The following is a 286,402-nucleotide window of genomic DNA, read 5'->3' on the forward strand; positions in this document are numbered from 1 at the left end:
TTTTCCTTTATTTAATTGAGCAATCGACTCTGACTGAAGCCGCGGAGACCCTCGCGTTGTCTCTGCGGAGTGACACAAGATCGTGAAATCATTTATACATCGGACACAAATCTGCAGAACAAAGGAAACTGTCAAAGGTCAATAAATTAAACTTTTGAATAGTGGTGCAATGACGGTGGTTCTTTATTTACAATCTAGAATTTTCACAGATCGTTTGTGCACCATGTTTTGCTGGTGCATTTTAAATCCCTGTAACTAAATTCAAAGTCAACGTCTCTGATTCCTTGGATTTGCAATGGTTTATGGGATGAGCAGTTCTTTCACTCTTAAAATAATCATGTACACAGTCTTTAACCTTTGCCTTTTTTCTGTTTTCCAAATTCTTTTTGCTCCGAAATAAAATGTCTTATGGCAACGATTCATCTTGTGGTTTAATTATCTTTATATTAGGATTTTATGAAACGTCAATGGAGTGAATGAATGGGAATTCACTTCCGTAACCGGCGCCGTTCTAAAAGTGGGCGGTCACTGTGCTGTCACAAAACACAATGGCAAACAGTAACCAAAACCGCAAAACAGTAACAGCAACGTCAAATCACAAGACACGATTGGCAAATCAGAAACCAAAACGGCGTTAAAGGGAAAGTTTAGTGATTTTGAAGGGGGGTTGTATGAGTTACTTATGCATAGTTAATATGTCACCTTATGGAGATGATGATCAGCGATGTCAATTCATGGAGTTTTGAGGAGAAATGGAAGTAGCGTAAATCTCGTGGCACTGTTGTGGAGGGGACGACTGAAAAACTTCTTTTTTGCCACATTTTTAAATGCTTACCTCCAATAAAACATATCCGTTCAATTGTACGCTGTATGCTTTTTCGGTAACGTTTTAAAATGTGGCTAAAACGACGTTTTGCGGTGTCCCCTCTGCAACAGTGGGACTGAGACTTACGATACTTCCATTTCCCCCTCATCTCCATAAGGTAACATATTAACTATGCATAAGTAACTCATACAACCCCGCTTCAAAATCACTGAACTATCCCTTTAATGCCGACTGAAAAAGTTGTTGGTCTCTATCACAAGGTCCCTCACTCGTTTAGAAGCACAGATTTATTTTAGAAAGTTTATTGTCTCTGGGTTTTTTTTCTTGGAATTCTGAGATAATGAACTCATTAATTCAGAGGAATTAAAGGAAAAATAATTGCATTACAATTTTTAAAAAAGGAAAATACTGTTGTCAGTATTAGTATGAACTATCATAATATTCAAATGCTGCATTCAAGATGCTACAAAACGGACAGACAATGTTAATGGGGCTGGGGAGGGAGTTACTTTTTTCTTTGTATTACATATTTTCACAATTTTTATACGTACAAATTGTGCATGTGGTCTTTAAACTTCGGGTGTTTCGGCTGCTTCCTGAGGCCGGGCCAGCACAAACTCCAATAACACCGCGTGGCACTTGGAGACAAAAAAAAAAAAAAAAACCCAGGGTCGATCGAGGAGGGGCCCGGAGCTCCGATTTCCCGAGGAGCGCGAACGTCGACGAACATCCTGTCTGTGCTGAGGATGCGCGCCGCCGCCGCCGCCGCTCCACACGCGCGCCGCCCGGCCTGCGAGCAGCGGCGGAGGCCCATCCACGTAGTTTGGAGATCGCGCGCCGACCCGGGGGAAGTCCAAGTTATGCCTCCCTACTATCTGAGCATCCTTTCCCAGCAGTAGCGGGGGGGAAGGGGGGGGGGAGAAGCCAAACAAGCCCAAAGTTTTTCCCGTGACTCTCGAAAAGAAAGAGTCGACATGGATGACACCGCGCTGTTCGCGGGAGCTCCTTCGCGCGGCCGGAGAATGATAACATAGGCGCGCACTTTGTCTGCGTGGCTTTTTCATTCTGTATGCGAGGACGCGAAAGAGAAGAAGAAGAAGGAGAGGAAGAAGAAGAAGAAGAAGAAGGGGAGGAAGAAGACAAAAAAGAAGCTGGACTGTGGGGGAAGTTTGAGGCCAGGGGCTCGGCTATGGCGCGGGGCAGCGGAGACGCCGCGGCGGCCAAGGCTCCCGACGTCCAGGGGCAGAGGAGGAGGAAGAAGAAGAAGAAGGGCAAGGAGAGCAAAACCAGGACGGTGCGCGCGAACATCCTGCACGACCCGGCCAAGGGGGGGGAGAGCCCCCACCGGCAGTACGCGAGCAACGAGATCAAGACCACCAAGTACACGGTGCTCTCCTTCCTGCCCAAGAACCTCTTCGAGCAGTTCCACCGCTTCGCCAACGTCTACTTCGTCTTCATCGCGCTGCTCAACTTCGTGCCCGCCGTCAACGCGTTCCAGCCCGAGCTGGCGCTGGCGCCCGTCGTCTTCATCCTGTCGGTCACCGCCATCAAGGACCTGTGGGAGGACTACCGCCGGCACCGCTCGGACAAGGAGATCAACCACATGGACTGTCTGGTCTACGCCAGGTACGTGTGTGGGGGCCCTTTTACGCGAGGAGCCAGCGGTGTGTCCAGCTGTTGCTCCAAACTTTAGTGTTTGTCCACCCCCCCCCCCCCCCCCCACCAGGGTCCATCATACAAACTGTCCCACTCACACACGCACCAGCTAAAGTAGGCAGACCGTTCCAGGCCAAAAGTCTGACCCCTGCAAACTGGCCCCGGTGCGTGGGACCCCAGGCTGGCGGCCTCTCAGGTCACACAGTCCCATCATGTCAGAAGGGCTCAAGCTTTCCTAAATCATGAGCAACAATATGTCACACATGGAATCCAAAAGGACCCCCCCCCCCCCCAGCTTCCGGCCCACCTGTCTGTCAGAGAGGTGTGAAGCTGTTGCCCCCCCCCCCCACCATCCAGATGATGGTGTGAGTGCTGTCATTGTTAATTATGAGTCAACAACAACAACAACCTGCCCCCCCCCCTCCTCCTAAAGCTTTCTCTACAACTAACTATGTTGCCCAGTGTGTGTGTGTGTGTGTGTGTGTGTGTGTCAGAGTGTGTTTTGCTAATGAAAAGCAGCACTGTCGACCGTGCACAGAGCAATACTTCACAGCAAATCAAAAGGCCCAGTGTTCAGCGGCTCCACACTTTTCGGCTCAAAAGTCTCGAACGCAAGTCGCTCTTGTCAAGGTTGGACACTATTGAATTCTCTTCTGCCTTGGCTGTATGTGCACATCTCTCTCTCTCTCTCTCTCTCTCTCTCTCTCTCTCTCTCTCTGTCTCTGAACCCGACAACAGCTGACCGGACTTAAACCCCCATGCCACGGCGGAGTGGGTCGCTTCCCCTGGCCATCCCACTCCAGGTGAACCCATGTCCGAGGAAGAAAAAATGATCATCCCTCAGTCGCCTTGTTCCGCGTGGCCAAGTTGGAGGGAGTCGTGAGTTGTGATGAAAGGAAAATTCCATTTTATCACAAAAAACACTAATATTTACACAGTCTGATTGATGAGTGATTCGCAGCAGACGATTCCTCCCCGGCACACACAAATAATCGCACATTTGCACTAGAAAGTGCAGTTCAGCGGAATGTAAACAGTTTATTTTTCTCCTCATCTGTTTTTACAAAGTTGGATTCCAAGTCACTGAACTCCTCATTTCACCGCAACACTTGTATGTTGCTGTCGTCGATCTACGCTGACACTCTCTCTCGTGACCGGAACATTAATTGCTGGTCGGCACTGAAGGGCAGACTTCTGACCCCCAGAAATAATGAATTTTCAACCCGAGACAACCCGTGTCCTTGTTTTCAGAGAATACCAAAGTAGTTTCTTAATGTAAATCTGTCGAAATAAACAATGATTAGAATTCACGAACATGGGAATAAGAACAGGAGAGCAGTGACTTTCTTCTATTAAGTATCGGCAGTAGCTGTGACCTTTTCTTGAACAAAGCTCAGCAGTGAGAGAGCACAGGAGTGTGTTTCTTCACATATCCACGATCTGGATACGTCACACGTACGTTTAATAAGGATTCAACATGTTTACGTTACGTTTCTTCCACAGTTACAGGATTTTGTTTGTGGTTTTATTTCCTGGTGATTATTCTTGTCGCCCTTATGTAAGACGGCCTCCTTCCTTCTTCTCTTCAGAACAAAAGCACATGGGCCCAGCTGTTGGAGTAGAAAGTGAATTTACAAATGAGTTATTTTCCTTTACACATCATGTCTTGAGTAATCATTCCCAAAATGTGGGGGGTCTGTGACTCTTGTCCACAACCGAGGTGATGTTTTCAAAATGCTTTTGTTATCTGACCGATTGTCCGAACCCCAACGCCATTCATTTGACCGTGAAGTATGACACAGAAATGCCCACATGTCACAGTTGATGGCTGAATAATCACTTTATGGACTGATTAGTTACGAAGATAGAAAATGAGACATTTTCAGCCAATCAACATGTCCTATCATCTCTACACTGTGGGCAAACCAACGTACAAAAATAAGTTTATATAATTCATTTGAATTGTTTCAGGGCCAATAATTAAAAGCTAATAATAATAATAATGCTTTTTTTTTATCAAGCATCACTACAGTATATCAGTTTTTATATGTGGCCTCTTGCCCCTGTAGGTATTTGTGTAAATGTCTCACACTTGGGTCACTTATTTTACACTTTCCTCCAGCTATTTATTTTATTTCTCCTTAGGGGAGGCAATAGGACACTACTAACAGTTATGACAATATTTTGTTCGTATCTGACGTTCCGTATGTTGTTTGTTCTGTGTTGATATTGTTTTTGCGCGGAAAAAGTCAGATTTTCACGCTGACACCACGTGAACTGCAGTGACAAAATGAAAGGGAGGGAATGTTTTCCTATGTGCTCTGATGTCACTCATTAATGTGTGTGTGTGTGGGGGGGGGGGGGGGGGGGGCATATTTGCTCCCAGGGAATGTCACATTAGTCATAAATGAACCTTGGTCCGTTACCGCTCACGTGGTTTCAGAGCTATCGCCCATCAAGTCGTGTTTCTGCACATCGGCGGCAGCTGAGTGCAGCAAATTCCACCCGGATTAGTGACATCATGTACAGTGACAACATAACCCCACAATCTCATCTGTGGTCGGAAGAATCCGTCAGTTGACACTAAAAATAGAAAGAAAGTTTTTGACTTGTGACAAAGGCAGCGTCGTGTCACGTGACACACGGGATACTTTCCCCTTCAGTCAGGAGAAAGTATTTGTTCAAACCTCTGATAAAGTTCCATTCCCTCATCCCCTACATCTCCACATATGTATGTAGTTGTGTGAGGATGCTGTGTCCTATTCGTGCTTAGCTGCCTTATGGACATGTTTTGTATTTTGATGGACATATTGAGGAAGGCGTTGAGATATGCTCGGCCATGAGGAATTCGGAAGTTGTTGGCAACAGCCGTAGCACCAGCAAAACGCCCGTCCTCTGTCATGCTCGACATATTTGCTGCCCGTCACAGATTTGTGGCAGCGGAACAATAGTTTCTGTTTATAGAACCCCCTGTTATTGAAAAAAACAATAGCTCCACATCTCTCATCCCAACCCGGGCCGTTTGCCCCCTTCTTATTGTTCTGGCAGAGCGGAGAGACGCTACGTGGAGAAGTACTGGAAGGAGGTGCGGGTGGGAGACTTCATCCGGCTGCGATGTAACGAGATCCTCCCCGCCGACGTGCTGCTGCTGAGCACCAGCGACCCCGACCGCCTGTGCCACATCGAGACCGCCACACTGGACGGAGAGACCAACCTCAAGCAGAGGCAGGTCGTCCGCAGCTTCTTCGACCTGGTGAGACGGACGCTCGTCACTTCTATGTAGTCACACAAACTGTGGGTCTGCGTTCAATGCCTCAGTGGAGGCAAAAAGGTTTACTGAAGTTGTAAATGTGTTTGCTGCAGTTTCAACCCTTTTGGCCAGGTTATGAATATGGAAACGGTTATGAGATCAACTACTTGTGTGCTCAGCCAATCTGAAATGAGAATTTATCCAATGGGAGATCATAAAAGATCAGTTTGAGTTTTGCGACCTTTTATTTTGAAGTTGTGCATCTTCGTCAGTACCTGTTGTCGCTCTTCACTTAAGCTTAATATTTGTTTTTCATTCTAAATAGCAATGCAGAGAAAAATAATCATGGTAGTTTTGATAATCGGTATCATTCAATAACTTCGTGAAATATGAAATATTTTCACGTCGCTGTAAAAAAGTAGGTTTTGCCGCATTAACTGTTTTATATCTGTATCAGTTTGGATGTTTTGCAAATGTAAGGAAGTGTAGTAGTCATGAAAAACCCAGAGAGGTCAGGGAATTTCAAAATGGCATTTCTTCATGGATGAGAAAAGTTTTGGAAAAACGTGAAATCACAAAAGGTTTTGAAAAAGTTATAGAAAGTAGTTTAATAGTATATTTTTTAGGACACTCTTTTTCACATGCTAACTACCCCATGAAAAACGAGCAGCAACAAAATGAAACACACCAATAAGACACACACACACACACACACACACACACACTCACACGAATATACACACACCAATCAGGGCACCCTCAGTTTTTTAGTTTGAACTCATTTGGTCAGAAATGACCTGAATCACCTGAATCAGAAAAAAGAATTCATTCATCTGCTCTCTTTTGTAGGATTGTGATTTTGACCCCTTAAAATACAACGGCATCATTGAATGTGAAAAACCCAACAATGACCTGAACAGATTCCGAGGCTACATGTGAGTATCTCCTTGTTTATGTCCTTCTTGTGCGTGGTTGGCTGCTGCCCACTAGGTCGTGGTAAACAACTGCTTTGAGCCTGAGATGCTGAGCTTTGTAATGAGTTAACTCACATTCACAAGGTTTCAGGTTTTGTTTTCATTTCACTGTAAATTATTGCAGTGACATTTCTGGGCTTTGTAATGGAAATAATGTGAAACTGTGGTTTGTTGACATGCCTGGAGTTTCCCAATGTGTAATTATGACCCAAACAGTTTTTCCAAGTAGAGTTAACAGTTTGCCTTCTTGGGATGCGGTCGCAGGGTTTCATCCATTGGACCATCATGCATGTTTGATGATGCATGTGCTTTCCTTTATGAGCAGAACAGAATGAGCCGTCCGAAGCTGTAGTTTCTAGGCCTGTAAACGAGCTGGACACCTCAGGTATTCAGCAGCAACAATAAGCCTGTCACTCGGCCGACTTCCCGTCTTACACCTAACTTCCTCTTTGTTTGTGTTAGCAGTAGAAATTCTCAAGTTTGTCAGACAAATTTCCTTCTTCAAGTTGCTATAAGCGATGGGGTGAATGGAGTTTAGGTTAGCCTAAGCAAGCTGAGCGGTAGGTTGTGGTGTGGCGAAGGATGGAAAAGTTCCTGATGCGATATAACGACGAGGGTGGCGTTACTATTCAACCTAAAAACGTTTAATGTGTTTGTGGATACAATCCGGCCTTAAAATATGATTTTGTCAATGGAGGTGACGACGCAGAACTGTCCAAACTGGGGCAGCATCTCGAGATAGGACACCCAACTGTTGCTGGAAGGCCGATGGACTACCTCAAAAGGAAAAGAAAATGGACTACAATTACAGAAAAGGTCAATCGTAGAATAGAGGAGATTAGCCAAAATAATTTGGGATCTTTTTTTGAATGGGCCCTGTCCCGTTGCAAGAATGAATAGGTGGGCATTGGAGTAGAAAGGTTGAGAACCCCTGGCTTAAAAGACACTGGGTCTAATGGGAGACGATTGAGTTGTATTCAGGGTATTTTGAGCTTAACTAATACAAGAGATGAAAAGTCAAAATAATCTCTGCATTGGATGCTTTTATTTTGACACTTAAGGGCCAAAGTTTCCCTTTAAAGCCCCGTTAAAAGTCAATGTCCCTCAGTTTATAAAGATTAAACAAACAAGGTACAACATTTTAATGAATGCTAATTATGGAGATTTAGAGGTGATGGTTGGTGGATTTGTGTTGTTTCATCAGTCTTTAAGCTGAGCTAACCAGCTGCTGACTGTTCCTTCAGACATATAGAACTGCTACTATTCATCGTTGTATGTTTTATCAGTGAGATGGAGCTTGTTTGCATTGTCCAGCTCCCGGTCTTTTCATTATGCCTGCAGTCCACACTGAGACGCGTTGGATGCGTTTGTGCGAGGACGAGAAGAGGAGTCCTGAACCACACTCACATGACCGTGACATGTGTTCTTTGCTCAGAAGGAGACCAGATGCTGCAGGTATTCAGTTGCCAGGCTACAGCGGAGCCCAGACGCAGCATAGCCTGCGCAGTGTTTTATAACATTACGACCAGTGGCGCTGGGTCTGATCTCCCCCACCTTTCCGGGGAGAGGAGGCACTCTGCGTCTCGGAGTGTTATCAATTTCTCTCGAACAGTTTGAGCTTATGATCGAGGACGAGGTGTGTGTGTGTGTGTGTGTGTGTGTGTGTGTGTGTGTGTGTGTGTGTGTGTGTGTGTGTGTGTGTGTGTGTGTGTGTGTGTGTGTGTGTGTGTGTGTGTGTGTGTGTGTGTGTGTGTGTGTGTGTGTGTGTGTGTGTGTGTGTGTGTGTGTGTGTGTGTGAGAGCGAGCTAGCTAGCTCAGGAACATCACCATTAATCTATAGCAGTGGTGATGTTTCAGGCGGCCTGCTGTCAGAGGACAAATTATGAACATTCCTGTCAGTTAACACGCTGACACTTATATGCAGATTAAATGCTGCTCCCAGCTAAATGTTGTTTAACTAGCACAGTTGTAATCCGTGATTTAGTAATGGGATTAAGGCTGAGAGCAAAAGCTCAGCTCTCCCCTACGACGGCCACATTTGCCCCCGCACTTAACGCAGCTCAACACTTTGAGTCAAAACTCTTTTGTAAGAGGGGTATGAACTTCTTTGGGGAGCCGGCCGTGAGCCGAATTCAGTCTTTGTGTGACGATGTTTTTTTTTTTTTAAGATGAGCCTGACGGAGCTTTACACTCACGACTCTGAATAGAGACTGGAAGGGTCAGCGGTGAAGCGGCGGATCGCCTGATTGATTCAAAGCCCGGGGGGGTTTCTGTGCCTCTGTATCGGAGGGGATTTGTGCTGAGATAAGGGCTCTTGCTGAGGGAAGACCACGATGCTTTGGAGCGTGATAGATTGAGGTGCTCAGCAGAATAAACCGATGTTGTCTTTGGGGGGCTCTGGGATAGAGCGGTACTCCCGTTTCTACGGAAGCATCGCCATTTGTCACCCGAGTGTAAAGACAAAACCGTGGTCGTTTCACCTGCGCCCGATAAACCTGTGGGCCGATGCTCACGGTAATTTGAATTCCCCCCGACAGAATCCATCGGAGCGGCAGGAGAGATGCACTTTACAAGGAGAACCTGCTGCTGCGTGGCTGCACCATCCGCAACACAGAGGAGGCTGTGGGAATAGTCATTTACGCAGGTAAGGCCCCCACCCCCTCCCCGAAAATGACATATGACATCAGCCGCCCGCACTTGACCTCTGACCTGCTGCGTCTAATGTGGTCCGTGTCTTTGCAGGTCACGAGACCAAAGCCATGCTGAACAACAACGGCCCGCGCTACAAGCGCAGCAAACTGGAGAGACAGATGAATGTGGATGTGTTCTGGTGTGTGATCATCCTGCTGGTCATGTGCCTGTTTGCTGCTGTGGGTGTGTAGCTGTTTAAGAGTTATGTTCACACTTTGTATGTGTGTGTGTGTCTGTGTGTGTTGGAAAGCCTTGTAGTCGTGTTGAGAAATGTTCAATTTAAAACCTTCATTTTTTCGGATTTATTGGAGGGAAAACAAAAAGATAAATCTCACGTGAAATCTTGTTGGATCTACTTTACAGTGCTCGTGTGTCCGTATCTTTTCTCATTCCAGTGTTTGTTTAATTTGACCTTGTGGTGTTGCTGTTCCAGGTCATGGGCTGTGGATGTTTCAGTATGGAGATAAGAGGCCCGTGTTTGACGTCCTCAGTCCAGAGGGGACAGACTTATCACCCATCATGTCGGCCATTTATCTCTTCCTCACTATGATCATCGTCTTTCAGGTACGACAACAGGGGGAAAAGCCCAAAGAGACAAAGGCGCAGATAAAGATATAAACAAGACGTACGGCGTGGCTTTGAGTTTGAAATGGTTTATCCCACTGCACACGAGCGTTGTTATAAATCAAAGCATTGGCAGTAGTTATTTGTGTGTGTGTGTGTGTGTGTGTGTGTGTGTGTGTGTGTGTGTGTGTGTGTGTGTGTGTGTGTGTGTGTGTGTGTGTGTGTGTGTGTGTGTGTGTGTGTGTGTGTGTGTGTGTGTGTGTGTGTGTGTGTGTGTGTGTGTGTGTGTGTGTGCGCGCGTGCGCGTGCGTGACCTCTAGATTCATATCTTCACATTTGGTCTGGAAAAGTAGAGAGAAACTATGTTTCCTGCTGCAAAATAATCTTTGTAATACACGAACCAAAGTAGGAAAAATTGCCACCCGACAGCTATTGATTTTTTTCCCTCCCTCCACCTTGCATGTAAAAATGTCAGCTAAAATGTCATCCTGCCCTGTGTCAGATGATGCTGCAGGTAGTTTTGAAATAAATGAGAAGTCAGTGAAGATAGCAGCTGCGCTGTACAAACAGATGGAGGTTGGAGAGCGACCGTACCAGTGTTGCCCAACGTTGCTCGGTACACTTTGAAATAAACACATGGCTCGGTGAGCGTCCAGGCCCTCCCATAAAGTTCTGACTCATTTCTGCGGAACCACTTTCCAAAGATGTTGCCTGGAAATGTCCCACTCTGGGACATTTTTTAAACAATCAACTATAGAGCCAGTAGAAAAGGAAATGAGAAGCTGGAATGTCTTTCTTTTCAGAGGACCTTGAGTACCCCCCTCCCATTGCATGTACCCATTACTCCCAACTGTTTCAAATATTAATCTCAAATGTTTCTCTTTCTATCAGTTGTTAATGCGTTATATTAACTGTCTACATGAGCTATTGATCCATTACTTGTAGGTGTTTCTGCATATATCCCTTGTTTCCTTTACTTTTATACATCTACATTAACTATTTTTTAGATATCTATTTCATGAATGTATCCATTTTTTAGAACTTCTGCTTGCTAAGTAGTCTTAGTCACAGCTTGTACTGTCCAGGTGTTGCTCACTAGCAGACAAAAAAATGTGGATATATTTTTCTTCATTCTGATTGATTGTACCCAGGTGTACAAAAATTTCTGGTTGGGGAATGAACTCTCTTAAAATACTCATACACTGATGACCAGCTCTACCTCTCGTCTTTTCCAATAAACACTCCCTCTTCCCTCCCAGGTGCTGATACCCATCTCCCTTTTTGTGTCGATTGAGATCGTCAAGATCTGCCAAGTGTACTTCATCCATCAGGATATGGATCTGTACGACGAGGAGACGGACTCTCACCTGCAGTGCCGGGCTCTTAATATCACCGAGGATCTCGGCCAGATGCAATACATCTTCTCTGACAAGACGGGCACGCTGACGGAGAACAAGATGGTGTTCCGCCGCTGCACTGTGGCAGGGGTGGAGTACTCCCATGATGCCAATGGTGAGTGAAGCCAGTAAAAAGACACACACACTAACCCTCTAACGAAAACAGTTAGCAGTTTTAAGTCCCTTGTCATGGTGTGTGCCTGTTCTCCAGCTAGGAGACTTGCTATGTACCAGGAGATGGATTCTGAAGAGGAGGAGTGCACATCTCACGGTGGCACCTTGCCCAGGCGGGACAGTGTGACCAGCCACCACAGCGCCCCGGTGGTGGTGCTGCGCTCCCAGAGCACCAAGTCCCATCGCCGGACGGGCAGCAGGGCGGAGGCCAAGCGCGCCAGCATCCTGTCCAAGCACACGGCCTTCAGCAGCCCCATGGTCAGTGCGCGTCGCCGCGCCGCTGCGCTCGCACCGCGTGTCGTCTGCACTCCACTGATAAACCCTCATCTGTCCCACAGGAGAAAGATATCACCCCCGACCCGCAGCTCCTGGACAAAGTCAATGAATGCAGCGGTCAGATGGACTTCATGCGATTTCACAGCCAGCCAATGTCGCAACTGCCCTCTGACCTCTCAGACATCATTGATTTCTTTATCGCCCTCACCATCTGCAACACAGTGGTGGTGTCCTCCCCCAACCAGCCCAGGCAGAAGGTAAAACTCGCCTTGAGAAAATCTCACTATCTCAACCTTTCCTCCAGTTAAGAAGAAACTACCGCTTCATTTTGTCTGATAGGCTGACAGACTGTCCGATAGTCTTTATATGTGCACATGTCAGTTCCTGACTTACCTTTCTTATGCACATGCTACGTGTTGTGTGTGTGTGTGTGTGTGTGTGTGTGTGTGTGTGTGTGTGTGTGTGTGTGTGTGTGTGTGTGTGTGTGTGTGTGTGTGTGTGTGTGTGTGTGTGTGTGTGTGTGTGTGTGTGTGTGTGTGTGTGTGTGTGTGTGTGTGTGTGTGTGTGTGTGTGTGTGTGAGACAAAGTAAATGATTGTGTTTAACTGACAGGTGAAGCGGTGTTCCACCTTGCGTTTAATTACTATAATAGACACGTCTTTGCAACTGGAGAAGAACTTAGTAATAAAGCGCTGAGCTCACAGCATTTATGCGAGTGTTCTCTCGTCTGAGTCAAGACAATGCAAGGTGCTGTCGACATCTGTGCACCCGTTATCAGAAAGTCTATCCATATGTTCAAAGGTTACTACTACAAATCTTTTTGACTCTACTGGAAATATATTAATTTAGAAGGAAAACATTTCCACCTCCATCCTATTCCCTTATAAATATGCCTGCGTGCCTGCGCCGCATGGTACTGAAGCATGTGAGAGACACTGCCTGTGAGAGAGGGAGAGAGATCTGTATTTGCAACGCCCTGACCAGAAACAGCTGATGGATGTGCAAGATAACATTTATGAAGCAATAACAAATAGGAAATCAATTTTCTTAGTTTCACCAGCACCAAGAGCAGAACGGATAATGTCAGTGATGATCGTTTCAAGGCCATAGTATTTTTTGTTGTTGTTGCTATCTTGGTCAGCATGATATCCTTCCAAAGCTCCAATGCAAGGCTGTGTCTAATGCCTAATTTTTTTGTTTTCCTCTTTGTTTTTTGGTAGTAGCTTCCATTTTTGGACAAAAAGAATTCAAATCGTTTTTGGCAACGTTTACCATGTAAACAATAGCACAAAAAGGATTCCAAGCACGTGACCGTCACTGTTTTGCTGCCCGTATCTTTGATGTGCTCCCCTCGGTCAAGTCGCAGTTGTGTATCCGCGTTTTGTTTTTGCCTCTGTGCGAGCCGGGGTGTGGTCGTCCTGTTCGGACGTGACATCCTCTCCCTGCCACTCACTGTGCGCACGGCCTCGCTGCCCTGCCAGTCAGAGGCACAGCTCTGTTGAATTGAGCTTCACCAAGTGGCACATTATTCATGTTCGCTGTGGTTCTGTTTGGAGGTTATCTGATCCGATGGGTGGAAGTGTAAATGTGCACAGAATCACAGGCTTCGATACAAATTTGCTCTGTTTTTTTTAATTTTATTTCTATTTTGTATCGTTTGTACTTATTCGTCCTTTGTTTCAGTGTAATTGTTCATTTTATTATGATGCCCTTTGGGCTCCCTGCACCTGAATGATTTATACCTTTTTATATGTGAGAACTGTGGCTCCCGACTGCCAGCAGACCTCAATGTGAGTCACTCCCTCCGCCGTTGTGCTGCACCACCTTGTGATAAGGGATTGGCTGAAGGATTATAGCCAGGAGGGGCTTTTCATCAGTACAGAAGTCCTCTGGACCACTAAAGCTGAGGCTGCTTTCTCAAACACAGTAGTGTGTGACAATGTTTGGCACTTTAGAAGTTTTAGATTCTGATCCATCGCACCCCCAGGCAGAGGGGTCTGATCAGGACCAAAGTCATAATGCATTATCTTCAGTGACATGAAAACTAGGGCTGCAACTAACGATTGTTTTCATAATTGATTAATCTGTTGATTATTTTCTCGATTAATCGATTAGTTGGTTGGTCCATAAAATTGTGGAAAATGTGTGTGTTCCCCCAAACCCCAAGATGATGTTTTGTTTTGTCCACACACCAAAGATATCTAGCTTATTGTCACAGAGGAGCAAAGAAACCAGAAATATTCACATTTAAGAAGCTGAAATCATAGAAGTACTTTGAGAGACTGTGTCAAAGTGCCCCAGAGCTTTCAAGGAAGCAGTTTGTTGCATTCATTTTATTTTAAAGCACTTCATTAAATCCTCTTAGAGCCCATTTTACAAACTTCTTAAGCTTAGGAAACTATGAAAGACTTTCTTTTATATGATCTCTTTATTGAATATATACTGGTGTACATAATTCACCTTACAAAATACCAAATACAAGACCAGCCTTACCTTTCTCTGCCCGACCCCCAGCGAACTAACATAACCTAACATACACAACTGATCAGAATAGTCCTAAGGGAGGGAGAAAAAAAGAGAACACACACAATGGAAATTACATCTGGTATTCCTACATAGAGAGACCACGATTAGTCATTCCAGTTCATCCTAGTAAGCTTCACTGTAATGATGTTTGTTCCTTTTAGTTTTGAGAATAAGTTTTGCTACTTGCTACCTCAAGTGTTTGACTCGTTTTCCCTTGTCCTCCAGGTCCGCATGAGGTTTGAGCTCAAGTCCCCGGTCAAGACCATCGAGGACTTCATCAAACGCTTCACCCCCAGCCGGTTGACCTCGGGCTCCAACAGCAGCAGCTCCTCCAGCCTCGTCACGAACCGCTCCTCCAACAAGGGATGCTCCAGCATGCTGTCCTCCCCCTCTGCGGAGAGCACGCTCACCAAGCTGGACGAGGAGCACCCTCGCGGGGGCCTGGACCAGGCCTTCAGCCCCGCCCCGCCCTCCTATGACGGTAAGCTGTGGAACCTGGAGGAGGGCGAGCTGCGCTACGAGGCGGAGTCGCCCGACGAGGCTGCGCTCGTCTACGCCGCCAGGGCCTACAAATGCTCCCTCGTCGGACGCCTCCCTGACCAGGTGACCGTGGAGCTGCCGCACCTGGGGAAGCTGAGCTTCGAGCTGCTGCACACGCTGGGCTTCGACTCCACCAGGAAGCGCATGTCCGTGGTGGTCAGGCATCCGCTGACGGATCAGATCACTGTGTACACTAAAGGAGCCGACTCTGTCATCATGGACCTCATCAAACCTCCCAACACAGGTAGGAAAACACACATTCATACTGTTGTTCTCACCTTGTTGTGTCAATAAAGGTGAATTTATTGGTGGTAGACTCGTGATAAATGGTTTCGCCGCTGTCATCCTGGTCTTATGATGTGATTCTGTGATGAAGTGTCACTGGTGCTTTATTATATCTGAAGACTGAGCTGATTAATCATAGCTGTTGTAAATCACTCGATGAAATCTTAGCACGGGGAAAAAACTCATCAGTCCACGGTGATGGATTTGTTTCAGTTGTAGCTGCTTCGGGTTTTGTGTAAAACTGTGATTCTCCTCTGTGCAGTGGACTAACAAGGCTGCACAGAGGGGTGGGCTTTGCCCTTGCAGAGCACCCCCCGCCCCAAACCTTCATGCTTTCCACTGATGTAAACGTATAAGGTAACATGTTATGTAAGAGCTTGTATTTTTAGAGCAAGTCACTGCAGCAAAACTCAATGCCTGCATTGACCGGTGCCCTGAAAAAGAAAAAAAAAGGAAAGATCTGGGCTTCCTTGTGTGTTTTTTTCCCTGTGTGTTTTTAAAAACCTTGTTCCGTGCTCCACAAGTTCTTTCACATCCTAATGGCGAAGGTGTACCAGGTTGTTAGTATTCCAGGCACACAGAGAGCCACACAGGCACTTTTCACTAATGCTTCGCACACTGCCGCTGCACATCTGTGTAGGAGTGCTTAGCAAGGACTGTTTCAGATTGAAAGCCTGACACACACACAACGCACCGTTTGTAGGGCTGCACCTGAGGATTGTTTGACTTAATCTGTTATTTTTTTCATGAATTTATTAATAATTTAGACTATAAAAATATGAAAAAAAACGTCCATAATAATTTTCCCAGAGCCCAGGGCAACATCTTCAAGATTCTCATTTTGCCCGACTATTCAACATCTCAGATATACATGTCAAGATTAAATAAAACCAACAGCAGCACTTCTTCTGTCGATTAAATGATTCATTGGTTTGACTAATTGAGATTTTTAATGAAAAGCTACAACAGCGTGAAGACTGAGGAAACTGATAGATAGATAGATAGATGGATAGATAGATAGATAGATAGATAGGTACTTTATTTATCCCAAGCTGGGAAATTCCAGTGTTACAGCAGCAAGTTTCACACAACACCCTAAAAAAATATTTATAATAAAACAAATAAAATACGAATTGCAAAAAATAAAGAGAATAAGGACATTTACGTGAAATATTAATAGTGGAAATAGTGCAGTATGCGCAATCAGTTATCAGTAGTGTGCAGAGGAACATCGTAACATGAAGGTGCAAATGTGCCGGGATTTATGTTTTATGTTTTAGTTTAGTTTAGAGTCCAGAGTCTCTCTGTCAGAGAGGAGTGGGGTGTTGTGAAGTCTTATGGCTTGTGGCAGGAAAGATTTCCTGTAACGGTCCTTGTGACAGCATGGTTAATGAGTCTTTTGGAGAAGCTCTATGATGATGCTCTATGGCCACACGTAGAAGTAACATGTGGCATGAGAGACTGTGAAAACAGATATATAATCTATTCTTTTGAACTGTTAAAAGTCAAGGTTATCTTGAGTTGGGCTTGAGACTTTAAACAGAAAGCCTGAGTTACTAACTGGGCCCCTGGAGTTGAAAGGGACCTACATGCAAACAGACAGTTTGCCTGTTTGGTTTAAAGACTTATTAACTGCAACACCTCAGTTGGGGGAAGCACTCCCATCTTCTTTTCTATATGATGTGCTGTACTCCGCTGTTCTTTGGACGAATTCTGAATTACATATTTGATTTTATAGATTGTCCATAGTGAGACCGCACCGGTCCCTTTGCATTACGGCTCAGGGCCGTGCCGATAGTTCATCACTTACACTGTCCTCTGTAGAGCAACGTCTGAGCCGACATAATGTGCCACTTTCAGATGTTTTCCTCTTGAAATTCACGGAGTGGTGCTGCTCAGGGGAGGAGAGACTCTCCACTGGGACAGTCCTGCTCGCACACACCTTCACCCCTCCTCCGTTACGTTCCTCAGTTCAGTGCCCTTAATGGCCAACAGGGTGTGTCTTTGCTCGGACAACTCACTCCTTTGTTTTTTCCATTGGGTGAATCCAGCCAATTAGAGCACAGTCCGAGTTGGGCCTCCTCATAACACAGACGTCTATAATGGCTCCATTCAGGCGATGAGGGAGTTGTTGTTGTGTCACTAATAACACGTTGTGCGGGAGATGCTGGAAGTAGAATGCACACCCCTGGGTCTTAGAAGTTGGGAGTGTGCGTCTGATGAAGTAACCCATGTCTTACTTCTCCTGCAGGGTCCTTTTTAAATACCGGATTCCACCTTAAAAAATTTATTTAGCATCTATATTTTTTCTGCTGATATGGAATCTTCCACCGATAGTAAATTTATAGATCTTAACAATCCGTCGACAGACCTCTCGACACTGAACGTGGCTTTCCGACCTCTGAGTTTTGTAATTTTACAAATTATTTCTTGAATAGAACAAAATCATATTTGTCAATCTGCTATGATCAATAATTTAATCATAACAGTGGTTGTGTGTAATGTGAGAGAGGGCCTTTTTAGTCACAAACCCACAAATTATTATCCACTAAATCTGGGGGTTACGGAGCCCTTTAGTGTCTTTCAGCTATTTGTTTTGATTGGATGCCGCACAACTTTGCTGTTTTAGTTCAAGCTTGTTGTTCTCAGACCCTAAGAAAAACCTCCACCAAATGACAGACAGACAAAGTTCGCACGTAGCTGGTGAACATAATGGAGCATTTAGTAGGCTAAAGAGCCAGACTCCTCTCTAAGGAGTTGATGGAGACCAGAACAGAGCTACAAGGAAAGTAAACAATGGACTCAGCCTTTAACACACCGGAAACAAATCCCATTTTTACTGTATTTTCCTCTTTTTTTAAGAGGAGGAAAAAGAAACATTGTGTGCATTTACACCTGCATCTTTCCTGGTCTGGTCTGATCCTAGCAGCCACTTGTCAAAAAAAAAACTCCTGCTGTCCTCGTAAATGCTTATTTTCCCTCTGCCTTAAAGTAAAGAGTAATTAAGAGAGTAAAAAGAATATTTCCGAACAATGATGAAGCTGCCTTATTACTTTCACACGAGACAAGTCTGCTTTAGTTGTGAATAAAAGCATATTCAGTTGGATCCTCTATCATGGTGAATAAAATCCTTTTTTGAGACGAGAATCCAACAGTTTTGTGTTGCGTCCTTCCTCTCAGTTAAAAAAAAAACAACCAACATTTTATGTGGCGGTGCATGTGTAGCAAAGCTGTCGTGTTATTAGCGAGCTTACATGGCTGGCATCCGAGGGGTTGGCTTGTTCATCTGTGTCTGATAAAGCCAATCTGTTTGATCACTGTCCCCACGCCAGAAAGATGGCCCAACATGCTGCGGTACTTTTGATTAAACTAACATGTAATATTCAGCCATACTAAGATCATTTAGAAAATCAATTGAAGTAGATAAATAGTTTTTTACTATCACATTTTGCTCTGCGTAATCCAGACGCAGTTTGATGAGTGATCTGAAGAATTTGTGAAATGTTTCGAGGCGCGGCGCACATGGTTAATTTAGGTGTGAAGACAGATGGCTTTCATGTGCTTCTTGGAAGAAGCCTTTGGCTGTCTGGAACCAAAACACTTCACCACTTGTGCAAATTCCTCTAAAAACAAGAAAATGTCATCTTGATTCTTCTATCTTTTGTTTTTTTTAAAGGTAACTCCAAAGGGAAGCGCCAGAAAAAGATTGTCTACAGGACCCAGAACTACCTGAACCTGTATGCAGCCGATGGCCTTCGCACACTGTGCATTGCAAAAAAGGTAACAGGGATTCACGGATCTCCTCAGAAGTGCCAAACAAATGCCCTCTGTAATTACACTGCGTTAGGAGTTGGTGACGATCTGTCTCGTGGCTGTTGAGTTTTGGAGCCCAGCACAGATGATCGCATGGACCGGCTCGTCCAAATTGACATTCTTTGTGACTCAGTTGCAATCTGTGCCACTTTCCCAGGCTGTTAATTTATGCTCTCACAAGCTGGGCTCATTATATCTCTGCCTGTGCAAAGCCCGTCACCAACACGATGTGATAAAACACCTTCTCAAGGTCTCACATTCTCCAGTGGAGCTTCCTCTGCTATGTAGGCAGCGGAGGAGAATCTGCCCCGCTGTTAAATTTCACCCCGCAACTTTTAACGGATAATGATCCGTGTATACGTGTGTGTGTGTGTGTGTAAACGTTTGTGATAATGTGCCAGATCATGAGCAAGGACGAGTATGCCTGCTGGCTGCAGCGCCACCTGCAGGCTGAGACGGCCATTCAGGGAAGAGAGGAGCTGCTCTACGAGTCGGCCCTGCGACTGGAGACGAACCTCCAGCTTTTAGGTAATTTATAAAGATGCCCTGCTCACTCCTCGCTTTTAGGTTCAATTAGATCGAATGTCTTTAAAATTGGTATACAATGTTGGAGGGTTTGTCACGTGTGTTGCACGTGTCCACGTCTAGGGGCGACGGGCATCGAGGACCGCCTGCAGGATGGCGTGCCTGAAACGATTGCTTCCCTGCGGAAGGCCGGCCTGCAGATATGGGTTCTGACGGGCGACAAACAAGAAACAGCCGTAAATATTGCGTATGCCTGCAAGCTGCTCGACCCCGAGGAGGAGATCCTGACACTGAATGCTGATTCCCAGGTGAGCCGCACCAGCCGGGGTTTCGTAAACTCTGCCTCGCCACGAGGAAGAGTCAACAAATCCAAACAGGTCCACATTATCCCAAAAAATATAAAACAAAAAATTGTCATTTTGCATGGGTTTGGTTTGCTAAACAAATAGAGATTCATAAATATACCACTAGTCTTCCAGCCAGCTGCATTAGATGAGAAGACAATAAACATAATGCTGCAGCCAGTTAGCTTAGCCTAGCAGAAAGACTGGAAACCAGGGGAAACTGCTAGCCTGGCGCTGTCCAAAGTGAATGCTTACGACTCTGCCGAAGAACCAAAGTGTAAAAACAAGGTTGGGACTTGTCAAGGGGTGTGTGTGTTGGACTGTTTCAGCTATTTGTTTTGTGAGGGGGATGTGTCGCCATGAGCCTAGTGGCTGGCAGCTGTATGAATGTAAAATTAAAACATTTTGAAAACTAAACAGTTGAAGACAGGATGAGGAGGTGTACAATCGTTTTTATGACCGCTACCAGATCAGTCAATTCAGCAGAAGTCGCCCATCCCCTATTGTGTAGCAACGGAAAATGGTTTTCGTGGCTCACGGGTCAGGTAGCAGGGCCCCTCAGCAGAATTTGGCTTAAGGCGCAAGAAATGTCTGTCTCTTTGATGGTCCTGCGTGAATCGTTTGGGATGCGTTGCAGGGACGGGCTCACCGGCCAATCCAAACCAATTTAGAAGTATATATTATTTGGTTATGATTTTTTGCTTTAATCCCTGATGTTACAGAGTTTGGCCAAGAAATAGTCCAGCACATAAACCCCTGTAACACCTCAATTGTAGTGTTTTAACACTTTGATTAAACAAAAAGGTGGGACGATAGAGATGAAACAAGTTGTTCATTGATCAGTGATTCAATCAACACTTCATCAACCACTGTGTTCACTTTTTTTAAAGTCCTTTGTGACGGTAACATGACTGTGTTTGGGCTTTGGACAGAACAAGCAATTTGAAGGAAACTCTGGTAAATTTGCTCAACTTTTACTGTTTGTATTTGTATGAGTGAACAATTAATCAATTAATCAAGAAAATAATTGATTAAAGCTGCACAATGCAATTTCTGGAACTCAATCTAGTGTCAGATTGAAAACAAACTACTCTGCTACTTCCACCCCTCCCTGCTCCGTTACACTCCATCCAGCGCTCCACCTGCATCCTGATGGTGTTCCAGTCTTTATGCTTAGCTAAGCTAATTGTCTGCTGTTTGTAACTTATCATTCGTCACACCCGGTTATTTTAAATTTCCTCATCTAATTCTTAGCAAGAATACAAAGAACATATTTCCCAAAATGTTTTTATATATTCCTTTTATATATATATATATATATGTATGTATGTATGTATGTTTATATATATATTATATCTGGTCATCGTTTTCCGTGTTAAAAAAAGAACTGTTATTAAAGAATGGGGTCAGACACTTATTTAAGGACCCTTGATAATTCTGTGCCGTTGCAGCATCTGGTTCCCAGATGTGCAGCAGGTCAGACAGTCTGATATTATACAACTCGGCGTCCTGAACCTGAAGTCCACTCACTCTGTGCCTGTCTCCCTGAACCAGGAGGGCTGTGCGTTGTTGCTGGAGGAGAGTTTACACTACATCCAGACCAAATTCCTCTGCAGCGCCACAGACCAAGCTGCCAAGGCCTTCCACGCTAACTTTGCGCCCTTTGAGATCTATCCCTCTTCATCTCCGCCCTCATCCTCCCACACAATTCCCTTAGTGGTGCACCGGTTGGGTCTGGTTATCGATGGGCGGACTTTGGCTTATGCCCTGGATAAGAGTTTGGAGGATAAGTTTCTGGCTGTAGCACGGAGCTGCCGCTCGGTCCTCTGCTGCCGCTCCACGCCGCTGCAGAAGAGCATGGTGGTCAAACTGGTGCGCAACAAGCTGAAGGTCATGACTCTGGCCATAGGTAAATATCAAGACACCAATACACTTTTATGTACAATATCATATCCCTTTGACTTTGAGCTCTTGACTATGGGTAGGCGTTGTGACCCCTTTTTTATCGTGATAGATATTGAAGCGAATCTTGGAGATTAGGACTTTTTAGGACATTTACACTCAGTCTTCCCTAATAGGTAGTGTAAAAAGAATCTCCTTGGACAGTTGAGCAAACTAAATATTCATAATATTCTACAGCGCATCACTGTCAAATAACCCTGTAGCAGTTATTACTCATACACAGGCAATTTCCCAAAGTTCAGTCGTCAAGCATTACCAAGAAACAATATGTTTTCCTGTTTAAAGATTAATGACAGTTTTTTCCACGTTCTTTTTGTCACGAATATCAATGTGGCAGACTCAGTGTAACACTGATCACAGTGCTGTGGTGTCAGTATGAGCTGACTTTGAAATTTAGGTCGAGAAGAAGTGTAAACTCCTCATACACACAGTCTGCGTCATTGCTGTCACCACCGAGTTGAAACAATGTTATGTTAAGGAACGTATGTCATTATACAGTTATAGTATAATGGAGGCAACATGAGGACATCAGCGTGACTTATGACTCTCTCTTTCCTGTTTTCCATTTGCGTTGGTGCTGCACTCAGGACGGTCCCGTTTTTGCCAGACAGGCGCTTTGTTTTGCAGTAATGTGGAGGGAAACACTGCGGCTCCAAAGAGCAGACGACGGTGGAGCTCTGATATCTATCAGAGCTCTAATCTTATCATTTTCATCCTTTTCAGTTTTAAGACGCTAACAAGAATGGAGCCCCCACCTGCTGTAGTCTATATGTTAATTATATTTTGCCTCACATACCATTTCAGTGTGTAATTTGTTTTCCTGCTGTTCCAGAGATTGAATTTGACTGGAGTAAGCAAGAAAAAAAGATGCAAAATCTGTGAAAATAATGACATGCTCTATACACTGAAAGTCAGCTGGGTTTTTTCACTATAATACAGAACAGAGTAATAATTTCATGATGTCACCATGGGCTCTGGAAAAGTATGATGATTTTTCACAATTTTCTACTCTTAATAACTGAATCAAAAAATCGTCAACAGATAACCTGATGATCAAAATCCTGATTTGCAGTACAACATAGAACCTAAAACTATTCAATATTAAATTGATGAATAAAAATATATGAAATAAATTTGTAAAAAAATGCTAGGTAGCTAGCTGGCTACCTAGCCTGATTGGCTTTTAAGCTTGGATTAATTACACAGCACTTAAAGCGCCAGTAAGCGATTTTAGAGAAAGCGTCGGGAAACTGACGCGCCAACCACCAGGACAAAACCTCTGAGTCATAGAGTCAGAACCGCTAGCACGTGTCTGAAGGTGTTGGGGAGTGACGTATACAAACGGCCCGCCAAGCGGCTGGTCTGTTACGCCCCCAACAAAGTCAGGTAAAGCGAGAGCGGAGTCCGAAACTTCCTACACACGCGGTGGAAGCGGTTGACCAATCACAACAGAACGGGCCAGATGGCCAATCAGAGAAGACTAGGCTTCATTGGGAGGGAGGGGCCGTAAAGAGACGGGAGCTAAAGCCAAGTGTTTCAGAGAGACGCTGGAAAGGGACAGTGTGAGGGAACGGATGCGTTTTTTCTGAACATAAGACCATGTCACCTTCTCAAGTAGTAACCAAAATTGAAATTATAAACCTGAATATAAGCATAATGTGTTTATGATAATACACAGCTGCAGAACCAGTGTATCTGGATCTGTGTGAGCGCTCATCACCACCTTCCTCTTGTGTGCAGTGTGCGCTGCTACTCCTGAGCTGTTTACTACTGTGACAACAAAACTCTGCCCATCAACACTTCACCTCCCACTCAACCACTTTTGGTTACAAAAAAATAAATAGTTGCTGCCTTCAAAGTGGAGCAAAAACAAAAAAAGTATTCTCTTCAGCCACAACAACAGGCCTGACTCTGCATCTGCCAGAGGGACGGCTGAGCTGTTGAAGGCCACCTGATTAACAACACTGGATAGTGCACACACACACACACACACACACACACACACACACACACACACACACACACACACACACACACACACACACACACAGCTACTGTAACATAACAGCTGAAGAAACTGTCAGCAGTGATAGCCTTGTTTTCCTTCCACATAGAAAACGCCACGCTCATGGAACTTCTGTCTGCTTTCTGCTGTTAAAGGCTTGTCGATCTCCAGCTTACAGTTTATGTATCATCATCCATTAATCACAGGTGACGGGGCCAACGATGTCAGCATGATCCAGGTAGCGGACGTGGGCGTGGGGATCTCGGGACAGGAAGGCATGCAGGTAAGGACAAATCTGGGCGCGGCAGGGCCAGGAATGGGAGGGGACGGATGACGAGAGTGGGGCAGAGAGGAGCGGGAGTGGATGAAGCTGTGGGGTGATTTGAAGGAGATCATAAAAATAAAAATAAACCCAGGGATGAGAGAGGTCGAGGAGAGAACGAGGGGATCTATGGGACAGACACGGGCGTTCTTTAGCATATGTAATGGTTTTTCATTACTCTTAAGTGTGTGTTTTAGCCCACATCCATACACTTCCTCTAATTAGGATTGCCTGTGTGTTGCTGACTCAGGTAGCTCGTCCCCGTGTCCTACAGAGAATCACTAGACTTTATGAGCTTCAGTCTCATCTTCATCCACACCAGCTTCTCATCCTCCTCTAAGGTCATGGACAATGGCACAGCCAAGGTAGCATCACTGACAAACAGCAGCAGGAGAGAGAAAAAAAAAGGTGTCAACCCATACCCCCCTCGCGCAATTTATAGTAACACCCTGTTCCGGAAAGGTGATCTTGCATAGCAATGATGGAGATTCCCAATTAACTTCCAGAGGAGACTCTACGGGCTTGCTGCTGTGTAGCACATCTGTTAAAGTCTCAGTATCCTGTCCTTAGCGGAGCCACTAGATTAATCATTGTTAATCAAATTTGCCCTTAATGAGACAGCAGTCACTCCTTGGGATTCCATGGTGTGCTGAGACTCACATTTCTGCACTCAGGCCAGCACACACGCTGCATTATGATTAACACACCGTTTCTCCTATCAGGGGCGCTCTCCCCATGCAGTCGTTACGAGGCCGTTATTAGAGCGCAGCAGAAAGTAAATCGCTGCACGCCAGAGGCATCTGCTGTTATTTTTCTTGTTGACAGATAATGTTGACAGTTGAGAGGTTGTCATAAAGAGCGAGCGGCGTTGTTTAGAGTGTAAGTTATAAACCGGGGCTTGACCACAGGGAGGGATTCGTTTTGGACGTTGATAGATGAGACTGGCAGGTTTCCCAACCGCTTGTAACGAGGAAATCCCAAAAGGTGGACAACTCGTTAAAGGGTTATTGCTTTGGAAAGATTATACCGGCTAAAGATTCATTAAACGGACGCAGGTGAGAGTAGCAGGGCCCTGACATCTCCAACTGTAATATCCTAATAACCACATGTAAAAGTCCCGTGAGTGTTGATGGTGTGAGGGAGGATGAATGGACCGTGCAGATTGACTGGTTTGGTCCTCCTGGTGTTTTGCAGGCAGTAATGGCGAGCGACTTTGCCCTCCCACGTTTCCAGTATCTCCAGAAGCTTCTGCTCGTCCACGGACACTGGTGCTACTCCCGGCTGGCAAACATGATTCTGTATTTCTTCTACAAAAATGCTGTAAGCATCTTTTACTATACTCAATATAGTGATCTCACAGAATATATGCATTTAGATTAGTTAAAAAATAGTGTTTCCTTGTGTTTTTTTCTGTCCTGGCTCCTGATGTGAATCCATCTTTGTCATCTTTGCCTCCCCATAGATGTTTGTGGCGCTTGTCTTCTGGTATCAGTTCTACTGTGGATTCTCAGGTTCAGCCATGATTGACCAGTGGTATCTCATCTTCTTCAACCTGATGTTCTCCGCCTTTCCACAACTCATCACTGGCACTCTGGACAAAGACGTGTCCACAGAGACTCTCCAACAACTACCTCAGCTCTACGTGTCCGGCCAGAACTCCGAGGTCCAGTCAAGTCTTCTGTTTTACTATAAAGCAGCCCAGTGAGAACACGGGCCTGGAAAAAACAAGTGATCTGTGTTTATAGAAGCCTCCACTGATAAACCTTCTTCCTCAGAAACTAAATTGACATTACATCACGCCTATCACATTACAAATAAAACTAATGATCGTCTTTATTTTGAAAATATTACAATTAAGTGGTTCATAACTGTGACTCCCTGGTTTTATCTCGCAGGAATATAAGCCATATATGTTCTGGATGAACATGATCGACGCCTTCTACCAAAGCCTGGTCTGCTTCTTCATTCCTTACTTTGTGAGTCTGTTTTTTGTTTCCATCATCTGGTCCTCATTCACTCGCTGCACTGACTTACTCATCATTTCCCCTCTTTCCGCCCCCCTCTCCCTCTTCTTCTCTCCAGGCCTATGCTGACTCTGATGTGGATCTGTTTACATGGGGAACTCCTATCACCAGCCTTGCTTTATTTACCATTCTGCTGCACTTGGGCATTGAGACCAAAACCTGGGTAAAGAATCTAATTTTAGGTCCACGGATGGAAACACTCCCAGTATATATTTTTTTTGTTTGTTACATAACTACCTTCAGTGACATACTGAATTATCTGATTTAGCAATAGTCTGAGTCCGTTATGTTTGAATGTGTGAACCTAAACGCAGAACACAGCTTCAAGTGATACAGTGAAGATTTATTGGGGAGAGTTTGGTTCTGGCAGGCAGAGGCTAGCGGCAAACAGGGTGTGGTGGTTTCTGTAGGATGGAGCTGAGATGTGAGCAGGGTTGGATGACCTGGGTGGGGGTGGGCGGAGTGAAGTTGGAGATGGGAAGGTGAGCCTGTTATGGACAGGTGTGTTGTGCAACGTGCATGGCAGGTGTAGAGAGTCGAACAGGCAAACTGGCAAACATGAGCTCCTTCTATTTCTTGACCTTGAAGCTCGAGGAAATAAAAGTTACCTGTTTGAATTGCTCGCAGATGTAACCAGCATTATCCTCGTATCTGCCCATTGCTTTGCGGAGAGTTTTTTTCTCACGAACTTCCATCCATCCTATAACGCTTATCCTTTGAAGCTCGCCAGGAGGAATGGACCCATCCCAGTTGACATTGTACTGGTCACCAATCAATCACGGGGCCAACATACAGAGACAAACAACTGTTCGCACTCACATGCAAAGAGAACATGCAAACTCCACAAAGAAAGGCCCCCGGACGGCCGTCAGTGTTGAACCCAAAATCTTCTTCTTGGGCCTTTGGGTCTTTGGCCTCAGTACTAACTACTAGCCCTGTCTCCGCATGGATTTTCTCCAAAGACATGCAGCTTGGGTTAACTGGAGACTCTAAACGGCCCGTACGTGTGAGTGTGAATGGTTGTTCGTCTCTCTATATGTTGGCCCTGTGACATACTGGTGACCTTTCCAGGGTGAACCTTGCCTTTTTGCCCAATGTCAGCTGGAATTGGCTTCAGCCCACCCCCGGCAACCCTCAAAGAATAAGCGGTGCAGATAATGGATGGATGATGGATTTCTCACAAATTTATGACTTTATAATCTCGGAGAATATCACTTTTTTTTTCTCCCCCTCATAAATTTATGTCTCCCCTCGATGATAGCAATATAACAGACTTCCCCCCTGGCTCTGTAATCTTTTTATTTATTCAAATTCTTAACCCACGATGCCCCTAATATGCATTCATAGAGAATGGCTTCTTTTCTGCCAGCGCTGCTTTTCTCACTGAGGATCAGCATTTGGGCTGTGAGAGCGCCAGTGTGAAGGCTGACAGGCACATGGATATTTAACTCTGTCTGATTATATTGAATCAGGAGGTACCGCAGCATCAGAGCTTATATATCTGTTTGACAGTATGTCTGCCTCTGTCCAGGAAAACTGCAAACTCCGTCTACCACAATACAGAACCCCCTTCACTTCACACTACCACGGAGCTCCAAGAGCACCTGTTTATTTTTTCTCCTCCTCCGTCCTTGGCTTTACTCCCAGGTATCCACGCATGTCTCTCATAAACTGCCCCGCTATCTTGGCCACAAACCGTTTTAAATTTACGACCCTGCATTGAATTAGAGTCTTTTCCATTATGCCTAGGCTGTAAATTTTAGTCTTGACAAGTTCTTCAGTTTTTACTTACGTACCTTCCTGGACATGATGGCCCATCGCGCACAGAAGTATCCATCGCGAGCTGCATCGGACCAAAGGTTAACATTTCCATGTGCTCGGCCGGCAGGTACTGCTGGGGAACATAATGCACGTGTGATTGGTAAACTGCTGTGAAAGTCAATTAAACCACATGTAGTCGCGCCAAGGCCATAATTGTGTTTGCGCGCGCGCGCGTGCGTGCGTGCGTGCGTGCGTGCGTGTGTGTGTGTGACAATATTCCAGTGAACCATTATATAGTATTCACTCTTGTCAGATGTCTTATCAGTCAGTCAACTCAAGGATGAAACATCATTGAATATTTTCACCCTGACAGACTAAGCTCATTGCACAAGTACACAAGAGGACAAACCGTATACAACTAAACTGACTTACATGGTCTGTCCATTTACTGCAGTTTGTTTAGTCAAATCAAAATCTGAAATTTGACTGACAGTTTTTCAGTATGTCCACCTTCGTATTTGGTGCGACCCGGACATGGATGATACCAGTCTAAGACTCGTCTGTGGAGAGATGTTCTCTTCACAGATGAGTGGTTTCAGCTGCTCTGTGCTGGAGGGGGTTTTAGTTGCTCAACCATCTCAAGTCGGGGGACAAACTTGGCCAAGTTACACAGTTTTCGCTTTTTCAAATGTGTTTGGGATCATCGTCACGTCATTGTCCTCTCCCGCCAAAGCTCTATTGACTCAGAGGCTGACTAACTTGCATTCTTAGTGCCGTGACGCACGACCCGGGCCAAAACTGACACAGCTGTGGTGTTCCCTGGTTCATATATAAAGACATATTGATTTGAGTCATCAAACATCCTTGTCACCCAACAGACACCAGAACAACAGCCGCTCACCGTTAACTCTTTTTATTAAGAACAAAACTCACTTCTCTTTCTGTGTCTCTCTCCTCTCTGGAAGCTTCTTCACAGGCTTTTTAACCAGGGGACTGATTAAGACAAATGAAGTTGAAGGTGTGCTAATCCCTCCCCTGGTGCAGTTGGAGCCGCTCTCCTGAGACACCTCCAACCTTAACAGAGTCATTAAGCATTTTTGGGGACATTGCACGGGGTTGTTCTTGATTTCAACATGTGGCGCTTCATGTGCTAATGTCCTTGATGGATTTTTATACCTTTTTTAAAGGAAAAATCGAATGTCTTAAAACCTGGATCTTAAATGTCATAATTTCTGCCATCGGATTTGTGGACACGGAGAAATCACTAAGCGACAAGCGTATAAACAATTCAGTTTTTAAAGAAACATACCGTACTCATATTCTGGTTCATAATTTTAATTTGGGTTAGTACTTGGAAATGATTTCATGATCTAATGTTCAGTAAACACATCAGTTTCCTCAGACTGTCCATTCCTGCAGCTCCTCTTTCCAGCGTCTCTCTGAAACACTTGGTTTTATTTCCTGTCTCTTTAAGGCCCCTCCCTCCCCATGAAGCCCAGTCTGCTCTGATTTGCCAGCGGCCCCACTCTGTTGTGATTGATTAACTGCTTTTGGAGCATGTAGGAAATTATCACCCTTACTCTGCTTTGTTGGATGTTTGACAGACTAGCAACTAGACATGCCGTCAACATTTCCTTAAAATGGTGATGTCACCATGTTACAGAAGTATCGGCCGGATTACTGACGGGGCGTTTCAGGACAGTGTTCTGTCGGGGTGAGGAGCTCACTTTACAAAGAACTTTGGCCCTTTTAACTTTTCAGAAAAAATCATGTATAATACACTGGAGGAAAGGGAAAAAGTGAAAAAGAATTACATGTCTCCTTTACACCCAAAAAAATCCTTTGCTCATCTCAATCGTCATTTGTTTCACCAAACATTTCTCGGAGGGAAAACAAAGGCGAACACTAAAGCTGCACTAATCATCCAAAATATACATTTTTATACTCACAATTGATCAAATGGTCGTGTGTAATATAATTGGGATCTCCTAAAGTAATGAACCAAGAGAGAATAATCACCAGACTGCATTTCCCCTCAGGTCCAAGAAATGTTTTAGCATCTTTCAGCTGATTGTTTTGGTTTTCCCGGCCCACAACTGTTTTGAGTCATTCCCACCACATCCTAGCATCTGCACACTACCTGCTCAGCACCAAGCAACAAACTGACAATGTTAGTGAGCTGCTGGTGAACATGTTGGAGGCTTTTGCTTGCTAAAGAGACGGTTATTTCCAGATTTCCAGATAAAGCATAATTGGTCAATAATAATAATATTTCTGAAACATCAGTCACCGACCGTATATTCAGATCGACCATATTCTCAGGATGTCCGGTGTCAATGTCTCTGGTGGATTTTTGTCCTCTGTTTTGAAGTCGTTCTGTTGTAGAATTACTCTGACGTTTAGGGTCGTTGTCCTGCTGCATCACACGGCCTCTACCGATCTTCAGCTGGTGCACAGCCACTCTGACATTATCCTATAAGATACCTTTGATAAACCTGGACATTCATTTTCCCCTCCGCGATGTCGAGCCGTCCAGGCCCAGGGGCAGTAGATGGGAGTGCCCGTGTTCTTCACAAACCTTTCAAGTTCACGGAAAAAGTTTCCCAGTAGCATTGTGCCGTGTCCACTTGGTCTATGGAAAACCTCCGCCATGTGGTGCTTTTCGGTTTGTCCTACAGGCTGTTTGCCAGTGTTGATGTTTTTATCGTCACACTCATTTTGGGATAGTGTAAAAGAAACCTCCCATTAACTTTATTTAAACTCACTCATCTTATTGTCTTGTTGAAGTTGGAATTGGCGGTCTACTTCTTCAGATCAGCTTCGTGCACGGTTGAATGTGAAATGTTCGTGATGCTTCAGTAACTTATTATAAGCCGTTGGGTCTCTGTTTTGCTTTCTCAGTGGGAATAGTAGTTGTTAAAGAAAGTTAGCGCCTCAATTAATAAGTTCCTGTATGCATGGTTTATTAAACGTGTACAAAGCAAGTTTATAGTATTTATAAAATGGTATGTATTTTGTCATGATTTGTATATTGAGCTAAACCGAGTAAATTCACAGGACTTTCCTCCTTCCCCCGCAGACCTGGATGAACTGGCTGTCGATCGCCTTCAGCGTGGCTTTGTTCCTCACTGTGGCTCTGTGCTACAACGCCTCCTGTCCCACCTGCTACTCCCCCTCCAACCCCTACTGGACCATGCAGAGGCTGCTGCAGGACCCTCTCTTCTACCTGCTCTGCGTCATCACACCTGTAGCAGCGCTGCTGCCCAGGTACACTTCGGCTAATGTTTTTCAACAAGCGCTTTCACAGAGCCCATTCCTAAAATATCTATGACCTGTGTCATGACTCAGATCAGCTATTGATTCCAGATGCCTCTCCCCTGTTTATCCCGAGAACCTCGCGTTCATCTCTGGAATAAGTGTCTGTATCTCCTGATATCTGCTTTTGCTTTGCTTCCCAGATATTTCTACAGGGCGTGTCAAGGCACGCTGTTTCCCAGCCCGGTCCAAGTTGGAAGGCAGTTGGATAAACTCCCCGCTGAAACCCGCAGGAACATCCTCAGCCTGAGCCGGGTCAAGGTGGGGTCACCGCTCAGCCCCGAGCCTCCCTTCCTGTCCCTTACCAAGCCTTCCCCTAAAGGTTGCAATAAAAAGGACCAGAGGGGCTTCCCCGGCTCCGAGACATCACAGGCCAAAAAGGGGCCCGTCTTACCAGCGGATGAAGAAACGGGCCAGAGAAGCCCACTGGAGCCCTCGGACAGTGAGATGGGCCCCTCCGATATCTACACATTAGTGCCTAAGGAAATAGACGCCCCTCCCTACACCAAAGACGCTCCTCCGTTCTTGGAGGAGCGGCGGCCTCCCTCCGACAAAGACTCGGAGTGCCTCGATAAGACTTTAGAGCTGTCGGAGCGGAGTCTTTCCAGCTGGATAACCTCCACGCCTCTGCTCGCACAGACAGACTGTGTGCAGTTGACTCTGCCCCCTGACGGAGGCTCGCGGTGCGTGAAATACACGAGGAACTCTGAGGAAAGACTCCCGCTCGACCACGCTGTTCATCCAGCGCACGGGACGGAGCAGATGGCGGAGCAGTCGCTGCACATCACCTTGTGATTGTCTAAAGGTCTTAAGTATGTTGACTCAAACTCAAATTTGCACGATTAGTTTTTTAAAATCTAATTTTATTGTATTTTTCAAGGAGATTCTTTTATATAAATATAAAAAAAAAGAAGCTAAAAATAGGTACTATATATTTTGGACGTTTAAAGCCAAAGATCTTTTTGAGATTTGGAAGATGGAAGAACTGGAATATCTTCCGTATTTGTTTTGTTTTCTTTCTTTTTTTATCTTGGGAAAATTGTATTCAAATTATGCACCTCAGTACTTATTCAGGATTGAAATGTGGTGTAAGGAGAGCAAAGTTGAGACATTCCACAGTTGGGTATTTGGGAGTTTTGTTTTCTCTCTGATATGGTACCCTGTTCATTCCTTCAGCTTGGCCTGTAAACGCAATAAGGCCCGGCTCAGACGCCACTGTGGCCTTAAATCTGACTCGTTATTCCTGAGGAGAGATGCTTTATATCCACAGAAACACGTGAGGATTTCCTTCCAGTTAACTGCTCGTCTCTTTTGACATGCGTCGACAAATAGCGGCATTAGTTCAGTGCACATTTGTTGCTGGATTTTATTTTATTTAAAAAAAATTGCTAAGTTTCAGAAGCTATTAAGTCTGTTTATAACAGTAATGTCTTACATTCCACTGAAAAATTGTGAGAGCTTAAGGTTTTTAGTTTTATCACATTAGAAATTGTTAATTTCAGCAAAAGTCTACCAGAAATTATGCTCTCTCTCTCTGTCTCTCTATCTCTCTCTCTCTTTGTCTCTCTCTCTCTCGCTCTCTCTTTGTCTCTCTCTCTCTCTTTGTCTCTCTCTCTCTCTCTCTGTGTGTGTGTGTGTGTGTGTGTGTGTGTGTGTGTGTGTGTGTGTGTGTGTGTGTGTGTGTGTGTGTGTGTGTGAGACAAAGTAAATGATTGTGTTTAACTGACAGGTGAAGTGGTGTTCCACCTTGCGTTTAATTACTATAATAGCCACGTCTTTGCAACTGGAGAAGAACTTAGTAATAAAGCGCTGAGCTCACAGCATTTATGCGACTGAGTGTTCTCTCGTCTGAGTCAAGACAATGCAAGGTGCTGTCGACATCTGTGCACCCGTTATCAGAAAGTCTATCCATATGTTCAAAGGTTACTACTACAAATCTTTTTGACTCTACTGGAAATATATTAATTTAGAAGGAAAACATTTCCACCTCCATCCTATTCCCTTATAAATATGCCTGCGTGCCTGCGCCGCATGGTACTGAAGCATGTGAGAGACACTGCCTGTGAGAGAGGGAGAGAGATCTGTATTTGCAACGCCCTGACCAGAAACAGCTGATGGATGTGCAAGATAACATTTATGAAGCAATAACAAATAGGAAATCAATTTTCTTAGTTTCACCAGCACCAAGAGCAGAACGGATAATGTCAGTGATGATCGTTTCAAGGCCATAGTATTTTTTGTTGTTGTTGCTATCTTGGTCAGCATGATATCCTTCCAAAGCTCCAATGCAAGGCTGTGTCTAATGCCTAATTTTTTTGTTTTCCTTTTTTGTTTTTTGGTAGTAGCTTCCATTTTTGGACAAAAAGAATTCAAATCGTTTTTGGCAACGTTTACCATGTAAACAATAGCACAAAAAGGATTCCAAGCACGTGACCGTCACTGTTTTGCTGCCCGTATCTTTGATGTGCTCCCCTCGGTCAAGTCGCAGTTGTGTATCCGCGTTTTGTTTTTGCCTCTGTGCGAGCCGGGGTGTGGTCGTCCTGTTCGGACGTGACATCCTCTCCCTGCCACTCACTGTGCGCACGGCCTCGCTGCCCTGCCAGTCAGAGGCACAGCTCTGTTGAATTGAGCTTCACCAAGTGGCACATTATTCATGTTCACAGAAACACGTGAGGATTTCCTTCCAGTTAACTGCTCGTCTCTTTTGACATGCGTCGACAAATAGCGGCATTAGTTCAGTGCACATTTGTTGCTGGATTTTATTTTATTTAAAAAAAATTGCTAAGTTTCAGAAGCTATTAAGTCTGTTTATAACAGTAATGTCTTACATTCCACTGAAAAATTGTGAGAGCTTAAGGTTTTTAGTTTTATCACATTAGAAATTGTTAATTTCAGCAAAAGTCTACCAGAAATTATGCTCTCTCTCTCTGTCTCTCTATCTCTCTCTCTCTTTGTCTCTCTCTCTCTCGCTCTCTCTTTGTCTCTCTCTCTCTCTTTGTCTCTCTCTCTCTCTCTCTGTGTGTGTGTGTGTGTGTGTGTGTGTGTGTGTGTGTGTGTGTGTGTGTGTGTGTGTGTGTGTGTGTGTGTGTGTGTGTGTGTGTGTGTGTGTGTGTGTGTGTGTGTGTGTGTGTGTGTGTGTGTGTGTGTGGCGCATATTTAGTTGGCTGAGAAGATTTGACTCCCCAGTTTTATCCAGTGCCATGCTTAATGCTTGGCTAGCTGGCAACCTGGTTTCGGTCAATACAGGTGTATCCAGCAGACTCTTAGCTAAGCTCAGCATAAAGACTGGAAAACGAAAAGGAGAACTGCTCGCCTGGATAGCAGCTAGCTCTGTTCAAGGGCAACAAAATGTGCCTGCCTGCACCTCTGAAGCTCACTGGATGAGATGGTATATTTTCTATTGTGCGTTTTTTTTTAAAGTACAAAAGCTGTGGCCTTGTTGTCATTGTGAGATCGCCAGGAAAACCATGAAAATCTGCAATAAGTCGCTGCATCCAGCCAAGACACTCCCGAGTATACATCACCTGCAAAGCCACCAAATGTATTTTCATAATTCAGTTTTTATACAAGACACAATCTGTTAATGGGTGAGCTCCAAAGTCGTTGCTCTGCTGTTTCCCTGTCCAGCCAAGCTGAACTAACTGCACCTTTATAGTCGGGGTACAGGAACGATATTAACCATCTCATCTAATTCTCATTAAGAAGGAAACGTTGCATATTTTCCAACATATCAAATTAGTGCAGAAGGTTGACAACAAGCTACCGTCACGGTTCATGAACCGGTTTACTTGAAGGTCCATTTTAAACAGTTTGTTTCATGCGTTGGGTGTGTAATCTCTTCTTCTTCTTCTTCTTCTTTTCCCCTGCTGTTATCGGCTGTTAACCAAAAAGCCCAATGTTGAAAGGAGGACTTTCCCAAAGGATGCGGCTTTAAGATTTCAATTTGCACACAAAGTGTGCAAAGTGTCAATGAGTGTTGTTGTACAGTGTGAGAAGGATGGCGCCATCGACAAACTAGTAAAAGTGTGGAGAACTGGACAGACGCTGTATCGCTCCTTTAATGGCTCAGCATTTAAAGCGGCAGCACCTTTTATGTTCTTAGATTGTCGTATCTCTTCGCAGTACATTTTTTTTTGTATAGTGTATCATTTACCAAAGATCATTTATATTTCTGTATCTTCAAAGCAATAGTACATGCATTAACACTGGATAAGAAATTACAAATCAAAAGACTTTGCTTACAATGCTGAGGTCGTGTTTGTTCGACTACAGTATGCATCTTTATTCAACGTGTTTGTGTAGATGATATTTATGAGGCGACATGCAATGTGGCTTCTTCTCCCCCCTGTCTGTTTTTTTTTTTTGTGCACACGCTGCCTTCTTCTGGCATCTCGCTCAGATTCTGACTCCGCAGTCTGTCCACTTTGTTTTATAGGTTCTGCTCCGTTCTGTGCTTTTGGCGTCGCACTTGCCGTTACATTTCGGCGGCCAGAAGGAAAGCTCGAGCTCACTTTTCACAAATCCCTCACAGGAACGTTCGCTCGCCGTGCACACGGCCGTAAAAACGCCCGCAGCATCTGAACTCTGCCGGAAAACCGTATGTTATTCATTCGTAGTTTTGGTTACAAGGTGTTGATGCTCGAGTTCGTCGTACAAGGTATTATTCCAAATATTGAATGGCTTCAAGGTCATTAAACCTCTGGTTTCAGTTCGGTCCAGCGGCATTAGATTAGTAGGTGGTAGCAAACTGGAAGAGCTGCGGAGCTCCAGTCCAAAGCAGCCACACACACCTACCACCTCATAACACGTCAACCACAAGTTTCTTACACTACTTTGTCCTTCGAGTAATTGGATATTACTTGTATCACGGCTACTTGTGAACAAAAATAAAAATGATAAAGTATTGATCGTTTGCTGCCCGTTCCTTTTTCCAGGAAATATTGAAGCACTGTGTTCATGGCGGTGATGAGAGTTATTTGACTTCACTTCAGGCCGTTGGGCGTCAAACGTGAAATCAAATGTTGTGTTTGTCTGAGCTCTTTGTCTCCCAGGGGGGTAAAGCGTAAATAACCAAATTCAATATATTAAGTTGTATATTTCAAGTGCAGTGTGGAGTTTTTTTTTTTATTATTGGTTATTTTTTCAGAACAGACAGACAGTTTGACTTTGTCCCCGTTGTGAGAAGTACAAGTGTAACTAATAACATCGTCAATGATCTACCAGTATGTTCAAGTGTCCCAGCCATTGGCCCAGCAAGCACAACCCCGGGCCCTCAAACAAAAGTGTCACTCAGTGGTTATTATCTAATCCTCTGCTTTTCGAATAGGGACATGTCAAAATGCCTGTTGTATAAAGAGACATTTATATGTATATGTATGTATGTGTATATATATATATATATATATATATATGTGTATATATATATATGTGTGTGTATATATATGCCACTGGGGGGCAGTAGAAATAGAGAGAATGCACTGACATCATCTTTTCAGTTACCTGCAGACATTTTTTTTTCTCTTCAGGAAAATGTACTTTGACAAAATCCTCCACAAATTGTTCCCATCAAAGGTCAAATATTCTCTTTCTTTTTATTTTGTTTTTCTAGTTTTTTTTGTGACAAACCACCAGCTTCTGAGGAAATCGTCTGCTTCCTACCTTCTAAATGCTCCACTATGTTCACTAGCCAACTGCATTTTTCTTGCTGCCCGCTGTTTGGCGCCAGACACACTCACTTACTGTACAGTGGCCGGAAACGGTGTTGCTGTACGAAACATTTGCGAGCCGCTGGGCGTTGCAAGCTGTAAAACCAAAATGAGCTGAAGGGAAACCGGCGGAGTCAGGGCGATTTGCGTCGCATCACAACCAACCCCTTTGTGAACGATCGTGAACATTGAAGTAGTGACTAGAGCAGCGTTCAAGTCCAATGTCTCGAGAGACTCTTGGGAAATATAGGCAGTGTCTCATTATTCCTGTAGTTGCCACTTCTGTCCACTGATTTTCAAATTCAAAAGTATTTGACCTTTGAACGTAAACAGGAATATAATAAGTCGGTACATTAATGACTATAATGGGCTTCCCTACTAGAATACAATAACCTTCAAATGAGTTTCAAAGTCAAGATCACAGTTCTGTGTGACCCAGTGGTTAGATCGCGACACTAACGGTACCAGGGTTGGGGGCTTCATTCCCACAAGGTCCAACACGCATGATAAAACTATGTTTTTCAGAAAAAAAACAAGCACCTCTTTGCAACTGCAGATCGACTCAACTATCGACACACTTACACATACATTGCTTGACCCCGTGACCTCACTTAGGTCATCTGTTTTTTTTCTACCAAAGAAGACGGACGATCTTCGGCCTGGTGTTGCAGCACTTTGTGCATAACATCTGCATTGTGGTGGGCCTTTATTAATGTTCCTTTTGAGGTACGATAGGTGGGGGGGGCGGGCACACGGGGCTCTGCTGATGCTGACTTAAGTGAGGCACTGCAATTACTGACCGCCGCTGCACTTTGCGAGAGCGCGTTCCTCCTCTAAACGCGGAGATAATGATGACTCCTCTCCCCTCACGGTGCTGCTCGCTGCATCTCTCTCAAAGCCCGGGTGTAAACCAGCCAAATTGATCAGCTATTTTTTTTTTTTTCCCCTGCATACTGTGTGTGTGTGTGTGTGTGTGTGTGTGTGTGTGTGTGTGTGTGTGTGTGTGTGTGTGTGTGTGTGTGTGTGTGTGTGTGTGTGTGTGTGTGTGTGTGTGTGTGTGTGTGTGTGTGTGTGTGTGTGTGTGTGTGTGTGTGTGTGTGTGACAATATTCCAGTGCGCGACTGCAACTTTTGTGCCATTGTGCACAGCTCTGGTGTCCACACAACAATATTTTTTTCTGTGGTTCACCCCCTCTCGGCGGCATTAGATAAGCAGCACTTGCGGTGAAATGGATTTTCATCGCGCGTGTCACATGTGTGTTATGAGAATTCCTGTAAAAGATTGATGGCATAATTATACAGGCTCCCCTCTGATAATGAAGGATTCCTCTCATCTTTCATTTTCTTTAATTATTTTTTTCTTTTTCCTTTTTTGATGACCTGCAGTCTACAGACCGAGCGGAGACCCAATGTGCGGAAGTCTAATGGAGTTTGATTTGCATTTTAACATAGAGGCGCCTCATTGATTCTGGTCATTAAAGTGGCCCTGACCCTGCTTCATGTCACATTGTTTTAACAAGCTTAAATAAGAGCATTTTCTGATTTCCCAAGCTGCCCTGTAAATTACTCGGACCAATGAAACCGCCAAGAGAACTGGAGTGTGATCGTTTCTGTTTGTCTTGCAGCCACTCCTGTCCACTCTTCCCGTTGTAGAGTTTTGCTTGTTCATGCCAGATATGCTCCACATTGTTCTTTTTTTTAAAATTACAAATTACAAATGAAGGCTTCCTGCAAACCGGGGCCATCTGTCTTCCAGGTGGTGGAGGCCCCGTAAGGCCCCAGTTCGCACGTAGCCTGGGATTGGCATAGCCAAAGCGTGATTGTTCTTTTCCAGTGTAACTTCACATGGACTTGGGAATCCCTCCAACGGAAATGGCAGGGACACACGAAAACAATTATTGACAAACACCTTAAGTAATTAAGCGTCTCCGCTTTCTTTGTGTCTGTGGGTGGAAAAAAACGCTCCTGTTTCCCAGAAGAAGAAGAAGAAAATAACCAAGATAATTATTATCGTGCTCTAGCATTTAAAGAGCAACTTAAGCTGTGTTTCACTGCCCCCCCCCCCCCCCCCCCCCCCTTGTTAAATGTTTCGCTTGCATCCGACAGGGATTTCATAATGTCCTGGAGCACAACTGTGCATCGCTGCAGGGGATGTTGGATTGCTTCTTAAAGCTACAGTGTGTAATATTTAGAAGAACGAATTCCCTGTCGTTTGCTTAGTTGGTTGCGGTTTGCAACTTCACCACCAGATGCCGCCAGAAGAGTAACAAAATTACACATTGGGGCTTTAATAATCCACTATAGTCTTTGATACACTTTATAAGTGACAATACAAGGGCAAGACTATAAGTCTCAGCTATGCTATCTGAGCCACACACACACACACACACACGCACACGCAAGGAAGCCGACCAACGTCACCCTGACTTTACATCTTAGTCCTAGATGGTACGAACGTAACTATGTGGTTCGCACATGAAAACTCACAGGGTTCTCCATCTGGGGACCGAGAATACCATATTAATCCACTCAATAATCAACATTTGATTAGATACAAAAGAAAAAGGCAGCGCTAGAGGAAAACTCAGGGGATCGCCAAAGTCAGCAGGATATATATTCTCTAGGGACCATGACTTTCTGTACACAAAAAAACCATGGTCATCTATTTGGCCTACATGAATTATTTTAGTCTGGCCTATTGACCGTCACTGCCATCCCTGGAGACCCACAGCAAGGATAACTTTTTCCAAAATAACAACAACAAACAAACTCAGCATAGAAAAAGGATCAGGGGTGTGTTTTTCTACAAGGACCTTCATGCAATTCCTTCTTTTTTGCCTCATAAACATTTCAGACAACCATTTGCCCCCTCGTGGTGATGACACCAACACTCACATTGTGCCGATGCGTTGATAAAGAAAAAGAAAGACCCTGGGTCCATGAGTCGGGATTATGAGCCTGAAGCGAGGAGGCCGATCAGCGATGTGGCCCTCAGCGTCGCTGTGAGACACGTATCCTGATCGCGGGAGACATCAGCTCTGTCTTCATTGCCTCAGTGACACGTGTCACTGTATGGCACACTTCCAGGAAACACTTAACCACCATGATAGAAGAGTCCCACACTCCTCCACACACACAGTATGTGTCTTACATGCAACCTTCAGCAGTCCTCCCCTGAACTCTGGACCACCCGGCGTTCACATTCCCAAATTGCCGACAGAACAATTGAGGCTAATTGATATGTTCCCGGAAAAGAGACGCGACCATGAAGATGTCCGTTTCAGAGCGGCCTTAGTACAGATCAAATAGCCGCAAGGGCAACGGTTTAACCATAGATTATGACACATACAGTAAAAAGTAATGGACGCCAATGGTGGCCTAATGTCAAGTGTCTAGATCTTGACCTGGATCACTGGCTGATAAACCCTTGATTTCTTCCATTTGAAACATAAAACATAACCACCTGTTATTCAAATGAAACCATTAGTTTCGTACGCTCGTAGGCATCTGAAACGTAACAAGGAGCCCCCCATGATTTTTGGTGCAGGGGGTCACCAGCCAGAAAGGTTGGGAACAACTGGTGTAATCTTTATCCAGGAAAAAAATCTTGAAAAGCAACCAGTAACTATAGCTCTTAAGTGGGATTGGGAGTATTAGTTACCAGTAGTATCCAGTAAAGTACAAGTACTTATTGTTTTAATTTTTTTTTACTTGATAGTTTTGGGTCATAATACAACAATGTCACGGGGGAATCACGAGACACAAAATAAATCATTCAGTTACTTTCCAAAACTGTGTGAAGCTGATTTTATAAACTCTACTATACAGTCTAGAGACTTTTCTTTATTCCCTCCTATATGGTGTCATATAATAATTGGTATGATGGGCCCCTTGACCTTGTGAGAAGGGCCCATGAGCTGCGGCCCTGGTTCCCTGTGTGTCTACAGTGACTCCCGGTGTTCGCGTCCAGTACTGCAGCCCCCTTTTGCACTAACGTCTAATAATCCATCTGCTCAAAGTGAGACAAAAGGATGGCAATTAATGATGTGCATCTTGTTCTTATAGATGCAACGTGACATATTCCTTCGATGTATCCCCCCATTTAACAACTGAACTAATTTTAGCGTCCGTCTGTTCATGAGTGTAAGTAGCTCGATAGCTTTCAGGGACATGCTCCTGATAACACATGAGTGTATATGATTTTTTTCATTTTTTTTCATTGAGGGTTCTGCTGCTGCATTGCCATGTGTAACTCTTTCTTTTTGTTGATCAGCGGTGTGGGGTCACTCATAGGTACAGAAACCAAAACGTCACACTGAGTGTGACACTCGGTACCGAGCCTGTACGCCGACAGAATAACAAACATCTCCTCTGCACCGTGAGAGCAACGCACACGGATTAGATAATGCATAATTTACTAAGGCCCTGTTGCAGAATGAGACGGCAGCGCTTTGACTTCTTGCTACGTACGCCGTTTTTTTGGTTTATGGTTTATGAATATGATTTAGAGGTTATGAATGTGATTGCACTCCGTTGGCCTCCATCAACGCAGCCAACAAAACAGGATTTGTGTTTTTTTCCAGCGGGCGGTACTTTGACTTATGGGACATATGTGTGTGTCTATTCAAACACACACACACACACACACACACAAATATGTATACTGTATATAACAAAGTTAGGAACAAACATATAATAGTTAGAGGTACAATATAATATTTTCATATATTTCTAAGACTTTTGTTTTGACGTTTGTGTGAATTCCTGTGTCACATGGAAGTGGTGGGATGTACGGCTACATACAACTATTCCGGCTTCCCAGATTCACATTTTACAAACGAAAAACATATAATCATGTCGAAAAATATGACGCATTGTTGTAGAAAAAAATCCCAAACTAAAGTAAATGAAGTGCACAAAATTAGAGACGCTTTGACCAGCTACAACATAACATGCAGCTAAGCACAATTATCACACATCCAAAATGCATTAATGCAACCAAAACACTCCACATCTGTCTCCCAACTTAGAAACTTTGTCACTCACAACATCTTTTATCTATTTCATTTGTTGTAAACCAAGATTCCTTCACAACAACAAAAAAAGAAGTGCACCTCTTTCCTTCATGGGTTGCGTCACTTTACATGCCATAGAAATTAATCAGAAATGCTACAGTATGCTTCAGTGGGCTTTTTATTTTCCCGTAATTTAAAGTAATTCTGCAATTCCTGCAATGCAATATACAAAATTATACACATATCCTGTCAATAGCCACAGCCTCCTTTCTGCATCACAGCTCATAGCGTCTCTTTAATCCTTCAGGGGAAGAATCTCTCGCTGCCTGACCCATCCCCGGCCCTCCTCTGCAGATGCTACATGTCCAGACAAACAGCATTCATTGCGTCCACGATGTGACCTCGGATCATGCGACCTCGGGGGTCATAATAATCCCCACCTCCATTAGAGGAGAATGATTCCTCTGGAGGGCAAGGTGGAGAGAGCAGTGACACCGTCCACGATGGGCTGTAAACCACCGTGTGACCGGTGAGAGAATGGTGAAACGCCACGTGCTCCCGTCCAATAACACACTGATTTATATTTGAACTGCCATATCCTCGCCTGGTACAAGTCTTTAATAGAAGTCATCAAGGGAAAGGAAAAAAAGCTGATCAGTGTTGTACTGTGTGTCCCAATCAGGAATTTATTTATTTTTTATTTTATTGTGTGCTCTGAGTTTAGGTTTTGAACAGTCATAGCGGCATGTAAACATGTGCACATGAGGAGTGAGGAGGTTGTAGTTGTGTATACAGCCTACACTCAGTTCAGTGTATTAGGTACAGCTTTCTATAACTAATAAAACAGTCCAGGAATAAATCTGCTTTTAATGAGACTGACTTGGAGACGTGTGTACAGAACTCTGTGAGGGTTTGGAGGCTGCAGTGTTGTCATGCGTTGAACTGTTTTGCGTTGTCACAGAGAGGTGTTTTCTATTATTGAGTCCACCATCACTGATATGGTGGCTTGAAATCAGGGATCTTCAACACGGGGTCCGCGAACCCAAGGGGGTCCCCAGAGGGCCGCCAAATTACTCGCCAAAAATTCATTGACAGCTTTTTCCTTTTTCAAAAATTTAAATACATGTAAAATTACTCATAAAGTGAATCAAACATGCTATTGGCAGAGACATGTGTATTTTTTTATTTATTATTATTTTTATTATTCACACAACATGATGAATGGCTTCCCATTAATCCTCCTGCAATCATGTGCAGACAGGCCCCTTTAACAGAGAACTGGTGAACTAATATTGTAATATATGTATATTTAAAATGCATACATGGATCTGTCAGTGTTTATACATTTAACAATTTGTTATTTTATGCACAAAAACTGTGTGTAACAAAGTATGGCAGTATAGATCACCCTACATTTACGTTACTGTAGGCCCAGTGTAATATGCAACCGAGTTTAATACAATAAGGTATGGGGCCCCTGCACTGTCTCTGTCAGCAAAGGGGTCCTTGGCCTGAAAAAACGTTGAAGACCGGCTTTGGAGCCAATAATAGAAATGAAAATGAAAAGGAAAGAGGTCAGATGAGTAGCGTCTGTCATGTGTGTTATATTTCTACAGGGGAACATTGTTTATGACTCTATGACAAGTAATAAATGCAGACTGTGTCTGTCGGTTCGTGGGGAAGAGGAGGGGGCGGGGCGACCGGAGCACGATGTGCATGACGCGCCGGCCGCGCGCTGCATGCCGGGATATGCGACGCTCTTGTTTACAAGGTGGCAGAGGAGGATGACTCGTCTCCACTCAAAAACCAGAACCTTCGACTTGTGACTGTTCGTTCCCGACGCCGTCCTTCACGCGTGGAAGCTGTTCCGCACCGGAGCCGCCGAACGACCCCCGCACCGCACCGGACCGGAACCGCCGCTGTCCCACTCGACACGGGGGCTTTCGTTTTCTGCAGCGTCACCGACAGACACACGGGACTGTCCCTCAAATCACAGGTCGGTGGCACTCGGTGCGCGTCAATCTGACACTCTTGGAACACCGCGTTCACATTTGGATAACTGGTAGCTCGTGCGAGGTACGTCAGGTGAATATCAGGACATCAGGTGGAGTTGCTCAGTCCTATTTATTAAGTTTCGGAGGGAGCTCGCGCTGGTCCGCAGCCACGCTTGTGCAACGTGACGTCACCGAGTTGTGGCCAGGTGACGTCGTTGGACCGCGTGTGTTTCACCTCGGTGATAAACAGCTGTTACACACAACCTCAACCTTTGATCTGTGCGTGTCTTTTTATTTTGGTTGCATGTTTGTTTATTTTTTATCATCAGCTGTGGCTGCGTGTGCGACAGTCAAATATGAGCAGGGTTAAAAAAAAAAATCTGATCTTTTAAGTACATCAGCAGAATAAACACCTTCAGTGTATTGCAAAAAAAAAATGAATACATGTGGTTTTCCTCATTTCCATACTCAGTTTATATGAATAAAGTCACCTCAGGCCACCCCTTGTGTAATGATGTATATTGTAGTAGTTGTTAATAAGTGAAACACCTGCCAAAGAGTTTCCTCAGAGTCACTGTCCCCCATGCAGATGAATGTTCCCTGGAGGGAGGATCTTGCTTAATATCAGACATAACCCGGCCGGTCTATAATAACAGGCTGGTATTTTATCAGTGTAATTCAGTGAGTGAGGGGAATTTAAAAACATGAAATGTCATAGATATGTTTCGGTTATTTTAGCAGCGGTGTAAGCCCTTGCATAGTTTGTCGACTCCAGAGCGCTGATTTTAGTTTTATAAAATGTTGATAACTTAATATGTATCTTGGTCACAGCTCTTTAAACAAAACACATCAGAGTTGTTGTTGTTGTTGTTATTTTTTTTATGTTGTAACAAAGATCAGATTTGAAATTCTCAGATATTGATATATTGGTATCAGCCCTAAAAACTCCTATTTACCAAATACATACAATACAAATACAATAATGTGACATTTAAATGGTATATGGACTATATTTATAAAGTGCTTCTTTTCTAATCTTATTGACAACTCAAAGCGCTTTGCAGCGCAAGTCACGTTCACACAAATTTACACACATTCATACAGCGCTGCTACTTACCAACCGGACTTGGCGGGAGCTGGGATAGAACCGCCAACCTCCAGGTTAGAGGACGAACCGAAGTTGCTGTTAAAAATGTTTATTTCATCAAAAAAACAATTGGTTGACCAACAGACTAAAAAAAGGGACAGTCTCCTCTTTTTTCATAGGCTGTACTGTATATTCATAGTAGACTAAGTGAACATTAGTTTAACATTGTGAAAACTTTTCAGAGGATCAACCGTTGGCCTGCAGGAGGATCCTTGAATCCAGCCGAATGTAAGTCACTCTATTTGTGACTAAACTAATCATTTGCTTACTTTTCTTACATTTATTTATATATGACTTGCATTGCATTCATGTGCTCCTGCTTGTTGCTAACACTGACGACGCTGAATCATCTGGTGAACCTCCTGTTTGAATATGTCATGCAGGAACAGAGCGACCGCAAAGCATCTCATTGAGGGCTACTATCGGCAGTTAACCCAAGGCTGTGGGAATGGCGACTGCACGAATGAGTTTTGCGCATCGCACGGCGATTTTCAACCTTTGGATAACAACTCGGCAGCTGCCAAGGCGCTTGAGATGTTTAAGATTAACGCCAAACTCTGTCCTCGCCCCTCCAAGAGCGAATCGGACCCCTCCCGCCCGGGCTCCAGCGCTGACGAAAGGATGAGCGATATTGACCTTTCCTCTGCCAAGGAGGACTTCTCGGGTACGGTAAAACTGACTCAGACTTTTATTCATGTGGACTTTGATTAAGTTCAGTCTTTTAATTCTTTTAATTCTTTTTTTTCTATTTGCTGTTTGTTGCAGATGTTCATTATCTCACAGAGAACAACGTGTGTACGATTCTGAGTTTCTGCGAGGAGGAAGGGGACTACTCTGCCCTCATCCGCGTCATAGGTCGGGTGTTTTCCAGTTCAGAGGCTCTGATGAAGAGTTTTAGGAAGGATGAGCCAAATGCAACCGAACTCGTGGACTCTTGGACGCCAACAGGTGTGGACAAGGACGAGGAGCAGAGTGAGCAATCCTCGGAGACGACCAGGGCTTCCTCTTCAACTGCTTCACCAGACGAGTCTCCCAAAGAAGACCATGGCCCCTGCGAGGTCACTGTGGACATTGACGCAGTGAGGAGGGTCTACGACCGACTTCTAACCATTGACCAACTGGAGGCGTCTCTTGTGAACGCTCTTGTTTACCTCACCCCGAATATGGTGCTCGACCTGGATTACCTCGATGTGTACGAAACGACCCCAGATTACCTGAACATCTTTGTCATCGTGATGGAGAACGGTAACCTTCACAGTCCAGAGTACCTCGAGGTGGCACTGCCACAGTTTTGCAAAGCGATGAGCAAACTGCCGGTGACTGCACTCGCGAGGCTCTCCAGACTCTGGTCGACGTACGGCCTCCCGCACATCCGCCGCATGATGGAGACCTTCCAGCAGCTCATCACGTACACGGTCGTCAGCAATGAATACAACGCGCAAAATCTGGTCAACGACGATGACACCGTGGTGGCTGCCACCCAGTGTCTTAAGGTCGTCTTCTACGCAAACATCCTGGGTGGCGACGTGGATGTGGAGCACAACGACGAGGACGAGGACGACTCCGAGTCCGATGAGCTCTCCCTCCACGAGCTGCTGGGCGAGGAGCGGCTCTATAAGAAAGGTCCTCGGATCGATCCTCTGGAGAGGGCGCTGGGAGTTCGGACTATAGACAGCATCAGGCCGCTCATCCCATTCGAGGACTTTGTCAACGAGTCCGTGAACGACGTCGTGGAGATGGACAAAGATTTCACCTTCTTCAAGGTCAATGCCGAAACAAAGTTTTCGTTCCAGAGCTGCCCCTTCATCCTCAGCGTCATCACCAAGAACCAGGGGCTTTACTATGACAACCGGATTAGGATGTACAGTGAGAGACGTCTCACCGCCCTCTACAGCATGGTGCAGGGCCAGCAGCCCAACCCTTACCTCAAGCTCAAAGTTCGTAGAGATCACATCATCGACGACGCCCTCGTCAGGGTGAGTCACAGCACGTCACGTTGTTGTTGGGCCTTAGGGGCCGGTCGAGTTGTCAAATTGGCTTAGGAAGTTTCCTAAATCTTGAAGTGACCCAGAAGTATTTAATCGGCAGCCATGATAAGAGCTGTTCGGATTCTCTAAAAGCATAGGAAAGGTGCTTCAATGCTTCCTTTCCTATTTCCTTTAGCATGGGGTACACTGGACCTTCCTACGCCAAAGGAAAGTAGATATAGACGCCCCACAATTCATTGCGGCAACGATATTTAACGAAAAACGATTCAATCCGAAGAAGAAGTAGAAACAGTATGAATATGACCCAGAAGTGACGCACGTAATCATGTAAGTTACTGTTACATATGAATCATTTACATCTGATCTTACACGGTGGTAAAACACTGAAACATGCTGATTGAGCCGCTGCGTTTTTTGTAGTCCATCGTCAGAATTTTGTAGTTTCACCACGGCAGACTCACGTCAACAACATCGGCCGTTGCATGATGACGTAGTATAGTGAATGTCGTGTAGGATTCTCTGAGCAGCGCTGTCGGCTTTTCTTAAGCCCTATCACTTCTCCTTTACACCTTTCCTTGACCTCATGACGTTTTCCACTGAGGTCAAGTAGATAGGAAGGACGATCCCTCTGTATTCCTCAGCTAATTGATCCCCCCCCCCTCTGTATTGCAGCTGGAGATGATCTCCATGGAGAACCCATCTGACCTGAAGAAGCAGCTGTTTGTCGAGTTTGAGGGGGAGCAAGGTGTCGACGAAGGAGGGGTGTCAAAGGAGTTCTTCCTGTTGGTCCTTGAGGAAATTTTCAATCTCGATATAGGTGAGGCAAATCTATGGTGTTTAGATTTGTTTCCTAAATGTCCTTGCTCTACATCATATTCAGTTGATTGTTTCAAAAAAAAATTACAAATGTGTTTTCTTGCTGAGAGGAAGATGGGAAGCTACGGCCAGGAGATAGTTAGCTTAGCTTTGCACAAAGACTAGAAAAGGTTTTTTTTGCACGGCAAGCCTGGCTCTGTCCAAAGGCAAAAAAAAAAATTCCCCTCAGTTTTACGAGGGGACATTTGTTGGGACCATTTGTTGGCCAATAGCAGTGACTTCCTGGGGTCTGTGCTCGTTACCTTGGAAGAAACAGAACATATCATATTTTATCAGTGAGCTGGAGACATGCTGGTGGGGGGAATTTTTGGTCAGTCTTTATTCAAAGCTAAGAGTCTTCTGGCTCCATCTTCATATTTAACATACATACCTGAGATCACAAAACGTCTTATTATTCCATTTTTCTCCAACTTTTTACCTTTCCTGAACAGGAATGTTCACCTACGACAGCGACACAAAACTTTTCTGGTTTAATTCGTCCTCACTTGAGACGGAAGCGCAGTACACCCTAATTGGCATCGTCCTGGGACTCGCCATCTACAACAACTGCATCCTGGACGTCCATTTCCCCATGGTCGTCTATAGGAAGCTCCTAGGCAAGAAGGGGACCTACCTGGACCTGTCAGACTCACATCCAGTATAGTGACTTTCTCTTTAAAGCTAATACAAGCGAAAGACCATTCATCTGTCCTGTTGCCGAAACTTGGTTCACTGTGGCAATCGACGGCAAACGTTTTCTCCTGTTGCAGGCTCTCTACCAAAGTCTGAAGGGATTGCTTGAATACACGGGCAACGTGGAGGAGGACATGGCGCTCACCTTCCAGATATCGCACACGGACCTTTTCGGAAACCCAATATTATATGACCTGAAGGAGCAGGGAGACCAGATCCCTGTCACCAAGGAGAACAGACAGGTGATGTGTTTGAACTTGAGTGTTGGGTTTAAAGTAAGTCTATGTTGGCGGGGGGGGGGGGGGGGGGGTGTTTCGCTGACTGTGGTTGATCTGGCCAAAAGTGACGGATAGAAGATAATAGTATAAATTCCTAAACTTCCTGACCAAATCTTTTCAAAAACAATTTACAAAAAGTCACTGTCACATTTTTTTCTTGTTGTTTCTCCTTTGATTGAATTGCACATTTCAGAGCTATTAACATATGGACTAGCTGAACATGATGTAATACAACTGTCATATAATTTGATGGTTTTCTTTTTGTTTTTTCTTACCTAAAAATACAGAACAAACTGACTCACGATAAAGTTTTTGATGAACAAGTGCTTCGCTGTTTCATGTAAAGGTGTTTCTGCTTTTTACTTGTTTGACTCACAGGAGTTTGTGGATCTGTATGCCGAATACATACTGAACAAGGGCGTGGAAAGACAATTCAGAGCCTTCAAAAAAGGCTTCCTGATGGTCACCAGTGAGTCCCCGCTGAAATATCTGTTCAGACCAGAGGAGGTAGAGCTGCTGATCTGCGGAAGCCCGGTGAGGAAGCTGAGCCTCATTTTGGATCGTTGCTGCTCCGTTGCAGCCAGTGTTCTATGACTTACAGAGCAATCTCCTGTGATTCCACAGAAACTTGACTTTGAGGCACTGGAAAAGACCACGGAGTACGACGGGGGTTACACCAAAGATAGTCAAATTATAAAGTAAGTCTGGTCTTTCGCTTCAATCGTAATCTGACGGCGTGTTTTTAAGCAGCAGGTCACGCTAAACAGTTCTGTCTTTGATTTTCCTGCCGACAGAGATTTCTGGGAAACGATTCACTTGTTCGCAGAGGAGCAGAAGAGGCTGTTCCTCCAGTTCACCACCGGCACAGACCGAGCACCGGTCGGTGGCCTCGGCAAATTGAAAATGATCATCGCCAAGAACGGCTCGGACACGGACAGGTACTCAAAGTACTTTTTACGATTATTTTTTTTATACCTTTGGAAATAAGACAAACGTACATTACAGTATAGTCAGCTTTTATTCAATATGAGGTTGTTGTCATTTTTTTTACTTCCATCCACTCCTGCAGGCTGCCAACCTCTCACACCTGCTTCAATGCACTGCTGCTCCCAGAATACTCCTCCAAGGAAAAATTAAAAGAAAGACTCCTCAAGGCCATCACGTACGCCAAAGGATTTGGGATGCTGTGACAGATCCACAGGGGAATTTTAACAACAACAAAAAGGAAAAGGAGTATCACAAAAATACAGGGGTGAAATGCCATGAAACAAAATGCTGCAGTAACCCTGTGCCTAAACTAACCTCTCTACCAGTCGAGCTCCGGGTTCGGCCTTTCACTCTGAGGCCTCGCTTTCTGTGAGAGTCAGATTCTTAAGGTTTCCCCAAAGAGTTTAAACATGGCACTTGAATAAGTTATTCTTTTTTCTGAGTAAACATAAGAACATTATTCGTGAAACTGTGAAAGTGCACTTATACACAGTGTTTTAGTGAATGCCAGCACATGCATTAATTGTTTGATTTAAGTTTGACTAGATTTGCAATTGTTCACAATGTAGCAGTAATCAGTCCTGGGGCCCTTTCACTACATCTGAATGGACCGGGCATCATGGTGCTTCGTGGTTACGACTGTCATTGAGGTGAAGCCTTTTTATATGACCGCTGATCCACAAGGCCTCACCGACTGCTCTTTTTCTTTTTCTTTTTTTTAACCGTTTCCTGCCAGTGCGAGAACAAACTCACCTCTGATCCTAAAGGTTATTTTAAAGTATCTCTGTGTTGTGCCTCTACGTGTTACGTTTGAATAGAATACTGCGTGTTGTGAAACGGTGACCCCGGGCAGAAGGCTGCGTCTTCGACAGTCCGCGGGGTCCCGGAATGTATTTTTCTGATTTGTCGGTTCAGATTTTCACTAGAGCTCGACCGATGTGGAATTTTTGCGGGCTAATACTGATATAAGGGAGTAAAAGTTTACGATACAGATATATCCACTGATATATATATATATATATATATATAAATTGGCAATGATTCTTAAGATGACATTAGCAAGCTTTTATGACAGATAAATCTAATATTTTATACTTATAACCACAAACTGTGTTATTAATAACTATGAATAAAAAGGAAAACAACCAAATATATCAAGTTGAAATAAGAAAATAAACGCACTTATTTATTTTACATGAAATGTAAACATTAATATGCATTGTTGTACTGTAAAAATACCAATTTTTCACATATACACATATTGCCGCATATCGGTCGGGCTCTAATTTTCACATGCTCAAAAGGTTTTTATCTGTCCTCTTGGTTTGTTTGCTGTAAAGTGCCATTGACCACGCGGCAGTACGTGTGGTCACCAAACGGCGATGACTGTATGTGCAAAGGAGTCACACGACATGTTTTATTTGGCCAAATATCTCAGGTACATTATTAACTATGTGCAGATAATGTGAAACTCCCAATGTTAAGCAACAATTATGCAAAGTAAATAAAGCTTGTCTTGGATATTGAAAGAATTTCTCCTTGTGACGTGTGATATACAGTATATAACTCAAAGCTGCCCAATTCAATATTTTTATATTAGCTACTATGCATCACATTACTATGCCTAATGTGGAAAAGGGGTCGATCTTAATGACAAAGAATTATCACCAGGTTCTGCAGTTGAGCTTTCAAGTCACCGCTATGATTTGTTATGGCTCACATCTTAATTGTTTGGATTCTTTTTCACCACGCTCGTTGTTTCCAGCAGCATTAGGCTACCAAAAAAAGCCTTGTCATCAACTGTACAGTTCCTGCTCGGCTCCAAAAGCGCAGACAAAAAGAGATTGGTGATGTAGTGGATCAATTAGGAGATTAAATACCCAGATATTTCCCCCCTCGAAACCAAAGTCAGAAACCAGAGTCAAATTGGACACATTCATAGGGTGTCCAGAAACACGTCTTCAAATGGATTTGAATGGCCAGTTGGGAGAGATAAGGCAGGGGTCAGTTTGAAAAGTTTAGCAGCACCCGAATCTGATTAGTTGGTGTCAATCAAATCTGAAAAAAACAGCCACAATCAAGCAGATTAACTGCGTTGGGTTTTTTTTACTTGAGATTTGTAGCCAAGTTTATGGGGTCTTCAAAGTCATTGAAGATGGTTTAACAGGCATAGCTATAGAGAATATATATGAAAACATTTTCTATAACCTAGAAATGACAATCTAAACACCTACGGTGTGTCATATTTATTATATGAACATGTTTATTCACATTAACAACATTGACATTGCAGATTTACAACGGATAGTGTATGCTGGTGATATCTTACAAATAGAAGTGTCATTTGGATTTTATTGTTGTACATTCATAAACGGCATCAAATGGATGTTGAAGTTGTAATATTGAGTTTCTTCCATACTTTAGAACATATTTTCTGGGGGGAAACATCATTACTGATCAGGAGAAGAAAACAATCCTCATTATTCTAAGGCTATGAAAAGCCATATTTTTTTTGCATACATGGGTGCTTCTGGTCAACATACTGGAGCGTGACAACGTGGCTGTCGATCATAGCATGCACACAAAATACATACGCTGTACACAATTTGACACAATCAGATGAAGATGAGATGATAAACGTAATGTATAAATACATATAAACAACTTGAAAAGTGTCACTGTACTATGCTGAATGGAAACTGTAAAGTCCTGGGGTGTCTCCCACGCTACTGGACCTTTTTGTCCTTGTCGGCCACCACTTCAGAGAGATCCCCCGGTTGTACCGATTTCACCTTGCTCTCCATCTCCGTGATCCTCTGCTTCATCCGCGTCTGGCCGGAGGTGAACTGCGCCATCAGCTGGGCAAACTTGGTCTGCATCATGTCCAGGTTGCCCTGTAGTTTGGTGATCTTCTCCTCCAGGTCTTTGGGGTCGGCGCCGGCGTTGGCCACCGCCTCGTCGATGAGGTTGTCTTTCATCAGGATGGCTTTCCCCTTCTCCTCCAAAGCCTTCTTGGCGTCTGGATACTCGGTGAGCGCTTCCATCAAGTCGTCCTTGGATAGGGCAAAGAGGTCGGAATAGCCCACGCTCCGGATGTTGGCAGTTCTCCTGTTGCCTGCCTTACTGCCCTTGATCCCCAGGATACTGATTTCCCCAAAGTAGGCGCCGTCGCTGAGCACCACGAACTGCGTGACTCCGTCGTCGGCCACCACAGCAAGCTTCCCTTCCTTGATGATGTACATCTCCCTGCCGATGTCGCCCTTCTTGCAGATGTAATCTCCCGGACTGAACACCTGCGGCTGCAGCTTGAGCACCAGCTCAATCAGAAGGCCCGCTTCACAATCCTGGAAAATGCGCACTTTCTTCAGCGTGTCCAAATGGACGTTGATGGCGATCTCGGCCTTGAGCTTGTCGGGCAGGTTCTTCAGCACTTCCTTCTCGTCGCACGTCTTCTTCTCGGTCCAGAGGTAGTCGAACCACTTGATGACCCTGGCCTCCAGGTCTTTGGTGACCTTTCGAAACTGCATGTACTGCTTTATGGAGTCGATCTTTGCCTGGAACTCGGCGCGGGAGGCGTTCATGTTGGAGATCATGGCACCGACGTTACCGACGATACTGGCGAAGATCAGGACACCGGTGAGGAAGTCGGCAATGACGAAGAGGAATTCAACGTCCCTGACTGGCGCCGGGGTCTCTCCGATGGTGGTCAGGGTCAGTGTTGACCAGTACAGGGAGTAGATGTACTTCCTGGCCAAGCGGCCGTGCTCCGGGTGGCTGATGTTGGGATACACCCAAGTGTCCGTTCCGAAACCGATGGTTTTTGAAATGGCGAAGAACATGCAAGCATTCCAGTGGATAATGACGAGGATGTAAAGCACGAGATTGCTGATTCGAAACATGTTCGGGAAGCTGGTTCGGGTTTCAGTCCGCTCGAAGAACTCAAAGAGCCTCGGCAATTTGCAGAGCCGGTTGAACCTGAACTCTGGGTTGTTGTATCCAAATTTCAGAAAGAGCAGATCAGTGGGTATCATTGAAATCATGTCATACTTGAACTGAGACGTCGTTCTGTATTTATCTCTTAGTTTCTTGGAGTCTTTTACCAACAGGCCTTGTTCCAAGTAACCTAATGGACAAAAAAAATAAATAAATCAGGAGCCAAATCCACAAACACGTGCATACGCAAATTCTATCTCGGAACATTGTGAAGAATCCAACCTGTTCTTGCTCTGACAAATGTGTCTAGGTAGTAGACGAAGTCTGCGCCGTAGTCCAAGAATATCCAGAGTTTTGTGTACGTGTCCTGGAGTTCATTGAAACAGGCTCTGGAATACAGAGAGGGTGATTTCTTCAAAACATCGCGAACATCGCGGTGAACGAAGAACAAGTTTTAATATGCATGTTAGATAAAAGATATACCTCGTTACGATCATCATTAGGTTATAAAATACTGGGCCTGCGATGACGGTCAGCCATTTGTAGTACTGGTCCGCGGCAGGATCCATGATCCAGATTTCTTTCCTGCAAAAAGCAGCTCAAAATGAATTCACGTTACAAGACCTTCTTGTCACCGACACGTTTTCCGTGATTCATTCCCCCAGTCTCAGGAGACTTGTTCTACCTACTGGTTTACTTACGGGGGCTCCTCTTTCTTTTTATCATCCTTCTTCTTCTCATCTTTCTTCTCATCTTTCTTCTCGTCCTTCTTCTCGTCCTTCTTCTCCTCTTCCTTCTTGTCCCCGTCTTTCTTCTCGTCTTTCCCCTCCTCCTTTTTCTCCTCTTTTTTTATCTCCTCTTTCTTGTCCTCTTTTTTGCTATGGGTCATAGCAAAGTTTACGTTGTATGGTGGTGGAAAGGGGACGGAGTTGGTCTGGGGGGGCGGGGGGGACTACAGACTACATGGAGGAGGGGGGGGGGGGTTTCTACCGGAGGTGTCTCGGTGTTTGGATTCAAGACATTGTTGAAAGGGTCTGGTGCAGGTCATACGTTTGTCCAGGAGATGGCACCAAAATACTTACTTCAGTTTACCACTTCTGACTCCCTACTACATGTTATTAAATGCCTGTGCAGGTGATATCTAAGGATTTTTCCGTACAGGTAAACAAGTACAACCCACATCTTAACTTGCAACAAAGAAAAAAAAAGATCCCTCAAGCAAACACAGGGACAAGGTTTTCCTGTGAAGTGCAGGAGGAGGGGACACAAAAATGATGGGGAATTGGAAAATGTGGTTTCAAGGATCTCAATTAGCTATCAGCTATCTATCTGCAGGATACTACACACTGCAATGAAATACCAACTTTAGTGGAATATACTCAAATTAACACTCACAACATCGAGCATGATCCATGACTCATTTTTCTAAGAATCGACCTCTATTTTTCCAGACACAGATATTCACACTTACTCGTCTGTGTTGTTGCAGTTATTCATGTTGTAAGTAGCGAGCGGCCATTTACTGGCAAGACTTTGGAGAGAAGTAAAGGACAGAGCAAATTTTGAGGGATCGATCGTAACTCGTGTAAAGTACATTATCGTCTCCGTAGGTGTCCGTTGCTTTTATCGGAAAAGGGGCCCGTCAGCGGGCGTTGCCGCGGCGACCGGTACTTACTTCCTCTTGCGGGTTGAGTCGCCGTGACCCGCAGACTGGGAGTTGCTCTCTCGACTGGCGGCGTCTTTGAGCTCGGGGCCTCTGAAGCGATCCAGGAACGAGTCGTGCCGCTCGGCTGCGGGGTTCATTCTGTGCGACACCCAGTTTCGCAGCATGAAGAAGAAGTAAGAGAGCCTAGAGGGTCAGCGGGGGGGTCAAAGAGCACAAAGTGACTACACTGGGAACTAACTAGGGGTCGTACCAAGTTCAACTCACAGTACATGTAAATATCGATGGTGGAAGGATACTTAAAGGGACTTATTATTAAGTTATTAAGTGCTAATTCTACAGATTAATGCATCTGAAACAGTAGCCTACCGTACATTATCATGTATTACATTATTACATTGTCGTCGGCAGCATTTTACTTTTTTAGCTGCTTGAGCTGAAGCTTGATTCAGTAGTTCGGTTCAGAGGTTCCCAACATAGAGGTCTGCGGCCCCCTCCAAGGGGCCCAATAAATAAATCTGACGGGGTCGTTCTTTTGGAATTTGGACTTGCATTTATGAAATAAACTCCGACTTTAACTTTTGACAGGGGTTTACAAACCCCCCCAAATAGGTTTGTGACCTTAATCTTTCACAATGTATCGCGAAATGTATAGAAATCTGAAATGTAACCAGCAACTACAGTTGCCAAATTTGAATTCAAAAAGTACAAAGTATTGAGTGGTAATCAAGTCGAGTTACTTTCCACCACTGGTCAATACACACTCAGACGTTTTACCTGGCCACCGCCTGAACACCTGTGAACGAGTGTCTGTGGGACCCGGGAGACGTTGACCTCTCAGAGATGTCTTCGCACAGGGAGTGAGCTCTGGAAGACAGCAGGTTGGGGGGGGGGGGGGGGGGGGGGGTCAAGATCACGTTAAAGATCGGGCGATGAAAAACTACACCAAGCAACATCCACGTGGCGAATTATTGTCTGTCAAACAACAAGTTGTCAGAGCGGTCGAAACCCTGCTATGTCACACGAGTAGTCAAGTTAGTTCCCACGATCCCACCTGCCAATTGGCACACAATGAGTATCGACTGAATGCGGCGGCCGCGTCTGACCTGCTGTCGCCATTTTCAGCGGCCACGAGCTCGTCCACGGGTGTGATGGTGGACAACCGCTGCCTGGTCGAGAGGGGCCCCTCGCTGCAGACCTCGGCCATGTCGTCGTGTCTCGGCTGTGGGGAGGTGCACAGGAACACACGCGGTCAGAGTTCACGGGCCACAAATCGCACATTTCTTTTCGACCCTGCGCACGCCGGCGGTGAAAAACAACTTTTTTTCGCCGTCTGTCCGAGAGAGGAGCACCTAAGAATACGCTCTCGTTACGTCATTAACACTAAACAGGATCAGTCCGCGCTCCCTGTGAGCGCTCAGCTGGTTTTTTTAAAATAACTAAGCTATGGCTTACAGGCAGACTATCGTCTCTATGTTTGGTCTCGCATACGGCTTGTTAAGTCCATTAGGGCCCCGCCTGGAGAACATGGTACAGGTGTACCAGCCGAGGGCGGGGAGCCCCTCCAGTTGTGTGTGCGGTCTGCAAGAAAACAGCCCGATCAGACCCCGCCACAAGAGCGGCCCTAATTATAATGACGATAATGACTATTATCATGATTCTGATGCAGTTCAGATTCTTGAGGCGAAATTGCTATGTAGTTCAAACCCCAAAAAGCGGCTACATGTCAAGGGAGGTCCGACTCTTTGCTTCTCTATTTTTTACCTTGAATAACAGGGGTTTTTGCCCTGGTAAATAATGACTCACTGATCTCTGGGCAAGACCAATGGTTGTAACACGTGCGCACATGTAGATTAGTGCTAATACCAGGGAGTTAACCAACCCCCACTGAACCAGAGCACACTGACAGAATCCGCGAGAAGCTGAGTGCCTTGAAGGGGGATACAAGGCAAGTCTGTACATCATCACCGCCATCATCACCGCCATCATCACCGCCATCACCGCCATCATCACCGCCATCATCACCGCCATCATCGCCATCATCACCGCCATCATCATCGCCATCATCACCGCCATCATCATCGCCATCATCACCGCCATCATCCTCATCTCCGACTCACACAGCAGTTTTGCTGATCCTGTCGTCAGATGTTAGTCGTCGACGTGATTGGACCGTGGTGGAAGGGTTTGGCCCCCCCCCCCCCACGGTTTTACCTGTACACGTCCGTGTCACGCGTCCTTCCTTCCCATCACAACAACCGACTCTTTCGCGTCGTTGTTGGGAAGGATCTGCCATTTGAGGGGTTGTTTCTTTTAAGGTGCGATCCTGCTGAAATTCGTGATCATTCACAATTGCATTCTGGCGGAAATGTGCAACAGAAAAACGTTCGCCGTGGTGAAAAGAGTGTGACACTGGTACGGATGCAGAAAAGCTGAGCCCCACTTATATCTGGTATTTTTGGAAGTTGATGCCGATGCCTCCCAGCAAATTAGCTGCTGGTGATGAGAGTCTTGAAAAAGCTTGGGCATAAATGAACATACAGCAGCTTGTGCCGTTGTCACTGTTTTACCGGGGTTGTATTTGTTCCTGGAGATTAGTGGTTCTGCGGCACCCTGGGTCAAGACCCACTAAGAAGCTTGCGGCCTGTGGTGCAGTTGTGTTGTCCACAAAGACATCCCCTTCCCTGACATTATCAAGAACTCACAATCCACATTCGGAGTGCAAATGGAGCGTGATCTGATCGTCTCTTAATTTTCCTTAAAAAAACCAGACATTTCAAACATCGAACACATTGTTCGTTCAAAAGGAAACATCTGACGTAGAGTCATCAGAACCTGACCACTCGCCATTACATCGTAATATCTTTTATTATTCCACATGACCTCGCCCAATGCTCCATGGGGGATGTTTCTGCAGTTCTACACAGTGTTTGCTGTGATTTCCCAATTTATTGTGATAAATTGACTGATTCCCCCTGTGAAAGATTATTAAAATGAATAAACTTGAACTCTTTGACACCTGGAGTGGGAATGTGTTGACTTGTCGGGGCTCCCCTCACCTGTCCGGCGCCTCCCTCACACCGAGCGGTCCGAGCCCAGCCGACGAGCCGCTGCCCTCTCGATGCCTGCCGCTAATTCCATCTCAGAAAAAAAAAAAAAAAAAAAATCAGAAATCACAGTGCGACGTTTTTGGTTGTGTTTTTTTTTTTTGTTTTAAAAAATATTCCCGAGCGCGATGTCATCCAATAGATCGACGGCAGCCGTCCATGGTTTGTGCCAAGCGGCGGCTCCGCGCGTCGAGGAGGGAGAGGAGAGGGAGCGGACCGATCCCAGATCGGACGAGGGGAGGAGTCCCGACCCACCTGTCCATCACTGTGCACGGCTCGCCACACACACACACACACACACACACACACACCAGATGTACACAGATTCGACCCTCAGATTCTATCTTTCATCATAGCACATTCAAAAAAAAACACAACACTAATATGTGTTACCATACAGACACACACCTGCATACATGTGGGATATTTCTATACGTAATTGTTATTTCGGAGATAAACCAAGGCCACGACTACGCCTGCCGCCACATATATATCGTATCACAATGACACATGATAATAATGCATTTTATATATTAAATATTATTATTGTACATACTTTCAATCGGACACATTTTCTTTACCGTAAGAGATGTATTGACTGACACTAGTGGAAATAAAAACTAATTGCATTTACTCAAGTGCAGTAAAATTTGGGCTTGATATGTGCTATTCTAGAGTAAAATGTACAACTTTACACTACCCTATATTAATTACTAGTTTCTCGGATTCCGATTTTACCCCCAAACTATGATAACTTTATAACATATGATGCTTTTGATATACACAACTCCCTAACAGCACTAAATAAGTAAAAGAGCTTCACCCCAACCAGCTTGCATACATCTGAGTAGCATTATGATGCTGATTTGCACAATGAGAGCACTTTTGGACTTTTACACATTTTTAAATGCACTGCAGTACTTTTTGCGTTTACTCGTGCACATGACCACTGTTCAGTGACACAAACATAGCTTCTTTACAATGAAGTGATCTCCTGAAAATATACTTCAGTGGCTCAATAATCTACCCTAAGCATAGAATTTGTGGATGTGGAATGGAATCGGTGTACCGATAACACCTATAACGGCTGGTAAAAACTAAAGGCCCGTCTCACATAGATAAGGGGGAAAGTTCTTCTATCAGGAACACATTGGATTCATATGTCAGCTTTAGATTCGGACAGATAGATTGAAATTGAGTGAAATTATGCTATCCAAAACATAATGTGGCTTTTTGAATGGACTGCGTGCAGTGCAAAATGAAAGGGACGCAAGCCACTTGATGAGTAGTAACGAAGGGGATTAGGGCCGACTCGTCAGGCTGAGGAACCTTCATCACGAGGTTCCTCTCCTCCCGTCGCCACGAGAGCATCACGACCCCAGCGCGGCCCCGTCTCCCCTCAGCATCACTCTGTGGCGTAAGGTTAAAAGAGGAACGCCTTGGCACTCTGCGGAGCTGCACCGCTAATCCCATCTTAGACTGGAGGACCTATTTCAGCTGCCTAATGCCCCTTCCCTCAAAACAATGTGCCACGTTTGGTCAACCTTTTTCTATTTTCACCTTTTGCGGGACTATTTCCATAAATTCAGGAACAGTCCGACATCAGCCGCTCTAAGTTATCAGTGCTCGGACACTAGGATCTTCAATTGCATTATGTATTAACTGAAAGACTTTATGCCCCAAAAAATCATCCTTTTATTTTGCACGCAAACGATGAAGCCGCAGCGATATTTACTATTGTGTTTTTTCTTTTTCTGAATCTGAAGTGGCAGTTTAACAGACTTCAGGATTGTCCTCACCAAGAGTGGGTTTAGGGGCAATCCATTAATAGAAACAGTGGACTGGATATACAGAAAAGGTGCTTATGTAGTATACTGTACACAGAGTGCATGGACACTAACAGCCGGGAATAGCATTTGTTAACCCCTTCTCTTTACCGTGTCCAATTTAAATATAATCCTTAAGCTTTCGCAGGATCAAATGTGCCTTTAAAAACCAGGACGTGCACGTGTCATGCAGTCCTTTTTAGCCGAGATGTCATGACAATCAATAACCCAATCCTTCTGTTACGAGAGAACCTCGGGCAGCGGTGGACCAATCACTCTCCCCTTCTCCAAAACCCCATTAGGTTTAGGACTGTCTCCAGGTGCACAGATCTATTGAAAGCCTCTTTACAGCCTTGCCAGAAGGCCCATGGTAATTACTACCTCCTAAACCCCAGGCTTTTCCCAGACGGCAACCATGACGTCTGGGAACCGTGAAAAGGAACCTCGCCTCCAGCACGTCAGCGGCTGCCCCGTGCATTTCAGAGTCATTTAATAACCCTCGGCCATTGGACATCCAGACAAATCCACACCGATGATGATGATGATGATGATGATGATGATGATGATGATGATGATGATGATGATGGGTCTGTTATCAGGCCCGACCAGCAGCTGGCAGCACCGTGAGAGGAAGAGGAGAAAAAAGGCCCTGATATGCAGTTTATTGTTAACAATACATTACAGGTTCCAATAGTGTGGAGTTAGATAATATAAAATATTCTCTCTCAGTTGTCCATATTTAATGGCAAAAATTAATTTCAGAAATCAAATATCAAGCATGCTCACTGTGGATCAAGTATGACCATGTTAAGTCTTCTCCCGGGCCCCGAGGCCGAGACGTGGTGAGCGATCACATTGGACAGCAGGAGAGGGGCTTAATTTCCAAACAGGCTTCACAATCCGCCCGATGATCAGGGTGAATTGCCACTTAAATTTCACTCCATTATTCAAATCGCTATTCAGTTATTATTTGAACGCCTGACCGTGATTCACTGATCCTGAGCCAGAGTGTAACAGAACATGGTTACAGCCCCGTGAGGCTCTGCTGAGGCCCAGCGGGGCTTTGAACATCACATCCACTTCCTGCATATGTATTTAGTATAACATGGAGAATTTAGCTAAAAAGAATAAATTAATGCAATTTCTAATTCAACCAAATGCTTCTCTTCCTGCGTTAGTTGAAGACCCAGATACTTGGTCATTTCCAAACTGAAACCATATATATGATAAATATAAAGGGTTATGAATTGGATCTTTAAAGGGCACAAACTTTGATGTGTGATCTGCCGGTCTGGTTGGATGGTCCGATATCTGTCTTAGATATACATATACAGTTGACAGAATAAATGAAAGGTCCGAAGAAGGTTTGGCTCTTTTAACTTTAAATAACGGAGAGCATTTCTCGGGTAATACCTCAGTATGGATTTATATTCTCATGGCACTGTACCCTCTCCAGTAGAGGGATTACTTAAATGAGAAAAACGATACAATTTAATGGTATAATGAGCCTGACAGGATTAAAAGAGGGTGTCTGTACAATGATTGTAAACATGGTCGCAAATTATTAATGAATTCAACTTTGGATTAAAAGAATCCCTTACACCTAAATGCGCACATTTATTTTAACTGCTTTTACAATTCCCTATGTGTGATCGCTGTATACACGTATACATATAAATTGAGTCTTGCTTGTGAGTCCTGGTCTGTCGGTCTTAACACAGCAACTTTTGTCCGTGCATATGACTCCGTCTGATGATGTGTGTCGAATGACGTGAAGAGCAAACATATGACTTTCCTCTGTTGCTGTGCAGATTGCTCCTGGCAGATGCAGAGGAGCGAGGGTTCCTATGGTGCAAATGCTTTTTCTTGGCAAATGTGCGTCGAGTCCAACGCATAGCATATAGATCTATTAACCTACACAAGAAAAACTATACGATTCAAAGACGTTTCGGTGTCTGTAAGATGAAGACAAAGCACACGCTGCACAGTAAGTGGGCCCTTGAGTGTGTCTTGGCAGCCAGAGTCAGTTTGAGTGGCCGCGGCAGCGCTGCGAGTCCTCTTGTGCTGATGAGATGTACCCTGCTCATCAGATGCCGAGGATGATTGGTTGTACCTTGTCATTGTTTTATTCCAGACCGCGAGGATGATTAATTCCCTGGCAAACACTCATGAAGGGTTGCTATAACAACCAACACAAAACCACAACATTACCAGGTATGAGGAAATTAAACTCTAGTCTATTTCTTTTGTGTGTTTTTGTTCCATGATCTTCTGATAGTGCAGTCATTGTAGCTGGGCTGTTAAGCCCAGTGTGTGTGCCTAAGTGTGTGTGTGTGTGTGTGTGTGTGTGTGCGTGTGCGCGTTCACGTGCGCGCGCTCGTACGTAAAAAACTCTCCTTTACAATCACAAGTGAAGTACATGGTTTTGGCAACGAGTGATTGGCTGATTGGGCTCGTCCGTTGAGCATCCTCGCTCAGGCTTCATTCAGATTTATTCCGCGGCTCCACGTGAGGCTGTTCTGTTGGGAAACACAGCAAAGAATGAACCGAGGGCCTCGGACGCAGAATGGACGACTGAGCTCGCAGTTAATCAAGGTCACAGGAAACCGCACACTCACAAAGAAATGAAAGACATTTTTGTCGTTATCATCTTTTTGTGAATTATCTGTTTCAGTTCCAGGGGGATGTTGCACACACTGGCTCACTGTCACACTATTATGACTTATCGGGTCACTTGAATGTAATGGGACATTTGTTCATGTTATTAGTATCACTTGTGTTTCTGTGATAAGGTAAGAATTCCTAAAAAAAAAAAAAAGTGTTTGTGTGCAAAATCCTTCAGTGTTTTGTGCAAATCAGGGCAAATACATGGACCTTTTTCTAAATTGCTGTCAAATTTAATTCTACTTCCATGATATGATGGAGTTGATTAATTTCCCTTGCTTTGGAGAGCTTTTTACCACTCTCATACTGATGACAGTCAATACAGTTTGTTTTTTTCAATTGCTAACATGCCCTGGTCAAAACTGAACTCATATTGTCAAAACTCCTCAAACAGAAGTCCCTTTGGACCAAGCTGTTGATCCTCTTTCGTTTGCTTCCACACGAAGTACATACACATGACCACATTTCCAAAATACATCAATTCTTTTTTCCTTCACACTCCACCAACTGCAAAACTCCTTCAAAAGAGCTGAATGGTGGAAAATGTCGTGCATTTCTGCAGAAACCATATTGAAATATGTAGAAAAATCTTTGAATGTTTTCGAATGACAAACGGGGGGAAGACTGTTCTGAAGTCTTGGCCTCGATTGTCCCGAACCTTCTGCCAGAGGGCAGTGTTTCAAACAGGGAGTGGCCGGGATGCGTCATGTCTGTGTAGGTGTTGTGTGCTTTCTTTGTGAGCCTGTCGTGATTAACGGTGCCCTGCCCAGGGTGCTCCAACCCGACGATGACCTGAGCCGCCCTCACCACACGATGGCGGCCGCGCAGTGTACCGTACCACACGGTGGCGCTGTTAGTCCGGATGGATTCTATTGTGCAGCATTTCCCCTTGGTAAGCTTGGCCCGGAAAGTTGCTGTGAGGTGTTGACGGTCCACGTCAGCTGGTTTGACAGTGTGACTCCCAGGAACCTGGGGTTTTCCACCCCCCTCTACTTTCCTCCCCAAGTATGTGGAGGGCGGAGTGTTTCTCCTGAAGTCGATCATCATCTCCTAAGTTTTGGGAGGTGTTGAGGACCATGTCGTTGTCCCTGCACCGCTGCGTGAGATGGTCCACCTCCAGCCCCTTCAGAAATCAGGCCCACTGCGGTGGTGTCGTCTGCCAGTGGATTGACTATAGAATTTGAGGAGCGGATGGGGGGCTGCAGTCGTTTGTGAACAGTGCGAAGAGCGTTGGACTCAGAACACAGCCCCGTGGGGTACCAGTGCTGAGGATGAGGGTGGAGGCAGGATTCGTACCCACTCTGACTTGCTGTGGTCGGTCCGTAAGGAAGTCCATTAACCCACGAGCACAAGGAGGAACCAAGGCCACAGAATGCTCAGTGTTGTGACCAGCTCGTGGGGGATGACTGTAGTAAATGCAGAACCGGAGTCTACAAATAACATCCTCACATACAGTAGGTGTTTGGGTTTCTCCAGGTGTGTCAGAGCGAGGTGGAGGGCTGTTGTGATTGCGTCCTCCGTAGAGCGGTCGGTTCTGTGGGCAAATCTCTGCCTGTCCAGGTCAGGTGGGATCACAGTCTCGATGCGTGAGAGCACTAGTCTCTCGAAGCGCTTCATGACTATTGGTGTCAGTGCTACAGGACGGTTATCATTTAGGACACACGTTGACAGTTGTTTTCTTGGGCACTGGAGCAGTCAGAGGTGCTTTGAGGCATGTTGGGACAGCAGCTTGTTGTAGTGACAGGTTGAATATGTTGGTCCCCAGTCCCGTGAGCAGGTCAGCACATGCCTTCAGTACCCGCCCGAGCGCACCCTCCGGACGGCCCTCACCTGTTTCAAGGACCGGTGCGTTCTCATTGTCAACAGAAGGTAAAGAGCGGAGCCATCTCCTCCCTCTGGGTGTCAAAGCGGGCCAAGAACCGGTTTCAGATCACCATGGCAGTGTTGGCATCGTCACAAGACGAGGGATTGTTAGTCCCGTAGTCTGTCAGTGCCTTGATGCCGCTTCAACAGGCCACAGGAGTCGGTATTGTTGTTGAAATGTCCTTCAATACGCTGTTTGTACTCGCGCCTGGCATCCAGAATCCTTCTGCGGACGTGTAGGCCTGCTTATCCCCCGACCTGAAGGCTCTCGCAGTAACTCCCTCACAGTGGCGTTGAGCCATGGCTTGTTGCTTGGTTTTTTTTCTTTCAATTTCTGATTCATTCTTTTTAAATATACTTTAGTACAGTCAGTAAAGTAAAAATGTGTGTTTTCTTTATTCCTTGATGTAAAAGTAATTTGTACGGAAAAATCATTAAAACTTCAGGAATTAAAGTTCATCATTCATGTGATGCGCCCTGTTGTTAGCGTTTTTAAGTCGGTGTGTTGTGACTCACGGTGTTTGCTTTCTGAGTGAGGATGGTTGCCAGTGTTTTGGTCGAACAAGTTTATTTTGGGACGTGTATGAATTGTCTTGGTGATTTAAAGTTTTGCAGGTGAGAACAACTGTTTGGCCCAGATGCATGTTGGTAGATGCAGACTGTATGAAGAGCTTTGAAAAAGTGGCTTCAGTAATGGCTGCACATTATTACACCTCTGCCCTCTGCAGGAAGCTGAGGGAATTACACCCACTGTGTCCTGAGGTGGTTTAATGATGATCAACTGACCTTTTTTAACAGCAGACATTTGGATCTAACACAGCAGGATGAATAACAATGACAATGGCTTGATTTTATGTTGGTGTGCCACTGACCCAGTGTGCATTATAGCATAACAATAGCCCGGGAACTGGAACAACAAGCCAATGTGGTTGTTTATCATATGTGACAACTCCAAAATGTTAATAATGAGGCCAGCTACTTAAGAATGATTCTGGAATGCTTATTCAAATATAGCAGTGGTGGGTTTTTTTTAGGTAATAGCCATAAAGTCTTTTATCATTCAAATCCAATGAGCTGTATATCCTCTACGTTAAACTACACTTTAAGAGCTACGGTACAAAGAGTGCTGCGTTAAATGACAAATGGCACCACTTGGATAAAAGTGGTGGGGCCTGTTGGCAGGAAGTCTCAAATTAATTTCAACAATACTCGTGTAACATGCTGATGTGTCAGCGGAGGAGTAATGTGTACTAATGCAGTTATTCATGTGCTCTTCAGTTAGTGTCATGACAGCAGAGCTTGCGGGCAGAAAAAGAAGACAAACCGCCGCAGCTGGTTTTGTGGGTTCTGCCTATCACTCAAACATTCAGCCGGTCCCGCTGCGGCCGTGCACACACTCCTTCCGACGGGTCTTCATACTGACTGACCTTAAATCTTTGAACTGCTCCAACTGCTCATTGTATTCATGAGTAGAGCACCGCTTGCATCAGAGCCTCCAGGCAGTAATACGCAAAAAAACGTAAAAATGAACATCTTGCCCCAGGGCAAGGGTTGATGGTTTGATGGATGCTTGGTTCACTGAAACTTCAATGTGAACTTTTCTGTAAATGCTGTTAAATAATATGTGCTGCCTTAAGTTAGTAAAAAGAGGTTTTGACCAATTCTCTCAGGTCTCTGGGAAGGAATACACGGTCTCCAGCATCCTGGGGCTTCATCCGTCAGGTCACTCACTGGCTGTTAGCTAAACAATTAATCTCACCTCCAAAATATACTTGTTTGACCAGAACACTGGTACATCACGCATTGTTCAAAAATACTAGACTACAGACACAACCTGAAGCTTACATAGATCAAAAATGATCCATGATCATACAGTATGGTAGGAATTATGTAATTATGACATCACTATTAAGTTAAGTTTTACAAGCCAAAGTATGGAAGTAAATTGGCATAAAAATACACCCATTTTGAATTTTTTTTATATTTACCGTTTAAAATGTCATGGAGTAGAAGTACCTCATATTTGTATGTTGTACTTGAACAAATTTACTTACTTATTTTTCACCAGCAAAAAAAATGTATACCACAGGCCGGACAAATAGTAGGCCCTGCCAGTGTAAATGGATTGTATTTATGTTGAATATTCTAGTCTTATCAACCACCCAAGCGCTTTTTTTTTTCATGAATCATTCATACCAACACTGCTGGCAGGGCCTTCAGGGACAATTTAGGGTTAAATGTCTTTCCCAAGGACACTCGAAATATTGACCTTCAGGTTAGTGGACAACCCACTTTAACTCCTGAGCCATGGCCTCGCAATGTGTAGTGTAATGGATGCATTCATTTCTCATCAGTAGGGAAACAATAATCATGGATATTTCAGGTTTCTTGACACAGAGTCCAGGGAGACCAGACAGTCAAAATTTACTTTAACCCATTTTTTACTTCTGCATGTATGAACTAGACTGACCATGATTCAACAGCAAGAAGTTACATATAATAAGGGAGCTGGTGGGGGGGAAAGAGAAAGTGAAAGAAATGAGGGGCACATGAGACATTTCCCACCCTCCCAACCTGTCAAAGCCTGCTCTCAGGTCTCGCTGAGCGAGAATGGAGCTCTCATCATTATCTATCAGCAAGAAGTAGGTCAATTGTTATCTCAATCAAGGCTGTCTCAGGACTAAGACCCCGAAACCTGACTGAAAGTTAACAAAAATATTGTTGCCCCTCATAAATGAACTCAGCTAAGAAGCAATGACTATCTCCAACACTTTAGATAAGAAGCAGATTTTCGAAAAATAGGTAATTGGTGTCAATATACTTTCTTTTTAGGGTTGTACAGTTGCACGTTTAAATGAAGACGGAGTAATTGATCAAATGTGGCGGGGGGAACACAGGATACAATCTGAGATTATGGAACAATCTGAGACTTAATGTACTCCACCTTTTTGGTGATGTGAAGTATGCTGATCTAGCATCCTTAAGGGCGACCTGAGGGCGGACCATGTGTCTTTTTAGGATGTCAAGGTAGACTTGTATCTTATTAGCCTTTACATTCAGCATTCTCTCTTTGAGTATATTCATTTAACCATGGGGAAAAGGGTTTGACCTTTTGATTCTGAAATTGACAGGAGTATTATGGATGGCAGATATTGTTGAATGACTCAAACAGGTCATCTGGGCACTATAGCGGCATGAAAGAGCCTGTGGTTAAGATGTTTGAGAAGACCTCGCAGGAAGAATGTTGAAACTGCTTTTCCGAAAAGAGGAGCAGTAGCGGGCAGTATGAGGACACTGATGTCTTTTTCTGAACATTAGAGCACGTAAACCTTTTCAAGTGGTAACCCAAAATTAAAAGTATGAACCTGAATATGAGCACAATATCTCACCTTTAAACGACCAACACGCCAATATGAAGTGGGGAACGTTTTATACAAAACAAGCGGAATAACCATTGATCTTTAGCCTTATATGCCCAGCAGAAGAGTCAGCAGGCTGCAGCACACGGTGGTGTGCCGCCTCACACTGGGAGGGGAAGAGGAAGAAGAAGCAGAGGGAAGAAACAATAGAGCACGTTATGATGCACTGTCAAAATATGAGCAAGAAAGAAGGCATATGATTCAAAACCTCTGAAAGATAAAAAGTAGTTTATTCTAGTAGATATACTACAAAAGAACACAATAATAATAATAATATTTCAGTATATTATACAAAACAAATGTCAATGTCAATTTTATTTATATAGCACCTTTCATTACAAGTAACCCCAAAGTGCTTTACATTTAAAACACATTAAAACAAATCATGAATAGAAATAAGAATACAGTACAAGCATCAACACAACAAGACAATCAACAAAAACAAGCAAAAAACAAAAAAGTGCGACAATACACACGCAGACACACACATACACACACACACACACACACACACACACACACACTTTAATTAAACAAATGCCTGAGAAAAATAAGAGTGTTTTGAGTTTGCTTTTGAAATATGACAGAGTTATGATGGACTCATCAGGCAGCCTGTTCCAGAGAGAAGGACCACAATTACTAAAGGCCCCTCCTAACCGGACCTGGATCTAATCCTGGGTACAGCTAAGTAGACCTCAGCCTGATGACCTGAGAGGACTGATGCAATTGAAAAGGTATGCGTTTTTTAATTTATTATTTTTTTTTATTATTGTTGTTTTTTGTTTGTTTGTTTATTATTCCTTTTTCTTCGTTTTTCTTCGGTTTAGTTTTAGTCAATTATAGAGACGCTGAGCCACACTCCGCACCAGTTGGTGGCGCTAATGCGCCAATTTGTTGTTTGCCAGCCGCCACAAAAAAAAAAAATCCCGCGAAGAAGAAGCGTCAGAAGGAGCAGCAGCGGGCCAGCCTCCTGCTCAGTAGTTAGCTGCCGTCGCTCGCTGCGGCTCAGCTCCTTTTCTTCCCCCCCTCCCCTCCTCCCTCCCCTCGCAACGATGATTGACAGAGTCAGCGGAGGTTTACACGGGCATGTCCTCACGGTCGCTCGGTCGTTGTTGTCGTCGTAACGGGGGAAGATTCTTTTCGCAGCATGGCGAGTCGAGAGCGAGCCCCGGGTTGTCGCCAGTCGCGCGCCGGGACAAGAGCGCCGTGCCTCGGACTGCTGAGGATGTTATTTATTGCTTTTATTCACGCGACGCGGGCGAACAAACAAGGTTTGTGAACTTAGCTGGCGGCGTCGGGCGCTAGCTCGCGCTAACTTCCGCAGGCATTTCTTCTTCTTCTTCTTCTACTTCTTCTTCTTCCTGCCCAAGTGTCGGCGGACGGTTTGTTGTACCTCCACGGGCCGACTTCATCACAGCGGACACTTCAAGTCCGGTCGAGCTGTACTTTGTCTTTCTTTGATGTTGAAGGGGGTTCCGTCCACGGCCCGAGTGGGCCGACCTTTGAATTCCCGAGCACAGTTCAGAATGAAAGTGCTGTGTGTGTGTGTGTGTGTGTGTGTGTGTGGGGCCTTTAAACGCTAGCTGCTCCGTCCGCAGCTTGTTGTCATGTCATTTTAACCCCCGTCCTTATATGGCTAAGTTGGGCTAACACTCTGCCCGGCGGACGCAGCGACGAGCGCCGGGGCTGAGACGGGGGGGGGGGGGGGCAGCTTTAGCATGACGGCTAGCTAGCAGCGACGTTAGCGTGCGGCACAGCCGCCGCGCGGTCGTCCCCGCGAGGCGTCAGGCGGCGACGCCGTTGACCACACGGCCGCGGGCGGACCCCCTCGTCGTCGTCGTCGTCGGAGGCGCTCGGGGCGATCAGCTGGCCGTTACCTTGTCAACGTGGCCGAGCGTGTTTTTGGTGATTTGACCCCTCGGGTTTCCTCCAGCTCGGCTCGTTATGATGTCCGTCCCCCGTCGGACCGTTCAAGTGTCCCAGCTGTCAGACCCGCCGGTGGCGTCAGGGCCACGGCGACGAGTCCGAGCGGTGTTGCGGGCGGACAGCCGCGGTCCACGTCCGAGACCTGCCGCGACAACTTTGTCAACGTGTCTCTGGTGCCCAGACGTCGAGTCCACCGGTGCCCGAGACCTTTTTTCTTTTCTCTTGGCGCCTCTGCCAACGACAACACGAGATCAGTGAGAGTCAGTCGTCACCACGTCATCCCTCTCTTCAGATCACCGCAAATGACCAAACTCAATGTTTCCTTTTCAGTTTGGCAATTGCTCTTTCTGTTGCCAGCTGCTGTGATGAACAGGCCCAACGAAGACAGCAAGGACTGTATTTCCTTCAAGGCATTTTGAATGTTTGTTGTGAATTGTGTTTGTACACGACTGCACAGTGTTTTCATTTTAAGTGAATCTGCACACTAGTCAGATGAATCTGCAAGGCGTGAGCACGTCTTGCTTGTTTGCGATGCTTCTCTTGTGGTTTTCACGTCCGCCCTCAATGCAGTCTGTTTATTTTTGTCTTCTACAGTATAGAGCGGATTCCAAGTCCGATGCGGAATAACGAAAGTAATAATTCAAAGGGATGGAAAAGTACAGTTTTCGCTTTGCGTCGACTTGCCTGTGGCGCTTATGAGTGTATCTAGTCCGATTGTGTCTTGTCTGTTTCACCGTGGCACAGCAGGAAAGATATTCTGTACCATCATGTTCCTGGGAGAGGAAAAAAGAGATGCCCGTCACATGGAACAACTTACCAAATTTCAAATGCGTTCTGCGTTTGTTGTACCTGTCAAATAACAGAAGTGAAACCCAAAAGGGAACCAAAACTGTGACTTGTCGCAGCAAGAAATTTGATGACCTGGCGCCGCTCTGGCTTTATTAATCTGAATTGTTAAGAAAGCAAAGTGTGCTGTGAACATGATCTGGAAAGTTTGAACTGGCAAATCAAGCAGTGGCTGGTGTCAGGTGAAAAGCTTCTCGTACTAAACGCTGAGCAGCGGGGTCAAGTTTAAGGCTCCCTGAGCTTATAGATTCATACTTTGAGTGAGTCACATGACACTCAATAGGAGAAACATCCGGCCCGTAAATCCTGGTGATGATAATGTTATTACTGAGGCTTTACTGTCTTTTTCACACGGCTCAAGTATTTAAGGTTGCACCGCCTTGGGTTCCTCCTTTTCTCTCAGACAAATTTGAGCCAAGCCCTTTACACAAGAAGCCCTGGTGGACTGTGTGACATAGGATGTCCGGAAATAGACGCGTATATTATGGGTCCACAGCGGAAGATGACAAGTTTGTTCTTAGTGTGACGGGGGGTTAGACATCTGAACTTCCACACCAAGTGGCGCAGCTCTCGTGTCTCAAGTCTGCTCTGAAAGTACAAGAGATTAAAGTTCAAGCATCGACAGTTATCTTCACCAGTATATCACTTTGTGGTCCTTGAAGATATGATGACTGCTGGCGCGTGACTTTTGCTTTCAAGATTTGGAGGGGGAGGAGTTGCCAGCAGAGATCACTTTTTAAATTATTTCTGGCTATAACATGTCCCAGAAATCAACCACACTTTTTTTTCGGCTGCTACTATCCATCCAAATTCTGACACAGTATCATGTAAAACCCGTCTCTGCCCTTTCCAGGCATGGTGCTCTGCCATGCGAAAACAGACAGTTTAAATGTAATCAACAGCTCAAAATGTCACCGCATCATTTTTGTGTTATCTCATGTGTTTGGGCTTCATGAGCTTGTCCTGTGAAATGTGCAACACTCAAGTGATCAACAGATTGTTGTCCTTTTTTGTTGATAGTGATAGTGGTTGAGATACTGACACGGTCTTCTTGTTATTTTTATTTTTTTACAGCATTCATTCAGTCAGACACAATTCTAGAAGTTCTGCATTTCGGTGAGGGAAGTCTTTTACAGGTAAGTCATTACTTCGTCTCATTTTTGTCGCCTGTAAAAGCTAGTGCGGCTTTTCACCCTGGCGACAAAAGTGTTGAAATAAGTTTTACAAATTGCAATTTGACGACCCCCTCAGTCACGTCTCTGTTGTTTTGCAGGCAGAATCTGACATCGATTTTAGTTTATATCATCAACAAAGGTACGTTTACATTTTTCCCTTTAGTAATATCCTCCTCTCTTTTATGGCAAGATAGACTTTTGTCATTAAATGCCACTGTACTAGTGAGGGTAGGCAGGTGCTGTTGGTCCATCTTCTACTTTGTGCATCTGTGCTGTAGCTGAATTGAGTGTCATTGCTAAGTCACGCTGTAATGCAAATTATGCAGATGAACGTGTAAGTATAACCTGAGGAGTTGTTGACCTCAGCTGACAGGGCAAAACAATAGTAGCAAACACACTCTCCCAACTTTACCCACACAAAGAAACCATTCATTATCAGTCACCATGATCATACGGACAAAAGGTGTAACAAAAGGGTTATTTTGTGAAGTCTAACAAACCAGAATTGGAATCAGTCAACGCTTTAAAATAAAAGAGCTTGAGCATCACAGTCGCGAGCTGCCCGACAACACATTGAAACCATGCTTAGTTACACATGAGTCACAAAGCATCAAGTCCTTTAGAGGAAGAACGGTTTTCGTGTGATGTCAGACGTCGGGGATACAGCTCGGTGTGTCACCCGGTTTTGTGACCGACAAAACACAGGTGACACTCCCAGTTCCAGGGAGTTGTGACAGGACGGAGGCCACAACTCCCTGGAATTGGGTGGAGAAGGTTTAGGCTAGCTGCAGTCTGAGAGCATGAACTCACACTGTCGATCGTGGGAGGAGCAGACAGTCAGACGTTTGTGTTTTCACTGCCCCACCTCTCGTACTGTCCATGGTTACATTAAGGTCACATTGCCTCACAGTCAGGTCAAATGCCTCGAGTGCTGACACAAAGATAAGTGTAAGTCTTAACTTTAGTCCCCCGTCCTTAACTTTTCGTGTGTGTGTGATGTGTGATGCGTGATGCGATGCTTGGGGCACAACGTACAGCGTGTCTTTACTATTTATACAGTAAGTTCTAAAAGCATTATCTTTCCCAGGGTTATCGTTGCCTTCAGTTAGCCGGGAGGTATTTTGCTGTTCGGCTTTGTAACTGTTGAATTTCCCCTTTTTGTGTGTGTAGCGTTTGGAATTCCTTCTGTTGCTAATTATTATCTCCTCTGTATGAGTATGCTCCTCTTATACGAAAAAGGTTTTCAACATACTAGTCACTCCCACAATCACTTTTTAAAATTTTTTTATGTACTGGTCATATAAATGTTACCCTGACACATGCAATGTCCCCCCCCCATGATCTCCTTGGTCGCTCCAATTACACGCTGACATTCAGCGGCGAGCGAAAGGGCCACATAGAATTCACAGCCAGCATCCAATCCCGGTCCTTAATCCCACGAGAATTTTGTCAGTAGTTGTGATATTAATGGGAGACGGGACGACAGCCTCTAGATGACAGATTATCGCACAGTCGGGGATTCGGTGTGCCGCGCCTCTGGGGATAGAAATCCATCCCGTCTGTAGCGAGCTACACCATTGTTTGCTCCTGTACACGTAGGCTTGGTAGTAAATAGGTGAAATTGATCTTTGTTTAATTGTCTGACGCTGGGGGGATGTTAGAGTAATTACATTTCAGTGAAGTATAAGGGGATGGTTTTGGGCACCATTGTATTCATTTAGGTGCAAAACAATGGGAAGATGAAGCATTTTTGTCCTGCATGCCCTGTCTTTTGTAATATCCACGAATAGTTAAGTATCGTCTCAGTAAAACCAGTAAAAAGCGTTTGCTTTTTCAACCATTAAATAACTCCAAGCCCAGTTATGCACCACACCTGCATCGCAGATTAACTCTTTTCAGGAGAATGCTTTAATAGAGGCTCTCATTACACTGTTGTGTTCCACCAAAGAAGAGTTACCTCTCTTAGGGACAGCCTTGTTTATTGTTAAGATACACCTGCCGTCGAACAGGTCCGGTGAGTTATGCCTGTGTTCTACAACCAGGCGGATGCAACCGATGCTCAATAGTTGTTGCCTTTGTTTGAGAGAAACAGCTGCCTGGAGTTGACAAGAAGAGATACGTCTAGTTTAATTTTTCCTTCTTTGATTAGAGTTTTTTTAATTCATGTCTATGGATTTTTGCAGAGACTTTACATATAGAAACAGTGTACCGCAGATGGGAGTGGTCGCGTTGCCAGCTTAATGCATTGTAAAAAAAAAAAAAAATAAGGAAAAAAAAGGCCGGGACACAGACAGTGTCCATGCGTGTGTTTAGCCTCTCATTTGTTTTGAAACACACACACAACCATGGATTCTATTTTTCCTTGTCTGCTGCTGCTGCTGCTGTCACGTGTTCCTGTCTTTCGCAGCACGTCCCCTCACCGTGGGAACTGTCGACCTATACGATTTGAGCCTCCAATGTTGGACTTTCACGAACAGTGAGTGTCAATCCATTACATTTCTAATTGTTTGAGACACAACAAAATAATTTTCAAATCTTTTTTTTATGAGACAAGATTATCCTTGAAATGAATTTGCATGAATGATTCTTTTTCTTGAATATGTTCAAAAGCATAATGTGCAATTAGTAACACTTTCTATGCCAGACAGACCGTTTACAGGCGGCTGCCTAGTCACCGTGTCAATTATCGTAGCTACAGTTGACTCTACACAAAGTCAAAACCTATGAGTTGCTCCGATGTGACAGATGTGCATAGCCATCTATGGAATGCACTTCAAAAAATGCTTTAAAAAAAACCAAACAAACTCCAGCACCTTACCTTTCCTCTGTCCGATTTATTAGCTCACATTCCTCTCCGACAGTAGGTGCACACCCGTGGAGTATAGGACCCAGCTTCAAGAGCAGCCTACAGAACTTTCACGTGGTGCAGTGGGCAAATGGTTCTGTAGCCCTTGGAGGGGCTCGGGTGCAGCTGCCTCAGCTGGTCCTCCCCCGTCCTGCTGGAACATAAACAATCCACTTATCAGCCGTGAAAGTTTTGCAGACATGAAAATGAGACCTTGAGAAATTCTTACCCTGTCTCTAAAACACGTGAAACAATGTCACGGTTTAGATCAGCGGTGTCAAAATATCAGCTCACGTACACACAGGCTGGGCTTCAGATGCACCGTGCAGGATGTTAAGATGAAGAAATGTGCCAGGGGGAACCACACACACACACCTCCTTATCCACGATGTTTCAAAAACCCTGCAGGTGATATCTCAGGTGTTTTTAATGAATTGATTTAGAAGTCATATATCACAATGAAAAATTGGCTTGGCGAATTTGCTTTTATTTTTCAGCCAGAGTTTTATTTCATCATGCACGATTCTACGTTTGCAGCCGGGCGAAATCAGAAAAACTCCCCCGGGTTTCAAAGCTCAGCAAGTTGATTTTCATACAACATTGAAATGGAAAAACGACTCAGAGCCGTGCGCTTCGCATCATACGTTGATTGGCGGCAGTGCAAAGTACAGTCTGAGCAGCTGATGGGCTATAACATGCAAAACCACTGGCATGTTCCTTTTTAATAAATCAAATGACGAATTTGAAGATAGTAACCCAGAGGATTTTCAAGTCCATAATCTGTCACCTGGTTGAGTGGCTCCCACAGGAAGGTTGTGTCTGTAATTCTAATTTGAAAAGCTCTGCAGAGGAAATGTTTCCTTCCTTATTCTTCTTCTTCTCGGCCGTTTTTCTGTCATTCATCCTCTGTCAATCTCAATATCAGGTTGGATCTTTAGGCCAACTTTCATGTTTCTGTTAATCGCTTATATCCTGCAGGGTTCCTCTACAATTAGCTTCTAATTACTTTCTAAATGATTTCAAATTGTTGTTTACCCTTCCTTTACAGGCCCGTTGGAATGCCAAAAATGGAGAAAGTTTATTTACATAATCCTAGCTCAGAAGAAATTAGTTTGATATCAATATCAGCCACAACAGCACATTTTCACGCTTCCTTTTTCCAGAATAGGGTAAGTACTTAACATTTTTACATTCCTTTGTTAATTATTTTTTGTGCAGCCTCATGTCATAACGAATATGGTCTTTGTCCCATAAGAACTTTGGAGATACAGATCGTCTTTTTGAAAAAAAAAAGCTGTTCCCTTGATCTCAAGTCACACGGCCGTGTGTTAATCGGATAATGTTATTATATCATCATGCTTCATTATGCATTTTAAACACTAATTATTAAAAACATATTCATTGTGAACAAGCCTCTGGTCAAGACGCACAACTCGCCCTTCTCCTGTCTTTCAGGTGACGTCTGTTTTCTTTTTTCATCTGTTTTTTTTTTTTTTTTCTTTCTTTACTTGAAACTCACGTGGACCAGAGTAGTCCGGGGGGCCTCCATCATGTGTGAACAGCAAACAAGTATACCGCAGCAGAGAATTCGGGGGCGCTGAAGTATCCAACTTTTGAGACACACGGATGAGTTACATGGTTAGAAGAGAAACATAATTCTACAGTGACTAAGACGAGGAAAAGATAACAACTGTAATATCAAGTGATATCGAGCATCTGGCGTCACACACACTGTGATTTGTACTAAGTATTAACATTGTTATTTAAACGCACAAGCCGCCAGTGTCCAATAGTGTCCAAGGCCTTGACCTATTAAAGCACTGATCGCAGTGAAGGCCGAAGGACATAGAACTTAGTGTTTTCCTGATGTGTTGTATTGTGATGCTTTTCCAATATATATTTTCTCTTTATTTGACCATATAAATCATGTTTTCTATGCTGCATGTGAAGACTTCCTTTATATGAAAGGCCTGTTCTGTCACTTCATCATCCAACAGCAGACATAATACACTTGTCTAAGTGAGGCAAAGACCAATACATTGCCCTTATACAGTGATAAAATATATATTTTTTAAAACATATTTCTGAAGTGTTTAAGTGATAATGCAAGACGGCCTTTCTTTTTTCTTCTTTTTTTTACCAATATTCTTTTTCATATGAGTAAAACTAGGACGTTTCAATTTTTAACGACATGCTCTGTCAGTAAATTCCTCAGAATAACAGTCTGTTACTTCATTTTTAAAGAACAGACTTTTGAGTAAAACTCGCAGTGAGCACTTGCTAAGATAAATGTGTCGTTATCTTTATTTTTTCCTGCATCAAGTTGGCCATAATGTCGTCTGATTGTACACTCAGAGGACAAATCACACTGAAGGGGACATCCTAAATCAGATTTGGCACGTGTTGTTTTCTTCAAATGGATGTTTTAGATGTAAAAATAAATTAAACTGAAGGACACACGAGCCTCGTTCACAAAGACCTTCATTGGCAGAGAAGTTAGTGTGGTTTTGAAGATAACAACCAAGGGACTCTAGTCTTCTGTCATGGGATGTGTTTGTATAAAGGCTTTGTAGATTAGAGCACATGCCTGCAGGGAGACCCTTTAGAGTTTTGTTTTTTTTGGGTGTTACTTCTCTGATTTGCCTAGTTTTAAGTTGCAGAGGTGCAGCGAGTGCTAATTGCTGGTTGCTGTTCTTCTAAAAAAGACACTTGAATAGAACATTGAGTGGACTATTACTATAGAGCTTTTTCAGTCTTATCGATCACTCAAGGCTTTAACAGTGGACACATTCATACAGCACTGCTATTTATTTCTGTCTGTCACATACATACACTGCTTAAAAAACCGCCAGAGGCAATGTATGGTTAATCGACACTTTGACATGTGCACTGGGGGAAGCAGGGATCGAACCGCCAACCTTCCGATTAATGGACGACCGTCTCTACCTCCTGGGACAGCCACCATCTTTATTTAATAATAGTAAAATTAGAACATCAATCGAATGTAACATTTGTAACAAAGAGGCAAGTGAAAGAAAATTTATCATCTCTATCAAGGAAGTGAAATGCTATTTTAAATGGGGTTAGTCTGCTAACAATACAGAGGTTAAAGTAGTCTATAGGGCTGCAACTAACGATTATTTTCATTATCGATTATTTTCTCAATGAATCGATTAGTTAGGGTCCATAAATTGGTAGAAAATGTCGATCGTGTTTACCAGAACCCTCAGACGATGTTTTGTTTTACCCACACACCAAATATATTAAGTTTAAGGTCACAGAGGAGCAAATAAACTATTATATTAGTTATATTCACATTTGAGAAGCTGAAATCAGAGAATTTTGACAAAATAGTGGGGCATTAATTCAATTAAGTCAATTACTAATCGATTAATGTTGAAGCTCTATTGTAGTCTTTCTATTTTTATTTAGTTAAGTGTGATAGCCATTTTTAGTCTTTATTTCCTGTTTACCCCAAACAATTACACTTAGGAACCTGAAACCTTATTTCTGACACCTACATTGTTTGATATGTATTATGAAAATGAAGTCCTGACAACTGAACTTGTCTCTATAAATCAGGTTGCAGTTTAGATTCCCTTTTATAATTCTAAGATATATTCTTTATATATTTTTGCATCAGCAAGTCCACCAAGCCTTTATCTGCTGAGCAGGGAGTTTCTCACCGAAACACTGACTTTTTTCACTATCTGCATTTTTTAAACGGAACATGTTGCAGCTGCGGCAGTGACACAAGGACATCTGTTCTGTTCTGCGCTGTTACATTAGTGGATAACATAGATACATGACAAGGACAAGAGACCTTAGCCTCTTTTTAGTCGTTGTAAATCAACAAGATGTTTGTGCAGATTGTTCATGTTAGGAGTTGGCAGGAAGGAGTTGAGCTGTATCTGCAGCAAAACCCTTCGAACGGACACCGTTTGCAAACCACAGTCACCATCGAAATGCCAAAGTTAGAGAGTAGCTGTCATGTTTTCGTAGCGGTGTACCTTTTATAAAGCCGGTGTTGTGGACTCGAGTTTAAGATCACCGTGGTTATTAGCCGAGCTGTTTCAGGGTCAGCACATTGATGGATAACTGTGAGACGCCATTATCTGCTCTTGGTTAAAAAGTGTTTTTCTGTCATCTGTTCTCTCTACAGATAATTCCACCAGGAGGGAACACGTCATTTGATGTGGTGTTTCTCGCTCGAGTGGTTGGGAATGTAGAAAACACTTTATTTATTAACACATCACATCACGGAGTGTTTACATACCAGGTACAGACTTGAATAAAGACTTCATTTCAAAATCCTTTTTTTTTTTTTTTTGCCATCCAGAGAAGTGTTGCTAATATTTCCTTGTCTTTCCTTCTCTTTCCTGAAGGTTTTTGGGGTCGGCATCCCAAACCCCTACAGACTGCGGCCCTTCATCGGGGCTCGAGTCCCAGTAAACAGCAGCTTCTCACCATTAATAAACATCCACAACCCATTCAGTGAACCACTGCAGGTAACCTCGAGGAGTGAGACTCCCTGCTTGTTACATATGCACGCATTTGATTTTTATTTGGTGGATTGATTTGATGTGAATGGGTTGTGTTTTTGCTTTTCCCTATCCTACTCCAGGTTGTTGAGATGTACTCCAGTGGTGGGGATCTGCATCTTGAGCTTCCCACAGGTCAACAAGGAGGAACTGGAAAATTATGGGTGAGTTCCACGTCACAAGTCGTCTTTTGATTAGAAGACAAAAGCTCATGGCGGTCAGCGGAGACTCAAGCGGACCTTTTCCCTCCAGGAGATTCCTCCGTTTGAGACCAAGGGGGTGATGAGAGCCAGCTTCTCGTCGAGAGATGCAGACAACCACACGGCTTTCATCCGAATCAAAACCAACGCCCCCAACGAGGAACAGTTCATCATCCTGCCTGTAGAGGTGGAGGTCACATCAGGTGTGTTTTAGCCTACAGGGCATAGTCTGTAACTCCAGGTGAAAATGTTCTGTTCCAATGTGTTTTCAGACTTTGCATTTCTTTTTGTCCACCCCGTGCAGCTCCCGGTATATACTCCTCCACAGAGATGCTGGACTTTGGTACGCTACGTTCACAAGGTACGAATAAAGCTACATCTCTCAGTTTTTAGTAACAATGTTTTTCATGGCTTCTTGGCTCATTATCGTTCTGTCCGTTTCCCAACTGCACAACTTTGTGTTCCAGATCGTCCAAAGCTGCTGAATCTACACCTATTAAATTCAGGAACAAAAGATGTTCCAATTACAGTAGGTGTCCTGGGTACACTTTTTAAAATCCATTCACTTAAATTGTTAGCTTACCTCTTATTCAACCCCACTCCTTTATTTATGGTTTACAGAGTGTACGAACAACACCATCAAATGAAGCAGTCACAGTGGACTTCAAAGCAGTCACCCTAAAAGCGGGAGAGAGCAGATATACAAAAGTTGCAAGTATTAGTTTTGATGGTGAGTTGTGTATTGGACATTAACTTTTGTGAAATGTACATATTGCTAAATATTTTGAGCAATAAACATATGGTTGATGGCATTATGTTATCGGGTTGTCTGACCGTTCGTAAGTCCGACTCTGGTGAAGACAATATATCAGAAATATCTCTTGGCCATAACTCATGAAGCATTCATACATTGATTAAGATTAATAATACACGTAATACCTTTTATCGAATTTCTTCACAGTTTTCACTCCATAGAAATTACAAAACAAAGTTCCACCTACTCTACCTTACTCGTGCTTCAATACCACTATGCCCTTCTAACTATGGAATATGATCCGGAAGGACATGAATAGAAAATGTCTTTATGAAGTACAGTGACAGGCACATGTTCCACTGAAAACTTGTCTCCACTCATGGACAAACAGAAGTCTCTGTGAAGTAAAGAGGAAGGATTTTGTGTGTGTGTGTTGTATCAACTTCCTGTTTAAAATTCTTTCACTTTAACTCCGTTTTAGGTTTAAATACTACTCTATTCATAATAGAAACTATCAGAAACTTCTCAAGTCACTTTCTTTTTCCAACTTCTTCAGCTTTAAAAGATTTACTCTCAAAGTTTCTTAAACTTTTTGGTTAAGTGTTGTGCAACTTCCTCTTGCGGAGCCTTGTATCCTCTCTCGCAGCACACTTACCCGCTCTCTATCTCTTTATCATGTTTTATCATTGCAGCCTCAAAAGCGAGAAGACCATTTCAGTTCTCTGGTAAAATAACCGTCAAAGCAAAAGAAAAGAGCTACTCCAAGCTCGAAATCCCATACCAGGCTGAAGTTTTAGAAGGGTGAGTTATTTGGTGGCTATAGATCGAGAGCTTTGTGTGTTACACTGCGAAAGAGAAACCGCTTCACATGTTTGTCCCGTTTTTTCGCAGCTACCTGGGCTTTGACCACACAGCCACATTGTTCCACATCAGGGACAGTCCCGTGGACCCAGTGGACAGACCCATCTTCCTCACAAATGCCTTCAACTTTGCAATCCGCATACACAACGTGTCTCTGCCCGAAGAGGCCAAAACCATGTTTAATGTGAGTGCCACCAGAATAGGTTGACAGAGCTCCTCTTAATGGTGACGTTACATAGCTACATGTAGAGAGAGGGAAATGACATCACTGCTCTTCCTGTTTCAGGTGCAGAACTTCAGTGCGCCCATCGTCATCCCCAAACACGAGTCGCGGTACATCTTCTCCCTCCTCTTCCGGCCAGTCCGACCATCCATCCATATAGACAGCAACATCCTGCTCATCACCAACGCATCCAAGTTTCACCTGCCTGTCCGGGCTTACACAGGATTCTTGGAGGTACACAGCTGAACCACAGTAGCTGAAGCATCGAAATTGAGGAAAAGGGTTTTTTTTAGATTTCAGACTGGCCGAAAAACTCCATAGCAGGTAGAAAGGATGCAAAACCTAATTTCATGCTTTCTATTAAGGCTGATTATTTTACCTTAAAAGATTGTTTCCATGGATCTCTTTGAATGATTCAAGATGAAAACATTATCTACCAATACAACACATTCCTGTGGCTTATTAAATTATTTTAAATTAATGATCAGATAATACATTTTGATTACTAAGTCCATAGCTCATAGGAATGAAATGTATGTTTCTGTGTGTCTGCCAGAGCTTTTTTCTATTTACATGTGTCTTAAATGTGGTGTTTGTTCTTTGTGGCCTGGTGTGAACAGCCCCTGGTCCTGCCTCCCAGTCTGAAGGACAACCTCCTGGACTTTGGTGTCCGCAGCGCAACAGACACCAGCAGCATCACGTTTGTGGTGGTCAACAGTAATCCTATAGAGGTAAAACTATGCAGCAGCTCATAATGAAATGATTGTCAGGTTTCTTACATTATTAAAGGGGTAAAAGTCCCTTGGAACAGGCCACAGTTTAGTTATTGTCTTTCATGTTCATTGCCCAATATTCTAATCTTCTTTTGAATGTGCTGACAAGTGCTTTCAAAAATTTTGAATAAAACTTAAACATGTTACAACATCTATGCTGATACATTGATTTCTACACTAGTTGATAGCGACAAAAAAAAAGTTCCTGGCCAAAAAAGTATTATGCCATTTTTTTCTTTGTTCTTTCCATCCTCCAGCTGGAGCTCAAGTCCTGGCTGGTCACAGGAGACAGTCTCTCCATGGAGCTGCTGAAGACCGAGAAAGGAAACGCAACAACGGCCCTGGGTCGCCTGAGAGAGCTGCAGAACACTTCAGGCACTCATCACAAAACTGTAAGACCTCCACGGTGTCAAAGCTGCTTTTAGTTTGACTGTGTGATCATGGTGACCCTGAATTTTGGTAGAAATCCCCAAACTATCACCAGAGTAGATCGGTGAGTGGGGAGTAGCATCACCAATTGAATGCAAAAAGTTGTTAACATTTACTTTTTTGTTTTGTTAAACCTAAAATTAGATGGAAAGAAAACGGAAAGGTACCTTACTGCTGACAACATTCTGATGTTGAGAATCTCGTCCTGAACACCATGAGTACTTAATAAATGTATAAGCTTATTTTTACCTTTTCCTCTGCAAAGGTGATATTGGCGTCTGGCTATTACGCAGCATTCCGAGTTACACTTGTGGCCAAGTCACTGGAGGGCATGTATGACGGAGCCATACACATAACCACAGATTATGAGGTAGGACACCAGTCATCTGTGATTTTGTTTATATAATAAAGAAGAAGCAGCAGCAGCTTTCAGTCCAGCGCTGAAATGAACTGTTCTTTTCCTTCAGATATTAACCATCCCAGTAAAAGCGCTAATTGCAGTGGGCACATTAAACAGCTCTCCCAAACACATCGTTTTACCACCTTCATTTCCAGTAAGTAACATTCAGACGCTTTCAAGATTTCTACAACTGTCCTGCATTGGCAACAGCCTTGGGATTAAATAAAGCATGAACGTACCTTTCTGTTAAACGCCGGAGGTGTTGCAGCTTTTGATGTCTGTTTCTTTGTTTTTCTTTAGGGGAAAGTTGTTCACCAGAGCTTCAGTATACAAAGTTCTTTTACACAGAGAGTGAGGCTGCAGCAGATCCGCTCCCTGACGGAAGACATTCGTTTTTATTACAAACGGCTCCGCAACAACAAAGATGAGCTGGAGCCCAGACGTAAATCTAAGGTAGTGACTTACTCCCCTCCAGGAGCCAAGACAGCGATTGAGTGATTATTTTTTTTTGTAATAAAAGACATACGTTTATTTAATTTCTCCATCTTTTTCAGGTGGCAAATATTTATTTTGATGCCAGCTTGCAGTGTGGTGATCACTGTTATGTGGGGCTGCCATTTGTGCTTAAATGTAAGTTGTTTTTACTTTAATTGTGTTGCAAATGTTCCAAAAATGATTTCCACATTCAGACTGGGTTTAGGTGGGATGGTCACTTGAGTTTTTCTAGTTGGAAGAGCAGCATGAGCTTCTAATTTTTTTATTTAATTTTTTATTTGCTTGATGTGAAATTGAAGGAAGTCAAACATACTTTTAATAATTGACCTACGGTTGTCAACCTAATTAGCATTAATTTGTAATGTAATGTATTTCTGACTGTAATTTGTTGCATAGACTGTATGTGCGTATTTATTGACAATGGGTTGTTGCCTAAACCTAACCAAAGAACTAGTGAGAAATAATTATAAAAAAGAAATTGAAAATAAGAGCTACATTCTTCGCATGTTCTCAGTTGCAAACACACCAACATATACATTTTTCTTTTGTTACCCATGGCGAAGGGGATTTAAAAAGTGCTAACAGGCAGAAGAAGATGAGAATGCTGCAGGAGATGCACGTCCAATGGCTGGATTGTTATTTTACAGTCAAAAAGTGGTTCAGTACTCCCAAACCCCTGTACTGATGAATGAGCCTTATGTGTCCACATAAAATAAGTCATTGCGGTTTTCCCTCCTACAGCTGAGTCCAAGCCTCATGGGTTGGCCTTACAGGAGGATATATGGGACGCTGATGTGGATCTTCATCAGAAGCTGCTCAGACGATGGAAGGAGCTGAAAGAGCATGCAGGACACAAGTGAGCATATTACAACATTTCAGTGATTTCGGGCTTTAGTTGTCAGATTTTGCTGTTCAATTGCTTGTTCCACATTATGTTAAATATTTAAAGGATGTCACAAGGTGTTTCTTTTCTCACCGAAGGATCGAAGCCATATTTGAAGTCAACACAGACCTTCAAAAAAACGTGCAAGCTAAAATAACTGCACACTTGACCTGGCCCTCACTGGTCAACTCTTCACATCGCATTACCTTCCCTCTGACCAACACAAACAGCTCCTCTGTGAGTAGAAACAATCCTCCTCTTGTCACTGCATGTCCAAAAACACGTGTCATTAAAGTTCTGTTTCTGAAACTGCGCTGGGAAATCTGTGTCGTTTCTCTGCAGAATGAGATGGTGATTCTGCAGAATCCCGCCGACGTCCCAGTCTACGTCCAAGTTCTCCCCTTGGCCCTGTTACCCAACCCCTCTGTGTTTTCTGGAAAACTGGCCGACAGGTGAAAAATCTCCATCAAACCCTGCACGTTTTTGTTCTTTATCCCCTCTTCTGACGCCCACGGTAATCTTCTTAAACTACATTTCTCAGGTTTCCATTAGGAAATTTGTCCAACATCAATATCGACACAAACACCCTTGAGTTCCTGGTTCACAGAAATCAAGTGAGTGCTTCAAGTGTGACGATTGACTTCGCCGTTAGACAGGAATTTAGAGAATCAGCTGGTGTTGGCGTAATTGCAGTCCTCTTGTCCGTTGCTGAGGCAGCATGTGCAAAGTGTTTGACTCTAACAGAGCCTCTGTTTGTTTGGTAGACGTCTCTAATAAAGACCAGCTCTGGGTTCATAGAGGGCTCAACCAGACCCTATGTGTACAACCTCTTCCTGCTTCCCGGTGAAGTTAAGTCAATCAGCGTGAGGTTCACTCCCATCAGCAACCACAGTGTCTCCTCCCTCCTCATCGTCAGGTAGTCAGTTTTTAGTGCAACTTGCCAAACATTCCTTTTAGTAAATATGTGTTCTTCTAAAACTGTGTATATTTCACCTGTAATCTGTAAAGGAATAATCTGACTGTGATCGACACAATCATACTTCATGGACGAGGTACGACAGAGAGCCTGAAAGTGGCAGGGAAGCCTCCGGGCCAAGGCAGCTCGCTGAGGTTCAAGATGACTGAGGCCATCCTGAAAGACTGCACAGAGAGTGAGTTTGTGTTGCTGAGGCCCAGATCTGTATGAACATCTGTGTCTGTTTTACTAAAGACAAAAAACGTGTCCGCACCAGAAGATCTGAGCAAATACAATGAGTGCACTTGCAAAATACACAGCACTCTGTTGCAGGCAGGCCTCACAAGTCTTCACAGGGTCTAACATCTGTAAATGCTCTGGTACTGGTAAAACTAAAAATCTGACAGTGCTCCTAAAAAAAAAACCTAGAAACTAGTAAAACACTCGCTTGAGACCCCTGTAAATTAGACAGTGAAACTGTGTTGGTTATTCTTGGTAGACTTCAACATTAATGTGATTGAGTTCAGTGTATTCTTACTATAGCTTTATAATATCCACTATCATTCCATTAATCGTTACCCCTTCGTTTATTGCAGAGATGAGAGTCAGAGAGCCAAACTTCACTCTGAAAAGAACCTTCAGGGTGGAGAACACCGGCCTGCTGCCGATCACCATCAGGTCAGCGGAAATCAACGGCCAAGCTTGTGAAGGATATGGATTCAAAGTTCTCAACTGTCAAGAGTTTGCACTTAAGCCAAATTCTTCAAAAGACCTCATCATACTGTAAGTGAAGAAAAAACAAACGTGTGTGTGTGTGTGTGTGTGTGTGTGTGTGTGTGTGTGTGTGTGTGTGTGTGTGTGTGTGTGTGTGTGTGTGTGTGTGTGTGTGTGTGTGTGTGTGTGTGTGTGTGTGTGTGTGTGTGTGTGTGTGTGTGTGTGTGTGTGTGTGTGTGTGTGTGTGTGTCTGCGTGTGCGCGCGCGCGTGCGTGCGTGCGTGCAATCACCCACAAGCTATATTAATACATGTCCTCAGCCTCTCTGGATGAGAAACCCTTCAGTAAGAGGATGAATCGACTCCCTGTCTTCTCCGCTCGCTCGCCTCAGGTCTTGTTTATCATCACCCAAAGTTCAAGTCCTCCTGCACCACGGATTGTACATTTGTTGTCCCTTTGCAAATGAGAAAGAAATACTTTGTTTGCCACAAATGTATTTATCAGGAGGTTTTTCTTTAATCACGTTTTAGAAAAAGTCAGTGACTCCAGCTCAGCGTGTGACTTGACAGCTACAAATTCTGACGTAAAAGTCAGAAAACAGTGTAGATGAATAGAAGTTGATTTCCCATCTCACCAAATCTTCCAACACACGTGCTGAGCCATTTTAGAGGTAGCACGTGTTTTTCGCTGTGATAAAGTCTTGTCCTAATCGGTGGTTGTGTTGGACTTTTTCATTGTCTGTCAGTTTGACGGTCGGGGCGTGAAAGTTCAGTCGCAATCTTTTATGTTACCAACCGGATCATAGTCTTACGACATTGCTAATGATCACACGAGTTGTAAATATGAATGTAACCAGCTGACGACAACAGTGTGGTCATGTTCGTTCATGGAATTTTGTTTTATCTGCGTTATTGTTTTATGTCTGTTTATTCGCTATCATCTGAGACCTGCCCACTTCTAACTACGACACGCAGGCAGCTCAACACCGGCGACTGTTCACTCGATTACCGACAATGTCAGACAAAGTGGGCTGAAAGATGACATCAAATCCGGCTTTTTTTAGCAACTCACCGCTTTTCCATTTAGTGTCAAGTTTTTTTTTAAAGCAATTTTCAGATTGATGCATTTAATCTTCATTTCAGTGACAGTGCGTCTCAGGTGACAAAAGTATTAACATCTCTGCTTTAGTCCGTCACTTAACTTTGCTAAAATGTAGACTTATTTTTGGATCAGTGAACGCAGGACTTCAATCTCTGATCTCTCAAACTGGCTTAAGGCATGTGACAAATAAGAGCAAAGGCAAAACAGATGAAGGTGCCAATTGTTTATTTATTGAAAATAAAGTAACATAAGTACAATATATCTACAATACCATGGGGTGTGGAGAGTAGTAGAGTCAGTGGTGAATGCCGAGTGTTGGTCTTGTACGCAGCCAAAATGTCCAAACCAAGAAGCCAAGAAGAGAGAGATAATAACGAGAACAGGCCAATAGTTGTAGCCTTTGAAGAAGGAAACAACTGATGAATCCGAGGTTGCCCGTTCGTACGGACAGACGTAAGATAAATGTAGGATAAGAATGCGAAAACATTCTCGCTCGAGGCCCGAATGTGTCGTAGACATTAATCTCGGCATCCACGTTGGCTCATTATAGCAGGAATGGAAAAAGGTGGAGCCAATAACAACAGCCACTTCTACAAATATTTAGCCAGACGTTAACACGTGCAAGTTGGCCACATGCCACTTGGCCAGCACAAATAGCTGGGACCTTGTGCGGATAAAAAGTTTATCAGTTGTGCCTGTCGTCACCGTCACAAAATGTCCTCTAATTTCTGCCTGATAGTAAATCAACTTCGTATCAGCTACTCGACTGGTTAGATAATAGGTGAACTGGGTTTGTGACTGAGCTGACACAAACTGTGTGTTTTGAAATGAGAAAATGCTGTTTTCTCAAACCAGTTTGCTGCACCACATTACTTATCTACCGAGCATACTTCACCCTGGATGTTTTCATTCCAACATTGGTTTGTCTGTCTCTCAGTGAAGGAGTTTCACTGCATTACAGCATTTCAAACCTTTACACACACACAGAGTCACTGGTCCTGTTACACACCCTGTCGAACTGGTCCTTTATGGTCACTTTAGGAAATGACGACATCCTGATGCTCACAGCTTCCTGAATCCCAAAGGTCCAATCAGCTACCACCTCTGTAGCTGTAATCACTTTAAACAAAGACATTTCCCTCTTTCCCCCACAGGTTTACACCTGACTTCACTTCATCCCGAGTGATCCGGGAGCTGAAGTTGGTGACATGTGGAGGATCCGAGTTTGTGTTTGTCCTGAACGCCTCCTTGCCCTACCACATGTTAGCTGTGTGTGCAGAGACGCTGCCCAGGCCGAGCTGGGAGCTGGAGCTCTACATCATAGTGTCTCTCATTATGAGGTGAGACACAAACCTGTTAATGTTTAGTGAAAAATGGATTTCAACCTGACTAACACGTTTGTGTTTTTGCATTTGTTTCGCGTCTGTGCAGTTCCATGTTCCTGCTGGTGATCGCCACGGCCTACCTGGAGGCTCAGAGCATCTGGGAGCCGTTCAAGAGACGAGTGTCCGTGGAATCCAACTCCTCCATGGAGACTGGGAGGCCATTTAATCTCAGGGACATTGTGCAAATCCACAGTGATTCAAAGTGAGTGCAACAGAGGAGAAGAGTGAGTCACGTCCTGGGCAAGTATCGATCAAGTGAAATGCTCATCAAGCAGTAAAATATAATTAAGACCCACGAAAAACTAAAAACAAGGTATAGCAGATTTTTGGAGCAACAGTGGACCATTTAATTTGACTCGCTGTGTTTAAAGACTCTGACGGTCAGAGAAGACAGTCAGCTCCTCTTGGACAAAGTGTCTGCGGCTAAACCACTGTATCCACCGACAGTAGCACTGTAACCACGAGTTGGGCCTTATCGCCAACTACTTTACATGTTGAATCTGAGGCTGTGTGGAGGAGAGAGCTGTCTGACAAGCAAATCAGTGGTTTCACCCATGAAGTGCAGCTTTTCCTTACATTCGCCTTTTTTCTGGAGACAAACCACAAACTGAAAACATCTGCGCTTAGCGAAATGGTTCTGGTTTTAAAAAGTTTTTCTGTAGTATGAAAAAGCTTATTCATTGTCTTTATTTTATTATTATTTTCCTGATTAATCAATAAATTGTTGGGGCTATAAAATATCTGAAAACTACAAAGAATGTCTATGACTAAGTCCTGAAAACCCAAGATGACGTTGTCAAAGTTATTTCGGTCCAAAACCCAAAGATATTAAGCGAACCGTCACATTTGAGAACCTGGATCCGTGAGATGTTTTGTATTTTACCACAAAGACTGAGGTTAATGATTGATCAATTCTCAAAATAGCTGATTGCTTTTCTACAGATCAACTGGATCAATGTATCCACTAATCGCTGTAGCTAAGAAAGTCACTTCAAGTACATATAAAATGAGGAAAAATATACAGTAGTTAGGGCTTCACATCAAGTTGTTGTCAAAAATAACATTCACAGTGAAATTCAACAGACTTTTCTGTCATTATTCAGGCTGAACGATTACAGCGACTCAACCCAGAACTCCAGAGGATTGTATGCGTCCAGCAACGGGGCAGCGCGACCCGGAGGCCGACAGAGCAACAGTCGCACCCTGTCGGACTCCGACGGCCAAGACAAGCGGTCCAGGATCGCCTTCGGCCGCTCAACTATGCAAGCTGCTTCCTCCCAGCAAACCAAAGGAAGCACAACCTCAGGCCAAGACGGTCCGCCGGCTGCCTGCCAGCTCGCCAACCGCAAGGCCCGGAGCACCAAGCAGCCGGACCACCAGAGTCAGATTGCAGCCGGATCGTCGCTGCCTCACAGAGGCCTCTGCGCCGAGGATGCAGAATACGCCAATCTGATAGGAGCCATGGACAACGACCTGGACCGCCCAGAGTCGGTCGGTGCCGAGGCTGCGCAGGAGCAGAGCTCTCAGTCCATACAACACAAAGGTACACCCACGTTAATCTTGACTGCCGGAGAGCAGACGGGACAGATGGCCTCTGCAATCATTAACCGGTTTTAAATGTGTTTTCAGTGTTGGAATCCAAAGGGAAGCTGCGGGGTAAAACAAAAGCCCAGAGGAAGAAGGAGGAGAAGGAGAGGAAATCAACAGGAAAGACTCAGGGAGACGAGCTCAAAGACAACCTGGCTGATAACGACGACAGCTCCTCCACTACAACAGAGACCTCCAATCCAGATGTGGAGACGAACATCAGAGAGGCAAATAATAATCGTGTCATGGTCCCCTTTCTTTGTGTCGACTGAAAATATGAATGTGAATTAAATATGTCTCCCATCACTTCCTCCAGGAGCCAGTGACAAAGAAAGGAAAGACAGTCACCACGGTAAAAGTGAAAGAAGAAACTCCAAACTTCTTAATCAAGCCCAAAGCCAAGAAACAAGGAACCACGAAGAAAGAGACGCAAACAGAAAAATCCAGGTTTGCTTTGGATTCAAAGTGACGGCTATCTTTTTTTTCTCTGTCTGTTTTTCTATCCTCCTTTTTCACAAATATGTATTGTCCTCAGTTCTCTGGAGCTGCCGTATGTAACGCCGCTGGAGAACAAACAGCGCAAGAGCTTCACGTCCAAAGCTCTCCACCCTCTCACCATCCTCCCAAAGACCAAACCCCTGCAGAAACAGAGACGTGAGTTCCGTTCTACTCGGAAGTCGTCACTTTGCCCTGAGCTTCTGATGCCATTTTGTGTTTGTGACGTGTGTTTGGCAGTAGACGGGAAGCTGGATGATGGGCGCCCCTCCCTGTTGGCCAAACTGCTGTCCACCGGCTCGGTGCCCGAACCGGGCCACAGCAGCAGCTCCGAGGGTGAGAAGGAGTTTGCCGCCCCCGAGTGGGACGTGCCTCTTTCGAAAAACAGTATCCGTAAGTTGCGATCTGAGACCATCCCGTCACGTCCACGTCCTACTCGGCCTGTTTCAACCACTCGCTGATCATTCTCCTGTCCTCTTCAAGCAGAGGCAGACAGTCTGCAGCAGATCTCCCTGCAGACGATAAATGCCGACCCATTCCTGAAGAGGTCTGTCCCCTGCTCCCCTCCGCCGACATCCCCCAGCTTACTGTCCCGAGGCTCCTACAGCAGTGTACTCAACAGTAACAGGTATCCACTACCTAACACCTCTGAAGTCACATTTTAACTCGTGTTCACTCACAAAAAACTATGAATTATTAATATTTGTGTTAAAACGTTCGTCCCCACTGCACAGAGCAGCCAGTCAAGTCAGAAACCTTGGTGTAGCTTTCAACAGGAACCTTAACTTTTACAAATGTGTCCAGATATTATTTAATTTATAGAGCTGGCTTGTTTTATCTTCTTAAATCACTTTTCGACGGAAGTTGTATTATTTATTATTATGATAAAAGTATACTACTCTGGTACTCCTCAAAAAAATAATTCGGAATTTTTGTGCTTTTCCGACGTTCTTGCAGCGAGGGACACCTGAAGAAGGCCCCCGGAAACAAACTGTCCCCCGCCACACCACTCCCGGGCAAAATTGGGAACCCCACGTTTGCTGCCGTGGCTGCTGGTTATGACAAAAGCCCAGGTGAATAAGAGAGCGTATACTGTACATGTTCTGGTGGCGATTCTGTTCACGAGCCGACAGTAACATATTGAATTGTCTCATCAGGCGGCTCCGGCCCGGGTAAAACCGACGGCCAAGGGAAGAGTTTGGCCCACATGACATCGGTGGAAAGTGACAGTTCTGACAGGTAACGTGAGGAAAAGACAAAATGTACAACCAGATGTGACGGCAACACACAATGCCAGTTAAACATATATACATATATGTATTTATTATTTCTCCCACAGCTCTGGATTGTGGAGTCCCATCGACACGGCCAGCAGTCCCAACTATCATTCAGCCAACTCCTTCTCTGCTTTTGGGCCCAACAACTCGTTCAACCTTACAGGAGGTAACTAACCCGCCTGGCCCGCAGGCTGCTTACGTAACCACTGTCCATAACACGTGTTGATGGACAGTCTATGGTCAACTGGCCGAATTCAAATTGATTTTGTGTCATGTGTTGTGTCCTAGTTTTCAGTGGCATGAATCTCCCCAAATCATCCGAGCCTCAGCAGAGCTGGCCCGAGTTCACCACCGTACCCTCGTCCATCTGGGACATCCCAAGCACTGACTCTCTGCACTCCTGGCCCAGCAGCTCCAGTTCACCCACTGCACCGACTGCAGTAAGATCCCTTTTTTTCGATGTCGACGTAGCTCACAGATCCACTTCCTGTTCTCGACACTATTGTGGAGCATCTCTTCTCTATTTTGTCCGCAGTCACTCCTGGGAAACACCCGCAATCCCTGGTCGACGACCACGCCCTTCGGCAGCTCCATTTGGTCCACGAGCGCGGATTCGGCCTTGCACCCGTTTGCGCCAACTACCAACACAACAACTCTGACCGATCTGGTGAGCAGCTCCGCCCCGTCGCCACCAGCCTCCACCGAGATGAGTCGGACCTACAACCCGTGGAACATGTGGCGCCCCACGCTGAGCAGGCGCAGCTCAGAACCCTGGCCCAGCACTTCCGACAATGGCAATTAAAAAAAAAAGGACTTGACGGCACTTAACAGAAGCATGTCAGGGATTTGATGTACTCTTTACGCTAAATCAAATTCTTTCTTCTTCTTTTTTAAAATCGGAGAATCCCAAACCAAAGGAAACTTTACCTGAATTGTTGGTGGCCCAGTGCTTATAGGTTACCAACCCTGCAATTTAGTTCTCTGCAGTTTTTTATTCATGGGGGCAGAAATGCTATGTTTTATTTGGATTTGTTTTAACAGGTGCCCCCACATTAAAAATGTTGTTAGCATGGTATGCTAATGCCAGTGCAGACATGTTGTTGATATAGAAAGGCTGGTAACGCAGCAGAATCTCTAAAGATCAGTATTAATGTTGGAACAGACATATTGTTTTTCAGCCAGGTCTTGTTTTAAAAAAAAAAAAATCATTTTGGGGTTCTTTATAAAACTTGGTTTGAAAAGTCCAATTTGGAGACATTTGAATTGAAATCATTGCACCAGGCTTTTTAATTTGGCAGCAGAGATCTCCCATCATCTGACATGCTATTCTTCTGAACACCGACGGCCCAGAAAAGCTTCGTTGAGAATTCGTGTTCCCCATCTTAAAATGGGCTCGGCCCCTAAAACTGTCAAAGCCTTGTGAGGATAACTTGAGTCTGAGGTTTGTATGGTACATCACTTTAAATAAAGGATTTCAGCAAAACAACTCTGTTTCCATGTTGTTTTTGTTCCATTTGAAGTGTGCAACAGTGGGTTTCTCTGGTCTCCTGGATCCACTGCTACATCACATGAAGGTGATAGTGAACGTGTTGGCAAGCAGTTGCATATCATTCATTCAAAGTCATGTTCATCTGGTAAATGCGAGTCTGTTCTCTCAACATTTTTCTTTGTCCAGAGGGAATCATCCGTTTCTGTTGCTGCCTGTTTAGATCTGAGCAGGTAATACACAGTTGGTTTTCAGAGTCCAAAACAGACACGGTGTAGATGAGTGAACCAGATCAGCAGAGTTTGAAAAGTTCTGGACAGTTGAACAATGAGCTGAAACTCATTGAACACTGAAGCCGAGGGGAATTAGAGATATGATACATCGTTACTATGAACATATGAATTACAGCTGCTTTGACCAACACCATCATGGTGCATGGAGCCAAATAAATCACGAGTAACTGACTAAACTTGCACCACGGCTCGAGTGTGAAGAACATCCTCAGCAGAAGAACACCTGAGGGAGGAAACACCAGTTTTCAGACTGTGGATCTTTGTCTTCAATCACTAACTGAGCCGCTGGCGTGAAGTGACCTTTTCTGTGCGTTAGTGTGTTAGGAAGAGATCTCTTCACCGCAGGCATGTTACTGAGGTGAAGGCAGACATTCCCTGTCACACACACACACACACACACAGAACACACACGTACCTGTTGACACAGCAGCTTTAGAATACATTTATTGTTTTCATCCCATCTCTCGGTAAACGTAGTGAATCAAAAGTACAGGCACATCTCGTACTAACAGGAGTGTCTGATACATGGACGAGTCAGTGCCAGAAGACTATCAGTCTTGTACAATCGGGGGGGGGGAAGAAATAATTGAAGGAGAGTAAGGAAGTGGTTTGTTGGGCTTTATTGACGTCAAACGTTGCATCATGGTTTCCTGCTCAGGAGTCTGTTTTCAAGAGACAGGACTCCTTACGAATGGAGTCTCTCATTTCTTAGCTCCTCCTCAGCATTCACTCTGACGTTACCCTCCCTGGAGAAGTGAACTCTCTCCTCGCCACTGAGGCACCTGGACCCCGACCTCCAACAGGTCAGTAACGGTCAGCAGCTCAGTGTGCGCGAAAAACCCTCCCCGTGACGAGCTTCAAGAGAGTAGGTGTGAAGCCAGACCAGGCTGCAAAGGTCAATGTCAAGAGGCCACTGACGCCGGTGAGTCAGAAACAAAACGCTGCTTTTAAAACCCTCGGCTGCAACAGCAGCTGAGTCTACCGCCAGTGATCTCGCAGGGCTGAGCATCACGGAGACTTTCCCAAATAGAGAAGGGGATCTATCCTTCCTGAAAGCAGGCTGGATGTCCTACATGTGCCTATTTTAGATGTCGAATCACCGGCACCATAGAGACGGAGAAGCAAGAAAACCAGGGGGAAGATGAATATATCAAAGTCGTGCGTGAGGATTAGTTGGTTTGTATTACACAGTAGAATGGCCCCCAGTTTGTCATCAAGATTAAATAACAGATTTCAGCCCAACGCCTAATTTTAAAGTTATGATAATACAAATTCTGTGACATTCTGATTCAGGCAAGTAAGTCTGATTGTACTTTTTTTTTCATCGATACACTTACAGATTGGTGACAAATTACAGAAAGAAAAAAATAACCTTTAGAAGACGTACAGCCTCAGTGACTCTCGTCCCTGGTGACCGAAGGCCGTAGCAAATGATTCACTCCATTTTCAGACACATCAAACCGTCCAGTGAGCCCTGGTGTCGTGTTTGGAAGCAGCTACATTTGTATTTTTCCTCATCTATTCAGCTTTCCACAATTAAGTGCCACGTTTGTACGAGCAATGTATCCAGTTTTAAAGATCACTTCTTACATGGTTGTCTGAGAGACTCCATTAGCAGCCGACCGAACTTGGCGACGTCACACTTAGTCAGAACAATCACACTGTGGCTCTTCTTCAACGTGTCGGTGCGATCCAGCGCCATCATGCCACGAGCGATGGAGCCCTGCAGCTCCACCCGGACGGGACACTCCACGCTCTCCGTCACCACGCTGCCGTCGATGCAGGCCGCCATCGCGTAGGCGTCGTATGAGACGAAGCAGGGGCCGAAGTACACGTCTCTCTTGTTCCTCATGGCCTCTTTGGAGTAGGCCGAGCACTTGGACGTGATCGTCTTCATGAAGCGGGCGGCGGGCGCGTCCTGATTGATCAACTCCTCGAAGAACTCCTGCACAAGTGGAAAATCGGTGGAATCAGATTGAAGCAAGACAAGTCTTCAAGCACACTCCCGTCGTTCTGAGATAAGATAAGATAGTTCCTTTATTCGTCCCACAACGGGAAAATGTGGGCGTTACAGAAGCAAAGTGGACAGCAGAATATATGAAGAGGAGAAGGGTGTGGAGAAATAGTGGTCACAGCATTAGTTTCCTCGACCTTCTATTAAACCTATGATACTGGTTGAATGTTTATCATATCATAATTTTCCTTTGTCATTGCAGAGAAACCTACTGCTATAAAAGGTCAAAGGTCAATTCAACGGTTTATCCTCAGTACATTTCATATATATATTTATATAATATGTCACAGTGTATATATACAGTATATATAATATATAACAGTGACAAATATGGTGGTCACTTCAAGTAGCTCACACTTTATCTCACATTAGTACTTGACAAGTGATCATATTGAAGGAAGGGTTCATTGCGGCCGTTAACCCAAACATCCTTTGCAAGACCAGAAGATATGTACAAAACATGAAAATATGAATACCATATACAGAGCAGTGACAATAATTGCACATAGAGAGTAAGTATTGCACAGTTAGTAACTGCGTGATTAAATGAATATCGCACTTTCAAGTGTTCCAGTAAATGATTACAGTGGCTGAGTGAGTGAGTGAGAGTGTGTAGACATCTTACCCACGTCAGTGCGTTTCTGCACGCGTACTCCCACGACGCAATGTACGTGGGGCAGAGGAATTCTTCGAGCACAACGTAGGCAGACTCTGGGTCCATTGCAAAGTTAAACTCGGCACACAGGGTCACATTTCCTTTTCCTACAGAGACAGACAAAGCAACTCACAACAAGCCTGCGCGTCTCCGACAAAAGCGCTGTGAGCATGTCGTTGGGCGTTACCTTCCGTGTTGCCACCCATGATGTACAGATCTTTGAGCTTTTGGGGAAAACTCGGATCCAGTCGGACAGCCAGGGCCAGATTGGTGAGCGGGCCGAGGGCCACCAAGGAGACCTGAGGGAGGCACGTTTTTTAGTAGCACGCGCACAACACAAACCACCTAGAGGGCAGCCACGGGTTGCAGGCAGGGGTTTCTCACCTGGTTCTGGTTTTCACACACCAGTCTGATCATTGCATTGGCCGCGTGCTCTCTCTGGATTTTCTCCTCCCACCGTGGATCTTTGTCCTCGATCACATCTCCGAGTCCATCACTTCCAAAGTGGTCAGTACACGACATGCTGTCTCTGACCAGAGGACCGCCGGAGCCTCGGAACACGGGAATCTGCACACAAGACAAAGAAGAAAAGAAAAAAAAAGGTTCCTCTCAGTGCAGTTTCCCGAGGGATTTATTTGACGTACATGCAGTCAAACATTATTATTGGGTCCTTGAGTTCTCAAGTCCGACCCGGACTATTCATGTTTCACATGACCATGTTTTGACTAATGCCCCTTGACCCCACTGGACACAATAGTGACCAATACAACGTTTTAATAAGTTAATAAGTACAGTTTTTATTGTATATTCACTAGTGTAAACGATCACATGACCACAGCAGTTTCTTTCCCTGCAGTCACTGATGTTTGGATGGAGTCATCGACAATCTAGAGCAATAAAAAAATCTCTTTTGGAGATACTCTTCACTCTGCCGAAATATATAATATCGGTTCAATATATTTTATATAATTTATCAATACTTTTGATAAATGTGTATAAGTGTATAAGTTTATAAATAGCCCCAAAAATGTGTCTATCTTGTATTCTCTTCCCTGTGGGCCACGTCCTGATCCTGCAGGAGGCATCGCGCCTATACACTGAGAATGCTTGTGAGTTCACATTGTATCTGTTCAGATATATATCATATCCTATCACAAAACATAGCTGCAGAAAATTCACCCCCTCGCGCTCACAGACGGAGAGCACCCGCAAAACATTCTGACACACGTCGTCAACGGCCGCGTTCCCGAACACGCAGGTGACGCCCAGGACCTGGACGTCGGGCGCTGCCAGGGCCATGATGATGGCCTGAGCGTCGTCGATGCCGCAGTCCGTGTCGATGACCACCAGTTTCTTAGCCATGGTCTCCTGTGAAAAAAAATGATTCACATTTCCTCAAAATCACGGTTTAAAATAATGCATCAAGTCTTTCAAAGGTTGTTTGGGTCTAACGGCCACAATGAAGCTTTCCTTCTGAATTTGCTCCTGTCAAAATGATCACTTGTCAAATGCTAATGTGAGATTGGTGTGAGCTGCTTATATCGTCCAACACTTTTTCACTGTTATATATTATAAATTAGAGCCCGACCGATATGGATTTTGGGGAGTGCAAGATTGCCGATACATGGGCCAGTCAATCCGCGATCTTCAGTCCCGACTGTGTGACTCCAAGTCTGCCAGTCACTTCTCCTCATCATGCTCCTCTGTTGCCCGACAACATGTCCAGCGATTTGGCTGAAAACATTGGAAGGGTCTTTTTTTTCTGGCAGCCATTCAGAGTTTCTGTGGTGGTCGCTATCACTGTCGCTGCGGATTGCATCACTGAAACTCTGAATTGCTGCCAAAACGGCCCGTCCACTGTTTAGATTTAACATTTAACATTTAGATTTTGTTTGAATATTTAGATTTAGTTTTTACATTTAGATTTAACATTTAGATTATATTTTTATAGTTCCAAAGTTAACAAATATTGCTGTAAATCTGGTCAAAAGTGACAAAAATACTCCTCATGTCACTTTAATGTCACTTATACCTAATACATACTATAATACACTAGTGTATAATAATTAAGCCCCAAGAAAGCATGCACCCCCCGGTGTTAAAGACGAACCACCATATGAGATATGATATACTGATATGACATCAAGTTGCTGTGATTTACTTGAAAAAATAAATAAATAAATCAAGTTACACAACTTTGCCCTGACTTAACTCTTCTTCACCTGAGTCATTCAGTCAGTGTCTTTAGTTGTGTGACGGGTTGACGGAACAGAGAGCGATATTATTAATTTTGCAATTAACATCAAAATCAATTTTACAACAATTCGCGAGAAGAAACAAACTTTACCTCCAGTGTGTGAAGTGAAGTCTGAAGAGTCCCAGCTGAGGCTTCGGTTTCCGGTTTGACTTCCGGGTACTTTCCAAATACGGGTGTGTGTGGGGGGGGTGAGAAATCAAAGTTCATCTTTTAAAGTGAATAATAAAAAAACAGCGACAACAACCGAGGGGTTTAATAAGGGCAATGGCGTTTCTTTATTCACCTAGACGTTCATCGTTGTGTGTTTATGATGTGTGTGTTTGTTTTCATCAGTGTCATAAACCCCTCCCCCCCCGCTTCCCGCTCAGAATGGTACGGTCCGTTGGCCCTAGACCGGAAGAGGGTCCGGGCTCAGGGACCAGGACGACGACGACGACGACGCCGCCGCCGCCGCTCTTTGACCCGTTCCCGGTCCCTCACGTGCACCGAGCGTCAGCTGTGGATGTGCGGTGTGAGTTTGTCGTCTCGCTTAATCCTCGGGCCCCCGTGTCCTCCGCGAGACGTTCGCTCTCGGTGGGATGGAGAGGTGAGCGGAACGGAGCGTCTGGTCTGGGGCGTGTTTACATCGGCCAACGACGACGACGACGACAACAACAACACGTCCCCCGCGCGGCGGTGCGTCACGTCTGGACCCCGCAGGTGAGAGGAGGGATACTGCTCGGTGTCCGCTCGGTCTCCTCAATAGGTCCAAGGTGACGTCGCTGTGAGCTTGAGACAACGAGGTCCAGGGCTCGTGACCATGGAAACCATGATGCTAGTGTGACCACTCTGTGCTGGGATTCTCCTCCGCATCGCCCTTTTCATTTTTCTGTGGTGTTTCTATTCATGCCTCTCCTTTCTTCTCCCTCCATCACTGGAGCATCACACACGGGCCTCAGGCTGTTCTCTCTCTCTCTCTCTCTCTTTCTCTCAGACAAATGCCTAACACGTCAAAAGGTCAAGGGGCGAACCTTCCTGGGCCGACGGAGCCCTCTGGGCTGCAGAGGACCGCTGATGGCGGGGAGCAGCAGCAGCAGCAGCGCGGCGGTCTGATCAGCTCCCTCGCCCGGGACGCCGCCAGAGCCAGGAGGGCGTCGAGCGCCGAGCTGCACCTGCCGTGGACCTGCCCCGTCACACACTCCCGGGAGAAGTTCTACACCGTCTGCTCCGACTATGCTCTCCTCAACCAGGCCGCCTCGGTGTACTGTCCCCCGAGGGACGCGGCCCACAACAAGCAGGCCGACGGGCTGAAGCCCAAACCCTCGGCGGACTTCGGCGCCTGTCAAGGCCCCGGGGGGGCCCACGCGGGATCGGACGGGGACTGCGACATGGAGGAAGCGTCCTCTGGCCACTCGAAGCCCATCTTGGCCTGGGAGATCGACACGGCGGACTTCGACGCCGTACTCATGAGAAAAATAAGAACAAGTAAGAGAGAACTCACAACAACTCAGTCATATGTCATCGCCCAAAGCTGTCAACCGTTCATCTGCTCTTTAGTTGCAGAGAACGTTTTAATCAAGGACGTGTCCCCACTCAGACTTTCCTTGACCTTTTCAGGCAATGTGAAGAAATGCAGCACCAAGAAGATGAAGTCCAGCCGGAACCTGCAAGACGTCCCCCCTCACGCCTCTCTGGAGGAGGTCCAACAGCGCAAAGTGCTCGACCTAAGAAGATGGTAACGCTCCATTTGACATTCCACGTGGTCCTCTTTCGAGACTCCTGTGATGTTGTTTACTCTGTGGATTTGCTCATCACCTGACTGTCCCTCAGGTATTGCATCAGTCGGCCTCAGTACAAGACCTCATGTGGAATCTCCTCTCTGGTGTCCTGCTGGAACTTCTTATACAGCACTCTGGGTGCAGGCAGGTGAGCGGCACGTCGCGTCATCAAGACAGCGTACAGTAGGTGACTGATCAATTTACATCAGTCACAGCCAGTTCAGTTCAAGTCAGTCGTAAGTGCCGGGGTCAGTAATGAGAACGTCCTCAGTTAAGGTTCACTGTAGTCACTTATGGTTTCGTCGTTTGATACAAAAAGAAATCAGATCCCTCCGTCTGACGCCAATAATCTTTGAGCAGATCTGAGCAATAATGTTGAAGCTGGTTCTGTTTCAAACCAGCAAATAAACCAGCAACCAGGAAGAACTTAACTGATTGAAAAAGAGTCTAAAGAAGGTGAAGTCTTTTCTGACCACACTTACAGGGTTTCCTACGCAGAATGTAAAAAAGTATGGAATTTCATTTTAGTAACCTCCAGGTCTGGTTAAGTACGGAAAAAAGAAAACAGAGAATGGAAATATATCTGTGTTTCCAGACTGAAGTCTAAACGGATATGAATCCAAAGATTTTAGAAAACGAACGAGCCGTCTCACTCTCAGGTGTCTAGTGAATCATTTTTCCGTAGTCGGGGATTAACGTCACCATAGCGACACATAGTGCCACTACTGTATCTACAGAGCCACAGTTCACATGTGACTATGACAGGCGGAAAGATAAGTAGTTCCTATCAACTGGGAAATATTTAGATTATCTTGGTGACAGTTACTTTCTACTGTTGTTTCCCCTGTTGAAGATAAAATACACATATACCCCAAAATGAATCCGACCTGGATTCTGGTTCTGTGTTTAAATGGCACTTAGGCCGGTTGTCAAACAATATCATAAAAGCTGATAACTACCACACACTCCTTATGCATGATGCCGTCTGTGATTGTATTTCGCACGTGTCCTAAATCAATAATTATTTTTTTAGTTTTGGATACATTCTGTCATCATGGCCCTGTTCTGAAGGAGAGACGGAAACACTGTGTCCTTTAAGCGTTAGACAAGGCATCTGTCCTCAGCGCTCCTGCAGCTGTCAGTGTGCGTGATTAATATGAACGGTGATTAGATGCACCGTTGAGGGGAGCTCCAGATAAACAGCTGTTCACTGGAAGCCTGGAACACGGTTGTCTTTCAGTCAAGAAACCCATTAACTGTTGATAAGACAGATTCAAAACAGGGCAAATGTCCTGTACTCTTCACATTGTTTTGTTTTGGTTATCTTTGGAAGTGGAACCATGTGAGATGACTTGCTCATGTTCCATCGCACTAAAGTTCCAGTCACTTCCTAATTTATTTGCATTGCTAGTCTTCCACCCATCTCTCAGGAGGAGGCGCTGCACATCCTGGGGTTTCAGCCGCCTTTCGAAGAAATCAAGTTCGGTCCTTTCACCGGGAACGCCACTCTGATGCGGTAACAACAAACTGCTGCTTCGGCCTCTTAAAAGAATCACTTCGCCTCAGGAAATGTACGCAGCTCCGTTAAACGGCGTACTCTCCTTTTACAGGTGGTTCAGGCAAATCAATGACAACTTCCGAGTGCGAGGTTGCTCCTACATTCTCTACAAACCCCACGGGAAACACAAGACTGCAGGAGAAACGGGTGAGTCCCTGCACTGCCGCACGTCCGCTCGTAAAGAGCTAAAAACAAAAGTGATAACCAGTCGAATCTTCTCCTTTTTTTTAAGCCGAAGGAGCATTGATGAAACTGACACAAGGGCTGAAGGATGAGTCCATGGCCTACATCTACCACTGCCAGAACCACTACTTCTGCCCAGTGGGCTTTGAAGCCACGCCGCTCAAAGCAGCGAAAGCTTACAGGTCGGTCACTGCCATTATCGTCCTTACAGATCATTCTGCCGATTGTTTTCGTGAATGATCAAGTCGTTGATTAGGGGGGTTTTCAGGGTCTGACAACTTATTATGTCAACGTTTTTTCACTTCTTTTTCTTGAAGATTGCAAAAACAATGAATGGATTTCCAAAATAGATGCCGAATATTTTTCTGTCGCTAATCAGTTAATCAACTAAGTGTTTCAGCTTTTAAAGAGTTTATAAAGTGACAAGTGTTGCTCTGTGCTTTGCACAGGGGCCCTCTACCCACAAACGAAACGGAGCACTGGATCCTGATCGGAGAGCCCAGTAGGAAACACCCGGCTATACACTGTAAAAAGTAAGTTTCTGCTTCTGTCTCTGCCAAGTAGAGTTGAGTAGAGTATGAAACAACTCTTTTTTTCCAGATGGTCGGACATCGTGACTGACCTGAACACACAGAACCCTGAGTACCTGGACATTCGCCACACGGAGAGGGGGATTCAGCGCCGCAAAACCAAAAAGGTTCCTCTGTTCACATCTGTTTGTTTTTTTAAAAGTTGCTCTTGAGCGAAACACGCCCGCGCTGGTACTAACGGACATCTCCTGGCTCACAGGTTGGCGGCAACCTGCACTGCCTCATGGCCTTCCAGAGGGTGAACTGGCAGAAGCTCGGCCCCTGGGCTCTGAACTTGGAGAACGTCCTGCACCACGACTTCCACCACCCGGGCACGGAGCGGCCCCACGGACACGCCTCGGAGGACGCGGAGGAGAAGGCGTCGGCCAAGCGCCTGGCCCACCTGGGACGCTCGCACAGCATGGGAGGTCAGAAAGACGCGAGCTGGAAACGCCAGTCCAACACCACGGAGAACAGACAGAAGGGCTCCCCGGACGGCGATCTCGAAGAAGACATCACAGGCTGAAAAGGGGTTTATGGGGACATTCATGCGGAAGACAAAATAACAGACCTTCAGTAGCCTTAAGAAGCATTTATAGAATAAGTCTGGAGTTATGGAGGATCATGGGACCCCACTGCAAGTGTGGCTCACTAATGTTTTTAATATGTGTGCAATAACAGATCTGTGTAAGAATGAGCTCAGCCAGGCTCTGGACAAACATCCGTCTCTTGTTAGAAGGATACATTCATACTTCTTAATATCCGTGAATCAATGTCCAATTTTGATTCGACTCAACTGTCATTTTGAGGCCGTGACATATTTTGCATCGCTTTTCAAATCAAAAATCCCACTGAAGGTAATGTTTGCGAGGGTCTGTCAACTGTTCCACTTCGTTTCCTTATCCATATTTGTAATTTAGACATTTCGAGCAACTATATTCAAGTCACAGTTACACAGGCAGCTAACACAAGCCGTATTAAATTGATCCGACCATTACTGTTTTTGTGGGTCAACTCTCAAGGCAGCAGGTGATGACACCTTGCGGGCATGTGGGGGACCGATGGTCGCCGTCTGGATTCCTCCAGTATCAGTTTCAAAGAGTTGAGACAAAATTACAATGACACACCGCGGACATATCCTTAACGAAAATATCGATCTACGGCCTCAAAAGGAAGTTCAGAGAATCAATACCTTTTTAAAAGCTGAACATGAGCTTCACAGGGCCATCGCACTGGAAAGTGTTTCCTTTATTTTGTCCACCCATGTATTGAAACCCATGTTTTCCTTTCATCCTAACACGGATCACCAAACACATTGCTCTGTATTTATTTATGTTTGTGTCACATCATCTTAACTTGCTGCATAAGAGCGTTCAATATATTTAAATTAGTTCTGTCTCTAGGAAACATGACAATGACACATGTTGCTGTGAATTCTGCTCTCCATATTTCATCGTAGAGGTACAGTGAGTGGGCTTATTTTGTGACTGACGTACAGTACAGTAGTTAGTTCAGTGGCAATGCCGTCCAGTCCCAAGTGTTGTGCTTTGTCATACCTACAGTGAGACTGTTGCGTAGACTGTCACGGTTTTTATAAAGACTGTACAGAAGTGATGGTGGAATCCCTCCCACAACCAAAAAACAAACTGTGAACCCCCGGAAGGTGAAGACTGCCTGGTTTTATTTTTCATGTTTATGTACATACATGTCTCCTTCGCCATTTGTCAGTCATTGTGCACCCACATGGTTTAGATGTAGTGGTTTTATTTTATTTTATTTAACAATAAATTAAGATTTTTTTATGAACTCCTAAGAACAGCGTCTCTCTTTCAAACAGCCGTCATTTACAGTTGTGCTACAGTCACACTGCGGAGGCTGCAGAGGTTCCACTTCCTTTTAACTGTTGTCGTAACTCTGTAACGTGAGCGGGGCCGATACGGCAGCAGCCACCTGGTGGACAGAGAGACTCTTCAGAGGGGAGAACAACAAGGACAGAAACTGGAGACAGAAGAAGAGAAAAGAGTTCATCTCACCAATCAAAGAGGCACCTTGCTTTGCCCAGGTGTGACTGAGTTCAGGTACTGATGCAGATCTTTTACCTGCGGTCAGCCACCTTTGTATGAAAAAAGAAAACTGAGTTACACATCATAAAAAATAAAATTACGTTTTTCAAAATGTGCCTGTGTGGTATTGTTCGCCCGATGGGAGAAATTAATTTCTATTCACAAGCTCTGATTCTGTCGTGTCACTGGGTGCAGCATCATCTCTATCAAGTCTGTTTTCCAGTTATTACTAGAACCACTTATGCAATAACAATATAAAACCCTCACTCAACACACCCGGCAAGTATGTAGTCGTTCTGATGAACGGTTGTCGAGAAACTCAAATGACAAACAGTAAGAACAACTGAGATTTGTGGACAGTGGATTTATACAATGGATCTGTATTTTTTATTTTATTTTTTATTCTAACTATCTTCTGATACTGACAATCATCTAATATTTATTACTGTCATTTTTTCAGGTTTTTTTTCTTTTACATAATGAAGCTACAAAGAGCAAAGCTTGGATAAAAAAAATGTATTTTAAACAAGTTAGACACTTGTAAGAAAATTTATATATGTAACTAATATCACAAGTTTCCTTGGATGGACGTCTGTAATATCCTGTTACTACGATACTGTGGAGAAGTGTGTATACGTGTAGCTGCGCTGTGGAATGACACTGGGGAAGATTTTCACTCCTCTTCAACAGCTTGAACAAAAATGTTCAGGTACTGTTTTCAAGCAACAGCAGAAGAAATTTTTAAATTGCAAAATGACTCATGGGACAGCTACTCTGGTGGTGAGGAAAGCATGTACATATTGTAAACATGGGCCCAATTGTCTCATGATTTGCCCGTGTGTACACTCCAATTTAAATCTGATTAATACGAATTACACGACCCTTAAAAAAAGTGTTGGATGTTGTTTTTTCAGCGACTCAAACCTCAATAGAAGCTTTGCTTCACAAAAATTCACACAGAAAACAATTAACTCATGATGTTAAGTAGGTCAGGTGTGTTTGGCCGGTGACTTAGAATGCAAGGAAGAATGTCACATGTATGTATATGAAAACAAACTATTAAAGCTGTGGCTTCAATCCTAAAACTCCTTGACCAGAGACTCACCCCTGCTCAGCGTCCCACTCCTCTCCACTGTTCGGGTACACCACCCAGCTCATGTCCGGGCTCAGCAGCGACCGTGCAGAGTCCAGCAGTGGCTCCACGAAGGCCGGAGAACAGCAGTTGACTCCTACGGCGACCAGTTGCGTGGATCTGTTGGCAATCTGCACCGCATCCGCGAACAGGCTGCCGTCCGATATGCATCGCCCGTCCTGACAGGAGTTTTTGGTTAGGAATGTAAGAAAAACATTTTGACAAACAGATGGATTGACATTGATTGTACTCCTCCTGGGCGATTGGGTACCTTACAGGAGAAGGAGAGCCAGGCTTTAGAGTTTGGGAACTCTCTCAGCAGCTCCACCAGAGCCTCGGCCTCTTTGACACTTGGGATTGTCTCAATAGCAATGAGATCGGCTCCCGCCGCCGCCAAGCAATCAATCTGCGACCGATGCCAAACTTTGAGCTCCTTGGGAAAGAAAAGAAAAAAAGTAGACGCCTCTGATAATCCTGCTCATCGAGGAAAGTCAAAAAGAGGTTGGACAGTCTGATTAGCAGCAAAACAAATTCCACATTTTAGTTCTCTGTGTGACTGAGAGCCACTCACCTCAATACTCATCTCCTCTGCATAAGCCCCAGTGTACTCTGAGCCGTCGTGCAGAAACGCCCCATATGGGCCAACAGAGCCTGCCACCAAGGGACGTCTCTGCTCTTAAGAGATAAAAAATGTATCAAAATATTAAAAATAGCAGAGACCGGGTCAGCTAAGCTTAGAAAATATTAAAACCTGTATAGGTCTGTACCTGTCGGATGAGTGTCAGAAACAAATCTCTTCACCGACTCTTGGGCCAGCTGAACTCCGGACGACAACAGCTCTCTGGCGCGTTCGGCGCTCACGTCCATGTGAGTGACGAATCCTGTGACACTCGCCTGGTATGTGGCTGTGGTGATGACATCAGCGCCACTGAGGAGGAAGCTGAGGCCAAAGTAAAATACATAAATAAATAAAAAATGTGTCTTCAGTTGGTTATCATTTTTTCACATCCACACTCTACTGATTCTACTCCCAAGACTGTTTGACATAGTCCTACCTGTAGTGAGCATCTCCTATGGCCTGGGGATTAGTGTGCAAAAGTCTGGCGCTCCACAGTGGATCTCCCTATGTGTGTGAGACACACAAGACATCTCAGTCTATGTATCAAAATATCAATGTTTGATATAAAAATAGTAACTAAATTAAAATACTTTTTGGATGTCTTCTTGCATTTAGAAATGGTACATGGCAACATATTCTCAAACAAACATTTAAACAGTGTCAGCTAGGGATGGGACGATAACACTTTTTCGTGTCCGATCCGATACCGATCCTGCAACCTTGAGGAACTGCCGATACCGATCCGATACTAATCTGATGCAATCTTTTCCCCACTCGTAAAATTACATATCAATAATGCATTGTTCAGGATGCACTTTGCTTCACCTAGCCATCTAAAACCTCATACTCAACTGTAAGACAAATAATCAACTCCCCTAAAGGAAGACACATACATAACCAGCAACATGACTGAGTTATGGAATACTGCTGTTTTATTTCTCACAGAAGTTGTGGCAGAATTATTTATGGTCAGCACCATTCAAACAAGCAAAAAACAAATTGAACTGTAAACTGTTAATTCAATTATAATAAATAAACATGAAAATGTGATGCCAGAATGTCGTTCTAGGCTTAATAGATATGTAAATAGGCACTTTGAGATTGGTTTTAGCAATGAAAAGTGCTCTATAAATGAGATTTATTATTATTATTATTATTATTATTATTATTATTGTTATTATTTATTTGGTATGTTTACTGTAATGTATCGGATCGGATTTTAGTTTGTATTTATTCCAATATCTGACCCAGTCATTTTGACCAATATTGCCCCAATACCGATATGGAATATTGGATCGGGACACTCCTAGTATCAACTAAGGTCCACCACAAGCATGATGTTATCAATTCTATTAAAACAACCTTTGAACCTTTATCATTGGAAGCTGAAGCAGGAAGCTCCTTCTCTTTCCCAGAGGAGGGAAGTAACAGACCTATATTTACTGTGTACCATGGTAAGTACTGTAGTTACGTAAACAATGAATAACTCACAATTGTACATTCATTCATACTTTCTCCCCCTCTACGTTTATTTGACTGCTGTGGTAACTCGTCGCTTTGGAGACGAAGACTTTGAAGAGCCACGATGACCATGTGAAATACAGTAAATGAAATCACCAAACTGTATCTGTATAATAACAAGTAATATTAGTTTTAATGCAAGCAGCTACAACAGCTTGCCTGCTGCTGAATCAGTAATAATAATAATAACCCAGCATTATACATTAACATAACACTGGCGGAGCCAGTTTGGCTGCATTGGAAGTATTTTTCCAATAATACTTACTTACATACTCATTTAATTAATTTTAATTAAAAACAGTGTAGCTTATGTACTGTGACATGAGATTTTATGCGACAAATCTTTGCTGACTAGTGAAAGAGAGACCCATGTTTATATATATGAAGAATAATGACTATATGTATTTTGGATTTTTACGCTTTACCTGTAAATGAGCTCCTTGCGCTTCCAGTTCAGTCGATAGTCCACCGTCCAGAATCAACGGTCCATCATCCCTCATGTAAGCTCTTAGTCGTGAACCCATGAAGAAACACGGACTTGGTCCAAGACTCTTGTCCAAAAGTAACACACACAGCCGAGGGCATAAAAGTATCAACACACACTGCGGAGCACACCGAGTATAATGAAGTGAAATACTTCAGGTTACTGTTTCAACTGTTGTTGTTCCGGGTCAAAGCGCAGGGCGAAAGGTTGCGTTTACAGCCGCTCGGAACTTTAACACTTTACGGCGATTCCGACCTCCAAGATTCTCCCACGTCTCCGCCAGGTGGCGCGTTGCACCAAATGACTGCGGTGAGTCAGAGCCGGACGGAGCCAGACGATGCGTAGTGTTGTATGATGATATGTCAGCCCATGAACATAGGCTGTTCATGAAAATGAATGAATGAGTCAGCTCTTTGGTCACTGCGAGCTAGAATCACCACTTGACCAAAGCTACAACACCATCCAGTCAGGCCTTTTTCCCGAATGTGACATTTTCTATACTGTATTGTATGCACATTTAACAACTACGCCTGTGTGTGTAATAAATGTGAGTGCAGAGTATATTTTATATAATATATTTCCTGTAACTTTCACAACAACTTAGTTCATTTCCACAACTCGCATTGAGTTACCGTGACAACGCTTCTTGAACGCAGCATGGCTGGTCGCTGCAGTTACTATAGAAACGAACTTTCGGACAGCTCATGTTTGCAAGACAACAACTGAGTCATGTAGTTGCTTTTGCTCCATCATAACAATGGTAAGTTAAATATGTACTGTTGAGTTAATACGCCACAAGAAGAAGTGTCGGTGCGCTAAAACGGACCGAAACGGACGTTTGCTAATGTTAGCATAACAACCGCATGATAACATAGCGGTTATGCTAATGTCTCATTAACTAGTTCACTTGTTGACTAGTCTAGTCTAGACCAATCTATCGCTTGAGGTTTTATTGATATCTTCATGCTGGAGGAACCAAATGAAGTAACGCAGTATTCGTGTGCAGCTTTACATCAGCAGCAACTGATGGTAAGTTAGCAAAACGAGCTAGTGACAACACTGTGCGCACACACAGCTGTTAGCTTACTGCACGCAAACGATTACGTCCTTGGATCTCACCTAAGTTATTTTGGTGCCAGTACTAACGCAAGGACAACACATCTGTTATGTGTCATCTAGCCGCGGAGTGTGTCCATGCTGTAACGGGTTTCCTGGTTGTCGCTGCCAAAGGAAAAGTAAACTGTCCTGCTAAACTCATCCCCGTGTCCACCAGCTTTGACTCCCCCGTGGAAGTTGGTAACTGTTCATTCGCGATCGTGAGAAACAATGATCAGTGTGCGCATCGTTGTTCTAATAAAAGAGATGGTGTTTCGCTTTTAGTACTATGTATCGTCACAGTCTCCTCGTGTCGTGGAATAAGAAGGTAAAACACTGTCACTGTCGTCGGATTTCATCAGTCCATGTATTTATTTAGTGTGATGAACTCTCCCTCTGTTTTTAATCAGAAGCTGTTTTAAAACCAGAGTGGACACAGGGGAAAGTCTGGAACAGCAAGAGCTCAACGGTCCACGGAAGTGAAACTCCCATTCATATTCTGAAACAATATATAGATTATTAGTCATAATGTCCTAACCAGCCATGGTAGATTTACCACGAGCTATGAGGTTGTCTGCAGGTTGTCAACCTTCTTTTAGGAAAAACGTGTTTTATTCATGATGTCATTTTGAAGTATTCCACTACCCACAATCCTAAAGTGCAACATCGACGTCTCTGATTGGTTGGAAGTCGTTGTAAAGGCATTGGCAAGGGTTGATGGGAAGAGTAGTTCGTTCACTCTTAAAATAATGATGTTTCTGTCCATTTTCCCTTTTTTGTTGTTGCCCTGATTAAAATGTTTTCAAGCCTGGAACCAAGTCAATAAACAACAAGATGATTTGTTACCATAAAACATTTAATTTGGAGATAAAAAAAAATGGAAAAAGGCAAAGGTACTAGACTGTGTACATAATTATTTTAAGAGCAAAGTAACTACTCATCCCATAAACTGTGAACTGCTCATCCGAAAAACCGCTCTCCTGTTGCAACTTCCGCCTCGGAGGTCTGTAGATTTGAGTGCGAGCTATAATGGAACGCAGCATCACTCGCCGGCATGAAGTTCCGGGTGTAGTAGACGTTTCCATGGTAACAGCGAGTTCCACCACTCAGAGACGTCGATGTTACACTTTAGGATTGTGGGCAGTGTATTACTTCTCAATGACATTGCCAATAAAACATGTTTTTCTTAAAACCAGGTTGATAACATATGGATTTGTGGCTTCTACAGGTGCGTATCTATAAATGAAATTTATTATTGTTATTATTATATTTCACAATATCATAGCTCGTAGTGAGTCTACCTTGGATGGTTACGACATCATGGCTAAATATCAAAATGTTAAAGGGATTTTCACTTCCGGAGACTTACTCTACATGACCTCTCTATCTGCTGCGCTTTATTGTTTTGTCACGTCACTCTAACTCCTGTTCCAGTCAGGATCCTGTGGATGAAGCTGGTTTTCCAGTGATCTGATTGGTCAGTAGTTGGACTGGTGACTGACTTTGATGTCTTATCTCGAACTTTACCTGCTGAAGTTACCATGGTGACCCACGAGGGTGCCTTGTGTCGCGCATGTTTAAACTTTTGAATCAGATATCGAAGCAGTCACGTGGGTGTGTGTGAAAAAAAGCTTTGGATGTCATTGGTCACGTGACTATGATAAAACAAGTCAAGCTCCGTTACAAAGCTTCACTAAAAATTGTTAACATTTTTTCACACGCCTCGGCGCATTGGTGTCACGGGTAATAGCACTATAAGAATGGTAAGTTAAATATTTAATGTTCAGTTAATATGATACAGGAAGAATTGTCGGCACACTAAAACAGACCAAACGGACGATTGTTAGCAAAACAACCGTCCGTTTGGTCCCAAGCACCTTGGACACGTTGTCCTTCACAGACACAAACCTACTCTCCCTGGGGTCAGGATGAAGTCTACTCATCTGAACCGCATGACGTTGGACTGTGGGAGGAAACTAGTGCTCCCATGGTGACTGTCTGCACAGAACTTGCTGGAAGCCAAACACAGGCTGCCGTCGCCTTGAGGCGACAGTGTTAATATATCAGCTGCCACCTTAGTAAACTTCACCAGGTTTAAGATGAGCAGACAAATACACTTGAGGCAATAATAATCATGTCGGTCATCCCACTAGTTTTTACATTAGAACATTCTTCACACAGTTACAAAACAGCTTCATTTAATAGCACGGCTTTGCTTTGAATTAGGCTGGTTAAAGGAACCTTTAACCTTGAGTTTGTAGGAACCCAGGGAGCCTTCCAAGTACCATACTTTAATGTTATTTTTGTCAAAATTACATCATTGCTGTGTGCACACATGACCTTTTTATTGGTTATTTTGTGCCTCAGCATTAATATGATCTGTTCTGTAACTTTACCAGGAGGATCGCTACGCCTTTCTTGCTGAGTGGTATGACCCTACTGCCTCTCTCCTGCGCCGCTACCAGCTGTTCTACTACCCCGGAGATGCCTCAGTGGAAATGGTAGGTATTTACCACTGCAGTTTACTGCAATTTATTGTTGTTACAACGGTTGCTTCAATCAACTGTGACATCATAGCTAATCTTTTAAGCGCGTTATTGTTGAAAACCCACTGACACGCTTGCTCTCATTTGTAGTTTGACGTAAAGAACCAGCGAATATTTTTGAGGAGGACCAAATACGACGAAATCCACCAAGAGGACCTCTTCGTCGGTAATCGAGTGAACGTGTTCTCACGGCAGCTTAATCTGATCGAATATGGGGATCAGTACACGGCAAACAAACTTGGCAGCAAAAAAGAAAGGTAGCATGAAGTTTGTAATTAAACCATTCAAGTGTGGCACCTAAGCTTTATTTGAACATTATTTGTATATTTTTTTTAATTTTATGTGTGATTTATGCCAGATTTCTCACAGATGATATTCTCTGCCACGTCAGACCTGGACATTAATTGTATTTCTTGACTGGCTGTGACATGTTTTAATTAAACTGCTCTGGTATCTACATTTCTACAATCAACATCTTCTGCCATAGTTTGATGGAAGCTGCGTTTAATTTCAATTTACAGAGCCAGGGTTGTGTAGAAAAACAGATTTTTTTTTTCTTCATACAAGTGAACTTTACAAAAAGTGTATTGGATTACGATCGCTTACTTTAAGTCATGTCACACTAACCATGCCCAACTATCTAATGCATATTGAGGTACAATACTGATCCTTTCATTTAAATGCATTATAACTTCTAAATACGTGTCTCTGTTAGGGTGTCTGATCATGATAAGTGGTCTTCCCTTGTCTGAAATATCTCATGTACTTTCTTTTCCCTTCTCTCTCTTTTTCTAGAACTCTCGCTTTGATAAAGCCAGATGTAGTCACCAAGATCGGAGATGTCCTTGAACTGATCTACTCCTCCAACCTGATTGTGACCAAAGCCAAAATGACAAAGCTTACATGGTGAGTCAAAGCCTCAGTGGTGATAGTCCAATAATAGGATAACCAAGTCAAACTCTGTTGATGTCTCAGACAAACTCTTGTCACAGAGGCAGACGCAGGCTGCTTGGTGCCAGTATCATCACGTCAACAGATGAACGTCTCTGCTTTCTCACAAGGAGTTCCAAGGGGCAGACACTGTTGGCATTTAATTAACTTCTAACTCATGGTTTAACCATCTTGTTGAAGCAGACAACGTTTTCGAAACATGAATTCACATAATGAGCACTTTTGACCTTAAATTTTCACTTGTGGAAATTTTGAGGTCTTATAAACTTGACATAATCAACTAAATTCTCTCAAAGTTATCTCAGTTTTCTCTATAATATTTACCAGTTTACATTTAATCTCTTTCCAGAAATGTCCTGAGAAATTAGAAGGAAATTACACTAAATTATAACTAAAAATGCTCGAATCATCCTAAATCAATGTGTACAATTTTAGCTTTAACATGTAAACTCCCCCCAGTTTGCTAAAACCCTCATAATAAATTACAAAGACCCGTTGACTTGACCTCAGAGTCCCGAGGAGTGGTAAATGACAAATATTGTATTTAAATACTGTCATCTCACAGCCATTTTTTTTATTTTCAAACAATAAAAAAGATAAAATCTTAAACACCAAAATGGACCAATGACTTACAGAAATATTATTGACCTCTGTGAAATTCCCTGTCATTAGTTGGGTACACAGAGTTTTCACAGGATCAACTAAAGATAATGTGGTCACTCATTAACTCCATGTTTATGGTTTTCTTACTTTACAGGAGCCAAGCGACAGACTTTTATTTGGAACATCAGTCAAAGCCTTTCTTCAAGTGAGTGTCTTATGTAAATGATTTTCCAATTCTGAGCTGATGGTGTGTGCAGCAATAGATGACTTCCTGTAGCTGGCCAACATCAATAACAGGAACCTGTCACAATGACCCTGCTGACATTGTAATGACATTTGGTAACATTTACTGCAGCTGACCCACTGCCCGTAAATATTCTGTTTAAACGAAGTCTCCGTTTTGCAGTAACCTGGTGCAGTTTGTGTCCTCGGGGCCCGTGGTTGCCATGGAGCTGATGGGTGATGAGGCCATGTCTATCTGGCGGAGGCTCCTGGGACCCACAGACTCCGCTGTGGCACGGAGGGAGGCACCGCAGAGTGTCCGCGCCCAGTTTGGAACAGATGGCGTCAAAAATGTTGGCCATGGCTCCGACTCATTTGCTGCAGCAGCAAGAGTAAGAAATCTGTTCATGTTCATATGTGGCTTTTGTATATTGTAAGATATTTTCACCTACATTTGAGTTTATTTTTTCCTGTTTCTTTATCTCATCAGGAGCTTGAATTTTTTTTCCCATCCACAATTGGCCACGGCCCCTCTAACACAGCTCTCTATACAGACTGCACATGCTGCATCATCAAACCACATGTCATATCAGAAGGTAAGGAGCACATATCTCTTTGCAGCCAAAATTATTTGCATTATCTATAATACTACGTTTCTGTGAGGAGTGGTGGTGAAGCAGGACCCGAAAGCAGGATAAAGTGATTTTTTTTTTAAAAAAGGAAAACAAAAAAGAAACTTATCCAACAAAAAGTAATTCACTAGGAAAAAAAACTCTGGGAACCAAAAACAGAATCATAAAACAACATAGCACATGAGACATGACTGAACAGAACAGAACAATCATAACAGACAAACGAACAAACACAAAGGGAATCACAGAGACTATATAGACACAAGGTGGTCAGGGCTGATTGAACACAGGGAGACACAAGAAAAGTAAAGAGACCGAACACAAGAGAGGAGAACAGGAAGTGCAGAGACACGAGGAAAGGGACTTCAGAATAAAACAGGAAACATCTCTAAATACAAGCAACACGGAATAACAAAAGTAACTGAACTCAAGACAGAGACACACTAGGAAGGAACAAAAGTAGTAGTAGTATATTAATCCACAAGAAGTCCACAGTAAACAAGAGTTCATGGGGGGCAGAATCATGACGGCGTCAACATTATTTATTCATCAGTATACATGTTGAATAATCCCTAATTTATCCCGCTGCAGATGTAGTTGTTCTGAAAAAAAAATTCCACCATCTTTTCTTGTGTAAGCCCTTTCACCTCTGGTTGTTTCGCGTGTTTCCGTCACACAGAGGCACTACATGGTTACCGTATATTCCACTTTGGCTTTTTCCAAATCCCCTGCCCTGATCCCTGTTCATGCAGCATGCCACCAGAGCTCTGACCTGTGAAATGTGAAAGTCCCTTTACCGAGCTGAGGTATGCACACACAGAGTTGTCGGCTGGCCCGGTTCAGGACCTAATATATCACGACCAAACACACTTTGTCAAAGTGGAGAGGTTGGTTCGGCCGGCTCCAGTATAAATGAATCTGATCTGCGGTGCTGTTGTGGTGTCGAGTGCTTCTCCTCAGCAGCACTCATTTGTTTTCATGTGATTCGCACTAGGTGTATATTTAGTCTCCTTACATTTACAGTGCTTGTGCTTTCTATTTCTCTTTGTCTGCTTTTTCAAAAACACTTGTCGTCGTCAAAACATGGAACCATCTCTGTCTTTAGAGAAATATCAGTTGACCATCATGAGTATGAGAGCAACATTTTGTTCAGAGAAGCGTGTCCTAGACAGCCGTATTGAATGTTTATTCAAAAGGGACGTCTGAAAGGAAGTGGCGTTGAAAGCACTCAATGATGTCCGGTCTTTAAAGTTTAAATGTTTAATCCAGTGCGACTCCATGATGTGTCGGTGGGCCCAGGACCACTGACACTGTGCATGCTGCTCGCATGACATGACTTTCTACCGCACCTAAAAATGGAATGGTGCCACGGCCGGTGTTATTCCTTGCCATTGCACCTGTGCTTTTTTTTCCTGGGAGAAAAGGGCTGTGAGAGCGAGTTAAAAAAAGACACAACAACACACAAGTGAAGACACGCTTCGTTTTGCTGCAGGGCGCGATCGAGCATCTGTTGGAACTCGAAATCAGTTGCAATGATAATAAACTCAACTTAAATGCAAAACATAAAGTATTTATTACAAATCATTTGATTAATATTAGTGATTATAATTTATTCCCCACAGTATGCAGTGATGGTGTTACATTAAAGAGTTGTCACTATATGAAGAATGTCAATAGCTCTTTTGTTTCTCCTGCTCTTCTGGTTTTGTTGGTTCACTTAAAGAAACAACAACTAGAAGATGAAGAGCTCACAGCTCTTCTCACCGGTTTAGGAAGTTGTCAAATTCAATGTCTGCGAAATTAGAATGCTACATGAAAATGTATCTTTTTAAATTTGAAACTAGCAGTTACTCATAGGTTTACTGAACAAGTTAAACTAAAGACAACCTGAACAACTTCAGTTCCCTTACTTGTTGATTCATAACAAACAAAAAAAACAATTACAACAATTACTGAGTAAATGTAGAGAGGCAGAATGGATTGTCATCACCAGAGGGACTCGCAGTCATTTGATTGGTCCTGCTTCTTTCTGCCAGACATTGGTCAATTATTATCAGAATAGACTAAACTCTACAGGTGACGTAGCAAAAAGCTCATGAGTAATAATTTTGACTTTGTGATAGATTCACAAATTCAGATAATACGTTCTTTAGCTGCGTCATTGAAAGGTCATAAATTGGTCTGATGCGAAAATAGCAACTCGGCGTGTGGAAGGCTGTACAAGCCGGGATTGTAAATCAGTTCAAAGAGCAACACAATCCCAAAAGAAAAGCTCGCTTTTTAATTTCCCTCAAGGATCACTTACGCGGCTAATGCACGCCAACGCTGCGTTGTGCGGCGCGGCGGCCAATCACGGGCGGGGACAAAATGGAAGTTGTGACTGAAAATGCAATCAGACATGACTGGAATAGAGAAGCTTCTGTTGCCAGGCAGCCAGAATAGGATCTCCTAGCAACAGCGCCAGCTGCTTTTGGGAGCTGCGTAGAGAGTGTGTGCACCTATCCGAGGCAGGCTGCTGCCTGGGGAGGGACACAGAGCGCTCAGGAGGGCGGCTGCTTACCTTTCACACATGTAACCGAGCCGTGACCGAGCGATTTTACCCAAATGAGAGAAGCTCATCGACCCTGGTGTGGCACCTGGTCCAAACTGAGAGTCACGATTACACAATGGCAGCCTCTGGATTTAATGGAAAACGTAGACAGACTGACGAGTACACAGGCCACTTTTTATCACGATGTCTGGCTGAGATTGTGAGCCAAGCGCCCTCTTTCAATTAGCCCGTGTGTGTGCGTGTGCGTGTGTGTCTGCATCAGTGTGACCTTCACTGTCCTTGCTGCCTGCACCTTTGTCCCTGAGCCTGGACCCATTTTACATAAATGCACTGCCACAGCGGCGAGAGATAAAAAAACTCTGCATCTGTAAAGTGTCGGCTGTCTGGACCAAAATAATGTCTCCTCTATAGAAGGCGGGACATGTGAAAGACAATCTCACTGTCCCTTTTTTCCAAAGCACACACCGACCTGAGGTCAACGCAGCATAAGGTGAAATTTATGTCTGATCAGGAGAATCATACTGGCTTCATGAACAGCACACCGCTCAAACCGTTTAATAAAAGACAAGATGTGATTTGTCTGATTGTGTAAGGAGAACTGTGACTGCGGCTCCAGAGATTAGCTTCAAATCACACTTTACTGCGGCACTAAACACCTCACCTGTCAAGTCTGTCAACTCAAAGAGAGGAGCTCATAAAAATCTGCATAGATACCAACAGCTTTGATGTGTCCACAGGCCTGACGGGGAAGATCCTAAACTCCATATCTGCGGCCGGATTTGAAATCTCAGCTCTTCAGATGGTAAAAAGTGTTCATAAATAATCGTCGTGTCCTTGTGCTCTGATCTTGTCAGAGAGTCTGCCATACATCCCTCGGCGGTGCTGGCGTGAATCGGATCCCTGAAGTAGAGGAGTTTGCCCATGTAACCGCTCTGTGGCACTGTATCGATTTGCTCTGCTCCAGCTGCTGCTGACCTTATAAAATGAAGTCAGCGTCACCGCTGCCAACAGTGACCTCTCGCTGTGTCTCACCGTCCCATTCATTTTGCCACATCACATTCGCGATGCACATTCTGGTTGAGAGCACAGAGATAAATCAATCACTTGTGGCACACTTGTGTTGTGCGTTAATGGAACTGAAATAAGTCCTCTGATTGATACGGCTGTCCTTAATGCATTAGTAGGAATTACAACAGCCCCATTATCAGAGAATCAAATCAAAAGGTGATTCTGTGATAATGGGGCTTTTGTTACAAATCAAACTACATAAACTAAGTGAAGTCTTTTCATGTGATTAAGAAATATTCCTTCATTGTGTTCCTCTACTTTTTGTTTTTTTTCCTGGAATATGTCTCTTTCTCAGTTCAATGTGGACCGAGCAAATGCAGAAGAATTCTATGAAGTCTACAAAGGTGTTGTTACAGAGTACCCCGTGAGTATGAACACTACGTTGTTGTGCCATCATGGCAGCTATCTCACACCATAGCTCTGAAAATCTGCTACTTCTGATATTAATAAAAAAAAAAACAAACATTGCCTCAAACAAAATCCTGACCGAGGCGATGACCGTCTCTCCGCTGCAGAGCATGGTGACGGAGCTGTGTTCTGGACCCTGCATGGTCCTGGAGATCCAGGGCGCCGACGCGCCGCAGACATTCAGGGAATTCTGTGGGCCCCCTGATCCGGTGAGTCGAGACACATTCGAGATGGTCAACGCATTGCATTCTTTAGTGGAATCCTGTCCGACGGGTAAAATGTGGAGAAAATCAATATGTCATCAGCTAGTGATTGATTGATTCGTCCGTCCTCCCTTGTTGTCAAAGAAAACATGTTCACAATAAATGGCATTTTCACACAATGCCAGTTTATTAGGAATAGCCGCATGTAGCTGACACTAATGCAGTCTTATTGAACAGGCCTGTAATGGAGCTAACCTTCATCAGATTCAGAATCGGAACCAAGTATGTGAACACATACGAGAAATTTCACTCTGTTTTATTTGACATACTTACATATAAACTGACATTCAACTAGGAAAAAAAAGAAAACTTGAACAGAGTTGTTCATCATTAATTATGTTTAATGAACCAGAATGAAGGTATCAGCAGTGTTGGTGTTTTACTGTCCTATTTCAGAGATCTTTTTTTTAATCTGTGAATGCGAATGGCTGTCGATGCAGTCTGTGACGTCTTGTAGCTCTACATACGCCTGGCTACGTGTTCACAGTCTAGTTTTTTCTGTGAAGTCTGGGATACATCTGCAGGGGGCGGGGGGAATGATATCATGAGTATCATTAATATCTGATTTCGAGCTCTCATTCGTTTAGAACCACAACGTGGACGCGTGAGGAACTGGAAGTTTTGGGTTAGCCCATGTGTGGTGAACGCTGTAAAGATTTTGTGGCTTATGCGATTAGATAACAGTTGGCTTGTGAAGTCCACTTGAATGTGTGTGTGCGTGCGTGCGTGCGTGTGTTTGCGACTGTGTGTTGCTGTGCGTGAACACACACGCACACATGTTCCTGGGCGCTGTGGAACCAGTGCTGCAGGGCTGTGCCGGTGCGTGATGTGAAATCTAATGATAAGAGGCTTTGCCTTTAATCATTGTTTGGTTGCCATAAAAATGAGGTGCCATACACACCTGCACCGGTCCCCTACAGGTTCAGTGTGTGTGTCCATGACTCGGCTTTTCCTCTGTCTGTGATAAAAAAAAATTAAAAAAACATTCTTTTTTTATTTTAAATGTCCAAATGTTAATGACATTGAAGCTGCAGAGGCTTTGTTAATAAGCTAATGATTTCTAGGTCACATGACTCATTGGTGCCAAAATAATAAAGCCTTTTTTATATAACCATTGCATCTTTTGAATTAAACTGACTTTATTATTGGTAGGATAAAACCCCCGCAATGAAGTATCCACACATTATATCTAGTCCCAGCTGGGGCTGTTGTTTTTATTCATATATAAACTATAAATGATTGTTTGTTTCAGCTGGTTAATGTTAGATTTTTTCTTCTGCTGCTACAATTTATTGTCAGCCGTCTGTCCCCCTCTCTCTCTCCCTCCCATTTGACCTCTCTGATTGCCTCACCGCTCGCCTCGCTGACTAACTGCGAGGTCAAGCAGTTTCATCACTCGGCGACCTCAGACTCACCTGGGCGTTATCCGACAAAGAACCTAAACATTGGCGCTCCCGCTCCTCCCTGGAGGCTCGGCCATTCGATACGCGAGACAAAAGCGGAAGGTCGCCGATGCGACCTTCTCTCAAAGAGAAGGAGGGAAGTCACAAACCAGATCAGCGTGTGTGTGTGAGAGGCGAGCTGACGAGGTCACCGAAGGGCCGCACGTGTGACTCTGTGTAACATTGTTCCGATTGAAGTACCAAAGTACAGTACGTCTTCTCTTCGTAATCCAACGTGTAGAGACTCTCCAGACGTCACTATCAGGCCGACAGATTGGACCGGACTATCAGTCTGCATGAAGGAGGCACAGCGTCTATTAATACTGAGGGGTCGGCCGTTTGTGATGAGAATAGGTTATTGATCGACTCCAGTCGGCTGATCCATAAGCAGCGCAGGTCTTGCGTGGAGAGACGCGTGACTGTATCAGCCGGACAGCTGGACGTATTGACGTCAAACCACACGCCGTCATGTCAGAGCCGATGCCATGTCACTTTCAAGCGGCATGTGTTTTTTTCTATGTTCACCTTTGAATGTCTTCAACTAGGCGCCACGTATCTTTGCGACAAAAAGGTTGGCGTGTGTTCACACCTCCACACCCTCGCTCGCACTCACTCAGGCATGAGATTGTGCTCCGTCCCGTCACGTGTCCTCATATCAGAGTGGACGGACACGACAGTCCTCTGTGGGACAGTCCCCGGCCCCAGGTCTGCTCTCTCCACCCGCTTCCATAAATCAACAGCTTGAGAAAAAGCAGTCAGCGACATTAGCTGTGTACAGTGGTTGCAACATGCCGTGTTACGGTAAGAGATGATCCAATAGGCCTGAACATCCTGTTACATGAGGCTAAGATTGAAAAGGGTTTTTGCTGTTGATTGATTTTGGTCCAGCGTAATGCTTTTGTGGAGGCAGATATTTGCTGCCGTCCCTGGTGGCGCCTGCGCTAAATTTAGTGCGTTACCGTGGCATCAGAAGATGCATCCGAGTAGAATTCAAACTACTAAATTCAAGAGTACGTTGCTGATTAAGAGAAACTATAACCACTGTCAAAGGAACAGTGAGTAGTTTCCCACTTGGGATTTCATCTCCGCTTGATCGGGAGGCTTTTGTATTCGTCTTACTGTTATACATAAAACGTTTTTGCCAAAAGGCTCAGGTTCTTTGTTATTGTCTGTATCCAGTTAGTCGCTCCGTGGAATAAAAATAGAGGATAGGCGATGTGCTAACAGACAGGAGCAGCAGTTTGTAGTATTGGTGGCAATAAATGAATAAAAACCAAAACAGTATAATGGTCATAAAAAAAAGCAAATGGAAAAAGATCCCAACAAAGTTATAGTACATGTCTTATTTTCTTATAAAAGAAAAAATATTTATCAGTAATAATAACTCAAGATTTTCAAGATTCACGTGATACATTAAAGTCTGTATGTGTATGTACAAAAGATGTCTTTTTGAGGTGTAGATGGCACTTTTTTACTTCTTGCGATTTAATTTTTAAAATGACTTCCAATAATCCTTGTGAGGTGTTTCTTTGTGGAGTGTGGAGAGAAGACTCCCTTTTTGGAAGGTTTGATTACTTTATGGAGCAAACAGATTAGCCTTCAATTGTAATAGATCAGTAGTTTTTAATGTAATGATTTCATGTAACCACAGAGTCCCTGTGCCCCGGACATCACTGTCCACCCCAGCCAGCAGTTTGGATCACGGACATCAGTCCTGCACCCTATGGGACCCATCACAATCCAATTAAACTCTGACAGCAGGTCACTCACCAGTAACTAATGCAATCACGGAGGACAGCTGCTTCGCAAAGAATCCTTTTATCCGCAGGTATTCCTGTGTGCCATGTTTGGCTTTAGTCTCATGTGGCGTGGGACACCCGAATGATCCATTTTGCGGATATTCATGCGCAGGATGGCGCGTTTTAGTTCAGTGAGACACAAAAATGAGGTTGCGCGGACGATATTCAGAGAATGTTTTCACAACTGAACCACCATATCAGGAGTCCTGCTATTGTGTCTTCCAGCTCACAGTCTCACTTATTGATACAACACTGACTGATGATTACAATCATGATGACGCTGTTACATTTTATGAAAGAATATCTAATTTTGACTGCGCTATCTCATGTGTTTTTTTGCCCTCTGCACCTCATGACATTACAGTCATGCTTATCAGCTCTGTGACGCTTTTAGTTTAGTTTAATCTGCCATTGTCAAAAAAAACAAATATAATATATATGAAAATACACTATTAGATGTTCCAAAATTGGTCATCCAGTCAGCAGCAGCCTTAGTGAAAGTTATCAGGAGATCTTTGGCAGGTTTAGACAATGCGGCTCTTTGGGTGAGTCACTTTCAGGGCGGCACATTAACTTAACATGCTCTTTGTCCATACGCATTTTTTCTACGCGTTGAAAAAAAAGAAGAAGCTATAATTGATCTCAGTTGGCCGATAGTTCCCTGGTGATCTACAGTTCCCATGAACCCTGCCCACTTCCCATGATCCTTTCTTTCATAGTTGATTCAGTGTTGTGTTGTGGAGTTGTTAAAAGAACCGTGAGACTTGTTTTCCACAAGGTTTTTTTTTCTTCTTTTATTGTGTGTGGTTATTTTGTTTTCAAAAGACAATGAAAGACTTTGAGTAGACGGCCAGGTTGATTTATGACCGTGAACCTTATTCCTGCCTTTTGTGTGCGCCCCCTCATAAACCACCGGGAGAATAAAGAGCTTGTGATAGGAAATGTCCCACTGCCACGAGCTACAGCCGGATCCTCTTCTCCACCAGACCACGACAACAACAAGCACCAGTATTTCTGTCTCGTCGTATTATTTGATCTCATTTACGGTGGTTCGTTTTCAACCGTACTGCTCATTAAAAATCAAATCTTCCTGTTGGAAGTGTTAAATATCACGTGATTTTCTTTCCCCCCAGTGTATTAAATGTTCCACACGCACTAACACAATGTTTGCATTCCTGTAGAGTTGATAATCATCTCTGTGAATTATTTATTCACATATTCTCCCTCCCCCCCCCCCCCCGATGGTCGGACCCTGTGGGAGGGTTTGCATTTCCTGGCGGCACGGAGTAGCAAAGGGCACGAGAGCCCAGCGTTGACCTTGGGAGTGTCTCGAGACCGAGTGTTCCCCGACCGTGAGCAGTGGAAAGGGAGAACTCTCCACGAGTTTGTGCTTGGCCGTGAAACAAAATGTCTCTGCGCCGTATCTTCAGTGAGCAGTGATGAGAAACATCTTCGAGCGCGTGGCAAATTTTTAAAGATATAACTCCAGCGAATCTTTAAATATACAGATGAGACTAGTCTGGAATATGTCATTGTCATGGTGATCATGTAGTAATCCTGTTGCGGTGTTATAGCAGGAGAGACTGTGCTCATGTTCTCTTATGAAATGTAAATAAGAGTCAACGTTCATCCATCTATCTACATTCAGTGTGAAACCCCAAAAATGTGCTGAGTGTCAGTGTCTTGTCACTTCCCCTACAAGATCACATGTTCTGCTGCTGAATAATCACTCTGTCTGAGGAACATGCAACAGAACGGGATGTTCCCCCGATTGTATAAACTTGATATTTGGAAAGAAAAAATGTCGTCATTGTCTTTTGAGGTTGGATCCCAGCGCAGATGCTTCTTGTCAGTGATCGAAGATGTTTTTCGCCCAACAGGAAATTGCCCGGCATCTCCGTCCAGCCACGCTGCGCGCTCTGTACGGCAAAGACAAAGTGAAAAACGCAGTCCACTGCACGGACCTCCCTGACGACGGCGTTCTGGAGGTGGGTGGCATTTCACTGGCACATACTGTACAAAACACGTTCTGCACTCTCCACGTACTGCTGAGCAACACCCACTTGCATTTCCTCTGCTCCCTGCACATACATTTTACCCATTGTCTTCCAGTCCGTGCATAAGCGGAACGACCTCGTTCGCGTTCAGCCAGGCGTGAAACCCCCTCAACTCTGTGAAGCCGAGTCTCATGACTCCGATCTGTGGGCTGGGGGCAAACCTTAGATCACACTGCTTTTGAGGAGAACAAGATTGGCACGGGGAATTTTTCAAACAACACCATTGTCTCGCAGCGAGTGGGTCTGACCCATCGAGCGTCATTGTTCAGGAAAAAACTCCTGATCTGTGGCCTGGACAAATGTGCCCTTGTTAAACATTAGCCTGTGGCTGACTGAGCTGCCACTTTCCCAAGACTGAGACACAGCAGCCAGGAAAGGGGGCTTATTAGAGAATTTGCTGTGAACCTTCACTCCTCTGACATCACAAAGACGAACTGATACTTTGACTTCCTTTTTTCAGGTGCAGTATTTCTTCAAGATTTTGGACGGATGAACGCAAGCAAGAAAAAACACTCACGTGACACTCAAAAGACTTTTGACAGTTGTCTCATTTTTCTTTTTATTGTTTCAGCCTTATGCAGATTAAATAAATTGACAAGAGCAGACTCCTGACATGTGTTTTGATCTTCAACACTGAATTAAGTATTTTTCACACCGACTAAACATCTTATTACACGGGATACTGCATTGCCTCTGATATTCTCTAACCTTTTGACCAGCGACTTTGGTATTGGATTCATACATTACACTCTGGAAAAAAAATGTACAACTGCATAAATATAAAATTCTTCCACCATGAAAATGGCTAAAACATTCAATAGTAAGTTGCACCACGTCGCGTGATGTCGCCAGCAAAACAGATTTCAAAGCACTGAGTTGCCACGGTTTCCATGGAGGTGACAATCTTCTAGGCTGGACCCACAAAGCTCTACACTAAGAATTAAGAATGAACAGATGCGATAGTGTCGGAACAGAAATGTCATCAAACCATAATCCTACAGCTACGGTGAACGGCAAAGAAAAAAAAGGTGTACACATGTATCCTTCCACGGTCAACTCGGAAAAAAATTGGATGAAGAAAAATGCACACGTACGCACCGAAAAACAAAAAGAAATTCCATGGAGCGCAGTCATTTACTCACACATGGGCCTTAAAGGTTCAGAGTACCATGCTAGTTATTCAGTTAATCAGAGCACATTGACACACACTCCACACACTCACGGGAACGAACTCACCTGCACACGAGACACAGGGCGCGCACAGGCACACACCTTGGACCACTAAAGCTGACATAAGACGAGAGAGAGGTTACAACAGGACGAGACTACGGCACTGGACACTCCAAAAATATATAGAAACCACGTCGGGGTGAAATACTTTGGGGACAGGAACACAGCTCGCTACGCGTCAGTAGTGGAATTGCGGTTTTACAGTAATAGATGAACACATCCCATGGCTCGAGGAATATTTTCATATACAGTAGAATAAATATTTGCTATTGCTACTTTTTTGTATTTTTACATTCTAACCCTCGACAAACACACAGAGAAGCTAGTGTAAAGCACACGGATTAAGTGTAGGTCCTGTATATTATGAATGTTCAAAGACTAGTGGTGTTTTATCTGAACTCTTTAATTCTCTCTACATTTTATCGTTTTGTTTTTTTAAAATGAGAGTGCTCGCCGCGGCTGAGGTCACGAGCTGATTGTGATCTTAACGTCGAAGCGTCCCTGGTAGCGGTCTTTCTCGCTGTAGCCAATGTTTCCTCCATACGCCTTGCACTCGATGCGGAGGTCCTGGTCCATGGTGAGGTTGGTGAACTGGATGGCCAGCAGGGGCTGCAGGTACTGGGGGTGCAGCAGCTTGCCGTAGTACGGGTAGTACTGCAGAGGGAAGCCCTCGCCCAGGCCAAAGTACTTGATCTCGCCGATCTTGCCCTCATCCTCTTCCCTCTGCGAACACGGAAGTTCAATTTTGATTAGAAGCCGTACCTCTTTACAGTGTTAATACAAATATTCCTCCAGTACATGTACATCGCGATCAGACCCCGCATCACACGTACCTTGTTTTTGCAGTACACGGGGATCACGTTGGGGATAACCTTGCCCTGCAGAGCCTCTGGGAGTGTGTCATTGTTACTGGGAACCTAAAAAGAGACAAGAGTGGTTGAACAAAATCCTGAGGCGGAGGTCAAGTTAGCAGCACCGGGCCGCTGCTACTGCTCGAGGTTTGTTTTGCAACTTGTGCACAACTTTGTGTGAAGTGAGTTTATTTAAGAATTATGCGCAAGTATGACGCCCCGTTGAATGCGGCAGTTCTTCAAATATTTAAAGCAGCGACAGAACTTTGTTGCAATCTAAGTATTAATTCAGGATCTGACACAATTTAAGGCATTAACGGTTAAGTAGTTTGTCTCAATGCTACATCCCTTGGTAGGTCCTTTAAAAATGCAATCCACTAAATATTGATGCACCAGAACCAGACGTATTGAGGTTTTGGTTCCACCATTCTTCCTCATCACATTCTTGCATTATTCCAATTAGGTGTAAGCACCAGTTCAGATAAAACAGCCTAATTTAACATCGTCTTTGTGTTGCATTTGTCGTAGTTTGTGCCCACGTGAAACAAAATACAGACAAACAGCAGCTATATAAAATTTGCTGTATGTGTCAGTGTTGGATTTAATTTCTATACAGTTTGTTGACATGTCTGATACCTCAATCCGAATTTAAAAGTGGGAGGTTGACGTGACCGCCAATGTGCTAGTAGTGGCTAAAGTAGCCTTGTGCTATTAGCCTCACAGAGAGCTGAGGGTGGAGCCGCTGGACACGCCTGGTCTGTGGAGTAATCGTTCAAGTTTTTATGCTGCCGAAATGTTCATATCACATGTCCAATTCATAATAATAAAACAATGTATTTATAGAGCTCTCTCCGGGGTTTCAAGGACGATTAACATGAATTTAAAATAACCCAAAAAATACATTAAATCAAGTTAACAATCTCACTAACAGAGAAGAGGCTCCAAGAGATGGATCATCAGATCGGTGAGGCACAATAACGGTTTTCCACCGCAGAGCTAGAGACGTACCCTTGGTTTGAAGTTGACGATCCTGTTGAGCTTGACAATGAGGCAGGGCTTTCCCTCCTTGAAGCCGAAAGAGGTATCGCTCTCTCCCGAGCAGCTGCCTAGCCAAGACCTGCGGAAGCGGCAGGCTTTCCTCTGTCCCGCATCGCTCTCCAGACTTCCACGGTCCTTGTACGTCAGAGGAGCGTCTGCAAACGGGGAGAAGCGACACATTAGAGCTCTGTTTAAGCACATTCCTTCTTGTATTTGGATGAAATAAAGAAAACATAGAATATGACATCAAATACTTATGTTTTTTGGGAAAATTGATGAGAATCTAGGTACATAATGAGTAACAAATCTTGCTATGGCGAGATCAGGGATCGGTCAGAGAGTGTGACAATCCCTGACTGGTGATTATACTTGCCTCCGCAGTCTTCAAACTTCATGGCGTCCGTCTGACCCTCTTCATCGTACTTTTTGAGGAAAGACGTCACGCTGTCGACGTACTTCTTATACGAGGCCTTGTCAGACTTGCTGAAAGCAATTTCAGATTTTTCTGAGCGCGGGGTGTGTGACAGCCCTGAAAAAAAACAGGTTGTTTTGATCAAATACTCCATTAAAAAAGAATATAAAACCATTTATTTTGTGTGTGTGTAAAGAACAGTATTTCCTGACTGAAGCGACTGTGTATCACGCTAGCTCCAGAGAGATATAGGTCCCTGGTCTATTATCTTAGGGCAACACAATGCGGGGTCTTGGGGATTTCCTCACATGGTCTCTGTCAGCTCTTGGCGGCAGTAATTTTCCACAGAAACGGCCTCAGCGAGGCGTGGCATGAGGGGAGTGAGATGGGTAAGAGGAGTGAAAGGAAACAAGATTTATGAACGTTTCCCTGCCTCACCGTTGAATACATGGAGTGAGCGAGCTCGGAGTAAAGTGTGCAGCAGAGAGAGAGAGACAGAACTAACATTTAGTCATTAGAATTTCACTTGGGAGTCTTGTGAAAGTTCACCAGCCCCCTGCCCCCACCCGTCCACACTCACGTGTGTCTCTCACAATGGAAACTTTTAGCCTCTGAGTGAGAGGCAGGCTTGAGCTCTGAAAAAAAAAAAAAGACACAACCTCTAACTGCTCTTTCCTTCCTTTATCATGCCGCACTGCTGGAAAGTCACTTCAGCTCTCCGCACTTATTACTTTGTTGCTCTGCCGCGCCGCTCTTTGATTGTCACCAGTCGGGGACAGCTGACAGACCAAACGGCAGGCGAGCTAACCCGTGTGCATGCAGCCAGTCATTTACAATGCCTGCTAAAAATACCACCTAGGCTGGAGCATGTGCCGTGCAAATGAGACAAGGTTGGGCACTTTAAAAAAGGAAAAAAGAAAATCTACACCGTCTCCAAGCTCGCAGCTTATTTAGAAACGCTCGTCGTGTGACTGTGGCCGTGTTTAATGGTGTTGTTCTCACAAGATTACAGGTCGGAATTTTTCCCCCTCCAGCTAAACAAGCTTAGCAGCCTCTAAGCTAAATCTGTTTTACAAACTTCTTCGACAAACTCTGGCTGCATGAATATGTAAATATGTAAACATGTGGGCTGTGACGCACTGATCGGTGCACACATGAACCGTTCCAGCCACGGTGGGTGTCAGCCTCAGCCGTTTCCCCGTGTAGCTGGAGGGGAGAAACATTGACTGGCTGCGAGGAGTGAAGGACAAAATGGCTGAACCTATCTAAGGTCAGACAGCCTCCTGATAGAGTGCCTGCTGAAAGGCACACCCCAACTGTCATGTTGGACTACATGAAGGCACACACACAGCCACAACATCACAGACACTCAGCCACCAACACTGATCAGTGCACACGCCTGCATCTGTTTGCTTCACAGCATCCAGAAGGTCACTTGAAAAAGACAGAAGTTTAAAAAAGAAATAAAGAAAAGGGATTAGATATATGTATTTACCTGGGGGAGCGACCCTGTCCTGATAGGTGGGTTTGTAGTTACTCAGCGTAAGCAGCAGAGCCTGAATGGTCCCGATGAAAATTCCAGCCAAGCATCCGTAGAATATCACGTAGAAAAGCAAGATTTTAACTGTGGGGGGGAAAGGTAAACGTCTTTAATGCAAAAGTAAAATGATTAACTGATTTATCAGCAACAATGTGGACAAATATATAATATACATATCAATTATGAAGCAACTCAAATTGCTGCCTTGTGGTTGTATGCCTCTAATGAAGCTGAAGTTTACATCTGTGTGCGCGTGTGGACTCATTTCAAATATGTAATGAGGACTTGAATGAAGAAGGAAGTTGGTAGGTCAAAATCTTGGAATCAATAGAAGCAATGAACTTTTTTGATAACTGCAGTAGAGAAATTAGTTTTCATTCAATGACCACTACACGTTACACAACTTTGGATCAGACATCATAGAATAAGCTCAGTGTGATTATACCAGACAATGTGAGATTTAATGAATAAAGCTTTTATTATCCCATTGTAACTTTAAGATATGAAGCTTTTTACGGCAAAGTTCGTCAGAAGCAAAGGGAAAGAACCCTGTTGGTGCTATTGTCGCTTCGTAATGAAAGAAATAATTCATGCAAGCTGCGAGAACGTTTCTCTGAAGTTATCCCAAGTTGTTGTCCCAAAAAAAGAACCCTGTTAGTATTTAATACCAAAAGCTGAACCTGGAGAATTTGCATGTAATTGGCCCTCCACAAACTGATCCCTTTCATTCTCAATTCCAAAGCCATTTCAGAACAATGGCACGTTTTTGTTTTTTTCACCCAATTTAAATGTTACCCTAATTATGCAACAGCAGGAGGGCCACACTTCCAGTCCAACCGGATGAGTCACTGGTCATTCGCGTCCCAGCAGACCCTTCCCCCATCGTGTTGGTAAAAAAACAAAACACTGTGCTCACATGAATGAAGAAAGTGGCCTTCTCTTTTCTGTCTCTGTCTCTGTTCAGATTAATGTTGCTGAGAGAAACTTGTAATGAGTTTTTTCTTGTCTGCTTTCAGTCTGAGACAGTGAAAAGAAAATAAGCTCATGATGTGTACTCTCGGTTTCCATCATCTTTGGATCGGATCAATTGTTCTTGTTCTTCTCCAGCAGTGCTGCATCTGTACGACAACTGTGAGACTTAATGCTTTAATGGAAAAAACACTGTTTGAGATCCCAATCTCAGTCACCACTCTCCACAACAACAATGTGGCCAAGATTCAAATGAAACTCTTAAGTTTACTGTTAACAGTTTGAGCCCAGTGCATCACTTCAAAGCAGCTCACGCAAAGTTCACTTTGCTTTCTTCTTTCTGCAGTTATAGTTAGATAACTAAAGATATATAGATATATTTATATACAGCAACACATAGAAAATATATTTTGAATTGATAGGAAGGTCTTAAAATGCATTTGTGTATACTGTTCAGAGCACAAAGCCAGGAAATCCTTGAAAACAGTCTTACTCCAAAACTTTATTTTCATCCTGGCTTCCTACATATCACAAATCTTTTTCAGTATTAAATCTCATTCAATATTCGATTGGGGAAAAATAATCATCCTTTAACAAACAACCGCGGTCCGTGAACTGAATTGCGATTGTTCTTCCCAATTTTTTAAATGTACTGTCAAGAATAGGCAGAATCGAACCAGCCTATGGATTTAAACCACTATCAATACTGCATTGAAGACACTGGAAGATCAAATCATTAATCTAAAGTGTGCATCAGTGTCTTAATCGCATTTTGGTCACGACTTTGAGCTGCATCACATCATTAGCTAGATAGAACATGAGTGCCTCAGTCACCTTTTTCCATTGTTTTCTGCTTTTTGTAGATTCTTTTTTTTTTTGGACCACTTTATTGCATGAGTCAATATACAATAATATATTGTTATAAAATAATAATAACAATCTCTATGATTCGCTTGAGAAGCAGATCGCAGATTTTTTTATTCCATCACACTGATACAGTGACAGACTTCCTCTTATGTCTGATGACATGTCTCCGAGCACCAACAGTGAGTGCTCCGCTAGTGCACCACCAGTGTTTCCAATACTGGTATCTTTACCGTTGTTGCCGCACCTGCTCTACATTTCAAAATCCGTCTCTGTGAAACCGGTTTGGCAGGTCGATCACAGGTTCAGCGTCACAGCCTCATTTCCTGCCTCCGACTGTAAACGGTGGGGAGGAAACTCGGTTCAGACTGGCTTGGCCGACCCTGTCCGTGCCCCTCGGAGACTGCCAGTGTTTGCACTTCTACACGTGAACAGCATTTTTTACCAGCACACGAGATCAAGGGCGGCATCCCCTTATGCTTATGCTGCACACATATGAGGCCGGTATTACTCACACTATAACTATAATCTTAGCCCTTTTCTGAAACCGCGAGTCAAACAGAATCAGAATAAACTGAATGTCCACACCTTGGAGAAAGACGCCAGTGATGTGTTCTGATGTAGTCACAGGCTGCGACAGAGCCCTGCGAACAATGTATGGTGAATTCTTCTCTAATCAGCATGTCTGGCACGATTTCAGCGCGATGCATGTTGAGAGAAGGGGAAACTTTGGACCGGCCGCCTTGTCTGGCAGCGACACTCGTGCTGACGGGGGTTTTGTAGATTTCACACGTGATTTGATAAGAAAAAATTGAATTTTTTTGAAAGCAGGTGACAATCAGGCAAACCTGCCTGTGTGTCAGCCTGTTGGAGGATGCCATACAGCGTTTCCCTTTTTTTTCTCTTCTCCTCTCCAGCCCTTTTCTGCCCAGTGACTGTTCAACGTCTGTGTCCCTGAAGGTTACATTTACAGACCATTACTTGAAATTGAAAAAGGGACATGGGATCATTTTTGTTACCCGAACACCTTAGGGGAGAGGGGAGGAGGGGGGTACGGGTGCAACACCATTTTGTTGTCAGACAGGCGACACATCAACAGTGCTGCCCATACATGTGAACGGCGCTGGCCAACTAGCGGCGGCAGGCAAGAGTTTGAATGGGGAGCAGCACCTCCCCCCACCAGACTGCTGCAGCGTGTCGTGAAGGCACCATCACCACGTTCACGCCACACGGGTGTCTCCACACTCTCTCTCTCTCCCTCTTTCTTTTTAACTGACGTTCGTTTGTTGGAGTCCATTCAACGCTTTACCAGCTCCGCAGTGGCTGGGTTTTTTCTCTCCTTCTTTTTCTTCCCCCCCTTCACACAGCCCCGGCTTTGTAAAAAAAATGTCGACATTGAACACACACAGAGACAGAGAGAGAGAGAGAGAGAGAGAGAGAGAGAGACTGGCGGTGAAGAAAACGAGCGCACGACCCGTCATTTCCTACTAATCCCCCGCATTGAAAACCACCGATAACATACTAATAAGGATAATAATTATGAAATATGAAAAATAATACCTGAACCCAAAGACAGTCTGATCTAATTAATGAACATGTTTTGTTTTTTTATATGGGCTGTAATGACATGCCGTCGTGCTTCCAGCGACTCAAGGGCAACAGACGTACCTGTTGCTTTTTCGATCAAATTCGCGGACTTTTTTTTTGTTGTTGTTGCGTGGTGCGACATCGCTCCGCCTCGCGCCCACCGGACGCTGTAACTACACAGCTGCTAACAGAGACACCTCGTTAACGTGTAGGTTTAAATACTAACAACCTCGAAGTTCGCCATTGACTCCCGCGGAGCAGCCTCACAGAGGGGCGGCACATCGCTGCTGCGTTACCGTGCTCCAGGGCACAGGATGGGGCCCTCCCTGAATAAAACTGGGTCGTTTGGTCTTTCTTTCTTTTGGGGGGGGGGGGGGGGGGGGGCTTTAAACTGCACGATTCGGTGTCGAGCAAAGCCTCCTTTTCTTTTGAAGGGGGAAAAAATAAATATATCAATAATAACTGGGAGACGGGGGGGGGGGGGGGCCTTGAGACATGTGAGTCGTGATCCGCTCCGCAGCAGCACATTACCGAGCGGCGTCTGGCCACAAACCCGCGGCTGCCTCTTTCACAGAGAGAGGAAGGAGAGAGAGAGAGAGAGAAATAAAATAAATGCCACTTATAATTCCCCCCCCCCCTCCTTTTAACGGTTTAAGAGATTAATGGGCGCCATATAACCGTGTGCGCTGTTTATCCTATCAAGTCAACAGCCGCATTAGGTATCGTCTTAAAAAGTATTAGAAACGTCGGTGCAAACGATTAGAGGCTGGCTCCGTTAATCTATGGTGGGATTGAGTGAAAGGTGGTGGTGGTGGTGGTGGGGGGGGGGGGTAATAACCGGGCCCTGGATACAGGAGCCACACATATGAGCTATCCATCTTATTACAGACGAGGAGTTTTAAAGAAAATGCCCCCCACACACTGTTCTCTTCTGCTCCCCTCGGGGGGGGGGGGCTAAATGAAAAAGAGGGGCTCCGACAACCAACCGAGCCCAACTTCCCCCAGTGGGGAGGTCTGTCCTTCACGATGACCTTTTCCTAAAGGACGCTTATTAATGAATGGCTCGACGTGCGCTTCCGATTACAACACGCATGTAACCGTCAAACACACTTGTCCCGTTCACATGTCGACGTCACGTGAGCTGGCGTTGAACAGCCAATGAAAAATGTACAAAGGAGATGAAACATTCCTTATTAGTGCTAATTAGGGGGGGGGGGGGGGGGGTTGGTCGGAATTCGGACCTGTGGCATGTGTCCGGGGGCTCGCTCGGCGCACAGTGGAGTCTGTGATTTCACCAGAGCAACTTCTGCCTCGCGCCTCCATTGAAAACCCGGAGTCACGACGCACGCATGGCAGCGCCGCCGAGCGCTAACAGGTGCCGTCTGCCTGCTGTCAGGGGACGGAGACAGGGGGGGACGGAGACAGGGGGGGACGGGGGGGTCCCCCCACACCGCACCGTCGTTCGCTAACCGTCACCAGTGGAAGTGAACCCAAAAAACACGAGTACTTACACCAACTGCTCCCCGTGCGCCCCAGAAACTCCTTCTTCTCCGAATTCCACAGAAAGCTCCTCCAGCCGCCGTCGCTGTCTTTATTTCCCGACATGTTTTAACTCCCCGGTAGTGTCCGCGCTTCTTCTTCTTCTTCTTCTTCTTCTTCTGCTGGGTTAGCGGTTGTGTGATTTTTAACGGTCTGGCTCCGGTGGTGGCTTCAGCCGAGAGACTGCGCGGACTTGCTGCTCCTCGCAGGAGACGAGGGAGAGAGAGAGAGAGAGACAGAAAAGGGACCGCTTTTCGTACCCGTGTCCGCCAATTGCACCGCACGCAATTTATCTCTCGGGGAAACCGACTCCGCCCGCAAGCTCCCGTAATAAGTTGGCCCGGGTGGGAGGGGGGGGGGGCGCCGCCGACAAATCACAATCTGCCGCTGCCTTTTGCGTAAGAGGTGAGGGAAGGTGGGCGGTTAGAGAGAGAGAAAGAGAGGGGGGGGGCAGTGTGGGGGCTGGGGGCGGCGGGAGAGAGAGAGTCGTGAGCGCACAGAGACTACAGGGTACCTCGGAGCAGGACTATCGAGGTAACTTCAGGTTCAAACTCTGGGTCGTTTTCCGTCCTACGAAGTGCGAGACAAGGGATCAAAGCCAGCTGCCGGTCTTACTAACTAGGGACCAATCAGATCCCTCGAGAACCAGAGGTCAAAAGAGTTTACAGAAACTATAACTCGCAAGCAGATGTTGGACCGCCCACTTTTAGAACTTTCAAAAGAGTTTCAAGCCTGGAACCAAGCCAATAAACCACGAGATGAATCGCTAACATTTAATACGCACCAAAAAAAGAAAGAAAGACAAAGGTACAAGACTGTGTACATAATTATTTTAAGAGTGAAGGGACTACTCTTCCCATAAACCATTGCAAAAATGCCTCTCCAAGAACTTCCAACCAATCAGAGATGACGATGTTACACTTTAGGATTGTGGGTAGTGTAGTACTTCTCAATGATATCACGGATAAGATATATTTTTCTTTCGAAGTAAGATACCATACAGACTTGTGGCTTCTACAGGTGCATATACTATCGTTTCACAACCTCATTACCTCGTGGTCAATCTACCTTGGATGGTTACGACATTATGGCCAATAATCAATATTGTTTTAGAATATGAATGGGATTTTGACTTCCATGGGTTGTTGAGCTCTTGCTGTTCCAGACTTTTCATGTTTCCACCCTGGTTTTAAAACAGCTTCTAATAAACAAAGCTTGAGCTTTTCAATTCAATAGAGATGATTGGATTCCCGACAGAATCTCTGACTATTTTACTTTCTTATTCTATCACTGCAGCTCGATACAACACGAGGAGACTGTGATCATAAGCAGTAATAAAATTGTAATAATATAATTTTTTTAATCTCTTAATAATATTTTGATCATCATCAGAAGAAAAGGCAAAATATTCGCTCAATAGTAAACTTGATAAATTCCTGTGATTATTTTGAATGATGTTTTTAGGCCGACTTTAAATTTTGAAAAATATTTCTGGTGGTTCTGCTTTGTTTTAATTGTTTGATCATATTATTTTCCATTTCACTTTGTAAAATGTCACTTTTACATGTCGCTTAAACCAAATTGTAAACCTAATGTATCAGTGTTTCTTTTCGTATCGTATCAAAAACTTTATTCATGTTTCTGACGATGTCGCTTGCAATTAACGACTCCGCCTCTTCCATATGAACACACTCGGAACTGGAAAACCCAGGGTTGACACTTGATATCCAGCTTTATAGAACAGGTTATCCAGGATGGTCAATGGTAGGTTAAGGCAACACAGATAACGAAAATCGATCCTAAGTATGTAGAATCCTAATCCTAACCCTCACTTTGTAGTACAGGCCCCGGTTGACACTTTTTAAGATCATTTTAAATGATGCCGGTGTCATAGCAACCAACCCTTCACTAGCCAAGCTAATGTGGGGGCCAGCCAAGCTTAAACTGTGCTGTACTGCCAGCAACAACTATAGGACAAAGCTAACCAAAGTGAGAGTGTATGGTGTGTGGTGTACTTGTTTTAAACTGCTGCTACTGAGGGCTCACATTGTCAGGTTCAATGTCAGAGCGCTCTGGCAATTAGAACTTACATCTAAAAGAGAGATGGACTGTTTTCTTAGCAGCCATTTCGACATGAAGTAGTTAAGCACATTTGATACTAATGAAGAGTCTGTTCTGTTTTTATAGAGCCTTAATTTATGTGATTAGCACTGTGTAAACCGTATTTACCCACAATTTCATGTCAACATGGCATGTTGTTACTGAAAGGCCAGATAATATCTGGGAAATAAGTGAAAATGTATACAATATGGGTTACAATGAAGATCAAGGTGGTAGCATGACTAACAAACTGTAGTGGGGTAGAGGAGCAGCATTCACAGGATGGAAACCATTAAACAGTGATCTGGAAGGTAGCTTCTGTTCAACCAGCCCAAGGATATTTAACCCCAGTCTATATTTCTAAAAAGCTAAACCATGATGAAGGAAGTGGTCAAATGATTATGTCTGGTAGATTCCCATTTAGCTAAGAATATGGATGTTCTTAGACAAAAGCTTAGGCTTATATGTCAGTGCTTCAGGGAGGTTGATGAAACAAACAGTCAAATGGCAAAATATACAGAGAACTGAAAATTAATGGAACAGAACGTAAACAGTAAGGGTGCAGTGGTATACATTTTTTTAATCCAGAAAACAATTTTGAAATATTTAACTCATTATTAGTGATAGTTCAAATTTAACTGAAACCTACATTTGATTACTTAAAGTCCTCTCCAATAGTCTGGCTCAGTGTGACTTGGTTATGAGTCACAGTGTGCTGAGAGAGGGAGTGCATAATTGTGTAATAATTGTAATTCCTCCCACTGCAGACTATCACATTTACTTTACATTACAATTATATATATTTGGCACTTGTATTCTTAGTGACTTAAAACAGAGGGACCACACTAAAGCTTCAGTATAGTAGGAGATCTTAAGGTAAGAACTAAGTGCTAAATTTGTTAAATAAGACAAAGTGCGGGGGAACAGGTACAGAAATGCACCAAATGTGCACAGTAACGGCTGGTTTTGCATGTTAGGGTGTAGGAGGTGTTGGGAGAGGAAGTGCTCTCCGAAGAGTTAAGTCTCCAAGTATGGTGCAAACCAAGAAGGCTCTCTGTATGCAAGCTTTAGTGACTTGAATTTGAGATGGGTGGCAATAAGTATCTGGTGGTGGTTGATGAGCAGCAGAATAACATGTCCCCTTTTGGGCTCATTAAGGAATGCTGCAGCATTCTGGACCATCTTTAAGGGTTTCACTGTGCATGAAGGGAGGCCCACCAGAATGGCGTTGCAGTAGTCAAAGCGAGAGATAACTATGGCCTGTACCAAGAATTGGATGGCATACTGAGTCAGGTGAAGCCTGATTTCTTTTTCTGTTGTATAATGCAAAGGGGCATGACTGGGAGAAAGGCAATATGGTCAGAGAAGGATAACTGGTTATCAAACATAACACACAGGTTTCTCGCAACCTGGAATGAGAGCTGAAGAGTTGATTTTGATGTTAACATTGTGATGGAGGGATGGATTGGCCACGATGAATAAGAGTTCAGACTTAGACAGGTGTAGTGTTTTTTTCTGAGAGACAAGTCAAGATCCTTGCCGGGTCTATGGTGTGTCCTGGTTGGAATGACAGGTAAAATCAACTGTCGTCTGCATAGCAGTGATATGAGAAGTCATGTGAGCAGATATTTGAACCCAAGGAAGTAGTGTACATTGCAAAGGGGCTTCAGTACTTCGCCTTCATGTAGCCCTGTGGGAAGAGGATGGGATAAGGATGTTTGTCCTTGCCATCACCTATTAAAGGAACACCCACTGAGATAGGATTCAAACCAAGAAAGCGTTTTTACCCAAGATGCTCATATCTGAGAGTACAGACAGTATGATGTACTGGTTCACTGTATTAGCAGCTGCTGATTGGTCCAGCAAGATGAGTACTGAGAACTGAGCTGCAGCTCCAGCTGCCATTTAGGTTTCTGTGACAGATAACAGCGGGGGGATGGCCGGTGGGGGGCCTGCTCCTAAAGGAGGGCGGGCCCTCGGAGGATTTTTCTATGACCTTTTAAAAGACCACCCTCTTGAAAGCCTTGGTTAAGAATGGGAGAAACAAGAACAGTCGATAGTTATTGTGAGGGTTTTTCTGAACTGTGACGGTACATTTGTGAATAATGGACATTAACGGTAAACAACAAGTCTATCCTGTAACTTAACCGATGCTAAAATATTTGTTTCTGGAGAGTTGCTTCAAACATAGTGCAGGTCGAGAGTTTAATATGCTGCTATGCTTTTTATTTAACCGTTATATGATCAGTCCAATTCATGCACAGTAAATCCTGTTGTATTTTAGTGTTCACACTCTGTATCTCTAGTTGAGCCTGCTGTCTTTCCTCACTGTGAGGGAAGTGAAACAATAAACAATTATCCCATAAGAAGTGCACTAGTCTGTAAAAGTACATATAAATATATTTATGTTTTGTTACACCCTAGTGCCAGTTGGTAAAACACACCAGTAGCTGAACATATTTTTTTTTTATCTGCTACTGTACGCAAATATTATAGGTACCTTGGTATCTCTGTCTCACAGGAAGTGCTGTATGTTTCTGTATGGTACAGAAACAACATCAACCGTAATTTGCTTGCTAATGTACATGTCACCATGAGCACCCATGGCCACTGTGAGACAAAAACAACACCTACAAAAATATCAGTTCCAAAAGTAGAAATCCATTAAAAAACTGTGACAACACTTGATAAAATTACCAAGTAAACTCCAAGGAGCAAACACCACAGAGTTTACTGTCAGCCCTTTCAGTGACAACAAAAGACAATTATTTTAAAAAGACAAAAATCCAGAAAAGTATTTTCAGGAAAGGAAAAGAAAGATATTGAGTGCAAGTGATAATATACTGACATAAACTCTCTATTATGTAATAATAATACTTCTAAATTGCTTTGTGGATGCAATACAAAACGGTATAAACAATAACTTGTTTCTTTCATTTGAGTAACCAGTAAGTTATTGAGAATGAGCAAAACAGACAATGTTATGTGCTGGTCTTTTTTTTCCTCACCATTAAAAGTAAACAATGTAATACACTCCTTTGTGAGACTATTGATTCTGCAGTGATAACATAGCAGCCCAATGTTTACATAGATCAAGGGGTTTGCCAAGATTGTCAGGAGGTGCAGCATTCTGAGATGAAATCTGGTATGCAGCATGTGAGCTGGACTTGAGCTCATCAATAATAGCACGTCTGCGCAGCTGGAAGGTCTGACGGTGGCCTGCTGTACAGGCTTTTTGACAGTGCAGTGGCTACCAGTCAAACACCTCACGACAATCTTCTGAAGTTGTCTGAGAAAGAGGGGCAGAGAATGGACTCCGAATACTGACCTCCTCTCATGCGAGTAGTTGAGATTGTCGTTTTCCTGTCAAAACTTGCTCTAGTAGTATTATCTACTGTTTGCATAGAGAAATGACAGGAGGCCGCAGCGGGTTAAAAGTTAGTCCACCAAAAATTCCCATGTGATTTAATCAATTCTGCTTCTATTAGACAGCAAGTGACAGTAAACATGGACATCAGAGTATACCTAGTGTTGTAGTGGCCATCCGGAATACCTGGACGAATCCCGGTGGACCGCTGCATCAGTGGGCCACTGTTCAATTCAAATAATCCTTGCCGTTTTTACCATTTCTGTTTGCCTCTGTAGCAGCCCTGTAGTGAAAGTGTGCCTGTCCTTCATACAAACTGAGTATCAGTGTAAGATTGTTGTCATGGTGATAAGTGTCAGTGCTCGGACTTGCTTACAAGAAACCAAAAGACTTATCAACCATGTTTATGCAATTATTGTCCCAGTTGCTCAATGACTCATATACTAGTGCTGATTTAATGTGATAATAATCCATATTAAAGTATTCTTTAAAATTTACACCATTTTCACACCTTAATTTGGGTTGACTACATCCCCTCCATGTGCTGTGCTCACACACAGTACAAACATGTCTTTGTCCGTAGCCTTTCAAGAAAATACCTCGTGGTTGCGTTACTACTCGGAAAAGTTGACGTGAATTACAAATTTCAAGCATTATTCCGGGAGGGGCCGGCACACCCTCTACTCCTTAACTTGTTAAACAGCACATGCACCGTCTGAGGCCACATAGTTGGACCATTTTACATTTACAGCATGTAGGGGCTGCCTGCCTGTATGTCCTGTCCTGACTGTTACATTTGGTCACATTTGAAAAAAAACGGGCCCTACCATGCGATTCCATCGTGCACAACATGAATGTATGTAACACATAACATGTTAACATAAACAATGTATATAAAACATGTAATGATTCTGTCTTTTGATGCTACAAAAATGTGGATGATGGTGGACATAACTGTTACTTATTAAAATGCTGTTTAACAAAGATGCAAATGGAGAAAAATTTAGCTTGATACACTATGACACAAATTACAAACTGGTATACCAGAAAAAGAAAAGAAAAACGATAACTATCACAGCATATTAACAAAGTGTTAGTTTAGAGCTCCTTGTCATAAGCGAATTAACAGGACTGGAGCTGGATGTTATTTCACCGACAGGATTAGAATTTTGACCAAAAAGTGTTTCAAATGATGTGGTAAATATCATTAGCCATCACGTGACAGGGTGTTTTATTGCCTCCCCAGTCACCCGATCTGAATCCAATAAAACACATTTGGGATGTGTGGAACAGCAGATTGGTAGCATGAATCTGCAGAGATGATGAAATGCAATCAGAATCTGAAAGGAAGGAATGTTTCCAACTACGCCATGTAACTGAGCAAGGGGAGGAACTACTACCCAGTATTAGCAAGGTCTTCCTTATAAAGTGCTCTAAGCCTCAGGTTTGCTGTATTCACATTTCCCACAGTGTACTACTGCTACAAAGAATGAGATTAGCATACATATCGGTATACCTGTGTGAAGAAGGGTCTTTTATGTGGGCTATATTCATATTAGTGCATTCATTTAATTTAAATGGATTGTAAGATGAATTGATGGTTCAGTGTTAATATAAATGTCAGAAAGATTACAGTGGGATGTGACGCCAACTATCACAGAAAAATGGAAAAGCCTATAAAGTAATGTTTCAATACTGTACAAATGTAATATTTGAAACATCAGTATTTGATTCACATTATACAGATTTAGACTGCAAGACTGCAAAAGTCATTCAAAGTAGTTGGTTGTGGTAAATCCCACTAGGAACTGTGTAAAACACCTGCTTGGAACTATATAATGTATTGCAAAATCTACTCTCTGAGTCATGTGACCGCTATTGACCCCTTGCAGGCTCCGAGTGGGACAACACACACACTTAGCCACAGATTAAATAGCTGTTGCAACCTAATCCCCTCGATTGTGAGATATAGTATGAACAGCCTGACCCGTTCCCTGCATTTTAACATGCAGTCAACGTTTTTTAAAAAGTGAGTCTCCTTTTATGCAAACCATTTGCCATTTGATCAGCCGAGGCAGGGCAGGAAGAAGAGGACGTTTGTAGAGCTCGCTGGTGGAGAGTATGCCCAGCAGGGTCTGAGTTGCGTGGCTAAATCAATAAACAGCACGTCACATTATTTTCCATACTGTGACAACAGCAAGGGCTGGTCCTCTCAGAAGATCCTCTCTCTTTTATGGACTTGGTTTTTTTTTTAATGATCAAAGTTATCAATAGGCTTGAATTGTGCATCACTACATATTCCACCTCTCATTCCATTCCATCCATAATCTGGTAAAACCGGCATCAGCTGTCTGCTGTGACGTCAATCTACTCATAACTCCTGGAAAGATAATAAATACATATTGTTTTTCCCCTAAATGTCAAACCATCTCTTTGACTGAAATAGATCTATTTCTGTTGCTACACTACATGTTAAATGCTCATATTTAAAAGAACTGTAAAAGCAGCAGTTATTGAAATTTGGCCTGTCACACTTTTGATTCTACATGGTTTTGATTAATGGAAAAGAGACCATGCAACTGTTCAATATGTGTGTGTGAACCGATGAATCGTAGAACTTTTTCCTTCACCAAATCAAGAGACACATTTCTTCTTTAAACATTATTTTTTGTAACGGAACTAAAAATGTGCTACATTCGATCATATTTACCAGCTTTTAATACCTCACATAGGCATACTACAGCTCAAAACAAGTGTTATCAACCAGTAAAACTGACCTTGGACATGGTTCACCTGTGGAGCTAACATCACAGATTTGAATTATTATATCATATATTCAAATATGCTAGAATACAAGAGCTGAGCCTTAGGAAGAACACAAATTCAGTTCCGTCAGTTAAACAGCTCCTCCACTCGGATCTTTCCTCGCAGTCATTTGAATAACGTCAGAAGCTGGAAAACAATACGGCATTAGCTGAATCAGTGTCACGTTCCACATTTTCCACTTCACTGTGTGATTAATGATCGCCACCAGCCCACTGCTCTCTGCTGCCAATTAAATTATAGATGCTACGCCTGTTTGTAGAGATATTACGTTACATGACAGAGATGAAAGACTCAATCGTAGAATACAGGAAACAGGATGCTCAACAAACACATTTATTAAACCTCACTCATTCTAGAGAACGTATTAAAGCCATCTCAGCACACGACACACACACACACTGTGTGTGTTGCCTGGGCTGTGGGGCAATAATGCACCTTCCAACATCGAGTATGGGTGGAAACTGAATGTGATGTAAAGTGGATTCACAGGCCAATTGTGGACCAAAGCAGTTTGCTGGAAACTAACCATCCATTCATCATCTACCGCTTTATCTATTTAAGGGTCTCCGGGGGGGCTGGAGTCAATCCCAGCTGACATTGGGCGAGAGGAGGGGTACACCCTGCTCAGGTCACCAGCCTTTCGCAGGGCAACATATAGGGACGAACAACCGTTCACTCTCACATTCACACCTACGGTCAATTTAGAGCCTCCAATTTACCTAATCCCTGTGGACTGTGGGAGGAAGCCGGAGAACCCAGAGAGAACCCACGCTTACACGGGGAGAACAAGCAAACTCCACACAGAAAGGCCCTGGTTGGTTCGAACTGGGATTTGAACCCAGAACCTTGCTGTGAGGCGACAGCGCTAAGCACTACACCACCGTGCAGCCCCTGGAAACTAACATTGTCCCAAATGATATAGTACCTGGCCTACTCTAGCCTCTGGTCATTAGGAATTAGGCTGTTGTGGAGGATTGTCCAGAAACGTAACAATGTGTGCAGTGTTGAATGGGCGGAGGATTGCATGAGGATGAAGGACGGCGTTTTGAATAATAATAAACGACTGTCTGAAAGGGACAAGACAATGTAGCACAGGATAAAAAGACAATCAATTGATATAATGCAGCACCAATACACTTCCAGATCCAGTACCATTAATAAGACTGTGTAGCTTACCCTGCAAATATTCATATCTCCGTTATTTTACACGATCTGAGCTTCTTTCAGAAGCATTTTAGAAGACGAGACAGTGCAGAGGCTCACTCTATTGATGTAATGGAATATGGTGGTATCTGCCAATATGTGGTCTTTAAATGGTTTGGTTTGAGAGTCGGATGAACCCAGTCTCCTTCATGCTCATCCCATGGTTGGCAACATGGTCAACACCAATCGCATTTCATTACTTATTTTGTTCCTGACTCCTGACTTTTTTTGTGTGTTTTCTTCCCTGCAGAGTTTAAAGAATCAAATTTTCAAATTGGACTTTGATAATAATTACTGTGATCGCTGCAGGAGTGTTGAGCCGCTAGAAAATAAATGTGTTCTCGGTCCGGTGGCCGGACTTTCGAGGATCCGTCAGAGGAGATGATATGTGATGTGAGAGCTATTGAACTGTGCTGGCTTTCCGAGCAGAACTAATGCATTCCTTCATTTTGTTGTCAAAATACGAAACGCCGATATGTGCAGTCCAAATGATAACTAAATGATAACAAGATGAGGACAGTGCGTGGTGTTTGTGTCACGTTTATGTTCCTTAAATGAAACTATACTTTTAGATTCAGTCGAATATTTCGATCCTTGCATGTCCCCTCCCAGGAGACCTTGAAGCCTGAAGGGGAAGTTGTTTCATCGATATAGCCAAATAATTGAAAACTGGGTATCATGTGCTTGAAATACTTGGGGCCTGATTATTTTCATTCCCGCTCTCCCATTATTTCTGCTGTCCGTGAGGCTTATCTCTGCCTGCCTGCCTCACCAGTCATGGCTCAGACACAACCTCCAGGCCACTGCGACACATTGTTCTGATGTGGTTACAGCCTAAAGCAAAGTGATTTGTTTTGTAGTAGACATTATTATGGTGGCCTGTTGGCTGGCCCCTTAATTTCATCAGTGAAGCACTATTAACCAGCAAAGGTCTTACAGAAAAAAAAGGACCCTGCTGAGGGACCTTTTGACATCCTTACAGTGGCAGTTGCATAACCCTGCATACCGGGATAATTGTCTTTTTAAAAGTAAAGTATTACTCCATTCATTCATAATTAGAAACTCAGATGTTGAGATAAAATTTCTTTTCGATTTTCTTATAGTAAAAAAAAGCAAATATGATTACCACCTTGCGTTTGCATGCCGGAGCCAACCAGTCAAGTTGCCAATGGCCAGAGAAGTTTTTTGCAGAACATTATGACTTTACAGTGAAGTTGTCATTTGACCTCCTTAATATAAAATGTGAGCGCTTGCATCATTTTAACCTATTAGATATTTGTGGGAATATATTGGGTACTTTGTCAAATACTCATTTATCAGCGGCAGCTTTCGTGTTATAAATCCTGCCCATTATCAGATAATCGGTTGTGATTGGACAGCAAGTTTTCTGACAGGTGGAAATCGCTTCCCAACGGATCCATTGATCCTTTTTCATGTACAGGATCCATAACATAGACATTCACCTCAACTCAGAGTCAAGCACATGGTTTCCCGTGAAGTTATCCGCTGACCAAGCCCCATTCTTGTGAATAGTGCAGATTGATAGAGGGAGTTGTGCAAATTGAGATTTGTTCAAAGACAATTTACTGAAATCTTTTGATAGGGAGTACTTACGACTGGGGCACTTGCTGTCTACCGTGCTGGGCTCTCTGAGAGCAGCCCCTCAGCAATCTACACTGCCCCTCGAATCTCACCAAAATATTTGGACTGGGTCACAAGGCCTCTCTATACTATTCAAAAATATTTTGCCAGGCAAGTACACTTCCAACAGCATTAAGGACTCAACAGTTGCAATAAGTTGCTTCTACTGGACATGATCTAGATAACATCAATGAGGCCATAAAAACAGCAGACTGATGGAAATCTCAGAAGTCAGAGGATGCATTACTACATGCTGTCTAGGAGTGGCCTAAGATTTAAGACGTTTCGGAACAAGTTAACAAGCAATACCTAGCAATGACTTTAAATTCTCTCCCAGGTTATATGTGCTCAGTGACCCATTATCTGTTAAAGACTGTGGAGACGCAGAAACTGCCATCATTATTTTATACAAATCTTATTGAGCAGATGGAAACAGACAGAATGAAGACCAAAAACACAGAAAAAACCTTGTGTGAACAACTTTTCTATAGAAGAAAGACAGATGGAAGGGGCAGTATTTATGTATGTCTGGTAATATAGATATGGATCCAGCATTCAATATCTGCATGTTTACCTTATATAATGTCTAATATTTTACCCTACCTTAAGTGCTTTTGGTGTTTATTTAAAAAAACAAATTCAGTAAAAGATTCTACGGACCCATCTTTCTACGCTTTGTGTTATAGATTCAGGTTTAGCAAATGTTGACCTCATGTAGTTTATATCAAATTGACAGAGTGACAAAGCCAGATCGATCACCACTGTGCATACTGTCGTCATCAGATCCATTATCATAGCGTTTGTGCATACCTGCGTTTCTATGAAATGTTCTTAGTCATCCAGCACTGAGTCATCAGCTTCTATGCTATGCTTTGCCTGTATTAATACCGTCCGTTGACACTCGACAAGTCGGGCTTTATGGTCTAAAAACAGATTATGTTTGGATTAAACCTTACAAGGCGAGACCAGTGATTTAGTCGTGCACTTTTTCTGGTTGACTTGCAAGTACAGGTACTGTAAAAGAAAAAGAAATCCCATAATACAACCACGGATATTTTGCGAGACAGAGAGTAAATAAGGGAAGAGAGCTGGGGAATGACATGAAAGAAAAACTTAAACCAGGGATGAGAGGTTCATGATTGCCACCTCTAAGCCCCTTTAGACCACCGAGGTGCCTGATAGAATCTTTCTTTCATGGGACCGTCTTTGCTTGGTACATGCACGCGTCTTTTAAAACGCCACACCTCGACTCTCTAAAATAGACCTTCCTTTTTCTTGTAAGCCCAAGGTCAGATAATCTGTGAGGCAACAAGTCCTCCGACTGTAACAACGGCTGCACTCCAGAACAACACATACAGGTGTTTCCTGACGTTCTGCCTCGATCAACCAGGAACACTTCCTTTTACGATGAGCTCCAGACCAGCGGAAACATCGTGCTTTGAATCGGTTAGTAACTACAGTACCACCCTTGCTGTCGTGGTTAAAATGGTAATGGCACACATATCACATATTTTCCTTTTATTACAGAATGCATGTGACGCACACAAAAAAAGCACACTACCTGCCGTGTGAAGAAACACAACATCATGATAAAATGTCATCATATTCAGACATGCTTTTGACAGAGTTAACATATAAGCATATTACATGTGGACTAGTATGTATATTATAATGTGAGCAGGTGTTGATAAACTGGTTAGTCTGTTCTGAAGAAAAGGCCCTTAGAGGCTCTGCCCTCCCTCAAGTGTTTGATACTGTTCAGATTCCCACTTTCCTCTTTCACTCCATTTCAAACCAGGCCCATTATGTGGTGATAATTGACAAGAGATGACAGTTTCACGCTGGATAATGAAGCGCGGCAAACTCACCAAATTCATGCTTCTAAAGACGAAGCATTAATATATTTCTGAATGGGAGGTTATGTACTTTGGCAGCTGCTCACGCATACAAACCTCACCACCAGGACAATGAAAGTCTGTCCGGGTGCAGGGAGACCGGAGCTGTATGGGAATACGAGTGATCATCAGTGTCTCTGTCTTTGCTATCCAGGAGTGATTTGGATGTTTGCATCGAGTCTTTATCGTTTCCAATCATAAACAGAGGATGTTTTAATGTGAAGGTGCAATGCCAGAGGAGGATTCCTTTATCAACAGGCGTCTTAAAATAAGGGCCTTTTTACTATCAATATAGTCAGGGGACTTTCACTTGACAGGAAATACCAGTTTAGTCTTTAGAATAACCAATGGGCTTATCAGAAGACACTAATTTAGTCCTCATTTTTTTGTCAGTTGTTTTTTTATTTTTTTTATTTTGTTTTAGCATGCACAGAAAGTGAAGTTCCTGTTCATCAAGATGCCACACCTCTCCATAAATTTAACATCAGCCTCACTATACAAATGATTCTTTTCACCACTAAGCCTCAACTACAGTTCATGCTTTATTTCCCTACTCTTTCAACACGAATTCCTTAATTGAGAGGGGTTGGAGCATGCCCAACGTTCAAAAAAGCTTGTCCAAATTTGTTTGATAACTGGCTAACATGCTTGAATACAAAATTATGACCATAGCAAACATTATATGCACATGCCGAACATCAACATGGACACATTTTGGTCGCTCTTTGGGTAGTCTACCATGATCAAACCATGATCACAACCCTGCCCTATTGTAGTAGTTTTACCCATGCAGGGATATTGTCAGAATAATCAATCTGAGGTTGACTTTTTTGCAGAGCTATTCAATATCATTGCTCGTCTTTTAAGGGGAAACACCAACACGGTGTCAATCAGCTAAATCTGAATAGCCAGAGTATAGACGGCCAACGATTTTGACAATGCGAAATGCACCGCCGCGACGTGGACTATCTTCAGACAGCCGACCGTCGGTTTGGTGCGTCCCGGCCTACAATGGGGAGAACAGAGACCCCACCCTAGACGGTGGATTATTTCGGTGCAATCCTACAATCTGCTGCACAGAAGCGCACAACGGCACTTGCAAGGAGCACGTAGGGGCCTGACTGGCGTCCTCCGAGCTGGAGTGCTGGAGTTCACTGCAATGAAAAGCAGATGTGCACTGTAGCTGCAAAATATTTACCTTCGGAAAAAGACTGGTATTCATTTGTGCAAATGTGACCCGAAGATGTTGCTCGTGTCATTTGTAGACACTTACTCATCACTGGAGTGAATTCAAATTGATTCCCTCTCCAGAATACTCTGCGGTTTTCACTAGTTCACATGCTTTCCATAATGATTACGAAAATCTTTAATAGTGGAGTTATTTCTAATAAAAACAGCAACATCTGAAAGCAGGACCTTGAGATGTTTTGTGAACCGGGCCCCAGCCAGAGGCCCGGTGTGTGATCCTTGGCACAGTGCGGTCTGTATGACGCAGTCAGATCAAAGTATTGTGAACGAAGGCCCACATTCTCAAAGTGCCAACAGCACTGCTCTAAATAAAGGATTTTTAAATAGACAATAGTGCCCTTAAAATAACTCTTTAGTTCTGCTCCATTTTGACTTTTGTGGAACTCCTCACGCGGTGACTCGCACACTATTCCTGAACATGCGCTGTCACTTATTTTTAGACGCATCGAGGATGATCTCTCGCATGGGATCAGATTCTCGGGCGGGCAGCGATCAAATGGATTTCTCTCCCCACTTACCCAGGGCCAAGTACAGTACAAGAAACCTATTAGTTGCATAATGTAAAAGTTGGGTGGCTGTGTAACAGAATATATTATAGAATCAATATGTCTGTATTTTTTTTTGACGACACTAAGCTTTTACCCAAAGCTCTGCGAAATATAATGTCGAATACCACAGCTTTCCTTAGACGTTTTTCATTTGCTTTTGTGACATTTTCTATGAATGTAGCCACTTCCTTTAGTTATCTTCCACATTGTATGCCTCAATATTTAATTTAATATTATTTTAATTCAAATGTTAGGGTAGATATCAGATCAGTAATGTATGGGCATAAATATCCTCACCGTTTCTTCTAAAATAACTTATTTGTATAACAGAAGAACACAATTTATTTTACTATTATTTGCCATATAGCTATGACAGATATATGTACATTTTACATACTTAATGTATGGAAAAGCTGCCTATAGCCTGACTTACATAAATCCACACTTAAGTATTTAACACATAACATATTTATGTGTATGTTTTTTTCTTTGTCAAATTCTTATTTGTACCCTTATTTTAACCAATTCTTTATCGCGCACTTGTTTTTGAGCCATTGCTCAAGGGAACGCAATCCAGCATCACTGCACATACTGACAAAAAAAATGTATTTATTTTTAAAAAAGAAAGAAAAAAAATCAAGCCATCAGCTCTGAAATCTAGGCCTTTGTTACATATATATATATATATATATATATATATATATATATATATATATATATATATATATATATATATATATATATATATTAAAAAATGTCACTTCCACTGCTGGTGTAGTGCCATCTTGCCAAGAGCCATCACACAAATCAAACTCTGAATTTCCTGAATTTCATAATCTCCACATTACGTCGGGACATAAAAGACGCGAGCATGACCGAAAGAAACAACACCCGCACAAATTATTCCGACGGCAATATGATCTCGCCTAACAGAGCCTAATTGTTCCGCTGGTCGGCTTTTACAGGAGCGCCGTTTCACGGGAACAGGAGGAGAAGCTGTGGAAAAAATGTAACAGCTGCTCTCCTGTGAGGCAGAGAAGAAAATGCACCAGTGATTCAGCCCCGATCCACTGGTGCGTTTGCGACTGAACGCCGGGGTCACGTTAGGACCAAGTGATCCGTATCCACGTTGTGCACAAGCTATGCGAGGGATTCTTTGCAATGGACGGTCCCTCACGAAGATATGGCTGCTGTGATGGAATATTTTTCTCACCGTCAACGAACCCAATCCGTCTCTCTTTCCTGCACTTCCCCTATCTTGTGTGTGCCAGCCCCACGATCACTAGTTTCTCATGCTGTGGATGAAAATCAGGTCACAAATATGTAGTTGAATTCCTTTTAAAGGGGCTTAGCAAGTTTCCAAAAACGTCTTGAGCATAGGTGAGGATTTTGTATCAAGACCATGTCGCACTGCGCATCGCTCTGGCTCACTGATTCTCCATCTGTCAAGCGTGTTCGTGTGTTCACTCTGGGGGCAGATCTACCGCAGGAAATCAAGTGGTACAGATCACAAGATGAAGGTAAGTTGATGAAAGGAAGGCTTTTTGTTTATGCTGCCAGCTGTTGATGTCGTTGATGGATGCCCACTATTTCAAATTAGCTCCATGAGTTTTTTTCACCAGCATGTTTGCATCTGATGCTTTATAAAAACACGTTTGGATATTCAACGCCAACTCTTGGACACGCAACACATAATAAGATTTATATATATATATTCTTTATTGCTATGACTTTCAAACAATATGTTCTGTTTTCAGCTTCGGTGTATGGAATTTAAATTAATAGTAGCATCTAGCCAGTGGGGAAATACTGCCCAGTGGATGTGCGACTTCGTGAAGGGGGCTTTTCTGCAGGTTATCTGCAACCCTACAAAAAGTTGTATAATTTGCCTCCGAAGTGATGTTATCACTGCTATGATTGGATGACAAGGGGAGGGGTTAAGAGAGCGGTCAAAAGAGTTGTGAAGTTGGAGGAGTGGTTTGGTGCAGCCCCTATAGTTCTGAAATTTGAAAGACCATATTTTTCCCATTATACATTCCTATCTCACTTCTTAGATCGGCACAAAACTCTGCCTGATAAATCATTAGTCCAAATGATTGACAGGGGCCTTTGCAAAATACTGTATCTTGTTCTTTGATAAGAAGTTGCATGTCAAACATGTGCGTGAATAAAATGTTCAGGTGATAAGTTAACTCCCTCGGGGGAATCTCAACGAGAAACACACAACCACATTGCTTAAAAAATGTGTCACTTCAAGCCACTATTTACTGAGACAGAGCTTATAGATAACAGTTAAGGAAAAGGAAAACACACACACACACACACACACTCACACACTAATCCAATCCACCAGCTATGGCACCAGATTTTGTTCTCAACTCCGTCACTGAATAATGTGAGGAGCGTTATTCGGTCCAAAATGCCAAAGTGACCACTTACGTCGAAAAGGCCGTATAGAAGGTAATTACAAAGTAGTAAACAAGCTGAACAATTTGATGGTTAACACATGAGCACATTCTCCAGAGTGGAATAAAGTATCAAATAAATATCTGAATTGCTTGTAATCGGTGAGCGTTGTCTTTTAAGGTACACCCTTCTCTGCCGTGGGACTTTGTCCGTGCTCTATCTCAGAGTCCTCCTTAAAAATGTCAAGTGGTTCTGGATTTGTCCTGCGAGGAGAAAATTACACATCCCTCCCGGGTCCACAACATCTGGAAAACAAAAGGCTCTGCGGAGTTTAAACCGAGGCAGCTGTGAGGGAGCGCGGCAGAAGGACTCGCTGCTTCAACATGAATCCTGCTCTGGTGATGCTGGCGGTGTCCCTGCTGACAGCGGTCGCAGCCCAGTCTCACGATCACCACGACATGGCCTGGGTCAACGGCTACCGCCAGGGCTTCAACTTCCAGTGTCCCCACGGGGAGGTCCTCGTGGCGATCAGGAGCTACTTCAGCGAGGCGGACGGCTCGGACCGCTTGTGGACGTTCGAGTGCCAGCCCACACCTGAGGGTCTGGGGGAGCCCAGTGACTGCTGGTGGGACGACATCAACCGTGCTGGGATGGAGTGGTGGGTCCTCGGTCATATGTCATATATCAGTGTTTTACTTGTCGCCACCTGCTATCTACTGTCTCTGACTTTTACCAGCATTGAGCTGTGGCATGCGGGAGGACAGTCACATCTGTTCAGGGTCTAGAAGGAAACCAGGCAGTGTGCCGCCTGCATTTATAAAATCTAGAGCACACTAAAAGTTTCAACAACCTGTAAGTTGAATTGATTCGATTTTTAAACAATCCGAGCAAGTCTAATTTCAGTAGCTGTCACGGTAAGAAGTCTATAGCCTGGGGCACAGAATTCACCATGATGAACTGCTGCTGGAAGTTCTTCAGCAGCATGGCCAACGGGGATATGAACAATTAATGCTATATGACAACAAAGAATCTTTTGATGAAATCAAATAAGAAATATATCATACAGAGAATGACTAAACGCAGAGATGAACTGAAATGAGATGGACAAATCGGTCACCTTGGAACATCTGAGTCAGAAATACACGTGTACAGTAAACACCGTGTTCTGTGCAGATCCTCTTTTGGTCTGCACAGCAGCTGTGGACGTGTTTGGGTTTGTTCCTCTCATAAATTAAAATTGGATCTATGCAGGAAAAGCATTTAGGGCCCAGATAAACATGTCAGAAGGACATTCATTAGAAACAAATCTGTGCAACAGGCACATCTTTGGATCATCTGTCGGTTACTGTTCCAATCAACAGCAGGAAGTACGGATCAAAGATTTTTTTTTTTAAAATGCCTTTGAATAATAAATGATGGACCTTCATTCCGACGCATACTGTGACCAGCAACAGAGGCTCTTAAAGGTCGCCGCTGGCAGACAACAAAGGCCCATACAAGGCCTGTGTGTAGTTTGCCGCTAAAACTGTTGTATGAACAAAAGCACCCATGTTGCAGGCGATTGTGGGTGACGTACGCACACAGATGGAAGGCCTCCTGAGCTCATCAGCAACATTTAGACAAATACTGCTGCAACCAGTCATTTGTCTGGTTGTCACTAAATGACCCGCGTTTGGGTGGAGCTCAAAGCATACCGTATTATCACTAGTAATAAACTAGAGTCTGGGGCTGGAGCTGCTTGCACTGCCAATGTGCTGCTTTCACTTCAAGAGCTGTATAGATATTGTTTTACTAAGGGATGATTCACACACCATAAAGCAGGTTTCACCATCAACTAATCTCATTTTTTTGTGTTTCTGCTGTGTGGATAACGGAGCTCAACTAATAAAAATAAAGATTAGGACAGAGATATTTTGGAACATGGCCTGCATATTGATCGCTTAATGATATTTAATAATGGTGTAAAGTGGAAAAATTTTAAATTGCATTTCACAAAAAGTAGCAACCCTTAGCCAGGCTTGCACTGTCTGATATTTTTCACTCATTCCAAACTGCAAATTTTGTCAATGTGTGCACAAATAAACACATTTCCTCAATTTCAAATGGTGAAAACAGATCTAGTAAATGCTTGAATTGCGAATGGACGTGAAAATAGCGGGCGCAGCCCTTTGGTGGTCGCCTGCGAAACTTACCAATTTGTAAACAGTCTTGAACAATGATTTGACCTCAAAAAGTTCCACATGTGTATCTTCTGTTACTACCATCAAAATAAAAACTGAATCACGGTCTCATCCAGAACAGTAATGTGTCTTCAACAGACAGTTCCAACAGAAACCTCCAGATTCATCTCACAGGCCTCGTCGATAGCCCTCAGGAGGTGCATGTTTCACTGCAGTTTCAAAGGCCACGTGCCAGTGACTGGATGCCATTCAGAAAAAAAATATGTAGAGCTAAAATCAGACTATGCAAAGGAAGAAGAAGAAAAAAAATCTTGTTCCATGCTCTCTGATAAATACTTTTTTTCGCCCCACTCCAAATGCCACTACTCACATAAACATGTTTGACTAACCATCAGCCGCCCTGAAAGGTTTATTTAATTAAAGGACTTGGATCAACCTTTAGGAATCCTGTTTGAAGGGAGAATTGTGGCCTGACGTCTCTTTGTAAACAGCAGCCCGAATCGCGCGACCAACGCAGATCGCTGACTCGACTGTGTCTGCTTCAGATCCCTCTTTTTCTGGGCTCGAGAGTGGTGCACATTTCTGCCCCTCAGATTTTTTGTATTTGGAGTTGAGCTCAACGGCGGCCAGCCTACTGATTCAAAGGCAAACACAGTGAATACTATCACTGCCACGCCCGCTGTCTGTTTGAATTACACTGGCTGGGACATTACCCCGCAGGGTAACTACCCCCACTGGTTGAATGGCTGAGGGCCGTGCCCGTGTTGCCATGACAAATGTGTACACATGCTGCAAGCTCCTGCCGATTGGACGTCGCATTCTTGAATGTGTTTTGGCGACAGCGGGCTGTACGGGCCATAAACAAAACAAACTGTCAGCAAACCAGTATTTACTTCAAATGATAACCGACTCATTTTCTCTAGCACTTATGTTTTTTTCTTTCTGTGTAGGCCTATTACCTCCCGAAAAGTCTTTCAAACTTAATGTTTAATAAAGGCGTATGGGGTGTCATTTCACATATGTTTCACTGCCATGAACTGTGATTCTCTTTCTTTTTTTAACTTAATAACTGATGTGTCTTTGCAGGACTTCAACTTGTACTCGAAATGGCCTGGTGGCAGGGGTGCAAAGCAAGTACTTTGAATCTGTGCTCGACCGGGAATGGCAGTTCTACTGCTGCTTCTACAAACGCCGGTGTCCTTACTCCTGCATGTACGTTCCCACAGCAAAATAAGAATAGAATAGTTTGACATTGTGGGAGAAACACTCATGTCGGTGGACAGTTCGCTCACAGCTTATCAAACAATACTAGAAACAGGGCCTTCAAGCTTTGCTCTTTCCAAAGTTATCAAAGTCCACCAACCAACATTTCTAAGGCTCATTATTCAACACATCCTGGATTTTACAAAGGTCACGTGCCAGACTCTTTTCTTGGCTGCAGGGTTGCTTGTGCTGAGAAGTCACTGCCCCCAGGCCAAGAAACAGTCCCGCAACATGACCACCTGTAAACCTGAGCCTTTTTTTCTTTTCTTTTTCTCCTTTGGACAGGGCCGGTCTAGCGTACAGACATGAGCGTGGTGTCAATCTCATCATCCAACTCTGTGTTCCCCAAAATGTCAAACTAGTCTTTTGAAGGTTCACACATTAATACTCAACTTTGGGCAAAAAAAGTTTTTTTTTCTCAAACATTTGTTGCTTTTCCGCAGGAAGACCAATGACAATCCTGAATATTACAGAGAAGAGGCCGAGATGGTGGTCCCTAGTTATGGCTACTTCATCCGAGGTGCTCAGACCACCTTCAGTGGAGTGCTGAGGTTGGTTCAAAACATCTGCTTTCCCCACTGAATGACTTGTGGTCGCACGCGGCAGAGGTTTAGATCTTGAGTATAACCAAAAAGTCTTACAATTCTGCCATGGCTGAGTGGGAAGAAAGGGTCTCTGTTGTGGGGCATAAGGAAACATATAGTTTATGGGCAAAAAACTTGGCAATTTGTGATAACTTTACTGACGGGCTTTTGTCTTTCACTTTGTTTCAGAGATCGGCAATGGAAGTACATCCTGTGCAGAATGACAGACTTTGACTGTGAATTTGAGAATTTGTAGATTTGCAGCATTGCTCCCGAACCATACATCTCAGTCAGAACTAAAATACATATTTACTCCCACATTTAAATAAAGACATAACACTGACATTACACAGAACTGATATGGTTCATGTTTTTCATTCATGTACTTTCTAGTAATAAAACCACTAACCGCAGGCATGAGATACATGCCTGTGTAATCACAGTTTTTTTTTTGTTTTTTTTAGTCTAGCATGCAATATGACTGTTCATATAAAGGTTACTCTTAAAATAAACATTAACACAGAGTGTCTATAGGGGATTTGGGCCCCACCACACACTTACAGACGGCTCAAGTGTTTTTTCATTTAGTTGCAGGAGGAACTGGGAGTCTTTTCGGCAACACGTGAAAGTGGTTTTACAAAACAAACTCAATTACTTGATGCTGCGCTCCATGCTCCACGGCCTCATGGCCGAGGTCACGCAAAAACACCTCGTTCACTCTCACAAGATGGAAAGAAAAGGTGTGTTGGAAGTGATGAAAGGGGCTCCTTCGGAATCTCTGACACCGTGAGCTTCGCATGCAATGAAATGTGTCCCGCCTGCTTTCAATCGACTTCACATTGCTCCTGTAATAAAAGCGCCTTGTTCGGTTTGGCAATCACAACTGTATACTGTAGTGGAACTCATTTGACTGTGCTCCCTCACATTACTCTTGTTCACTCTGCACATAGGATGTTTTTTGCAAGGTAAAGGAATAATAGCCTGTATATGTTCATTTTGTTGTTTCGTTTTTTGACAAGATGACAAAAAGAGGTCTAACATGATGCAAAAAAACTAATAACAGAGTATGATGTTTATAATTGAATAGGTATATTAATCAAAATTGCCTTAGTATTAGTAACTGAATACAAATATAGTACAATATCATCCGGAGAAAACTGTGGGAGAAAAGGATCATCTAGCTATGCGTGAGCGTAAGCCTTCCAAAAGGACAGAGAGGAGGAACTCAGCCGTGATGATATCAACAGCTCCTTCGAGCTCAACTTGGCTGAGAGTAAACTCAACACTGCATGTTGCCATAACAGAGCACTTGGAGAAAGAGTGTGGGGGCCCCGGCATCAGGGATATATATCATATATCATATCAACGCCGAATCAGTTCTGTGACGTGTGATATTTTCCCTGATAAAAAAAATAATATATGCGTATACAATGTTTAAGGAATTATCCAATAGTTTGGGAAATGCATTGGCGTGACTGGCTCTGATGCCTACTGATTAACAAGTTACACCTAGTTTGTTTAATCCGAACATTACCTGAAAATATTGCTGTTAATTCTTTTCTTCTTCTTTTTTTATCCTTACGACAGAGCCAGACTAGCTGTAAGTCAGACACAAAAAGTTATGTCAATCTTATCATCTAACTCTCAACAAGTACACTGTTGATTTTCTCAAAATGTTGAACTATTCCTTTAAGGAACTGTTAAAACAAATATGTAGGGGGGGAAAAGGCACTTAGGTACCTTTTTGAAAAATAGTAGATTGAAAAAAACACAAGAGCCACTGAGCTTGTGTGTCAACAAATCCATCTTCATGACACATGAGCAAACTTCGTTGCGATGATGAAGACCTATGTGTCGATAGCTCTGGCAAAAGCTAGTAAGTGGACCTTGAGTTTGGATTGTTTCGTAAAAACCCATTTACATCCTTTAGACTGTTCTCTTGCCATTGACTGGCAAAAACCCCATTTATCTCAATTAGTTGAGTGCTTGACTATTTAAATGTTCCCCAACTTTCTGACTTGGCTATACGTGGTGCTCCTCTGAACTTTAACCAGTAACAGCAAATATGGAAGAAGAAAAAAAAGTAGTGTCTGGCAGCCACTGTTCTCATTTTCATTCTACTTATTCTGGACAGGACAAGCAGCAATTCTGTAGCGCCACTCTCCAAAGTGTAGTTAAAGTCTATTCAAACTTAATGAAGTGGGCTGGTTGAAGGTTAGCAGGCCTTACTGCACCGTCCCCAAAAGAGCTGGGGACTGGGCCAGTAGCTCTCGGCGCTGTTTGTTTATGGCAACTGCTGTCTTAGGGCAAAGGGCCAACCACTGCAGCGTAACACAGCTGTCCCCTGAGCCGGTGGCTGGTGGCGAGCCACACGCTCGCAGGGGCCTCCGGTCCACGGAGATCCACTGTCCCTGCGGTGGAAGCCCTGCCTTCCCTGAGCCGGAAAAGACGGGGGATACATTGTCCCGCTCTGTCCTCTCTGCCCTCCGACACGTTTTCATTACAGCGGGATGAAAAACGATCCTTTCAAAACAATATTCATACTGCCTGTAATTACAGTTTACAGGAGGACCCACGGAAGCGTAAGTCTCCTAGCTGCAATCACTCTTGGAATCTGCAGTTAGCCATCACAGAATTAAGAGTATACATTTATGGCAACAGAGCCCCGTAGAAAGGGGGGGATTTAAGATTTGATGAAAACCTGCTCCTGTTTTTGAACAGAATGCGCTGACTTATGCCTCGACGGTCAACAGTTAAGTAGATCCTAACGCATACCTATTTTTCGCATTATATTTCTGCCTTTTGAGGAAATATAAAGGAAATCAACTGTTGGAAATACCGAAGGATGTAGTGCCCTCAAAACACTCAACTTACAGTAAACAGACTTAGGTAAACTGGCATCATATACTATACATGTTGAAAGAAAAGCCTTGTTAAAAAATAACAATCCTTATTCTTCAGATTAAAGTGGATTTTTCCCGTCGCGCAATTACATACAAAGTCCTCCCAAAGAAAAAAATAAAAAATGTGAACGTGTCACGAAAGCCTTTTGGCATTGAGACTCTCCCAACGTCACGAACATCAAGAACCACGCTCATAAAAATGCATCACTGAGTCTAAATGAATATGTATAAATTATAAAATATAACTGCGCAAAATTGGAAAGTAGTGATTCATTGGCATGTGATTTATTACAGGTTTGGAGTTAACCATAAAAGTGTCTTGAATTTGAATTTGAAATATGTTATTTCTAATAACAATGTCTACATTGCATGTTGTTATTTGGTATAAGTTGGTTGACAGAAAACAACAGAACTCCCAGTATAACTGATGGAAAGCACTACTGCGAATTATAGCACTTGAAAATGATTCAAGAACACTCGTGTAGTACTCACAATGATTCCTCTTAAACAAAAATCACGTTTGAATAGAAAAGGAGAGCATGTGATGTTTTTGTGTTCACAGCCAAGCACGTCCTTCTCTCTCCTCTCCGAAGCCAGCTGGTGCGCTGAATGCCTGAGTTCATTAGCTCTGACCCAGTGAAGCTTCTGTGCAGCCAGAACTAAGAATGGGACAAATAATAGCTTCTCGGAAAATAAGAGGTTACTTCATTCGTGCTGAAAATTCTTTCTAATATTAGTTTTAGCACTGGTCAGTACTCACTCAACTCATTGCATGGCTAAAGTATGTTCTAATACCGTTTCTAAACTCCGACTGGTGCAAAAACTAAATCATTTTTCTCTTAAGTACCTTTCTGAATGGACCAAAATAAGCAAAACTAGATTTTAAAAACTAGTTTTGTTAGACCAGACTATTTATCTATTTGCATGTTTGTTTTTTTAAGTCAAAGTTAATTGAGCCCCCCTTGGCCACTGTACTATTCAAATTGTGAGACGTTTGACGAGCGATTCACTGCTTGACACTTGCAAACAAAGTTCGAAAGGAAGATTTGACTCCCCAGCCACTTATTAGCACTGCACACGCCAAATATTGTATAAAAAATATATATATATATATAGTTCGCTCCAGTCTAGGTTTGGGTTCATTATTGTACAACACCCATTAGCAATGCACGGCCTGGAAAACCAGCACTAGAATCTGAGCATTCAATATAACATTGTGTGGGTTTTCTAATTAATCTGTGCAAATACAATCTTTCGTTAATATAATATTCAATTATTGTCCTCCAAAATCACTTAGCTGACAATGAAATGAGATGGAAAGAAGTGTAGACTAGCTCTTTTTCAATTCATCTCCGGGCACAAGGTGACCCCCTTCGGAGACATGGAATCAGGCACAGTCGTTTATCAAACTTTTTGGGGCCAATCACTTTTCTGACACGCCGCTTTAATTTCGAGAGAAGTGGTCCGTTTTCTCAGCCAGCGAAGAAGTGGAGGGCTGTGTTTTGGACGCAGGCGGGGAGAGCCCAAGCGAGTGAACACCATGGAGTGTGACCCTGACCCAGCCCCGGGGCTGCACAGATAGCCTGTTTATTTTAGGGAGCCTCTGCCCGCTCACACTGCTCTCACTTGAGGACAAAAACAGCTGCCTCTTTTCATGTCTGACAACAAGGGGCGCAGTGCGGGCTAAACCCACCAGAACTCAGCCGGACCAAGTCGGTGTGGCAGAAATGTGCTGCATTTCTAGGAAGACATAGCCGAAGTTATAGCGGTGCGAGTTCATAGAATATGTACACAGTAGGGGGAAAAAATTATGTTAGCAGTAAAGGGTGAATCCAAATATCTGTTTTCCTTTGTTTTGTTAGGTTTTCTGCCTCTGTCCTATAAGAATTTAAGTAAATGGAAACTCATGTGTAGGGCTTATAGATTTAAAAAACAAAAAGACTTCTTTAAAAACATGTTTATTTCTAGAAACAACGACCTTGTTACTCTGAGTAATAATCAGAACCCATCCGGAGGAACTCGGGAATATTTCTTGGGGTGAAATATCTTTCAAGTCAAAACTTTTCAAACCGTCAAACAATTTTTAAAAGCCGGATTCAGGCTCTTCTGATGATTTGTTTGGTTTTGTTCACATTGAAATGAAGAAGTATGGAAGTTTTGCTGAAAACAGCCAAAGGATAGCTGGCTCGGTCAGAGTCGGTTGCTTTGACAGACATCCTCTTTGTGGGATTCGACTGCGAGTGAGTGGATTGGGAAAATGTTTTTATTGTGAAATACCAACAAGTCTTGACACTTTAACTGCTGCCTTGGGACGGCCACCAACGGGGATGTTCATTTGGCCCACATGTGGTAACATGTAAAGTACAATCTGTACAGATCTCTTGTTTGGTTGGTGTACGATACAACAAATACAGAGGTTTGTGTCCATGGGAGGGTCCAAGACAAAAAGGAGCATGTAAAAACCTGTGGCTTGTTGGGCACGGCACAGGTTAATAGCGTGGGGTGTGTCCTCGGCCAGGATTCCGCTCTGCTCCAGCAGATGAGGTCATATGTCGTCACAAATGAGGACATGATTTTGAGCGTTCATCTTGGGTCCTTGACAGCAAGCGACACCCTGGGATTTCCAATAAGAGTCCAAGCGCATCAAATCTCACTTTATGAACCATTTGCCCTGGTCGATGCACTTCAACCTTCAACAGATTGACTGTGTCAGCAACGTGGAGTCTTCGATGGATCTAAAAACATTGATTTCGCAGGGATACACACGAACAAAAGGCTGATGGGTATTCTCTTCTTCCCGAGTGTTAAAGTTCCCAGTTGCTGACTCTTGGGAAAGATTCTTTGCATTGAGCACTCGGGAGGGAGCTCCGCACTTGTTTACACAGTCAACTCGTGTTCGTCCTGTGATCACAAAATTATGGTGTCAGATAATAGGAGCTGGTTGTGATTTAAAGTTAAGAATAACAGCTTACTCACTTTTTTCCCCCTCTGGGTCTGCGGAGCAAAAAGTTTGTGATTTGGGAAGGCAGCCAAGGCATTGTGGGAACAAGAGGTGTAAGGTGATCCCAGTGACCTACTGGTTCCCAGCCGTCCCTTTGGCTTTCTCACTTTCTGTGCTTGCAGCGCACCTCCAGACAAAAGCGTCATTATTGCTCTTGGAGTCTTATACCGGTGAATTCTTGGTAGTGAAACATACAGAATAAATTGGGACGATTTATGGTCTGTGATGGAGGGAGCTGAATGGATCCACGATGAGTAAGCCAGCGACTGGTGTTTCCACTCATTCATACTCTGAGCGGGAAATGTTACGCACACAACATTTCCAATGGCTGTTTTGTTTCTCTCATTAGCCGTGATTGGCTCGTGGCCCGCGTTTCCAGGAGGCCTGGAAGTGAAACAAACGGTGCCACAGAGAGCGAAGTCTTTGTGGCGGCAGACATTGCGGTGTGTCCCTGCAGGTGAAAGGTCAAGACTGTGAGTGTAAAAAGATGTACTGGGGCTTGTCAGTGTGTTAATCTGCCTGTTGGCCGGCGGCCCAGGCAGAGAGAAGAGAGAAGAGCAGGACTCGAGCAGCACTGTGTTACACATAACAGGCTCCTCTCACACCATCGAGCACGTGCTTGTATCTTAGCCGTGCGGAATCCAGCCGTGACCCCGGGTTTAGATGAACTCTCGCAGTTTCTCAGGATATAGAAAATTCATCACAAGGTACGGAACAATGCTCACACAGGACACACGTCGGCGTTCTGGAAACTAACATTTTAACTGTAAAAACTTATACTGTATGTAAATGTTAGCTGAAAGGCTCTGTAAATCAAAATGAGAGGATTTTGAATGACTTTTAAAGGAGCACTTCACCGATTTCACCTGTCAAACAATAATTAATACTCAGCCTCTGTACTCTGTATAATGTTTAAGAGATAACCTTGATGATGTCATCTGGGTTATTGTGGCTTGGACCTAGAGACTGCGAGTTTAAGCGGAAATGCATTGCAAACTGGGGTCACAGACATGCAACTTTACAAGGAAATGGAAGGTCTGTCCAAGGTTGCTGGTGTGGGATACATTATTTCGGATCACGACACATGCCGGGGGCCAAGTTGTGTGTTTCTCCAAAGATGCAGAGAGTTTTTTGGGGCAACAGAAGGTTCGCAGAGGAGCCTACTGTACCGGCCAACATCCAGATCACAGTAACACTTTCAGCACATCAACCAAGCTGACTGGTTGAAACTAAAATCAAAAACAAACACAGACGTGCTTCAAAAAAAAAGAAGAAGAAATGGCTTGGCCAATACATTTGAACAACACGTGTGAAGGTTTTTGCTTAGGTGTAGCCTGGAGAAGCATAACTCCATAATAAAAGTATAAATATCTTGCTCATGCTGCATACTTTCTATTCATTAATCTTCCTTCTGCACGTTCCCCATTTTTATGGTGAATTACAGTGCTCTGCATTACAGGAATTAGAATTAGATGAAGGTCCATGTTGTGCGAAGCCGGAACTGGGCTAAAAGACAATGGACAATCCTTTGTAGACACTGATTATGTACATGTTTTGGTCAGGGAAGACGGCTGGTTCGAAAGAGGAGTGAAAGAAGCCTCCCTCAACAGAGGAGGAGGCCTGAGATAGCATCTTTCTCACGCCCACAGCGCTACACGTCCTTTCATCCCTTCCCAGGACACTTAAAAACAACTTGACCTCTCGCGACCACAACACCCGTGTGGACAAAGGTGACTCCAACGACTCTAATGATCCTCTTTAGAACTGTTTCAACGACGGCCATCGAAACAGCCTGTGGAGCCCCAACAAAGCACTGCCCAAGTCCAGTTGCCCGTGATCCGACGCCCTCGTGGATACAGATATCTTGTTCAAGCTTCATCAGTTCTTTTCATTGTCTCTCTTTTCACAGTTCCCCGTGTTTATGGTAAAGTGCACTCAATTACACTTTAATGCTTAGCTTAGCATAAAGTTTGGGAGCAGGGGGAAAACGGCCCAAATGCGTTTGAAGTTTTTAAAAAATCTGCCCACCGGCACCTTTAATTCTCACTTATTAACACATTATATCTCATAGAGCTAATTCTTATTGAACAAGACAAGAGTCTTGCGGTCACACTTGTTACAACTTTTGTTTGGGTCAGACTAAGGTCCTGTCAGACAGAAAAACCTTTTTGATTTCATTTGGACTTTATTACAGATTTCTTCGGTGACCAACAAGCACACAAGAAAGACACTATGGCACACTATTAACACAAACATCACTGAACAGGAACAGACCAGATAGTTAAATCCAAGGGTGAATATTATGTGACCAACAGCGATCTTGTTATATTACAATTTTCCGTCTGCTTTATGTCTAAGCTAAGCTAATTGCCTCCATACTTAAGGCGCAGACATAGTTTTTCCAGGTGTGTTCTTTTAGACCAAGTGGATCACAGCACCTCACACACTGAACTGTGGGACTCTGCGTTCATAAGACCTTATCTGCCAGATACTATCTAAAGCCTGACAGTGTTACATTTGAAAGAAGCGATATCACCACCCTCCTCTTAATTAAAATCTAAATTTCAATTCTTAATCAACGAAAAGCTCAATGTGGCTCTCTGCTGAAGCTGGGTAATGCAGCTAAAGAAAGCATGAGCTACATGAGTCTTCTCTATGTACCTGTGAACTTTAATTTGCTTGAATGATTGGTTTTGGCTACTATACATGGGGTCTTCACCATTCTTCTCAAAGTGCCACTATCTACTAATGTTGGTTTGTACGGTGACCTTGGAGCCTTTAATGTGTAATCGTATTGTACGTCATCTGTATTGCACAAATAGGACATTTTGAGCGACGCAATATTGCGTTTGCCTCAAAGCTCCCTCCGTGTGCGGTTTGACTAAACCATAACTGCTATTTTCTTGTCTCCGCAATCATGATTTGTTGCGTTTCTCCTGCACCCAAAAGAGCAAGGGAGGCTTTGGGGCTAGTCAAGAAACAAGGTCAGGGGCTATAATACGGCCGGTTTGCCGAAAATACCCATAAAATATCAGTCACTCGGAGCCAGCCAGACAACAAAAGTCTGAAGGATAAGCAAAGCGGTGACATAAGCTGCGCTGCGACTGTGAGCCCTTACGTCACCGTCATCCGTTCACGGCCTCTGTGTCGCAAAGCTCGGCCTCTTCGAACAGACGGCGGTGATTGCCAGTGTCGAAAAAAAAACCATTGAATTGAGATTTCCTCCCACTTCTATCACTGAGCCCAAAATCTTAATCTACAGGTGTGCCCGGCCTATATTTTCAACTGGTACAGAGGTTCTCCTCTGCTCTGCCAGTGTGGAATGGAAAAGTACTCCAGTGCCAGAGGAGCCGCAGCGAGCTTTCGATCACTATATCTGGCCTTTGGCACAGCGAGAGCAAGACAATGAGAGATAAGGGAGTCTCCTCTCGCTCGGTTCCCCATCTGTGTTTGTCCCGAGGCAGACAGGCTCCTTTATCTTGTTCAGGAGTCTGGGTCAGACACAAAAATCTTTGTGACGGCCTTTAAGACACCGTTCACAGCCATTAGTGCAAGAGGACAGACAGTAGTATACAAATTGGCAGCAAATTAAGATTACTGTAGACCTCAGAGCAATGATAATCAAAGTTTTATGCCTGAATGTTGTGTATTTTGGAGTTTAGATCAAGCTTTGAATTAATTATAGTAGTTTGGGCGTCATCAAAAGCTGACTGTAGCCTAAGAAGGCCTGGTTGTTTTGCAGTGTCCTACGGTTGAGGGCATAAGACGGTATCGGCATAAAAATGAACAGTGCAGTGCTCGGCTGGAAATTGATAATGAAATATTTCTTAAGATTAAAGTAAGAAGCAGAGGGGCTAGTAGTGAACCTTGTGGGACACCTTCATCAACCATCTGGGGATTTACACTGTTTTCATAGGAAGAGCCGGCCAGTGATTTGGGGATTTCAGAAAGACAGGGAAGATTAGATATCGGCTGACGGAACTTGAATAAATGTTCAACTTTCCCTTTTGTATTCATCAGAGTATTACTGATGAGCTATGGAAGTGTAATGGAGACTGTGCACGTGTAGATATATGTCTGCAATTCAAGACCAAATATAATAATAATATAAAACAAATACAGACAAGTATACATTTTCAACTCAGTGTTATTCGTATAGCGCCAAATCACAATATTCACTATCTCATGGCATTTCTAAGAGTAAGACCTTACAATATTGCAGAGAAAAACCCCACAGTTCCCAGAAATGAGCAGGCTCTCGGTGACAGCGGAGTGAATAAAACTCCCTTTTAACAGGAAGAAACCCTCGACGGAACCAGACTCATGTTGGACAGCTGTTTGCCTCGACCGGCTGAGTTATGGCGAATCAGCATAAACAAGTAAGACACTTGTTATTCAAGGACTGTAAAATGCCTGAACAGCCCGGATCATTTTACATCAAGATCAAAACTCAAGCTCAACGACAAACAGCAGAGAATTTAAAGCCTTTATTCTTCTGTGTACACACAATACTGGCTTGCTTCACTGAGAGTGGAAAAAAGATTCTACAGCAAATATGTAAAGTGCTAAATGGCCAACCATGCGGGTAATAGGGGCACTGATCAGTACGGTTTCTCTGCTGTAAAATGCCCAGAGGCTACGTTCACTCCCGCTCATTTCAAGGTTATAAAGAATGGGGAGAACGTGAAGTGTAAACCATTTTGGATGGTTGAGATAATGCATCAAAACGTATGGTTGTTACAAAGAACCACTCGCAAAACACGCAGCAGTGGTGACGGCAGCGGAGCCGAGAGACAATTAGGCTTCCAAGTCAGGATGGACAACTGTGGTAAGATATACAGTAAACCATAAACGGCAATTAAAGGAGGCTTTTACATTTCTTCTCTATAATTCAGTATGAAAGTGACCAAGTCAATTATGAGGGCATCAGAGTGGCCAATGCATAGACAAGTGTGTCAGCCTATGAAGACTTTTACAGATTTTATTGCAGCTATAAGTTAAAAAACAACAACAACAACTGTAAGATGAGTTGGCTGGGAAATCGATCACAAATCCCAAAACTTTCATCTAGTCAACGTACAGACAAAACACTGACAGAGAGCCAGCTCCAACTTTCAAACACAGCTTAAAGCGATGCAATAACACAGAGATAAAGAGCTGATTAGAGATTAGTAAAGGACTGTTGTGTGATACTTAAATCTGCGGAGCGTACAGGTCAGGTCATTCCCTAATGGTTTCGCCACTGACAATGTAAGTGATGAAGATAGAGGGAGGTTACAGACACAAACATCCTGGCATGTCGCAACTGGACACTGCACTAAAGCAAATAATCGCTTTATCACAATAATATGCACTTCAACACAGCCCTGATGTAGATAACGTGCGACAGTGTCACGAAGGAGGAGGAAAATCCAAGGCACTTGGAGATTATGTAAATGTTAAAAAATGTGATCTACAGGTCTTTGGGGCCTCCTGCTGAGGAACTGTCCTGAACATGTGTTTTGTTTGGGTTAAACAAACCAGGTACAATGTCATTAGTGAGCGAGTGGAGGGCCCGACATGAAGTTTCATTCGTCTGCATTTGTTTTATGTTTTATATTGAAGGTCACGCGCATAAACATACATTGATTATACATACCAAAAAAAATGATAAAGACAACGGCAAAAGTAAATATTTAAATGCCAACATGCTTATGTGATGAAAAATTGTGTCATATACTTAAAATAATGTTCCGTTTTCTCAGCAAAAAAAAACGATGACGGTATTTTCCGCATTGAATCCACTCTAGATGTTGAGGAAAATGTCAAAGCCTTCAGGGGCATTTGGTGGCCCAGTTTCAAAGTGACAAAACAATCAGTTTGTTAATGAATTCATACTTTTACCCTAAAGTGGCATTTGTCCATATACAAGGTGAACAACTGCAGATGAATTATATTTCCTGCAAGGAGCAGTTACATTTGGACAGAACATGGCTATTTCTTTTCAAGGTGCTGGTAGGAAGGTGTATTCATTGAGTTTTATTCATTTTTACAGATGTTAGCTGGTTCATCCATGTGAAACTCAACAAGGCGGCAAATGAGCATCTTTCCAAAAAATGTCAGAGTCCACCTTAAAGCGTCCTGCTTTTAGAGGAGTTGAACTCTGTGGCCTTGCACTTTCCTCCTCTGTGCATATAGAGTGTGTCAATGTTTTTACCTTTCTGAAACCTGCAGCCACCCTCCTGTTTTGAGTCATGGACGCTTGCGCCTTTGTACCGTCAAACCTGCACAAAAGGAGGATGGAATGAATGCGAGACCAAATACCCCGGCGGGAAGCAGTGACAGGGTGTGCAGAGCAACCATCAAGTCGCGTGGTGACGGTGAGACCAAACAAAGGCAGCTTTGTCAGACATTGACATAAACCGATCAGCCACAACATTAAAACCACCTGCCTAAAATGAATGTCTGTCCACCTTGTGCCGCCCAAAATAGCTCTGACCCATTGGAGAATGATCCTTTTGAGGGGGTCCTTTGGTGTTGGGACATGGATCCCTTGGGTCTTGTGGCTTCATATTAATACTCGGATACATGTGTTGAGGTGTCAAAATCCAACCTCTGCCTAACTGGAGGGGGAACCAAACCGCATCAGCTCTGTATGGGAAATGAAACAAGACATGAACAACAAAATAAAAGTGCACCGTTTTGTTTTTTCTTTGTGCATGTAAGGAAGAAGTTCGGACTCACTTCTGTGGTAACTGAGGATGAAAGACAAGCTGTGAAGCCATTGTTAAAGGTTGAGCCACCGGTTTGTGGTCAGGGTTGAACTCAGGCCACAGAGAATGTTCTTTTTAATTTATGCAAATAAATACCAACTCTCCAAAAAAGTGTCCCACGTTTGTAACGTGGCCACCAGTGACAAATGTGTTATTTCAAACGCTGCAGCTTCAGCTGGTCCAGTCTGCGTAGAGCTGGAATGTGGCGGTGAAAAACATCACTGACCGGTATTTGATAGCGAGTCTGGTATGTGACACATGGATGAGCAACAAATCGCGTCGCCCCCCCCCCCCCCCCCCCCCCCCGCCCCTCCAGTTTCATCTACTGAGCAAAAATACCAGACATTTGCCAGTTCATTCTTCTCCAACTTTACGTTTTGCAGCCTTTTCTCTGTTGTTGATGATAATAAGTAGAATACATTTTGAGTTGGGGTTAACAGGCAAAACAAGTTAGCCGAGGAGATGCAGCCCACCACTCTTTCAGAATTGCGTGTCTAAAAATTTGGTTCAGACATTCATGCTTCCCAGAAGATCCGTTGTAATGACCACAGGGCCTTCCTGTCTTTTCCTCTTGTGCAATCATGATTTAAATTTTTCCTCATTGCTTTGGTTTAGGATCAATGTCCTCCCCATAAATCTTAGCAGTATTTTGGATTTAACCTAATTTCTTACAATCGCCTGATCTGTTGGAAAGACTTATCTAAAGTCGCAGGGAGATAAGTGACACTCAGGATGCCTGTCCCATGACTGAGGATAAATGTGTAATCAGTTGTGTACAGAAATATGACTATGAGGAAGTTATCGCATCTGCACTTTTGACAAGTGAACCAGATATTTATGCAGATTTTATGTGTTTCTAAGGACATACAAGGGAATGCAGGGTCTTTCACATTAGACAGATGGGGGGTCTTTTTCCAAGGACTAATAGAATATAGAGAATACTTTCATGCGAGAAGTAAATCACGACTTTACTCACCATTCTGACCCCCCCCCCCCCCCCTATTTTAAAACAGCAACTGTGTTAACTAAAAAGCAAATGAGACAGGATTTAAAATGGTAACAGTGAGGGAAAACCTGACAGTGGGAGGTGAACTGTTCCACAGCTGGGGGGGCAACAGTGGAAAATGTTCCATCGTCCTTGGATTTTAACTTGGACAACAAAAAGGAGAGTCTGAGCAAAGGAGTGGAGGGTCCGTGCAGTGGATTACAGGATTAGGAGGTCAGAATTAAAAACAGCCGCCTTACACTTCACCGATGAACACGACTGAAGGTTACACCGGAGCTTGCTCTGCTTGCCTTCTCACTGACAGTTAGCAATTTAGAGTTAATAACTGTGCTTTGGCTTTTAATTAACAGCCTGTAATAGATAAGCCCAAAGCAAATTTACTCTGTCTCCTATTGGCAGGTAATGGTTAAGCAATGCAACACTCAACTGCATCATTACGTGCACGGTGTGTGTAAGTAAGCGGTTAGTGAGTGTAAACTCTTCCAGCACAAGAAAGGGGAAAAAAACGGTCGGTAAACATCACAGTCGACCGAGACGCAGAGGCCTGACATGACACAGCATTTCTGTATTCAACATGTGGCTGCCACAGTGGCGGCACCGAGCGAATCAAAACACCACTAACTGATAAAAGTGATGTATGATCTTCTGAATGTTTTTTTTAACCCCCCAAAAAACATATACAACCAGGCACCACAAAATATGTTATGGCCTTAGCTAGACAGAGACATATAATTTCCAGCAATAAGTAGAAACATATATGTTTATAAATAATGATTAAATTAATTAACTAACCCCAACCCCCTAACAAATAAGAGAAGACATTAGCTGTGTATATATATAAATAAATAAAAAAAACGGAGTGTTGCCTTTCTGACTGTGGTGACATAAGTTTGCAGACAGCGCCCTCTAGAGCTCAACGGTGACCGCCCACTTTTTGAACGGCTCCGGTTCCGGAAGTGAATTTCCCCATTCATTTGCTCCATTGGCATTTCATAAAATCCTTATATGAAGAGTTTTAGGCCTGGAACCAAGCCAATAAACTACGGGATAAATCGTTGCAAAAAAAAATAATATTCGGAGCAAAAAAAGAAAAGTGGAACACGGTAAAAAGGCAAAGTATAATTATGTACAACTATTTATAGTGCGATTGAACTACTCATCCCATAAGCCATTGCGAATGCCTTTCCAACTACTTTCAATCGACAGCTTAGCGTGCTTATTCTTGAATTTAACCTTCATCATCATTAATATAGTGTTTATATTGTTGATAACAGTCTTGTAATGTATTGGGTATGTAGTCTATACTCTGAACCCGGAAGTCGGGGTTCGGATTTGAATTCCGACTCGGAGGGGCGTTCCAGTTGCAACCTCCAACTCGGAGGTCTGTCATTTCTAGTTCCAATGTATAATGGATCGACAACATATATCTATATTAAAAACGTATTATTAAAGATATATGGGTATGGAACCTGTACGGAACGCAGCATCACTAGACGACATTGAAGTTCGCGCGTGTAGTACACGTGTCCATGGTAACAACGCGCTCCACCAATCACGGATTCGTCGATGTTACACTTTAGGATTGTGGGTAGTGTAGTACTCCTTAATGACATCGCCAATGTAACATGTTTTTTCTTAAAATCAGGTTGATAACATACGAACATGTGGCTTATACGGGTGCATATACCATCGTTTCACAGTATCGTAGCTCGCGGTAAGTCTACCTTGGATGGTTACGACATGATGGCTAATAATCAATATGTTAATGGGAAAAATCAATGGGATTTTCACTTCCGGAACCTCACTGTTGCGCTCGTGCTTCCGCCATCGCTTACGCAGGATCCGGTTGTGCAGCAGCCATTTTGTCTGTTCGGGCAAGGCTACCCTGACGGCGGCGAACTGCAGTTCCACCCTTGGAAACAATTCGAAATGTTGTTGTGGCATCTCGAATATACGCTATATCCCGTCTGAGCGGCGTCTAAAATTTATACCTCCTCTCTACTTGTCCGAAGAGGGCTCTCCTCTTCGAGACAAGCCCGTAACTCTGACAGAAAAAGCGCGGGTGAGCCGCGATGTCGTGTGAGGAGAGCTACTTGGCGATCATTCGCTACCTGACTGATGAACGGGAGCCGTACGCGCCGGGGACGCCCGGCAACACCAAGAGAAAAATCCGCAAAGCGGCCACCTGCTACGTGGTGAGGAGCGGGACGTTGTTCTACCAGCGTCGCCTGAGGGGCCAGAACAAGTTCACGGAGCTGGAGGTGGTGCTGCAGGACGGCCGGAGGAAGGAACTTATCAACGAGGCGCACATCCTGGAAGGAGGGGACCACCTCAACCAGCAGCTCACCTGGGAGTACATCTCTCAGAAGTACTGGTGGAGAGGTGAGGCACCGAGGCAGCGCGACGCGAGGAAATCAGCCGGTGAACCGGTGTAAACATAAACCCGTGACTAATAACCATGTTCTCCACCACCCGTGTCCGCCACACACACGGTGACTCTCTGTCTCCATCTAGTGGTTAGTTGAAGTGCTGTGTCTGTAGTCGGACCTTGCTATATGTAATCCCAGCACTGTTGAGAAGTAAAGAGCAATTGGACAAACTACACGATTGCACTTGAATGCACCACTCAGACTTTTTCTGAAATGTTGAAATGTTATGTAATTTCTTTTAGCCCCTTAAATGTCAATGTTTGGATTTGCTCTTCTTCTGTGGAAGTTATTTAAATATCTTTGTAGCGGTATTACATTGTCATTTTGGGGTTAGGGGCAGTTTTGCTGGACATTTTCTGCACATTTCTGACATTTTATAGTCATATATATTTTTTATAAGTGATTGGGAAATATTCACTGAATAAATTAATAAATCAAATAGCCCTCATTGATATAAATGTAATGGACAGGAGAGGAAAAAGGGGGGACAACTCTCTATAAAGCAATCCTATTCAACAGGACCACCAAGCCCCTGTAAACAGAAACACCATGGCTGGTTGTAGCAGTGAGTGACCCGTCCTTTTTTTTCTTTTTTTTCCTACTGACTCAGGTATCCTGAAGCATGTGAAAGACCACATCAGAGAGTGTGCTCAGTGTCAGAGCCGGCGGACCGCCGACGACGGCTCGGGACCTCGCCTGTTTTCCCGGCCAGGGAGGCGGCGGGCTGCCGCCGGCGCCAATGACGAAGAAGAGGAGGACGAAGAAGAGGAAGGGGGAGACGACGGCTTGCTCTTCCCTGACTCGTCTTCCCATCCGAAATCCAGGTTGGCCAAGTCGGCGGCCAAGCACGAACTGGTCTTCGTAAGTCTCCGACATTGCGTGTTAGCCCTAATAACTAGACCGGTGTGACATCGGCTGCCTTTTTTTGTTAATGTTAAAATTTTTGTGTGTCTTGTGTATGTGTGTGTTGTGTTTCCAGGTGGACAGCAAAGGTGAGGTGAATCAGTTCCTGTCCAGACACAGCCAGACCATGCTGGACAAACTCAACCAGCAGCGTCTCAGCAATCACTTCTGTGACATCACGCTGCTGATCGAGGGAGAGGAGTACCGGGCGCACAAGGCGGTGTTGGCGGCGTGCAGCGAATACTTCAACGAGCTCTTCTTCGAGAAAGGGGCCATGTCCACGCACGAAGCCGTGGTCGACCTCTCCGGTGAGCCTCCCGGTCTGTTTCTTTTTGCCGTGTCTCAGCGCTCTGCACGTTGGCTCAAATTGAACCGTTTTCCATCTTCTCTCTCCAGGCTTCACCAAAGCCAGCTTCCTGCCATTGCTGGACTTTGCGTACACCTCCACGCTCACGTTCAATTTCGGCATAATGGCAGAAATCGCCAACCTGGCCCGGCATTTGCTTATGACGGAGGTGCTGCAGATATGTGAGTCCGTGCACAAGCAGGTGGAGGAGCAGAGGCTGACGGTATATCAGAGAGGAGACGTGCACACCGTGGTGTCGAGCCAACCGGCTCCGCAGGAGGGCTTAAGTGACGAGTCCGGCGCCTACGTGGTGACCATGCACAGTGACGGTGACGCCGTGGTCACCGACGTTGCTGACACTGTAACGGACAAGTCCTTGGCTTTTGTTGCACCGACCAAGGAGGCTTGCGTCCAACAGCCGACTGCCGTTGTTACTGAAGCTGTCGAGGGAGAAGCAGTGCACGAAGGGGAGCCTGGCGAGAGTGAAATAGTGACTCTATTGGCTCACAGTGGACAGGCGGAGCCAGGAGAAACTGTCACCCTGATCTCACGCAGTGCAGAAGGAGAAGACGGGGAGACGATGACGGTGGTCACCCACAGCGGACAGGCCGGAGCCAGCGAGTCCATCGCCGTGGTGTCTGCCTGCCTGGCGATGGAGCAGCCGCAGGCCGCCGAGGCGGAAGCCTTGGTCCCAAACGTGGACCCGGACAAAGTGAGCCCCTCCGAGGTCGTCCCACTGGCACCCGCTGCCGTCGCTGAAGCGGCAGTGTCGCCCCGGGAGACAGTGGAATCGGCACCTGTGCCCCCGAAACGCAAACGAGGACGTCCGGCCAAAGTGAAAAAGGAGGTGGAGGTGGAGGAGCTCATGCCACTGGAGGAAGAGGATCCTTCCGCCGACGAAGGCCACGCAGACAAGCAGGAGATGACGTCAGACGACCGGACCAAAAGAAGACTCCGGCAGCGCTCCATGGCGGAGGGCGGTTATGCTCGTCTGCATATGGGGCTGGAGGACGAAGAGGAGGCGAAGAAAAGTTTGACACCACCGCGTGCCACCACCCCTAAGGTGCGTTGTTACATTGTAACTGACATTTTCCATCATGTGTTTTGTTAAGAGTGAATATTTGCTCAAGTAGATAAAATGTTATCGCAGGTGGGTCCAAGGCCTGGGAAGAGGGGAAGACCTCCAAAGCATCCGGTGGAGAGTCAGGTTGAAGGAGCGCCCATGTCCGAGCCTAGGGCAGAACCCGAGGCTGACGCGGTGGAGAGCGCGGAGAGCGCAGCGGCAACCGAAGAGGTCAGGACAGAGGAGACGGTGGCGGCGACGCCAGAGACTGGGAGCAGCCACGAACAGCCTCCGGCAGAGGGTGCTGCAGACGGAGAGCACAAGTGCTCCGAGTGCGGCATGTCCTTCCAAAGGCGCTACGCTCTCATCATGCACGCGCTAAAACACGAGAAAGCTCGCGGATACAAGTGCAGCGTAAGTACCGGTGTTGGTCAGCGTGTCGCGTGTGATTTATCAACACAAGCACCTCGTCACCAACATGTTTTTTTTTTCACCGCAGCTTTGCAGCAAGGAGTTCCAGTACGCCGCCTCGCTCCGTGCCCACCTGGCCCGGCACAAGCAGCTGAGCAGCCAGCGGGCCCCCGTCGTGAAACCCTCGGTGGAGCCCAGCTCAGAGGGGAAGGCGGACAGCGACTTGGACGACAATAACTCCTCAACGTACACCAAGAGGGAATTTGTGTGCGACATCTGCGGCAAGACCCTGCCGAAGCTGTACTCGCTGCGGATCCACATGCTGTCCCACACGGGCGTGCGCCCCCACTCCTGCAAGGTGTGTGGCAAGACGTTCGCCCACAAGCACAGCCTAAAGATGCACCGGGCGCTGCACGACGTCACCAAGCAGTTCCAGTGCGAATTCTGCAAGAAGTCCTTCGTGAGCAAGAGGAGCATGGAGGAGCACACCAGCCTTCACACAGGTACACAGACACACACACTGTACTCACTTTATTATCCTTTAAAGGCTAAGTTTGCCCAAAACGGTAATACCAGGGCCCTGAAAATTCTTGTCTCTGATTGGCTGGCAGCTATGTTACATCACAGCTCTGTTTTTGTAGGTCAAGTATGTTTAAGGTCTGGAAGCTTTTGCTTAAATTTTCATTCTTACCCAATTGAAATAGTGAGATTATTCAGGTTAATGAACAGAAGGTAATCTATAGAGCTGCAACAGATTAGTAATCGACTACTAAATGAATTGCCAACTATTTTGATAACCCATTAATTGTTTCAAGTATTTTTTATGAAAAAAAATGGTCAAAATTCTCTTAAATGGGAATATTTTCTGGATTCTTTGCTCCTCTGTGACAGTAAACTAAATATATTTGGTGGTTGGAAAAAACAAAACATCATCTTAGAGTTTTGGGAAACACGATCGTCATTTTCCACCACTTTCTGACATTTTATGGACAAAACAAATAATTGATTAAACGAGAAAATAATCAATAATAATATGCACTCATATTTTTCATGTATTATTTTTTTTCTTCTTATTTTGAGTTACCCGTCTGTGATATCTCCCACCGTGTCAGTACAGTGGAGGTCAATAAAATATGTGTGTTCTGGTCTCAGCAATCAAATGAGAAGATCATGTCCTCTTTTGTGGAAATAGCAGTTAAGTTTTTAAAAATGCTAGATTTCCAAACTGGGAGCATTGAAAACTTCTACCCCTCATAATTGTATCGTAGTCAAAGCAGGAACTGAACCCTTTAATCCTCTGCACGTCGCTCAGATTCCGCCCTAAATTCAACCACTAACGCAAAGCTGTTTTCCCCCTTTTCACCTTGAACTTCACGTGCAGGTGAATCGAAGTACCTGTGCAACACGTGCGGAGCCACTTTCCACCGAGCCTCGGCTCTGAGCAAACACATGAAGAAGCACCAGCCCCGACCCGACGTCCGGCCGTTTGCCTGCTCTCAGTGAGTAGCCGCTCGCCTTTGCGTCCACATGAGACGAGTTTGAAATACACCCCCCCCCCCCCCCCTCACTCCACTTTGATCCCCTTCCTGCAGCTGTGACAAGAGGTTCTACGAAGCCAAAGATCTCCAGCAGCACATGAACAAGCACATGGGCCTGAAGCCCTTCCAGTGCCAGGTGTGCGGGAAGTGCTACAGCTGGAAGAAGGACTGGTACTCCCACGTCAAGTCCCACAGCGTGGCCGAGCCCTACAAGTGAGTCTCAGAGGACCCGAGTCCGCGCTTCGCTCTCAGTTAGCTCGGCGCCCGGAACATCGCTGCATATTAAACGTGTGTATTTGTGTCCGCAGGTGTGACGTGTGTGGGAAGGAGTTCTTCGAGAAGGCCCTGTTCAGGAGGCACGTCAAAAAGGCCACGCATGGGAAGAAGGGCCGAGTGAAGCAGAACCTGGAGCGGGAGTGTGAGCAGTGCGGACGGAAGTTCACTCAGCTGCGGGAGTATCGACGCCACATCAACAACCACCAGGGTGAGACTCGGGACTTTGTGTGTTTGTGTGCAGTCGTATATGTTTGAGTCATTTTCACAGCGCTGATCATTTTTCGGCCTCCCTAGGAGTGAAGCCATTCGAATGTCTGACCTGTGGTGTCGCCTGGGCCGACGCCCGCTCCCTCAAGCGCCACGTCCGTACGCACACCGGGGAGCGGCCGTACGTGTGCCCCATGTGCCAGGAGGCCCACATCGACGCGCGCACTCTGCGCAAGCACATGGCCAAGTACCACGGCGACAACCTGCCCGGCAAGATCATGCTGGAGAAGGACACGCTGCAGTTCCACAACCAGGGCACCCAGGTGGAGCACGCCGTCAGCATCCTGGCGTCCGACCTGCCCCCCGAGCTTCGCCCCGCAGAGCAGCAGCAGCAGCTGCCCTCCGAGGAGATTGAGACGGTGCTGATCACGGAGGAGACCGTGGAGGCCGTGCAGGCCGTCCAGGACGTCCAGGACGAGAGCTCGTTGGCCACGCTGTCAGATCAGGGCATCATGCAAGTGGTTAACTACGTCCTGGCCCAGCAGGGCCTCACGGGGGGCAAACTGGAGGAGGCCCCCGAGGTGATTCAGACCATGGAGGTGGAGGTGGCTCACGTGGCCGAGATCGAGTGACCAGGGGTCGTCCCCGCTCAGACTTGATCGCAGCGTTTGTCACAGGCTGTATAAAATGTGAACTGTGTAAAAAGATGCTTATTTTTCTGAAAGTGTACATAATGTGAGTCGACTGTTCTGCCCAGACATGCGCGTTTGAGCTGCGTCAGTGCACACATTCAAATTCTGTGTTGTGTAAATATTTGCATATACAAAGTGAGTTGGTGAGCTGCAAGTCTACCAACGGTGACACTCAGCAGGAATAAAGGTCAAGGTTCAACGTGTGCTTTTGGCCAAATGTGTTTCACCCCATCACATCTCCAGTTCACCTGTATTTACTCCCCCTACTGTCAGATGGAGGGAAGTGCATGCATGTGTGTGTGTGTGTGTTATCTCGTCACTGTGATGTTTGCAGGAACATTTCTTTCCTCTCGATATTTGAGAATTTGCACCGACAACTGTGTTGGTGCAGCCGGACAACTATCAATAAAGCGACAAACGTCGGTCTACTTCAATTTTAACAGTGAAGGACACTTTGAGTCCCTCAATTCATCTCAGAAACGTCTCTTACAACTGTCGTCATCTCAAAAAGACAGATTATTTCATTCAAATGTTAGTATGTAGTGAGTAAAGTTATGAAATGTAGGGTAGTTGTGTCTGCATGTTTCATCCGTAGTCTTTGTGAGTTCATGTTTTAATGAAGCCACACACTCAAAAACGTGACACAAAGAAGCATTAACATGCAATACAGCAAGTATGGATATTTTTTATTTCAGATTTATATCAAATACCCTTGGTATATTGCCACATATTTACAATACATTGTACAAAAATATGAAGATGCAAATGTTTCTGCTCTCTAACGACGCTGGCTACTTGAAACGATGTTGAAAAATGGGCTGCGGGCTGATGCAGGACCCACACACACACTGCACGCACTCCTCTGAATCCATACTCCCGTGTAATATTCACATCAGTATGCCTTGTTCCATGATGAAAATCATGCATTTTCCTTTTTGGGAGACTTTCATTAAAGAACTATACAAATTTATATACATTTTTATATCTTAGGTTTTGGCCAGTTATAAAATGAAGTCAACCTCTAACCAAAACATGGTTCATGAATTTAAAAGGCATACTTATATATGCAATCGCAACCAGCAGTAAAACAGGGACAAAGAAAACATCAGTCATAGTATCACCGTACTGTAAAACACTGGGTCAAGAGCATTAGGCCTATATATGGCTACATCAAATGAACGACCGTCTGTCACTGAAGCACACATACTTCGCGACCTGACTCGCAAAAAAAATATAAAAGCTACGGTAGAAAACAAATTGCCCATCAACTGACATAATACTTCTGACAGGAAATGTTTGAAATGTATACAATCAATGCTGACTTCTGCCACAAATGAAGAACCAGTGAACTTGACTTAACATGTACAACCATAACGGTGAAAACTTATAAGTATTACAGACTAAAATACACGTTTTGCTACGGCCCATAGCAGAAATATAAGCCCTAATAAGCCCTTTAATGCAACCTCAGGTTCCAGTCATGATTTAACGCGGGAATGAATCATGGGACACTTTTAACACAACCTCAAAGCAAATCATGAAATACTCAGCATTTCTTAAGTGCTCTCAAGAAATTGGAACATTATAAAATGCACATTTGCTCGACACCATTCATTTCTGCGAGCAGGAGAAAGGGAACAACAATGAAAAATAAGTGCATTTCTATATGTGTTTGGTTCTCAGCAGGACTTGCACTAATACCAGGTTTGCAAAAATGAAATGTTCCAACAGCAGGCGTGAAATGAGAAGTGGCAACATGGAGGACGAGGCAGGGGGGGTGAGAGGGGGGGCGGGGCGGGGCGGGGCGTTGCGGGGGTCGTCTCACTCCCCCTCCTCCTTGATGCGCTGCTGTTTGTTGCGGCGAGAATCCAGGTCGAAGGAAAAGTCAGACCACTCGTCGCGCGGCGGGAAGGAGATGGTCTGACGCAAGGTGAAGCGCACGGCGTCAATGACGCGCTCGCCGCGGGCCTCCGAGGCGCCCACACTGACGGTGGAGGCGCCGCTGGTGGTGCGCACTATGTGGGGAGGTGGGGAAAAATCCATGACCTGTCTGTGCTCCATGATGCCCTTCCAGATGATGTGCTGGAACTCTGCCGGGATCTTCATCCTGGACAGGTCCTAATGGTCATTACACAGGGGAGCGTTAGTATTCGCAGGCGGTGCCACTCTTCTCTCTAACCCATCAAATGACTGCTGTTGGATAGGCAAGGGCTCACCTCCATGTTATAGTTCTCAATCTGGTAGATGTTGGTTAGGCCCTGTGCTGTGAAGTAGTCCAGGCAGCCTGCGCAGCCCAGCCGTAGAAGGAAGCTGTGGGAGCAACGGAGGAGACCATCAACCTCTTGATCACTGGTTTGTATGTTCGTGTGCATGGAATCATTCCATAACGCCTACTGGCACTGGGGGTCTGCACTTATCAACAAGTCATGCGTTTGACTTTTAAGGCCAGACTTCATTGTTATTGCAAATTGTCATGCAAAAATGTACAGCGGGAACGTTAAAAAAAAACCCAACAGTCTAAGATGGAGGAATCTAAGTTTAGTACATGAAGCAAATCTGACAGATGGCATCAAGTGTAGAACAAGACATAATTCTATAAGTCACTATCACTAAGTGTGTTATTTTAAGTAAAGGCAAATAATTCAAAAAACAATTTGAAGATTGAATACATTCTAAGTACAATGTGTTATGGTTCAATTCATTTTTATAATGCCTTTAAGGATTTGAAAACTGCCTAATTGAATTAACATATGAGACGTGAAATAAATAATTGTGAACAATTTCAAGAAACAAATTGTGATATTCTTTATATTCTTTGCTCTAGAGTATGTCCCCTTTCAAGATTTTATTTTTATTTCATAATGGCATTTTTCTCAAATTATAAATTATTTTCTTTTCTTAATAATTTTTGTACGACAGAGTTGTCACCAGCTCCCGCCCTCTTCTTTAGTCAACTCAACAACATCAAGGCTATGGGCTGCTGTAGCTTCCGTCGACTACAACAACCAAGGACAAAGACACAAAGCTGTGTAGAATAAACATGCTGCGGAGGTCGCATTGAATTTTTCTGCTAGTTCAGGTTTGCAACCCAGCACGGCGTAACTTTTTAATGGTTAGTCTGTCAACATGTGCAGCTGTGTTGAGCTAAATGACAGTAGGGGGTTTTGTCACTGTGGCTATGTGTTTATCTTTTTTATGTGCAGCAGCAGCAGCCTCAAGTTAATTGACTCAAAATGACGTTGGCATGTTATGGTATCTATAGCTAACAGGAGCTAACTGGCTTCATTTGGGAACAATTGTTGAGTTTGCTAAAATAAGGTGACACCACCTCTTTTTAGGAAAAATGCCATTATGAAATTAGAAAAACAGAATTTAAACAATTAGAAAGAATTATTAGGGGATTATTTGATTTTATTGGTATAGTTCACTCGAATCAGTCATTTGTATTTATTTATTTTATAATGTCTTATTTAATATTTGATATTTAACACTTGGGCCTCCATACATTTGGATGGAAGAGCTGCCATTTTCAAAATGAAAAGGAAAGATAAAAGAAGTGAGAGTTGATGTTTTTCCACTGTGGTTTAATGAGGTACCTGGAGATGCTGCTGTCCATGGGGTATGGAGGAGGGGGGGTACAGTGGGAGGAAGGCACCAGGGGTAGCTGTTGCTGCAGTGCATGTGTGGGGCTCAGTGAACTCATGTCAGCGTTCATGGGGATGTGAGTGCCCATCATGGGAGTCACTGCAGAGACAAAAGGAGCTGCTGTGAGCTTTCTCTTTGCTGCTCTGGGATTCGTAGATTACGTCACATCAAACTGAAACACATGGACCTGACTGTCGCCGTGACACATAATGCATCATAACAGGCCCTGCAGGAGAGTCCCACAGGGATCGCGTTCGTTTTGAAGGGGGGAACTTTCTGGTGGAGCGCGTGTGAGTGTGTGTGTGTTTTAGGGGTGGGGTGGGGGGGTATTGAGGTCCCCTGCTGCTTGCCTGGACACGCTGTCATTGTATAGATACAATAAGCCCAGGAGGGACGGGGCGACTGCAGGGGTCGGGGGGGGGGGGGGGTTACGCCCTGAGATAGACAGGAAGAGAAACAAAGGGCCACACTTACTGTCAGTCAGGCCTCCAGACATGCTGGACGGGGTGAGTGTGTTACGCTGCTGGGGGTTGATGAGCTGGCTGACAGAGGGCAGCTTGTTGACTTTTCCGTGAGTCGGGGAGCTGGAGCCGAAGGAGGGCTGAGACTGCATCGAGGTCCTGGGGCGGGAGAGAGGAGGTTACAGGCCGTTACTACCGACATCTTTCAACAACGTTCAGCTTTATGCACTGGCCTGGTTTGCATCGTCCTTAAATGGAGACAACGATGACCCTCATGAAAAAGTTGGCCCAAACATAACTGATAATATAATAGTACAGGGACTCAATGCCAGGCCTCCTCGCACTGACCATGTCCACTTAGTGAAAAGACAGAGAAGTAAAAAAAAAGAACAGAGTCCAAGCCAAAAAAAGCCATTTATTATATACTGGCGGAGAAAAGTGCAGCAGCCACAAAACTAAAAACGATCTGTTTCAAACAGAAAGGTCACCGAGTCAAATCTGTTCTGGACATGACAAAGTGAAATACCTGCAGTTTCTATTCAAAGGTATTTTTATTTAAAGAAAGTTTGAAACAAACACACAGACTGTCCTGCAGTGACTTTATAAAACATGACCAGCATTAGCAAAACAAAAAAACAAACAAGTTCCCAATAATAAAGTCTCTTCCCACCCGAAAGTCCAAAAAGATAGATTTGTGAGTCCAGCTCTCATGATGACGCAAAGGTAAAAACACTTGAACACTTGAAGCTTGGTTCCTGTTCAACTTCAGCCACAACTTCAGGCTGAACGGGACGAACATGTCCACAGCTACTGTAAAAGTGAGGCTGTCATCACGATAGGCAAATGTCCTTTTCAAGGACGAAAACAATGCATGCAAAAATGTTTATCTATGAATTTTAGAGCTTCGGCCGACACGTCACACACAGTGGCTGAATAGGAGGAAGTGCTTCTCCATGATGTTGCTGCAGCCGCAACACATCTTAGAAACAGAAAGTCACATCCTCAGTGCAGAGTCCCAGGAAAAGGCAGAAAGTAAGGAGATCAGAAGAATCAAAGTTGATGAAAAGGAGACAGGGGAGGTCCGTGTATCAGGGAGGAGGAGGAGGAATGTGGGGCAGAGTTTCAGGAGGAGCTGCAGCGGCGCCTCTGCTCTGCTGCAGGTTCCAGGAGCTGGCTACCAAGACGGGTTTTTACCAGACTGCAGGGGAGGAACCAGACAGAAGAGAGAGGAGAAATAAGGACTCAGTGATGGAGGAGGAAAGAGGAGCGATAGGGCCCCAGAGAGGCCCAGAGAGGTTTGAGAAAAGTAGCTTAATAAATGTTAGTGGGGGGGAATTGAACGCTACATCAGTGTCCTGCACTGACACCGTTGTCCAGGAGATGGCACTGTGCAGACACAGATCACAGCTGCTCGCAGCTGGAATGTGCAGTGATATTATTTGCCATTTACACAGTTGAGGGAAAGAAACAACCGGTCTGAAACACTCGCTGTTGACAGGAGCTTTTTATTTCAAAAGCCGCCGTGGAAACATTGTGAGAGTTCGAAATTCATAGAAGAAAGAAATGAGCTATACTTTAGCTGTGGGGGATCTTCAGATTATACCACGAAAAACAGAGAAACAAGCAAAAGTCTTCATATTTAAACGAATGCTCAGCAATTCTTTAATGAACCTTTATAGACGGCATGTCTGTCTATTGATCGATTATCAATAACATTTACTCACAATATTTGAGTGCCTATCAAAAAGTAAAAGGTAGCCAGTAACAAACACAAATTATGTGAGAGGCTGTCTGCCAGTCTCTTAATGGGAAACTACAAGGTAAGCAGTAATTATCATCACAGGCCTCTAAAACTAGCGTTTACAGCCATCTCTCCTCTTTTTTGCTTATAGTGAAATGGGCGTGGAGGAGGAAAAGTGTGTGTGTCTGTGTGTGTTTGTGTGTGAAGAGACAGTTTTAATTATGCTGAAGTGAATAGGAGTAGATGACGCTGAGGCACGGACTTTGTTGGGTGCTGTTGTGCAAAACCTGGCAGGGCACCCAAAGGCGTTACCACAAATCTTTGGAAGCTTCTCCTTAACAAAGCACAGCCAGGTACATTTGTCACGATTCATCAGCTTTGGCTCATGTCCCATGAGAGAGCAGAAAAGGGGGGGGGCAACCCCCCCCCCCCACAGCTCTACCTGATGCAAGGCTCACCCTGTAGACCTGCTAGCTGCTGTCAGCTGCTGGGAAACACTGCTAACAGCCATTTTAGAGCAATTATTATCAGCTTTTATTTGATAGCCGAAGTGCTTCAGTGGCAGCGGTGAACAAAATCAAAAAGGCCTCATGCAAAGTCTTTATCGGTGCAGCAACAAGTCAGTTATGGTAAGTCTGTTAAATCACTGCAGTCTATTGGATAGAAAAGCTTTTATATAAGAGTGCACAGCTAAAAAAAAAGCACATTTGAATTCAAGGGTGAACCTTGCAAGTAATGTATGTATGTCCTTCATAATGTGCCCGGGAACAAAATCGCATGACTTTAATGAGCATCTCTACTGGTACTCACTGTTTCTGAAGTAGATTCTGCTGCTGCTGCCGGTATGATTCTATGGTATGTTGTGGGAGAAACTGCATGAGCTCCAGAGACTCTTTGATTTTCACCAAAATCTCATAAATTTCACGGCCTTTGATCTGCGGAGATTGAAGAGAGGAGGCGGTCAGTGAGCAGGTTCGGACTCACGCAGAACGACCTTCTTTTAAACGACGTCACGAGTGACACTCACTGGCAAACAAAACACCTCCTCGTCCGTAGACCTTCTCTTCTTGATCGTGGACATCTGTATGCCGTGGGACACCTGGCGGAAGGCTGAAAAGAGGGGAGTGAACAAGTGAGTATACGAGTGCTGCGTGCCGAAAACTCAGCCTCAGCCAGAGCAGGAGGGAAACAAGCAGGAACGTAGCAGAGAGCTTGGCGGCATTCACTAAGCACTGAGTGTTAGTGAGTGCGGCGGCTGAGGGTCCTCGTCTCAGGTGAGACCGGAGCTCGTCAGCCAATCACCAAGCCCCAACGCTACTTACGGCGTTTCGTACCATCACTGCTCTTTGTGGCATCCGTTACGTGCTGCTTGCGGATGCTGTCCTCGTCCGCCTTGCGGTCTCTGCCCGGGCAGGCGCAGATCCTGGCCTCGAAGCACCGGCGGCCTAATACCTGACCGCTGGGAGAAGACAAGCAGGCGGGTTACAAACGATCCGCGACTTCACTGGAGGCACGAGTGCCCACTACTGAGGACGAGGATGACAATGTCTCTTACTCTCTGGTTTCCAGAGTGACAATGATGAGAATTGGGCGTCTGTTCATTCCACCCACGCAGCTCGAGTTGCACATGAAGTTGTACAAGATGGTGGTGAATTCTGTTCCAACCTGAGGAAGCAAAAGATTGAAAGTGAGTGGCAGCACTTCACTTGGTGACACTGAAGAAAAACCGGTACAGTTTTTTTTCAAGCCAAATAAGAAGCCTGGTTAGATTTCTCCTGTGTGAACTGTGTTACTCTCAAGTTACTGCAGAATGACAACAGGGAACAACGACTGTTGTTCATCACTTTTTGTCTCTTTTCTTTCATTACATATATTCAAAAAAATCTATAGTTAGTAATTTCGTTCAGTTCTTTTGCTGTCATTGTGTCAGGGACCTTCCTGAGACTGTCACAGTTTATTGACTTTAATGGAGATAGAACAGGACTATTTCTTTGGATCATAGTGTGATTCATGCTGAGGGGTTTCTGGGAGCGGCTAGTTGCTGCGTATCAAGATGACATGAGAGTCAGATGATGATGGACAGCTCACCTGGGGAGGTTCATAGGGAACTAGTACACTCTGTCTTCCAGTGATGGAGTCCTCCACGTACTGGGCGTGGCTATTTCCCTCCACGCGGATCAGGTGGCTGGGAGGAGCGATCTGACCTGGAAGCAGCGTGAGCCATGTCAATAAATGTCCACAATGAGCGACGATTGCCGAGGTTAAACACTGAGTGAGAATTCATTTTAAAAAATGTTAAAAAGAAAATCAAAAGAGCTGACCATCGTTGAACTCGCGGCTGAGCTCGTGGTTCGGGCAGCGCTTCACCACCTCGGTCACGTGTTCGGCTTTCTTGTAAACGGGCATGGCCCTGATGACGGCGCCCTGGGGAGGGTTGGTCAGGACTTTGATCTGAATGGGACACGTCTTGGCAATTTGGCAGTACAACTTCTTCAGCTCTGTGGAGTACTGGAAAGTAGAAAAAAAGATAAATGATTAGATTAGATAAAACTGTGCAGATCAACTGAAAAAGGGACCAATGTGTGAACGTCAATGTTGTTCACGAGGCTTGGAAAAAAGACTTGCACCTAAATTTTAAAAGCAGACATTAACACCTGTTGCCTGGACTGTGCACTTCTGGTTTAGGGTTAGGGGTAGGGTTTGAGCAAAAGGGGGTTATAGGCAAGACTACTGATTATGACCTACTTAAATAAAAACACACACACACACACACATGTTGTGGTTGTAGGAGTCAAAGATGGCTCACGGAGAGCCCCTGGGACTTCCGAGGAGCGCCATAAAATGGACCCCTCCAGCAGCAATTAAACTGGGCCTGGCTTTCATCTTCCAGGGAGGAGTGTTCTGCTACAGCATCTGACGGCCACTCATCACACAGAGCAGGGCTTCTGAAGAGACTGCTGAGCCGACGCGACACAGGGTTTGAGTGCGGTTTTGGCGCATTGGGGTGGGAAGAAAATGACTCAGTTTGAGTTTTTTTTCAGAGTGCAGGGCTAATCACAGGAGTCGCTGGTGCCAAAATGGGATGGTGAGCTCCAGAGACTGGTGCCAAAAATGGGATGGTTGCTCAAACACACATGAACACACACTGGCGAACATTCAAGTCTCTAAGCCAGCAGTCATTGATAATGGATGTTCGCTGATCCCAGGTACAGTTAGAAATGATAACCAGCAAGCCGTCAGAAAGACGGAATTGTTACTAATGGGCATAACCCGACTGTGTAAACACACACACCGTTCAAATCAGTGCTGTGTAAGCAGAGCCTTAAGTCCTGTGTGTGCAGAAGACAGTGGGTGGAGGCCGGAGGGAGGGGGGGTAGATTTTTTTTCCTCTCAGCTTCGTTTCTAAGTGGAGAAAAGTGAACATCGTGGAAACTGCTCGGGGGTTGTGTTGGAGAACAACGCCGCACAGAATTCCACCTCGATTGAGTTTTTGCTTCCAGAGAGAGGGAGCCCGTCCCAGTACCTGTCTGTGCCGACTTTAGATATTACACAAGCTTGGCATGGACATTTTCAACCCTGCCCCCAGGCACAAGCTCTCCTTTCATCAGGTCGAACCCAAAAAACAGATCCCTCTCATCTCCGCTCTGCCACATACCCCCCTCACAATCGTTACAGTTACTGCTGTGCAAGACACCCAGATGTGGGATCCACTTAAACAGGAAGGTAAATAATCCTCAGCTTATTGAACGTGCATAGGACGAACAGACGAGACAACCGCTGACAGGAGGTTATCGTAATACTACGATTTAAATAAGGTAGTGAGGTTAAAAAAACAATGATTTGCCGTTTGTGCATCAATACATTGAGTGAACATGATATACTGACTGATGAGCACAGTTCAAGCTCTGGTACATGTATGATGACAGACACGATTCTTCCTAAAACTCGAAGCAGCTTGCTCTTAAAAAGAAAAGAAAAGAAAAGATGAATGTTTGTAGTTGTCCCCTTCGCTCCTAACCTGATACTCCCCCCTACGCCTCTGTCAATCAGCTAAATGAGGTGGAGAAGCCAAGCAGAGAGACGGGAGAGAAGAGGGGGGCAAAAGAGTAAGAGAAGAGGAGCGGTCTAAAGGGTCAGTACGTAGTCTTTTGAATAATTACAGGTCGTTGGTGTTTGAGTAGCTGAAGGCGAAAACAACACAACTCTAAACACCTAGATCTAATAAGACACGTAAGAGAGGCAGAAAATTGAAGTTGTGTAGATCATATCCTACTGTCACACACACACACACACACACACACACACACACACACACACACACACACACACACACACACACACACACACACACACACACACACACACACACACACACACACACACACACACACACACACACACACACACACACACACACACACACACACACACACACACACACACACAAACAGAGCACAGAACCATCCCAGCCCTGCAGCTACAGATTTCTGAGCACACAACTATGTGCTGCTGGAGCTGTGTTTGCTCAGCAGTGAGAGCGGGGAGCTGAAAGCAGCGCCTGGCTAAAGCTAACAGTGTTCAGGGTGGAGGACTCCCCGGTTGACTGATGGGATTCGGTGGCTCACACAGGGCGCGGTGTTCAGGTGTTAACATGTAATTATGAGTCTTTCATTGGTCACAATGTGAATTACGCTGCCGGGGAACACAGGGCGCACAATGCGGAGCTGCTTAATCACAATCGTCTGAAAGAGAAGCTTTTTCAAAGTGTTTGCAATAACCACCACGTGACACATTGTTCATCTGGCACATTTGGCAGTTAGGCAGAAAAGAAAAAAAGGGCAAACACTGCCTCCTGACTTGCTGCTGCACCGCTCTGCTGGATCAAAAACATGAACAGAGGCTGGTAAGTTCTGCAAACTGAAAATATAATAATCTCTCTACACGTAGAACACACAATTTGCTCTGATACTTGTGCAGCGCTGCTGCGTGTGTGCAATTACTTTCTAACACATGCAGCACTTGAGCGCACAAACACGCACTTCCCGTGCAGCGCAGGTTGAGGCAGGCCCACAGCTGTGGCGTTCTTTTCTCCCTGACAGGCGCTGCGGGCGCATGCAGGAGTCAAGTCCTGACAAACATCAGGCCTTAAACAAGCACTGTTTGGCGCCTCTGGTCTTGTCTTCTTCATACCTGACATGTCATGTCATGCCTAGAGCTTCTCCCAAACCTGTTTAATTCAACAATAATGCAAAGAAGTTTTTTCTCTCCCTCCCCCCTCTACTGTCTCCTCTGGAGCAGCGGTACGAACAAACCACTTCTCAGGATGAAATTAACATGTGGTGAGTTGAAAGTTTAAGACGATTAAACAACTGCATCCCGAAAAAAAAACAACAGAATGTTGTGTTGTAGTCATCAGCTCCAATCTTGACCCCCCGATCTCAGTGACACCTGTCCCAAGGCAAACTTGTGCACTGACATGTAGCATCATGTTTATGCAGCCAGAGACAAATATGTTTCTGTCACTCGTGGGACTAGCCAATTGAATGCTTGTCTTCACCAGCGACTACAATTCACTGGATTTGAAAATGAAAATAAAAGCCAACAGGTGGAAAGATCCAGATTGTTTCCTCCATAATTAAAAGCAAAATCTTTTTCACTCACATGATTCCAAAAACTGTGTTTGATCTTTGCAAGTTTCAAAGAAGTGTAAAAGCAAGTTTGTGCTTTTCTAAAGTCAAGTGATCGGACAGCAATGATTTCTGCATCAAGAGTCCACCAGACTCCATGTGTGGATTTGGATGGTTCTGATCCAAGAGAGTGACAGTCTGATAGTTAGATTTTTTTTGTATTTATTTAACTACAGCATGATCAGGTTTTCTCCTGCTGGTATCTCGGTTCGGTTGTTGTGATCTAAACTGCACAGAATGGGCTTTCCCACAATAATTCTGGAGAAATCCCATAGCCCATATCATAAAAAAAGCCTTTTGACTCTGCCCTTTTAAAAAAATTCCCTTCTACCTTTTCCCATCTGTAGCTCGCAGGGCTTGTCTCCCTGTGATGCGGCGAGTCGTGACATGCTTCTTGACACAAACAAGTCTCAGCCCCATCTTGTGAGGCGTGGGACGGGCCCGCAGATGTTCCAGGGGCAAGCTGTGTCTTGCTGCCTTTCGCTGGAACACTCTTCTCTTTGAGCGTTCAAGGGCTCTCCTCCTCCTCCTCCGGCGCAATGTGAGATGCAACCATCAAGCTTAACTCTCTCAAAAAGACAGGGCCCACTCCAAGAGCACTGGGTTCAGGGAAGAGGCACACAGTATTTACACAAGTATTATCTACAGGCCCTCAATCCATTACTGTAATCCCCCGAGCTCTGCAGCGTCCCACCGATAGGCCCAACCATGACATTCCTCTCCTTTGACTACTAAACGTGGTGGCAGTTCACACACACGGCAAACACGACCAATCTTCGGCCTCACAATAGTTGCATGAATTGCCAACAATGGCTGCCTCGTTTGCAACACTCGGTGAATTTAGTGTGCGGAGGCGAAGAAGGTGAAAACGTCCGTGACCTGTGTGTTCAAATGATACGTTCGAGTGTTTTTCTCCAAATTGAACAATAAGGAGGAAGCACCATGGAGACTGGAGTGCCAAGAAGGAAACTGTGTAGGAGCAGTTCTGGGAAACGTTGATGTGCGTGTGTGTTTGTTTGTGTGTGTGTGTGTGTGTGTGTGTGTGTGTCACAGTCGTCCTAGACAGGAAGAGGTTAAGGTGTGGGTTAGGGATTAGGTGTGTCTCCATAAGAACAGTCATCAAAAACTCAGTACACAGTCCATTAAGTCCCGTGGAAGATCCCACAGGCCTTCAAAAGCGGGGTGGCATTAGCAGATCTATGTGCAGAGCAAAGCCGCCCCGGTGACATCTTCAGTGGCTCGCTGCCATGAGTCCATCAGTCCGGCAGTCGAGCTGAGATTATGAGAGCTTTGCCAAAGATCTCCTGAGATCAGGCAAGGGAGCCTCCTTCAAAATGGGAACCGACACTGTAATCACTGCTCTTTAGAATATCTGCTGTAGACCACGGGGGGGGGAATTACTCTCTTTTATGGAAAATCATCAGCCGAACAAAACAACGCTCACTCGGGGAAGTCTTCGAACCAATACTCCTTGGTAGGATTAAGGGACAGCGTTTTGTTGTTTAACTCGGCTGTTAAATGAGAAAACACCAAGATTTACACTGAGATTACAGAGAGAACTAATAAATGATCTATGTGTCAGAATATCTTCATGTCATCATCATGATTAATACAGATTTTTTTTGATTGAATCCATATTTTCATTGTTTTATTTTTCCATCTTTATGAAAGTTGTCAAAGGATAGTAAAATATTTTCCACTCTTACCCTCTTTTCAGGCATACAGTTAAATTTGAATCTTTTTTTAAATCTGAATGTGTAAACCATAAATGCACCACTTTTCCACGTTAAGTCAGACCAATTAAACCTGTGTTGTGTCATTTGTTATGACTGTAGGACACAAAGTCTGTTGCACTACATGTGTCAATGACGGGGGGATGTGTCCTCGACCAATGTGGCTCCGGCTTTGGGGCGTGTCCCGCTCAAAAACCACACTCTTAACCTGCTCACAGTTGCACATCAGACAAACACTTTTGTTTTTTGGACTGTGAAAATGAGAGGGATGAGCGAGGCAGTCTGGGAATTGGGTGAGTGTCACAATCCCACACTCGGGGAGGAATAAGGTGAGATCGCCCAGCACTCCCTGAGTTCAGCCTGTTTACTTGGAAGACACAGTGCATTAAAATCACTGCGTTAAGCTCAGCAGGTTTTTCAACAGTTTCAACAGCAGGTGTGGGCTGTTTTTTTGTTTTTTTTCCAATATTACGCTAATGATAGGCCTTTTTAATTACCATTTCCATTGGAAATGTCTAATCCAAAGTTGCCACTTGGAAATAATTAACTGTAATGCAGGTCCATTACGTAATCCCCCACATGTCACACGTAGCCCAAGACGCCATGCAATTTTTGACATCCTGATCCTGACAAAAAAAAGATCTTAAAAACAAGAAAAAAGAACACGCAAACAGGGACACATGTCGTCCGCTAGGGTGCATCAAACGCACTGGACGTGCAGATTTGACACATAAACAACCAGGCGAGTGTTGCTCTGATGCAACAGCTGTCCCTCAGCCCTGTCATGCATAATGACAGAGCAGGAGGAGCTGGTTGCGTAGGTTTTTTACGGAGCATCACATGGTGACATCTTGCTGCACGGGGCATCACCACACCTGGACCAACTGTTCAGTCTGTTTACCTCTGTCATCAACACAGCGCCAGTGAACTTTGCCCAGGTTGTGCACAAACTGGGGGTTGGACACGATTAGAACCTGGTCACCAGGAGCTAAGTAAAAATGTTCTCTGTGAGTAATATGTAAGAATAGTTTTAACATCCATTCAAACCGTTTTAGGATCACATTTAAAAGGTTAATAAGACTTTGAAGAATGTTTCTCACAGTGACAGCCTAGTGGTGAGATCATGCTCTTCAGTCTCGCTCTCTTTCTTTCTTTTTTTATTTCCACTTTCGCTATTCTCTGAGCTTTAACAAGAAATACCAGGGAATTAGTCATGATTTGCAGCTAGTGGCATTCTTCCTTTGCCATATGTGGTTGTGCAATTCAGAAGTTTTAAAATGAGATGCATCAAAATCTGCCTAGAGCATAGATGGTGAGATAAAGAGTTCATGAGTAAAAGTGTCTCTTTATCACCTTTTTTTCATCTAGTCTGAAAAAAAAATCACTCTATGATGACAGCTCGCACATTAATATGTCTCTATGTTCTATGGTTTCTATGACGAGCATATTCCTGCTGTATGACAGAACTCTGAAAAGCTCTATGACAAGCTGACATTGTTGAGACCGAGAATCAGAAGTGCTCAGTGCAACAGTAGAAATATGTACTATTGAAGGTCCACTCACTGCACATTGTCATGGTACATTGTGATTGTCAACTTACCTGACTGTTTGACTTTGTCCTATAAAGACACGACACTGTGCTTATGACTCATGGGAGATGTTGTCAGACAATTGAAAATAACTATCTTGCTGAGAGTTAGAAGGGAAGATCGATACCATTCTCATATCTGTACATTAAATACTGTAAAAGGCTACAAAAAATAGCCTGGCAACTGCCCTCAACCAAGAAATAGTCAAATGGTTGTTTTTGCACTTTTAAGAAATATATCATGTTAATAAGATAACTTGCTGGAGATGCTGGTAATTGGGTTTTGGACAAAGCAGGATACCTCCACCTTTTTTTTACAGTTTTTACATTAGCTAAGCTGATTGGCTACTGGCTGGAGACGTACATTTCTTGGAACACTATGAGAATGGTTATTGATCTGCTCATCTAACCCTTGACAAGAAAGCATGTTGTAGAGTAGTAGACACTGATTTATTTATGTGTGCCAGGAGAGAACCTCTGGAACATTTCAGGAAGACAAATGAATAATATCCTCAGTTAGTTTTAAAAAAAAATGCTAGTGTTAAGGGGCTATGAGAAATAAATCAGAGAGTGTCTTACCGTCCAGGTGGCAGACTTTGCCGTACTAGACTGTTGGAAGGACACGTCAAAAGTGTGAGGTCCAGCGTAATCTGTGTTGGACGGGATGGCCGGCGAGGGGGAGAGGGCATCGAAGGTGGAGCTGGGCTGGGCGTAGGGTGATGGGGCAGTCACGTTGTTCTGTGCATGGTCGTTGTTGTAGGGGCTGGTGGAGGTCGATCCACCATTCTGAATGCTCTGATCCATGCTGTTCAGGAGCCCCAGGTTGGTATACTGTGACTGGAGACACGGTGGAGGGGATGGGAGAGAGGGGGGGCGACAACAAGGAGAAAGTTTTCATTAAAGGATTTCAAACATAACACAATTTTAAAAAAAGAAAAACAAATTATTATGTCAAACTTGTATATTTAAGAACCAAGTTGGCCAGTCACTTGTTATGTTGTAATCCATAAACATCCATCTGACAATAATTAAAGTATTACAGTTTAACCATAATACAGTTTGTAAATCACCAAAGAACCCAGTTAAGAAAGAATGAAGCGTTTTAAGAACAAAAAAAAAATAATCACATGAACATTGATTCATGCTGGCTAAGGCCCAAAACATCTGAAGCAAGTATGCTACAGGAAACGAAGATCTTGTTTCAGAAGAGAAAGAAACAGATTCATGAAAAGCAGAGCAACATGAATGGTCTTTTGCAGTGTCGTGTTTGTGGTGTAGCTCTTTCCTGAACCAACATGCTAATACTTCTGCCATAATTGGCCTCAGAAATGTCTATATAATATAGAAACACAAAAACCTTTATGATTCACTCAAATTACCAGCCACGCCTTGCTCGTTTTTGACCAATGTCCTGCTCACACATCGTACCACCTCGCCTTCTGATCCCCTTCTCCACAGCCCAAACAATTTAGACAGGAGGAACGGAATTAAAATAGTGTATCTGCCTTCAAACAGGATGGAGAATATGCGCCTGGGTCGTGGCCAGGCCCTTCCTGCTTGCTCCGCTTGCCCCATTCCTTTCCATTTATACGCGGCACATTCCTGGACGAGGTGCCATGGACCCTCGCTCTTTAGACAGCCATTAATCTCTCTGGGGCCTCTTGTTTATTTCAAGCACGGCTGACCACAGCTGTCCAGCTCACACCCAGCACGCCGCCAGGTGTTAGCGGTGTGCCAGATGACCAACAAAAACACTGACAAGTCGGGCTGTGTAACTGTTCATCAGGCCAGTGACTTGTGAAGTAACGCGGCCGCTTTATTTCGTACAAATCCGCAGACGCGGCCAGACAGACACACCTGAGAGGGGTCACTCAAGTCAACCGCGGCATACTTGAGGAACAGCGCCAGAGGGGGGGTTAGCTGTTTGGATGAGGGTCACTGTTTGTGCGGTGCAAGGCTGCTTAACCACCACCCCTTGCCCCCCTGTCTCCCCCCCCCCCCCCCCCCCCCCCCCCGCACACAATGACACCAGAGCTTATAAGAGCTTGTCTGGAGAACAATTGCACTGGGCATGCAGGTGTTAGGAGACAAGTGTTTGGTGAATGGAACACACACGCACGCACACACACACACGCACGCGCATGCACACTAAGAAAGAAAGAAAACTCCTATCAGGTGGAAACCCTCCAGCCTTTAGCAGTCAAAGGCTTCCCCCAACACACGCTTCCTTACAATGGGCTAATTATACATGTGTATTATGAAGGGTTAAAGTCAATTGGCTGAGGATTGGCCCCTATGCATCTGATCTCAGGTCACATTTACAAAAGCTTATTAGTTACACAAGAATTTCTACTTTTTTTCTGAAATTGTTTGTAGCTTATGTGAGAGAGAAGAGGGAAACTATCCCTTGTTTTCAATGGGAACCAACAAGGTGACCAAATTTCCGGTTTACACAGAATTTTCCTGTACGCAATGAGTCAGCGATCATGATATCGATCACTCTTTTACAGCTATGGTGCAATTCGGGAGCGGATGCTGGCAGCTGCAAAGGTTAATGTGACAGACAGCAATTATCAATGTCAAATTATTATTCTAAAGATAAAGGTTGATGCTGGCCGGAGACCAAAACACAGATGAAAGCACGAACATGAAGCAGAACGCCTGACATAGAACACTCAACATTAAACACAAGGGCCCGGGATAATGTGTCACACGGTCTAATTGAATATAAGGATCAAAGATGAGGAATGGGGGATAAAGCCATAATTGACCAAATAGTGGGGCCCAGAGAGGCAGGGTCTCACCTGAGCTCATCACGTTTTAATGTTTAATTGACTGGAAGTGGGATATGAGCTTTTTCCTAAAGATTGGGTGAGGGGGTTTAAGTCCTTTAATCAGATCTTATTCCACTATAATACAGCAGCCATTTAATAACCCCTTTAGTTGCTCCTAAAAATTCCTTCTGTTTATAGCAGACGCTGTGTTTAGGCCTTTGGGATGTCAGGCTGCGGAGCAGGAGCACGATAAATCAACAGCCTTGTCACACTCAGCAGCCTTTAATAAAGTTTTTCGAAGGTTGTGCTGTGTGTTCGAGGCCTCCGAGCTCCATTCTTCTTTGTCTGAGAAAAAAATCATGGAGTAAGCACTTCAGCCCAACAGGAAAAGGAGCCTGTTGACCTTTCAGGGTGAAGGCCTGTTGATCACAATGTAGGAATTTGAATTATCCAGATCGAATATCAGACATATTTCAAATGTACGGAGCAGCGCTAATTTAGAACTTACTGCTAATGCCAACGTGGTGGCATTCGGTATCGCATACTGACACATTCAAATTATTTCCTGTCTTGTATTTATCACTATGCCGATGACCAAACAAATGCACTAAAAGGTTGCAACAGACAGCATCTTGTTTAGATTTCTCATTTGACTGAAGGTAAATCATACTCTCTTCATCCCCTCCCCGTCAATACATTAATGTCTGTGAAGTCTGTCGGCGCAGAGGTTATGATCGTGTTCGCTGATTAATGTTTCAAATTTGGGTATCAACAGCAACAGATTGTGTGATCTTTGTGAACAATACTACAAATACCACAAACAGGACAGTAGTCCTCCAGACCATGGAATCCAAACAGTTGTATAAACTAGAAATTTGCCTCACACTGGAGCAGTGGAAAAGATAGAATTCTATAATTTCATATCTAAACGTGAAACACCGAGTTGGACATTAGGTTCTTCAGATCCCTCTGCTGCGGTCACAAAGTGTGAGCACTGATAAAACCCGAACAACCAATAGATGACAGGAACCAGAGCAGACCTGGCCTGAGGGGGAAATAGCTCCCATTCCAGGCTCTCTGGTGACCTGCTCCATGGAGCAACTAGGGGACTGTGATGAGTGACCACAGGGGAGGGAGGCATTAAAGGCTCACCAGTGTTGAGGGTTGAGGTGCGGCTGGGTGGGGGTCTATCTACTCCTTTTACCTGCTGGGGTGGGCAGAGAAGGTGATTGTATCTACATCAACACACCATTAAAGCAATTACGACCCTGGACAAAACAGCAGCGCCTGGCCGGCCACATTCTAATGGCCGCAGCGGCTCCCAGGAGACTGGGGACAGGGGGGGGAAACCTGATACCCCCACGCACTGGAGGGATCGAGCCGGACACCACTTAAAGACCCCCTGCTCGACAACTTAAAAGACAGTGACCTGACACACCTGCTATCTGCAACCTGCAATCTGAGAATCTGTCACCGCTCACTTGCTTGGCATTAAGTTTTGCTTCTGGATTTGGTTGGGAACAGAAAAAAAGCACAACCCTGTAGTTCACTAAAAAACAACCACTGACAAAGGAAAATGAAAGCCAAAGCATTGAACGGATGCTAACAATTCTCAAACTCTAGCATGTACTTCATGAATTTCTTACCAATTAGATTTACTGACAAACAACTTGAGTTGTTTTTTTTATCAAACAAGCCTAAAAGGACAATTCTGCATCCACTCCAGTTCCACTCAAATTTACTCTATATGTCAAACCATTAAGATTCCAATTTTATTATAACGTAATGTTGTGGAATTTAAAAGAAAGTAGCTGAAAACGACTTCTGTACAAACTCATCTTTCACGTTTAATTCACTTTAAAACGTCACTGAAGTGTTTGCCGTCGAGCTCCGCAAACACAGGCCCATCAATCATGATGTTTGTACTTTCATAGTGAATATGGGACTTTTTCCCCCCCTTCTGATTAATTCATTAAAGTCATCGTCGCTTTTTGTTTGGTTTGATTGTGAATGAGCAGAAGAGCATTTCACGAAAAATGTCAGATTCACAAAGACAAATGAAAACGGATCCTGTGAGTATCCTGCTCTCCAAAGAGGAAAGTGAAGAAAGCACATGCATCAGAATATTTTCTTATCATTCAAATTATGTAGAAGATGGTATTTTCCTCTCTTTATATAATCCAGAGCATTTCTGTGAAAGTCTCCTCACAGACAACAGATATTTTTCAACGCAGGAAATCAAAACCCTCCAAAAACTTTTGGGTGGTCAGATTTTCTACCACGTTGAAATAAATCATCAACAAACAGGCTAAAAGAAAAAAAGTAAATCATATGAACTGGATAATTTATTTCCCACTCAGTGAGCAGACATTTTACTCGAAGGGACATTTTGAAAATTCTTCCAGGTGTTTACATTCCCTTGCCCTGTGGAGGCACACACGCACATAGGTGTGCACGCAAACACACACACACACACACACACACACCCTGTCCAATGCAAAACCATCTTCCCAAAACCATCTTAAAATATTCTACGTAACTCTTACTTGATTACAACAAGCTTTTTGCCTTTTAAGTTTATTCACATATTTTCTTTTACTTAATCAGAATTCATATTTCAATTCACACCAAGAAGTTTCCAGTACCAAGGAACAAATTAAACACATGAAGTCAAGATTTCGGATCATTTAGAGCGCTGACATAAAAGTTGAATCCCAAAGTACGAGGCATTTTTTCTCCTATGTGACATGTCACTCAGCTCAAGGAGCTCTGGGAAACCAACTACAGGAATGGGAGTAATGGCCAATGCCCCACTACCAGCCCCTCCGCCGGTCTTACCTCGCTGTAGGATGTAGGGGTTCCTGTCTCCAGATACAACATGTTGGCGCTGAGGTTGAGCAGAGCTGCTGCTGTTTGCTCCACTGGCTCCAGGATTCCACAAATCTATTTTCCTCACTCTGAACGAGTGATGTGGACTACAGATGCAAAGTGGACCAGCAGAAGCTTCTATAGGAATCTATGGGAAGGTCATATATACCTGGAAGAGATGGGAGGGGTCTAAGGAGCTACCTGTCCAAAACCTGAGTCCACACCCATCTCCAGAGGAGCACTACCTTTGAAGCTCTGCAGAGCTCCTGAAGTCGAGTAGTGATTTACTTTTTGGATTTGGTAGCGGTGCGTAAGATCGACCTCTACAAAAATAAGAAATGCTTACATCATATGCTTGCATTTATGTATGTTTGTATATATATATATATATTTTTTTTTTTTACCCCTTACATTTCCTAACTGTGAATATGACAATCCAAGTAAAGTATCAGAAAATACAGAAAAATAAAACTTAAACCTGAGGGTAATTTTGTTTTTATTTAATGGCACTGCCCTGACATCACTTTAACTCTAAGATTTATTTTGAAATCAGTCATTAAAAAAAACATTGAATGTATCCAGATAGATGGATGACGACAAAATAATTCTCCAAGTGGAGAAATCCTTTCAATGTGGATGATAATTCAGATATTATCTGAATAAATAAGGCAAAGTATGATAAAAGAATACAAAGATAAACTCACGAAACCTGTGAGCTGTGATAAAGGCTGTGGTACTGGGTTGCGAGAGCATCAGCTACACCTGTAGTAGCTGGTTAGCATAAGAATGGCTCCCCTCTGCATCTGTTAAGCCCCCCCACCCCCACCCCAGGAAAACAATGTGACTCCAGTAGATTGCTTGTATCTATCAGAGATGACTGATGTAGATCTGTTTTGGAAACATGCATTGTGTCTCAGGGACAGTAATGGTGGCAGCGCTCTCGGCACAGCTCCAATAAAACAGCTCTGATAAATTATAGAACGATTTGGCTTCATTTATTGATGCTTTTTGTTTTTTACCTGGGTAGCTGCAATTGCTACATTGAGGCCCGGATGATTTTGTGTGGAAAAGAGAAAAATTAAAGCAATTTCTCTAAATTGGAAAATAAAAAAATAATACTGTTGTATTAACATGTTTCTAAGCCAAAACTTTAAATGGTTACTGCTTTTAAGACTCAAAGCACAATTCGCTAGATAGGCAACAACAACAAAATATACACGTTTGTACATTCACAGATTGAAAGTGAAAGTAGAGCTGATTATCTGTAATCATGTAAGAGGAGCATGGAGTGGAGTTATACTGCAGATGTAAACATTAGTGGATGGAGCTAGCTGCACTGCTAAATGACACGAGTCGCTTGGTCAGCGGGGCGCAAGTAATATCTCTTGCCGCAGGGCCACGGGGCTTAAACTCTTGCCCTGTGGTCGGCACGGTCTGAAAGCTGACTGAAATCTTACGCAAAACTATGAACCGAGGGGCAGTGTCTCCAATCACCGGCCACACCCGGCCCAGGCCCCGGGGCCACAGGTCAGCCTGTCACAAAAGGCAAATCAACACTTTAAAGACCCAAGTCCGATTGGCCTCCCAGCGTACCCAGGCCTCAGTGAAGGGTGAGGGTGGTAATTAGTTGAGCTAAACAAACTTCTAATTATGTTAAAACATCATTGGCATCTGAATAGAAGTTAGAGTACTATGGGTGAGGCCTCAGTAAAATATACCACAGTAGCTGTAATTAAGCAGGATAGATATATTTGTACAATAGTCCACCTAGCTAAAGGTAATGCAGTTTAATCCAAGTGTTCTCCAAACAAATGCTTTTGTTGTTCCTTAGACAGTTTTAGAGAGGTGCTGATTCAGCTGTATGGTATTTTGGATGCTACAGTTTGGGCTGCTATTATGTCATTATACACAGAGGTGTTTCTGTTGTTTTGCCTGCACCTTACTGATATAACTGGGCTGGACAAAATACCAGACAAACTATTAAATAAAAACGCAAAACAACTCAACCCCACCACAAACTGCTGCCTCCAAAATGTTCATAAAGTTGAATCAACACCTCTGAAAATTATAATATTCATTAAGGGACGATTTATTGCAGGACTCATGCATTAGATTTAGCTATAGATATAACTAATAAAGTACCAGCTGATTTTAATGCAGTTAAGATTCAAGATGCAATAAAGAGCAGTGGGCTTGTAAATCAAAATCTATTTTAAAACTTCTGGAATTAAATGCTTTTCTTACATAATTAAACAGAGAGGACAATATTGAAACCAAACCTAACATGACACGTGCACGGCACAAAAATGATTCACATGCTTCAGATTAGAATTTTACGATTCCCCAAATCTAATTCACTGGTAACGTAGAGTCCAGCCATCCTAGCCCGTGTCCTCAGACAGTGTAGGAACATCTACGTTAGATGCATTAGCTCGAATGCTACAGCGGTGAGAAACTAAAAGCAGAGAGTCAGGCCAGGCCGCAGCTCAAGATCTGCAGATCCAGGGGCTCAGACAAAAGAGGCTTTACTGAAGTTTTTCCCTTTAAAGAGTCCGCTCCTTAAGTCGGCCAGATTAGTTTAGTATCAGGTGTCAGGCTGCAGAGGCCAGGGAGGCACAGACACCTGCCCTGACACTGGTGTGAGCTCCCGTCCACACCGACAGACGCAGGCAGACGATGGAGAGACAGAGAGCATCACCTGGGTGGCAAATCCTAAAGCCACCCTGGCCCCACCCCCACCCCCAAATCAACTGCCACCAAATCCTGAACCACTCTTGTTTAAAAGAAACAAACTTAAGCAGCTTTTGGTAAACCTTATTTAACCCACTGGGCAGTTTGATTTCTGAACGGCCAGAATCATTTTAAAGGGGATAGATGAAGCCAATTACAGCTGTACAGGTGAAGTAGACTCATCAGCAACAACGTTGTACCACTATTTAACATGTGGAAGGTCAAATCCTACAGCAAACTGTATGGCACAGCATAAAAATAAATGCAAGAAGTCAGCAAAGTTTAAATAAACAGAATTAATAGAACAAGTGCCAAAGTACTGGATATTTAGCCTGCAAATCAAAGTTCAGTAGATGTTTTTAATTAAATGAAAAAATTAATGAAAAAGAGATCACCACTACTTTGGAAACAGGTGTTTTGCTTTTCTGGTGTTTTCATTTGGCTTTCCAACATCCTTTCAAACCTGTCATGCTACACTGAATTTCAAAGAAAACAATTGACTCTGTGTACGACTCAAAAAATTACATCTCAAAAAAGCGTCTAATAGTTTCTACTTCAGTGTATTATTTGGTCAAAAAGGCCCAGAAACAAATGAAGAAAAAATAAATAATCAGATGAAAGCTTGTCCCATCATGGAGTATTGTTTTAAATCTTTACTATAATTTCTGATATTTAATGAAACAATTTATCTTTAATAGTAGTGTTGGAATTATGTTCTTTGCCAAAATGTGAAAATAAACAACCTACATTTCCGAAAATAAATGTACTATTTTCCTCCATTCCTCCATTCTCCCTGAATGTTAGGAAATTCTGAATTATAATCAAATATATTTAAAATATGGATAAGTGACTTTTTTAAAAAATTGTTGAAAGGATTATTACTGAAGCACAGATTCATGTGCTCTCTCCCAAAGGGTGTGACCAACAAGTTTTTCAGTTGCAGCTCACAAGATACAATAGTGTGGTGTAAAAGTAGAGTTGTGCTTTGTCCATGAAGATGTAAGAAAATGTTACAAGATATACTGTCAGGGTTATAGGGGCTTTTTCATCCCCGCATCCACAGTCAGACCAGGTACTGGTACTGTCAGACCAGGTACTGACTCACTGACTTCACAGTTATTCACATGGACCATGGAAAGCTCTCCTTCCTTGGTACTGTGCCTTAAAAGAAAAAAAGAAAAAAACAGCTCTTCATGTGCTGGAGGCAAACTGGTGGAGCATTTCAAAATAAAAGAGAGCTTATTACAGTTGGGTATTTAATGCACGGGTTTCCTTTGGATTACAGAGAGAGCATCTGATGATAAATCCAAGTTAAGCTTAAAATTGTGCCCGTGTTACTGAACTTTAAAAATAAAACTTAAACTAGAGTTGTAGTTCGGGAGGGTAAAACTATCTAAACTGTGTATTCAGACGGATGAGGACAGACAGTCTTCAGGTAAGGTGGGTGTAATGACTCAAAGCTCCTTTGAAAAATGAAAGAGGAGAAACATTTGACTCGGTCATGCTAACGGGAAAGATTGCACCACATCAGGCAGATTCTTATCGGGTGACAGCATTAAGGTTAGATTTAAATTCTGTCAAACTGATGAAACACTGGGAGAAGACCACTGAACCAGGGGGCAACGGCCATCACACATTAGACAGAAGGGGGGTGGTGACAAAAAAAAAAAGTACGAATCCAAACACAAACATGTAATTAGATCCCAGAGTCAAGTCATGTGTCGATTGAGGTACTCTGCTGTAAAGTTGTTTAAAGCCGGTCCGAGGACGACCTCTGTCCCCCTGCTCGACAGTGTGTGTCCTCGACGCACAGCTGAGCGCTTTATCTGGGTGTAAAATCAGCTGTTTGGGGAAGGATATAGCGTTTCTCCTGCCACTAAATCTGCTACATTCCTTAATGTTATTCTATCCCCCCCTGTTGCCACCCCTCACCTTTACATTGAGAAGACACTGATAGATGAGTGCTGGGACCTCGGCGAGAGAGGCAGGTGCTGCACTAAATTGTTGCCCCGCAGCTACAGGAAAAAAAAAAAATCTAGAAAAAGGAATTTCAGATTAAACATAAACCCTACACAATACAAATAAGTCCCCCAGGGCACTAAACAGTGAGCTGCATTCTAATGACTCATGGAAGAGGCACACCTCCGCACGGGAGGAGGGGTGTGGGCCGGTGAAGGTAGGTCTGCCCACCGCGGCTTTTCATCAGAACAGACACTTGACTTGGTAATAACAACTGGGGCTTGGTGACTGGCAAGGGGCCATGGTTGCGAGCTCTAAGCCCCCTCACGGATGCTGCCTGAGTTGCTGGCGTGCCAATCAGCGCACCACGCCCCTCTTTGGTGCAGAGGAAAGTGGGCGGTGGGGGTGGGGCCATTAATCACCAGTTCAAGAGAGCACAAGCCCCCTTGGGGGATGCACAGGGTAACATTACTCAGCTCCTTGAACTAAATTTTTATTTGCTATTTTTTTTCCACCCTGGCTGGACAACAGCATTCCAGCACTGGGAGGGGAACATGCACATCATCTCCCAGTAGCAGAGCTGACAACGACTTGTTCCTCACTACAAGAGGTTCATACAGCGCACTGATTCATAAACATCTAACAGGAGAAGGTATTTTTCACAGTGCTTCACTTGACTGCACAGTGAACCGTCTGTTGAACGACTGCTCTGTTGTCACAAATAGCAAGCTCATAATCCCTGCTTCAACTCAATTTGGTAACTTATTTGGTCAAGTAAATTTTTTTTTTTAAAGAAAAATACAGGAAAATGAAAATCCGGCACTCAAAGCTCAACATCAGGAATGTTTATCTAAATGCACATTCTACCTCCAACAGACTCTCAGAGGCTCCGCCCTGGTCCATTACAACTCAGGCTGAGTGAGATAATATCATCACCTGACAGACAACATCTCAGACAAAAACAGATAAACCAGCCGCATTCACTGGCTGTTGAACTGCTCCGCACACTGCATTGTCATAACGGTCACGGGGGAAATTCCATTTAAAATATTAAACAGAAGTGGTTCACAAATGTATTGTACTACGTGCGGAGTTTACCACTGGAAATCCCATCAACTCAGAGTGAAAGTAATCTCAGACGGAATATTTGTTAATAAGCAAAAGTGCACAAAATGACACACTTAAAAATCAATTAAAAATGTTCAGGCTTTGATATTATGTTTGAATTTTGGTAAATCATTTAAAGGGAAGCATCATTTGTCTATTTTAAAGCTAACTGGTTAAGAAAGATGACATAAAACTGACTGGTTTAAAAAATATAAATATTATATACATATTATAGGTGGGACTCTGTACTGCCAGTGCTGAAAAGGAACGTTTAAACCTTATTATTGCATAAACAAAACAGACACTGCTCGGCCTCCATTGAAAAATTATGCTCTTAGGTTTACAGTTGTGTTTACTGGTTGTATTGCACATTACAGGTTGAACTAAAAAAAAAATCATTAGCAAGTCATGTATTTTTACACGTTTTGTAGGTGGGCTTTAATGAAACTGGATTTTCGCTGAACAATTATTGGAAAAAAAATCTGTCGAAAGTTTTAAAATGTTATAGTTATGAATATCACTACTATTAATAATAATGTTATCTTTCAATTGGTTTTATTTTTTATTTTATCTAATTTTATGTAATTTCTGGCAAATTAATTATGCTCAAGTTATTCCAACAATACTAATAATGAGAAACTAAACACTACTGGGGTTGTGCAAACAGACGTTGATGGTCAGAGCCAACATATTTCATATTATGATTCCCATAATGGTTTAAAGGGAATATGATTGATTTACATGGTATTATCATACGAGTATTATTATCACAATCAATAATTGGTTTTAAAAAATGACAATTATCTTAGATTTTGGGATATCATAACAGTCCTATTTTGTGTCTCTGGTTGTGGGTTCGAGGCAGAAGGATCAACCAGGGGACAAAACGTAAAACGGGTGTTTTTCCGTTGACCAGAAAACCTACGTACTTACAGAAAGTGTCTCATCTGGCTTGTGCATGGTGATGCAGTCCATACTGATCTGGATGGTGTTTCCTGCAGAACCGTTGGTTGCACTGTCTGTGAAGTTCAGCTCAATGGGCTGGACTGAATGAATGGCAGATCTGAAACACAACAGAGATCATAAAACTGAAGAACACCAAAGTCTATATGTGTGTGTGTGTGTGTGTGTGTGTGTGTGTGTGTGTGTGTGTGTGTGTGTGTGTGTGTGTGTGTGTGTTTTTACATTTACAGCACATTGTTTGTTTTTCTGTGTGGTGTTCCCTTACTGGTCCAGCATGTCAAACAGTTGGTTGAATACATCTTGGCTGAACAAGTCAGATGTCTGTGCCGACTGATTCTGGGACATGGCGGTGAGGAATGATCCCTCTCTCCAGGACATACGGGATGAAGGGTCCCTGAGTCTGCGAGGAGACGGAATCAGCCATGATCACTTTACATTCATTTTTACTGCACGCTCATATTCCAAGTACATGGGACCAAACGGTTTTGTGCAACTATTCTAAATGGTAGTTTTAGAAAATTGCAATGTCAGCAATAATACAACATGAATGTTGACGTGCGGGGCTGAGGTTTGGCCACCCAGCCAGCGGAGGGAAAGGAGGGAAAGGAGGAGGAGGAGGAGGAGGAGGAGGAGGAGTTCTGCCAGCAGCCATTCATGATGAGCGCTTCCATTGTGAAGAAGTCAGCCTGCATAATACGGAATATTTGTACTACACATAATGGTGATTATGCACCATTCAGACAGAGGCACTTTGACCTGCTCCCCTGAAACATTACACCTGCTTCAGAGCTCAGCGCGCCATTGTTCTTGCTGAAGTGGCGCATGCTGCAGTCTGAGACAGGCGGAATTCCCCCCGCAGTCTATATGATAGCACTGCTGCAACTTCTGGTATGTGTACAGCTGGACGAGCTCGGGGGGTTGGGGGTTGTAGGGGGTGTTGGAGATGGGAGGGGTTAGGGGGGGCATAATCTGAAGCTGGCACTATTTTAGGTTTTGGAAATTCCCAACACCGCGCGATGAATGATATTAATACCTGACTTACAAACACAGGCATATCTAATGAAGCCAATCATTTCACTTATGCAGGAGTTACACATGAGGGAGTGTGGAATTCAGAATAAAGACGAGTTGGTGCTGGGGGGGGGGGGGGGGGGGGGGGGGGGGGGGGGGGGGGGGGGGTGTTGGAGATTTGACCTATACAGATCATTCATCCTGGGCCAAATTACAGATGAATACTCAATTTAGATGCTATTGTAACATTGGCGCCAAGCGGGCCCTTTGACCTCTTCAGGGGAGCAGTTAACGGCTCCTGGGGGCTTCAGACGTTCCAGCTCGTCTTGTGCCGAAGACTGGACCAGTTTTCGCTTCATCATTTGTAACTTGTAAATCAAATATGTCTAAGTATAGTGGAGGAAGTGCCTTTCTGCATATTATTATATATGCTGACTAGACACGCCCACATGCAAACCAAGTGTCCATCGATCAAAAATATGACTGTAAATCAGAGTTAAGTTGTGATAAGTGAAGTCATACGTAATGATAGGAAACAGCAAGCAGCTGTAGCGAAGAAAAATACATATTTCATAAAAACCTCAGTGAGTGAAAGTTACATTAACGGCTTGCTGAGTCATTTCTGAACCATTATGGAAAAACAAATACTGATGCGTCACATTCTCGCTGGCGGCCGGATTACTGAGCGACGGCGGGCTACTTATGCTCCTGTAGCTAGTTAGCTTGCTAACTCTAGCCCTTCGAGCCAGAGCTGAGCTAATTCCATTCTGACGCTAGCGACCAAAACCGTTTGGGTATTTATTTAACTCCTGTTCCCTGCAGCCGCCCTTACCTGTCTCTGCTGTACAATTGGCCGAGCGCGCTGGAGTTTATTAACACTTTAATGTTCCCAGAGCTGTAAGAACACATTCCCTCCAGAGCTGCTGGCGCAGCTAATTAATGTGATTATTCGTCACCTGTTGCACTTCAAGGTGCTTTTTAATCGCCATGGAAACCAGAGTCTTGCGAGAGCACATGGCACAACAAGATGGTGGGAAGTTTATTACATTTTTTATATTTGTATAACCCCCCCCCCCAAAAAGAAAATAATAACAACAATAATAAGAAGAAGAATATTCAATCCTGCTGCACTACTCAATATATTCATCAAACACTGATATATGTGTTTCTGTACTGTAATAGTGACATACTGAATAATACTTTGAATTCATTAAATTGATTATACAGACACCATTGCCTTAACTTCCTGTCTTTTGAACCACATAGAACTGACAAAAAGACGACGTGTGCATAGAGCCTATTTCTTAAGATATTGCTGTTTATAAGATCTTTTCAGATTGTAGATTAGCTTTACTTTTGGTATAGTTTTTGTTTTGTTTTTTAAATCATAAAGAATATCTACAGCATAAATTAATACAAAAATTTAGCAGATGAAAAGTCCATCGTTAGTTTAAAATAATGGGATGTAGGTCACTGGGCGAAGAAAACAAGAAAACAAGTTGGGTGAATTAACAAATATATAGACTTGCAGGTAGAACAGGTATGGCGTCACGTGTGTTCGTGGAGGAGGGAGGATTTGGGTGTGGCTCTGCCGCTGGCCTCTGCCTCAGTTCAACTCCAGTTGATTTTTGGCTTTAATTTTCAACTTCTAACTGTCAAGTCATTATTTTGTTCGACGAACTCCTGAGCTTTGTTTCACTGTTGACCAGTCAGAATCCAGACTATAATCACGAAAGTTGCACATCAGGTTTAACATGCACAGCAGTGCATGCCCATAAGTACATTTCAGTATTATCATATTAAATCTGTGCTCCTCACCTATTGCAATACACTTGCATTGTCCCGTGAGCTCTTGAAATTGAAAGTTTTTTATGAAAACATATTGGATGCATTGTTGACATAATAATTGGTAATAAGACATGTCCATTTTCACCTGCACCTACACTTTTATATAAGTTTTGTATATTTGAATTGCTGAGTCTTCAGTAGCTCAGGAATAGTAATATGGAAATAATAGTCAAATCTGACCTATTGGTAAAATTTAGAAAAGTCTGAAGTAATAGAATCGACACCATTTAGTGTTGGTGAGGAGTTTATCCTTGTTCTAGCTGATGTTTGTCTGCTTTTTGGTGTCTGGTTACTCAGAGTTTTTCAGTTAGCCTGAGGCGAAGGCTGTTCAGCCTCCACTTAAAGACAGTGCAGCGCCTCCAGACGAGACTGGGGCAGAGGTCAGCACTAAACAGGGATGGCTATTGTCTCTTGGCAGGTTGGGCACACCGACCGATGAAAATGCAATCAAAACAAACAGCCCAGCCGATCGGGGCCCTTCTCCAGTGTCGATATTAATCACTTGTTCAAAGGCCTAAGACCTTCTCCCCCACATCTGTCAGCCCCGGCTGGAAGAGGGACATGACTCCAAAACAATAGAAAGCGCCAAAGTTTCTCCTCCTCTTATCACTTTACTTTTATAGAAGTGAAACAGTCTGAACTCAAAATCCTCTGGGGCAAAAGGACAGGCACAAATTCTTGTCAGGTTTAGAATGCAAAGAAAACACGGGAGGGGGAGAGAATTAGCCAACCAAAGAAGATATGTTAATAATAAAATCTATCAAGTAACAACACAGAAAAAACGAATGGAACTAAAACTTTCCTTGTTCGAAAATATATGAGGGCACTACTGATGCCAGTTTGAAAGCATTACATAACAAGGTGTAAACCCGAAGCAATAAGGTTATAAAGTTCCAATAAATTAACTATTGTGAGCCACAGAGGCCAAACTTTCTAGTTGATCAAAACTTGATGCACACTAATAACTTAATATCACACAACAGTAAGACACAAGCACACTGGGGCATTTGGTTAAAAATGCCCCCAAAGCATACATTACACAAGAAATTACACAGAATTTCCGATTGTACACACAGAAATACAAATTATAAAGTACTTGTGCTTTATTATTTCTTAACCCAGAAAAGATGAATATACAAGCCCTCACTAAAGAGACCGGCAGGACGGAGACCGCACTGCAGTTTATTAGCAGTCGTACAACCGAAATAACCAGCAGTATACTGCAATAATTAATTCATCATTATTTAATGTATTCAGCACATATATAAGCAAATATAGCCTTCTTATTATCAGCGATATTAATTTTTATTGCACTGATTTAGTATAATTTGGGAATCAACAAGATAACACGGTTGTCAGCATTGTAGGTGTGTGATCACTATTGAACTCAATATTAATCAATGATAAAAAACATGCAGTGAAGATGTTGTAGATACAATGTTTGATGTAAAGATAAGAGATATAAGATAGACAGACAGATAGATAGATAGATAGATAGATAGATAGATAGATTAAGTCCATTTGTTCTGGGGGGTTCTCATACTTGTTGTGCTTTGTTACCTGTACTGTACATATTAATTACACAACATTGAATTTGTACTCTCAGATGCAAAAGAAGCACCATAAATTGAATGAAATGCTTCTGATTAAATGGCACAGTTCTGTCATCTGTCATGCTGAGTTCAAGGCATCTGCAAAAACATCTACCTTGTAAATGACAGCCTGCGTTTCCACTGAAATTACCAACAGTAAGGATCAGAGATATACTGTAGACCCCGATGTCATGTAATCCGTCTGCCTCCTCAGCTCTGATGGTCTTTTACACATACATTGTTGCCCCTAACTGTGCTACACTTATAAATATGTCAGGACAGCGCGGCAGCTGAGGATCGAGGCAGACACAACTGTTCTCGGGTCACCCTTTGGACCTCCAGACAGAGTCCGTCTGAGTGCCCGTTTAAGTCCACCAAAGAGCAGGGAGATTCCCACACACTGAAATAAGACGTTAAATATCATGAATTTTCTCGGTTCACAGTTCCATTAATAAAGGATAACGATAAATGTAAAAGATTATTCCTGAATTCAACATTCCCATTTGATTATCACACCATCAATGCAATATAGTATATAGCTGCTTCAGGATTTAGTACATTGAAAGAAAAAGAATAATCCCATGACCTCTGACATGTTTTAACATCCTATAATATATCAAACAGTATACCTATATTATGAAATATATTTGTTATTTAATATATATATATAATAAAACTGACACTGGGAGTCACCAGTTTTAACAATGTGTATGTACTCACCGATGAAAGGGAAACTCTGGATAATACTGGACGGCGGTGTAAGGCGAATTCATGTTGTCATGCCAAACTTCACTTTGCTGAAATCTTCAAAAACGCTCAGCTGGTTACAAGGGCACACGTATCAATGACTGTACATGGGCTCTAAGAATAAATTAAATTTTTGAAGAGAGAAAAAAAAAAGATTTATATAAATATATAAATACAAATAAATAAACAAGCAGGCCTGGATTAAAGTGCCAGAGGGTACAGTGCAGAGTGGAGAAAGTTTGAGAGATGTTTTGAATTTAGGTATTTTTTTCTTAAAGCTCTTCTACAAATAGGAGGGGCTTGCACCAGCTCTCTGACCAATCCCCTGCTTCGGTTCTACAAGATATCACTCACTCGCAGTTGCTAGGATATAGATATCAAGCAACTACATTTGACCCTACACCCCCACAAACCCCCCCCCACACACACACACAGAGAGAGAGCGAGCCACTATCCTGAAAAGCTCGGACCCTACCATAATGCATGCGGATCTCAGGCCAGTTCTGATATTTCCACCCAGACTCCCAAGTGGTTTTGTGGGTATGCGTGCGGGTTGCGTCATGCTTCACTCTGAGGCCCAGCAGGCTTTAAATATGGTGAATTTTGCCAGGAATATACTCTAAGTGGCAAGTGATTGTTGATTCTGTGCCGATTCAGCTGAACCACAAAGATGCAGTCAGCGACAAAAACACACCAAAAATCACCCAAAGTTTTTTGCTTTTAAGGAAGTGAAACACACTCTGAGCGCAGGATCTCAGATGTCTCCTGAGATGAGTAGAAAGTCCAGTGAGAAGAGTGAGATTTTGGTGAAGGGTAATGAATGCGAAGGTGACCATTGACTGAAAACGAGAAGGTAAACGACATCCCATATCCGGACGACATAAAGAGCGATCGGACAAAAAATGTTGAGGTTTGCAAATCCTTAACAGTAACCCACAGAAACTCTGATTCAAGCACACACAGATATCGTAGCACATCCTCGCACACATCCCTCATTCAATATCACACTCTCCCTCTCCACACTGTAAACCTAGAGGTGTTGTGTGGTGCTCAGAGATGAACGGCAGATGAATCAGCATGCTAAAATAAAAAGGTAGGGTCACAGCGGGGGGAATGATAATAAATAGATGTGGTGTATCCAGGGAACACAAACCTTTAAGCTGCTCTCTTGTACTTCTAATAAAGACACACAGCCTCTCTTTCTCTCTCTCCCCCGTCCGACTGGCTACTGGGCACCTGCAGTGGGAGGAACAGTACTGAGACAGTAGACACGCATACGGTGGTCGCACACAGTAATTTTTAAGATATCCTTGACAGAAATGCAATTATTTGTCGTCAAACAAGATTTTCACGTTAGAAATGTCACACCCGGCTTCTTGCATTATTAAAAAGATTGTTATGACACGCGGGTTTCCTGGTTTCTTAAGATAGAATAGTTGCTGCGGGCAAGAAAATGTGCAGACCTAAACTTCGAGGTGAACTCCTGTGATGGATTAGGCCCGATCAATTTCGCAGGTACTACAAATGTTCAACTAAAGACGAAAGATTGACCTAACGGCACGGGATAAAAAGTCTTGCGGTGACTAAAACTGTTACAATAAATTCTGTGCGGAACATTAATAGGCCGCACCAATTTTCAGTTGTCGACATACGTTTCAGAAGAAACAAAAATGGCAACCTCACAGTGGCACAGTGGCATAAGTTCCATAACTGTTCTGCAACTCTTATAGATATTTTTAGTCCGGAGCGAGCATGACACCAACTTTTGTAAGTTTGATCATACATGTGTGTTATTTGTTTCACAGCTGTTGCTGAGATGAGCGCCACAACATCAGTAAATATCAAACTGTACAGTAGGATATAACACAGGATTTGGAATGTATGTATGTTGTGACTTAGCAAATATTCAACCTTTATCTGTGTCATTTTTTTTTATCAAATTATCTTTAACTGTCTGATGCCGAACGTGTCGTATGCGACAGAAAACGCGCCATGTTATAAAAGTCTATGCTATATCTCTATTAACGTTCATGGCAGCAGCAACTTACGGTTTGTTTTGATGGGAAGCTAACACCTGCGCCGTTCCAGGCAGGGCTTACGTGCGATCCTGGGCACTTTCAGAACATTTGTAGCGCGGCCTGGAACTTCTGTGTCTTTTCGGGGACTTTGTACAACATGTCCATGATGATAAATCCAACATTGTCTGACATTGACGATCATATTTATCCCGTTTTTCAAGACCTTAAAGACTGTTGCTGTTGTTAGCCGACTTCTAGCGGTCCATTTTGGATCTTTGACCAATCAGAGGCTTTTTTTAAGATTTGTACCAATCAGACGCCTTGTTGTCGACTGGTTGAAAAAAAACAAAGATTTAACACTGAAAAGAGGACCTCTCACTCCTCTTGTTTATTCCTACTACCACTACTGACAGGAACTGCTTTGCAGAATGGCACAAGTGACTGTTTGGGTTTAAAAATGTACATAACTTTTGATTTGCATTAGTAAGGATGTTTTGAATTGTTTTCCCTTATAACCAAGGCTTCAAAGAAGAGGAAAAAAAATCTTCATCATTGTTGTTTGGTGTGTCATTATAATGAATGTCTGTGAGAATCCATTTCCGTTTTATTTCTTCCTTTGTCTTTATGGTCATAAAACTACTCATTCATTCATGTGATGTCATTGAAGCATAGATATTCTGATAGCCTAGGTTGTCCTGAAAAAAAAGGTGGATATAACTTAACTCTACATTACAGGGTTGAGGTTTGACAAGCATTATTACATGTGGGGACCAAAAATAGGAATATATGGCGTAGGGTTCAGAGGGTTAAGAAATGTTAGGAGGTGGATAAAGATATAGCATTGCTGAGGAAGATGCCGCTGCTGTTTCCATGTGTACTGAATAGTAGCATTGCACTGTGCCCGCCTATCTCTAAGCAGCTATTCTCCAAGGTCGCTGCTGTAAATACCAGTTGTTGTTGTTAATCAGCTTGTAGTTAAATAAAGTTCCCAGCCGATAATAAAAATCAACCCCTCACTATACAGAATCAAAGCTACAGTAAAAAAAAAACTCACTTGTAAGCACTGGAGGTGATTATTATGTTATTTGTAAGTCTAATTCCTTCCAATAAACCTTTGAGCATTTAGCTTTGGCCATGTCCACCTCTTACCATAACATAAGGACAGACTGACCTCAAAGTGTCATTAAATCTGATATTTACAATGACATCTGAAACCCTTACATCATTAATTACTCTAAAGCTCAGTCGTTGGGAACCATGTCACTGAACCCCGATTACTTCATTTGAGATATATGTGTGTTTATGAGCTGGCAGCTACGTCAGTGACATGTCTGGTACTGTCATCAGATGGAGTGCACGTATGTCTAATGCGATTCTTACACAAACAAGGCACTGATTATTGAGCGCTAAGCTTGCTTTAATCTGCAATTGTTATGTACGGTAAAAAAAAAACCCGTAGAGGGCAGCCAGCCTGTTTGACTGTACAGCGCAATATCTCCTCACTGTAATTCACTTTTGGTGCGTTCATTGTGCTGAAGGTATTATGTGGCCTCCAATCACACAGCCTTATTAATGTCAAGAGTTTACATACGGGATGCCACAGAGCAGTTGGCGGAGCAGCTGATGAAGTAGCCTCAGCGCGCGCTGCACTGTGAAGGGCCGTATTATCAGTGTCAGTCATGCACACCGCACTGTGGCCAATCACTCTCACACTGCGAGGGGGTTATCTGGGCATACTTGTGTGCATCTGTGTGTATATATTCCAGTTGGTGACTAATGCAGGGGAAATCCAGATGAGTCAAAACTACCAGTGTCCGGTGCAGTGTCTGAGAGGTGATAATTTACAGCCATGCACTAAACTGCCCAGCAACTTGGCATTGTTCGCAACCTCCCTGTAGGGAAACCTCTATTTTAACTGACAAAATGTTGGGGGAAGTACACGGGACCATTACGTAGAGGGATCGAGAAAATAAATAAATAAATATACATATATATATATTATACATATGGAATATTTTCACTCTCATACAACCAGGACTTCCATAGAGGCACTCTAGTGAAAGAACCGTAAGCTCTCAGCAGCTTTCCTGTGACCAGCAAAACCTGTATTTCTACGCACTGAATCATTATTTACGGTAAAATTCTGACTCCCAGACAATTATTGTTTCTTTCCCACGATATGATTCAACATTTTTTTTATGTGTGCCCTTTGTCACAGTGATTTTTTACACCTGAGATCAGGTTTGTTGTCACGTTGGGAAAATCTGTCTCGCCTGCAGCGACGAAAAGGCAGCGAGCCAGATTTAGATAATCTAGCCAACACAACTAGTTTTGGTTGGAAACAGATTTGTTTTTCACCAGATGTTAATACACTACGTGGGTGATAATGAGGATAAAAGAAAAGGCAATCTAAATGGCTACGTAAAATCTTAAAAAAGAGTTTCAAAACAGGTGTTAAATAATAATAACTGTTACACTGAAAATTGACTTAAATCAATGTCATGTCATATCAATTCAGTCCACATTAAAGCAATATAAATCACTAACCAAACACTGGCACAAGCTGAAAAACAGAACAAGGTATTATAAAGATGTTACAGCTAGCAGACACACAACACCATTGTCATTTATGCAGATTTATGATTCTGGCAAAACCAGAATAAGCTCTTTGTGTGACTATTTAGCTGCTAAATGCTCCTCTTTGTTCAGCAGGTAGAGGAAAACTTTGTTCACTATTCGATAGGCAGGTTATGGTCACTTCATTAGAGCTTTCTTGCTTGAAACGGCTGCCTGTTTTGGCCGGAAACAGTTTAATGAGTTTTCGGACTAGAAAAAAAAAACAATGAGCTAAATTAATTGATTCATTAATCATAATGTACCTGTGATTTTCTCCAGTAAATTATTAATCATTATAGTGGAAACACCCAATGTATTTCCCAGTGCCCAGGGCAGTGCATTCAATTGATATGTTTTATCTCACCATCAGTCCTAAACCCAGATATTTGCTCTATTATTATATATGACAAATGCAAGTCTTAAATGTTCGTATTTGAAAAGCCGGAACTGGTGATGTTTAACATTATTGGAATAGATTATTTTATAAATGTAAAAAAAAATGTGGATTAGTATTGAATTCCTGTTTTTTGTTTATTATATGTATTTAATAAAGGATATAAACGTATTTCAAAAAGAATACAGCTGAAAGGGGAGCACTGCGATCAAAGAACAGTGATTCCACAAGTAAAACCTTGTGTGTCAGTCTGTAGGTTTGAATAACCAGCAAGGCCACGAGGGATTTCAAACAACACACAAACATGAATCTGTGATTAAAACCTGCTCCGGTTCAAACAAGTACCACTGGATCGCTCTGCTTTTTTCTCCGAAAGGAGACAGAATCCCACCACGGAACGACAGAGAAGAACGTTTTTGATGAACGTTATCAAAGCCTTCCCGCAACCGGGCCTCAGATCTGGGGAGCAGACAACCAGCGGACCACAAAACCATCAATCACAGCTAATCCAAGACTAAACCTGTCTTTTGATGCCAGTCATCATCACTCATGGTGCGGTGTTGGCATAGTGGAATAAAGTTGCAGATTCAAAGTTCATTGTGTCGCCTGAAACAAGGGCTGATTACCACATGATTAGATACGTTAAAGCAGAATGTGACATTCAAGTGGTCCACATACAATTAAATAAATGTGTCCTTCAGATTACTAAGAAATCTAGATTATTAGCAGACTAAGGATAAAATGTAACTGAGCCGTTATCAAAAGTGATAAAGTACATGACGACCAACTTCAAACAGTCACTGCTAGCAAATATGTTCCATAATCCTATTTGCGGATGATTTATTGCGATTAGATGGAGGTCATCGTTGAGAAGGTCGCGCATTAGATGAGGAAATGGTACGGACCCGGGAGCAAGGGTGATGATATTTTACACTGAACGAGCAGGTGTTCCCGGGGCCTGCTTCAGCACTTCTGTGAAGTAATCCAATCTTTCAAATTCTAACTTTCAGAAATATAGTCCATGATGTAAAAGTTGTGGACCGGTGTTTAGCACCCACACCGCCGGTATCCCGGCAACAGGTTGACAAGTGTGATTGGTCTGCCCCTCGGCCTATTGAAACGCCCGTATGTGTGGACCATAATGATGCCTGGGGGCAGCTCAAAGACACATTACCCTCCATCCATGAGCTGACACCCGTCCACATGTAATCTAAGCGAGGGGTTGAAGTGTTCTTTGTCACTGGATACATTTTAAAAATAAAACATGCTGTAGATGTCCCGGGACGCTTGGATGAAAGTGGATATTTCAGAGGCATTTCTCAGAGTCTTTGATGAGGCAGATGGATATAGTTCATCTGCAAAATACCAAAGCCATCGAACAATTACAAGTCCAACATGCTGCACATTGTACGTCGCACCACGACGCCAATAATAACCACCTGAGCGCCACGGAACTGGGACATTGTCTTGAGACGAAGAAGACGACGACGACGACGAGTCAAGTGCTCATTTAAGCCTCGATTCACGAGTGAGCATTGATTGGTGATGATTTCCTTATTAAATTCCTATCATGAGTCACAGGCCGTAAAGGCAGCACGATGATCCTCACCGTTCAACAACGACCTTGAATTTTATTAGGGGTTTCATGCCTATACGTTCCGCCGACCCGAGCTGACGTCAGCTCAATGCGAAGACCCACGTAATCCTTTTTGCTAATTGATAGGCCGGGGAGCATTAAGATGTCTATGACCACATGTGAAAGTTGATCCAGGACAGCAGGGGGCCAGCGGGATGAGAATGTTTGTAGAAGAGCAGCTTCCAGGAGGATAACGTCACACGTCAATCTCCGCGAGGGAGATCGGGCGGGTATGTGATTGTACATCTGTTAAGGTGTCAGGGCGAGCTTGTGTGAAAACAGACACGGCAACGCGACGAAGGCCACTTCCACTGCGCTCGTCTTACTCTTACCATAGCCGTACGTGATGTCTCCATCTGCTGCCAAGAAAAAAGGAGGTGGGGTTGACGTTTTCAGGATGCAGATGCTGATCACGGCGAGCGGATCGGCCCAACTTATGAGTTCGTAAAAGATATTTGTTTGCGGCCGGTGTCGGTGTCAACCTCTAGCCTCTCATCACATCACCAAAGTGGAGACTGAGTCACTTGGCAGACTCTCTGAGCGACAACTGGGTCAGCACTGACGCCGAGTCCAGACTCCGTCAGATGGTCCTTGACCCTTTTTCTTTTCTTCAGCACTAACTACGATCGAACCACACTCCTGATCCCGACCTGGAACCATACGGTATCGCTGCTCTCCCGGGTTTAGGCGTGTTTTATTCCGCAATGTTTCGTCAGGCGGAGTATTTCTGTCAACTCTGAGGTATTAGTGAGTTCCTGTTATGCAAAAAAAGGTTGTATCCTTTTAGCTTTAAATCCATGTTTAGTCACTTAAAAAAAAAAAAAAATTAAAAATTGAATCATCAGTTTAATGATGTGACTGGGAATAAATTTAGTTTCTTTCTTTCTGACTATATTAATAAAGATAAGGCCAGCATGTACTGTACCTCTCTGTTAAATGATTGCACGTCATTTTTGGCATTTCTTACACTTTCATAAGGATTAATTAAATAATACTAATAAATAAGAATTCGCTGGAGAGGTTCTTTAAGTACAATTTTAACCTTTAGGGCGGAGCCAAGTTAATTTTTTTCTCCCGGCTACATGTCTTTATGCTAAGCAAAGCTAACCCCTTGGCTCTAACTCAATATCTAGCATGCAAACACAGCAGTTATTGGTGGAAACTATGAACCAGCCGCTGATTTGAATAACTCTGTTCAGCTCACAGTTGGTTCAGCTTTTTCCTATAAGCTGAGCAATCGCATCTACATGTATGAGTAAGCAAACGCCTCAGTGTCCATTACTGATGCTGTCGTGTTATAGTGTGGGAGCCCAGATACACTTCCACATGTTCGTGTTCATGCTCCATGTGAAATGCGTGCAGTTTATATATCTTGTATGTTCTTTTCTTTTTGAACTGCGTCATTCGATTCGGTTTTAAATTGTATTTGCATTGCGCCGAACCGCAACATACATTATCACCGGGCACTTTACATGGTAAAGTTTGAGACCTTACATTATCACAGAGGACACCCAACAGTTCCCAAAGAGAAAAAACACAATTTTTTTTAACAGGAATAAGACGCCGCCAACAGAACCAGACTCAGAGTGGGCGGCCATCTGCCTGACCAGTTGGGGTGAGAGGAGAGAAGTTACTGTTGTATTTAAGCACTGATGTTTTATAATGACAATAATAACAGTGATCTACATGACTATCTATTACTATGATAGATGTAATAATGTTATCATTAATAATAACAGCAGCAATGATGACAGCGACTATTAATAAAAGTAGTAATGACAATAATGCTGATGTTAAATAATAGGATAATAATAGGATAATAATAGTACGGTACAAAAATGAACCTATACAAGTTCCGTTTGTGTGGTTAACAGCACAGCAGCCAACTGTTTGCAACAGGGTGGGATTGTTTCTGTCAAGTATTTCGACAAGCTTTTGAATAGGTGGTAACATAATGTAGGTCATGGCCGGGCTGAGCAGTGTGATTCCTAACAATGTGATTAACAGAATTTATAATAACTGTCATGGTTTGACTCACCAGCTCATCCCTGCAAACCGGGCCAGATCTGTCAGTCTACCGTACAAACGCACTCATCCAGTTCTAGTTCTAGTCTTCCTCAAGTGTTTTGTTTTTTTGTGTATGTGTTTGTTGGCGCGTTTGAGTATCGCCGGTCTCCCCCACAACCAGCTTTGTCCTCGTCACCTGTTACCTACCTGGATCTCGGCCCGCTGGTCTACGGCTCCCTGTTTGGACCCTCGTCCATCGCCTGTCCCGCTCTGCCCCTCGGCCTCCGTCACCCCACTACTTCTGCAATGCATGGTTTTTTATGACAACAATTTCCCTTTAATCCTCAGATTGGAGACATGCTGCAAACTGGGGAAGGAAGAATTGAAAGGAAGAAATGGCGAAACGCGGCCGTATCACATAAACCAATGACAACAACTCATGACCTGTTCACATCCTGGGAAAAATGTTCATCATGTATGCGATCGCATATTGCCAAAAATGATAACCAGGAATTTCACTATACCATGATGAAAGCATGACCAATCAGTGTTTATGGAGGAGTACAGAGCTTGAAACGTTTTGCCATGCCTCTATGGAATATACTGGAGTTGCCTCTGTGTTTGTTTTTGCTTCGCCATACCAGAAGTCGGTGTTAACCAAGCAGGAAAATAACAGGTCTGAAAAACAAATCTGTTCTTAAGAACACGGGCCGGCTGGCGGAGGAGGTTGCGGGACAGGTTTGTTGAGCCTCAGGGGCCTGTGGATCTCATTCAGCTCCTGCACTCAGTCTCTCCTCACTCCGTTCCTGCAGCGCGGCCCTTTACTTTTGCATAAGGCACATGAAGCATTTGAAAAATGTGTAATCCCTGACAGACGCTCATATTCGTCCGAGTTAAGTGATCCCAAAAGATCCGTGCCCCTCGCTTAGTCGGTCTGAGAAAGAAAACCCACCCGATGACAAATCTCTGAACTTTCACTCTCAGAGCAAACACATCTGGCTGATGGTAAGTTTGAACAAGTGTCCCGTGTTTTTCTGGGTTGCTGCCTGATACACATTGTTGTCTTCGAGAGGGCCAATAATTCCCCAGTTTTGGTATGGAAAAAAAATAGAAGGGTGGAAAATGTGATGAATATGTCATCGGCCAATTTTTCCATGTAATCTGAAAATGCCAAATTGCACCTTTCCAGCCCCACCCCATCCCACCGCAGCCAAGTAACCGTACTGAGTTGCAACACACTGGCTCTCTTTCTCACAAATACACATACACACACACACACACACACATGCACGCACACACACGCCCACGCGCACACACACAAGAAAGCTGCTCCAACACCCTCAGGTGGACTGTGCTGATAGCGTAGGATGGAAAACAGATCAGCCGTGGAGTGAACTTGGACAAATAGTCCAAGTGCCAAACTTACTGTAAGTTGATTCTGTGAAGGCACAGCCATAGAATGCAGCACACACACATGCACACACACACACGCGCACGCACACACACACACACGCGCACACACACACACAAACACACACACACACACACACACACAGAGGCGTCATCACACCTCTCCTGCCTCTGTCAGTATTAGTCACAGAGAGTCATCACACAAAGAGAAGGAGCTTGTCTTTCACCATGTGAGGCCTTTCAAAACACCACACCATCCCACTTATCAAAACAATTTTAAAAGGGGCTGAATAGATCTCAGCAATGCCAGGAAGCGCGGGGATGTAACTGAAGTCATTTTGGGGCTTGGTTCAGTTCACGCTGAAATGACCGGGGGAGCGTCTGTGACCGATCTGCAGTGTGTTGCTCTCGAGTCAGAACTGGATACTCATATGCGGCACAACAGGAAATGCCACAGTCGTGTTGGTGGCACCTTGTGGCCGACGGGGCACTGCAGAAATGCAAACTCTGCACTGATTGCAGTGGGGGATGAAACTTAGTGTATCTACTTGAGTAATTGAACTTAATGCTACTTTATACTTCTACTTTATTAGAGGTAAATATTGTACTTTATTGATCTATATCAACGCTTTTTTTGTAGATTCAGTTAATTAAAGGAGAATTAATATGCTTTTTACATTTTCCCTTCACTCTAGTTTGTTATATAGTTTTTTTTTTGTGTGTATGTAAAAGGTCTGCAAAGTAAAAAATCCCAGACTGGAAACACTGCTCCTGACGCTCCTGAGACGCCTCGTCAGTAGTCGGGGGCGATACTTCCGTAAAACGCTGACAATTTTACGGAAGTGCATGAGGCATGTGTAGCAGCTACTCTGGCACGCCCTGCGACAAAGCCAGGTAAAGGAAGAGCGAGGGGAACATCCTACGCGCGCTGGAAGCGGTTGACCAATCGCAAAACAGAGCGCGCCAGCTGGCCAATCAGAGCAGACGTGGGCTTCACCGGGAGGGAGGGGCCTTAAAGAGACAGTCTGGTCACAGGTCACAGTGTTTTCACACTATCGTCTCATACATTGTTATTGCAATGTAAAAATATCAGATACAGCTGCTTCATGTATATTTTTGGATGCCAATTTGTTTGTGATAAATGAATGCAGGACTTTTATTTGTATGGATTCCACCACTGTGGTTTGGCAACGTCACTAGTGTTTGTCGGGGGCGGGGGGGGGGGGGGGAGATCAACACGTGTCTCCAGGTTTTATAAATCATGCCCCCTCCGCCCGACAACTCCGGCCACGTGAGCCCTGCGACCAACGAATTTCTGGCTTGCGCCTCCCGTGAGCTCCATGTGGAGAAAACATATTTACTGTGCGTGTGAAGCACATCCAGGAGGTGGCCGGCACATGTCCGCTGAAGGTTAGCGCACGGCAGACATCTGGTGAAACCGTAGCCCACAGCTGTCACAGCCGGGCCTGACACCATCCTCGCGCTCAAAGTTATCTCCCACCGCTGGGGCATCTGCGCACAGCATGCCAGCCATATCACGGACGCCGTGCTGAGCTCGCACACTGCGAGAGGTCGCCGGGGACACGGGGGCTGCTGCTGCCGTGCGCCGGCTGGACGGAGAGGGGTCACCGGGGAGGGAGAGCCGGGGCCCGCTCTCTCGGCGTCAAAGCCATCGCATTCTTCCCCCCGGTGCCAGAGGGTCAGGCTGGGGTACAGCTAAAGCAGGGCTGTCTTTAACCAGCGCTCGGGCTGACATTTCAACCTCACTCGTAAACCGCGGCACTTGCTGAGGAAACAGGCCCCTCCAGGCAGAAATGGCCAATGCTCAGACCAGTGTGATTAACATTCTCGAAGGGTAATAACACTATTTTGACATGTTGTTTTCACACGGACGCACTGGGTTTTTGCGGCATTGGTTTTGTGTTTCTGCGTTGTTTTTTTTTCGATATTCATTCGAGGGTGACAAATGCCGAAAGGAAAAAAAAAGGATTTGTGTCAAAACAAATCCCCTAAACATGACATAGTCTGTTTCCGAGGAGGTATTGCCACTACATACAAATACTCAATAAAGTACAGGAGTACTTTATTCAGGTATTAAAAGTTAAAGTCCTCACTATGTAAAACAGACAGTCAGTGTTTCATAACTATAATAATGGATTATTATTGTCATCTTCCACGTTGGAGCTGGTCAAGAAGGGGTTTTAATTTTAACCACTTTATGAACCTTTGGGTATTTCAATCTATCCCTGCAAGACATTTTCTAAGATTACCAAATGTTTCGTGAGGCCGCAACTATCATTTCCTTCTTGTCACCAGTTAGTCTGCTCAGTGCTGTTTTCTTAGCAAACAAACAAAAGAAACCAAAAGAAAACAACAGAGCAAACACAGTTAAAGAAAATGTGGTAGCAACTTCTACCTCTAAAAGTTAGAGAGGGTGGAACTGGGGAGTGTTTGTCATTTTTGCTTCATCAAAACAATTGACGATTGATTGATTATTATGATCAACTAATAATTTAAGCTCTAATGGTCTATTTGAGCTTCATCTAAATGTAAATGTACTTAAGTAGATTGAAATGTAATATTTCCCCCTCAACATTTGCGCTGTATATGAGTATTAAAGCTTCCAACTGGATGAAATACAGAAATTCTGTACATTGCGTATCTACAGCTGCACAATTCAATCACATATATCTAGAGTATTCTAGATGTTTTTTGCAAATATCTGACATCTTTGGAACCATCACCTACAGTAAAATGAAGGTCTGCTGTTTCAATAAATCTTGGCTGCACAACATATGGTTGTCAACATGGCCGCGGAACTGTGAAGCTAAAACTCCTCTGACAGGTCTCAGGTCCAAAGCATATGATTTACCTCGAAAGATGCAGCACAACCCGTAACAAAACATCACTAAATAAACATGTTGAACTTATGGACTTATGAATGCGGCATATGCTATGGCTGCCTATACCCTCTGTATGTACAGTAACACGAGGAAATTCAGCATTGACTTAAGATTATGACAAACTAGTGTACAACTCGTACAGACACAACTCCGACGACATAAACACAATGTTTTCCATGGCAGCAATAAAATATTATCATGGGCATCGGATTGCAGACGGCTATGATGTGAATGTGTATTAGGAGTCTGACATGAATGTCCGTGTGTGTGTGTGTGTGTGTGTGTGTGTGTGTGTGTGTGTGCATGTCTGAGGCCCAGGCCGGTCCCTGTGCAGACTCTGCTCATTCTTCTCCACCGCAGCCCTTCCAGCAGCTTGTCATCGGTGCTTAGTCTGAGCACTGCTGACCGTCTGCCCAGCGTCTAATGGGGGCATCCTAAAACAAGGATGGCGGACGACGGACACGGCAACACAGATTCTCGTCGCATACTGTATATACTGTCTGACAAGTGAAGTACGCCAGAGAAACGCAAGCCGCCGTCGAACCCGGCGCACGGCCCCTCGTCTGATGTTTGAACACGTGCCTCTGCGGTGATTTTTCCTCGGTTGCACAACCCGCATGTACAGACTGGAGCGGCAGCTCGGTGCGCACACTTTCACTTGATACTTGACATGTAAGAGGTAATCACACAGGTCCACTCAGGTAAGCTCTATTTACTATACTGACAGACTGAACATTGAGCGGGCAGATTTAAATGCATTCATTTGTTTCATAGGGACTACTGGTAGTAGTCCGAACGCTTATACATAATTTATACGTTGGGATTTCAGATGTTTGAATCAGTATACAGTAAACACGCTTTTTAAGAATTCATTTTTACACTGACCGACTTATACCAGCGATCACCCCCCAGGGCTCAACACAAGTCTGCAAAGAAGCTCTCAACGTGCTTTGAAGCCTCATCACACCCTTATATAGTTTCACACATCCTGAAACTATATAAGGGTCTCAGAAAATGTCTAAGCAGAAGGATGAGAATTATCTTGAGGAAGGGTCAATCTTCACCATAGCTTTCTTGCCCACTGACAAACAAGGAAGTTGCAACCACTGTCAAGTACGTCTATTCAATATGAAAACACAGCCAGGGGATAATAATAATCTAAGGCTCTGTCCAAAGTAAAAATAAATAAAGAAATGAATAAAAAGTCTTCCAGAAAGAAGGAAAAACAACACGTCACTGCTCCCAGGCAATAAATAATTCAGCACACAACCCTCACGTAACCTCCACTTGAGCCAGACGAGCTGTTTTTCCCCCGTTTCCAGCATAGACTATTTCAAACTGGACATAATGCAGAAGTGCCTGAAGCCTGCGTTCTCTGGATTGACCAACAGGGGGCGAGACCACTGGTTGCAAACAGAAGTCAGTTTCTAAAGAAGTCTGTGAGTGTATCAGCTAACATTTTTTGCTGAGGACTTTATGTTCTCAATCCCTAGTTTCAAGTCTCCTTCAACACAGCATGATGCTCATTTAGTAAATTGTGGTCCCATCTAGAGTCAGATAGACTCATAAGGCACAGTGTGTATTGGAGTGTGGATGCAGCGTGATTGACAGCTGGTTCTATCCAATCGGTGCAGGTTGCAGGTGGACGGGCTCTTAGTCAAACAAAAAAAAAAAGAAGGATGGCGCTGGTCAAAGTGCTAAACTGGAGGCTTCAAAATGGAAGCCATCAAACCAAAGGCTGACGTTAAATTGGAGTGAAAGGACCTTTGTTGTAAATAAATGCACCGTTAATCTTCCATTTACTTTTTCCATTTTCCGCTGCTTTACTCCACTTTTTTTTTTAGAGACAAACGTTGTACCTGTTTTTTAGACAGCTTAAGCTACAAGTTTGCAGAAGTAGTTAAAACAGCCTCCACCTTAACAAGCAACAACATTTTTCTGTTAACATGCTTCTGTGATATCGATCCAATAATAGATTATGTAATGATAAAACCCTGACAGGGGTGGTTTTGTATGTTTACTTAAAATTTTCTGAAAGAAGTCCAAAACATTTGAAACATAGCAACCAACTTTGGCATCCAAGGGGCCTGAATAAATTAATTTTAAAAAGTCCTTTCATGAGATCTATCGAATACACAAAAAGCTCAAATATATATCGGAAGGAACCCCATACATCGCCGCCCTGTACGCAAAAATAAGGAAAAGGTTACACATTCCCTGAATGTTGGTCTCCGCTTTTGTTTTTCCACGACAGGAATCCGGGCGGGGTGTGTTCAGGGCCGTGACATTCTGCGTCGCTGGGGAGGGCGAGTGGACTTGACAGATCTCCAAGTGTCCCATAGCCCTGAGTTCAGCGATCACACTCCAGACACAACAGTGACAGCTGGGGGAGGGATAAATAAAAACAGTGTCTCGATCTCCATTACATTGCGATCCAGACAACAACCCAGTGGCCTCTGTGCACACGTGCACGGCAACACATCCGCACGAACACACACACACACACACACCTTTTCTCGCACATTCACTCCTTCACACTTACTGCATTCACTGTTGCGAGGGCCACAGATGGAAGGACGACGGAGGCGAGAAGCAGGGGAAAGTGCCACGGAGTATAATGAATGGTGTTGGACTTGGCCCGTTAGCAACCGGCATTCCTCTGACAGGTGTAACATGTTTACCAAACAAACAAGCGGCACACATGTCGGGGGGAAAATGAAAATGGCGACTGGAGGTTGCATGACCTGTGAAAGGAAGCCGGGCATCCAAGCTGGCATATCTGCGAGGGCTTTGGAGGTATTTCAGAGAGATGAGAAGACTGCGTGCCACACCGGGATCGCAAGAGTGTCTCGCAGAATTTGGCTTATGTTACTTGCCCCCAGGCATCCCAGGCAGCTCTCTGGGTTGATAGCCGGGGCCATCCGGGGTCACAGGCCCTGATGGGCAGTTTTTAAACCTCTCACTTTTCCCGATCACATTCCACTTCGGGGCAGTGGAGAAAAATCTTTCTGGCATCGCGACCGAGCGAAATAACCACCTGGACCTGTCGCGTCCGAGACACGGACACCTCAGCTGTGACCTCCCGTGACCTTGACCTCGCCACAGAACCACTTCAGGTCATCTTGCCAACAGGTCTCACGTTAACTGGCTAATCTGCTAACTCCTGATTCAAAAAAACTGTTTCTGCAAACATCGTGCTTCCGTTGCGAATACAGACTAAACGACACTAAACAACAAGACTAGACTAAACATCCATCCGTCCATACACCACTTATCCTATTTTAAGTGTTGCGGGGGGCCTGGAGCTAATCTCAGCTGACGTTGGGCGATAGGCCGGGTACACCCTGTGCAGGTCGCCAGTCCATCACAGCTCCAACACACAGACACAAACAACCATTCACACCTACGGTCAACTTGCTAGACAAAACATTTTTTTAAATCTGTTTCTGGGGGCCTGTCAAAACTAACCAGACACTCTCTGGTTCACACCCCCTGCCGACAGTGGGCACCAGTGTCAGACCACGGCGGCAAACTGCCGGTTGATCAGTCTGATGTTCCGCTGGCGGAGAATAATTGGGAGTGAAAAACAAGCTTTATTATCTAGCCCGGGGCGCTAACTTACCTCTGCACGCAGGAATGCAATCATTGCCTTTTGAAAGTCATTTATCTTGTGAGTCCATGTGCTTCTCTCTTGACAAAGCAATGATATACACCCGGGTGCACTGGGTTGCAAGGACACAGCGAGATGCGATTCAGAAAGAAGAGGTTGAATCACTGAGATTCACTCGTGAGAAATGCAACGTCCTCACATGGGATGGAACACAGATTTAGGCCAGGATGGGTACATACCACACAGGTGTGCTGTTGTTTAGGCCGACTGACAATCCTCAATCACACTGCAAGTTGTAAAACTATGGTATTTTGTGACGTTCATAATTTCAAAAGCTAGTGTTTATCCCTCATACTTCCATTACAGTCAAACCTCATACTCTTGTGCTGTCAAATCACGTGACCTGTTACCGTTGACTCAAAGACTCGCCATTCACTTTTAACAATGGATGAAATGACTGTGTTTAGTGCGATGGAGTCATTCATAATTGACAAACCCACACAATAATTATCGCCTGACTCGGGGGACTGACTCAGTTTTTTTTGGAAACGTTTTAGCCTCTTTCAGCTCATTTTTGGGGCTTTTATGATTTTATGATTATTTCCCTATCAAAGCTGTTTCCAGTTGAATCCCTGACCCACTGCACCCGTCCCGTCCAGCAGCACAGCCGGACAAAGTGAGCGGCTACAGCAGCCATCCCATTGTTACAGAATGGACACTTAAAGATGAATCATTATGTCTGGTAAAAAATAAAAAACAGGGGAACTCATAGTAAGTTTGATGGTGTAAATTTCCTACCACATCTATTTTTGTCTTCACTGACTGCCGTTCTGTGAAATGGAAATTCTCCCTCCACCAGTCTCCCTGCAATTTCACCGATTGCGTCGACTAATTAATCGCGTGTATTGAGCGTACGGTATCCGAACACCCTTTTGCTGTCTCAGGAGTCGGCGGCAGAGTGTGCATGCATTCCTGAGCTTTAATTCAGACGTCGCACCCCGAGGGCTGAACATAATGATCCCCGATGCAAAGCAGGGGCCTTCCGAGGACAGAGGTCGGATGACACACAACAACGCGCCAACACTCCCTCCTGTCTGCTGCACGCACATCTGCACATGTACACATAAACACGTATACACTGACTGGCCCACATTATCCTGCATCCTGACACTAAGAGCAAGTCTCGTCACATCTCGGCGCTGCATATGCGCTGGATCGTTAACAAAAATAGAGGCCGACAGAAAACAAGGGAAAGAATAAGATTGGCGCGCCATCGAGGTCCACTTCAGACATGACGGAACTCGAACAGCAACGAGCGCGATCACAAATTTGACCTCATTAAGTCTTTCATTATTTCAAACGATTTGTGACATGAATGTCTTAAAAAAGCATTCATTGTCATGCCACGGCCCACGGTGTTTGGTAACTAGTTTACCTGCAGCTAAGACGAAGTCCTGACAATTAAAGAATGAAATGATTACAGCTACGAGTACAACCCATGGAAACCAAACAAAATAAATGAAACGCTTTGTTGGATAGGTTTCAAATCAAGTCATCAGGTGGCCCACGTGTGAAACGCCGCTGGAGTTTTCTTCAAGGGGACTAAGCCGCGCAACTTTGCAAAATGCTCATCTGGCCCTTAATCCTGTTTCCCTAACATCTTTTACGACTGGAAATATGGACGAGGGCCTTTGGCTCCGGGGCCACAGCAGCGCTTGATCCCGGATGAGAGACACGTCCTCGAATCTGGGAGGGAAACACGTTAACCCCTTTCACACCCTGAGGTTAGGATACACGATACGAAAGGTGCTGAACTTAACCATATACTTTACCATGTGGAATAACTCCTCGCGGGGCGCGCCGAATCTGGTTTCCTGATGCGATCGCCTGAAGAGACGTAATACTGCGGGCTCGGCTTGTCTGCACTCACTCTTGTCACTCAGGCCAGGACGTGTCATGTGTGAACAAAACTTTGCTTCACCCTGTGCAATTTGACATTTGAAGATAAAAAATTGTGGGGAAGCCTTTGATTTAATCAAAGTGTTGGCATTTCTCCATCAATAGCTATTCAATGTGGCTACTTTGCACCTTCTTCCTAACCCCAACATACCAACCTCTGGTTATTTCCTTCACTATACTGAATGCTGTGAGAGTAAGCGGGATGCCACATCTTGTGGCATAACAGCAGCACATTTAGCCAGAGCTACTGTATTGATTGTGTTTCTGTTGAAAAGCTGCGAGGCTGATCAGCCCTAGACATCGAGTCAAATAGGTTTTATTGAGGAAGGCGGCAAAGAACCTCGTCGGTCTCGAAGCCCTTAGGGCATCACCACGTCACTTTGCCAACTCAATTTGTCAGAAGGATAACACTCTCTTGTTTTAAGAAAAGGTTTTACGTTTTGTGAAGCATATACCGAGACATTGCGTCGGATGAGAAGACTGACACCACTCTTATGACGCTACTGGACAAACCGGACAAAGAAGCACCTTCGACTAAAGACTCATTCAGCCTTGCCGTGTCAGGGAGCTGTTTTCACACTTTTGAACTCATCTACGTCTGCCAGGCCTGTGATCATTGATCTGGACCAAATTCAGTCGTATCTGGACCAAATGTTATCATATTTCTCAGCATCAAAAACACGTGCCCTCTGTACACAGGACTACACCAGTGATTCTGTATTTTTATCAGACTATAACTGCGTCAGTGCTGTTGTGTATTTTGTATTTTTGTACTTTCTTCATTCGTGTAATTATGTACGGTTTGCTATACCATATGCTATGCTGACAAATGAATTCTCCCCAAGGATTTATAAAGTCTAAAATCGATATCTATCCATCCATCCGATGGGATCTGATCTGGTTTAGGCCCAGGACGGTGGGTTTACATTGTTAGCGGCGGAGGTCGCCATTCTTGTGCTGGATTCAAACCAACTCCTGCACTTTATTAATATATTCAGGAGAGTTAACAATGTGGCTGATAGCAATTAAAATACACGCAGTAACCCTATCTACTTGCTATCAGCCACATTGTTCACTCTCCTGCAGCTTTATAACAACTATATTAAGCATTGAATGGGCAATGAAGCAGCTGCTCCAATGTTTGTTGTAGTATTTTTTTTTTTATATCTGTAATATCTGTTGCCAAATCGACCAGGGCTGAAATCATACAAAATAAAATAAATTTGACCTAAAAGCAGCAATAACGGGACATCAGGTATGAGTACTCTTTGTATTGTACATTGTTGAAGGGTCAAAGGGCACTGCCAGGTTAACATTTGCACAAGCATGGATTCTTATTTGGTATGGACAAGGGCATTCTGTGTTATTTCCCGGAATGAAGAGCACAGAACAAAAACAGTCTACAGTAATCCGCATTTAAAAAAACCTGCATCTTTTTTATAACAATAAAATGGTTTCATGGCTTATGTTTTCATGTCTTCATGACAAGACAGACAGATGGCACTAAACAAGAGCTACTAACGGCAAACACACAAATCAAATGGGAAATTCCAGCACTGTATGCACTGTAAAAATACACTACGAATGATAAACTGACAAATGTTCCCCCGTGCTCCGGTGAATCTCTGAGGGGCTGAATGGCATGGGAATGAGCTCTTAGCAGAGACACTGGGGGGAGGAAGAAAGGAGTCCCGTTGCAAAAGACTTGAATTACCATATCACTGAGGAGCAAATACAAAGCTCCTTGAGAGCAGCGGGAGATCCGTCATCCGGCGAAGAGCCGCGTTGAAATGTGGATATTTCTGAGTACTCAGACACAGCACACTGGTTTGAAGCAGCGGGGGAAGATCACACAGTTGTTTAAAGCTCACACACCTCGTCCTGCTTCGATGTGAAACAAAAAGCAAACCTGAACACGGAAAAATCTTTGGTCAATCCTTCAAGAATTACAAAACTCTCTGTAAACAAACTGAGCCACAGAATTCACAACGACAATGAAATTATTGTAATGAACGTTTAGAAGCCAATGTTTCCTCGAGCCATGCAGTAACCCAGCTTGTTCTGGTTGCCGAGGAAAGACATGAGGCCTACGTAGGCCTCGATTTGGATCTGCTGATTCAGGACCAGGACGCCATTGGCCTTCCCAGGAACTGGTTTCACGGCGTGGACTTTCTGCGCTGCATCCCAGAGCTGCTCACGGAAGTTCTTGACCTGTACACAAGAGGAGGATCATACATTTATCACGAAATGCATTTATTTCCCGGGTGTAGTTCTTTGGCTACTTGCTTTGGTTTGGGGGCAGAAAACAGAGAATCAACTCTTGCACTGCAAAACCGGCTTATGTAAGGATGAATGAATCTTTTTCTTTCCAAAACAAATTATAAAAATAACTGATAAGACCTGTTTCATGGTGACTGGCCCTGATCGTAATTCGTAGGATCAATCTATACTCAGGCACGACTGAGCCATGGCCCCAGGGATGGTAACCCATCCATTAACTCCACTGCCTGTCTGTCCTCTGAAGGTCGCTGGAGGCCTGGAGCCGATCCCAGCTGTCAATGGGCGAGAGGCGAGGTTCATCCCGGACAGGTCAGGGATGGGGATGTCAGTTGGAAATACCTCAATAGCTATTGGATAGAAATGCTGTACAGACATTCGTGGTCCTCAGCGGTTGAAAAGTACTGAATTTGTTAATCCCCTGACTTCATCATCAACAAGTTTACTTATGTGGTTTTGAGTAAAATGTCTTGAACCATCTGACGTTGAACATTTAAACAAAGGTGGTGAGCATGGTGAAAATATTTTTTAGCTGTTACAATATTTAAAAACAAATTTGTCAGTCTCAGCATGTTAGCATTTAACTCCAAGCACCACCACGAGTGTGAATGCAGACTCTACGCTTGTGTCCCAATTGTTTCCAGCTGTGACAAGCTTTTTAATTTTCCTTTGTACTTTACTTCAAGGGAGGATGCTGTACATCCAACAGCATCCTCAAATATTGACCGTTATTATTATATTACATATATTAAATAATATACAGTAGTATTATTATTTTGTCACTTTTGCAGTTTGATATCAGTGCTTAGTGTGTTTGTCCGTGAGCTTATCAATTCAGCTATCTTGTTTTGTAGATTAATTCATCAAAAATGTGTCTACAAAACAAGAAAATGGTAATTTTTTTCTCCATTTTTGGTACTTGGATTGGTTTGAAATATTGCTGGAAATATAAATGGAGTGTGAACCCTTTCCAAACTGCATCATCAACACAATTGATAACAATTAATTGACTAAAATCATGCTGGGAAAGAGTCAGAGGTCAGGGGGTCAAATACCGATCACCTATCTGCTGTGATCACTGACCTGTCTACACTGACAATAGTCTCCCAGCAAAACACATTTCTAAATGTCTTATTAGAATTAAGGTGTAAATTGCGTTGCATTCTTGGTAAATGTTCTTCCAGGTCTATGCACACTGGAGTCTGTCAGGCTTAGCTGCCAGTCACCTTCACAGCGCTTTGGGTGCATGAAAAGCGCTTTATAAATCAAATATATTATTATTATTATTATTCACTGTGCCATTACTGACATTTGCATGACCTACTGTATGTAAAGCATGATAACTCTGCATGAAGCAGAAACAAAACTGATGAGAGGTTTGACACATAAGGAAACAAAAATCTTGTGTGATTGCTTCCATCGTTTGTCTTCCTCATGCGTGCACGCAATCTTCTAAACACAACCATGTATCATGAGGTATGAGGAATGAATACAAAGCCAGGAACCGAGGCAGAAATATAACACAACCATCAGATCCTCAATGCCCCAAGTCAAGGCTTTAAAAATAACAGTTGATGGTTGAATCAACAGCACATTTACACCATCTTCATCACCGTACTTTCCACTGCAGGGCTGTTGTAAGAGACCGTGCCATAACCCTGTAATACTCGAGGGCTGTGGCAGAGGTTGTAAAGTAAAATCTTAAAGAATCTTAAAAAGAATCTGAAAGTCCAACGCATCAACCTCATGACATTTGCAGCACGCCATTGGAGGGGGCGTGAGGAGCTGGATTCACTGAAAGTGATTTTGCTGTTGATCCTCTAACGATGAGGTAGACAAACTCTGGCTGGCCCCATACGCATGAAACATGATTGTACTTAGGGCTATTAACTCTAGCGATAAGCTGTCTATTATAACATTACACAAACACGTCATGAAGGCATGCATATATGCCTACATCACAGATCATCAACATCATACATTTTTACACACATATTTTTTTATGATATTAAAACTCCAAACTGCTTTGGAGGAGACATGCCATGGGGTACAAAAAACATAAAACTTAATTAAACTACATTGTAGTAAATAGTAGGGCTGTGCGATACGATCAAAAACCTCATCAAGATAACGACACGTAATGTTACTTGTTGCCTGTACCTTTTCTTGCACGTGTAAATTGGGGCCATGTGTTTGCAGAGGCGGCCATTACTATCACGGGCAAACGTCTAAAAATCTATTTTGTGGCTCTCGTGGCTAAATTGTCTCCACGTAGGCGGTAAAAAGTTAGTGGCGCTTGTGTAACCTCAAAATAGTTCCTGGAAAGAAATGTTGCGGTTGATTTTTTTTTAGGGGGGGGGGGGGGTTCACCACAAATCAAACTCCTTTCACTTTCATTGCACTGGGCTCGTGATGCAAACATCTGTAAATAAAACCCACAACTATCGCCGTTGCAATTGACGCTGAGCTGTGCCTTTAAACAACGCCATACTCACATCGCAGAGCTGCGCGAACGTGTCGCTGGCGTTCCACACGGGATGAGAGGTGAAGGTGATGAAAGGGAAGTCGGTGGCAAAGGGGTTCCACCTGGATGTGAAGGAGGGCTCCCTCAGCCGGTCCCAGAAGACTCGCACCCCCTCCCCTCCTCTCCTACACACACACACACATCAAAACACCGTCAGTCTCCCGCCCGTCAGCGGCACATTTGACTCAACTATGTGACAAAACTTCAGCTTCTGCATTTCCTGCTGTCATCACATCTCTCTACAAACAAAGTTTTTGTTTAGTCTTCCGCTGAGAATCACGTTCAACGGGCTGAATATAAATACTTTACATCTTAAAGGTTGCTCTAAGGTGATATTTACATGGCATACTTGTTCTTTTTCTCTCCTATTTTCCGTATCCTGTAATCAAAAAACATTTTGCTGATTTTATTTGAGTATGGCAAACAAATTGAGAGTCAGAAACCTAGACCTACTAAAAGTAGCATCACTGCTGATCTTGAGACCTTTTCACGATTTTCATTCTCACCATACAGATTTATGTGCATAGATAGAAATGCAAATTTCCTTATATGAAACTACTACCCCTTAATGGACCATTATATTTCCTTCATGGTGTTAACCTCAGTGCACATTATTTCCCTAAAGGGGAATTACAGGACCTGTTAGCTCGATGGTAACAATGTTAGAGTAATGAAGAAGAAAAAAATGGCACTAATCTGTCCTCAGGGCAAATACTTAATGTGAGGGCAATCTCATGTTTACCAGGCTTAGAGGTAATCTACAGTGTGCTCGTCGTACTCTCTCATATTCTCTTTCTTCTGTTCTTCTTTCTTTAGTCGGTAAATACCGTAGGTTTTAATGAAAATGCCCCGGGGTCATATCTTTTCTCAGCCTAATGAAACCTCAGAAGGCTGAGAGCAAACAGACAAACTCCAAACAGCCGCCGTTCCCATCTTTGAAACGATGTTAATCGACATTCTGTGAATTTCTTTACAATTCTCTGTTTATGGTTTGTCCATGAGACCAATATATGGGAGCAATGCAGCACCTTTTGTTACTGCTCTAATAGGTACAGGGTCAAAGAGAGTTCAAAACACCCTCCACTGCATCTCTAGCCTGGGACCTAGTCGATTTCTGGGAGCTCATTTAAATTTGCTCTGCCAGAATACGGTCTGGATCGCCTCCATTGAGAAGTGATTTCCTCCGGCAGAAAACTTGCTGGTCCAATCACAACTGATTATCTGATAGTGGGCGGGGGTTAGACCAGGACGCAGAGGGAAGCAACTTTTGTAAACGACCAAGATGGCCGTAGGTAACGCCTCTTGGAAATCGGAAAATGAACCGAGAGATCCCAGACTAATATTCATTTGAGTATTAGTCTACTGCTTATCTGTGTACAACGGATCTAACTGAAGAGTATTCTAAACAAACCTGAGCTACAATGTATCAGAGAAAACAGAAAATAGATATTTAAAAAAATTATATTGTTATGGATGTTTCAGATGTAGTCTCATGATGTCACTTGCTTCTTCTGATGCTGCGGACCGTAAAATTAGAAGACAAAGAATCAGTGTATTTCTACTGAGGCACATCTGTACTTTGAGCTAAATGCTAATATTAATGTGCTGAAATCCTCATTAGGTCAATGCTGTATGCTGCTACATTTGCTATTTGCAAATAAACACAAAGCCCATATGAGGTTGATGTGAATATTATTACTTTTGCCGGTAGAAAGCAAAAAATACTGGATTTTGAAGCTTAATCCTAAAATTTAATTCCAATACAACAAATAAAAAAAAAACATAAGACGTCAGTTGCAGCCCTAAACTTCGATAAAAAAAGATCATTGTTCCCCACTGTTGCTGGTTGTTGTACTTGACCTAACAATAACTATGTTGAACAAACAAACCTGCACAGATTATTTGTGCAATATTGATCTATGGAGCCAAGTTTTGGGTCAGGGACCTTCTTCAAGCATCCGTCCAGCTTTAAACATGTGTGAACTGATGCTAAATCCAGATCCGATGAAACAAAAAGGAATATTTGGATCATACGCAGAGTTCAGGCACTTTGACCTACAGTACGTCACCATGCCTTTCTCTTTGTCACCCGCTGATCATCACCTGATGAACAAAGCAGGTAAACAACACATGATCAATCCTGATTCAAAACAGGAGTCTGGAAAAACCAGCGATGCAGGTTTGACTCCTCAGTCAGACATAATTACTCTAATAGCAGAACAACACAGACAACTGCTTCAGTAGTTTGATCATCACACTGAAGACAATAACAAAAAAACAAAACTCTGGGAAATAATTGATGTCCATGCAATGTTAAAACATCCAGTCAGTGGTTTCATTTAAACATTTTGACCACAAACAGCAGGAATTCTGACTGTGCATCACACTTTTACGTACAGGAATCATATTAGTCCATATTTGGTGTTTTCTTTTCTCAGAGAACAAGGTATTCTCTCATGAGAGGAAGTTGACATCATTCCATCCTTGTGTGGATGTAAACACATTTTGGTTTAGTTTTCAACACTCCGTGTCAGACAATAGTAACATTGTTTACTGTAATAATGCAATTTCATAACGACAAATGATTATGATGACTAAATTATTGGTTGATCTAAATTAGCTGTAGATTGTGTTTCTAGCCTTATTAGTTGCAAAAGTTAATGCATTAATATAGTAAATGACGTAATTTTCTGACTTCATAATGCCGTCATTATCCTACCATTAGATCAGAAAATATTTTTCAACCAACATATGGTTTAAGGTAAGTCTATATAGTACTATTGGAAAATTATTTTTTTTTTTGTCATTTTCTGACTTTGTCATCAATCAATTAAGAGGAATAATATTCTGAAGAATATGTTGTCTACAACCCTCATATTTGCGGAGACATCTTGGAAATTGAGTTTTACGGACCATATTTTGTGAACCTTGACCTTTGAACAATAACAACAACATCCTGTTTGCGTGCAGGGCAAAAATTGTGCAAATAGGACTCGTAAAGATGTTTTTGTGATCCTGTCAAAAGTCGTAACTACCACTATTAGGGGTTGGAATCATGAAAAAAAATTGGACTGTGCAATGTTTTATCTAGCGTGTACCTGCTGGTTTGCATAATAAAAGGTAACGATGAAGAAACCAAGATGGATAAACCAAGATGAAGGCCATTTCCCAACAGAGCTGCGATGTTGTCTTAATGATCTGTCATGCTGATGTGCTCATTTTACCACATGCCTTGTGCAACAGCACTTCCTGCCAACCAGAATTAAACACCTGAGGCCAAACAATAGTGGTGGAGCCATTGATATGTCACAGTCCCAGGGAGGGGCTGCATCATAATGCAATCATCTACCCCCGTTTACACAAGCACTTTCAAAAAATGACAATGCTGCTGCCGCTGAACATTCTGTGCCTCCTCCAGAGTAAATGTTGTGCTTGGAGAAAGGAGGAGAAAAAAAAAAAAAAAACTTGGTACAAAAGCAAAGCCAAGACTAAAAGACTGATTATATTTCAGCAAAAGCGAGTGAGGATGGTGGGGTTTACGTTTTGTACACATTGTCCTTTGTAAGTGCTCACAGCCATTGCCCTTGTATAAATGGGGATATAAAAAAAGCTTTGGCAAATTCCACAGGTAAGCTATCACTGGGAGTGGGACCGGCCCAAACAGGCAGAGCAGGGCTGGGCTCCGCAGCCAGAGGCCTTGGAAGTCTTCACTGTGTTTATGTGGCTGGGGTTTGTACTTTCACTGCGCCTCACTTCAATACAGTCACGAAAAAATACAGCAACGGTAGAAGGAGGCAACTCCGGAGTGATGTTATCCACACGATTAACAGAGTCAAAAGGAACATCCTAGAAAACACCTCGACAGAGAGGCGAAACTGAGGGGGTCCGCCCCTCCACTGGTCTTCCTGGTGGAGTTCCACCTAATCCACAGCGTTCGTACAAAACACACACACACACATTCTGAGCTCAGGGGCAAGTGGCGAAAAATGTACTCCCTGGGCCTTCGAGTGCTTCAGACTTGAAAGTGAACACACAAGATAAATATCAGGCCCATGCAGCTGCAGTTGTCATGGCAAGTGTCCCACAGTGTCTCAGGGCGAACAAACAAATCTGCGCCGATTGCTCAACAGAGCCTGCAGGCTTGTAAGCCATCCATACATGTATCCATCCAACAAGGTTTCATTAAACATGTGAGAGGACTGATAACAAGAAGAGAGAAAGGGGCGGAATGCTGGCAAGAAAAACTAAGGACAAGACAAAGAGTTGAGTTTACCTCTGGTGCAGTTTTTTTTTTTTTTTTTTTGCATAATGTTCCAGCTCAAAAAGAAATTTGTATTATTGATGAGAAAGCCTCAGAGGCTTGAAAATGAAAAAAACAACACACAGCCATGTAATGTCATGATGCAAAGGCTGTGATATCATAGCTGGAGGCTGTTGAGATATTTCCACTTTGAAAAAGCACATCCACAAGCTGAAAGCTGCTCCCAAGGTGTATGAATTTACAGCAGCATGGCCCACGAACATTTGAAATCCACTGGTGTTTATTCATTTATATGGGATGTCCTGGGAGCAGCCTGTGTGCAGACGCTGCTCTTGATCTGCTTTGTCTCGCAGATGTGAGACGTTCACGGGTATGTTTTTTTTTTTATTCTGCTTGGTTTTAGGACTTGCGCCACAGGTAGAACTACAGTGTTTTAACAATGCTATGCTCTGGTGATCAAGACTATCTGCAGGAGTTTGATTTGCTGAGACTTCCCTCTCCCTGCTTCTGCACGTTTGGATGTAATTTTGCTTGTAAGTTAAGTTAAGAAAGTTCTTCAGGCTACATATGGACTGTACACGGCGGTACCCAGTGACGAGTTGTGGTTTGTTGTTTATTTGGATTCTCACTAGTAGTTACCATAGCAACAGCTACTCTTCATGGTGTCCCTGCAAGTACATGTTGACAATGACCGTGCTACTGTAAGTACAGTTTTGAGGTACTGTACATGTATATTTCCACTCTGCATTTCAAATGGATATATTAAAGTTTTTTTACTACAGTACATTTATCTTTGTTTTAGTTTTCATACAGTCAATCTTTTCTCACGCAATCTTGTAAGTCAACAAAGGATGAAAAAAAATCCAAGGGGATGTATTTTTTTTGCAGGCAATGTACTGTAGATGACTATTATTTAATACAACACTGGGGACCAGTTTTCATAATGAAAAAATGGTGCTATTATGCTTTGTCTTATCCTGTCATATGTCTATATATATATATATATATATATATACATATATAAAATAAAAATGTCAAAATATCCATATTAACCCTGGCCAAAGTTTCAAATAAAGGCAAACATATGTAAAATAAATCACTGAGACAAAAGCTCAGGTGTCATGCAAATGCAAGGTTCCTGTGATTTGTTTCTTTCTTTGTGTCACAGATTTTTTTTATCTGGTCATCTGCTCCAAGCACAGCTTGTTTTTCCCCAAAACAGATGATATTAATAGGTATTTAATCTACTCAGGGTTAGAAATAACCAGCAGTGCAGTTTTACTACACAGTCGTTTGGCGACAGCAGATCAACATTTTACTTGCAATGTTAACTTTTGTATTTCCTGACAGTCAACATTTATTGCATTTTCACACCTACAACTATTACAAAGGGTATATATATAGATATAATGTAAATACAGGTTGTGATTGAAAGACTAATCTCACAGTTATGTCACAATATGCAGAGTTGAACAGTGACCTGCTGTAATCTTTGTTGCTGTGGACGTGAGGATGAATCTGAGAAGTTGCCATTTCAAATCAATTATGTTCTGTAACTTCATCTACTAGTTACTTAGTTGTACAGTTTTCCTTCACAACTTCCACACCTGTAAGAGGATGAGGTGGAGCTCACGAGCGCTTGGCAGGTTTCTTAGGGATCAGCCAGTCAGACCAAAAGTGGTCTTTTACAGAGGCACGACTTATTATCGCCGGTTTCAGCATCAGTCTCGACTTCGGGGACTGCACAACAGGCAGTTTGAGATAAACAAGGACTTTGTTTGAACTGTGAATCATGCAAATAGACACTAGTGGAGTCCCAGAGCAAAACTAGAGAGCTGGAATTGAGCATAATAGGTCCACTTTAGAGAGAATGGGTGGAGTGTAAGTGTGCACACACACTTCTTACTTGCTGAGCAAGTGCTTTCTTCACATCTCAAACACAGATATCAGCATTTAATCGTCTTGCTTCACATTACAACAGCTGTGAGTGCCTAAATGATCATCCGGCGAGACATCACGGAGATGATCTTGCCTCCTGACTGCCCTCTGCTGTTCCAACGCGTAAGCTGCTTCGGTTTGAACAGGTGTGGTCGGAGAGGAAGGTGCTGAATGAGATGAGGATGACGACGTTCCAACCCCGCGGCTCGACAGACTCAAACTGCAGATTTTGCATCCAATTCAAATGAGGTTAAAATAATAATTAATAAGCTCACTTGTGTCAGCATATCTATTGACAAGAGTCCGGAGGAAATTCAAGTTAATTAAACTGTTTTAAGTTGTTGAAGGTGGGAGCTAAATAAGGCATCGTTCCCTCCGTCTGATGGGATGAGAACCAGAGGGGAGCAGTGCTGGGATTATTTCCAGCACTTCATAGATATATATATTTTTTTCTTTTTTACAACAGTTACTGAAGCAACTTCCAGCGAGGCTTCTTTAAGCCTCCACACCCAACTTTTTCAGACAGGAATTATATAAATAAAATATAAAAAAATGATAGTTCTGGGTAATTAGTTTGTCTAGACAGTTTGGAAAGAAGGCACTTAAAACACATCGTCCCCCCACAGATGTCGAACATACTGTGTTTTTCCCCTTCCACCTAGAGAATGTGCGATCGAAAAACAAAATCATCAGGACTAAAAATACTGACGCTCCCCGAACACTTTCTCTTGGCATCATCGAGACCGTGGGAGGCTGATGGGGCACAGACGAGGCTACCGACGCCAAGGAAGACGCTCGGCGGCGCACAGGGAGTTTGATATCCTTTGTTGTGATGGTCTGGGAACGCGCGGGGTCAGACGTTCAGGGAAGCGTCTCTATCCAGTAACTTTAATTACATCACTTCTGTTGTGAATTATTCACATGCGTAAGTAAATCAGGAAAAAAACGTCCAAACAAAATGAGACAACACCCAACTTTGACCTCGTGGCATTTTTTTTCAGAAGGATGCGTGACGACATCTGACAGATGAAGAAATGTGATGTGGCGTGCTACCGCCTTGAACCCTCAGTACCGAGGCTGCACACTGACATCAAGTGGTCAGATGACAACTGTCAGCAGACAAATCAACAGCAGCTTCTCTCACACTCAAGACGACGTGCCGTCACTGTGACAGCTCAAAGAGACGGCTTCCTGATTTAAATCAGCACATACTGTACAGTATGTGGTTATATCAAACAGTAAGCTGGAGGAAGTCTGGGAGAAGAGATGAAACGCTCTATATCGAGTCAGTTTTAGAGATATGGAATTGTTCTGTATGAGATAGGTTCTTTTGGGATTTTATTTCTTTTTATTCTTTATTTTTCTGTGCGTGTGTAGCTGTGTGTCTTCTCTTTTTTCTTTCTCCCACAAGTTTTGTTTATGATATACCAGAACTCGTATGTTTTGTAAAAAGGGATGGGCCACATGCACCTGCATGACAGAAAAATTAAAAATATATGTGTGTATGTATATATGTGTCTGTATTGTGGTGTAATATGATATATTTGCAGTCTTTCTATTAAGTGTTTTGTTCTCAACTGTCCATCAGACAACAGAGCTTAACATAATATATACCTGGATTCACAAAATGTAACTGTAAATGTATAAAATTATCTAAATCCTTGATTCAGTCTGTGAATCCAGTTTCTTATTCCCCTTTCATACTACATTTTCAAATATATTTCAAAATGACATAATTTATTCATAAATTAAATAATGGGTTGTTAACCTTTTATTTATTGATTGATTAATATTTCAGTTTCACATCTTTCTCGTAATTCCTCTTCCTTCTCTTAAAATATCGAAGGAATTACTTTGAAATTTAGCACTTTATTAATAGTTTTGGTTTAAAGTTCAGTATACACATTCATACATGTATTTGTAATTTTATTGTACAACTAATTATTAATTATTGAAATGTTTCATTACCATTTGAGTGACACTTGTGGTCCTCCATTAGACCCCACGAGTCATTCTGAAAAATAACCCTAACATAAACTCATTTCCTGACTTTCACAACTTTCCCTCACTGTGATTTTGTGATGCGGAAACAAAGTTTTGTGTACGCTTACAGTGGCGGCGAGGATTCATTTTCACATGTACATGCGCTCACTGATCACTGTCTGCCAGAAATAAGACAGAATGACCCAGACGGGGGGAAAAAAAGAAGACACTTCCTGAGGGAGAGACAGGGAGGAAGGGAGCGGGTGAAGATGAAGACAGAAAGAGGGAAATGATTGAGGCTCGAGTATTTCTCATTCGAAAACGTCTCTTTGCTGTCTGACTCCCGGGTGGCTTTCGCAAGCGTTTTATGTATAATTTAACGTAATGTGCGGAGATAAAGCCTCCAATAAAGGCGGCGCTCTCTAAGCTCTTCACAGCACATTACGTTTTATTCATCAAATTAGTTTTAGTGGGTTTGGTATCCCCTGAGCCGTCTTTAAAAGGTTTAGATGAAAGGACTACATTAATTTTGCCACTAATCAGTTAAGTGACAGCTCCAAGTGACAGCTCTGCACTCCCTACCCCCGGAAAAACCTCTCAGCGCACGCGTCTCGCTGCCATCTCTGCTTCAGCTGTGCCGTTCCACGCGTCCCTGGTTGATCTCGTCTACCCTGCACCAACCCCCCCCCTCCCCCACGCAGCCTTATGATGGCTGCCCTCAGCTTCCTGTCACTGTTTTCACTGACAATACTAATCACTGTGAATACGTTTTGGTAAATCATTCATACTCTTGCGATCTTTTGAAATTCAAAATGCATTTTTCATGACATCTTCAAATTTTTTCAATAAATGTGTTACATAAAGTCCATGTTGTATGATACAATACTTAAAAATAAAGTAAGGAAACCTTCAAATACTAGAAAACCATGTGACGAGGCGTTATTTCGAGCTTAATGGTTAATCATGAGACAAATGGGATTTTTTTTTACACAGGGAATTCTGCTTTTGTGAAGCAAATGAGAGCGTAGAGCAGATAATTGGGGCTAATATTTGTAATTCTCCAAGTAGGGTTTTTATTTTTTAATCAGCAACTCTACAGAGAGAAACTCTTGAGTAGACTCACTGACAAATGACTGAAAATGAGATTCAAGACTCTCTCTTGCTTTTGAGCACACTGTTTAACTGTCAATGAACGCGTCTCTGTAAGTTTCCCGGTTGTCATTGCAGGATTCATAGAAGTCTGCCGTCTACTGCTGCAGGAACGGGGAAGACGAATGATGATGAGTGAGTGAACCTACTGGAGGAGGGAGCGCTTCGGGAAGCTGAAGGCGCCGTGGGAGATGCGGTCCACAAAGTTCAGCGCGACCCTCTGTACTTGGTCACAGGTGAACATGACAAAGTCGTACTTGCAGACCAGGAGAGAGTTGTCCGTTATGAGAACAAGACGCTCCTTTTCGTTGTTCCAGTGATCCACCCTGAAAAAATAATAACAAACGGGGACACTGTTAGACCCATTGTAAAAACTAATTTCTTTCTACCTTTAATTTAAATTGTACCTATATTTGGACTGAGGGCGGGTGGGCAGATGATGATAACGTGACACGTCTGATCCCTTTGACACATCCCTTGTTTACAGCGTGTAAGCACTGGTGTACAAGCTCAAATGAATGCAACACTGCTGTCCACACCATTCATATAAATATAGTGGGCGTTAAAAAATAGAAATGTTTCTCTGTAGACTGCAGCACAGTTCAACAGCACCACAAAAACTGCAGCCTCCTGATCATCAAAGTTTATTGAGAACTTCTATATTATTCACTGAGGGAAATTTTGATGCAGGACTGTTGGATCAGACTTAGTTTGAGCTAAGACTTAAACTTAGTTGAGACTTAGTTTTAGTTTGAAATTCCCTGTCCTGTTAATCCTCAATGCTTCCCATCCTATAGAAGGTAGGACCCACTAAAGGGTCCCAAAGATCATCCGAGGGGTCTGAGACTTCAACCACGCCAAATATACTGATAGTGCAACATGAAAAAGGTTAGGATGGAAGGATTTTGTCACTATTAGTATTCATATTCTTACTTTTATTTGGGGACTAATCATGCTGTAAGATTTGGAACCACAGTTCCCATGATGCTTTGAGGAATGTAAAAAACAAACAAACAACAGAATTCGCTATTAGCAGATCCGGTTTGCAGTGTACCCCATTAATATGTTCTGACAAGTTTCACTGACGTTTATACTGAATAGTTGAACCCAACGGTCCCACTGCTGAATAGAGTGATGTTCACTATGTGCATTTGACTTCATACTCAGTTTTTTGGTAGTTAATTTCCTCAAATGCCTTTGGAAAAGATCATGCAATATGCATGCAAACCTTCGAAGTCCCAATTTTTTCTTTTTTCAAAAGACAGAATATGTAATAAACAGAAAAACATTTAAAGCAACGAAGCAATTTTCTCTCCTGCCCTCAAAGTGCATCCAAAAATGTAAAAAAAAAAGCATGTAAGCCGTGACAAGAGGCATCATATCACACCGACTCTCTCCCTCGCCGCTGCGCACACACAACTAATTCATCTTGGCAAGGGTTCTCTTGGTGTGGCTCTCTTTCTTACAGCCCACTGAGCCGGTGCACGTGGCCAACTCATACTGAAACACTCTTGAATGCTGCTGGCAGCCGCAGGGCAAAACAAACAAACAAACCAAAAAAAACAGTTTGCTGAATAACCCCCTCATGGGAAAGGTGTTGGTGAAGAGATTTGACGTTACTAATAAAATGAGTTGACCTTGGCTGGCGCCACTGACGTCACAGAGGTGTCACAGAGATCCTGGATCAGACTGTGGCTGGTCTGACACACCAGTCAAAAACACGGAGGCCTGCAGTGATTTTACCTCTGTGGGACAAACTACAGATTCTTAGATTCTTAGATCTCCTGCTTGTCTGACATTAGTCAGCGTTTCCCCTCGGGTACATTCGGCAGCAGCGTTACAGAATCACCATAGAACTCACGCGTTCGACTGCAAGACATCCAACAGCGGCGTCTGTTTTGCCACAACAATAACTGCAGGCGAAATGTAGGACAAACATTAGCGTGTGTCGGACGGAGCCGCATAAACGGGGATGTATTATTCATCCTCACATGGCCGGGCCTCGATGTTTCCTGAAAGCTCGTCCAGGAGTGATACAACCTGACATCTGCAAATGCACTTGGTAAATGTCCTGCAGTCACTTCATTTTCCCCTGCGCTCGAGTCAGAGAGATCGCTGCCTCTGCTTTGACTCGTGAGCTCTGGGTCCGATGAGGGCACAGATATTCGAGGGGAAGGTTAATTAATGACGGCGCCTGGATGTGACAACACTAAGGCGTCGTGCTTCTGCATTTTATACGTGTAGAATTTAAGAGAATATGAAATCTTTTTAACAGTGAACTTAAAGAGCAAAATACTTTCCTGAGCTCATCAGCTCCATCCAGCCCAATTCAAGCGTCTTACTAATACCACTGATGAATTGTAGACCCTGGTTTTATTGGTTTCCCTATTTCCTCTAATGCAGAAGGTATTGAACCTATTTCATAGATTATATTGAGGATTTAGATCTCAGATCTCCCACCCCCCACTTCTCTCTCTGACTTTGTTTGTCCTCAGCTGGATACTTTGTGTGCCCTTCAGGAAATCACTATCCAAGAATCAGCTTATATTATTGCACATACATCTGTCATATTATTTCAACACTTTTCAATTCTTATTGACACAGTAGCCTGCTCTCAACCATCCACAACTCTTTAATTACTGTATGTGCTCTAAATTATTTTATGACCTCTAGTGTCCAACGACTTCTCAAAATAAAAATAGACACATTTTTATGCTTCCATTTACATTTTTCAATCACCACTGGAACTTATGCATATATTTAAAGTTAGGGCAAGATATGTATTTTGTAAATATTACACATTACTTACACATCATATCTATTTTTTAAAACTATTTTTGGTCCAATCATGATTGAGTGATGAGGTTAACGTTAGTTAAAGATGGATATTGGACACCCCATATTGCCACCTCAATGCCCACAGTATAACTGTCATTATGAATGTCTGACCATATCACATAACACAGTTGTAATTGTATAAAGTAAGTGTCACTAAATTCCAATTTCTATTTTATTTATTCATCATATTCATCAATTCTAATATTTTAATTACTAGTGGACTATTTATTGATTAATCCAAACCCTCCACAGCCATGTCATGCAGCAGAAATCAGTGTGAGAAATCTAGTAAGTGGACCTTGATTAGTTAGTCAATTAACTATTTCCAGACTCAACATATCCTTGTTACTCTTGAACAGTTATTAACTGGTTCATGTGTGAAATAAATCACTATTTGCCTACAGATATGTTGCACATAACATTGTGTTATAAACAATGTATTTCCTGTTCATAAACTGCTCATTAATGCGGAATAGGGGGGAGTCCAGTGTCACCAGCAATAATATCAAAGGTTAATAACTTAAAGATACAAGCTCTTCACTTTGCACGTGTCACACCGCACGTCGACATGAACACACAACGCGAACTCACTCTGCCATCAGCCAGATGCCGTGAACGCTGCCATCCACTTTCTCATCCACCAGAGCTTCGACGTCTTTGATGGCCTGATTCAGAGTGCCAGGCTGCGGAGACAGAAATGCACGGGTGTCACTTTCTCATTTTCCATTGTGACAATCACAATATGTACACAGAAAGCTTAAGGGGTAATCTTTGAGGCGGATGCGCAGCTGGGACTGGTACTCTGACAAAATGTCAGCGCGTCTGTGTGTCAAACCGAGTTACAATAAACAAAAACACGAAGCCTTGGCATGTGAAAATGACTGTAAATGAAGACAGCTGAGCGTGCAGCTTCGCCGTATAAATCTGGGTAACTCAGGTATTTGAAGACAGCAGAGAAAGCTGCCGTATACAATGTATTACACAGTCACTTTTTTTTTTACAATGTGCCATTCAATCCTTAAACTTTCTGATTTATTTCAATGCCAAATTGGGGAACTTAAAAAAAAGTGATTAGGAGTTCATACTCAGGACTCCTGACGGTTTAATTGTAATCTGATAATCTGAGCCTGGTGCTGAGTTGGCCTGGCAACACAGGACATGTGACTGACTTCCCAATAACAAACTAATACAACAGGCCTGCCCTGCTATCAACTCTGCCAGTGTGACACTGATAATATTCCGTTTATTGATAAGAGAAGATAATTCCTTTATTCGTCCCACAACGGAGACATTTGGGTGTTACAGCAGCAGAGTGGATAGCCAAATATCAAAAAGCAATAAGATATGTACAAAATATGAAGTATGAAAATACTATATACAGAGCGGTAAGAATGATTGCACAAAATTGACACTGTGCTATAGAGGTGTCGATTATTAAGTTCTTCTGAGGTTGGGCTTTGTGGTGTTTTTTGACTGTATAACATAATTAGATATATACATATACTATACCAGAGGTAATATAATCACAGGAAAACCTATTAAAAAAAAATCATAGTGCATATCACAAATGATACGTTTCATTCAAAATATTTTATGCAGGAATGAGGAATAAGGTGTATAAGTAAAGTGACCTTAAATTACTTTTGCTTGGCATTATATGTAAAATAATAATAAAAAAAATAATAATAATTTTAAAAAATATTTTAAATTAATTTGACTTTTCAGGAGGGGGCGGGGGCCCACTAATTCAATGGTAGGGGAAACACTGCATGATTTAAAAAAAAAAATCCTTTCAAATATTCTACATGTGTTAATATGATCGAGGGGTTTCTGGGGCATTTTTTGGAACCTCCTCCTTCGGAGGAGCACAAGGAGGAAAGGATGATGACGACTGTTACCCTCAGCACGAAGAACCGCCTCAGTTTGAACTGGTCCGGAGATGGGATCGAGCGGGCCGCTGCCCCCGCACCTGTCCGCTCCAGGGTCGCACCTGTCCGCTCCTCGGTCCGACCCTCGGCCGCACCTGTCCGCTCCACGGTCGCACCTGTCCGCTCCTCGGTCCGACCCTCGGCCGCACCTGTCCGCTCCTCGGTCCGACCCTCGGCCGCACCTGTCCGCTCCAGGGTCGCACCTGTCCGCTCCTCGGTCCGACCCTCTTCCGCACCTGTCCGCTCCTCGGTCCGCTCCTCGGTCCGACCCTCGGCCGCGCCTGTCCGCTCTTCGATGGCCTCGGTCCGGGCGGTGGCCTCGGTCCGGGCGGTGGCCTCGGTCCGGGCCTCCCCCCGCCCCTCGGTGGCCTCGCTTCGGGCGGCGGGCCGACCGAGGTCGACGTGCCGCAGCTGCACCTCATCAGCCTCTGACATGACGTCGCTTCACGACACCTGAACAGGTGAGCGACACCGACGTGCGGCCGCTTGATAAAATCACCGAGCTGAGCCACAACAACAACAACGACAACACTTTTACATGTCGACACTCTTAACTTCCCCAGAATCCCAGAAACTAATATCGAAGTGGGGGAGGGGAACAAAGACCCACGAGTACATTACCAACGACAGAGAGAGTGACACATCTCCTTACCGGCAGGTTCCGGGTCGCAGAACGAGCAGCGCTCGGTCAAAGATGGCAGGTGCACGACTTCCTTGTTCCTTGTTCCTGTCACAGTTTGTTGTTGTTTCAGAGGGCGGGAGCTGCAGCTCATAGACACGCATCTATAAATACACATCCATGCTCATGGATGATAAATCTCTACAAGGGGCCCAATGTGTTTTACAGTGGCACAGGCCAAGGTAAAGCACACTCAGCCTACTGTGTAAATACAAGTCCGCATCTTCAAATAGATTTCAAACTGTGCACCTGCAGGATCCCTTTTGAAACGTGAAAGTTTCATCGAATCCAATAAAACTTATCTCAGAGTCTGATGTCTGCATACCTGAGTCCAAAACCTGGGTAAAACGTAACACTGTATACAGGCATGTCGTTGACCCCATCTGACGGGGTCGTTCGCAGAAGAGGTTCTCTCCACAGTCGTCAGTATTTCTGATGGAATGCATATGATTGATAATTGTAGGAGTATGTCAACTCATAACTTTCTATGGTGAGTCTATATTAATTTATGTCCGTAAAAGCCCAAGAGGCTTTCGGTGGACGTGAATAGGATTTACAGCAGACACTTATGAAACCTGGCCTTTGAATGCGTGTTTAAATACATGAAGGATTGTAAATTGCTGTATATCATTTGTAGGTGTTGTGTTATTTTTGTATGAGTATGGACTGTGGGGTCAGTTTTTGACATGAATCCTTCACACTAAATTAGTTTAGAAACATATTTTAACCAGACAAACGTTTATCTGCCAGGTTCCACATTATAAATGTGACCTTTGCCCTCTGCAGTATAAGGTTTAATCTGAACATGAATGGAGTAAACAGTCAATTGGGCTTATATCTTTCACAGTTTTGTCGCCCCGGACTCAAGGCTCAAGAGGAATTATAACTTCCTTTTTAAGCTGAATTCAAATCCGTACTGAATGTGGAGAACACTTGATGCTGCCTAGATTAACCTTACAGATTTGCGCAACATACTATTTATACTGTTTACGTAAGGGTTGGCTCGCTTTGAATTTCCTCTGTCAAGCTTGTGTTCCTGTCTTGACATCTTTTCCTAAAATACCAGTGAATGGCATCCACGATTCAACCGGACAATGACACAATCAAGCAATTTTGGGATGGAGCAGATCGTCGAAAGTGAATAAGACTTATTTTTTTCCTCCCACAAATCCTCGAATAGCATCACCATTTAAACATCAATCTGCGTCTGTGCGCTAATGTTTTCTGACACGGCATACAGTGCTGTGGAGCCACTCGTTCTCAATCACAAGTCCGTCAGGGAGCTCTTCCAACGCCTTGTCGGGGAGTTCAAATCCGATCCAGTTGTAATCTGTAGCCGTCAAAGAAATGTAGACGGATTTCTAAAGGCATTCTTTCTGCACGGTTGCTTAACTACTCCCACATACTGCGGGCTGAGATTTCCATGCTCTTTAGTGTTTGCGTGAATGGCCAGTAGCTTTCAATCCAGAACCCATTTAGAGGGGTTTTTTCAGCCGCGATCAAGTAATTACATCGAATCAATCCAGAGCTTCTTGCTCCACTGATGAGTTAATAAGGAATTTTCTGATGTTCGCTTCTGCACAAATTGAAGCATCAGCGCAAGAAGCTGGAATTTCTTTAAAAAATCGCCATGAATTTCATAAATCGCCTTGTTGTTCTTCCTTTAGTTGATCCTGTGATAACTGCGAACTCAAGACCAGAGTGTAATTGAATCCCAGACTGGGTTGGTCTTTCAATGGGAATATCTCAGCATGATAGCGCCACACTTGCCCATTGGATTTCTGCTGCCACACGCTCAAAGAAAAACCAGTGAATTTAAAAAACCCTTTGCCCCGCGACGCATCACGTCATCTGGCGAAGTGAGGATAAGAATAATCCATATTGTTGTATCTAGGCCAAGTAATCAACACTGCATAACTGGAAATGTTGACTGTTGCCAAGATGTAAGCGTTTGAGTTGGTACTACTGTGTATCTCCTCATAAGTTTATGCTTCACTCTCCCCGCGCAGATTTTTGGTACTCTCCACAGACATACATGTTTATCAGAAATGGAATTTATCATGAATTAATAATAGGTTAAATAATACATGTCATATTTCCACCCGATGTTTTAGATGGAAAAAGTGCTGCATGTAGTGCATTACAATGGCATCCTGAGTGGTGCAGCATGTGCTCTCATTTGTAGATAAGTGCAGTTAATGTTCACCGGTAACTTAATATCATTTTGCATATGTATGTGTCTTACAAGCGTATCTTGGATGGTTTTGTGTGTTTTCTGTTTCATTAACATACAGCGCTGCACATACAAAATTTATGCTCAACAACTGGAGAGTTTCAGCAAAAATCAGTACGACCCTTTTTAATATAAGCCCTTCATACCACAGTTGATACTATTATAATGCAAAGCTTATATATTCAATATTTTTAAACTAAAATATAACAAATGACCATGTGTAATGTGCAACAAGTCCTCCAAATCATTCGACAAACTGTCGTATGTGGTAATTAATTTACCAATACATTGTTGATGAGCTTGTAAAGGTAAGGTTGATGGTTAGGGTTAGGGTGACATGGTAGAGAATCCAAAAACAAAATACTTTACGGAATATAAGTAAATCCATTTAAATACACAAACTTGACGGACTTACCAGGTCTACCGCTGGTCGTGTTCATAATTACTGCTGGAGGTCTGTGGTCTTTAAAACAACCACATACGTCATAATGCGATGCTTCAAAAACGTTATAATATAGCAGAGCATTTATCAGCTGAAGAGCCCACAAGAGTTGGTGGAACCAACCACAGAGCGAAAAGTAGAGCTATCAATTTTCTTTGCAAGAAAACAAATATTGTCATTTTCCAAAATGTAGAACTATTCCTTTATTCATACACATATTCAACTATTTCTTTATGCGTGAGTAATTCCAGAGGTAGTTTATTTTACCATTTTAAATTACAGTGTATCTATCATACATCAAATATTCTGTAAACTACATTAACTTCTTTAAAGACATTATCTGTCAATTGAAATTTTTATAAATGGGCATGTTGTTCACTTCTCAAAAAACAGCACGAGTTCAGTGAATCTGCGCCCGAGAGTCATCTCTGTGAGACGACATCAGTTGACTTCACAGCTCAAACAAACACACAAACATGTCCAGGGGACATCCACCCTTCATCCTCGATAATCGTGGTTGATGGAAGTAATTCAATTATGTCCCAGCACATTTGCGTTTGTTTATCCATATCACAGTGAAGCATGATTGAACTCTACTCGGATATCACATGGGATCGGCAGATGTTGCCAAGACCTCTGTGACCTCGAAAGTCCCACAGTCATGATCTGTGTGTGTGTGTGTGTGTGTGTGTGTGTGTGTGTGTGTGTGTGTTTGTGCAGGGGCTTGCTGAGGCGTAGCAACACTGCCAGCTTCGCTTTCCCTTGCTTAGCCCATGAGTAATGCTCCGACCAGAGCGCAGGGGCTGGGCCATGAGGGTTCATTAACCCGGCTGAAGCTTGATGAGCTGGAAAACTAACCTAAACTTCAATGTTTTAGCCGAGCAAAAGCTCCACAGAGGACAGTAATTTCACCCAGTACGGTAAGCGGCCTGTGTCCATGCCTTCCCTTCATTTTTTTAACCATTGATTAACACTAGGAACCCAAAAAATATAGTTGTATTGTTGTCGATGTATTAGTATGAGTTCCATGATGTTTATATTATGCCTCTCAGATGACATGACATGAAGTCCGAGTCATTTTCCCAGTTTTTTTTGTTCCATCTGGAGTTAACTTTAACATTTCATTCGAAATAACCGTAATTCTTTCCGACAGGCAAGTGCATCTGAGGACCACTGTACGTTGGCCTGAGTTGACAATGATGTTGGCGTGGGAGAGAATGCACACACTGACCGCGAGCTGACCGCTGCGTTTACGACCCAGGGGCTCCACTTCCAGATGACTGCAGACAAGAGTTTCACTTGACCTTCGCTGTTATGACCATCAGGCCGAGACCTGACCTGTCCGGTGTGGTTCACAGGGACATTTTAGGTCAGTGATGGAGAGTTTCGGGGAGAGCCGGCCTGGTGCCCGGTGAGCCTGAAAGTGATAGTACACACATAAATCAGTCTGACGCGGGGCCATAACTTCTCAAAGATAAAAGGTGCAAGGCCCTGACCCTCTCGGTCCAGAGCTGAGACAAAGTTTCACATGAACAGCTTGTGGTTCACACGCTTAGTTTTGGGGTTAAAGAGATGGTATGTCAGGCTACAGCTTAGTGCAACTACATTCTTTAAAAACAGCAACTGGGAAAAAACGTGTAAATGAGTAGATCGATACCGCTCTCATTTATGTCCTTTACATTTTAAGCAAGAGCAAAGAGGTGGTTATCTTAGCCTTTCATAAGACTGCTTTGTCTTCACAAAATGAATAAAACAGAAATGGAGCACTCAAAGCCATTTTTGCCTGTTTGATAAATGTTTATGTACTCTCATAATTCTTGCACTTTTTGTTTGTATCTTCATGGCTCAATTGTGAGTCGCTTTTGGACAAAAGCGTCAGCTAAATGAATATATGTTTAAAACTACACCAGTCAGCACCTCTAAGTTAACTTTGAGCTAACTGGTGTGACCACCAGGCCGTGGGAGAGTGAACACTCTCAAATGGACTATTTATAGAGCGCTTTTCAAAATTTCCGAGATCGAACCATCGACCTCTTGGTCAGTGGACGTCCCTCTCCCCCGGTATTGGCTGTATAGCGTCATATTTACTACACAGAGTAACATTTATCTTTTCTAACTCTCTCCGAGAAAGCAGATGAATCGATTCCTCAAAATGTCGACGACCCTAAAAGATTGAGAACTTTTAAACACGTTGAAATAGTTTTCCAAATCAATTCCTCGCCCCAAACGCACCAGCCTGGCAAAGTGGGAATCCCCCGAGACCCTTAAATCTTGGAGGTTAAATTGAGTCAACTGGTAGAGGTGACTATTCACCTCTAAATCACAGTATCACATTACATGTAGAGGGCCCCAATGTGGCCTGCATTAAATCTATGGCGCTGTCTTGAACACAGTCCCTGTAAACACTACACGCAGTGCATGGTTACTGAACGACAACCCCCCCCCCCCCCCCCAGTAAATCACAATGTAAAAGTACGTACAGTAATGTTCAAGAAAAGGTTAGATCAGTGTGACACTAACTGTAGATGTACGAGTAGTTTGAATATACTTTAAATGTTTGCAAAGCTCCTGAGGCTGACGCCTGACAACAGTAGGCATAGCTGGAAAGTCAATTTGTGTAAATACCCCTTGGGTAATATTGATAGCACTGTATTGAATCATAACAGCCGAAGGGGGGGGAATACCAGCAGTTCAAACAAGACTCTCACCCCAAATTTCCTCCCCATGCACCATATTTAAGCATTGCAAAGCATTTCCCCCCATGGTGCTAAGCTTCGAGTCGTCCTCATGAGTTCAGTTATGGTGCAAATATCAGTCAGGGCCAAGAGCGGTGTGAGCTGTGTGAGCTGTGTGAGTGTGGTTAAGGACAACCTTTGCAATGAATTTTTTTGTCCAGAGGGAGAGATAATCCAGCCACTGAGTGGCAGTGTTGTTCCAGTGATGGTTCAACACCAGCAGAGGACGCGGACCGAACAAGGCCCACGGAGGGAATTTTTCATGTTCTACATGTGTGATTACGACATGCTCAAAACGTGCAAACTCACCGGCCAAAACTTCTGCCATTTGTCCAACAGCCTTACAGTGAATACAACATGACTGATATACACCACTACCGGCACTCCATCTCGCCGTGCACCTGTGACTAAACGCTTCTAGGGTACAAATGCCTTTTGCTCTCTCTCTTTCCTCCTTTTCCCCCGCCCTCCTCCGATGCCGTCTCATCTTCCTTCACGCCACCTCTGACCTTAAAACAGACACGACCCTCCTGGCACGTGTCACCACCGATCCAAAACAGTTTCTCGGTGACACGCGGCGTCACTCCTGGACACACTGGCTGCTCCCACTCGGCCCGTCCGTGCTGCGGGACGCCCCGACCGGATATCGCGCGAGTTCATCGCGAATTGTGATGCTTCAGGCGCGTCCGAGCGGCTCTCTGGCCTCGAGCTCCGAGCGTGACTGGCGCGGAGAAGCAGCCAGAAGAAAGGGATCGCTTCGATATGTGGCACTAACAGGAGGAATGAAAGCCAGATCGCAGCTGATGAATTGAGGATACGGCAAGTAACAAATTTATTCTTAACTGCTGCCTTTTAGCAAGGCAGTATATTTTCAGCCCTGCCAGTGCCCCTTGCTCATTTCATATTACATAACCTCAATAAACTCGGTTAAGGAACTTGTTTTCACATTCTCCTCTCTGCAAAACAAGCATCAGCATTTTTTTTCTTCTTCTTCTCTCCTCTCTCCCCCCAGTACTCATTTTACAACAGAAATATGAAACTTTCTTCACACAAGCTCTGGGATTTACTGGTTATTACATCACGGGACTTTCACTCGAGGCGAGTGATGTTAGTGAGGTTTCCTGGGAAACGAGCGACCTCTGTCACCATGACTGGATGGACGAAGGCGTTACGCCGCCGAGGGGTTCGCTCACAAACACGCTGCAGCTCTGGTGCTACAACAACAGTGATTCCCCCTTTCGGTAACTAACGGCTGTACACGTTCTGGCCCTGGTGCTGAGGTCTCACGTGTCCCACACAGTCACTCCAGGAAAAAACAACAACCCTACAATGCAACGTGCGAATGCAACAATTTCGCCTTAATTTCATGTCAAAGCAAAAGTGAGTAATGTGCTATAATGCACTATGCCTATGTGTTCTTTCGTCTCGGGTTCGCGTCAGGTGAGACAGCCATTGAGGAATTCCTGCAAACAATGCTCCAGCGCTACTTAGCAGAAGTTCACAGATTCGTCATGCAATGCCTGTAGGAATACAGTGCATTTTCCGCTCTGCCGCCACATCGCTTTCCGCCTCGCTGGCGTTCTCTCTCGGCCTGTTTGTTTGGGGCAGTGCACAGCCTCGTGTGATCTATTGGGCTCGATTGCGAGACGGAGCGGCAATTCACTGCCTCACCGCCATCATTAACAGTGCATGATCCTAAAAACAGGCCTGCCTAATATTCATTGTTCATTTCCATCACTTCTCGCCGAATGTGGGTTTTTTTTTTTCTTGTTTGTGCACCGCTTTCAACATATGTCACTTCATGCTCTGTTTATTTGACAAACTTTTGTGTGCAATTGCAGAACATTAAAAACCGCGCAGGGCGCGTGCCAGGATGTTGTCGCCGGTACGCCTCCATCACATCATCGCCCACCGTGTCACTTCTAACACGGGTGCAGGCAGCAAACACTTTCCCTCTCAAGTGCCGTCTTTGGAGAAATGAAAGGCAGCGCGGGGAGAGGAACCCAGAAAAATGAGCAGGAATTACAACAAGGTAGCCACGCGCGGCGCCGGGACTTGGAGATGATGAAATGGAAGCCCACTTTAGAACAGAGAGCCCTACAAATCTTACAAGTCCCCGGTTTATCACAGCTCCTCCTCCCACACCGCCCCAGCCCCAGTCCTTTCATGCCCTCACGCGGCTTCTCGTCGCCGCGGGGAGGCGAAGTTTGAAAAACCAGGTAAATAGTTCACCCCACTTACCGGCAAGTTGAACACCTTGATTTTCCTGCAGAATATTTGTTCAGCGTGGCTGGCTGATGTTTCCCCTCAGAATTTGTGCCTTTGCTTGTTTATAAAAAGGGGTGTGCAATGGCTACTAAAAATAGCTCCATTGACCCACTTTTTCAAAAAGGACCCGAATGGCATCCTTTTTATTCTTTTTGGGGGGGGGGGGGGGGGGGGGGGGGGGGGGGGGGGGGGGGGGGGGGGGGGGGGGGGTAGATGGCATCGCAGAAGACCCTTAATAGAAACGTCCAGTCAACATCTCTCCAGAATGATCTCTGAGGTTACAGTGACATCACCCACAGCTTCACCACTTTTCTTTTCTTTGAGCGCTGAGCGAGGCCCGACTCCGGTTTCGCCCCATTGCTGCAAATAGGAACGCACGTCGCTGTTTGCGTCTCCTGTCTGAACGTCGACAGGGTCTGCCGTGGAAAGTTTATCATTTCTTAGAGCAGGTGACATCAGACTGATGTAAAGAAATATATATATATATATATATATATATATATATATATATATATATATATTTATTTATTGTCTGTACTTTTTACCTTTTATCAGCATGTTGGTGAGACCCAGTCTCCAGACAGGTGGAGACAGGGACCTCTACTTGTAACTCGGGGCTGTATCATTGCAGTTTCTAGGGATATGTGGAAAGAATTTTCTTTTTAATTATACATCATATATACTCGTACTTGTCTTTGGAGGATATTAACTATACAAACGCAGCCATTCAACTAGTGTAATGTTGGTCTTACCGTCGCAGTACACCCCTCCCAAAAGCATGAGGGACACCTCATGAGTGAGGGACTTGAGTCACCACTCGGTGACTAGTTACAGTAATATACTAGCGTGTGATGGATGAGTGGTTTAGATGGTTAGATGAGAGAGGACTACCGCTTAAAATGATCTAATGTTAATAGATATTAGGTAGTTATCTAGAGTAATGAATGAACATTTGTCATGGATAAAGAGTTGAAATAATTAGCTAAAAGTAATAAATTAAACATTTAAAAATTGCTTAAAGCTGCCTGATGGGTAATAGGTGGAAGATCCCTCCTCTGCCGCTAAAGATAGGTTCATAAACATAAACTTGACCAACCCGACTGTGCTGGAAAAAGTTTCAGAAGATACAGCATTTTTATTCATGCTCGATGGGGGGAAGACTGATGAGCAAAACAGTCGACAAGCTGAACAGTGACGCTGCTCTCTGACAAAGGCCTCTCCTCCATATATCACAGGGTACATCCCGGTGACTTCAGTCCCACTTCACGAAGAACCCGAGACACCGGCTGTTCGTCACGGCGATGACCTCCTCCACCCGAGGCTGTCCCCTCTCTACTGCTGTATGCATAGGGTCTGTACTACAACTTTGGTCGCTATGGTAACTGCTGATGGGAGTGGATCCGATGTGCCTACACAGTTATACAGAGATAAACAGTTATATTAGTTGGCGTGTGAGTGTGTGCCCGGATAACAGAAGGCAGACTGAATGAAGGAGAAGATGTAAAATATACAAAGATTCCTTCAGCACCTGTCAGATTTATTGAACACTATTCACCGGCATGTTCACATTCAATTGTTGGTGACACTTGAGTTCATTAGATGAATGGGGATGATGGGGTACATCAGACAACAGAGAGGTTGGACACCGTGGACCTACAGGGTCCCGTCGGGGACATGTGTGACGTATTTGATTGACTGGCTCTGTGGCTGGGGAAAGCAGCGGAGGGGCAGTGATCGGCTGGTATCCAAAACGGTCTGCTGACTTTTCTCTTTTCTGCCTGATTTACTAAGAAGTCTTTGAACTCCTCTCGGGTGGAGTGATAAATCAAAAGCAACAAAGGGGAGCTTATAAAATCGTCTTTCTTTTTAAAAAAATCAGGGCATGAAGATGACAAAACGAAGGCTAACAAATCCTACATATGCACCGTCTTCTAACCGCGGCGGATTCATCTCCTCGGACATGCTGCAGTACATACATGATGGTTTGAATGATCTGCTAAACCCGCATAGCGATGCACCCATGAACGCTTCTGCAGTGATAAAGACATTCAGCGCTGAACGTCTCTCCAAAGTGAGCTACAAGTCATCTGATGGGAGCAAACGGTAAGTGTAAAAATCCTGGACAACTCCCCTGACACCTTCTTGCAGAGCTGAATCCAAACAGTGCGCTCTGAAGTGCTGCACTTTCATGGGAGAAAAAAAGAAAAAGGAGGCCAGCTCCTATGGCAACAGAAAATCAGTTAAATGAAGACAAACAGGAGGCCTCTGAACCTCCACCTACGCGCGCACCGAAAAAACACAACCTCCTTTCTCAAATGCATCAATGTAGTAACTTTTTATGGACTCCCTGAATGCCAATGGCTCGTGGCATGCACCGCTTAAATAGGTCACGACTGGGAATAATTGTATTAACCGCTGTAAATGGAAATAAACAGGCGGGGGGAGTGAAGATCCGTAATGACTTGTCGGGATCTATTCAGAGGCTTTCTCGGAAAATGGCGGAGAAGTCTTGAGGGAGGCACTCAGCGTCACAATTTGGGCTTTTTGTAAGAACTGACACCTGCCTAAGAAAGACAATTACACGGAGGGGAGAACGCGAGTGTCTGGAAGACTGGAAGTTTGAACCTGACAACATTCTGCAGAAAACGAGGCTCAGTGATGTTCACTCGCATCTGAATAACAGAGATAATTTGGCTTTGGAGCTCTCATTCTACTTTACCTTCCATCTCTGACCTATTGAGTGGGGTGCATTAAACTGCGATTACGTGCATTGTAATCCAGAGTGGAGATCTTGAGGAGGAATATGAACTGAATGATTTATTTCACATGAATTCCGTCCGGTCCACCGTCTCCCCCCCCCCCCCCCCCCCCCCCCCCCCCCCCCCCCCGCGGAGCTTCGCTGCAAAGTCTGAATGTCACGACTGGTCCAACGGTACGACGCCAAGAACAAGCTGTTCCCCTCCGAGTGGCCCACAAATATGTGCAGTGGAGCGTTTCTGCAGAGAAAACAGCACACAGTTGATCGGTTCTTCAACTGGCCAAAAGTGAAATCAGCTGTTTCGGATGCAGGCGCAAAAGAAAAAAAAAACCCCCAGTGCTTTTAAGCAACATCATCACATCCACCGTCGCTCTCTGTGTTTCGATGAATTTCCAGCAGCAGGTTGACTCTTATTTCCTGGTCTTGCCTCCGACAAGTCTCTGTGCCCTTCTACCCTGGCAGCTATAGTCATTCGACAGCACATTCATAATGTTTGCTGGTCAAGCTGCTCTGCTCTCGCAAAAAGGCCGGCGAGAGCAAGGTATTCTTTAAATGTTTGAGCAGAAGGCTCCCGAGGAGCCTGAGAGGTAAAAATAAAAAAAACATGTGCGTGAGGCTCGAGAGCTAAAGAATGCCGTCTATCCTTCATCCCTTATCTTCTTCGGGATCCTGGCCTCGAGCACATGCACGCTCGGCCAAAAAGCAACCGCCGAATGGTAATGTATAATTTTGAGGTTGCCTACACTGTGAAAGCCTTCCTCCGTGGGCTGTGTTGTGGAATGCAAATTCGGGATGTGAAAGACCTCAACTGTGTTCCGAATATCTACAAAAACACCATTGAAATTCTATGACACGGATATGAAAATATCGCTGATTCTCTGCTGAACGTGAGACTGCGGCGGCATTCGAAGACATATACCGCGTGCCATCCGCTATATTTTAACCGTCTCACAGTGAAAGACGCCATAGGTTTATCATTTTTCTTCTTCATCTCTCTGCTCCTTTCAGCGCTAACAACAGATAGACATACGCTGCCCTGCTCACTGCCTCCAGCTCGACTCAGAACTAAATAATGGTCACATAAAGATATCATGTCATACAATGCAGTGCAACAATATTTAATAATAAAAGCTTTCTCTGTGAGCAATAGTACCTTGCATAATTGCTGACAGGTGCTTGCTTGCTGGACATCAATCCACCACGCTGGTCCAGACTGAATTACTGTATCTCAACATCTATTGGATGGCTTGCCATGAAATTTGATACCAACCATGTCCCTTTCAAGATGAATTGTTGGCACTTTGGTGATCCCTTGATATATTATCCATAGTGTCGTCAAAATGACAGTTTGTCAAATGTGTTGGCCCCGGGTGCACTTGGTCTTTATTGCTAACAAGCACAGTTTAGGATACTAACTTAACTACGACGGTAAACGTCGTAAACGTAAATCTGAGTGAATGTTCCCCATAGAGTTCAACCTTGGTGCACGTGGGATTTTTGTTGTTGTCGCTAAGGACCAAGCTACATCAGTTCAAACACCATTAGATATGTGGCTATATCAAGGCTGTAAAACGTCCACGCAGAGGAGGAGACATATGAACTCCGCGCTCCTAAAACATGACCTCTTCTGTATACACAATGAACACTCTCTTTTCTGTGATTTACATCCCTCCATAATGAGTCTTATCTGTCTCCATGTGTCCTATTGAAGTGTGTACTCTCATCTTTATTTGTGGCGTTACCCTGACTTTCCCCAGATGAACAGATGATTAGACTGAGGCACCTTTAATAGTTGGATGACCGTTCAGCCGGAGCCTTTTATGGAATACCAACCACGAGTGTGACTTGATGTTTTCCTTATGTATTTTGTACACGTGTAACCTGGGTTGAATTACCCTTGTACACTGTGTTTGTATACATTTGCTATAGTGATATTTGTATTGCTGATAAGAGCTGGTTAACATGGATTGTGGGTATTTATGATGGTGTATTTATGTCTTTGTGAGAAGTCTGAGGAAAAGCCTTGTGCGCGACACGTCACTACGGCAAGCCACTTAATATGACAGGAGCTTTGAGGTGTGCGAATCTTCTCTTTGCAAGCTACAGCAGTTTTTAGCAAGCGGTGATGGAAAGCAGTCACTTTGTCACTGAAAGATCTGCCACCTCCCTCGTGTTTAAACGAACCTCACTTTTCACCGTTCATGCTATGCTATACTAGTGCGAGAGATGGTTCAATCAAATTGAGTTATAATAACTCAAAATGAGCCCTACCAAAAAAAAAATAAAACCAAATATGTCTGCATGGCCGCAAAATCCTTACATTGATTTAAAAACATCAGCGCTGCAGGAACTCTGGCCGACTCTGACTTCCTCACAAGTCTAACATTCTGCTTCGAGTGTCTGCAGCCTCACCGGAGGGCCTGCAGCGACTGTGTTCAAGGACCCAACATCGCGCCTCTTCATATCCCAAATCATCCGGCTGTCCAAACTCTGCCCCGGAGGAAAGATTTGACAGAGACAAAAACATAGATCTCTCCAGCTTTTTCCGATGTACGCCTGGGGAACGTGCGAGATGAAGACGCGTCGCGAAGGGTGACATGTATAAAACATGAGCAGATCGGGGGGGGGGGGGGGGGGGGGTCAGGTGAGCGCTGCCGCGGAGAGCAGACTAAATATAGTGTGTACGTCTGATTTATGACCCCCTCACCTTTTAACCTGAAGATTTTTAACTGCTGCAGTATATTTCAAATCATTTAAAGGAGAAGTCAGTTCGCTCTGCTCGTCGTGATTTCTCTTATCCGCTTCCTTCTCCTCGACAGAGCAGACACCACAGGCCGACATGCTCTCATTCTGCAGATCCAATGGGAATGTGTTTTCTTCATGACAGTCCATGCGATCGTGGACGAACGCGGGAGCAGCCCGTGTGAAATCCGTGTTCGGGCGGATTTTTTTCCCCCATCAGCCGCGTCTGAGAGTAGGAAGTGAACATCGCGCGCATTGTTGGAGTCCCACGCCAAGCCTTTGCCACTCAAAAGGGTACGAGGTAAGAGACGCTGACAGCTACACAGGGAAACACATTACTATTTCAGCGGGGCGTTGCTGCCTCCGTGCCGCTCCGCAACCATTTTGCGTCATCCCTTACTTCGGGTGTTAATTGTTAATGGTTTCTTCAAATGCGAGCTGCTGCAGCTCCCACCTCCCCCTCAGAAGGTCGCCGCATTCCGAGATGCAGATCCAAGGTAAATCCACAAATTGGGTTTCGGCCGGCGTGTGTGTGTGTGTGTGTGGATGTGGCGGGGGAACGGGGAGAGAGCGCGCCGTCTGCCACAGACTGGATCCCCGTGACGACCTTGATCATGTAGTTCTGCATCATTTACTATTGCAATGGAGAGCATGCGAAACACACATGGGCGCTGGGCGATGAGAGGGGCTAATGCTGAAAACACGGAAAGCATGGTTATCCTCAAAAGGTCTTATTAAAATTTAAGGGGAGGCAGGGGAGGGGAGGGCTTCCAATCACACACAGAAACACACACGCACACACACGGATCTGACTAGATCTCAAAACTTTGAACTAATCCAGGGAAGGGAGTGGCGCTTGACTTGTAAATCTGCAAAGTAAAATTGGATGTGAAGGTTTGCACTCGTCAACCCCTTTCGTACAGGTTTGCCAGGGAGCTATTCAATAAAACCTGCTGATTGTGGAAATATTGGAAAGATCATTGAGCTGCGGGGAGGCTCGTGGGTTAGAAGTCTACAGACCTTTTTTTTTCTTCTTCCAAAAAAACAGAAAACCTAAACACCATTTCAAAGTTCCCCGTCTGCCTGTGGGCATGTCCCACGGTTTCCTGGCTCCTGAAATTGATCCCTTCAATTTTTAGCATTTTCAAATATTCAAGATTCATGAATATATTTATGTCATAAAGTCATTAATAAAGCCGTGGATGCCGAGTCTGAAAGCGAATGTCTTCGTCAGGAAACTTTAAAAGTGCTCCCAGTGTAAACTGAAGTTTCCCAAACAATGTCAAGCTCGGATCACCGAGTGCATCGGGCGTTCTCCCACAGAAGAGCACCAGATTTTTTGGAGACGAGCCGTTGTTGAGGAAACAACCGGCCGGGAGTCAATGTACAGACTGGAGCAACAAAACGTTGCTCATAGTTTCAATATCGGTTGGCTTTTTCGCGGCTCCGCTGACGTGGAAGGGTGTTTTGTAATCCAGAGAACAGTGGGAGGCTGGCGATGGCACCTTCGTCACAGTAATTACCTTGAATAAGCACGGTCGAAGAAACCCACAGGTTGCTAGGAGACTGTTCCAGAAAAGAGCCCAAGGAAGGTATTTATGCTGACCTTTAGCAGAGGACGGGGTAAGAAAAGGAACATTATGCATCACATCGTTCAATCCTTGCATCAGAGACTTTAAAAAAAAAAGGGGAAAAAAAGAGTATTAACGTGGAAATCCATATTTCTGTTTACAGACTCCCAGGGCTCCACATCAGACGCTCGAGTCACTGTCCCCATGAAACTTCACACCGTGGCTCCGACTTGACAAGCGCAGAACCGCGCGTGACACCAGCGCTTCTCGTCCGTTCATTACTGATGCTGAAGACTGCCCCTTCCGCGGGGGGAAACGGCGCCACGTTTGAAATAGCAGGAGAGTTTCCGCCCACGGTTGTTCTTTCTCGTCCCGTGGCCCCTGAATGGGTCCCGCAGAGCTCAGAGTCCGGCGGCGCGCTGCTCCGTACGGGGAGTGCACCCAGGTCAGCTGGCCTTATCCGCCACAGTGACATGCGCCAGTGTGAGGAGCGAGGCGCGTCCGTCGGTCCGTTACTCTGCTGACAGATGCTCTGCGTCGCCTTCCTTCAGGTGACGGGTGACGATGGGGCGAAAGGACGCGCAGCCACTTCACGAGCAGCGCTCACCAGCACTGGATGTTTCTATCGCTCCCAGGAATCTGTTTATATCCCCGTGCCAAAAACATACTTTCGCCAGCGTTTGTCACAGCTCCTTGGCTGCAAAGTACAAACCAAATACTGGACAATCCCGCCCCCCCTCTCATGAAATAGCAGGTTGGAGGATGAGGTCATAAAGAGTGGCCATGCAAAAGATTCTGCGAACACAATGTTACTAGAAAGAACCGGTGGAAGATTAGGTAGGGCGAGACCTCAATTGTGAGTCAATGGTTATGACAAAGGGACGTTTAATTCATAATTGCAAATGATTTAGTTTAAAATAATAATGAACGAATCCGTCCCAAAGGACGAACAATCAAAGCCTGAACTACGCCACATTCCCTCGTGTAGTTTACGATCACTCTAGATCAGGAATGGATCCAATGCGTCGTCGGAGTCATGCATTCATTCTCGCGCCGATTGCATTTGAAAACAAACGTTTCATGGAGCGCACGAAAAAGAGTCAGAGATGTGTTTCACAGTGGGACCGTGCGGTTGACAATCCACAGTTGGCCGAGGCGACCGCGGCCTCATCTTCTCAGCGCCTGAGGGGACGACTCGCCCGTCGAAGGGCCAGGAGCACGGAGGCCTGAATTCACTCGCGGCTCGTTCACAGCTACTTTGTCGCTGCCTCGGAGAGACACGATCAATACTGTTGATTACACCATAAAACACGGAGCAACGAGGAGAGGAAAAGAAATAAACAGACCTACACTGGTAAAAGACAGTATTCTATCAAAAGTGCTTGAATCGTAACTTCTTTGTTTTCATTTTTGTTCTTCCCCTTTTGGTCAATCACATGACAAAACCTCATGTTTCTTCTCATTATTTACAGTATAACGGGAATAAACATGTTGTATCTGTCAGCAATTTACCATTTTCATGACTGCAATTTTACTACACTCCACCTTCAGCGGAACTGCAAATGAATTGGCAAAAGAGGCCACTCATATTTATTTGAGAGGCGCCGCGCTGTGTGTGTCTCTGCCTTTTCACCTAATCCACTCTGCGGAGGGAATGGACTCGGCCATGATAGCGCACACAACCTGTGACATTCGGCTGTTTACACACAAACGTTGGAGTGGTAATCCTCAAATCCCCCCTCCAAATCCCCTTAATCATAGCCGGCGGAGCCCGGACAAAACACTGCTAGTCTCAGCCACTCACTCAGGAGCGTAGGATAACCCGCAGAATCAAATAATCACGCTGGGCTTCGCCTGGATTTCAATTTTTTCGCTGTGTACGTTCAAAAATAAAGGCTGATGACAGATGATGTAAACAAACAATCGCAACGGGAACTAGCTGATATAATACTACTGTAACGTTATTATCGCTTAATATTGTTACTCTTCAGCTCTTGAACGTCTCCCTTTAGCCCCCCCCCCCCCCCCCCCCCCCCCCCCCCCCATTCTTACCTATTGTTGTTTCTTTTAGTCTTCAAATGAATCTAAGAGCCTCTGGGAGAATAACTTTGTGAATTCTATTTCATCCATAATCCTGTCCGACCCCGATCCATGGTGATATTTTTCATATTCAATTCAATTCAATTCAATTTTATTTGTATAGCGCCATATCACAACATACATTGTCTCAAGGCACTTTACATAGTGAGGTCAATATTACAATATTACAGGGAAAACCCAACAAATCCCACAATGAGCAAAGCACTTGGCGACGGTGGAGAGAAAAAACTCCCTTTTAACAGGAAGAAATCTCTGACAGAACCAGACTCAGTTGTGGGCGGTCATCTGTCTCGACCGGTTGGGGTGAGGAGAGAGAGGAGGAAGAGAGGAGAGATGGGCAGAAAGAGGGTGGGAGGAGAGACAGTAGGAGAGAAGAGAGAGAGAGGACAGTTGTACAACCGCCGCTGTAATCTCTACCAGACTGATACTTATAATTAAAAAATACAATTATGTTGTTGTCATTATATAGTGATGACATTAATATTAATATTAATAATAGCAATAATAATAATGACGGGTTTGGGTCCTGCAGCTCTGGGGTCAGAGATACACTAGGAGAGATAGAAAACACAAACAGGGTTAGTGACATGTACTAAACATATCGGGGGATGGGGGGGTAGTATAACAGTTGCTTTAATTTCTACCAGACTGATACTTATAATTAGTGAAAACTGATACTTATAAATACAATGATGTTATTAATAATAATGATAGTAATAATAATAATGACGGGTTTGGATCCTGCAGATCTGGGGTCAGATCTACTAGGGGAGAGAGAAAACAGAGTTAGTGACATGTAATGTAGATACATGGGGGCAGAGAGAGAGAGAGAGAGAGAGAGATTGAAAAGGTGGGAGAAGGAGAGAGATATAAAGGGAGAGAAAGAGGGAGAAGGAGAGAACGGGAGAGGGAGAAAGATGCTCATGATATAAGTTCCCCCAGCAGTCTAGGCTTATAACAGCATAATAAAGAAATGGTTTATTAAACACCTGAGCAGTTCTAACTATAAGCTTTATCAAAAAGGAAGGTTTTAAGTTTAACTTTAAATGTAGACAGGGTATCTGCATCCCTGACACAAACTGGGAGCTGGTTCCAGAGGAGAGGAGCCTGTTGGCTGAAGGCTCTGCCTCCCATTCTACTTTTACAGACTCTGGGAACCACAAGTAATCCTGCATTTACAGAGCGAAGTGATCTATTGGGATAATATGAAACTAGGAGCTCTGTAAGATATGATGGAGCTTGATTATTAAGGGCTTTGTATGTTAGGAGCAGTATTTTGAATTCTATTCTAAATTTTACAGGAAGCCAATGCAGAGATTCTAACACTGGAGAAATATGATCTCTTTTTCTAGTTCCTGTCAGAACTCGAGCTGCGGTATTTTGGATTAGCTGGAGGCTTTTCACAGACTTATTGGGGCATCCTAGCAGTAATGAATTACAGTAGTCCAGTCTAGAAGTAACAAAAGCATGGACTAGTTTTTCAGCATCCTTTTGAGAGAGGATGTTTCTAATGTTCTTGATATTGCGCAGGTGAAAGAAGGCTGTCCTAGAGACTTGTTTTATGTGTGAGTCAAAGGACATGTCCTGGTCAAAGGTAACTCCAAGGTTTCTCACAGTAGAGCTGGAGGCCAAGGTAATGCCATCCAAAGTAACTATATGATCAGATAATGTTTCTCTGATGTGTTTAGGGCCGAGTATAATGACCTCAGTTTTTTCTGAGTTTAGAAGTAAAAAATTATAAGTCATCCAGGCCTTTATGTCTTTAAGACAATCCAGAAGTTTGTCGACCTGATTAGTTTCATCTGGCTTTATAGATAAATACAGCTGGGTATCATCAGCGTAGCAATGGAAATTGATGCGGCGTTTTCTTATAATATTGCCTAAAGGAAGTATATATAGAGTGAAAAGTATCGGTCCCAGTACAGAACCTTGTGGTACTCCATGTCTCACTTTTGTATGCATGGAAGATTTGTTATTAACGTTAACAAACTGAAATCTATCAGATAAGTAGGACTTAAACCATTCTAGTGCTGTTCCTTTAATCCCAATGTGTTCTAGTCTCTGTAACAGAATTTTGTGATCGATGGTGTCAAATGCAGCACTAAGATCTAAAAGGACGAGAATAGAAACATATCCACTGTCTGAGGCCATGAGAAGGTCGTTGGTAACGTTCAGTAGTGCTGTTTCTGTACTATGATGTTTTCTAAAACCTGACTGAAAGTCTTCAAGCAGACTATTCCTGTGTAAATAATCACATAACTGGTTAGCAACAGTTTTTTCAAGGATTTTAGAGATAAAGGGGAGGTTTGATATGGGTCTATAGTTAGCTAAGATATCTGGGTCCAGAGTTGGTTTTTTGAGCAGAGGTTTAACTACTGCCACCTTAAAGGCCTTTGGTACATAGCCTGTCAATATAGATAAATTGATCTGATCTAATATGGAATTATTAATTAAAGGTAATACATCCTTAAATAGCCTTGATGGAATAGGATCTAAAAGACAGGTTGATGACTTGGATGAAGTGACAAGTGAAGTCAGCTCAGCCAGATCTATAGGGGAGAAGCATTCTAAATAAAAATTAGGCGATACTATTGGTTCAGAACCTACAGTACTGGACCATGTGCCATTAGTGGGAAGAAGCTGGTAAATTTTTTCTCTGATGGTAATAATCTTATTAGTAAAGAAACTCATGAAATCATTGCTACTTAGAGTTGGAGGAATAGACTGTTCAGTAGAGCTTTTACTCTCAGTCAGCCTGGCTACAGTGCTGAAGAGGAACCTGGGGTTGTTTTTATTTTCCTCTATTAGTGAAGAAAAATAATTGGTTCTGGCATTTCGGAGGGCTTTCTTATATGTAATTAAACTACTTTTCCAGTCTAGGTGAGAATCATCTAGACTATTGGAACGCCACTTCCTTTCTAACCTACGTGAGGTCTGTTTTAAAGCACGTGTCTGTGCATTAAACCATGGAGCTATCCTCCTCTGTTTGACTGTCTTCTCTTTCAGAGGGGCGACAGTGTCAAGTGTGGAACGTAGTGAGGCTGCTGCACTATCAACAACATCATCAATTTGTGTGGGAGTAAAGTTTTGATAACGATCCTGCACTGTATCGACACATGGCAGTAGAGTAAATAACGAAGGAACTGTTTCTTTGAATTTACTAACAGAGTTTTCTGATAGACACCTGCTGTAATAGAACTTTTCTCCAAATTCAGTAAAGTTAATAATGGAGAATTCAAATGTAACTAAGTAGTGATTGGACAGAGGGTTTTGAGGAAATACTATTAGATTGTCAATGTCTATGCCATAGGTCAGAACGAGGTCGAGGGTGTGATTAAAACAGTGAGTGGGTTTGTTTACATGTTGAGTAAAACCAATTGAGTCTATGAGCGAATTAAAGGCAGAACTAAGACTGTCGTTGGCAACATCCACATGAACGTTGAAGTCACCCACTATAATAACTTTATCTGTGCTAAGCACCAACTCAGATAAAAAGTCTGAAAATTCAGATAAAAATTCAGAGTAAGGGCCTGGTGGTCGATAAACAACGACTACAATAACTGTTTTTTGACAATTCCAGCTAGGGTGAAGGAGGCTAAGAGTTAGGCTTTCAAATGAGTTAAAACTATGGTTAAGTCGAGCGTTAAGCAATAAGTCTGCTTGGTAGATTGCTGCTACTCCTCCTCCTCGTCCTGTGGTCCGAGGAATATGAGTATTATTATAAGAGGGAGGTGTTGATTCATTTAAACTAACATATTCTTCTGGCTGTAGCCAGGTTTCAGTCATACAGAATAAATCAACGTGCTGATCAGTTATCAGATCATTCACTAACAAAGATTTAGATGGGAGTGACCTAATATTAAATAATCCACATTTTATTGTTCTATTGTTAGGTTCATTTATAGGCTTTGTGTTGATCTTTATGAGATTTGTGTGAATTACACCTCTTTTATTTCCCTTTGGATTAGATAGTTGAAGTGGTCGTGGGGCAGAAACAGTTTCTATGGGGTTTTGTGGGGGTGACTGCTGTAATAGAAGCGCAGAGAAGCGTGTAAGACTGCAACTCTGCTTCCTGGTCCCAACTCTGAAAAGTCACGGGGTTGACCGTCTAGGTAACCGAGTCAGGTTTCTACAAATGAGAGCTGCACCATCCAAAGTTGGATGAATGCCGTCTCTCCGCATCAGACCAGGAATTCTCCAAAAGGTGCGCCAGTTATCTATGACCATGAAATATGTATGTTTGCTTGCAACGTTGTGGTTTTCTGAGCGTACTCGGGAGTCTAGTTTTGGTAAAACGTTTGTTCATGGGTGCAGCGGTGGTTTGAGCGAAAGACCAGGCCATGCACTGTGGACGTGAGAGGCCGCCTTTGTGAGCTCTGAGTCGGAACAGCTGACAAAAAAGTGACAGCGCTGATAAACCACCTCCATGAGGTAACAAGTACCTCACACGCACCCCACTTCACAATAACTGAACTATCCCTTTAAGGGTTCATCCTTTTGGGACCATGAATTTCAAAAAGAAAAAAAGAAAAAAAACTCAAACTACATCCCCGGGGGGTAAAAACTCAACATCAAGGACAAACTGGACACTTGTGCATCCGACCGGGCGAACGTGGCCGAGAGCGCACGCAGCGCTGTCCACCAGACTGGGAGAATGATACAAAGAGGCCGAGACGGCACCAGAACCTGCGACGGAGCAGAGTCTCAGAAGTTCAGCCGTCTCAAATCTCGCCTCCAGTAATTCCAGCCACAGAGGTGGAGTCGGATTGGTTTGGAGTGTCTGAGCAAAACAGCGATGGGGGAGGGAGGGGCGACAAGACGATGTGAATAATTTATCACTGATGTTTCCCGCTGCCTTTGTTCTAGGTCCAAAGGATCCGGGTTTTAAGTTTTTAATAGCATTTGTGGCTGGACTTATTACGTGTGATCAAATAATTCTCAGTCCTGGGATTATGAAATAAGTCTTCTTGCCTTCTTCTTCTTCTTTTTTGGTCTTTTTCTTTTTCCAAGCATTGTAACTTATTGAGGCCCACAAGGGTATACAACCCATTTCTCCCCGTACCCTTCACCCTCTGATTTTGAATTTTGCAAAACACACAGTATGTGTCGGGGGTGTTTCAATGACTGCGCTCTCATCAAAGCTGTTCAGTCATTCACCGATTTAAACATTTACTTTGGCAAAAGTTCACTTTATTGAGCCTGAATGTAAAGAGCAGACGGATGCGGCGAGACGGTGAGTTAAACTAGTTAATTCTTAATCTGTCTGTGAAACCATCTCGCAAGGCTCCTTTGTTTAATGTAGTGATGCTAATCCACCCTTGAGCAATCCTCAATCCTTAAGCAGTAGTTATACTTTACCACTATATATGTTACTTTATATACTATATACACTATTTACAATACTACTATATATCTTACTTTATATACTATATACACTATATAAACTATATACTATACCACTATATATGTTACTTTAAATACTATATACAACACTACTATATATGTTACTTTAAATACTATATACAACACTACTATATATGTTACTTTATATACTATATACAACACTACTATATATGTTACTTTATATACTATATACAACACTACTATATATGTTACTTTAAATACTATATACAACACTACTATATATGTTACTTTATATACTATATACACTATATATGTTACTTTATATACTATATACACTATATGCTATACAGCTATATATGTTACTTTATATACTATATACACTATATATGTTACTTTATATACTATATACACTATATATGTTACTTTATATACTATATACACTATATGCTTTACAGCTATATATGTTACTTTATATACTATATACACTATATATGTTACTTTATATACTATATACACTATATATGTTACTTTATATACTATATGCTATACGGCTATATATGTTACTTTATAAACTATATACACTATATATGTTACTTTATATACTGTATACACTATATACTATACCGCTATATATGTTACTTTATATACTATATACACTATATATGTTACTTTATATACTATATACACTACATATATGTTACTTTATATACTATATACACTATATGCTATACAGCTATATATGTTACTTTATATACTATATACACTATATATGTTACTTTATATACTATATACACTATATATGTTACTTTATATACTATATCCACTATATATATGTTACTTTATATACTATATACACTATATGCTATACAGCTATATATGTTACTTTATATACTATATACACTATATATGTTACTTTATATACTATATCCACTATATATGTTACTTTATATACTATATACACTATATATATGTTACTTTATATACTATATACACTATATGCTATACAGCTATATATGTTACTTTATACACTATATATGTTACTTTATATACTATATACATTATATATGTTACTTTATATACTATATATGTTACTTTATATACTATATACATTATATATGTTACTTTATATACTATATACATTATATATGTTACTTTATATACTATATCCACTATATATGTTACTTTATATACTATATACACTATATGCTATACCACAATACTATAATTAATACTACAAAGATTGAATGTTTTATTCTATTGTTAAAAGGGAGCAAGTGAAGTGCACAGCTCCCCTGCTTCCCGACTACGGACGGGATGCCAAGCAGGAAAAGGTTAACAGCATTCCGAAAAATAATACAACATTTTTGCAAGTGCCCATGTCACACATACCAGAATCCACCACTGCTTATTTGAGATATTTTGGAAATGCATGATTTTTTATTGTTATAATTGTAATCATCACACGGGTGATATGTTAAGGCTGAAATTCAAACTCAAAAATGAAGCTGACGTGATCAGCGTCCGTCTCATTCTACGGTTTAACAGTGGAACTCCGTGATGTCTGGAGTTTCCATCACTGTTTGCGTTCCGAGAGAAATTCAGGCACCTCAAACGTACATTTATTAAAGGCTTCTGAGCTGAGAAAAAAAGAAATGGATGAACTGTACATGGGCTTTAGTTAAAGGCTCACTTCTGAGGCAAAATGTCAATTACGCAACCTCTTCTTCTGAAGGGGGGAAAAAAAAACACTTGATCAAAATTGTCTTATTTCCAGAGAAGTGCTGAAGCTTTGACGTCATCGCAAAGGGTCCGTTTACATCATCTGGGAACAGTTCGGTGGAGAAAAGATGGGAACATCTCTCTGCTGGTGAACAAATCTCAAGTACGCAGGTATCACAGAATGGCGAACACCTGGATCCACAGCTGGGTGCAGTATGTGGAAAGACTGTGGAGCACAGCTCAACTGATCGGAAAACGAGTGGTGAATATCAAAAGCTGTTTGGGAGGAAAATGACCATCGGAACTGGTCGGTGATCTCATCTTGAATGAATTAACTTTCACAAGAAAGTAACCTACTAGTTGTGATCCGTTAACTGCTCAATACACTCGAATTACGAATTAAACATAATTCGAAACAATGGGGAAAAATCTATAAAGTGTTGCGATGATCATAAACAATTAAAAAGTAATCAAATGTAAAAAACTAATGATGACACTCTGCTCCGTAGTCTCTTATCTTTGGAAATCCAGGTATGATTGGTGGAACTCAACAATCCCAGCAACTGTCAAGGTAAAAAGAAGAAGAAAAGAAGGGATATCCATATTGTGCCCATTGTTTCCGGCACTCAGATACTGTATATCCTCGGGCGGCGTATTCAGCCGGCCGCGCTTTGGTGTGAGAATGAAGATCCTCACCGATACACAAGGTTTCGCATCAAATCCGCGGACGACTCTCTGCCTATTACCCCGAGGTCAAGAGGTGACCGCTCAAAGAGCGCCTTGAATCATGAGAACCGCTCTACCTTTCAGTGGAGCTGGGGAGACGCACCTACACTAAGTCAGTAAAGTCTGCGGATTTATCCGGATCGGAACATTTCCCCCCCGTGTTGCATATAAATCAGCCATCATTTGGCTTGACTGTGGGTTCAGCGTGAGCCCTGACAGCCTGTGGCAAGAAGGGTGAGCGGCACTGATGGCTGGGATGAGGGGGGAGGCAGAGGGCGGCGAGCAGAGTTCTGTCCTGACCCTTTTTGATAGTGCAAAACGTGCAGAAAACAGCAATAATATTAATATTCACAGTAGCGACCAATCATTTGACTACATTTGAAGTCAAACCTCTCTGATTTTACCATTCGGTGATGTTTACTCAAATGTTTCTCGGCAGAAAAGTCTTGTAAATTGGGTAATTGGTGAGTATTTGAAACACAGGGCCTCGTGAGCGTCAACAACAACAACAGCTAGGGATAAGAAATAACACTCCTCTTAATGGAGACTATGAAAACTCTAACTTGAACAATAACAATATGTCTGTACCAATCATAAAAGTAAATGCAGCTGTATCAAAGGTTTAGTAAACAGCATATTTTAATGAGACAAGATGACTGTTCAAGGAGTTATAATACCGTTAATAACTCCTTGAACACCCAAAAAATGATCTACACTGACCAATATGCATGATGCAATCGGATTTTATTACCATGCTTTTTCATTCTTTTTGTTATGTGGATTTTTTGTGTGTGTATGTAATAGGTCTTCAAAGTCTGTCGATACTCTTGTGACTTTGCGATGTCACAGAGGAACAAGGGAAAGGTCATGGCTCGAGCAGCCCCATGTGATTTTGACAAGAGTTCACTTTACCTGCACTGAAGTCAAACTTCATATCCGATCTGAAAACTCATTCAATATTTGTCAAGATGCCTCATCCCGGACTCAGAACTGTCAGATTGAGTGGGCGACGCGCTGTTTGAGGAGAGGAGCTCCAAACAGCAAACTGGGAAAAATACAGCACATTAATAGAAAGAGACAACATTTGAGTTAATGGTTATTCCTGCAGCGGCCCATCGTCTCCCGCTGTGAGTGTGTGAATGAAATAATACGGTCTGGGGACGGATTTATCTGAACGTTGAGTAATTGTAACTTGTGGATCTCAGTTTGGACAACCCAAAGAAATGCTATTGGTGTGTGTGTGTGTGTGAGCGTCCTTCTTCACTATGTGAAGTGGATTTTGGCCTTTTTTGTGAATTTCTTTTTGGGGAATGAGGAAGTGATAGTTTGCGCTCACACCAGATGGACTGCAGTCATCATCAACACCACAGGGCCGTGCTGTGTTTCATCCGGCACAACCAGAGTCTTTTGCCGTCCGAGTGTCCGCTCCTCACCACATGACAGTAAATCACTCATTAATCTCTTCCAGACAGCTTTCGGGTCCTATTCCTGATAACGTACACTGTGTCATCGAGTCCAGTGTGGCTCCATGGGCACAGATGTAAATCACCATCACCACTGCGCGAGCTACAAGCCGCTGCGTGCGCCAGCAGTTCACTCGCCACCTTTCCTCTACCGAGGGCGGCCCCTCATTGGATGAATGACATTCAAGCAGCGGGCTGTTCCCTCGTTGAAAAAAAATATTGCTGTTCAAAAACTGTTTGCTGTTGCATTTCCACCGCGACAGGCGTCGACCACGTGTCTGACAGGCTGTGAGTGGTCACCGCTCTGGGTTTCTCACCACTCTGCTGAGTGCTGTGGCCTGATGCCGGACTCTCTCAGCACAATGATCTCCCCCCGGGAAAACAACTGCTACAGTTCATCTGCATTAAATCATTGTATGTGTAATTTTTGCATCTTGTAGGCATAGAAGTTCAGGAAGCATACAGTTACCATTGGAGGAGTTTATTATTATACAGGAAAAAAAAGCATAGAAGCAATAATAATTTTTGTTTTTGCAATGGAAAGTTCACTTTTCACAGATATAGCGCAAGAGGCACAAATTGGGCACCGCGTGTTCTTGTCTACAGCCCGGCGGTGTGTAGCTCCTGGAGCTTTTACAGTGAGTCATATTTAGAAGCACTTATTCACATAAAACTGAATATATTGTCCATAATTATGTGTTCATATACGTATAATCCCCTGCGGCAAAGAACCAACTTTTTTTTTCCCCACTGTGACCTGGGAGGTTGAAAAATAAAAAGAATCACCACCCCGACTGCCGGGGTCCGAGTTCCGAGGTGTGATGGAACGCAGCATTAGACGCAGTTGTTGCAGAAAACGGTCCAGAATACGTCGGGTTCACGTTGGATTTCCAGCGCGGCGGGCAACCGGAAATGGAATCAGCGGTGCGCCACCATAGGGTGTCCCCTGTCGGGTGTCCCCTGTCGTGTGCTCAGTTGGTTGCGGTTTGCAACTTTACCACCAGACGCCGCCAGAAAGGTACAAAAATTACACACTGGTGCTTTAACATGGAGGGAGCCCGGCAGTCAGCTGTGGTGCAGCTCTGTGAGACCCAGCAAAGCTGGCATACTTGCAAGCACATTGTTCATAACTAACATTGAACAAATCACACAACATGGCAACGATGCTTGCAAGCTGAGGAAGTAGATTGCAGCAGCAAATATTGTATAAGTAAGCAACCTGTGCCAGAAAATTGTTTTTTACTATAATTTATACTTTATATGTGAATAAAAAAAATAAACAAACTATGACTTGCATGACTATACAATACATGTCGCAGACTACAATTTCCTGATTATTATTATTCAAAGGTACACATTTAAACATTTGAATGTAAAAAATTGCTGAGTATTATTAAATGTTAATGAATAATTAAAAAGAATATAAACATAAGCCAGCCTGAATGTTGCTGTTTAGGAGACATATGACCACATCCACCATCTCGGTTTGGCACGTTGGCATATTTACACTAAATGAAAATAAATCATTGTTTCTCCTCCTGTACACTGTCGGTACGTTGTGCTCACTCGGGGAACATGAATGTAACTGTGTAGATGACATCAGGTTTTTTTGTGTTGTTGAAAAGTGGCAAAAATAGATTTAACTTGTTCCTCGCTATCAAACATTATTAGCATTAGTATAGTTTATTGAACATCTGAAAAATCTGAAGCGTCTCTAAACAAATGTTTATTGTTCATCTGCGAATGACTCAGAGTCGATGGTCGCTCTGTATTGAAGGCACATCTACTGAGGAAAAAAGTTTGGCTTCCGAGTAACCTGGGCTCCGGCGAAGTCCGTTACGGAGCCAGTCAGATCAACGTCATTTCTCCAAATTGCAGTTTCCCTCCTCTTTGTAAAGCACGGACTGACAACTTGGACTCGGCCGACCCCCCGGCCGGTCCTCGGATGCTCACGGCCAGTTGGAGAACACGAGAAACACAATGATGGTTCAATGCCACGTGCTCCGAGCTCTGCAGAGAGCAACGCCGCCTCAGCGGTTACATCAGCGCCTTTGGCGAACTCAAGGGCGCGCAGAAATCAATGCTCCTGATGCAAATGCACAGTGGGAATTCACTTTAAAGCTAATAACATTAAGCTCAGAGCACTGCGCTGCTGGCCCACATTGTAATGTGATGTAAATCTGACCATACGACAACCTCATTTAAATCACACTGGACCAGATTATGCACGATAGTGGCCCATTTCACTCCCTTGTGCTCGTCCCCGCTTCCCCCTGTAAATCATTCGAGCCATAACTCGGCATATTAGAAAGCAGGGCCCCCCCCCCCCCCAATTCCTCCTTATGCAGGAGGAGGAATCGGTGGGTGCAGCGCGTTGGCTGGAGGCTCCATCACTCACCAATCCTGTTTGTAAACACCAGATTTATGCGCAGCAAAGCAAGTCCTGGGCTGAACCGCCAGAGGCGCTTTATCGTCCTCGAGAAAACCCTTGGTTGACTAGCAGAGGAGTTTGTGAACGTGTGACCTTTACGGTTCACACGTCAGAGGGTGGAGAGCAATGGGCCGATGATGCAACCCGCCGTGGTCCCCGTGGGAGTCGGGCGGCCTGCGGATGAGTATCCCTGTTTGACTTTTCAAACCGCTGCCACTTTTTTGCTGTGCGTCTCCGTTTCCAACCTTACAGGTTTTCCTGCTGCCGTCCGGGGAGCACCTCTCTGCCGTTTCAATGAACCCATCCGCAGTGAAACGCTCGCGACTCCCTGCTTGACGCGTGGCACGCGACTGACGGCGGCAAATGGAAAGGATTCAAAATGAGCAGGTTTTTAGAAAGGCCACAGGAAATTAAAAAGATGTATATTTCAGGCGGCCTTTAAATTATTCAATCAAGCCGATGCCGGCAGGGAGCGCACGTGCTGATGGTCGGCCACTGCGCACTGCGTCTCCGTGGTAATTAAACCGCCGTCCCAGACGTACACTCAGAGGACCGTCCCGAGCGCAGAGGATCTGTATTACGCAGGTGACTCATCAATTCATTCAGAGAGCGCGGCATGAGAACGGAGGGAGATGGATCCGAGCTGTGTAAGCACGGGGCATTTGCAGCCACTGAAGGGCTTTTAAATGACTCTTGAAAAGGAGCGAAGGGGCCCCGGGTTGCGCGCGTTGGAAATAAATCCCTTTCATCTGCAGGAGCGCCGCTCAGGAGGTCACCGGGAGGCTGTCGGCGCAGCGCGGGGAGAAGACGGAGAGAAAGAGCTCATTACCGGGGGAAAATCCAATGGACCAGGAGCCAAAGGGCAAGTGTTAACCAGCGCCTGGGGGGGGGGCTTTCCCTGAATCAGAATATATATATATATATTGAATATTCTCTGGAGTGATCTGACAAAAGGACTGTAGGAGACTGAGAGGCCAACAGAGATGCGGAGGAGTGATGCGATCGCAAAAGCTTTTATTGAAGAAGAGAAAACAACAATTGACTACACGCCCCGTCCAATGATGAAGAACAGATGAGATGCTTGAGTCTGAACGACGGGGGGGGGGGGGGTCAAGCTCGGCTGCTGCTGCTGCTTCTGCACCATACCTGATGGAAACGTCTACTGTACTGTATGGATGAGCACGAGGGATCCTGTTTATTTGCTTTGGCAAAAATCATAAGTAAACAAGGGAAAATCTTTGAGGCGGCAGATGAAACAACCCCCCCCACCCGCCCGAACAAAACCAACAGTTTAGTGATTCAATACTGCTCAGCCAAGGGCACTTTTACAGACATGGGTGGAACAAAGACAGTAGAAAAGAAAAAGAAAAAACACTGAACACATATTTAAAAATCAAGAAAAAAAAATAAAAATCATTAAATGGTCTTCAGGATTTTGACACAGATTCATGTGAGATTTGCCCCCCACAGAAGACTCCACTCTGTGCCCATGGACCAGACCAGGCTAGGTACGCTATGTAAAACACATGCTCAAAATCAAAACAACAAAATACTGCAACACTTAATTTAACACCTGTCATCAGGATGAATATTATTTCTCTGTGGTGCACTGTGCCGCCTCTGCGTGCATCACTGAGGCCACTGGCGGACTGAGATACCGTCAGCTCATAGAGTTGGTATGTGGACCTATAGATACTTTCTGTGCAATACGAATAAGTCGATTGGAGCGCGTGGACCGAAACAATAAAAGGTGCCCAACGTAAAAAAAAACGTAATAAACGAAGTTTAAAAAGATGCTAAAGATGCAGAGCTGGGTGGAAATCTGGTCATGAGTCCTTTCGGGCCTCATCACCAGGAGCCGCTCCTTTCGCATTACAACTAGTTATTTCATCCATTGTTAATATTTAAAAATAAAAAAGACTAGTGCAGCTTTTAAATGAGCTCAAATCTTGTATGTTGGTACAAACCTTCATTGTTTTTCTCCATCCACTGCTTTGAATTCCCTTTTTCACACTGTAAGATAACAGTGACACTGGCTTCTCTTCTCACACATCTCACCCACGAGGTTTTATCATGCGCTGTAAGCGACACGTTGAAACTTATGGCCGTTTTACACGTCACATGAAAAAAGTTTGACTGCATGCTTCGTCGTTTTCACAGAGAGCGTCTCAATTTGAGAGCGGTCGACAACAGTACCGAGGCGACTGCGGGAAAGAACGTCGCTCCGCGAGGATGTGAAATTCCTCTTCACATAGATGTTTGATCTGTTGCTCACAATTCCTGTCCTCACGCCGTCACCAGTCAGGTCACACACTGTGCTACTGTACACCCGGCAGCGCGAGAGGGAACCAATCCCATCGGAATCACGGATCCCCGACTTTGATGCTGTTGCAGAAAACCGAGGTGAAAAGTATTGTGCCGGTCCTGTAGCGGATACCTGAATTATAATTTTAAATGAGAACCAGTGCACTGCTTTATTTCTAATTCATTGACTGCGCGGTAAAAAAAAAAGGCTGTTTTCTCTGCCTCTCGAGTCACGTCGACATCTTCATCCGCGCGTTCGCCGCCAGACGTTGAAGCCCGAGTTGCAACCCTCCGACTCCGCCGCCTAATTACCCCGATGCGGGTCAGAGGGGCCCGCGACGACCTCCGACACGCCGCCGACATGAGATGCTCGCGTGGCTGGATCCTCGCCGAGCATCTCCGTGAGCGTGAAGCCTAGCAACGTCAGCGACATGTTGATATATGGACTGTGTATTTCTTTTTATTTGTTTGGGGGGGTCCTCTGTTGCCTGACAACCGCGGATGTAATCAGATGACTCGAGAGTCAAATGGTCACAGTAGGCAAGGGCGCCACTCGGCTGGAGTGTTGTGACACCGAAACACGTCTTCTTCTCCAGCGTTGAACCGATATGACTTTTCTTGAGCTGCGAGGGGTCTCGCTGTCCGCCGGGCTTTTTTGCTACGTGACCGATGAACTGTCTGGCTAAGGATGCGCTTCGGATATTGATATTGAAAAAAGATTCCTCAGGATATGGAGTTGAGGTTGCCGAACCGCGGAGAGAAGCGGCCTTCGCTGGCTCCCTGCCTCGAGGCGTCAGAGGCTGCTACCGAGAGTTCGACCTCGGTGCCACCTTCTCACCTCGGGCTCTAATAGAGTTTTCGCTGGATTTTGAGGATTATTAAATACTCCTCCAGGTTGTTAAATGGTCGACAGTTTCCCCTCTGTTTTCGTCTTCGGAAAATTTGGTGTCTCACAATGTGAAATTACTGGCCGCTGTTCATTTATCAGTGGGCTTATGAGCACAGTCATTCACATGCCGATTGTTCCTATCATCACGCTCTATCGTTGATCCAAATGGCTAACTACTCTATGTGAAAAGGAAAGAAAAATAAGGACAGAGAAACTCTCTGGAAATCATAATCAAAATGTTCGTAACCTATTAAATACACACACGCACACACAGACAGGACACATTGGCGATCGAGGCTGGGGAAACACTCTGCCTGGCACTTGTGTGGTCGACTGTGAACCAGTCCAGATAATAAAATGGCAAACCAGTACCAATAACATTGTCTTTGGAGTTTAAAGGAACCCTGTGGAATCGAAGTTGGGTTTACAACTCAACGTTTCTCACCAGAGAACATTGTGTGTGTGTGTGTGTGTGTCCTCGATGAATGAATTAATCTCCATTCTCATGAAACGTTTTGCATTCGTAAGAGTATTTTAAAATGGTGCGACGTCCACATCCAATTGTACTCGTGTGTGTATATATGTCTTCTTCTTCACTGCGTGTGCAGGTGCAGCGCCACACTTGTTTGCACATCGCATCAGCATCGGTCGATCGGCGGACTGGTGTGAAACCAGCTGTTAAAAACGTTCATCACATCGACCACGTGCACTGTGGTGCCTTTAGGGAGGGGGCACTGGACGCTTGGATAGTGTGCATGAGAGGAGAAAGAGCCAAACAAAACCTCTGCACATTTCTTTCTGTCTATCTGCAATGGTTTCGTTTGATTATGTCATTTTTTTTTGTCTGCGTCTCTTTGTCGTCACTGTGCAGAGGGACACCGGGGAGGGCAGGCTTCAAACACAAAGTCTGAATTCCACAGGGTACATTTAACTCAGCATCCTCAAATGTCTCACTAAATCAATTCAAATCAAATCAGGCAGTCAAACTACTGGTCCGTCACAAGCCGAGCGGAACAAACAATACAAATCCTATTTGGGGAACGGTCCCTTCTTCGCCCATCAACTTAAAACAAGAACACTGAATTATAAAAGACGAGGCGACACACAACGTACGTCACACAGTACCAACAGCACAGGTCGGATCAAAGGATTACTATAAGGACACTTATGCTTGAATCTGTACAGGTAAAATATTTCCTTATTCATAAAAAAAAATTCTGATAAAGTGTCAATGCAATTAACATTAAAATTGCATAGCCATGTCATGTTGGTTATCCCTGCCAGACTGCCAACAGTGCAGTCACTGATCTAAATCCATGGCGCGGTGAATGAGCTATGGTCTACCTGCTCCAAAAGTTGTGTTGTGATTAAAGTCAAATATCAAGGCCGCGTTCATACTAATGGAATGTCACGATTGTACAGTTCAGGCCGACACAGAGTTATACACGCTTACATAAAAAGCAAATTCGACGGGAAAGTACGAAGAGAAATAGGAAGTTTAAAAAAGGAGAATAGCATTTAACAGCTGCCCATTGCAAATGTTTTCGTCCTCGCGTGTTCGCGACTGTCGCGGTTTCCGGCGGTGCCAGGCGGCGCCAGGCGGCGCGCTGACGGCAATGTTTAATATGGTCGTACACAAAATGAGTCCACAGGAAATATGGCAGTTTAAATTCAATTCTTTGGTGTTCAGTTATGCAGAACGGTTTCCTAATAAGCACCTCCGCTGTGTAATTTCATCCCTCTTTGTGTACGGTCAGTGGACGTGCGCTGTAATAAGGATGAAAGGAATAAACTGTATGTTTTACATGATTTACTGTACGCTCCGTGGTTTCTCTAAACCCTGCTACAGTCACACACACACACACAAACACACACACGCGCGTGGGTGCGTGCATGCATGGCCACTTCACCTGCAGGGCACGTGTCAAACATCCCCCATGTTTCTCGTGGAGTCAGACCCAATTTGAGATCACGAGAACCGGTCGGTGTGTAAAATCTGCGTTGCATGCGTAAACGCGTGGATGTGCGGCCGTGGCTGAAAGACGCAGGGTGGAGATAATTGTAATGCGAGATAATAACACTGAGTGATGTAAATGGTAACTGATGGATTTGGGGTGATTTCAACACAACAGTTTAAGAGCTTTGGGAAATACGCTTATGTAATCTCCTGTTTGCGAGTTGGACGAAGAGATTAACGCCGCTTTTATTATTTTTGTCCGGTGCCTAAACATCGAGACTGGAAATGGGGAAATAATGGAGCCTGGCTCTGTCCAGAAAGAAGAAAAAGCTGCAGATGAGGCTGCAGCTTCACGGTGGTGGACGATGGCGGGTCGCGTGGAGGACTATTCCTCGGCACACGGATGAGATACAACATGATTTTTAAGAATACAGTGAGGTGGATTTTTTTTTTTTTTAATCACGGGCAGAGCCAGGCTAGCTGCAGTTTTCGTGTCACGCGAACCGACTGTGTCTTCCTATCTAGTACGCAGACATGAGAGTGGCTTCAATCTTCTCATCTTAATCTCAGCAGGGGAGTGTATAAGCACATTTCCCACAAGAACTATTCCTTTAACAGCGACACTCTCTCTCCTGCTGTGATTGTAAGTCAATAGATATTGTACGCAGGTGAACATGTGATGCTATTGCTTGTTACTGAAGGTAAATATATGATAAATATATATGTATATATATATATATATATATAGAGAGAGAGAGAGAGAGAGAGAGAGAGAGGGATATATATGTGTGTGTAAGCTGACAAAGGCAAGCGTCTGTGGATGGGTACGGTTTTTTTTTGCGAAAAAAAGTGGGAATGAGAGAATGAAGGAGGGAGGGAGAGGCAGGAAAGAGAGGAGGGCTAGCGTCGGGTTATCACAGTGGAGGTGACCGGGCGGCGGGTCGCTCAGAGGTCAGTGGTGGCCTTGGCGGTGAGGGCCTGGATGCGGCCGGTGTTACAGTTTTTGCAGAGGACGTGTCCGTCCAGAGGGTAGCAGCCCTGGTTGTCCCCCTCGGACAGCAGGGAGCCGCAGTCCTGCGGGACACAGACACAACAAACACAACCGTTGGCCACGCTCAGCGATTTACACACTCACACACACTCTGACACACACACCCTCACACACACACCCTCACACACACCCTCACAAACACTCACACACACTCACACACACACACACACACACTCTCACACACCCTCACACACCCTCACACACACTCAAACAAACACACACTCTCACACACCCTCACACACCCTCACACACCCTCACACACACTCTCACACACTCTCACAAACCCTCACACACACTCACACACACTCACACACACTCTCACACACTCTCACAAACCCTCACACACACTCACACACACTCACACACACTCACACACCCTCACACACACTCACACACACTTCCAGCCGGTGTCAGTTTACGGGAGGCTCTAAACCTCAAAGTCAGTATTTTGGGTTTTCTATGAGCTGGTGAGTCCGGAGGGGCAACAGCTGCTTATGACTGCGTACCACACTTCCTGAACTTTGATTTTCATCCTTAACCTGTGTTCAAAGTGTTTACATCTGTATTAATTAATTTGCAGAAAGATAAAATCGGAAAAATTCTATTTTTGCTGCGTCACTATGGGGTATTGGCTGTAGACTGATGGTGAAACGTTTCAGTATAAAGCTGAGCCGGAATAAAATGTGAAAAAAGATAAAAGATTAAAAAAAATACCTGAATATACTGAACCATACCGTTAAATCAAAATATCGCTCCATTTAAGTAGTTTGTGGATCTTGTGTCTAAATCTCGCCCTCAGACAAAACATTTTACATGTTCCACAGGTGCTGTGGTCATTTTTCATTCTAGTTGTTTTTGGTTCCTGATCCCCTGTTAACTCTGTATATTCTTTCACTCACAATAGATCAGTTATACAGATAAACACATTTCTTAAGCATTATTTTCTGATTGCCTGTGACACTGTTATACTTTCAACAACTCTCTCACAAACTCTCTCTCTCTCTCTCTCACACACACACACGCGCACACACACACACACACACACACACACAGAGAGAATTACAACTCCATCTACTCGTGTCTCCCTGGTGACAGAACTCTCCTCTTGCTGAGCCCCTTCAGCTGCGCTAATCTGCTTTGCTTTCGTTTGACCTTTGCGTCTGCCAAACGCTCTGTGTTCTCACACTGAAATAGTTCTCTGACAATGTGACACGTTACTTCTCTTTTAGCCGGGCACGTAGTGTGCAGCTTATCAGCCGGGGCGAGCGACGGCTGACTGATTGGTTACTATGCGAGTCCATGAACTTTGCAGAGGAGAGATGAAAAAGCTATTTCGGTGGCAGGTAAGAGAGAGGAAGGGTTCACCCGTCGTCTCGCGGGAGAAGAGGTGACTCGGGGACGTGAGTGTACATTGCGCCGCCCCGCTGCTATGACGGCCACTTCGCAGCTGTGCGACGTGGTGCATGACCACTGTGGTTAATTGTAGGGCGCTCACATGCCAGGACAGACGAACACAGAGCACGCACCTCGCAGCGGTAACACTGCACGTGGAAGTCGCGGTCCAGGGCCACGATGCGGACGGTCTCTTCCTGGCCCGGTGCCGGCATTATGGGCTCAGAGCACACACAGCAGCGTGGAGCGAACTTCCTGTGAGAGAGAAGGACCAGGGGCAACACAGAATGAGCTTCAGTGACACGACGCGAAAACCAACGTACTTTGTGAGAAGTTGGGGGAACTCTCCCCCCTCAGAGACTGTGCGGTGTGCAACACAAGCTCGGCTGCAACTAGAAAAAAAATAATTTTTGGACTTTAGATGAATGTTACGTCTGTGTAATGTCTGAGATTGGTGGGACATTTTAATTGGAGCACTAGGTGATGTGTTCAAACCAGCAGTGCACAACTTAAAGAGATTTGTCAAATCTTGACAATCGTCAAGCTGGAATAAGAGAAGATGAGTCATTTTTTGAGTCCTGTCTACCGGCTGTTTTTTTCATTTTACTTCAGTCATAAAATTATGCAATAATCCACTAATTCACAAGAGAAACAAACAAACAAACAAACAAAAAAGAGGAAAATCTGAAAAACTAAGCATGCATTTGAGGACATTTGTTCATTCCTGTAAAACATAACTTCTCAAAATGTTATCTCGCACTTCCTTGTGGGGACTGGACTTCACTGATCGATCCAGCGATCGTTTCAGTTCTTCACGCGAGAGCAAAAATAGTCTCCTGGGAACCAAACCAAATCGGTTCGTCCTCCCATCCAGTCCAGTGTTCCATCCTGCCGGAGACACGGCCGCCAATCACAACCGTTCACCTTAAAGGGGCCGTAAGCGATTTTGGAGAAAGCTCATATCTCTCTTTGTTGCTGCACTGACCGCGCCTCCAGCCTGTAGCCTCGGGTATGTGCCAAAAACCTCTGAGTTGCAGCGAACAATAAGAAGAACTGCACCTGACAGTGTTTATTGACACACTGCCTCACAACTGTTGTAGCTCTGATTGGTTGTCATTCTATCCAACTGTGTCCCGAGGCCTTTTGGTAAAGTAACAGGACTGAAGAGTGATGCTGAACTTGCGGCATTTCGTTCACATTGTTAGGCAAACAGCTGCTAAGGACACAAAGCCCCTGTTGTTATTTTTAAAAAAAGCTCAAAGATTGAGGGGAAACTAAAAGCTCTTCTCAGAAATATTTAATTGAACTAGAATATTTGAGGAAGTGGCTAAATATAGCAGGACTGTTAACAAATACCATTACTGACTCTCTTACTGACAACGTTTACAGAACAAGCCTTTAAAACCAGTTACCCTGGAAATGCTTTCGACGTGAAGAAATCGATCTAACAATAGAACTAATGAGGATATGAAAAGCTCACTTGAGATTTCAGGTCCTGTCCGCCATTTCGCTCCACAAGCTCGCCTGACAGTCAAAAACACACACACAAAAAGAAGCCCAGGCCCGGGCCGCGGCTGTTCCTCGACACAACAGAGAGCTTCTCTCTCTTGTCAGGTGGAATTAAACAACAGGCCCAGCGCAGCTCCAGCACACGGCCAACGCCGTGCACTCACACCGAGAGCCAGCTGTTTACTTCTGTTTCCCTTCTGGTCACTGACTCACATTTACATTTCTGGTAAGGTGGTGGTTGTGCAATCCGAGTGTGACACAATGGCAGGAATTTACTATGAAATTCCTGTCGACGGCTTGTGAAATTGTTTGCACTATTTCCAGAAGAGGAAGCACTAAGATCCTGGAATTGACTTGAATATGGACGAATTTATATAAGGTCAGTTAAGGATTTTAAAAGCAGCATAGCTTTATTTTTTGGAGCACTTTATCGAATTGTCCTCAGATCACAGTTGTCTGGTTGCACAACAGAAACAAACAAGACAGAGCAAACTCCGCCTGTCTTGTGTGTTTCTGAACCAAGCTGAGAGTTGGTTTTTATGAGCCTGTCACATGACACTTAATTATTTCATCATTTGGCGATACAAAAAAAGTGACATATGCAGATTCTAGTGAGTACTCCAAGATTTTAGAAATATAGGTTTTAGTTTAGCTTGCAATTGCTTGCATCATAGAATGCAGCTGAATGCAGCGCCTCAGATGTCAGTGTGCCGTCGTAGCCTTTGCAGCGTCATGACGAGACAAAACCGAGACAATTCTTGGACTGAGTGAAACTGCAAGAAGCCAGCTGGTTAACAAGCTACAATATATTCAAATTTCATTTGAGTTATTTGTAGCTTTATGAGTCAAACCTACCTCCAACCGCCAAATAGTGATTTAATGTTACTTC

General features: G+C 43.8%; 14 protein-coding genes and 1 long non-coding RNA gene across 51 annotated transcripts in view; 8 read left to right on the forward strand and 7 right to left on the reverse strand.

The window, feature by feature from the left end:
* The first annotated feature begins 1,642 nt into the window (after positions 1-1,642).
* Positions 1,643-33,050, forward strand: atp10a (ATPase phospholipid transporting 10A). Its single transcript, XM_035647941.2, has 21 exons — positions 1,643-2,452; positions 5,531-5,735; positions 6,582-6,667; positions 9,244-9,350; positions 9,449-9,580; positions 9,831-9,961; positions 11,221-11,473; positions 11,570-11,790; positions 11,871-12,065; positions 14,559-15,117; positions 18,835-18,938; positions 19,373-19,499; positions 19,620-19,804; positions 21,395-21,749; positions 24,014-24,090; positions 25,324-25,449; positions 25,592-25,792; positions 26,025-26,105; positions 26,212-26,316; positions 30,994-31,181; positions 31,373-33,050. Exons 1-21 carry the CDS (start codon positions 1,896-1,898, stop codon positions 32,022-32,024), a joined length of 4,647 nt encoding a protein of 1,548 aa, XP_035503834.2. The 5' UTR covers positions 1,643-1,895; the 3' UTR covers positions 32,025-33,050.
* A 10,164-nt stretch (positions 33,051-43,214) lies between these two features.
* Positions 43,215-51,422, forward strand: ube3a (ubiquitin protein ligase E3A). Its single transcript, XM_035647060.2, has 11 exons — positions 43,215-43,944; positions 45,272-45,317; positions 45,473-45,753; positions 45,855-47,065; positions 47,750-47,894; positions 48,385-48,590; positions 48,703-48,867; positions 49,282-49,437; positions 49,528-49,601; positions 49,698-49,841; positions 49,973-51,422. Coding segments are annotated over exons 2-11 (2,505 nt in total). The 5' UTR covers positions 43,215-43,944; positions 45,272-45,315; the 3' UTR covers positions 50,094-51,422.
* Positions 51,423-52,121: 699 nt separating this feature from the next.
* Positions 52,122-75,269, reverse strand: cnga3a (cyclic nucleotide gated channel subunit alpha 3a). 3 transcript variants are annotated; one of them, XM_047336655.1, is made up of 10 exons: positions 75,131-75,269; positions 58,506-58,627; positions 56,593-56,708; positions 56,264-56,353; positions 55,499-55,672; positions 55,295-55,354; positions 54,525-54,701; positions 54,307-54,408; positions 54,106-54,212; positions 52,122-54,013 (listed from the first exon to the last, which is right to left on the reverse strand). In XM_047336655.1, the coding sequence occupies exons 3-10, from the start codon at positions 56,691-56,693 to the stop codon at positions 52,617-52,619; spliced, it is 2,208 nt and encodes a 735-aa protein (XP_047192611.1). In that variant the 5' UTR covers positions 56,694-56,708; positions 58,506-58,627; positions 75,131-75,269; the 3' UTR covers positions 52,122-52,616. The 3 variants fall into 3 exon arrangements, with proteins under 3 accessions (XP_047192611.1, XP_035502954.2, XP_047192612.1); XM_035647061.2 differs by lacking the exon at positions 75,131-75,269 and having other exon boundaries at positions 58,546-60,296; XM_047336656.1 differs by lacking the exons at positions 54,525-54,701; positions 55,295-55,354 and having other exon boundaries at positions 58,546-58,627.
* Positions 69,338-93,715, forward strand: tmem131 (transmembrane protein 131). Of its 5 annotated transcripts, none has more exons than XM_047336654.1 (41): positions 69,338-69,636; positions 72,212-72,273; positions 72,411-72,451; positions 74,720-74,788; positions 76,206-76,326; positions 79,320-79,436; positions 79,543-79,665; positions 79,782-79,862; positions 79,951-80,101; positions 80,203-80,259; positions 80,366-80,427; positions 80,520-80,628; positions 81,345-81,453; positions 81,544-81,697; positions 81,800-81,970; positions 82,357-82,467; positions 82,767-82,901; positions 83,204-83,308; positions 83,406-83,492; positions 83,639-83,791; positions 83,893-83,968; positions 84,575-84,689; positions 84,815-84,953; positions 85,059-85,168; positions 85,258-85,330; positions 85,481-85,632; positions 85,725-85,867; positions 86,268-86,454; positions 88,640-88,825; positions 88,917-89,072; positions 89,974-90,413; positions 90,500-90,684; positions 90,774-90,904; positions 90,993-91,111; positions 91,196-91,345; positions 91,439-91,580; positions 91,910-92,025; positions 92,110-92,191; positions 92,292-92,395; positions 92,518-92,669; positions 92,765-93,715. In XM_047336654.1, the coding sequence occupies exons 1-41, from the start codon at positions 69,513-69,515 to the stop codon at positions 93,029-93,031; spliced, it is 5,367 nt and encodes a 1,788-aa protein (XP_047192610.1). In that variant the 5' UTR covers positions 69,338-69,512; the 3' UTR covers positions 93,032-93,715. The 5 variants fall into 5 exon arrangements, with proteins under 5 accessions (XP_047192610.1, XP_035502951.1, XP_047192609.1 ...); XM_035647058.2 differs by having other exon boundaries at positions 69,339-69,636; positions 91,193-91,345; positions 91,436-91,580; XM_047336653.1 differs by lacking the exon at positions 69,338-69,636 and adding an exon at positions 70,796-72,028.
* An 896-nt stretch (positions 93,716-94,611) lies between these two features.
* si:ch211-201h21.5 (uncharacterized protein LOC555526 homolog) lies at positions 94,612-99,158 on the reverse strand. 3 transcript variants are annotated; one of them, XM_047336658.1, is made up of 6 exons: positions 99,025-99,158; positions 97,950-98,045; positions 97,062-97,244; positions 96,865-96,976; positions 96,648-96,784; positions 94,612-95,953 (listed from the first exon to the last, which is right to left on the reverse strand). In XM_047336658.1, exons 1-6 carry the CDS (start codon positions 99,139-99,141, stop codon positions 95,588-95,590), a joined length of 1,011 nt encoding a protein of 336 aa, XP_047192614.1. In that variant the 5' UTR covers positions 99,142-99,158; the 3' UTR covers positions 94,612-95,587. The 3 variants fall into 3 exon arrangements, with proteins under 3 accessions (XP_047192614.1, XP_047192613.1, XP_035502962.2); XM_047336657.1 differs by having other exon boundaries at positions 97,905-98,045; XM_035647069.2 differs by having other exon boundaries at positions 97,857-98,045; positions 99,025-99,157.
* Positions 99,159-99,296: 138 nt separating this feature from the next.
* LOC118317921 (basic immunoglobulin-like variable motif-containing protein) lies at positions 99,297-104,807 on the forward strand. Its single transcript, XM_035647062.2, has 10 exons — positions 99,297-99,633; positions 99,908-100,398; positions 100,531-100,648; positions 100,744-100,839; positions 102,103-102,207; positions 102,302-102,396; positions 102,482-102,614; positions 102,882-102,965; positions 103,033-103,129; positions 103,222-104,807. Exons 1-10 carry the CDS (start codon positions 99,437-99,439, stop codon positions 103,525-103,527), a joined length of 1,722 nt encoding a protein of 573 aa, XP_035502955.2. The 5' UTR covers positions 99,297-99,436; the 3' UTR covers positions 103,528-104,807.
* zgc:172121 (uncharacterized protein LOC337599 homolog) lies at positions 104,661-109,220 on the reverse strand. Its single transcript, XM_035647068.2, has 8 exons — positions 108,762-109,220; positions 107,252-107,319; positions 106,964-107,136; positions 106,768-106,871; positions 106,468-106,629; positions 106,170-106,375; positions 105,035-105,114; positions 104,661-104,951 (listed from the first exon to the last, which is right to left on the reverse strand). The coding sequence occupies exons 1-8, from the start codon at positions 108,858-108,860 to the stop codon at positions 104,863-104,865; spliced, it is 981 nt and encodes a 326-aa protein (XP_035502961.1). The 5' UTR covers positions 108,861-109,220; the 3' UTR covers positions 104,661-104,862.
* Positions 109,221-109,442: 222 nt separating this feature from the next.
* On the forward strand, positions 109,443-125,062 carry nme7 (NME/NM23 family member 7). 5 transcript variants are annotated; one of them, XM_035647065.2, is made up of 12 exons: positions 109,443-109,580; positions 112,315-112,416; positions 112,552-112,718; positions 113,257-113,367; positions 114,170-114,220; positions 114,422-114,629; positions 114,728-114,833; positions 118,158-118,222; positions 118,784-118,852; positions 119,004-119,105; positions 124,281-124,388; positions 124,918-125,062. In XM_035647065.2, exons 1-12 carry the CDS (start codon positions 109,578-109,580, stop codon positions 124,948-124,950), a joined length of 1,125 nt encoding a protein of 374 aa, XP_035502958.1. In that variant the 5' UTR covers positions 109,443-109,577; the 3' UTR covers positions 124,951-125,062. The 5 variants fall into 5 exon arrangements, with proteins under 5 accessions (XP_035502958.1, XP_035502956.1, XP_035502960.1 ...); XM_035647063.2 differs by lacking the exon at positions 109,443-109,580 and adding an exon at positions 109,695-109,849; XM_035647067.2 differs by lacking the exon at positions 109,443-109,580 and adding an exon at positions 110,000-110,116.
* atp1b1a (ATPase Na+/K+ transporting subunit beta 1a) lies at positions 124,988-134,824 on the reverse strand. The gene is made up of 6 exons (XM_035647070.2): positions 134,460-134,824; positions 129,484-129,612; positions 127,950-128,105; positions 127,547-127,731; positions 126,521-126,604; positions 124,988-126,410 (listed from the first exon to the last, which is right to left on the reverse strand). The coding sequence occupies exons 1-6, from the start codon at positions 134,551-134,553 to the stop codon at positions 126,153-126,155; spliced, it is 906 nt and encodes a 301-aa protein (XP_035502963.1). The 5' UTR covers positions 134,554-134,824; the 3' UTR covers positions 124,988-126,152.
* A 15,858-nt stretch (positions 134,825-150,682) lies between these two features.
* On the forward strand, positions 150,683-156,636 carry dpt (dermatopontin). 2 transcript variants are annotated; one of them, XR_007032058.1, is made up of 6 exons: positions 150,683-150,835; positions 151,902-152,379; positions 154,988-155,113; positions 155,608-155,715; positions 155,938-156,100; positions 156,180-156,636. XR_007032058.1 is itself a non-coding variant. In XM_047336999.1 (5 exons), the coding sequence occupies exons 2-5, from the start codon at positions 152,105-152,107 to the stop codon at positions 156,002-156,004; spliced, it is 576 nt and encodes a 191-aa protein (XP_047192955.1). In that variant the 5' UTR covers positions 150,684-150,835; positions 151,902-152,104; the 3' UTR covers positions 156,005-156,636. The 2 variants fall into 2 exon arrangements, 1 of the variants encoding a protein (XP_047192955.1); XM_047336999.1 differs by having other exon boundaries at positions 150,684-150,835; positions 155,938-156,636.
* A 14,617-nt stretch (positions 156,637-171,253) lies between these two features.
* Positions 171,254-177,478, forward strand: zbtb11 (zinc finger and BTB domain containing 11). Its single transcript, XM_035647525.2, has 10 exons — positions 171,254-171,792; positions 172,450-172,700; positions 172,819-173,050; positions 173,139-174,151; positions 174,239-174,565; positions 174,651-175,065; positions 175,944-176,061; positions 176,155-176,313; positions 176,409-176,584; positions 176,671-177,478. Exons 1-10 carry the CDS (start codon positions 171,483-171,485, stop codon positions 177,213-177,215), a joined length of 3,546 nt encoding a protein of 1,181 aa, XP_035503418.1. The 5' UTR covers positions 171,254-171,482; the 3' UTR covers positions 177,216-177,478.
* Positions 177,479-177,929: 451 nt separating this feature from the next.
* On the reverse strand, positions 177,930-212,016 carry tp63 (tumor protein p63). 7 transcript variants are annotated; one of them, XM_035647526.2, is made up of 16 exons: positions 211,778-212,016; positions 210,883-210,965; positions 209,703-209,802; positions 204,797-204,931; positions 204,502-204,631; positions 192,710-192,967; positions 185,444-185,630; positions 185,211-185,326; positions 184,678-184,787; positions 184,457-184,581; positions 184,150-184,232; positions 183,933-184,057; positions 181,395-181,540; positions 180,872-181,019; positions 179,492-179,585; positions 177,930-179,393 (listed from the first exon to the last, which is right to left on the reverse strand). In XM_035647526.2, exons 3-16 carry the CDS (start codon positions 209,753-209,755, stop codon positions 179,097-179,099), a joined length of 2,007 nt encoding a protein of 668 aa, XP_035503419.1. In that variant the 5' UTR covers positions 209,756-209,802; positions 210,883-210,965; positions 211,778-212,016; the 3' UTR covers positions 177,930-179,096. The 7 variants fall into 7 exon arrangements, with proteins under 7 accessions (XP_035503419.1, XP_047192593.1, XP_047192592.1 ...); XM_047336637.1 differs by lacking the exon at positions 209,703-209,802; XM_047336636.1 differs by lacking the exons at positions 210,883-210,965; positions 211,778-212,016 and having other exon boundaries at positions 209,703-209,917.
* Positions 212,017-229,538: 17,522 nt separating this feature from the next.
* Positions 229,539-247,978, reverse strand: tprg1 (tumor protein p63 regulated 1). 11 transcript variants are annotated; one of them, XM_035647960.2, is made up of 6 exons: positions 247,833-247,978; positions 247,151-247,683; positions 245,844-245,935; positions 242,564-242,740; positions 233,055-233,208; positions 229,539-230,493 (listed from the first exon to the last, which is right to left on the reverse strand). In XM_035647960.2, the coding sequence occupies exons 2-6, from the start codon at positions 247,613-247,615 to the stop codon at positions 230,299-230,301; spliced, it is 1,083 nt and encodes a 360-aa protein (XP_035503853.2). In that variant the 5' UTR covers positions 247,616-247,683; positions 247,833-247,978; the 3' UTR covers positions 229,539-230,298. The 11 variants fall into 11 exon arrangements, with proteins under 11 accessions (XP_035503853.2, XP_035503854.2, XP_047192597.1 ...); XM_035647961.2 differs by having other exon boundaries at positions 247,802-247,870; XM_047336641.1 differs by lacking the exon at positions 247,833-247,978 and having other exon boundaries at positions 247,151-247,329; positions 247,363-247,829.
* Positions 247,748-252,303, forward strand: LOC118318382. Its single transcript, XR_004795704.2, has 3 exons — positions 247,748-247,881; positions 251,255-251,454; positions 251,688-252,303. It is a non-coding gene; the product is annotated as an uncharacterized LOC118318382 (long non-coding RNA).
* Positions 252,304-277,408: 25,105 nt separating this feature from the next.
* The window catches only part of LOC118317902 (LIM domain containing preferred translocation partner in lipoma), a 141,585-nt gene continuing 132,591 nt past the window's right edge, over positions 277,409-286,402 (reverse strand). For all 8 annotated transcript variants that reach the window (XM_035647025.2, XM_035647021.2, XM_035647024.2 and 5 more), the window contains 2 exons: positions 284,139-284,259; positions 277,409-282,635 (listed from right to left, as the gene is read on the reverse strand). In XM_035647025.2, the coding sequence (XP_035502918.1) occupies positions 282,507-282,635; positions 284,139-284,259 (250 nt within the window). In that variant the 3' untranslated portion in view covers positions 277,409-282,506. The remainder of the gene's footprint in view (positions 282,636-284,138; positions 284,260-286,402) is intronic.

The sequence above is a fragment of the Scophthalmus maximus genome, chromosome 13 (assembly GCF_022379125.1).
Source record: "Scophthalmus maximus strain ysfricsl-2021 chromosome 13, ASM2237912v1, whole genome shotgun sequence".
Lineage (NCBI taxonomy): Eukaryota > Metazoa > Chordata > Actinopteri > Pleuronectiformes > Scophthalmidae > Scophthalmus > Scophthalmus maximus.

Excerpts from the sequence above, each read along its gene's own strand:
- atp10a (XM_035647941.2), top strand. The coding sequence starts at position 1,896 with ATGCGAGGACGCGAAAGAGAAGAAGAAGAAGGAGAGGAAGAAGAAGAA. Across the intron at positions 9,581-9,830 it reads GTGCCTGTTTGCTGCTGTGG|GTCATGGGCTGTGGATGTTT; the intron begins GTGTGTAGCTGT and ends TTGCTGTTCCAG. Across the intron at positions 25,793-26,024 it reads TGTCCGGCCAGAACTCCGAG|GAATATAAGCCATATATGTT; the intron begins GTCCAGTCAAGT and ends TTTATCTCGCAG.
- ube3a (XM_035647060.2), top strand. Across the intron at positions 45,754-45,854 it reads TGCCAAGGAGGACTTCTCGG|ATGTTCATTATCTCACAGAG; the intron begins GTACGGTAAAAC and ends TGTTTGTTGCAG. Across the intron at positions 49,602-49,697 it reads AAAGATAGTCAAATTATAAA|AGATTTCTGGGAAACGATTC; the intron begins GTAAGTCTGGTC and ends TCCTGCCGACAG.
- cnga3a (XM_047336655.1), bottom strand. The coding sequence starts at position 56,693 with ATGGCCGAGGTCTGCAGCGAGGGGCCCCTCTCGACCAGGCAGCGGTTG. Across the intron at positions 55,673-56,263 it reads GGTGTTCAGGCGGTGGCCAG|GCTCTCTTACTTCTTCTTCA; the intron begins GTAAAACGTCTG and ends CTGACCCTCTAG. Across the intron at positions 54,213-54,306 it reads CTAATGATGATCGTAACGAG|AGCCTGTTTCAATGAACTCC; the intron begins GTATATCTTTTA and ends TCTGTATTCCAG.
- tmem131 (XM_035647055.2), top strand. The coding sequence starts at position 71,896 with ATGTCCCAGAAATCAACCACACTTTTTTTTCGGCTGCTACTATCCATC. Across the intron at positions 88,826-88,916 it reads ATAGTGTCTCTCATTATGAG|TTCCATGTTCCTGCTGGTGA; the intron begins GTGAGACACAAA and ends GCGTCTGTGCAG. Across the intron at positions 90,905-90,992 it reads ACGCAAACAGAAAAATCCAG|TTCTCTGGAGCTGCCGTATG; the intron begins GTTTGCTTTGGA and ends TATTGTCCTCAG.
- si:ch211-201h21.5 (XM_035647069.2), bottom strand. The coding sequence starts at position 99,141 with ATGAACTTTGATTTCTCACCCCCCCCACACACACCCGTATTTGGAAAG. Across the intron at positions 96,977-97,061 it reads TGTGTGAAAACCAGAACCAG|GTCTCCTTGGTGGCCCTCGG; the intron begins GTGAGAAACCCC and ends TGCCTCCCTCAG. Across the intron at positions 95,954-96,647 it reads GCAGAAACGCACTGACGTGG|GAGTTCTTCGAGGAGTTGAT; the intron begins GTAAGATGTCTA and ends CCACTTGTGCAG.
- LOC118317921 (XM_035647062.2), top strand. The coding sequence starts at position 99,437 with ATGTGCGGTGTGAGTTTGTCGTCTCGCTTAATCCTCGGGCCCCCGTGT. Across the intron at positions 100,840-102,102 it reads AGCACTCTGGGTGCAGGCAG|TCTTCCACCCATCTCTCAGG; the intron begins GTGAGCGGCACG and ends TTGCATTGCTAG. Across the intron at positions 102,208-102,301 it reads GGGAACGCCACTCTGATGCG|GTGGTTCAGGCAAATCAATG; the intron begins GTAACAACAAAC and ends CTCCTTTTACAG.
- zgc:172121 (XM_035647068.2), bottom strand. The coding sequence starts at position 108,860 with ATGGGTTCACGACTAAGAGCTTACATGAGGGATGATGGACCGTTGATT. Across the intron at positions 106,872-106,963 it reads TTCTGACACTCATCCGACAG|AGCAGAGACGTCCCTTGGTG; the intron begins GTACAGACCTAT and ends TTATCTCTTAAG. Across the intron at positions 105,115-106,169 it reads GAGTGGGACGCTGAGCAGGG|GTGGCTGACCGCAGGTAAAA; the intron begins GTGAGTCTCTGG and ends TTTCATACAAAG.
- nme7 (XM_035647063.2), top strand. The coding sequence starts at position 109,784 with ATGCTGGAGGAACCAAATGAAGTAACGCAGTATTCGTGTGCAGCTTTA. Across the intron at positions 118,853-119,003 it reads GTGTTGTTACAGAGTACCCC|AGCATGGTGACGGAGCTGTG; the intron begins GTGAGTATGAAC and ends TCTCCGCTGCAG. Across the intron at positions 124,389-124,917 it reads CTGACGACGGCGTTCTGGAG|GTGCAGTATTTCTTCAAGAT; the intron begins GTGGGTGGCATT and ends TCCTTTTTTCAG.
- atp1b1a (XM_035647070.2), bottom strand. The coding sequence starts at position 134,553 with ATGTCGGGAAATAAAGACAGCGACGGCGGCTGGAGGAGCTTTCTGTGG. Across the intron at positions 128,106-129,483 it reads GGACAGGGTCGCTCCCCCAG|GGCTGTCACACACCCCGCGC; the intron begins GTAAATACATAT and ends GTTTTTTTTCAG. Across the intron at positions 127,732-127,949 it reads GAAGTTTGAAGACTGCGGAG|ACGCTCCTCTGACGTACAAG; the intron begins GCAAGTATAATC and ends CCCCGTTTGCAG.
- dpt (XM_047336999.1), top strand. The coding sequence starts at position 152,105 with ATGAATCCTGCTCTGGTGATGCTGGCGGTGTCCCTGCTGACAGCGGTC. Across the intron at positions 155,114-155,607 it reads CGGTGTCCTTACTCCTGCAT|GAAGACCAATGACAATCCTG; the intron begins GTACGTTCCCAC and ends GCTTTTCCGCAG. Across the intron at positions 155,716-155,937 it reads ACCTTCAGTGGAGTGCTGAG|AGATCGGCAATGGAAGTACA; the intron begins GTTGGTTCAAAA and ends ACTTTGTTTCAG.
- zbtb11 (XM_035647525.2), top strand. The coding sequence starts at position 171,483 with ATGTCGTGTGAGGAGAGCTACTTGGCGATCATTCGCTACCTGACTGAT. Across the intron at positions 172,701-172,818 it reads CCAAGCACGAACTGGTCTTC|GTGGACAGCAAAGGTGAGGT; the intron begins GTAAGTCTCCGA and ends TTGTGTTTCCAG. Across the intron at positions 174,566-174,650 it reads CTCGCGGATACAAGTGCAGC|CTTTGCAGCAAGGAGTTCCA; the intron begins GTAAGTACCGGT and ends TTTTCACCGCAG.
- tp63 (XM_047336635.1), bottom strand. The coding sequence starts at position 206,451 with ATGTGTTCTTACAGCTCTGGGAACATTAAAGTGTTAATAAACTCCAGC. Across the intron at positions 184,788-185,210 it reads TTCCCTATGAACCTCCCCAG|GTTGGAACAGAATTCACCAC; the intron begins GTGAGCTGTCCA and ends TTGCTTCCTCAG. Across the intron at positions 181,020-181,394 it reads GTCTGGAGGCCTGACTGACA|TGACTCCCATGATGGGCACT; the intron begins GTAAGTGTGGCC and ends TTGTCTCTGCAG.
- tprg1 (XM_035647960.2), bottom strand. The coding sequence starts at position 247,615 with ATGTCAGAGGCTGATGAGGTGCAGCTGCGGCACGTCGACCTCGGTCGG. Across the intron at positions 245,936-247,150 it reads GGCGGTTCTTCGTGCTGAGG|CCTGGCACTCTGAATCAGGC; the intron begins GTAACAGTCGTC and ends CTGTCTCCGCAG. Across the intron at positions 233,209-242,563 it reads CCGAAGCGCTCCCTCCTCCA|GAGAGGAGGGGAGGGGGTGC; the intron begins GTAGGTTCACTC and ends GTGTGTGTGTAG.